The sequence below is a fragment of the Amblyraja radiata genome, chromosome 10 (genome assembly GCF_010909765.2).
Source record: "Amblyraja radiata isolate CabotCenter1 chromosome 10, sAmbRad1.1.pri, whole genome shotgun sequence".
In the NCBI taxonomy this organism is placed as follows: Eukaryota; Metazoa; Chordata; class Chondrichthyes; order Rajiformes; family Rajidae; genus Amblyraja; species Amblyraja radiata.
Window position 1 is genome coordinate 46,576,829 of NC_045965.1, and position 230,725 is coordinate 46,807,553.

General features: G+C 41.7%; 1 protein-coding gene and 1 long non-coding RNA gene across 3 annotated transcripts; one reads left to right on the top strand and one right to left on the bottom strand.

Moving 5' to 3' along the window:
* Positions 1–2,757: 2,757 nt before the first annotated feature.
* On the top strand, positions 2,758–217,285 carry zswim5 (zinc finger SWIM-type containing 5). 2 transcript variants are annotated; one of them, XM_033028731.1, is made up of 14 exons: positions 2,758–3,601; positions 137,279–137,644; positions 161,160–161,308; positions 167,057–167,207; positions 185,187–185,366; positions 199,272–199,448; positions 199,568–199,714; positions 202,393–202,530; positions 206,037–206,297; positions 207,257–207,392; positions 209,012–209,169; positions 212,430–212,593; positions 213,644–213,725; positions 214,652–217,285. In XM_033028731.1, exons 1-14 carry the CDS (start codon positions 3,196–3,198, stop codon positions 215,512–215,514), a joined length of 3,378 nt encoding a protein of 1,125 aa, XP_032884622.1. In that variant the 5' UTR covers positions 2,758–3,195; the 3' UTR covers positions 215,515–217,285. The 2 variants fall into 2 exon arrangements, with proteins under 2 accessions (XP_032884622.1, XP_032884623.1); XM_033028732.1 differs by having other exon boundaries at positions 137,279–137,635.
* On the bottom strand, positions 156,944–167,382 carry LOC116977876. The gene is made up of 3 exons (XR_004413317.1): positions 167,371–167,382; positions 164,560–164,561; positions 156,944–157,061 (listed from the first exon to the last, which is right to left on the bottom strand). It is a non-coding gene; the product is annotated as an uncharacterized LOC116977876 (long non-coding RNA).
* Positions 217,286–230,725: the final 13,440 nt, after the last annotated feature.

The window sequence follows — 230,725 nt, forward strand, 5'->3', positions numbered from 1 at the left end:
GGAACAGGCAGCATCTCTGGAGAGAAGGTGTCTTTAAAGATAGGTGTGAACACTACTGAGTATGAAACTATTGAATATATGGACATTGTGTGAGAGTTTTTTGTAATTTTTGTTCTGTATATCTTTCATTCGGAATAAAGTGTCTATTTGAAAAAATCTTATGAAAAAGTACCACTTAGAAATTCTAGCTGAGCCAACAACTGTTTCTTGAAGGAAAATGTACCAGATGATGGTATTATCTGCAGACTGCCTTGAAGGGGATTAGGGAGGAAGCATGATTAAATTCTGGGTTATTGTTGGATCACTGGGAGTTGGAGGTATTATCACCCTCACTGTGAAGGATGAAGGAAACAGAAGGTGCATCTGACGATGTGTTCAATGCTTGATGGAAAATATTAGCTGTGTAGTGGTCTGGCATGTGTGGAGTCATTGGGGCTTGTGCTATGCTGTACTATGCTATGGTCTGGGAATGATGCAGAAGAGAAAATTGAGTTGCGGTGTAATATTTTGGTATGGATTGGAGAAAGGTTGGTTACCTAATTTTGAGAAGGACGCCAAGAGCCTGGAAAGAGGTATAAATAAATTCATTGCGTCTCAACGGAGTTGGCAGGTACAGTATAGTGTGGAGGAAAAGAAGAGGTTATCCACTTTGGAAGGAAGTATTATAAAAAACAAATGATTATCTAAATAGAATAAGGCTACAAAATGTTGTAGTACAGAGGGATTGACGTCCTAGTTTATGAAACAAAAATGTCAGCATATTATAGATACAACAAGTAATCCAGAAGGGTATGGAATTTTGGCCTTTATTGTAGGTTGTGTGGAGTATAAAAGTATTGATGTTTTGATAGAAGGTTGTAGGGTACTGATAAAACTACACTGAGGCCAGCCTAAAATACAAATGGCTGGATTAACTCAGTGGGTCAAGCAGCATCGCCGAAGGTCACGGATGGGCAATGGTTTGGTCCGGACCCGTCTTCAGACTCACAAAGTGCTGCAGGGACTCAGCGGGTCAGACAGCATCCCTGGCGTTACTGCATACGTTTTTTTGCCACGTTATCTGCATTGGAGGCATTGCAGAGGAGGTTCACTACATCCATTCCTGGATGGAAAGATTGTTATATGAAGAAAGGTCGAATAGGACCTACACTCGCGGAAGATTGAGGGATGGTCTAATTGAAAAATACATATGTGATTTTGCAAGGTTTCAAACGATATTCTTGGAGCTGCTGTTGTAATGTGGAAAATGCGGCAGCCAATTTAATGCTCAACCTGTTTTAGTGAAGTAGGTTGCGAAAATAAATGTTGGCAAGGGTGGAGAGTACTTTGAATTGTGCAACGAGATTTTTCTAATCCCGTCTCAGGAGTAAAGCGGAGATGTCAGTTTGAAATGTTTCCAAAAACACACCGCCCATCGACACCGCAGTTCTCTCCCAATGTTAATTTGATCAAGGTTGAAGTCTCAAAGCTTCCTGCTTTTAAGTGGGGAAGCATCGAACGGCGCTGACACCCAATATATGTAATTGTTGTACAAACCGTGGTGACTGTGCAAATCTTTACCACTGATGACCTAGACTGGAGTAAACTGATACGTTATATTCTAAAATTAAAACACAACTCACGTTTTCAAAATAAAACAAATTAAAGCCGTTGTCTGTCACAATATTACATATAATTAGGTGCAAATTTATGAGGAAGAAACAATCGAGAATCGTACATCGTTAGAAATTGATATGCAGGAAGGAACTGCAGATGCTGGTTTACACCGAAGATAGATTTTAAAAAAAGAGTAACTCAGCGAGTCAGACAACATCTCAGGGGAGAAGGAATCAGTGACGTTTAAAGTCTGAAGAAGGATCTCAACTCGAAACATCACCCATTCCTTCTCACCAGGGGTGCTGCCCGTTACACTGATTCCTCCAGCATTTTGTGCGTCTACCTTCGATAGAAATTAAACTACAATAAGGCACGTTATTTTGCAAAATGCCAACTTAGTTTGGAATTTTAAATGTGTAAAGAACTACAAATACTGGTCTGATGACACAAAAATCTGCAGTGACTCAGCGGGACAGGCAGCATATCTGGAGAGAAGGAACTGCAGACGCTGGTGAAACCAGTCTGAAGAAGGGTCTCACCAGCGTCTGCAGTTCCTTCCTACACATTCGAGTTACTCCAGCATTTTGTTAATATGTTTGGAATTTTAAATATTTAATTTATAATACTCCTAGTGCTTTGTGGTCAGTGGAATTAGATATTTGCATTTAAACGAAAAGTTATAGAGTTGCGTAGGCACAAAATGCTGGAGTGACTCAGCGGAGTTGGTAGCATCTCCAGAGAGAAGGAATGGGAGACCCTTCTTCAGACTCAAACCAAGGGAAGCAGGCATGCAACGATGTCTTGCAGGAGCCTGAGTTTCCCTGCCCCCGTGCTTTGCTGTCACGAATGCCGGGCACTCATCCCTCCCTGATGTCAGTGCAGGCTGCGGCTCTTCCTGACCCGCTGCCAGAGCGTCAGGGCTCTCCCTGGTGCCAGAGCGGGCTGCAGCTCTTCCCGCTGCCAGAGCAGACTCTCCCCAATGCCAGAGCGGGCTGCAACTGTCCCCGGTGCCGGATCGTGCTGCAGCTCTCCCTGCTACCAGGGCTCTCCCTGACCCAGAGTTGGGCTGCAGTTGTCCCCGGTGCCGGATCGTGCTGCAGCTCTCCCTGCTACCAGGGCTCTCCCTGGTGCCAGAGTTGGGCTGCAGATGTCACCGGGACGTCCGGGCTCCCCCTGAGCCGCTGCTCGTGCGCGTGACCCGCCCCCCTAGTCAGCCGCGCGCTCCTTATATGGCGTGAGAGGCCGCGGCTGCGCGCTGCCAGCATTGTGACGACTCCTTGACTGACACCCGACCCGACCAATCGAACCGCAGATGCCGCTCGGGGGGGGGCGGGTCCGAACGCGGCGGGAGCCAGACAAACGTGCTGGCCGTCATCCCGCGTGACTGACACCGAACTGGCCCAATAGAAGAAGGGACCGCCCTCTGGGCAGTCAGCTGTGGCCAATGAGGAGGGAGGGGGCGGGCACTGAGCGGGGTTAGGTTGCGCGGTGCGGAGCGGCTGGGTGCTGGGTTCGAATGCTGTGAGGAAAAAAAAAGCAACATTGTGGCGGTGCGGGCTGCGCGGTGGATACTTTTCTCTTTACACTGTGTGGAGCAGCATGGCGGAGGAGAGAGCTCAGCCGACCGCAAAGCGTCTCTGTTCAAGGCCCTTCCCAGTCTCCCGATCGTCCCAGAAACCCGCACTGACCGGGAGAGGCCACAACCCGGAGTCTCTCTTGGATGCCAGCGCTAAAATGGTGGCGGAGAAGTGGCCCTTCCAGCAAGTGGAGGAACGTTTTTCCCGCATCCCCGAGCCCGTCCAAAGACGGATTGTTTACTGGTCTTTCCCGAGGAACGAGAGGGAGATCTGTATGTACTCGTCCTTTAACTACTACTCTCCCGAGGAGACGGCAGCCGCCGCGGCAGGAGGTGCAACCGTGCCCGGGGACGATGATAACAGACTGCCGTTCAGGAGGGGTATCAAACTGCTGGAGAGTGGCTATGTGGAAAATGTTCTTCAAGTAGGTAAGTGCGATGGGAAAAAAAGAAGAGAGAAAAAAAAATCAGTTGCCCAATCCCCACAAAAATGGATTCGGTCCAGTGACACTTCCGTTTGAATTGCCTTCTTTCCCACCGTGGAGCAACTATCTGGAAAACAAATGCTACTTTACCCCCGGACATTTGGATAGTTTGTTGGTGTGAGATATCTTTTTCAGTTTGGGCTCAGTTGAACCGAGGAATTTGATAAAATAGCCCTCTGTTTCATGCCACAAAAGAATGTATTTATAGCCTTTGTTTATGTGGATTTGTTTTTTTAATCGTGGGAAGTGTTTTTTTTCTGGGGGGAGGAGGGTGGGTGTTGATTTAGGGTTAGGAGAGGGCGGGGAAATAAATGAGAGCGACTCTGTTGTCCCAAAGAAAGGTGTGTGTTACATTTTAGATAAGGTAATTGACATATTTATTCTGTCTGTTTGGATTGCAGCTTTGATGAGAACGCAAAAATTGCAGCTCGCTGTTTTCTTTCGCGAAACAAAAAAAAACATAATCTGCCGTGGGTTTTAATTGTATTGAGCTGTCAGAAAGGATAACGCCGGGAGTTGCCTGTCAGGAATGTTCTTGACTGGAAGGGGAAATACCAATCTCTGAATTAAATCCTAAACAGGAGCAAGCACAAATGGTTATGACAATTACATTTTGGATTGAGTCGCGGAAGTATTTTAATACGCAGACCAAGGTAGCGTTTTTACTTTTTCCCCTTCTAAAGGAAATATCCAATATACGAGCAAAGCGAAACCAGAGATAAAAGGAAATGGAAGGGAGACGGAGAAAGAGAGACAGGCAATTTCCATAATAAGGATTGTCTCTCTGTAGTGATGCCAAGCGAAAGAGGTGGGGTGAAAGAGTGGTAAAATGAGAGGGAACGCGGATTTTTCGCTTGTTTCATGGAAGGAATGATTTGTTTTTATTGTATGCAATTTACGAACTGAACATAAATTGCCTGCTTCGATACATTTCCAGTGGAAATGAATGCATTTTTTTTTCAGAGCGCGGTATGCCCTTGATATTTTCTTCATCTTTCTCCCCTGATTCCCACAGACATCAGGGAACCGAGCCAAAATTGGGTAAATCCTGAGATGACACATCACCCGAGGCTCTGTTGACTTGTTAAAATTGATTTAATAATTTATTTTAATCCTGCGCTTTATCAGTAAATTATAATCATTCAAGACTATACCGTAGCCTCGTTAATTTGTGACGTTTCATTTGAAAGAACTTCGCAATCAAGCTTTTTTAGCATCTTAAATGTTCTCCACGTCTTCTTAATCCGCTTTTGTGTTTACTGCCTCGCAAAAACTCCGAGTTATGTTTGGATCTTGAGGTGAAACAACACGATTGGAGCCATACAATTCATACAAGTTTGTACATGTACAAAGCCCCGACTTTTTAAATTATTAATATATTGATTCCGAAGGAGCTAGACGAAACCAGCGAGGAAGGGCATTCGGTTATGTTTGTTTTCCATTGTACCATCAATCGCCACTTCTGTTTGAGATCTAATCCCGAGTCGCGGAGTCTGTCGTTGAAGCTCCGCCAAAGGAGTCTGCTTGCTGCCAGCGCTGCCTTGACAGTATTCAATCGACTCCACTCCTTCCGTGAAGGTAGACGACTTCGCAACTTGGATATTTGCCACCTGAGGCTCCAGCCTGGCCAGCTGGAAAAGTAGATTGATGAAAGTGTTGGTTACTTGGCTGATCATTGTCACGTCTGCGTTTATCGCCTTTCAAGTATTTAGGCAGCACAAAATACCACTTTTTTTAAAAACCTTTTAAAATTTCTGATCAGGGTTTCCGGGCATTTGTTTATTGTCTGCGTCTGTATGTGTAAGGTCGAGACGGAGAGCGTTTAACGAATGCAGCCAAATGAATGAGATTTGGAATGTGACGTGGACTTATTAATACATCAGAACAATACAACTATTTTCGTGTGGTTATTCCCAGATTCAATCAAGAAAGAAAATAAAACTTGGTTTAACACTGTATACGGAACCAATGCAAAAATCCATTGGCTGGACTCTTGTTTTGTTTGTTTGCTTATCGGGAAGTATGTTTATAAAACCCGTTTTGATACAAATTCTCATATCTAGTTAGCTGCAATGGTTTCATATCCCGCCAGACTAGGGGTTTTATAGATGTGATTGCTCTGGTTATCATCCTCAAGTTTAGGAATGCTTTCTTTCCAACGCGTGCAAAACTGCAAGCACATTTATTTGTAACGTTCAACAGCATTGCTTAGCTTTTTAAAACATTCTCAGAGAATGTTGTGAATGGATGAAGGAGCAAATCCTCTTTTTTTCCCCTGGGTTGTTATAATTATAGCAGTTATTGATGAGAAGTTCACAAGCCTGACTTACTGATTACACATAAAAAAAGATGATGATTTAACAGAGACCTTCTAAATGTTGTAAAGATACTTTGTGGGGGGGGGGGGGGGTGTCAGTGACTGTGATCTTTTTCTTGGGCAGTGACTTGGAAATGTTTTTTGCTTTGTACAGTTACATGTAGATATCATAAAACAGTCAGAGGAAAAGCTTTTCTTTAATTCCCAATTTCTCCTGGAGAATGTTACCTTGTGGTTGTTTCCCAGAATCTGCTTGTTCTCCAGTATTTCGTGTGAGTGACAATGTGTATGCAGTTTTGCACTCTATTTGACAGTAAGGGCAGAGGGTTAGGGAGGGAGTGAAATAAGAGGTTGGTACCCACATACTTTCATTAAGGCTCACTTTTCCTCTTGAAGTGCAGCAACTGATTTTAGTGTCACTGCCTAAGTTTTGCTAAATCAGCACAAACCTGAGATTGAACCAGGAAGTCTTTTGATCTGCCCGACACATTTAAATGAACTTGTCGAAGCATCCAGCTTTGTGCAAATAACATCGACGTCAATAAACGTGTCACATCTTTTGGATACAGGGCATATTTTGGCAACGATTTCCTGAATTATACTGGGAATAGATTCTTGGGTTTGAACTGTTGTACCTATCATTTATTGGCGGTTTTACCTCAAGGTTGCAAATATTATACTGGAATTGCATGCTAGTTTATGGCACCCAGTCTCAATGAGAGAGTTTGAAGGAACCTTTTTGTGCACAAAATGCATTTTCCGAGCAGGATAATGTTGCTTATAAGTGATATCTCTTATCTTGCAGGTCCTGCATCGACATATCTGATAAGAAGCATAATGCAGTTTACATTTCTGGAACCTGACTCATTATTTATACTTAAAAGCATGAAATGCGTTCATTGTGCTAACTTCAATAGGCAAGAAGCATGCGGTTTAACATATCATGAATAATTAAAGCATCGAACAGTTTGAAATATAAAATATTCTAATTTTGAGGCATTGCCCTTCCGCACCGGGAGACAAGTTTGATTCTTTTGAGGAGTATAAGCACATGATCACAATTATGTGAACTAAATTATACTTACTCCCTTTTGGTACTTTATGCTTCAAACAGAAACCGATCACAACATTGTTTTCAAAAGCTTTGTTTTATTTATGATTATCTGGTGAATTTCCAAATGTACAAAATGTGTTCTTGTGGTGTGATGTAGAATTTAATTGCAGTGAAGATGTGCAATAGTGAATTTGGATCAGTTAAAATGTGTCCATATAGCAAACTACAGGTTCACCTGAGTGATGGAAGCCCAGTAATTAATGACATTGCAGTCAATTGCTAATGTATTATAGGCATTCCACTTCAAAAATGAAGTAAACTTTGAACTTTATTAGTTTGAATTTAATATACAGCAAATGCTTCAAGATGAACATGTGGTTTGCTAGAAATTATTTTACGCAGTAAGTGCGTGATAAATGCATTTCAAGGATTTGTAATAACCTCTGCAATTTTATCATCTTGCGATAAACATCTAAATTGTCCTCTAATTGAAAAATATAATAATGGCACGAATTACGAGGTCATGTACGGCATACGTTCGACACAGTGACTAAGAGTGTCTAGGGCACTGTGCCGTTATCTACATACAATTTGACTGATTGGCAAAACCTGTGAAAAAGATGAAAGAAATTTCAAATGCAATTTGAGTCTCTGGTGCCTTTACGTTTATATAAAAACAACCCCGTTTTGTATTGGAAGCCAGTTCTGCCTAAAAACATGTAGGATGTGCAATGAGATCATATTATATACCATGACAAGTTTTGGCACACTGCTTATTTTGTGAGCTTTTGAGGAGATTTTTAAGTAAGTTTTATTTTTGGGTGCAAGGCAATTATTTTTAGACTTGGAAAAAAGTAGAACAAATTTGAGTACATTTAAAAATCATAACACATCAAGAATTTTCAATTCCTTCAATTCATTTTCTACAGTGTAAAATAATGTTAATCCTGGATTTGCGCACATAAATGCTGATTTTGTTTCTTTGTATGAGATGCCTATTTCAACAGAATTATAAAGGTATATCGCTTGCCAAATATCCTATAGAATTTGTCATTTAAAGGGATAATTGTATTCTCATGTTCGCTTGAAAATTTGGCATTTGGTAACTGGCAAATAAATTGTCTATTGCCTGGTACAAAATTAGTCATCAATAAGTTGAAACTGGAGCAAAAAGAAATCTACTCCATCAAATGGTACAGTTTTGACTTCAATTTGTGTATTGGATGTGGATTTGCACATGAAAGCTACCAAATGAAAGCTACCAACATTGCCTTAGAGCTTTGATTAATGGCTCAATTGTTTAAAAGATGGAAAAATATAATGGATCATCTGATATTTGAAAGTAGAAATTCAGTTAACATTCTGAGTGAAACCACTCAACATATTACATCTTGATTTTATTAAAATCTCCACCCTATTGAGCCAATTTGTGTTTATCATACTAAGAATGATGAGATGCTGCAAAAGTTTTATTGTCATATAAATAAAAATGAAAGACACCAAATTCAGAGTGGGGCAAAAATAACGTGTGTGGGAGGGGGATCTCCGCTGAATTAATTATGTTGATTGTTGCAAATGGTGCAAATCATGGATTTGTGATCCATTTGCTGTGCCTTTATTTTCATTTCCAAATAAGAGTGATTTCTGAATGTGATTGGTATCTGGTCAAATGAGGGGGTCGTTCTATTTTTGCAGTGGGAGGCGGACATATGATACATTAGGAGAAGAATTATAAAGTAAACCATAAAGCAACAGCACACTGCATTTGTGTGTGTGTGTGTGGGGGGGGGGGGGGGGGGGGGGGGGGGGGTAGAAATGTTGCATTTGTTTTCTTTGAACCGGTAGAATAGCAGAAATGGTTATTTAAACTCGACAGCCTCTGTGCAATGCATCATTACATTGTAATTGCGTAAAAATGCAAAGTGTGGGGGAAGGAAAAAGAAATAAAAACTGGGAAATCAAATAAAACTTGCAGCTGGAGGTAAGAGTGAACAGACAATAGGGATAGGATCAAGTAGCATCATTCAAACTGAATTCCACTTAAATAAATGGAATAGGCAAAATGACATAGCTTGTCTAAATTGTTTTCTTTTGGGATGGTGGTGCTTAGTGTTCACATAAGGAATTTAGCAGTTGAGTTTAACCAGGCAGTTGTTTTGTGCAAGTAAATAGGTGTCTTTTGTGCTTCTCTTCCAAAGCTAATAAAAGCCTATGGCATTTAAAACAAAATTGTATATAATTATGTATTGCAGATCTTTATATATAAAAGCTTCATTTCGAAGTAAATTTCTGTTAAATCTTAAGCTGCAACTGAGGAAGCTTTTGTTAATAAAGAAAAACTGCACCGTGTGGTTAATTTTCCACATGTGAATATGAGCAGTATCTTTGGCTGTGTTTGTGATCGGGAATTGCAGCCAAATATAAGTTTGTCTGCATGTGGATTCCCAGCAGGGGTCACTGGTTAGCCACAAGGAATGGTCGTATGTTTAGTTGCTTTTATTTCATCCAGGGGGGGTGGGTGGGTGGGTGCTGAGGACTGTTATCATACCTGATAAGCAGTCTAGATAAGGACCAATTCACCACGGTTCAAACTTGGCTTACTCTGCAGTAACTTAGCATCACAAGATGCAATTCATTTTCGCTGACGAGCTATTGCAATGTACCAAATCAATTATTTCACTTTTCAAGAAATGGTGCAATATTGCTGATGCAATGAATCTTCTTGTTCAATATATTAACGAGCAGATTATAATTGTAAATGATTTTCTCGGTTATACAGCCTGGTTGATGGTGTTTGTTTTCAATGTAGGTTGGTATCTACTTGATGTACCTTTAGTGCGGTGTTTGAAATTTGGGTCTCTCCCGCCAACAGCTTGAGGATACTGGTTTAATTTCAACTTTCAATGTTGTTAGATAAATATTTTACGAAACACAAAATGTTTGAAGTACTCAAACCAGGCAGCATCTCTGAAGAGAGAAATAGAATTAACATTTTAGGTAAATGACCTTGCAGTAGAATGGGAAAAGTTCAAAGTTGCAGAGAAAGTGATGGGAAGGAGGCAGGGAGGAGTGGGTTAAAGGTAAGGTTTGGGTGAGAGGACACGAGACTGAATGAAAAATTGATGTGGAGCTTTTTGCCGGAAGGTGGTGAAGGTTTGTGAATAATAATAGGTGCACCTTGTACCTTTCGGGACAAATTGGAGAAGATGAATGAAATCTGAAGGAGGAGGAAAACACTGAGTGCTGAAAAATTTGGGATGCAAGCTGGAAACTTCATATTATATGGAAATAGCTGAGTCAGGAAGATTAATGTGCCTCATCGGAAGATATGTGCTATTTCTCAAGCTTGAGTTGATCTTTGTTGAAATAGTGTTGGAGATCGAAAAAATATAAGTAGCATGAAAAAGTGAAGTGAAGGGCAACTTGAAGCTTGCTCAAGTGAATGGAAGATGATATTGGAAAGAGGAAGAACTAAGTTTTTTTGTGTTCATATATAGGCAATAAGAGTTAGGAAGCAATGGGGTGCAAAACGGAATTGAATTGCAGGTCACTTTTAACCTAATTCGATGGGGAGCAGGAGGATATGGCCAGTGACGTTCGGGCGGGGAGTACAGCTGGTAGGAGAGGGGATGTGGCCTACCATGCCCTCGTGGTCAGCTGCAGGAGGTACCCCTGGGGAATAGCGGGAAATGTGGATGGGCGAAGAGAGGAACTCGGCGTCTAAGGGAGGAGATGGCTGGAGGCCTGCAATTGCCTGGGACCTGCCTGGTCTTAAGACCTGGAACGTGGACTTTAGAAATGGGCGCCAAAACATAGTACTTCTTGTAAGCGGGCTCAGGAGACTATTTCTGTACACTTGCTAATCGAGGATCCGGGGTATGGAAATACTGTACTTGACTGTAAGGAAAATTATTTCACTGTGTTAGCAGAGCGCATGTGACAACAAAAACACTTGAATCATTGCTGTATATAAAAACTGCATCATTCTTTCAAGTTTCTGGCACAATTTAAATGATTTATCATCTTTTGAATTCCTTGATTAGGTCAATGTTTGAGAGGAAGGCAATTTACTGATTTAAAAAAAACACTATTTCGGGATAGATTTCAACATGACCATGGTCAACATAATGCTGATGCCTGCTACGTTTGAGCTACAGGATTAATATGTCCAGTTGCAGGTATACTGATATGTCTTGTTGCAGGTATTTTTAGCCTTTGCAATGGAAACAAAGTATTGAGTTAATATTTGTGCCATCTTTTTGTTTGGACGAAATGAGTTGAACTTCACTCAGAGTAATTATTCAATTAATCACATTCTCACCAAATCCTGACAGTTCTCCCTTCTTGCCTTCAATACTGAATGAGATTAATGTTGAGATACTAGATTCTTGAAATTTCAAAACCATTAATAAATTTGGCTGTCAATGACTTGTTGAAAGTAAAGCATAATCGAGGGAAAGAATGTTAGAGTTCCACGTCTTTGGTACCCTAGTAAGTCCTTGAAGACTGAATTGGTGAGTACTTGAAAGCAGAAGACCAGTGACGAGAACTGTGAATGCATGCTGACTTTTAGTTTTTAATGGAGGAGAATAATGATTAGAAAGGAATTAAGTTTTGCACTACCACCTTCAACATGGAATGAACAATCTGGGTAATAATTACCGGTAAGTCTTATTCCTTTCTAATTGGCTGGTGCAGTAATGATTTACAAGGAGGTTGCCTGGACTTGAATGGCTGAGTAATAGGAAGAGGTTGGGCTGCCAGGGACTTTATTCCTTGGAGTAATGGGCCTGTCCCATGCAGTCGCCACATGTTCGCGGGTGGTTGCCGGGGAGTCGCCTTCAAGGTCGTGAGGAGTTGCCACATTCTGGGAAATAGGTGAGGCCTCATTATGGTCGGCGTGAATTTTTCAACATGTTGAAAAATTAGCGGCGACTAGAATGACGCCGCAATGGAGAGTAGCGAGAATTCTCGAGCCGTAGGTGGGTCACCCGGAGGTCCTAGTGGGTTGCCAGGAGGTCGAAGGTTCTCGTAGGTTGTAGCCGGTGCTGACCGGTGAATTTCATTGGCTCATTGGGGGAAAAAAAGGTAAGCAGTAGTTTTCAGAATCAAGGATAACCGACCAGGAATGTTAAATGCCACCGAACTTCTAAGCTGTGTGTCTCTAGCTTCTTAAAAGTTCTCTCCACTCCTTCTCCCCCTCTCCCCCCTCTTTTAAAGGACTTACCGTACACTGTGCTTTAGCCATCTTTTTACAGCGCCAACCTTCCTGTTCACCGCGGTGTGTGTCTGTTTCACCTTGGCTTTGCACCGTGTGAATTCTTTAGACAGCGCTCCCCCCGCTTGCCCTGTCTCCCGCCTGTATAACGGGCTGGTGAAGGAAACTATGTGTTTGTGTGTGTGTGGGTGCGCGCGTGTGTTCCACTCTGACAGTCGCCGTTCCAGTTGTCACTTTTTCAGGCGACTGCCGGCAAATTGACAGTCGCCGGCAGTCCGCTGAAAAATCTCCTAAGTGGGACAGGCCCTTAAAGCAGCCTGAGGAGTAATCATGTAGAGGTGTATAAAATCAAGAGGGGCACAGAAAAGGTGGATGTACAGGATAGTGTATCAAGAACAGTAGAGCATAGGTTTAAGGTGATAGGAGAATGCTTCAGTGGAAACACGGGGGGCAATTTTTTCACCCCGTGGGTGCTACATATATGGAACAAGATTTATTTGAAACATTATGATTTATCAAGGTTACTTTTTAAAAACATGTTTTAATCTGGCTGTCAAGTGGTTTGGTTGATGTATTCAAAAGTGAGAATTGGACTTGGTTATCCGAATCTGCGTTGAGTTGGGAAGATGAAATAACTATTTAGAAATCAATCTGATTGTTTTGCGCCACTTATGGAAAATATTTACACTTTCTAGGAATTTTAAATTTGCAGATCCTGAAATGTCTTGAATGACATCAAAATTTACACCTAGAGTCACACCAATATTCATGTTAATAATTTTTGCAGGAAGATGCAACAAAAAAGTGTCAAGTGGTGTGCCACATTCCTTCTTCAAGTTGTCCTTTGCAAAGAATCAAAGCCGCTGTTAATGCAAATTAGATACGGATTACTTAATATGTATTTGTGGAACTAGTTCAATAGTTAATACATAATCTTAATGCTTGAAACTTTAGTGCAGATAATAGAGTATATATTTAAGTTTTCAATTGGAAGATATCACAAGATATAATTTAAAAGTTAAATTGAATTGGAAGTTGTACAGTGTACTCGTATAGAGAAAAAAATTGGTTGTACAAAAATGGCCAAGTCACAAATGCCTGAATTTCCACAATCTTTCGTAGTAAATTTATCCATTATATCATTCTTGTGTTTTGATGAAGGTTTACAGTAGTTCGTAGCTGTTGAAGGATCTCTGCCGGGGTCTGGTGCTGTTGGGACAGGAGATCTGGCATTGGCTTGCCATCTATGGTCCCATTCAATCTGCACTTAACCTGGGCTTATGCTTATTAAACTTGGGCTTATGCAGAGTCAACAGACCTCACCCTATGCACCATGGAAACATACTGAGGCAGATAGGTTTCTGGTAGCACAAGGATGTAAGAGCAGGAGTATGTCACGTGGCCCCTCAAGCCTGTACCGCCATTCAATATGATCATGGTTGATCAGCTCCAGGCTTATCTCCCCTGTGCCAGTTCCCAAATCTTTCCAAATGTATCTACCTTGCCTTTTATATTTTTTACATCCATGGGCCGTACTTCACAACACATGCTTCCTTAAGCAAGAACCATATCCCTGTACTAACAAACTGCTAATAGAAATCTTTAGATACCATCAAAAGATCAGTAACTAAAAATAGCTTCAAAGTAGAACAAACTAAGAATCAATTAAAATACTAAGGAATAATCAAACAGATTTAGGTTTGAAAAATACACATTTACCTCTTTTATCTTCAGGTTATTCCATAATTGCTTGGAATGACCTTGGATAGAGACCAGCAATATCTGTCTCACTGAAAACATCCCAGACTTACCTTTGTCTAGGACTTTGTTGAACTGAACTCTAGTTGTTCCCTTTGGAAATGTTCGTTATAGTTGGTGTGATTTGACACACCAGTAGCACGGCCTGGTCGTGGTAAAATTCCTATTGTGGACAGTATGAGAAAGCGTGGCAACATTTTGATTCAGTTATACTATTTTTCATTGTGATTAAATGCATATTTTAATACCAAATATATGCATAGTTTGAGTGCAAGTTTCTCCTGTTTTCATAGATAATGGAACGTTGTGCCAATGCAGTCTTTTACTGTATACAATTTTTAAAAAAGTGAACCTTTTAGGGGAGATAGTTGGGAATGTAGCTTTGTCTCATCTTTGTCTTGCTTTGTGATTTTCTTTTTAAGCACGGCAATATATGAGCAGAACTATCGCTGGGAAGGGACTGATTCACTCTCTCCATGGCTCTGTTTTAATGCTGCCATGTTCTCAGATATTGATATTTTATGTATGTTTTAACTTGGGTTGGCTTTCTAAAACAGATTCTTGTTCTCATGCATGACAGCTGTACCCCGTGCTGTGTCTGGCCATTAAATGATGTGAATAATCCACAGCGGATCAGCTGTCGTAAACAGCATGCATTTGATCTTCGGTCTGTGGTTGTCTATTAATGAGTCCTGACAACGACCAATGAGTAGGTTCATTGCAGCATTCAATGGGATTTTGGCGGGGCTGACCCAAATCCTGTGGAGGGTAAAGTATTGTTTCAAGTGACCTAGAGATGGATGATTTGGCCATACACAAATTAAAGAATCAGCATGTGTATTGTATAGGAGGTCATCTTTATTGTTGGCTATATATTTATTAATAATGGAGTCCTGGAAAATAAGATACATCTCTTACGCCCTATTTAAATGTCAACAATTATATCACAACGTCTTTGCCCTTTGATAAATTGACATGTTAAATATGATGTACATTAATGGATTTAATAAACAATGCTCGGGGGACGGCATCTTCTGAAGAGATTTTCTCGTTTAGCTACAGCGCATAACTCCTCGAGGAAGTAGAGAAAAACAATAGTAAGGTAACTGTTACCTCTTTCAGACAATCTATAGGATCTCCCTTAATGCTGTCTTTCCAAAAATGTTTCTCCGATTCACTGTGATAAAATAACCTCATTATCTCACTATTTATTTTCTTGGTGTAAGCTCAAGTGTTTTGTGAAGGTGCTGGGTTTTATAGGGGTGTTCCACATATTTGAGCATCTTTGTAAAATATATATTTTCTGCCCAGAGATGATGAGGATCTCTGTCTATGGCAGTAAATGCAAGTCTGATGTTTATTCTGTTCAATATACAAATCCTCATGTCCTTTCTAGCAATGTACACTGGACAGTGGAAACTCATTTTAAAATCAAGTTTCCAAAATGCTTAGTCTTGCAATTAACATTGGGTGTAGGAGAATAATTGAGTGCACAACAGGCTTTTGCACTATCTTGCTTTTGCACTATGGTTGCTGATTTGTTCTTTGTTTGGCATATGTGATATGAAGGAAGTCATGTTGCCCATCATATGGGGAAAAGTGCAAGAGTGTAGAATGTTCTCTCCCATTTATGGAGAGTAGTTAACTCGTGGGCTTGATCGGTGTAGAAATTTGTCTTCATGGCAGAACTGCTAAACTGGATGTCAGTGTTGCAGTTAATGCCACATGTTAAGTACAAATGATCAAAGACATCAGGTCAATGAAAAGGGATCATGAATAATTTGCAGGTTAGTTTTTGATTATGGTTGTGATGTATGGTCCAGGTAGGATTATAATTTGAGTTTCTGGATGATTTCCAAGTTTAAAAAGGGTATGGTTAGCCAGGAGCTCATGGTTCACTTCAAGCCTTCTGATTTACCTGGACTTTCCCAGAAACAAAGGCTTTAGTAGCCATAGTTAGTGTGTGGCAACATTGACAAAACGAAGAGGGAATGCAGAGCAAGACAAAAGTAGGGGGAGATGAAAAATGTTCTCGGCAGGAGGGTGTACCTTTCAATGGTAATCTTTGGAACTCATTGTCATTGAGGGTTGTGGGGGCCAAGTCAGTGGATATTTTTAAGGCAGAGATAGACAAGTTCTTGATTAGAACGGGTGTCAAGGGTTATGGGGAAAAGGCAGGAAAATGGGATTAGGTGGCAGAGATCAGTCATGATTGAATGGCGGAGTAGACGCGATGGGCCGAATGGCCTAATTCTACTCCAATAACGTGAACTTGTGAATGATTGATGGAGCAATTATTGTACTTCCAATTTATGAGCCACGTGTGATTCAATAAGTATCCTCTCGCTTAAATATGCCACATCCTCCAGCCATACGAGGTTCACTCGGCCAGTGAATATTGAGGTGATGGTCGCCATTAACCTTTGTGTTGGTTTTTTCCCAAGCAGGTGGACATGCCTGCAAAATATCCTAGTTGGTCATGGAATGTTGCAGTAGGGAGGTTGTAGACTATTAAGTTATGTAGGTTAGTTGTTTAGATTAACCGTTGCTATCCAGTTCTGAAAATGAATTATGAGTTGAATATTACTGACAGAATGTTGGGGATATTTTAATGAAACTAGTTGGCAAGGTGCCTGTGTTTTATTGAATGTGTTAATAAATGATTGTAGGTAGACAATGCTGGAGAAACTCAGTGGGTGAGGCAGCATCTATGGAGCGAAGGAATAGGTGACGTTTCGGGTCGAGACTCTTCTTCAGACTGATGTGGGGGAGCGGGGGAAGAAGAAAGGAAGAGGCGGATACAGTAGGCTGTGGGAGAGCTGGGGAGGGGAAGGAGGGAGAAAGCAGGGACTACCTGAAATTGGAGAAGTCAATGGTCATACCGCTGGGGTGTAAACTACCCAAGCGAAATATGAGGTGCTGTTCCTCCAATTTACGGTGGGCCTCACTCTGGCCGTGGAGGAGGCCCAGGACAGAAAGGTGGGATTCGGAATGGGAGGGGGAGTTGAAGTGCTGAGCCACCGGGAAATCAGGTTGGTTATTGTGAACGGAGCGGAGGTGTTGGGCGAAGCGATCGCCAAGCCTGCGCTTGGTCTCACCGACGTAGATCAGCTGACACCTGGAACAGCAGATGCAATAAATTAGGTTGGAGGAGGTGCAGGTGAATCTCTGTCGCAGCTTGAAAGACTGCTTGGGTCCTTGGATGGGTCCTTGAGGGGGGAGGTAAAGTGACAAGTGTAGCATTTTCTGCGGTTGCAAGGGAAAGTGCCAGGAGAGGGGATGGTTTGGGTGGGAAGGGAAGAATTGACCAGGGAGTTACGAAGGGAAGAGGTCTCTGCGGAAAGTCGACAGGGGAGGAGATGGGAAGATGTGGCCAGTCGTGGGATCCTGTTGGAGGTGACGAAAATGTCGGAGGATTATCTGTTGTATGTGACAGCTGGTAGGGTGGAAGGTGAGGACAAGGGGGACTCTGCCCTTGTTTCGAGTGGGTGTGATGGGGAGTGAGAGTGGAGCTACGGGATCTAGAAGAGACCCTGGTGAGAGCCTCATCTATAGTCGAAGAGGGGAACCCCCGTTCCCTAAAGAATAAGGACATCTCTGATGCCCTGGTTTGGAACACCTCATCCTGGGTGCCTATGTGGCGTAGACAGAGGAATTGGAGGTAGGGGATAGACCTTACAGGAAGCAGGGTGGGAAGAAGCGTAGTCCAGATAGCAATGGGAGTCAGTCGGTCTGTAGTAGATGTCAGTCAGTAGTCTGTTACCTGTATTGGAGAATAGCTGTGGTACACAATCCAGGACAAAACATGTCTGGGTTTTTTTGTGTGCAGTTTTAGCTGAATTCCATTAGAACAGGTTGATAATGTCACAATTACTGCAGTGCCCCTGGGTTAGCATGGGAAAGCTAGATACCCCCTGCACAATGGGGAGCCTGGCAGAGATGGCTTGGATGTGTAGAACCTGGGGCCGTAAAGCCTGCAGGTGCTCCTTATTGAGACTTGTACATTAATATAATTGTTGGCATAAGTAGCTGTGGGTCGTATTGTCTGCGCAATCATTTTGCAGCAAGCTGGCACTGGCTTCAGGAAAATCAGAAAAAAGTGCAAGTTATGGAAAAACAATTTTCTTTTGGGCGATGAAATCAAAATATCTGCTGCTAATAACTATGAAAGCTGGTTTGAAGTTGGAATTCTCTCATTCAGTGGACTTATTTAGAGACTTTGGTGCTGCAGGATCTTGTCACTGAGGAGTCGATTTAGTGGGCTGCTCATTGGCATTCCCTTGAATTGATCACATTTGGCAGCTTTTCATTTATGCTACAAACACTAACAAGCTGGATCTTACTGTCCCCCTGCCTAGAATCTCTACCTGTAGGTTCCTCTGCCAATGCTTAGCTATTCAGATGAGGGCGGCCAACCTTGCTCATTTTAAAGCATCCAGGAGTCATGCAGCAAAGGGGCTTAAAGTGTTGATACGAGGAAGCTCTGATGGTCAATCCTTGCCTCCAGCTACTCTGAATGCAAGTCCCTCTGGTCCTCACCTTTCACCCCACCAGCCGGCAAATACAACACATAATCCTCCGCCATTTCCGCCACCTCCAACGTGACCCCACCACTCGCCACATCTTCCCATCTCCCCCCATGTCTGCCTTCCGCAAAGACCGCTCCCTCCGCAACTCCCTCGTCAATTCTTCCCTTCCCTCCCGCACCACCCCCTCCCCGGGCACTTTCCGTTGCAACCGCAAGAAATGCAACACCTGTCCCTTCACCTCCCCCCTCGACTCCATTCAAGGACCCAAGCAGTCGTTCCAGGTGCGACAAAGGTTCATCTGTATCTCCTCCAACCTCATCTACTGCATCCACTGCTCTAGATGTCAGCTGATTTACATTGGGGAGACCAAGCGTAGGTTGGGCGATCGTTTCGCCGAACACCTCCGCTCAGTCCGCAATAACCTACCTGAACTCCCGGTGGCTCAGCACTTCAACTCCCCTTCCCATTCCCAATCCGACCTCTCTGTCCTGGGTCTCCTCCATTGCCAGAGTGAGCAACAGCGGAAATTGGAGGAACAGCACCTCATATTCCGTCTGGGGACCTTGCGTCCGTATGGCATTAACATTGAATTCTCCCAATTTTGCTAGCCCTTGCTGTCTCCTCCCCTTCCTTAACCCTCTAGCTGTCTCCTCCCACTCTCCCATCCGCCCGCCCTCGGGCTCCTCCTCCTCCTCCCCTTTTCCTTCTTTCTCCCCCACCCCCCATCAGTCTGAAGAAGGGTCTCGGCCCGAAACGTCGCCTATTTCCTTCGCTCCATAGATGCTGCTGCACCCGCTGAGTTTCCCCAGCAATTTTGTGCACTCTGAATGCAAGTTGTGTTTTTCAAAAACTTTTAAAACCTTGTAGAAATTTGGAGTGACTTGAAACAATTGAATAAAAAATCTGAATTTTTAAAGGTAATGGAAAAACTACTGTAGAAACTGTTTAAAGGGGAATTCTATCATGGAATTCGTCCGATTTTGAGTTAACCATTTACACAAACGGGGTTTAACTAATGCAAACTCATTTTTATTTGGCTTTTGTCTACTAATGTGAAATTCTGCAATCCTCATTGAAAGTCGTAAAGTCTTGAAGTTTGTGCCAGGTCTTACCTGGCATGGTATATGAGAAGGAATTTTTTCCCCACACCAATGTAATGCTGCGAGTTTCACCAAGACTCTTATGAGAGTTCAGCAGTAGATCACACTGGCAGATTCAGTGTCCTGAATCTGATGGGCAAATCGGGAACTTTTAAATTCACTGATTTGTAGCTGATGTATATAAGTGGCTCTATAGCCACTGCTGTAAAGCCACCTGGGTACAGTTCTAATCAGCTTGCTTCTGACATTCTTTCCCATTCTCGTTTCTAGTTCTTGCATTCTAATATTTCATCTTTACTTTGTTACCATATAATCTGCTGAAATGCTTCGTATATTTTTAAAGTACAATACAATTGTCACAAAAGAGAAGTGTGCAGATGCAAATTTTTTTTTAAATGGTCAGGAAACATCTGTTGAAAGAAATAACACTGGTAAGATCTCTAGTCACTGATTTTTTTTTTTTTTAATTGCAGCTTTTTGCATAGTAATTTTTATTTTCTTCCTGCATTTTGCCTCAAATGGCCTTTTGGCTATTTAGGCAGTTATCAACTCATTCAAAGTGTTTGATAATGAAAGGAGACAAAAGTGCTGGAGAAATTCAGCGGGTGCTGCAGCATCTATGGAGCGAAGGAAATGGGCAACCTTTCGGGCCAAAACCCTTCTTCAGACTGATAATGTTTGACAATGAGTTGATTGGACTTCAAATCCTTCCTCCATGCCTTTCTCATAATGCTTCTCCAATATCATTTTCTGACCAGAAAATAATCTCAAAAATGAGGGCATCTGTTTCCTTTAAAAATAAAAATAAATAATTAAAAAAATGGAAACAAAACCTGTTCAGCACTCTCAACAGTATTCTTGGGGAGAGAAACAGACAACTTTTTGGGTTTGCAACCCTTAATCAGATGTCTATTGAGACGAGCTTGGTCGTTTGCAGAGGAGGGTAGGACTGGAGGGAAGAGGATATCTGTGTTTACTAGAGTCATCAAGGTAACAAATACTTTTTTACAAGTGCAGTTGGAGATAATAGCAAAGAAAAGAGAAACATAATTGAAACAGAGTTACAACCACATTTGTGGTGAGATAAATAAATATAGTGGTTATCGGAAATGGTTACATTTCCCAAAGTTTTCAACATCCACCAACTGAAGAAGAGGTTCTTAATCTTACATTAAAATAAAATGGGAGTGGGATGAATGGATGCTGAGGGATAGTCATATGAAACGTGGTCACCTCATTTGCATTTGGCTTTCCAATGTTGAGGAATTGCTGATGAGCAGTGTGTGTGGTAGACAAGACTCCAAATGAAATCCAAACTGCAGATGTTGGAAACCAGAAATGACAGAGGATCTCCAACCTGAAATGTTGTCTCTGTTTCTCTTCCCACAGATGTGCCCTGACCTGCTGAGCTTATCTGGCAATTTGTGTTTTTATTTTGACACTACATTGGAAAATTGCTGCTTTGCCTGGCAAAACGGATTGAGTCGCTAGACGGTGGGCAGAAAATGGATAAAATGTCACGTGTTCCATGATTGTTGTGGGAATTGCTCTGAGAGGGGGAGCAGTTGCTTGAGAGGAAAGAATGTATCGAGCAGGGAGTCATGGAACGTGCGGTCCCTTTGTAAAGCTGAAAGGGTAGAATAGGGTAAACGCGGTCTACTGGTGGGATTCTGTTGAAGTTGCTGGAGATGATCTGTATTCTGGGCTGAGAGCAGAAGAGCAAGAAATGGAGGAGGCACAATTAAGAACCTTGTTAATGATGGAAAGCCACGGAAGATATTTTGAACACAAATGTGGAAAGTCTTGTCATCAGAGCATCTATATTACTAAAAGTCTGATCTTGACCGCTTTTGGTCCACTGTGCTGCGATTTCCGAGAGAACCGCCACCAACGGCCGTCATTTTTGGCCACCTCGCTCAGAGCCCCCCTCCGCATTTCTGGACCAGAGGATTTTTCCTATCGATGAAAAATCAGAAAGATATTAATGTTTTTTAAAAATTCCCCATTCTCTCTGCTGCCCCCGCTGGCGGCAGGAGGAGGGACTATAAAGCCCGGATGTGTAGTGCCTCACTCAGCCTAGGCCAGATCCAGGAAGCGAGAGGGTCACGGCTCTCTGAGCTGCGAATAACACTGAACGCACGTCTACTCCACGGTGAGTCCCCTCAATGCGGCTGTAAAGTGGCTGCAGCCCAATTGTGTGCCTTGCCTTTTTAACAAGTTTGTGTTCACAAAATGAATTTTGGTTGTCAGGTGGCTGCAGCCCAATTGTTTGCCTCGCCTTTATAAAAGGTTTGTGTTCACAAAATGAATTTTGGTTGTCAGGTGGCTGCAGCCCAATTGTCTGCCTCGCCTTTTTTAACAAGTTTGTGTTCACAAAATGAATTTTGGTTGTCAGGTGGCTGCAGCCCAATTGTTTTCCTTGATTTGGCTTTTAAAATTGTTGCAACAGTTTGATGCCAGCCCAAGAATCCATTCGGCCCACAATGTCTATACTAGCCCTCTAATCCAGTACCTTTGGCCCGCAAACACCCATACTAGCGCAACAGACAGCCCCCCCACTGGCGAGCAATATTGGAATTGGTGGAGAAGTGGAATATTGTGTTGGTGACCAACCCTCCCATATGATGCTGGGACCCAACGGGTCCGACGTAGTCTAGTATATTATGGAGATGGTGAAACGGGAGAATGGGATGTAGACATTGTAGACAATGCTGATATATTTATCCCTAATTTCCCCTGACATAAGGAGGCATGTTAAGAGCCAATTGCACTGGTGGCTGAGTGAGGATGGCAGATTTCCTCCCCTGGAAATCATTGGTAAGCTGGTTCATTTCTTACGACAAACCATCAATTTCATAGTGACTCTTACTTAAACTTCCAAGGTATTAATATATTTACGAAATTAAAATTCAACTATTTGATTATTGTTTCTGGATCAATGGTGCAGTACAGGCAGTTCTGCTATTAGACAATAGTCATGTTCCTGAAAATCCTTGTGTTTTAGAAAATCGCAATATAAACGCAATTGTGTCAATGCGGAAAAGGGGGCCAGAGAATCTCAGTCTCGCAATAACAAAGTTATTTCTCCCACTGAATTTTCAAAACTAAAGTGTTTAAGAAGGAACTGCAGATGCTGGAAAATCGAAGGTACACAAAAAAGCTGGAGAAACTCAGCGGGTGCAGCAGCATCCATGAAGCGAAGGAAAAGGGCAATGTTTCGGGCCGAAACCCTTCTTCAGACTGAAGAACCCGCTGAGTTTCTCCAGCTTTTTTGTGTGCTTTCAAAACTAAAGGTCTCTTTAATAGCTATGTTTATTTTTGTTACTGCAAACTAAAAATACAAAACACTGTATGTTACATTGTTTCATAAAACATTATTGTACAAGTACAATGAAAACGATTGCTAGTTAATTTCAATGGCTACCTGTGGTGAAACTGACAAACTGTGTTTGTTTTCAAGAGACAACGGTGTCTTGCTACTAAGGGGTTGTTATATTAAAACAGTTTCCTTTAATTCCAATTATTTTTGTTTTTTTAAGTACTGTAGTTCTCTAGTTTTAGATTGAAATCCCATTTTAACCAATTTGGTCTGTAAATTATAACCGGTGTTCTCTAATTGCATTATATCCAATATAGTTATGAAAAGGTATTTTTAGCAGAACTACCTTTACCCCAGCAGCTAGTCCAGTAACTTATCCAGCAAGTTTAAATGGTGCTTTGCAGAGTCTCACTTAGTCTTGCACCTTATCCTCATCGACTTCCTATTTATTTGAAAAGAACTCCACATGTTGCCTGACCGAAGTCTTATGCAGCTGCAACGTGACATTCCACCTTAAATGCCCCAAGTGATGAAAGCAATCATGCTACATTCTGTCGCTACCATAGTGGCACAATGGTGAAGCGGTAGAGCTGCTGTTACTGTGCCAGAAACTCGGGTTTGATCCTGACTACAGATGCTGTCTGTGCGGAGTTTGTACTTTCTCCCTGTGACCACATGGGTTTTCTTTGGGTTCTCTGGTTTCCTCCCAAATTCTAAAGATGAGCAGGTTTGTAGGCTAATTGGCTTCTGTAGATTGTCCCTAGTGTGCAGGATGATCATTGGTTGGCGTGGATTTAGTGGGCCGAAAGGCCTGTTACCACGTTGTGTCTCTAAACTAGACACTTTCAGTTGTTATTGCGCTCCATAATCCTTCCGTGCATCAATGGTCCTAAGTGCCTTGCCATTTACTGTATTTGCAAAATGTTCAGATTAACCTCTATCTGCCACTTCTTTGTCCATATTTCTAGCTGATCTATATCCTGCTGTATATTTTGACAACCTTCTTTGTATTGTCTGCAAACTTACCAATCAGCCCAGCTATTTTCATCTAGATAATTTGACATTGGTCACAAAGAACTGAAGTGCCAGCACTTTTCCCTGTGGAACACCACTAGTCATAGATATCTATTTAAAATGACACCCTTTGATCAATAGCCTCTGTAGTGCCAACTTTGATATATATAACTCAGCTGGAGGAAACATTCCCCCTGTATCCTGTTGCCAAGCTCTGTAAGAATTTGAAGTTTCAATGAGATTCCCGCCTCATTCTTCTGAACTTTAGACAATTTGCATGTGAGTCACTGTGGTGAATCTCTTTAAAACAACTGTAGATTGTGAAGTTGGGCTGTCAACCTTTAGTAAGTGCGTCATTCAGTACCTGAGTAGATTAAATATCTTGTGTGTCTGTTTTTTACTAGTTATGCCAATCGAGACCTGAGATTAATTATATTGTGCTAGAAACGAGGAACTCCAAAAAAAGACACAAAGTGCCATGGTAACACATTGGATCAGGCAGCATCTTTGGAGAACATGGATAGATGACTTTTTGGGTTGGGACCCTTCTTCAAACATTGTGGGGGGAGGTGTAGAAAGCTGAAAGAGGACAGGCAGGACAATGCTTGCCAGCTGTTACAGGTGTAGTAGGGTTTTGATAGTCAGATGGTTGAACAAAGGTGAGAGATGGAAAGACAAAAGGTGTGAGGCAAAAAGATTGAAGACTTGCGAGTTATGAAGCTAGAGAAAGAAATGTAGGTGGAAAGGGAGGGCGAGGGGAGAAACCGGTGTGAGGTAGGGCACAGGACAGAGGGCGGGAGTAGAGGGGAGAGAAGATAGTTTGTAGTTACCCATAATTGAAGAATTCAATGTTCGGACCATTGGGTTGTAAGGTATCCATGTAGAATATGAGGTGTTGTTTATCCAGTTTGCATAAGGCCTCACTCTGGCAATGGACAAAGCCTAGGCCAGAAAAGTCACTATGGGAATGGTAAGAGGAGTAAAAATGTTAGCAACCAGGAAACCTAGAAGGTCTTGGTGGACCGAATGCAAAATGATCGTCGGGTCTACACTTGTGTCTGCCTGGTTTTACTAGTTATGTCATTCAATACCTGTTCAGTTTAGTTATTCCTTTTTCAGTACCTCTACAAATATTCTACATTGTACTGCTGCTGGGAACCTGCATAGGTGCTGCAATAGCAGGAGGCATAGATAACTAATGCAATCAGATTGTAGTATCACAGAGTGATGGCAGAATGTTTCCTCTGTATTTTGTTCAGATTATTCTTTGTATTCAACAAACCTTTTTTAAAGCCCTATGTGAGGCTGTTTATTTTTGGGATTTTCCTTACTTCCCCTGACATCGTGAATGGCAGCATTTAGCCTGAACAAGCAATGTTAGCGCAGAAATTCAGAAACTGGGAGTGTCCGTGTACCGAAATGAAGAATGTTTCTGATATTTACTGTGTGTGTCTTTGAAACCGAGTTCAATCCTATGCGAAGCTGCCACCTACATGTTCTTTTTTACAGCTGAATGAATAATGAAAAGGACCAGAAGCCTTGGTCATAGTGCCCTGCTTCTAGCTGGCGGAGGCTGAAGCCAATATGGATTTAACAGATGGAACCCTCCTGGCCTGTAGGGCTCAGCCCACATGATTCATTCACACAGTGAGCCATGGGGAAAATTTCTGTCTTGGCATAATGGTTTTTAGTTGTGACAGTCCATTATGTGGGAAGGCTCAGATTGTATGCCCCTGTCATTATTATGCTCACATGATTGAAAGTTCATCTGCTGTAAATAGCTGAAGCATAAATTTCTAGTTTCCGTCCAAAAGACTTCAAAAAAAATATTTCTTTCTTTATACTGGATTAGTGAATATCAACTCTTTTCAAAGGTTTTTTTAAAAAAAAGGTGTACCTAATCTAACCTACTGTGGGAATCTTGTTCATACTCTCCATCTCTGGATATTTGTGTCTTGAGGATTGGACAGCTATTTTCTCCCATTTTGGTTGTCATTAATGTTTGCTGTACTACAGAATATAATGCTTCAAGGCAATGAAACCAAATGAATATATTTATGGGCTCAAAATGCTGCTTGTTTAACCTTAATTAGCAGTACACACTGCTCTACATGCAGTTCGCAAACTGATTAGTGGTTGTGTTTTTGATTAAGACATTTTTCTTTCCTCTCCCTCCCCCCTATTTCACCAACCAGTTTCAGGCAGATTTATGCAGATTAATTAGCACGTCTGTCAGCCATTTGGGACTTAAAACAGAATGGCCCGTTAAATTTTCCAAAGACCAATCTAATTTCACAATTTAAATTTCAAGTCGTGTCAAGTTGTGTTTATTGTCATGTGCACAGGCAGGGTGAGGTACAGGTACAATGAAAATCATCCTTGCAGCAGCATCACAGGCACAAAGACTCAGACAACACACAAAAACACACATTATACATTAATTAAACACCATGCACTCTTTCAATTATTAACTTGAAATTAAATATACCATATAGCCGCTTGAATCTTAGAAGTACATTTGAGTTCAATGGTATGCAGACATGTTTACCATTTAGATTTGTGTCAGACAAAAATTAGTGGATGAAAAGCGTTGCACAAAGGAAGCTGTGCTGAAAGCTCATCAATAAAGATGGTTGGCAGATATTTGTGCTGAGCAGTATATGCGTGGCATTGTTATGAAGCACAGCTATATCAATAAATAAAAACTATTGGGCAATAGTCAAGAATCCCTCCAAAAATGTCTCTTTCCCCATCCAATTCAGCAACCCTGTATTCCACTCGCCCCTCTGTCCCCAATTAAACCATGTTAACGCCTAATTAAAATTGTGAAAAGCGGGCCTGATTTTGCTTTGTGTTTTGCTCTTTTGTTTGGTCTTCCTATTAATCCTTATTCTTTTCCTCGTTTATCACCCACAGTTTCCCATAGATTTGCATTCTGAGCCACTCTCCTTCATTTCAAGGGAAAGGATTTCTTTGTTTCCTTTTGCTCTGTGTTATCTTTCTCTTGTTTCTTTGGTATTGTTTTGATATCGTAATTTCTTTGTATGCAATTCTCTGCCTGCCTTGTCTATCCATTTAATTCCCTCTGCATGGAATCATCCTCTTATACATTTTGCATGCTCCCCATCACAAGCATTTAAGGAATTATTTTCCTCTTGAATGGAGAAAATAGTTTCTCAATTTCCTACTCCCTCCATGTCTCTCCATCCTTCTCTGTCCCTCCCTCCCTCTGCCTCTTCCTCCGTCGCTCTGTCTCTCCCCTCTCTGTCTCACCCTCTCTGTCTCTCCAATCCCCACTGTCTCTCCGGGGATCATGACAGAAGCCTCCTCGTGGTGATCCCCGGAAATCATGACGCGATGCACTCTGTGACGCATCGGGCGACAATTCTGTCAACATGTTGGACGACGACAGAAGCCAACAGCGAGCTACATCGTCTGACACACGAGCAAACAAACTGTCTCTTCAACCCCCTCTGTCTCTCCAACCCCCTCTGTCTCTCCAACCCCCTCTGTCTCTCCAACCCCCTCTGTCTCTCCAACCCCCTCTGTCTCTCCAACCCCCTCTGTCTCTCTCCCTCCCCCTCTGTCTCTCTCCCTCCCCCTCTGTCTCTCTCCCTCCCCCTCTGTCTCTCTCCCTCCCCCTCTGTCTCTCTCCCTCCCCATCTGCCTCTCTCCCCCCCCCCCCCCCCCCCACCCTCACTATCCCAGTTTTCTATGATAGTCATTCAGTTCCTCTGCCGCAAATCTGTAATTTTCGTCAGTGTTGCAGGAATGGAGAAAAGTGTGTATACGTTAGTCATATTATTTGGAGTCATACAGCATGGAAACGGGCCCTTTGTTCCACTGTGTCCATGCTGGCCAAGATTTCCCATCTACACTAGTCCCACCTGCCAGCGTTTGGTCCATATCCCTCTAAACCTTTCCTCTTACTGTGCCTATCAGAGCGTGTTATTTGTGAGTACCTTCTTATTCTAAGATCAAATGTTAAGATCGACATTTGGGATTTGGAAATGCAAGGAATAACCAAAGATGCCAACACAATCTTACTGAAAGCAAAAATAGACACAAAATGCTGGAGTAACTCAGCGGACAGGCAGCATCTCTGGAGAGAAGGAATGGGTGATGTTTCGTGTCGAGACCTTTCAGACTGTCAAACTTCAAAGAGAACAGTCTGAAGAAGGGTCTCGACCTGAAACGTTACTCATTCCTTCTCTCCAGCGATGCTGCCTGTCCCGCTGAGTTACTCCAGCATTTTCTGTCTATCTTCGATTTAAACCAGCATCTGCAGTTCCTACACTTACTGATAGCAAGTTTTTTGGGGGTTTTTAAGTGCTTCTTGGCACCCTGCTTCACTGACCTGAGACATGGACTTGAGTATAACTGTGCTGTGAATGGGAGCTATGCAGACAGGAAAGCATTCAATTAGGAGAAGAAAAGGCAACAGATTTTTTCAAGTTTTCATTGCTTGTGTGATTTCTGGTGGTTGACTTTTCTTGAGTGAATAATGTATTTGCAATGAAGTATCTACCATCGTGGTTACTCTTCCAATTTTCTGCAAGTGAAAATTAACCTAAGAGAAAAGATTCTGGGATATGAGTGGTACATTTGCAAACTGTCATCATGTCCCCGTGCTTCCATTATTTAAATAGATATAAATGTTTAAATAAATTTATGAAATTACATGCTTGTTCATGAAGCTCTTCCTCCCTCTTTATCAGCAATGTTTTCTAACTGAAGGCTGGTTCGAGGAAATCAGTTACAAGACCAATTAAGAATGAAACATATTCATTCCACTCATTATTGGTAAAGTTGTGGGTTTTCAGAGAGGGATCTGAATGATTTGAGTGCATCATTTTGCCCCATTACAACATTGACCAAAGTGTGATTTTTGTTCTCTTTCCTTATCATTAATTAGTGTGTCTTATTGCATTGCATCCTGTACTCTGACAAAGAAGCTTTCTGCTTGTTCTCTTTATTAAGTGAAATGGAACAGAGTAGAATCGTTCTGAGAGCTGGATATTTCCGCAGCTAGTTTAGCTCTCACATAATAATATTGGTAAATCTTCCCAAGGGCGACTCTCCTCCCCCCCCCCCCAGTATCATTGGGACTCACAGTAGAAACAAAAATAGAAGATAATCAATTTTTAACTCGCTGTTCATTATTTTAGAGTGATATTCTGCAGTCTTAGATGAGTGTACTTTTGTTCTGCCAAACAAGAAAACCCATGTAACAGTAGAACATAAATCTGTATATAAACCTCTAGCTGTGCAGGCTTCTCTAGTTCATTTATGTTCATTTTAGTGTATGTGTGCTCAAAACCAAAAGACAGAAGCTTAATATTAAGAAGTTTCCAAGAAAGGTTGGAGATCAGAATATGTTTTTAATTCCCAAGCATTAGCAAAGAAATGAGTAAGTACTCTGTAAACATTAACAAGACCAGACATTTTATTCCATAGAGAGGGAGTTTGATTCCATGGAACTTCTCTGAGGTGGTCCCAGGATGAGATGAATCATTTGCGGAAGAAACTATGGCAGGTATCAGGATGTTGTTGAATGTTGGGGTTGAAGGATATTGTGTAAGGAATAGAAATACAGGAAAAAAAAAGAATCAAATCTGAAACCAAAACAGAAAATGCTGAAACTCTCAACAAATTAAACGGCATCCATGGTGAATTTTACAGAGCTGCCTGTCAGAATTTGAAAAAGATAAGATAAATAGAGTATATTTTTATTTTTGTGCCTTGTTCTATAACTAGGCGTTGGCACCCAACTACATTGGTTTTTGTTATTCAAGAATACAACGAAAGGTGTTTAGCCACTGCTGAAGACCGAGCACAGTGAGGGCTCACTACAATGCTGCTGATGCACAACCATCCAGTCTGTGCAAGGAACAAACTTGTTATGTGCAGTGGAATTCACTGTTTTCATACTTTCTTTTCTCTGCGGTGTAATTGCTATTTTTCTGCTCTTTGAATTGTGGTATGGAATAAATTGGTGACCAACATTTGACTGGTTTGACATGCAGGAAAAAAACTAAGTATTAAGAAACTACTAAAGTGGTGAAGAGTATTTAGAGTATTACCATCTGAATTGGAACTTAGTGGGTCAGACAACATCCATGAAGGCAGAGGGATGGTGGAAGTTTTGGGTCAAGATCCCATTGACCTGAATCAATGACCATCCTCCTTTAAGTTGGCTTTCACAGCTCTGCCTCCACTGTTGCTCTCTGACCTGCTGAGTTCCTTCAACTTTGTGCATCAGCTTACAGCATCTGCTGTGTGCTCAAGTGTTTCTTGGTAAAACTCCTGTACCTGTATCTGTGCCAGGGCAGACTTCGCCACTGGAATGTGTGTGGCTGGATTTGGGAGGTTAGGTGATGCAGATGTGATCTTTTCAGCACTTTCCCACAGACCAGCAATGAAACAAACAACCAAAGTCAGGCTATCCTCCTTAAATTGGCTTTCATAGCTTTTTAGCCTTTGGTGAAAGACTGTGATCAGTCATTTGATGATGGCATTTGATATTTTTAAGTGATCAGCATTCATATGATCATATTTCACACACTGCCAGCATAAGTATCCACAATGGTAACATGTTACCGACTGATATTATATTTTGTTTTGTCATTGGGTAACCGTGAGATACTGTCTATCTCAAATGGCCAAGCAGAATAAAATCCCATTGCTTTCTAGAACATTTTTATCCATAGTTATTCACCAGATGGCTAGAGGGCCCTTTCCAGTTGCCCCTTATACTTTGTTCTCTACAAAGAAGGGAAAAGGTAGATTCAAGGAATGATAGTTGCAATGTATGATGGGGGGTGGTGAGCATTTGTTGAGAGTGAAAGGAATGCATGACATTAGATAAAGATGATCGAGCATATGAGTGACAAGGAGTGGTACAAAAATGGAAGAATTCCTGCAAGATAAGGTCGTGAGAAGTGGAATACTGGAAAAGGCACAAGAAAGCAGATTTAAGTATTCATAGATGTTGTATGCAATATACTATTTATTGTATTTGCCTTTTTTGCCCTGCTTTTAGCATTGACTCCATGAATAAGGCTCTGTTCTGCTGCAACTGATCTCCTTGACGTACCCTTGCTGCATCTTCCTTTTGGAGAGAGGGATTTCTCTCCCAGGACCCACATAGACCCACACAGCACATCCAAAAAGCCTCACCAAGATGCTTCATTCGAACATCTGGAATCCATTCCTCAAATTCCTCTTGTTGTATGTATTCATTGCAAAATGTATTGAATTGGATATTTGGAAACATCCCTTAAACGTCAACTATCCACAGATGCTGGCTGATCTGCTTAGCTCCTCCAGCAACTTGTTTAATAGCATCAGGTCCCAGCATCTGCAGTCTCTTGTGCCTCCTTAAACTCTGATGTTGACATATTAAATGGACTGTAGATACTGACCGATGTGTATTTTTATAGGCACTAGCAGCACTCTTGAGTGTTACTAGATGGCCCTGCAACCATGTCAACTAGACTTGGATTTTGAAAAGATTACAGAACTGGACATCCTTGAGACATTATCAGGCATTAACAACGATAGCCAAATTGTATTCCAGCCACAGTTAACAATTTTGTGGCTCACTGGAACATTATCATTGAGTCATTTTCTTTTCCCCAGTCTCCGTTTGTGCTCAGAGTAGGAAACAACTTGTTCCTTCCTCTACTTTGCGTAGGACACTAGCCCAGTTAAAATGTTACAGCATTTTTTAGGGATTATGGTGGCAAAATGAGATTATGATCTTACTTATCAAAGGAAACAATTATGGATATAAAAAATATTTTCACATGGTAGGTGGGAGGATCTGGAAGTCACTGAACCTTTGGTTTATTTAAGCAGTGCCTGGATTTATATTTGAGGAACCACGACAACAGGGCTACAGATCAAATGCTGGAGATGGGATTAGATGGCACTGCTCGTTCTTTAAAACACAGGATGCTGGGTGGATTAGCTTTCCGTGTTGCAACCTTTTAGTGGTGGAGAAGGAGGCTTCTGGGCTGGATGCCATTTCCTCTCTTGTATTTCTATTTCCCGTGCTCCATTGTTCACTCCTCTATCAAATTGGCAAGTTTTTCTAAAAACAAAATCAAATAATTGAGATCTTAGTTTGGCAATAACATGTGAGCCTTTAAATTAAATAACAAGAATACCAAGGGGATATCTGTTCAGAAAAGGGAACTTGCTCTTTTACCAGGAAGTTGACACAAGTATGAACTACATGTGATCACTGAAACAAAATAAGGAATTAGTAAGGATTTATTTATGTTGATTGTGAAATTTGATTAACATTTAAAAAAACCCCTGCAATTATAGGCACTTTCTGCAGTCAAAATGTCTGATATTTGAAAGATCCATGTTCGATTTCACATTACATTCCCCCCCCATCTTTCACAGTTTTTGTTTCCTTGAGTAAGTGACTATAAATATTTCTGGATGATATTTGTGAAAATACTTCATCGGAATGTGCATACATTTGAAAATGTTTTCTATTACACAAGGTAAAAGTTAAAATGCTGATCTATCTGTATGTCAATGAATGCCAGAATGCAACACTTCTTTTGATGGCTGCAAAAGTTTTTAAAGCATATTTTGTTGGTTTCCTGTATTTTAATTCCTGGGCAGACAAGCAGTCTCTTATATAAATTTGCACTATATAGAATTTCTTTTAGCAATTGTTTGTTCTGGCAATTTGAGGCAAATCCTTCACAAATGGATAGAGATTAAAAAAAATATGATCTCAGTTTAAGTGAAACTCGAAGAGAAGCTAAAGATGAAATAAATGCTTATCGATTCAGTCGAATCTTAGCAGCTACTTGTGTCAGCCGTTTTGCGGAATAACTCTGATGAAGTATTACATTAATAAAGATGTTTTTCTTCAGATAGGACGTTATCTGATGTAAGCAAATGCCATAAGGTGCTGTTTGGGGGAAACGAAAGGATAGATCTTTTCATGTCCAGGCCAATGGTTATTCTTCAACTAACATTACCAAAATAATTTCAATCATCTTGTTGTTAACGTGACCTTGCTACGGTGAACTGGTTGCAAGAGAAACAAAATAACTAAATTCCTTCCAAGTTGGATATAGACCTGTCTGGTGTTGGAATCACATGTTATAAAAAGACAGGCATGTCAGAAAATGTAGTGTTTTTTTTCTAGATTATATTTGGGCAACAATTAATTGCAATTTCAATATTTTTTTGCCCTTTTCACCAAAATCTATCAGTTAATAGGTGCAGGAGTAGGCGATTCAGCCCTTCGAGCCAGCACCGCCATTCACTGTGATCTTGGCTGATCATCCACAGTCGGTACCCCGTTCCTGCCTTCTCTCCATGTCTCTTGACTCCGCTATTTTTAAGAACTCTATCTAACTCTCTTTTGAAAGCATCCAGAGAATTGGCCTCCACTGCCTTCTGAGGTAGAGAATTCCACAGATTCACAACTCTCTGGGAGAAAAAGTTTTTCCTCGTCTCTGTTCTAAATGGCCTACCCCTTATTCTTAACCTGTGGCCTCTGGTTCTGGACTCCCCCAACATCAGGAACGCGTTTCCTGCCTCTAGCGTGTCCAATCCCTTAATAATCTGATATGTTTCAATAAGATATCCTCTCATCCTTCTAAATTCCAGTGTATACAAGCCCAGTCGCTCCATTCTATCAACATATAACTGTCCCGCCATCCTGGGAATTAATATGGATACGGTATACTGTCTATATGTGACACAAAATATCGTAATTTTGAGGTCTAGACTGTGTGGACTAGAAATCCATTGCTTTGTAGCGGCGCCTGCTAGCGCACGCAGATATCGAACCCAGCGTTCGGAAGCCGCGGTCACGTGACTCGGGAGGGGCTGTTGTTTTCGCATGGTTTTTCCCCTGCGCGCGTTAGTTCAGTGCTGACCACCGATGTGGCCAGACGTGTCTGTTAAACCTGTATGCTGCAACTTGAACTTTCGAATAAAGTATTGTTGAAAACTCCAGGAGTCGTTTATCAGACCACTAAAGTTTCATAGTTTTACATCATTTACCTTTACAGTAATAATATTTCCACAATAGAAAACAAATTAGGTGCAATCAAGCACCTGGGAACATCCTGCGGACATGAAAGGAGGCATAGATGTGACTACATGACAGTAAGATTGAACTCCATCGCATAGTCAATCTTGACCAGTGTAGTTGTAGCAGCAGATTTTCATATCTTTCGAGAAATTAACTCCCTAGCTGCCTTTTGGATGAGCATGGATAAGGGGAAAATCTTCCATATGCATGCGAGCTCACTCACTGAGACATTCAGAGCTTCTTCACAGATATAGCTTCAACACACAGTCTTTTGATGAATAAATGCTTTATTGTTGATAGAAAACACTGAGATACATCCAAATTTCTTCCGACTCGTTACTGCAATCTTCATCAAATTCTAGCTTGTTACTTTAAACATTAGAAAACTCCTCGTGTCTCTGTAACACTGGCATGATCTCGCATGATCTCCTTTATTGCTCCAGACACGCCAAAAAATATGTCATAAATCCCACCCACAATATAACGGGCCATCTAAAATTTAAAGGCACATACCATCATCAATGACATGCAAAACAGGCCAAATGGCCACTACAGTAGTTGCTCTGAAATAGGATTGTGTGAAAATGTATTTTGTGCTACTTAGATTTTGTCCTTTCAAATTTAAGAGCCAACTTTAAATTTACATGTGAGTTAAAAGAGGGGCAACCTGAAGTATTTTTGATTTCTATTGAAGGGAGAAATATGTCACAGAGATAATTTCAGGTGCCAAGTGGAAAATAGTTTACATGAAGTTCCTTGAACACCATGAAAACACTTATGTTTTATGCATTATGTTGTTGCTGGTGTAACTAAAAAATGTATGGTTAAACAATTGTGTAATAAGGCCAGCTCTTGGCTTCTGCAGTTCATAATCTGAATTTTTATAATTATCATTTTTCAACCACTACAATTAGTTAGTAAGAAGTAACCAATCTACAAAATCCTGTTCAGAAATCCTAGTATCTCTCATAAATTGGTTCAAATTTCTCCATACCTTTTTTCATCAGCTGTTTTATTCCTTTTTGCTATTTTAATTACCTATTTTAATTCTGCTTATTTATGATTTTATAGATAAAACAATTTAAGTGTTGCCTTGCCTTAATTTTTAATTCTGCAATGAATATTGTCAATATTGAGAATATTATTATGTTGACGGTAAATATAAAATGGGATTTTTTTAAGATCGTCCCAGCATTTAATATCCTCTTTTAATAAGCGCTCTTGGATGATTTGTTTGCAGAAGTATTTTGCATACATTGGCAAAAGGAATTAGCTACTGGGGGAAAGCGAGCCCAGGGTTGAAATAAGTCATGAATTAATAAAGGTATTATAAGGGAACCCAAGTTATCTGACTTATTGGTAGACAAAAAATGCTGTAGTAACTCAGCAGGTGAGGCAACATCTATGGAGGGAAGGAATTGGTGATGTTTCGGGTCGAGACACTTCTTCAGTCTCGATCCGAAAATTCGCAATTCCCTCTCTCCATAGATGCTGCTTCACTCACTGAGTTACCTCAGCATTTTGTGTGTACCTTCAATTTACCAGCATCCGCAGTTCTTTCTTAAACAAACTTAGCTAGCTTATTTTTTGTTTATTATGAATACTGTTATGCTACTGTAAGTAAGAATTTTGTTGTTCCCTTTTCAGTACATATGACAATTAAACACTCTATTCTTGATTCTATGTTTGCTGATATTTAGCTTTCTCCTGTTTCCCGCGATGCTAATGATGCACAACACGTGTTTGAACTTACTTTTAATAGAAGAAATATTCTATAATTCAAGCTTAGTTTTTGTTACTGAGTACGTAATAGTAATGTGAAATGACAATTGGATGTATCAAAGGCCAGTGATCCACCCATCATTTGTGTTCACATTAGCAAGTAGTACAAGGAAGTTCACTGAGTGAAGATCACTCAAAATCAAAGTTGTAGTCTTAGGAAATTGAAATTGCTTCCTTCTTATATCGCGATTGGTGAACATGTGTTTTTGATATTACTTCTAAAACCTCATTCAAATGATATACATTAGCCTTGAATTGCATTTCTTGCCAGGTTAATTTGTCATTGTGGGTTATTTCCTGAATGTTAGATAATTGAACCGTTCCTAATCTGAATGCCTTTTCTTGATGATATAAGACTACCACAAATATTCTGTAAGTACTCTGTTACAGGTAGAGCCATGAACATTTGTAAGTTTTTGAGTGTTAAAACCATATTTTATTAAACGGATACATCAGCTGCCTATTAGTGCAGTAGGTTAGAAGAGTTTGTGATGCATGCTTTAAGGGCCTGTCCCACGGGCGTCATTTGTGCTTCACGCAGATGGCGCGCAAAGATTTTGTCCATCCCAAAATCCTGGGGTGCTGCGCGCGACCGCGCATCACTGCCTACGTCACCACGCACTATGCGCGCTTAATGTGCACCATGAGCATGTAATGCACGCATCACATGCGTCGTGACGCATAAATGATGTCGCGTAAATGACATGCAAATGACGCCCAAGTGCGACAGGCCCTTTAGTTTCATGCTATCTTTCATCACGGCTTTTGTCTCCTGCGGTTATCACTTCTGTTAACCATCACCTCTTCCTGTTTCCTTGCACTTGTTTTCTTTTCTGTCCTTTGCTCCTTCATCAGTTTATTTGTAACATTTTTCTGATTTTGATAAAAGACTGAATTCATGAATCCCTTGACAGATTGTGTTCCAGAGTGTTTCAAGCATCCTATTTTAATGTGTAATGGTTTTTTGTACAGTTTTGCAACAATTGCAGAACTATTGTTCTAGTGTGAAGTACAGACGGAATGAATAAGACCAGTAAGGTCAGTATAAATGGTAATAAATACAGTATATGGCACTATTTTAATTCTTGAGAAAAGTTCCTTTTCTCATCGACTATCAGTAATAAAGAAAGCAAACTCAATGCTAGCATTTATTTTGAGAGGGCTTGTATACAAAAACAGGAATGTAATGTTGAGGCTCTAAGGCGCTGGTAAGGTTGCATTTTGAATATTGTGAACAATTTTGGGCACCATATGAGGAAGAATATGCTGGTTCTGGAGAGGGTCATGGAGGTTTACAAGAATTATCCCAGGAATTAGTAGGTTAACCAATGATGAGCGTCTGTCAGCACTGGGCCTGTACTTGCTGGAGTTTAGAAGAATGAGGGGTGGACCTCATTGAAACATACAGAATGGTGAAAGGCTTGGATAGAGTGGATGTGGGGAGAATCTTTCCACTAGTGGGAGAGTCTAGGACTAGAGGTCATAGCCTCAGAATTCAAGGACGTTCTTTTAGGAAGGAGATGTGGAGGAATTTCTTTAGTCAGAAGGTGGTGAATCTGCGCGGAAGGCTGTGGAGGCCAAGTCAGTGGATATTTTTAAGGCATATATAGATAGATTTAATTAGTACTGGTGTCCGAGGTTATGGGGAGAATGCAGGAGAATTGGGTTAGGAGGGAGAGATAGATCAGCCATGATCGAATAGAGGAGTAGACGTGATGGGCCGAATGGCCTAATTCTACTCCTATCACATGACTGCAACTGCATTTCTTCTCCCACTGGTTCCTCTTGGGGCCAAAACAGTGACTGGTTATTGAAAATATTTTCATAATCTGTCTTTAACATACACCCACAATATTGTGCCTCAATCCCACAATGACTAAAGCTATTGATGATATCTGCAATGGAGTTATTTTAATTATGTGATAGATTTCATGAAAGAAAGGCAGCAACGTTTCACCTGTAATATCTACAACATGACACAGATTGACGTGTTAGGTAGTTGAGGCAGGTACTGTAAAACATTTCAAAGAGATTTGAATAGGGTACATGGATAGGACATTTTAGACGGATGCAGGCCAAACCCTGTAAGGTGAAACTAGTGTTGATGGGGCATTTTGGTTAGTATGGGCAGGTTGGGCCAAAGGGCCTGATTCCATGCTGTACTACTCTAACTGTACTCTCAATCGTAGATCCTCAGTCAGGGGGAACATCCTCCCTGCATTGAACTTGTCCATATAGATGCCTTCTTTATTTTCAACATAGGGCCATGATTAGAGCATTTAGTTACTCTTGCTTACTTCATCATTCAAAAAGATGCATGGCTGATCTTTCATTTCATGCTCATTGGTATTTTCTTACGGTATCCCAATATCCCTTCATTTTCTTAATATGCAGAAATCTATTGATCTCTGCTTTGAAATAACCCCCAGCCCTTTGGGACGGAGAATTCCAAAGTTTCAGCCTCCTGAGGAAATTTCTCCTTGCGTTACTCATCTCAGTCCTAAACAACCTACCCCAAATTCAGAGATGTTGATCCCGCATTCTGGACTTCTCTGCCAGGGGAAATATCCTCCTTGCATCACGCTCCATTAGATTTTTATAAGCTTCAGTGGAACCACCTCTTACTTCAGAATAAACCTGGTTCAACCTATTTTTTGGTGTGCAATGTTAATGGGACTCTTTTGAGGTTCACTTTGAAGTCTTATCAGGGTACAACTTCCTTTTGACATTTCGCAAAGAAATGCTGTGACTGTCATTAAAACACATTACAGTTCTTTCTTTCGTACGTTGTAGAAATCATAAACATTGTGCAAAACTGAAGCTGCTCGATTCAGCAGGCCAGGCAGCATCAGTCCAAGGTAAGGGATAGATGACGTCTCACATCAGAACTCTTCTTCAGACATATCTTGTGGCTCCATTAATGTTGTTTTTGTTTAATCTTCTAGCTATAATGTGGCAGGAAACCGAGAGAGAGAAAAGAGTAGGTAATGACTGTTGTTTAACAGGTTTATAGAAGATCTTTTAAAAATCATCTTCTTTTACACTAATATGTTTCACACCTAACTTTATTTCACAAAGGTTCATTTTTAGAACTTGAAGCATTAGGGCCCTCAAGGAAACTTTTCTTGGGAAGATTTTTTTTGAGGATAACAAAACTACTGTTGAAGATAATAAAAGTGAACTTTGGTTGATGAGGATGCGAACCTAGGTACAGTCTAAATTCCGTTTTTCTTGCAGCATAGCAGCTTATGCAAAATACACATTTCACACTAGGTTCAGAAAAAACGATCACATCATCCAAACTTTGGACCACAATTAAGGCTATTTTGTAAACACAATGTAGGGTCAGAGTACAGTTGCTCCAAGAATACTCTGTAGTGTTTAAACTTGTCCAGAACTTTTGCGCTTTGGTTATGAATTGCAACAGCAGTGTTCATCAATAACTCGGCTGTGGTTTCAACACAGTTAAAAGCCAGACGCTATTGGTCCTTCAGCTACTGTTAAACTTGAGTGGAAAGTTTGAGTCAAAGTCTTAGTTGCGTTCAACTAGAGATGGTTGTGGTTAGCTATGTACTGCCAGCTCTTGGCCTCTGCAGTTCAAAATCTAAAATGTTATCACTATAATTTTTCAAAAGGACTTGAGATAAGCTTTGATTAAAATGAAAGAGTTGGCCAGTGAATCATTGGTAAACTAACACATTTTTGACCGTAAATAGGGCTTACACTTAAAGGGCCTGTCCCACTTTCACGACCTAATTCACGACCTTTTTTATTCGTGGACATTTTTCATCATGCTAGACGAACGCCCTGACCAACTTGATGCCACGAGTACCTACGACTAGCATCATGGCCTGCTACGACCTACCTATGACCTCCTATGACCTTGTGACGACCATGCTGCGAGTATGAGTCAAGGGCAAACTCGGCAGAGGTCGTGAATTAGGTCGTGAAAGTGGGACAGACCCTTAATACCACTATTCTTCAGCAGAGTATTGTTTTCTCATAAGACTCCCCACTCAAAATTATTTGCCTACCATACTTTGAGACCTAGAATTTAAGGCCCAGTGTTCTGTCTTTTTGTAGTACCAAGCATTTAAGCACCACTCTTCACTGCCTCAAAGGCAAGGTAAGTAAAAATGACACAATCCAATTTACTGTTCTGATTGTAAAGAATGCATATGGTTGACATTTAGGTTTATATATAGGATTTTTCCTTGTGCATACCACTAGTTTAACCTGGTGCCCAAATAACTGTTGATTTCTTTATATCGTACAGGTTTATTACAATCAGTCACTTTTGGCTAGCTCGCTCCAGTCGCCTTTGTAAACGCCCATAAGCTGTGTTGCCAAGAGAATACATGGCGGAATCCAATCCAAGCAGAGTAGTATGGAACTTCATTCAGATGGTAGACCAGTGCTTCTCCACCCCTATTGGAATGTCAGATGACATTCGTTGAAGAGCATCGATCATTGACTGTTTGAGAATAGATAACATGACAGAAGTTGAGGATGAAATTTATACTGGTATTTCCTACAGTATTATTTCTGCAGTGCACTTAATGCTCGTAAATAAGATGAAATACTGCACTACAAAATAGATCGCTGCATCATAGATTGTAAATGAGAAGTATTGAAAAAAAGTTTGTGTATTCTGCTGTTTTTTAATCTTTTATCAAGGGCATTGTTCTTTTGATGCTAAGATTCATTTTATTTTGCTACATAAATTGATTCCCCACAATAGGAGTGCAGGAGGCTGAGGGGTGATTTTTACTGGGGTATATAAAATCATGAGGGGAGTAGACGGGGTGAATGCAGTCTTTTTCCAGGATAGGGGAATCAAGAACTAGAGGAATAGGTGTAAGGTGAGAGGGGAAAGCTTCAAAAGGAACCCGAGGGGCAGGTTTTTGACACAGGTGGGTATGTTAATGAGCTGCCAGATGAAGTTGCGGAAGCAGGCACAATAACATTTAAAATACATTTGGACAGGCACATGGATAGGAAGAGATATCAAGAGATATGGGCAAGGGATCTAATGGGGATAATTTGGATGGGGCACCTTGGTTGGTAGTGGCAAGTTGGGCTGAGGGGCCTCTTTCATTGCTTTATGACTATGACTCTATTTGGAGATGGCTAAAAGTTTAATTTTAATATCAGATGATATTGAACCTTTACAAAAGTATTACAGTTTTATAATGTTATCCCTTTCTCTGTCTTTGCCCTCACCTTTACATTGTTCTGCGTGGCTTGGAATTGTGGATGATTTTCCTGATTTGATTTCCATTTCTGTAAATTACAGTTTAAGGAGGGAACTGAGATCACACTTATTGTGTACATTTGTTGCATATCTGGTGGTAATCAAAGTAAAATATTAGAATGAGGGCAAGGAAATTATCGCACCACAACTCTCCAAAGACCTTCACAAGAAGACATGAAAATATGAGCAGAGTTAGGCCTCTAGGTAGGCCCTTCAAGCCTGTCCTGCCACTTAACATAATTATGGCTGATCTGGCCATTTATGCATGCCCCTCTATTTCATGATCTATTACATTTATCCCCTTTAAATACCTATTATGATATGGCTTCCAACACACTACCGAAGTCCCTAGAAATGTCTTCTTGCAAAATGTAGGGGATAAACATGATAAAAGGAGGTGGGTGCCTCATGAAATCACATCAGCTGAAAAAAGAATGAAGTGAAGTTAAATAGTTGGCCTTCCTCAGAACATGAGAAATGGGAATAGCATCCTGATCTGCCATTTAATATGGTAATGACGGTTCTCATTTTTGGTGTCCACTCCTTCCAAATATTCTTAAACCATAATTTATCTTGTTTGGCATTCACAGTTCCCTGGGGTAGAGATTCGATGTTGCTTCTGAAGTAATCCATCTATCTCATTTCTAAATTTGTGACATTATCTTAAGAATAGGTCCCACATTTCAAATTTTGGTTATCCCCTTGGATTTGTTATCACACCACTACCCTGTCACGCACCCTTGGAGTCTTGTTTTAATCAAACCTCCTCTCATTCTTCTGAAATATAATGCAGAAGCATTGCTCAAAATGCATGAGTTATTCATCACAGCTCAATATACTTGAGTTGCTCACCTGTTCCATGAATAAAGTAGGTTTAACATTTCACAAAAAAACATATTTTTTAGTTAATCCATTTTTCTTCCCAGGAGCTATCTAGTCTAAAGTGGCACCATAATTGAACTTCAGTTTCATTGTTCCTATGTCGTGTCTTGATCTTGGGGATTTTGGAATATTTTTGCCCATATTCCACCCATCTAAAAACATCAATGTGCCCCTGGTCATTACTCTCATCCTTTGCTATCTCTTCCATTACATTCTCTTTGTATGTCATGCATGTAATAATCATGTTAAATGTTTTTGTTTTTTTTAAGCCATATGTAACAATCTATTGTATTCTAGTATGTTGCTAGTTCCATTATTTTGGTGGAAAATACACCAATTTACTGTGGCAAACTAATTTATGGTGTTTCTATTTACCAATGCATTCTAAATGTTCCATTAATTCCTTTCAATTCATTTTGTGTTATGGAACGTTTCAGGCTTATCTAGATTCACAGTAGGACCAGATGCCTTGTGCTAGGCATCTTAAAAACATGCTTACTCTCTAACGATTCCCTGTTTTGATAGAAAACCATTGACCCAAATGCCTGACACTATTTGTCTTTATATCTGTGTAACTTTTCCCCGTTTTATGATATTGAATTTAGAAAACAAAGGGTGGCAGCACTGTGACCTGAATAAATGTAGTTTGATGGATAAATAGTGTCATCGCGAAGCTGGGTATGTTGATGGTAGGTGAAGATGGTGGGTGTCAAGGGTTATCGGGAGAAGGCAGAAGAATGGGGTTAGGCGGGAGAGATAGATCAGCCATGATTGAATGGCGGAGTAGACTTGATGGGCCGAATGGCCTGATTCTGCTCGTATCACTTATGACCTAATGAAGCAAGATTTAATAGAAAGGTTAGGCATGAACTCCACATGGTTTATTTTCCACCCAATGCAAAACCTTGTGGACAATGCAAAGAATTAACTTGTTTATTTAATGGACAAGTGTTGTACATGCATCAGATTTCACTTGAATATATTATGGTGATGAAAGCTTGTTCAATTTTCAAACATTGCTAAATTTAGAGGTGTGTCACCGATTGAGCTTCAATTGCAATGCAGTATATATATAAGATCTAAAACTATTATCCTTTTGAATATTTACAGAAGTCCCTTGATAACAAAGAAAATGAAATGTTCAAAACTGAACATATTCACAATAAAGCAACGATAATCGGTCATCTGATTGCACGGAAATCCTAACCACTTAACGTTTGGTTTGAACATTAATCCTGCATGTGAACCTGGGGTCTGGAGTGTGGCTGAGCTGTGGGCCAGGTGTGCAGTGAGCACAAGGGCTGTGTTTGGGATCACCAAGCATCAGGAAGAGGGGTATGATTGCAGCTGGAGCTGAAATCCCGAGTATTTGTGATTTGCAGCTCCCTTTAAATGTTCTGGTCTCACTGAAAAATGTATTGCACTACTAATACCTAACTGTTTGGATATTAAGAGGATGAACAAAAGGGTGCCAGATTATCAAAATGCTACTGTATTGAACTTAACTGCAAAATCCTCTGGTGATTGCCAAAGTCTTTCATGGATTTATATAAGCTAGTTATTTTGCATTTTTCAGTCTTTTATGGCCTGATGATGTGAACAGATTTAAAACATTTTCAGTACAGCTTGCTGTGTTTTAGTAATCTTAAACTTGAAATGAAGCGGAACATACCAATGCTTTCTTCAGAAAAATCATTTTAGTATGTGAATTAGAGCCGCATCAAACTGTGATGAGACACAATAATGTGTTTAGTGATGGACACTACATACTCCTTGTTAATTGATTCATTGTGTATTTGAATTAATAGAAACCTTTTGAATCCTGAATGACAAGAGCAAGCCGAGTCACAGCATGGGAAACTTTAGGAAATAGTGTTAAAGCTATTGAATAAATGTAAATTTCTGTTTGTGACATTTGCAAATTAAAAAAAAACTGATTTATCCATCAGTGTGGATTAAGCATTATTATTGAAGCAGCACCTCCAAGGATAACAGCAATGCTATATGATAATAAATTAAACAAAAACAAACTTTGTGAGGAACTCAGTTCTGATCCAGCCCCGCATCCATTGAAGGAAATGGACAGTCATTGTTTCAGATCGATAGCCTTCCTCAGCGCATATTGACCCAGAACATCAACTGTCCATTTTCCCCCAGTTCCATCAGCAGTTTTTTTTCTCTTTTTTTTCTTCTTCCAGATTTCAGTATCTGCGGTCATTTCTCTCTCTCTGATAATAAGTGAGGTGGTAGGCTCAGCCATTATATAAAATACTCATGATTGTGGTTTGTTCATGCGAATGGTGTATTTGACTAAATGAATTTTAATTCCATCCACAACATCTTAAATTCCATTGGGACATCTGACTATGTTTTTGACCAATGCTTTAGCAATTACATGTAACTCTATACCTTGGCAGTGATGAAGAGTTTTTTGTTGTTGCCTCAGTCTGGAAGCTGGATGAGCCCACGTCACTTGGATCTCTTACTCACTTGTGTTAACTAGCATTAGCACCTTTTCACAGACATCAGCAATTTCCAAGTTGATCAGCAATCACGGAGAACGCTTTCTATTGTACAATGGTCTGATGATTTTCGGAACAGAAGACTTGAGCACTCAAGTGGGTTTATTGCTTCAGAGTTGGTCATGGTGCCTTTGTGTATCTTTGATTTGTGTCTTCTGTAGCCGCTTGCTGTGCTAGTGCAGCAGCTAGTTTACATTGCCAACAGTAGCTGCTATCAGGCAAAGTAACATTGCATTCTTTTCAGAATTTCAAATCACGATTGACTTTTTCCTCTCCGATTTATCCAGGCACAGACTTAGAATTATGTCTCCCTGATTGTTCTTCAGTGCAGCTTGTCAAATGGGTCGTTTTCTTTTCAGAATTAAAATGCTGTTGGCTCAGGAAAGAAAAGAAATTCAAGAAATTTCAGAAATGTTGTCACTTGCCGCCAACCTGCTTGTCTCCCTGTATGTGTATCTCAGTTTGATATTTGTCTTGCTATTTGAGCAGCTGATCCACTATGCAAATTCAGGAACAATCCAAATGTTTTTTACTGAATTAATATACCTTTTTGAGAGCGATGAAGCCAGATAACTGGGGAAGGTTACCTGTTCCAGCTTGACATGGCAAGCTCAGCGAAACCTACTTGTGTATTATTTCTCTTCAATAGTTCTAGTAATTAATGGTTGTTCCTTTCCTGCTTTGGGGACAGATGGATGGTTTGAGCATGATATGTTGCATTTTTGCATCATTTCTGCTTTTATGTCAGATGATGTAATTCCAGGGTCTTGTATTATAAAATTGCCTTCTTCGGTCACTGGTTCATCATTTCACTCAGGGGATGGGGAGGTGTTGCCTCCAACATTGACTTTTACATGTCAGGGCCCACTTGCAGTGGGAAATCGAATATGAATTAACCAGTAATTCAAATTAAGACGTCTGAATTAAACATGGTTTCAGTGGAGAGTATTTTTGCATTTATTTTAATTCAAATTACCAGATAGCTTTGCTACGAAGATCTCTAAAACAAAATCTTGTAGTTGCTAGTCAGGCATAATAATTCTTGTTTTAAATGCAAAAAGATTCCTGTCACCCTGGGTCAAATGGCTTGAATGCTATGGTGCTGAAAATTACATAAATATTACAATAAAGCCCTTGAACTTTAAGAATACCATTATAATAGCCTCTTAAAATAAACAAAGTAACAATTTTAACCAGACGTATTAGTTAAACGGGCTTTGTACAAAATCTGATATCACTTTTTTTCCCACTGATTGTTCCTACAATCTTTGATTTGATTCTCAGTAGTTTTGCTAATGTTATGTATTCTTCGTAGCTTAAGCTTTTATTATACTTGAAAGATTCAAAGCAATTTAAAAAAAGTTGTGTTTCTTCCATGCTCTTAACATTGCATTTATAGAGTAACTTTAAAAACATTGACTTTTGATTGCTAGTCCTACCATTGTGTATCTTGACTAAAGTGATATTTCGTCTCTCGATGTAGAATCTGTATGATTTGTAATTAAGTCAGTAAGTTACAAATCGGGGTGGTGATTACTTATTTGATAGTAGCCTGTGTAGTAAAGATGAAAATGAAATTGCACTCTCTTCTACCCCCACCCTCCCAGTCACATATCAGACTATAGATTGAGACATTTACAGCAGAACACCTCATGAGGTATATCTTCATACACAACATGTACGATCATTGTAAATTAATTTCAGAAGCAGAGATTAATTTTCTGTTATACATCCCGTGTAATGAAAAACGTACCTTATTTTAACACTGGACATCATATTCAAAAGATAGGCACAAAATGCTGGAGTAACTCAGTGGGACTGGCACTATCTCTGAATAGAAGGAATGGGTGACGTTTCGGGTCGAGACCCTTCTTCAGATGTTTCAATGGTTGCGTCGCTCTTTTTAAAAGGCTTCATAAATTATCAGTATTTTATTCTTCACTATTTTACACTTGCATTTCACTTCCACCCCAATTCCTAGTCATGAACATTCTCATGTTAGTTAAGTCATTAAAGCCAGGGGGCTGGCACATTGGCATAGCAGTGATGTTGCAGCCTCTCAATGCCATCGATCTGGGTTCAATCCTGACCCAAGGTTCTGTTTGTGTTGAGTTTGCACAATCTCCCCGTAACCAAGGCAGTTTGCCTCGGGTGTCCATTTCCTTGCTTGTTCCAAAGATTATTTGGCCATTATAAATGATCCCCAGTAGAGATTAGTAACAAAAGAATCAACGGGGAGTTCATGGGTGTGTGAGAGAGTAAATTGCAGAACTACATTAAGAAATATGAATGGAGTTGATGGATTGTTTTGCTGGGAACTGGCCTAAACCAAGTGACCTCCTTTTGTTTCATAATTATGTAAAGCTGCTTTCTTTCCATCTCTCTGATGTGTCCTCCCCCCATGGAATATTCAAAAGAAAAGCAATTGGGTGTATTTTTTCTTCCATTTTTCACATTATGCATTTGAAGGCTGGGGAGTGAGATTTCTAGATCTGTTTTATCTCAAGTTGATATGCATTGAAAACTAGGATGAGACAAGGAAAGACATTTCACTGATGGCTCTTATGGCAAACAGGGAGTAGTACATTTTATTCTTGTAATCTGAATTTAATTTGATTCTCTCGGTCCCAGTAATCCCATTGAAAAATGTCGTGCTCTTGCACCATTCTAACCACCTTTTCTGTCATTATACTTTTATTCTTAGTTATGCACATGCACCTTCTTAGTTATGCACATGCACCCTCTCCATCATGGTCTGGTTTAGCTCGGCCACCAAGCACGACACCTGGAGGCTGCAGCGAATCGTCCAATCAGCAGAGAAGGTTATTGGCTGCAACCTTCCCTCCATTGATGAACTGTACACTGCAAGGGCCAGGAAGCGAGCGGGCAAGATCATCTCTGACCCCTCTCACCCTGGCCACAAACTCTTTGAATCACTTCCCTCTGGAAGGCGACTCCGGACTGTCAAAGCTGCCACAGCCAGACATAAATCAACAGCCAAAAATCTGTAGCCTCCCTTTGATCTGGTATCTACCTTACCCTCAGTCTCACTGGGTTCCCAACACTTTCCTGAAGCTGTTCAAGAAGGAACTGCAGATGCTGGAAAATCGAAGGTACACAAAAAGGCTGGAGAAACTCAGTGGGTGCAGCAGCATCTATGGAGCGAAGGAAATAGGCAATGTTTCGGGCCGAAACCCTTCTTCAGACTGATCAGAACTTTCTGACAGAACTTCCCTGAAGCTTTCTGGTTCACAGTGAAGCTCATTATAACACTGTGCAACGTCACTCAACTAATTAAAATTGTATTGAAGTATTAACATGAGTAACATTCAATCTGGAAAATCTGCTAGCCCGTCACCACCAGAGACCTGAGTGTGCTGCAATGTATCTTCCTGCAGCGTGGGGAAATGTAGCAAATAACTGGTTTTCCACTTTGCTCATTTCTATTCTTAAAATGTGTCTCATTCAAAAAATGTTTTTACTCCCCCAACAGTCAATTCCCCACCAGCACCTCTCCCCCAAACCAATAAACCTGGAACCAGCAGCATTAAAATTTGAGAAGGTTGTTCATGCTGCCAAGTAGAAAGTACTTGCTCGTTTGTTTCAAGTTACCACATAAAAAACAAAAGCTACTGCGCCAGGTTTCTAAAATTAATATCAGTGTACTTTTCAATTGCCTTGGTTGTTTAGTGGTTTAACACTTTGCCGTCTTGATATTGAGCTGCACTGTCTGCATGGTACACAATACACTGTCTGCATGGTACTCGTGTTTGCTGAATGATGCGTTGTCTCAGTTGGAATCAAAGATCATAGAGCTCTAGTATCTTTGGTTGGAATGGCCAAGTTCTGTGTTGCAGGAGATTAACAACTTGCCTTCACTGGACAGTAGTGCCCCTGTTGAATCATTTATATGGATGTTAAGTCCATACAAAGCAATTGCCATGGTATAAGGCTTCCCAATTTGACAGTTTACTAATAACTATTCTCACAAATTAATCGTCACTTTGGTAAATTGCTGATGGATTGATACCATTTGTGGAACCATATCTTGGTGTGAATCCCTGCCTCCAGGATAAAAGGGAGGAGAAGGTATTTGCTTCAGTGATTTCTCGCTCTTTATTAGCTACCTGTGCTTATCTGGCAGGTGCCGAGTTTGCATATTTCGGCTCCCTAAAGTTCAGCCATGCATTTTGAGTTGAATTGCTGATCTGCATAATGTGAAAGCAGTAGGTTGTGATGAAATTGCTAATTTTACACAGTAAGTTTGTACCAGAAGAAACTCCCTCTGTAACTATGAGGTCTGAAGCAGGGTTTGAAATAGCAGCATTTGAGCTGTGGTCAGCTAAGATTTTAAACAGTTTGGCAAAGTCAGAGAGAAGGGAACTGGCAAACCACACTTCTTGGATCAGTTGCCACGAACAGCAACACACTGTGTATGTTGATCCGGTGGCCAATTGAGTTATGGTTTGGCTTAAAAGGAAGTTTTCTAGTGAAATGAAACAGTCTTGCATTTCATACAGGAAAATGTGCCTCTATCTGTAGAGCTTGAGGTTTAAGTGGTGAGTAAAATAGAGCTGTGGTGTTTTTGTTTTTTTATTATCCTTTTTAACATTAACCATTAAACTTTCTGGGACTTGATATTCAATGTAATCCAAACATATTCACTGTTGTCCAGATCCATACCGTGGGAATGCAAAAGAGTTGCAGACAAATGCCTTAGTTGGTCCTCACCCTCAACAACTTTACATTTGACTCCTCCCATTTCCTCCAAACACAAGGCGTAGCTATGGGCACACGCATGGGCCTTAGCTACGCCTGCCTCTTTGTCGGGTTCGTTGAACAATCCTTGTTCGAGGCGTACCAGGGCCCCATCCCCGACCTCTACCTCCGTTACATTGACAATTGCTTTGGTGCCACCTCCTGCACCCACACACAACTGACTGACTTCATCCACTTCACCACCAACTTCCATCCGGCACTCCAATACACCTGGACGATTTCCGACACTTCCCTACCATTCCTTGACCTCACCATCTCCATCGCAGGGGACAGACTCCTGACCGACATACATTACAAACCCACTGACTCACATGGCTATCTGGACTACACGTCTTCCCACCCTGCCCCCTGTAAAGACTCCATCCCCTACTCCCAATTCCTCCGCCTACGCCGCATCTGTTCCCAGGATGAGACATTTCATACCAGGGCATCGGAAATGTCCTCGTTCTTCAGGGAACGGGGATTCCCCTCCGCCACCATAGATGAGGCTCACACCAGGGTCTCATCCATACCCCGTAACACTGCTCTCTCTCCCCATCCCCGCACACGCAACAAGGGCAGAGTCCCTCTGGTCCTCACCTTTCACCCCACCAGCCGGCAAATACAACACATAATCCTCCGCCATTTCCGCCACCTCCAACGTGACCCCACCACTCGCCACATCTTCCCATCTCCCCCCATGTCTGCCTTCCGCAAAGACCGTTCCTCCGCAACTCCCTCGTCAATTCTTCCCTTCCCTCCCGCACCACCCCCTCCCCGGGCACTTTCCGTTGCAACCGCAAGAAATGCAACACCTGTCCCTTCACCTCCCCCCTCGACTCCATTCAAGGTCCCAAGCAGTCGTTCCAGGTGCGACAAAGGTTCACCTGTATCTCCTCCAACCTCATCTACTGCATCCGCTGCTCTAGATGTCAGCTGATTTACATCGGTGAGACCAAGCGTAGGTTGGGCGATCGTTTCGCCGAACACCTCCGCTCAGTCCGCAATAACCTACCTGACCTCCCGGTGGCTCAGCACTTCAACTCCCCCTCCCATTCCCAATCCGACCTCTCTGTCCTGGGTCTCCTCCATTGCCAGAGTGAGCAACAGCGGAAATTGGAGGAACAGCACCTCATATTCCGTCTGGGGACCTTGCGTCCTTATGGCATTAACATTGAATTCTCCCAATTTGGCTAGCCCTTGCTGTCTCCTCCCCTTCCTTAATCCTCTAGCTGTCTCCTCCCACCCTCCCATCCGCCCGCCCTCGGGCTCCTCCTCCTCCTCCCCTTGCCAAATAAAGGATTCAATTCAATTCCTTCTTTCTTTCCCCACCCCCCATCAGTCTGAAGAAGGGTTTCGGCCCGAAACGTCGCCTATTTCCTTCGCTCCATAGATGCTGCTGCACCCGCTGAGTTTCCCCAGCAATTTTGTGTACCTACAGACAAATGTAGTTTTGTTTCATTGGTTGCTTCACCTTTGCATCTGCTTGCTTGCAACCTATTCCGAGGCATTCTACTTGTGCTGAATGATCAGAGCAAAGCAATGTTACTTTTCTTCAGGTGGACAAAAATGCTGGAGAAACTCAGCGGGTGAGGCAGCATCTATGGAGCGAAGGAAATAGGCAACGTTTCAGGTCGAAACTCTTTAGACTCCGAAGAAGGGTATCAACCCGAAATGTTGCCTATTTCCTTCGCTCCATAGATGCTGCCTCACCCGCTGAGTTTCTCCTGCATTTTTGTCTACCTTTGATTATCCTAGCATCTGCAGTTACTTCTTAAACATTACTTTTCTTCAGGTTGGATTTGTAGTCAGCCACAAAATGTTTAGAGGGACAAGGTTTAAGGGTACTGTGCAGGACATAGAGAGGGGTGAGTGTCTGGAATGTGATGTCAGGAGCAGTGGTGGAGGCACGTACATGCTGTATCTCTTGACTAAACTAAACCAAGTGGCATTTAAGAGACTTCTGGATTGGCACATGGATATACAATGAATGGAAGGATATGGATTATGTGCTAGTGGATAAGAGTTGGTATTGGTATCATGTTTGGCACAGACATTGCAGGCTGAAGGGCCTGTCCGTAAGGTCATAAGGAATAGGAGTAGAATTAGGCCATTCCCCCCCCCCCCCCCCCCCCATCAAGTCTACTCCGCCATTCAATCATGGCTGATCTGTCTCTCCCTCCTAACCCCATTCTCTTGCCTTCTCATCATAACCTCTGACACCTGTACTAATCAAGCATCTATCCATCTCTGTTCCTGTGTTGTATTGTTCTAAGTTCATTAAGGGTGGGTGCTGTGTGGGCAGAGCTCTCAGTGACAGGTAAAATATTATACTTTTTGAATTGTTCTGTTTCCCATTAATCATATTTGGATGATCTCAGAGAGCTGACCATTATGGCACTTGAAGTCATCTCTCATTTTCAAGTTGTCACGATGTATTTGATCATTCATTTCATATTTTTACCTTTGCTACTAAAGCTTTTGGCAAGGACCAGCTTTGAATTTACCTATGGTACACAAAATTGCTGGAGGAACTCAGCGGGTGCAGCAGCATCTATGGAGCGAAGGAAATAGGCGACGTTTCGGGCCGAAACCCTTCTTCAGACTTGAATTTACCTATAATGGGGGAATCAAAAACCAGGGTACAGAGGTTTAAGATGAGAGGGGAAAGATTTTATAGGAACCCAAGGGGGGAAAAAATTCACACAGAAGGTGGTGGGTATGTGGTACGATCTGCCAGTGAGGTAGTTGAGGTAGATACTATAGCAACATTTAAAATATATTTGAACAGGTAAGTGGATAGGAAAGGTTTAGTGGGACATGGGCCAAACCATGGCAAGTGCGACCACCATATGTGGGGCATTTTGATTGGCGTGGGCAAGTTGGGCCGTAGGGCCTGTTTCCATGCTGAATGACTCTATGACTCTAACAGACTGGACAGAACTTGTTAATGTGATGGTCAAAATGCTGGCTAAGGTTCTTGAAAAACATGACAGGTTTATCCTAAAAGGCCTAACTATATTAATCGCTTAACTATTTGGCGTACCATCCATCTCATCTTGTGAATGCCAGTATAATTATGCAACATATCCCCATCATTTAGCCCTTCAAGTATTACTCCTGGTGCCAAAAGTTACCCATACAATCTGTTGGTGGTCCTTTATAACTTCCCATTCTTATCCATGCTATGATTCCTCATTTAATTTAGTATTGGTTCCAAGCTTGGACAGGCAACACACTGTATATAGTTAAAAAGCTGTGACCACAATTAAGATGCGCAGAGAATAGTACTTGTTGCCTGACAATCAGAAAATGCCTTTTTATTTCCATTGTGCAACATCTACCTCCTAAGGCATTGCAAGGTTAATTCCAATTGTGCTCTCATTTTTGTTTTGCTAATAATCCCTCATGCAAAGGCTCAACGATGTCAAATAGATTAATCAGATGTAGATTGCAGGAAATGGTAGATGATGATTATTGTACACAAGACACATTGTATGATACTGAATTAGCCACAGGGAAGCAGGATTTTCTGAGTCGAATTGATGTTTTGTTAAGAACAAATATACTTATGCAACATATCCTAGATGCATTTACTGGAATGAGATGGCAAAGAATTCCATTCCCTACCTTCCGAAGCTGCACTTCTAATTTAAAATAACTAACCAAAGGCAATTTTCTCATTTCATTATTTCTCTCGCATAATGGAGATAATTTAATGGGAAAGTGTCTTTGGCCATAATAAACTTACACCTCAAATAGTCTGTACCTGCATGCAGAATAACTGGGCAACATTCAAACATGAGGTGTAAAATGTCATCAACATCTGTATCATGAATACGAGTCATGGGCTAATTGCACCCTCCCTCCCCACTTGACATTCAATAATCTTATCATCACCAAGTTCTCCATCAGTGGAGACAAAAGAGACTACAAATGCTGGAATCTTGAGCAAAAAAACAAAGTGCTGGAGAAACTCAACAGGCATGCAGCATCTGTGGTGAGAGGTGGATAGTGACGTTTCTGGTTAGAAACCTTCCTCAGACTGAAGGAGTGGCATGCAGATAGTTTAGTTTAGAGATGCCCGTGTGCCTCATTGCGACGATGCAAGTCGGGCAGCATCTGTAGAGGGAATGGATGGGCATCGATTCATGTTAGGACCCTTTTCTGGATCCTTAAGGGTCTGTACCCAAAATGTTACATATGTGTTCCCTCTAGAGAAGGTACCTGACCCACTGACTTCGAGATCCTCCAACAGTCGTATTTTGTGCGGAATATTTTTCTGCATGGGTTTGTAAAATAATCCCGTGTGATAAAGTGAGTACGGTTTAGTTGGCAGGAAGCCTGTACACATTCCTTGGTTCTGATTGAAAGTGCTTTACAGTTGTACGTTTTTCAAACTCCTTTAGTTTTAGATTTAGTGGGAAGGAATTATGGTTGTCATTTCAATAGGGAGAATGTCAAGAAGAGCTCGGATTAAATCGTAAGCTTTTCCAGGAGTCAACGCTTTTTGAGAATGTAGAAAAGCAATCAATCAGATTGGAAGGGAATTAATTTCAGTTTTTCTTTAATTTATAGTTCTTTTGTCTTTATCAAGCATGATTTGGACATAAATTCAAAACCTTAATTTGAGTCATCAGTGAAGAAACGATTTGAAGATTTTAAAAAGCTTTCTTTTTGGCAACACAGTAAAACAATTTGCTCTTTCAATTAAAGCGATCCTTAATGTGCCTTTACCCTCAGATTACTTTGCAGTGAACCATTCTTCCCTTTTCCACACCTGAAAGCTATTTTGATTCAAAGTCTTTATAAATTAAATAGTTTATCAAAGTGATGTGGTGAATAGATGTGAAGAACCAAGCAATTGGTATCTATTATGAAAAATGATAAGAATTGGATTTTCTTTCCTAAGCTCTGTTTTAAAGTTGATGCCACAAACTGCGCGCTAACCAAGCAGCTCAGTACTGTACCACCTGTTCAGTTGTTTGGAGTGCACAGTATTTCTTCCTTCCGGTTTGGGAGGCAAAATAAATAGAAACTACTCATGTTACTCACTTATGATACTGCTGCATATGATGCTTATTGGAAATCACTTTTAATATTCAAGTGTTTCATTCAGATCAGGCATTACTGTCAATCTGATGCTCTAGTGCTGTACACATTATAATGAAGGTTTGATTCTTGCCTACATTTTTGGAGTGGAGTAAGAATGTAAAATCAAACTATGAATCTACGATACACGTGAGTTATACAGCACAGAAACAGGCCCTTCGGCCATGCCAATCAAAATGCCCCATCTAAACTAGTCCCTTTGGTTCATCTCCCTCCAAACCTTTCCTATCCACGGATATCCCGTCCAAATGCCTTTTAAATGCTGTGATAGTACCTGCCTTATCTACCTCCTCTGGATGTCCGTTGCATATACCCATCACTCTGAGTGGAAAAAGTTGTCCCTAATGGGCCTGTCCCACTTAGGCAATTTTTCAGCAGACTGCTGGCAAGTGTCAAGTTGCCGGTAGTCACCTGAAAAACCGGCAACTGGAACGGCGACTGTCAGAGTGACACACACACACACACTCACTCACTCACTCACTCACTCACTCACTCACTCACTCACTCACTCACTCACTCACTCACTCACTCACTCACACACAACCCCCCCCCCCCCCCCCCCCCCCCACCCTGGCAACCACCGGCGACTCCCCGGCAACCACCCGCAAACATGTGGGGACCGCATAGTCTCCTGCAGTCACCTAAAAACTCGCTGTGAGACAGGCCCATTAGGGTTGCATTACATCTTGCTCCTCTCACTTTAAACATATGTCCTTTCAGGTACCCTTGGTATGTTTCTATGTTTCATGTATTTTGTGTTTTTTATGACTGTTGGCAGATTAATTTCCCTCCTGGGATAAATAAAGTTCTATCGTACAGTTTCGTATCGTATCGTACCTCTATAAGGTCACCTCTCAGCCTTCTGCCTCCAAGAAATAAAGTCCTAGCACGCCCAAACTCTGCATATAGCTTAGCCCTCAAGCCTTAGCAACATCCTTGTAATATTTCCTGCACTCTTTCTAGCTTAATGGCATCTTTCCTATTGCAGGGTAACCAAAACTGAACACAGTACTCCAAGTGTGGCCTCACCAATGCCTTGTACAACTGTAACATAATGTCCCAACTTCTATACTTAGTACTCTGACTAATGAAGGCCAATGTGCCAAAACAAAGCACCTTGACCACCCTATCTACCTGTGATTCCACTTTCAGGGAGCTATGTACCTGTACTCCAAGATCACTCTGCTCCACAACACTCCCCAGGGACCTACTGTGAAGGCCATGTCCTGGTTTGACTGCCCTGGCATTAAACTCCCATTAGCCATTCCTCGCTATACTTTCCGACCTACGATGCCACCCTTTAATGTTATCTGCTAATTTACTAATCATCCTTTGTACATTCTCATCAAAATCATTGGTAAAATCCACAAACAGCAATGGGTCCAACACTGATCCCTGAGGCAATGCCACTTGGTACATACCTCCAGTAGTAGTAACTCCTTTCCACCACCATCCTCTGGTTCCTTCCATGAAGCTCAATCTGTATTCAGTTTTGTAACTCTCCCTGGATCCCATGTATAAAGTATCCTTTATACCTTTGGCCATGCACCTGCCTGTTGGTTTTGTCAGTCAGTTAATATACAGATGTTGAATAAAACCTTGATAGAGTAAACAAGTCAGAACCTTTTTTTCCCACGGCTAAAATATCAAAGCTAGGAGGCTTTATGAGCCATGATCATATTGAATGGCGGTGCAGGCTCAAAGGGCCGAATGGCCTACTCCTGCACCTATTTTCTATGTTTCTATGTTTAAGGTGAGAGGGGCAAAGTTTAAAGGAGATATGCTGGACAATTTTTTACACATAGAATAGTAGGTGCTGGGAACGTGCTGCCAGGGGTGGTAGTGAAGGCAGATACGATAGTGCTGTGCAAGAGGTTTTATGATAGTCATACGTATATGCAGGGATATGGATCACGTGCAGGCAGAGGAGTTTCGATTAACTTGGCATAATGTTCAGCATGGGCTGAAGAACCTGATCCTGTGCTGCCGTGTTCGAAAGACATGCTCTAAGTTTATGAATTTGCTTTTGTAGTCAAAATTGCAACGTTCTTCAGCTGTACAATTTCATATTTCACCTGGAAGGGAAGTTGGGATGTAATTCCATGGGCTGTAGTAAGATGCCACCAAGGTTTCCAAGTGAAAGAGGAGCCCATAACCCTGAGAAAACAGATGTGTGAAGCTTGCTTAAGATTCGCATGTGGGATGTGATTTTGAGATCAACAATAATATTTGGTTTTGTACCAATTTTTGTATGTAACTTTTTAATTATCTAGTTTTGCATATGAAAAGTGGTACTTGAAGATATCAAGTATGCATAAAGCTATTGTACTTGTTTTATTTGTGGTTGGAAGTGGGAGGTCGTGTGATGAAATCTCAAAGATGTGACAATTGGCAAAAACAGAACTGGCAACCCCAATCAGCCAGAAATTACACTTTGCTCACTTTGAATTATTTTCAGAAGTATGTTATTATACAGAAGAGAGATGGGCAGGTAATTTCACATTGTTATTGCAAATGATATCATGAATGATTTGCAGTTAATTTGTTAACTTCATAATCCAAAAATATGAGAGAGAATGTATTTATGTAGGACATGGAGGACAGTGAGATCAGTGTGGCGAATACTAATATGGAGGGGCAGTAGAGAATAAGGAGGAGACATTGGGGTTCTTGAAGTCCTCGGGGCCTGATGAGATCTATCCCTGATTTTGAGACCGAGAAGACAGGAGATTGCAGGAGCATTGATGAAGATCTTTGCATCTTCTCTAGCCACAGAGGAAGTCCTGAAGGGCTGGAGAGAAGCCAATTCAGTGTGAACCATTTAAGGAGCAATTTTGGAAAAAGATTGCAGACCAATAAGTGAGAGGAAGAAGTCATATATTGATGTGACGATGGAGTTTACTTTAGTTTGGAGATACAGCGCGGAAACAGGCCCTTCCGTGCACCGAGTCCGCACAGACCAGTGATCCCCGCATATTAACACTATCCTACACGCACTAGGGACAATTTACACACAAACCAAGCCAATCAGCCTACATACCTGTACGTCTTTGGAGCGTGGGAGGAAACCGAAGGTCTTGGAGAAAACCACGCAGGTCACGGGGAGAACGTACAATTCCGTACAGACAGCACCCGTAGTCAGGATCGAACCCGGATCTCCGGCACTGCAAGTCTTTATAGACTTTAAAGTGATTTGTCATAATAATGCTAACCTGCACATGTTTGGTGTTAGATTTCCCAAAATACGTCGTGCTTGTGTTGGTTGGAGCGAATGGTCCCTTTTGTTGAAGTTTTAGAGATAAACTTTCTGGAGTAAAAAATACAACATTATATCATGTTGAAATGGGATAACAACTGTAGAAGAGCAAAGAATGCATTTTCATGCCAAAATGCTAAACATCCGTATGCTAATATCTCAGCATCATTTAGTTTCTTACTGTTCCTGCAAAAAGTATATTTAAAATTTTCTTTTTTTTAAAGCCGTAATTCCAACTTAAGTTTAAATTGAATGGCAGTGCTTTATTCTAATTGTAAACTGCCTGGTTGAAAGAAGTGCTCTGTGCTGACATTGTGAAATGAACTGTTTATCTCTCTGAGACACTTTTTGAAAATCCCGAATTGCCTGTTGAAATGGTTTATTCTCTTGAAGAGATAATGCCTTGACTTTAATCCAAGGTTGCATCTTTATGACCAAACTGAACACCTTAGTCCAAAGTGGGCAGAAGCAGAAGTGGTAACGTTGAACCTTTGCAGCGACATTCTCAAATAACCTTCTATTTAGAAAAAAAAACTTTTCTATTCCAGATTCCTTTTAATATTGAATCAATGTGGATTTTCAATGACGTGAAAAGAAGAAAATAAATGCAGGCTGCAGAGTGAATGAGAGACTTTCTCTTTTCTGTGTATATAATACAATATAACAACTCCCCTTGTCATGGATGAGAGCTATTATAGAGTAGAGATGAATGTTACTGAAAGCCACAGAAGTAGATTGCAATACACCTCATGAAAGGTTTTTTGTCCGCTGTTTCAACTCACTTTTAACTGTGACAAAAGCACTAAACGTACTGGCCCAAATGTTATAATCTGCACTTGCACCTTGCAAAACAAAGGAGTCATAATACAGTGCTGAACAAAGCATTTAGAATAGGGAGACTCCAATGTAAACAGAATTGTTCAACTCTGATTGATAGTATTCTATTTAATGTAACCCATTCATGACTGCACACATAAATGGATGAAATCTATAAAAAACATTCTAAGGTAGAATTTTCTAATAACAAATTGTCATGCTCATATATGTTGATGGTCTTTCATGGTCCTTGTGTGTATTAGATTCAGTTTTTATCCATTTGTGAAGAATCTGCTTTTATTTTAATTGGTTTAAGCTTTGCACATTTTGTAGCAATACTTATTAGGTATTAGAATTTTGCAAGATGATGGTTGGATATGGGTCAGGAGCTATTTTCCTCGATTTCAGTAATTTCCTGCAAGAACACAATTCCAGATGCCCACCACCATGGCCGTTCCCTTTCTCTCTTCTACTTTCTGAGAAGATGCAGGAGCTTGAAAGCACAGATGTCTAGACTAGAGCAGCTTCTTCCCCACTGCTATCAGACTCCAGACCCAATCATTTATTTCACATCCCTTTCCCAGAGGTGCTGCCACATCCTCTTATCTAATTCTATTCTGTTATTGAGCTTCAGTATTTCTATGGTTTACTTCATCCTGCACTGCAATCTTTGAAGCAATCTACCGTTTTGCACTCGTCATTGTATATATTGTTGTATTTATCATTGCTGTATGTAAACTGTTTACTCTGAGCTTCATTTGAACAAGGAATTTTATTGCACCATAGTGTGTATGATAATAAACTAAACTAATCCAAACCCATCACCATGACTTTCATTTCCCTACGCTGTTTACAAACAACTGCATCTACTTACAGTGCCCTCCATAATGTTTGGGACAAAGACCCATCATTTATTTATTTGCCTCTGTACTCCAAATTTGAGATTTGTAATAGAAAAAAATCACTCGTGGTTAAAGTGCACATGGTCAGATTTTAATAAAGGCCATTTTTATACATTTTGGTTTCACCATGTAGAAATTACAACAGTGTTTATACACAGTCCCCCCATTTCAGGGCACCATAATGTTTGGGACACAGCAATGTCATGTCAATGAAAGTAGTCATGTTTAGTATTTTGTTGCATATCCTTTGCATGCAATGACTGCTTGAAGTCTGCAATTCATGGACATCACCAGTTGCTGGATGTCTTCTCCGGTGATGATCTGCCAGGCCTGTATTGCAGCCATATTTAGCTTATGCTTGTTTTGGGGGCTAGTCCCCTTCAGTTTTCTCTTCAGCATATAAAAGGCATGCTCAATTGGGTCCAGATCAGGTGATTGACTTGACCACTGAAGAATTGACCATTTTTTAGCTTTGTAAAACTCCTTTGTTGCTTTAGCAGTATGTTTGGGATCATTGTCTTGCTGTAGAATGAACCACCGGCCAATGAGTTTTGAAGCATTTGTTTGAACTTGAGCAGATAGGATGTGTTGAGCATTCAGAAAGTATTCAGACCCCTTCATTTTTTCCCCACATTTTGTTAGATTACAGCCTTATTTTAAAATGGTTTAATTTCATTTTTTATCATCAATCTACACACAATATCCCAGAAAGAAGCAAAAACAGATGTTTAGAATTTTTTTTCAAAGTAATTAAAAAGAAATAACTGAAATATCACATTTACATATTCAGACCCTTTGCTATGACATTCAAAATTGAGCTTAGGTTCATCCTGTTTCCATTGATTATCCTTGATATATGTTTCTACTACTTGATTGGAGTCTACCAGTGGTAAATTAAATTGATTGGACATGGTTTGGAAAGGCACACACCTTTCTATATAAGGTCCCACAGTTGACAGTGCATGGCAGAGCAAAAACCAAGCAACGAAGATGAAGGAATTGTCCGTAGTCCTCCGAGACAGGATTGTGTCGAGACACAGATCTGGGGAAGGGTATAAAACAATTTCTGCAGCATTGCAGGTCCTGAAGAGCACAGCGGCCTCCATCATTCTTAAATGAAAGAACTTTGGAAGCACCACTTCTCTTCTTAGAGCTGGCCACCCGGCCAAACTGAGCAATTGGGGGAGAAGCCTTGATCAGGGAGGTGACCAAGAACCCGATGGTCACTCTGACAGAGCTCCAGATTTCCTCTGTGGAGATGGGAGAACATTCCAGAAGGACTTTCGGCCTTGAAGAAGGCTTTCGGCCCGAAATGTTGCCTATTTCCTTCGCTCCATAGATGCTGCTGCACCCGCTGAGTTTCTCAAGCATTTTTGTGAACCTTCCAGAAGGACAACTATATCTGCAGCACTCCACCAATTAGGCCTTTATGGTAGAATGGCCAGAAAGAAGCCAGTCTTCAGTAAAAGGCACATGGCAGCCCACTTGGAGTTTGCCAAAAAGCACCTAAAGGACTCTCAGACCATGAGAAACAAGATTATCTGGTCTGATGAAACCAAGATTGAAATCTTCAGCCTGAATGCCAAGCGTCACGTCTGGAGGAAACCAGGCACCGCTCATCACGGTGGTGGTAGCATCATGCTGTGGGGATGTTTTTCAGTGGCAGAAACTTGGAGACTAGTCAGGATCGAGGGAAAGATGAACGGAGCAAAGTACAGAGAGATCCTTGATGAAAGCCTGCTCCAGAACATTCTGGACCTCAGACTGGGACAGAGGTTCACCTTCCAACAGGACAACGACCCTAAGCACACAGCCAAGACAACGCAGGAGTGACTTTGTGACAAGTCTGTGATTGTCCTTGAGTGGCCCAGCCAGAGCCCGAACTTGCATTTGATCGAACATCTCTGGAGGGACCTGAAAATAGCTGTGTATCGACACTCCCCATCCAACCTGACAGAGCTTGAGAGGATCTGCAGAGAAGAATGGGAGAAATTACCCAAATACAGGTGTGCCAAGCTTGCAGCGTCATACCCAAGAGGAGTTGAGGCTGTAATCGCTGCCAATGGTGCCTCAACAAAGTACCGAGTAACGGGTCTGAATATTTATGTAAATGTGATACTTCAGTTATTTATTTTTAATTACTTTGCAAAAATTTCCAAACACCTGTTTTTGCTTTTTTTATTATGGGGTATTGTATGTAGATTGATGATAAAAGTTTCCAAAGGTGATGGAAGGGCTGGAGGAAAGACTAGGTGCTGAGAGCTCTCTTACACCTGCATTAAAGAGGTAATTAAACACACCGGTGAAGCCATGTGTCCCAAACATTATGGTGCCCTGAAATGGGGGAACTATGTATAAACACAGCTGTAATTTCTACATGGTGAAACCCAAATGTATAAAAATGACCATTATTAAAATCTGACAATATGCACTTTTTTCCCCACAGTTTTTCTATTAGAAATCTCAAAATGTGGAGTACAGAGGCAAATAAATAAGTGATGGGTCTTTGTCCCAAACATTGTGCAGGGCACTGTAGTAGTCACAGAATTTAGGATTTATGAAGGATCCGAGTGGGTGAAGCAACCAGCACTCGAGATGCATTTAGAGTATCCAGTGTGGAAACAGGCCCTTCGGCCCAACTTGCTCACACCGGCCAATAATGTCCCAGCTACACTAGTCCCATTTGCCTGCGTTTGGTCCTTATCCCTCCAAACCTGTTCTCTCCATGTACCTGTCTAACTGTTTCTTAAACGATGGGATAGTCCCAGCCTCAACTACATCCTCTGGCAGCTTGTTCCATACACCCACCACACTTTGTGTGAAAAAGTTACCCCTCAGATTCCTATTAAATCTTTTCCCCTTCACCTATGTCCTCTGGGACATTTAGAGCTGTAACAACTGGGAGCTGCAGATGCTGGTTTACAAAAAGCAACACTAAGTGCTGGAGTAAAGCAGCGGGCGGGTCAGGCAGCCTCTCTGGAGTTTATGGATAGGCAACATTTTGGGTCGACACCTCGTTTCAGACTATTTAGAGATTAAGAACTGGCAGCTGTGGCACAGTGGTGCTGCAGTAGAGTTGCTGCCTTACAAATCTAGACATCTGGGTTCAATCCTGACTATAGGTGCTGTCTGTACAGAGTTTGTACAATCTCCCTGTGACTGTGTGGGTTTTCCCCAGGTGCTCTGGTTCCGCCCTGCATTCCAAAGATGTACAGGTTTATTGGTTAATTGGCTCTGGTAAATATTGTAAATTGTCCCTAGTGTGTAGGATAGTGCTAATGTACAGGATGATCGCTAATCGGCGTGGCTCGGTGGACCAAAACTAAAAGTATCTTTCCGCACGATATCTCTAAAGTCTAAGGTTTAAGGTCACAGTTCATCATAGTAGATGATGTTGATTATAAAAAAGGAGAAGACTGGCAAAATACTCATGTCTTTAATGCTGTGAATTAAGATCAGAAAGGGCAGCAGAAGAACATTCTGTTTTGACCAATTGATTAAGTAATTTTCTAAAAGCCGCAGGAATATCGGAAGAGAGCAGAAAAACATTACATGGCAAGTTAAATCAAAAAGCCTCCAGTACAGCAAAAGTGGGACGAGCTTTCGAAATGCAGGTTACCGTGATTTTAACAGAAAGGGAAACCTGCTATTCTGGGGAGTAGCTCTTTCTATATCATTAGTTCTATTGTGAATGGGGAAAGGGTCTTGACATGAAACATCAGCTATTCCTTTCCCCCAAAAAGGCTGCCTGTACCGCTGAGTTACTCCAGCTTTTTGTGTCTATCGTCGGTTTAAACCAGCATCTGCAGTTCCTTCCTACATTCCTACATCCTCTTGTGGGTTAGCTGGAAGAACAAAGCATGCAATAACGGCCTGTATTTCCTTCAATAGTGCTGAATGCAGAAGCCATGGGGTGGGGAAGGGGGGGAACAGGCTTTTGAAATTGTGACTTTGCTGGTGATTTGGGGGAAACAAAGTGCTATTTTGTAGCATGTGGTACAATGTATGAAGGGAATTTGTACAAAATTGAACAGAAAAATCATACTTTTGTTATAAATTCTATGAAAGTATTTGTTAGGTGTTAATCATTGACATTAATGGTTATTTTCTCTTTAAATGAAATATAAAATAGAGTATATATTTAAAGTCTAGGATTTTCAAAAATGTACCTTTTAAAAACTTGGTTGTGCAGCATGCCATTGAGTAGACCTGCGCTGCCTTCAAGAAGGTACGCGGATCCCGATGATGGGTGTCAGCCGTGCTGTCCTGCTGGGGATGCCCGGCTTCTACAGGGACTTGTTGAGAGTCTGGAACCTGGTTGCCGGTGGGGGTCCCTCTACGCAGGGATTCTCCCCCTCTACATTGGGGACCTGGGGTGGAGGGTATTGCACCGAGATGTTCCCTGCAACCTGTTTCTCTCGCGGTTCACAGACTCGCCAACCGCCTGCAACTTTTGTGGGCTGGAAGAGTCTGTGTGCCACGTGTACATGGAGTGTGTGAGGCTGCAGCCCCTGTTCCATTATCTAAAGGGGCTGCTCCTTGCCTTCTGGCTGCATTTTTCACCCACCATCCTCATCTTTGGACACCCTGTCCGTAGGGGAGAGGATAGGGCCGAAGATGTCCTGGTTGGGTTGTTCCTGGGTCTGGCCAAGCTGGCCATCCGCGAGTCACGGCGCCAGGTGGAAGAGGGCTCTGTCCGAGCTGGCTGCCTGCCCCTTTTCTCGGGGTACGTCCGCGCCTGAGTGGGGTTAGAAAGGGACTACGCGCTGTCCACGGGCACCCTGGGGATTTCCGGGACCGCTGGGCACCGCAGGATGTTGAATGCATCCTCAGTAAGGATTGTAACATAGTTGTATAGTAGTTTATTTAGGATATTTGTTTATTGTATTATGGTGGTGGGTTCTGTTTTGTTTTATTGTGGTGTAAATATTTTTAAATAATTGAATACGTTTTTTGATTTAAAAAAATGAGTAGATCTGCGGCTTGCTGGAGGTATGGGAGGTCAGAGATCACGGTCTAGAAGAACGGTAGATAGACATAAAAAGCTGGAGTAACTCAGCGGGACAGGCAGCGTCTCTGGAAAGAAGGAATGGATGACGTTTCAGGCCGAGACCCTTCCTCAGACCTGGTTAGGGATAAGGGAACGAGAGATATAGACGATGATGTAGAGAGATAAAGAACAATGAATCTTCTTCTTGCGTATGGCGTGCACAGCCTAAAGTTGTAGGTCAACTTGTTCTATTTGATCTTGTTTGTGCACGTCGGGTTGATTGCATTAGTCGAAACAGGGTGGACCACGTGAGGTCCCAACCCTGGGTAAATACCCACAGGGGGTAAATTTTGCCTACCCAGGGGGTACATTTGTTGATTCAGGAATTGTACATATTTTTTCTCATTAACTGACTGTGTTTGGTTCTGGTATACCGGTATCTGTTCATGATTAGTTCATAAATAAGTTAAATAACATTGTTATGTGCTATTCAAGTTGCCTGGGGTAAACGGGGCAAAAAAGGTTGGCAACCCCTGGTCTGGAGTATTTGACATGTTAAATCAATGACGGAGATATGCAGAAGACTGAAGGGAAAGCACCCAATAGGGAAATTGTAAATGTCACATTCTGTGAGCAGTTGAACATTATGAAAAAATAGTGTTCATTGAAACATCAGATTGTGTTATTTTACAATATTTAAAAACCCATTTTAAAGCCATTTCATGTTTTTTCCCAAGTCATAGGAGAGGCAGAAGAGGAAACTAGTAGCATTAAGCAGCTTGAGAAAGAGATGATGAGGGAATGTTAACTAAATTTCCATCAAATTTCATGGAACATCAGAGATTCCTTTCCCTTTCTGTCTTTTGTCTCCTTTTTTCTGCGTGATCTCTTTCTCAGACTTTATTTTGATCCCACTCGCTTTTTCATTTCGTAATCTCGAGATTGCTTCTAAACCAGCGGGGTGGGGGGGTGGGGTGGGGGGGGGGTGGGGTGGGATTCAGCCCTGGATGTCTCTTGGCATTCAGGCTTCCTTAGACTTCATCCTTATAGGACCACATTGGCCCTGAACTCCCTTGAATTCATGATTTGAATGTCTCCCACTTGCTGGCTGTAGACACTGTAAATAGCTTTACCCAGTTTATTTTTGCTGGGTCCCATCTTATGATCGAGGCAAGAGTCAAGAGAGTTTATTGTCATGTGTCCCAGACAGGACAATTAAATTCTTGCTTGCTGTAGCACAACAGAATATGTAAACATAATACAGAACAGGAGATAAAGGTTCAGTGTGTCTATATACCATAGACCATATATATATATATATATACGCAATAAATGAACAGATAAAGTGCCATAGGCTGTTATTGTTCAGAGTCTGTTTGATGGCGAGTTTAATAGCCTGATGGCTGTGGGGCTGATATTGAAATCAGCTTTTTCCCCCAATTAAAGGCTTAAATTTCTGGATCATCATCCCTTTCCATAACTACCTGGAAACTTGCAGAGTTACAGTCACTATCTCCAAAATGCTACCCAATTGGCACTTCAACTATTCACTAAAATTACATATCATCATATTCCATAAGATTAGCCCCACTCTGGTCGGACTCTTTGCACAGGAGTTTGAAGCACTCTCCTTGATGCACTTTAGAAATTCTACATCCTCTCTGCTTGTAACATTAAATTGATCTCAGATAATATTGAGAACATTGAAATCCACAATTACCGTAGCCCTATTACTCTTGTGTCTGTTTTTCTATCTCTTGCTAACTGTTAAAAGGGAAATTAGTTTAATCCCTTCCCAAGAGCAGTAGCAAACTTCCCTGCAAGAGCATTGAATTCGTTCTGCTTCAAGGACAAATGTCCAGCTTGTATAGGCCCTACTGTACCCTGAAATTGTCCCAGTGATCCAAGAATGTAAAGCCCTCCATTCTCCACCATCTCTATACATCCTCTTTATTCCTATACTCAACAGCACTTTATACCAGAAATAATCCTAACATTTCAACCTTGGAGATTGTGCTTCAGCTCCAGTTTGCGGGGTTGAAGAGTACCTGGAGCGGGGCCTTACATCATCGCCCCGCGCGGCTTTGAATGGCTGTGGGACTTGCTAGCGCCCGCCGGGGACTCCAACACCAAGACCCGGAATGTGGCCTTGCATCGCCCGGCGCAGCTTTAATGACCGCGGGACACTTACCATCGCCCGCCGGGGGCTTTGACTCTGACATCGGGAGGAGAATGGGGAGTGCAGGGGAGAGATAAGTCTTTGCCTTCCATCACAGTGAGGAGGAGATTCACTGTGATGGATGTTTGTGTAAATTGTGTTGTGTCTTGGTTCTTTTCCTTGTGTGTATGACTGCAGAAACCAAATTTCGTTTGAACCTCAACGAGGTTCAAATGACAACAAATAAATTGTATTGTATTGTATCTCACTGTATACTTTGACTGCTATCCCTACAGTTCCTAAATCCAGCAATATATATAACAATGGGTCCCAACACAGATCCCTGTAGAACGCCACTGGTCACATACCTGCAGCCTGAATGTTGCCCTTCCCCAACAACCCTCTGTCCTGTATCAGTAAGCCAATTCTGATTTCAAATTACCCAAGTCAATTAAAGGCACCCACTCAGATAACCTTATTGCATTGGCATCTTTTGGTATTCTATCTACATATCTGATCCTCTATCTTCCACTTTCTATCAGGGGGCCTTTAGTATAATCCCATTAGAGTGCTTGCATCTTTCTTGTTTCTAATCTCTACTTGTGTTGCCTCAGCAGACCAACACTCTAGTATGTCTGTTCTGAATGCTACTGTGATAGTTTCCCTGATTTGTAGTGCAACTCCTCTACCTCTTGCCTTTCTCTCAATCTCGTCTGAAACATCAAAATCTCAGAACATGGATCTGGCAGTTATGTCCCTCTTGCAAAGATGGACACAAAATGCTGGAGTAACTCAGCGGGACAGGCAACATCTCTGGAGAGAAGGAATGGGGAACGTTTTGGTTCGAGACCCTTCTTCAGACTGATGTCAAGGGTGAGGGAGATGCATAGACAAGGAAGTGTGAGGTGTGTAACTAGGACAAAGGGAATCGAGATCAAGGAAAATGTAGAATAGATCATTGCTAGGATCAGGAGGACTGGCCAAATTTTGTGCCTTCCACCACAGTGATGAATGCTGTGGTGGATGTTTGTGTTCTTTATCATTGTACCGCTGCTGGTAAATTAATTTCACTTGCACTTTATGTGCAATGTGATGAATAAAACCGTATTGTATTGCATTGTTATATTGTATTGCTAGCTGGAAGATGGTAACAACAAAGCAAACAGATAAACAGTACTCGGAGACAGTTGGACTGGTCGGAGAACTGGGAAGGGGAGGGGAGGGATGGAGAGAGAGGTAAAGCAAGGGTTACTTGAAGTTAGAGAGGTCAATGTTCATACTGCTGGGGTGTAATCTGCCCAAGCGAAATATGAGGTGCTTTTCCTCTAATTTACGCTGGGCTGCACTCTGACAATGGAGGAGGCCCAGGATAGATGGGAGGAGGCCCAAGTCAGTGTGGGAATGGGAGGGGTGTTAAGGTGTTTAGTAACCAGGAGATCAGGTAGGTATAGGCAGACTGAGTGGAGGTTTTCAGCAAAACGATCGCCAAGCCTGCGCTTGTTCTCGCCGATGTACAGGAGTTCACACCTGGAACAGCGGATACAGTCAATGAAGTTGCAGGAGATGCTAGTGTTGTACCTCTTGCAACCACATTTCCGCAATGGCCACTATGTCATAATCCCAACCACTGATACAGGCTCTAAATTTGCCTGCTTACTCCACAACACTCCTTGCTTAGAAATAAACACACATAAGCCCATCAACGTCATCATATTCCTTACCCTTTCCCTGCCAGTTCTTCCTTTGAAACTTACTGGTCCAAACCCCCACCTTCCCATTACTCCGTCTAATTTCTGATCGACTAACCTGCTTCCCATCCCTCTGTCTCTCTTATCTTAATATATGCTTTAAACCGGAGTGAAGCACCATTGAACCCTCCTGCAATGATATTGGTCCCCCTCCACTTGATTTGTGAGAAGAACAGAGAAAATCATTGCATCGGTGATGTGGTCTTGCTCAAATTCTGTCTGCATAGGATTTGTGTCTCTGGTGGACCCGTTGGTTTGAATCTGAGGAGCACTTGACAGGTATCAACAATTCTATCGTTGGATGATATCCACCAAGCTAAAGGCCACAATGTGCAGTACTAGGTGTATACCAGACAGGGAATGGGGAGATAGACACAAAAAGCTGGAGTAACTCAGCGGGACAGGCAGCATCTCTGGAGAGAAGGAATGGGTGATGTTTTGGGTTGAGACCCTTCTTCAGACTGGGACACTGATCAGTTCACATATCTTTTATTAACCAATTCATGCATAGTGCTGTTCATAAGATATTTGGTGGACCCACAGATCAAAATGTAATTATTCAGCCAGATATGCTGTTATTAGAAACATAGAAAATAGGTGCAGGAGTAGGCCATTCGGCCCTTCGAGCCTGCACCGACCGCCATTCAATATGATCATGGCTGATCATCCAACTCGGTATCCTGTACCTGCCTTCTCTCCATACCCCCTGATCCCTTTAGCCACAAGGGCCACATCTAACTCGCTCTTAAATATAGCCAATGAACTGGCCTCAACTACCTCCTGTGGCAGAGAATTCCAGAGATTCATTATTCTACAAGGACCTTGTAAAAATTTGTGGAGGAGGGATCTGAGCAAGATTTTGGGTAGATTGTCAACATCTTTGGTGTTTACATGCTCCCAGACCCTGACCACACCCTGTTAACCTTGCTCTAATTTTTCCAATCCACTCTGCAAATGTAGTCTGCATGTGCAGTCCTCGTCAGACCACAGGGCCTGTTTCGGTACAGTATCTCTAAACTAAACTAAACTAGATTATTTGTCCACATGGTATAAGTTGATAACATTCATTTCATATTGCAAAACTATGTAAACGTTCTTAATGCTCTACCGTTGTTTAAATACTCCGTCCTATAGGGACCCATTAATCACCATTCATTGTTTTATGTTAGTAAACATGCAGGTACAACAGGCAGTGAAGAAAGCCTATGGCATGTTGGCCTTCATAACAAGAGGAGTTGAGTAAAGGAGCAAATAGGTCCTCCTGCAGTTGTACAGGGCCCTAGTGAGACCCCACCTGGAGTATTGTGTGCAGTTTTGGTTTCCAAACTTGAGGAAGAACATTCTTGCTGTAGAGGGAGTGCAGCATTGGTTCACGAGGTTAATTCCCAGGATGGCGGAACTGTCATATGTTGATAGATAGGAGAGGCTGGGCTTGTATACACTTGAATGTAGAAGGTTGAGAGGATCTTACGGGCCTGTCCCACTTGGGCGACTGTGGAGCGTCAGTGACTGATGCCCGTAAAACCGTCAAGTTGCACGACATACACGCTGATGTATGCTGTCATGTGACGCCCGGTTAGGGTTGAGGCTGTAAAATATTCTTCCTTCAATGAATAGATTTTAAAGTTAATACAATAAAATCAATTGTGCAAATGAAAAGATGTCTGAGTCGTTCAGTTTTATTTATAGATGTATTGGTCCGCTTCCATCCCTCCTTCTCCACTTCCCCCTACCCTTCTCCCCTCCCCTCTCCCCCCTTCTTCCCTTCCCCCTCTCTTCCTCCCTTCTCCCCGCTCCACTCTCCTCCCCCTTATCCACTAAACCTCCTCCCCTCACATCCCCTTCTCCCCCTCTCCCTCCCTTCTCCAATTCTTCACACACACACACACACACACACACACACACACACACACACACACACACACACACACACACACACACACACACACACACACACACACACACACTATCCCACACACACACACTATCCCACACACACACACTATCCCACACACACACACTATCCCCCCCACACACACACACACACACTATCCCACACACACACAAACACACTATCCCACACACACACACACACTATCCCATAAATTGTGCTTCAGCTCCAGTTTGCGGGAAGGTGGGGGGTGTTGTTCCCAAAGCCTGCATTTATCCCATAGTCAATGTTACTAAAACAGAGAGATGATGTGGCCTTTGTGCAGTACTATTAGTGGAATCTAGCTGTCACAGGCTGGGTCCACAAATGGGGGGCGTCAGGGGGGGGGGGGGGGGTTGGGGAGGGGGGAAGTGGAGAAGGGGGAGAAGAGTGGAGCAGGGAGAAGGGAGGAAGAGGGGGAAGGGAAGAGAGGGGAGGGGAGAAGGGTAGGGGAGTGTGGAGAAGGAGGGATGGGGGCGGGAGGGGGTGAGAGGGGAGTTCAGTCTACACGCACAGAATCCATCCCTGTGAAAGTTATAGAGACGGTGCTGCATCTGGAAGCGGGCCAAAACATTAACATCTCAGACATCTTTTCATTTGCACAATTGATTTTATTGTATTAATTTTAATATATTAATGTTTAAAATCCATGCATTGGAGGAAGAATATTTTACAGACCATCTGTGGTCCGTAACCCCAACCCTAACCCTGACTGGGCGTCACTCACAGGACAGCATACGTCAACATGTGACAGGGCGCACAACATGATGAGATTTTGAACATTCAAAAATCCTGAGGCGACAGGTACGCACCGTGCGTTACTGCGCATCACTGCATGGGACGAATGGCCTACTCTTGCAGCTATTGTCTATTGTCTATTGTTATTTAGACACTGGCCCATTTCCAGCAAATCTCAATTTGTTTAAGTTGAATAGTAGATCCACTCAGTCAACCAATTTTTATTCTTGATTTCAATTGTATCACTGTTATGGACGTAAACATCCCTTCCACACAGTGATTAACTCCAGTGAGAGCGAGTGTTGCCTTCTTTTCCAACAGGACAATAGGTAAATGTAAATTGGGGCTGCAAAGTTCTTGGTTGCACTCTACTTGATTAGCATTGTGCACTTCCTGTTATTCTATAACCAGATTTATGGCTTTAAACTTGTACATTCATCATGCGGTTCATTCTAATTCGTCTTTTCCTTGCGCTGCAAATACAAAGGCAGATTATTAGTTTTTCTTTCATTATAATGAGTTTATTTTGTCTGGAAGGAATGGCATTTACGTACATATTTAAAACTGCTCGAAGGGTTGTGTGTTTTCCCATCCTGTTTGAGTGATTTAGATCTTTCACGGGTAATTGCCTGAGTGCATTTGTTCCAAATGTGAGCACAGTAGGACTTAATATAGCAATGTATTCTAAAAGATTTATTTGGAGAGGAGCATCTTGACGCTCTGAGCACTGAGAGTTTTAATGCTGATTATGTAGTATTTGGATTAAATTTTGAAGGAAAAATAATCAATTTATAGACAAACTTTAGCTTTTTTTCTTACTTTCTCAATTTAGTCTGCAGCATGCATATCCATTACCACTGGCACTGTTTGTCTTAGACTTCTTCTTTGGCACAACCCGTTAATTGCAATAAAATTACAGTACAAGTTGTAGCTGAGGAAAGATTATTTGTATTATTTTATTTCTGTGTGTGTGTGTGTGTGTGTGTGTGTGTGTGTGTGCGCGCGCGTGTGTGTGTGCGTGCGTGTGCGTGTTAGACAGACACAAAATACTGGAGTAACTCAATGGGATAGGCAGCATCTCTGGAGACTGAAGAAGGGTCTCAACCCAATGTGTGTGTGGGTGTATATATATATACACCCATCCATTTATTTATTTATATGTTTATTTATATATCTATTTGTATATTTATATTTATTTATATATATATATAATGTTCTTGTCAGTTCTTTTCGTTCAGGCCAGAGCTTGGACTACTGTCACACCTTCCTTCAAGCAAGAAAGGTTGTAATGAGTTAAATCCTGAGTAGAGAAGTGATATTTTGTGGAAATTTGTTAACTGCTGTTACAAAGTGGAGAGGAATTGGATTAATATTGGCACAACTATTATGTTGGTTACCATACGTTATGCATTTAAATGAGCCTCTTTCTCCCTGCTCTGTACTGCAAGTGACTTAGCAGCTGATCCAGTCGAGAATTATCTGGAGCAGAGCAGGTAGAAATTGAGGAACATTTGAGAGCAAGGATAGAATGACATCAAGCAGTGTAATGTGTCGTGTGAATCCTGTGTGATGCAACTGGAAACTTGTATGTCCTCTAAAAATAAAAAGGATATATAAAGTAGCAATTTTCAGAAAACTTTATTTAGAAAATTGTGTGCTTTTCGTTCAGGTCAGGGCGAGGACTTCATCCACATGCATCATAGCACCTTATATGTTGAATAATTGCACAGTCTGTTCAAAGAAAATCTATTAATTTCAAAATACGGGTACCCGTAAAAGGGACCACATCACCCCGATCCTGGCCTCTCTCCACTGGCTCCCAGTACGGTATAGAATCAACTTCAAGCTCCTCTTATTCTTTTACAAAGCCCTTAACGGGCTTGCCCCCCCCCTCCCCTATATCAAAAATCTTCTAACCCACCATTCTACCTCCAGGTCCCTCAGGTCGGCCGACTTGGGGCTACTGACTATCCCGCGGTCTAGGTTTAAGCTCAGGGGTGACTGCGCTTTTGCGGTTGCAGCACCTAGACTGTGGAACAGCATCCCGCTCCTCATCAGAACTGCCCCCACCATCGACTCCTTTAAGTCTATCTAACGGGACGACAGATGGCACAATGGGCTAAGTGTTCGGCTGGCAACCGGAAGGTAGCTGGTTCGAATCCCGCTTGGAGTGCATACTGTCGTTGTGTCCTTGGGCAAGACACTTCACCCACCTTTGCCTGTGTGTGTGGATGTAATTATGTGAAGCACTTTGGGGTCAATGCAAGTTGACTAAAAATGTGCTATATAAATAAAGAAATTTAAATTTAAGTCACGACTCAAAACCTATTTCTACACCCAAGCGTTTTTGAGCCCCTCTGAGGGGGTGCTGTAAACAGTTTATGTATTTATTGTTAGGTCTCTCTACCATTGTATGTATCAAATTAATACCTGCACTGATGTGAAGCACTTTGGTCAACGTGAGTTGTTTTTAAATGTGCTATACAAATGCATTTATTATTATTATTATTATAAAAGCATCTTCACATTAGACTAATTTCCATTGTTTACAAGATTCACTATGTCAAAATGTCGATGCCCGAGCAAATGCCATGATTTTTTGTTGAATTAAAAATATGACGGCATTGATAAGGTACAAATATGCAAAATAAACTTCAAAATTAGAGACAAAGAGGAAGGAATATTAACGGATGTAATTATTTTCAAGTAGAGGAGGGCATTACTGGGTTGTTTATTTAGCAGAGGGCAGCGGAAGCACAGGCATGATGGCTGAAATAGGCTTTTCCTTTCTTGTAAAATTTTACGATTTTGTGGCAAAATTGTGCCTTCCAATTCTATTGTAAGGCCACCAGTCAGAGGATGCCATTTACAGAAAAATAATATATTATGTAGCCTGTGAACTATGGAAGTGTGCAGCATGCCTCTGAGGTTCATCAGATTTTATTTTTAGTTCTTTTGAATAAAATCAGATCCCCAGGGTTTAACGCTACCAGATGTTTTGTGTGTAAGAAAGAAGTTAGGTCATTTCTAAACATGGGTGATAAAAATCCCAAATTATGCAACATTGCCAAATATTAGTAGTGTAGAGTACGCTCTGTGCATCGGACATGAGTTTATTTACGAGTTACGACTCTGCATTCAAACTTATGAACTTTCTGAGTAATAAAATGATCATTACTGAGTGTCCTCGATTTTAGATGGCGGGAAGTGGAACAAGTGATTAGTGAAGAGTGAAACTTAGTTCTCGATTCATTCCGCATTTGTCGATTATTGTTTATGCAACAATTATGAAGTTGTAAACTGAATAGAAAACTATGAATTAAAAAAATGTTCGGATAAATGTCTCGACCCGAAAGGTCGCCTGTTCCTTCGCTCCATAGATGCTGCCTCACCCGCTGAGTTTCTCCAGCGAAGGCAGGTATGGGATATTGATTTGGATGATCAGCCATGATCACATTGAATGGCGGTGCAGGCTCGAAGTGGCCGAATGGCCTCCTCCTGCACCTATTTTCTATGTTTCCAGCAGTTTTGTTCTACCAGGATAGCAACTAAAATGTTTTTTAACTTTCAATAATGAAATTGAGTCTTGATTTTTTTAAAGAAAAATTGACATTTAATCCATTTTGGATGCAAATACCTTTGAATTTATTTCATAGTTTGTCATCAAATAAACCCCACAATTAGATGATTGCAATGTGATCACCACCAAATATCTAATTTTCTTTATTTTAAAGCATGTGATGACCCAGACTTAAAAACATTGGCTATTTGCAGCATATTTCTGAGCAGATCACCAAAGTTGATTTTCCTCCCCTAATGAGCATAATTTAAAAAAAAACTTGTGATATGTAATCAATGCTGTATTTTCTTACTGTGGGCAGTGCTGGTGATCAGCAACTAACCTGTAGCTGTGCACATTAGACGAGGCCTGGTGCTAGCTTAATATGTCCAGGGCTTCCATTGCATTTGTAATAGTTTTATATCTGTGTGGAAGGAATCCATTTCCACAATGGGCTGGATCATCTGATTGAACATCTGCCAAAGTCCCTGATAGTTTGCGGTTGCAATGCACATGAATGGCTGTCAGACAATGAGCCTGCTTAACTCCCAACTGAGCTGATGATATTGCTTCCTTCCTTTGGCAGGTGATAGACATGCAAAACGTTGATGCTTTTTGTCTGCTGACTCCATGTCCACAATCTGAGACAAGTGAGAATCTGAAAAATGCTTCAAATGTCTTTTTGTATATAAACCACAATATATTAGGACCTGCTCCCACCTTCATTTTATTATCTGACCAAAACACCTCTTCCTTGTCAGCTAGTATTTTAGACACAAAAAAACAGACAAGCAAAGTTCACCATTTCAGTCAATCACTCAGGAATCCCTAACTGAACCAGAGATTCCGGGAAAGGTTGGAGTCTTACTTGGCTGAAACTTCTCGACAGTCAGCAGTTCACTTGCATTAAACTATGCATTAAGCATTTTATCGGGATGCATCACAGCTTAGTTAGGTAACAGCGCCATCCAAGAACGCAAGAAATTGCAGCAAGAAATTGTGGTCGCGGCCAAGACCATCACACAAACCAACCTCCCTTCCATTGACTCCATTTATGCCTCATGCTGCCTCGGCAAGGCCAGCAGCATAATCAAGGACGAGTCTCACCCTGGCCACTCCACTCGTGCATTGGGCTAAAGGTATGGAAATGTGAAAACGCATACCTCCAGATTCAGGGACAGTTTTTTTCAAAGCTGTGTTCAGGCAACTGAACCATCCTACCACAAATAGAGAGCAGTCCTGAACTACTATGTACTTCATTGGTGACCCTCGAACTATGTTTAAGAAAGAACTGCAGATGCTGGAAAAATCGAAGGTAGACAAAAATGCTGGAGAAACTCAGTGGGTGAGGCAGCATCTATGGAGAGAAGGAATAGGCGACGTTTCGGGTCGAGACCCTTCTTCAAACTGATGTCGGAGGTTGGGGGGGGGGGCGGGAAAAAGAAAGATAGAGGCGGAGACAGTAGGCTTGTGGGAGAACTGGGAAGGGGGGAGAAAGCAAGGACTATCTGAAATTGGTGAAGTCAATGTTCATACCGCTGGGGTGTAAACTTCCCATTTCTCCCACAAGTCCTACTGTCTCCGCCTACTTCCTTTCTCTTTAATGGCCCCTCCACCCCACCCCGGACATCAGTCTGAAGAAGGGTCTGGACCCGAAACGTCGCCTATTCCTTTGCTCCATAGATGCTCCCTCACCCGCTGAGACTCTTTGATCGGTCTTTACGGGCTTTATCATGCACTAAATGTTATTCCCTAATCATGTATCTGTACACCGTGAATGGCTCGATTGTAATCATGTATTGTCTTTCTGCTGACTGGTTAGCACGCAACAAAAGATTTTCACCATACCTCGGTACACGTGACAATAAACCAAACTGGACTGAAATTATCCCAAGGAGCTGGTTTGCTCAATGGCAGAGCTGCCATATGTACTTCCCAACAATGTAGTGAGGAACTGGCTTTGTCTGCAAGGAGGCAGACAATTTGTCCCATCAACAAACCATTCTGTTGATCTGGCTATATTTAAACCGGAAATGAAGGTACAGTACATCGCTGGAACCACTGTGGTAGCTGATAATCCATGTGTGGTAAGATCTAGCCTTATATTGCTCTTTTAGGTAAAGCATACGTTTGAAATTTAATTTGAGCAGACTATGTACTGAAGCACTTTTGGTGAAAAAAAAATGTTTACAATGATTTACAATTAACAATGATTACAATTAACATTGGAGAAATTATTTACATATTTTTCAGTAATGCTTTCATGTACATAGTGTACCATTTGAAATATGATTAATTTGTTAGCGTCATTGAAGGAAACAGGGAAAACAAGTTCTGTTGTGTGATGGTGAGCTTCATAAGAATCTGTTTACAATGTCGACAGAGTTGGATAGATCATCATGTTCATGGAAACTTTTCAATAATGGAAAAAGGTTATTGTTGCAACAGTCCAGTATTGCTTGTCTTGTTATTTATAAATGATTTGGCTGTTGGAACTCACTACATACTTTCCAAATTTGCCTCAATAGCCACCCCATGAAAAGGTGCTGATCTTTTAAGAAGAAGTACAGATAGTTTGGGTTGCAATTCAGTCTGAAAATTACTTAGGAAGTAAACTCACATAGTTTTAGGGAATAGTCATGAAGTATTCTAAACAACAAATGCTTTGGAATTTGTTGATGAAAATCAGCACAAACTACAAAGTAGGGCACCTAAGCGAGGATCCTAACTTTGTTCAGTAAATAGTTCTGTATTAAATTAAAGAAAAGGACCTAAAAGTTCTAAATATTCCATATTACTGTGAAAAATGTGCAATTGTAGTAAAGCACAAAGAATCATTTTGGCTGAGAACTCTTCAGCTATGTTATAGCAGCATCCAATGACCAAGCCTCGGGTGACACAATAATGGCATTTTTTCTTCTACACAATGAAAACTTGAGGCAGAGCCTGTGGAGCAATGGAATAGAGGTTGGGTTGCTGAAGGTGCTAAATGGCTAGGGTCAGGACTGCTTTCAGGAAGGATCAGGAGCTGTGAGTCTCAATGCGAATTTCATTGATGTTTGGAGACAAACTGGGAGGGCATTTCAACACGCGATTTATTTATTTTTAGGCGACCATAGGCGATTTGGCTGTCGCCACATGTTCGCCGTGGTGTTGCCTGTATGGTCGTGAGTAGTCCCCTTAGTCGCGCAAAGAGTAGCGTATTTCTGGTCGACGCAATGTTGAAAATGTTTCAGCGACAATGGGTTTGACGCATATGAGCGTTCCTGACTTCTCCTGACGTAGGTGCTATGGTAGGTTGTCACCAGGACAGAAAGGTCGGATTTGGAATGGGAGGGGAAGTTGAAGAGCTGGGCTACCGGGAGATCAGGTTGGTTAATGCGAACCGAGCGGAGGTGTTAGGCGAAGTGATCGCCAAGCCTGCGCCTGGTCTCACCGATGTAGAGCAGTTGACACCTCGAGCAGCAGATGCAAAAGATGAGATTGGAGGAGGTGCAGGTGAACCTCTGCCTCACCTGGAAAGACTGCTTGGGTCCTTGGATGGAGTCGAGGGAGGAGGTAAAGCCATTAGTGTAGCATTTCCTGTGGTTGCAAGGAAAAGTACCAGGGAAAGGGGTGGTTTGGGTGGGAAGGGACGAATTGACCAGGGAGTTACGGAGGGAGCGGTCTCTGCGGAAAGCCAAAAGGGGAGCAGATGGGAAGATGTGGCCAGTGGTGGGATCCCATTGGAGGTGGAGGTTGGAGGTACGTCAACTGGCGACAGGTACCAGCGACTGAATTGTCTTACCTTGTTGTAGCTTGTCGCGGTTGGGCGTAGCTTGTCGCGGGTGGGCGTCCTAATGGTCGCCGGTTGTCGGTAGCTTGACGTCGACAAGGAGGTAGGTTGTTGTAGACATAGAACACAGTCGCCAGTTTTTTGGCGACCTGCTATGAAAACTTGAGGCAGAGCCTGTGGAGCAATGGAAGAGAGGTTGGGTTGCTGAAGGTGCTAAATGGCTAGGGTCAGGACTGCTTTTAGGAAGGATCAGGAGCTGTGAGTCTCAATGTGAATTTCATTGATGTTTGGAGACAAACTGGGAGGGCATTTCAACATGCGACAGTCGCCAGCAGTCACTGAAAAAATCGCCTAAGTGGGACATGCCCAAAAGTCAGTTTGTTTACAATGTAGTTAATAAATAATTTTTACATCAATAGCCTGTATCTCTGCTCCACTTAACAGCCTATTTCACCTTGATAGAGAACTTGATGTGAGAATCAGCAAAACCTCTGATATCTTTAACAAACTTGACTTCACATGTTTGGAATAACAAGCTGGAAACCCCGACCACAGAGGTATCCATGTGTCAGACCTTTGGCCAGACTACCCTTTCTTTGTGACTCTGAAAGGTGAGTCACGTACTCCCGAACTGAACTGGAATTTGAACTGCTCCTACCATCAACATTTTGCAGTCACTTGAGACTAATAGATCACCAGCAATTAAATCCTTGAGAGAAACAGCCTATGGTCTATTGGTTCTTTCAAGCCTTGGTGGTTGCATAAGGTGCAATGTACGCTTCAATATGTTTGTCTAAGGCTGTACTTGGGGCTTAATGCAAACCATGCAAAATGCCAAGAAATGCTATAGACAAGAAAGGTCTCAAGAAATTCTGCATTCCCAATGATAGCTGGAAGAATCTTGCTCACAATTGCTTTGTCTGCACAAGCCAGGTCATGACTTCTTTAATCACCAAATAAGCCAGCCTGTAGGAATGGTAAAAACCGAATTAGCTTCAATCTTGCAACTCCTTTAACCTCTCTTAAGCTGTACTTTTCTTAAACACTGACTGTCTTCATTCTCTGCTTCACCACCATCTTAGAAATAAAACAAAACTGAGCTTCTTACTCCTTAAAAAAAAAAAGACATAAAGTGCTGGAGTAACTCAACATATCAGGCAGCATCATGAGTAACATGGACAGGTGACGTTTTGGATTGGGACCCTCCTTCAGACTGATTATGGTGGGGTAGGGAGGGGAGTGGGGTGGGAGAAAGCTAGAAGAGAGGAGAGGCAGGACAAAGCCTGGCAAATATTAGGTGGACACACAAATCCCCTCACCTATCATTTTAATATGAATCTGAGGGGTACCTTTTTCACACAAAGGGCGTTGGGTGTATGAAACGAGCTGCAAGAGGAGGTAGTTGAGGCAGGAACTATTTCAACGTTTAAGAGAATAATAAACAGGTACATGGAAAGGTACAGGTTTGGAGTGATATGGGCTAAACGCAGGCAGGTGGGGCTCAGACAAGTTGGTCGGTGTGGGCAAGTTGGGCCGAAGGGCCTGTTTCCACACTGTATGACTCTGACTTGCCAGGCTTTGTCTCATCCCACCTCTCTTCCAACTTTTTATTTCGTACACCCCGACCCCCCAATCAGTCTGAAGGTCTTCAGAGACGCTACCTTACCCGCTAAGTTACTCCAGCACTTGGGTCATTTAAAAAAAATAAACCAGCATCTGCAGTTCTTTGCTTCTTGTTCTTATTCCTTGCATTTTTCAACATCAACGGTCACCCATTACCTCCCTTGACTTGTTGCACTTACTGCTGAAACACATTGAAATTTCCAAACTCGATTATTTATTCTTCTACAGGCCAACTACCCCTTGCTAAAGACCTCACTTAAATTCTGCAGCTTACATGGTAGTATGCTCTAAGCTTCAATTATTCATATACTAACTTCAATACCTGCTGGAAGTATTGAAAATCTGAAAATCTGCTGGAAACCTCAAAGCTGGCAATGAGTATTGCAGTCCTGGGAAGAAGAAGGCACATTCTGAATCACAAATCGCTGTACATTGTTTATTGGTCACATGCTGCCTAATCTAAATTACTATGTAACACTTACAAAAGCACCCTACATCCATTATGGATACCGCAAAAAAGGGCCTTAAGGATAGTTAATAATGTAAGATTTCGTGAACACACCAACTCACTGTTTTTGAAGTCAAATGCCTTGAAGTTTATGGATCGAGTAGAATTTAATACAGCACAAATAATATATAAAGCAAGAAATAATTTACCACCAGGTAATATACAAAAAATGTGCTTTAACTGGGAGGGAGGTTATAATTTGAGAGGAAAGCTTAATTTAAAGAAACTTTGTGTTCGTACAACTATGAAGAGTATGTGTATTTCAATCTGTGGGGTGAAATTGTGGAATGATTTGGTTGTGGAACTCAAGCAAAGCACAAACATTACTCAGTTTAAGAAGAAATGCAAAAATAATATTTTCCAGAGGTATAAGAACGAGGAAGGGCTGTGATGACGGTTAAGTTTTAGTTTATTGACACAGTGTGATATTGGCGTTGGACATAGAATTTGGATAATTGTTTATAAACTGTATATATGTCTGTTTGCGTGCGTGCATATGTGTGTATAAATGTATGTATGTGACGTATGGATATATGTGTGTGTATGTGTCTGTGTTGTATATATTGTATGTGTGTGTATTTCAGCTAAATCTTAACTGCACTTTTAACTTTTGCACTTTTTATAATGCATTTTTAATTTTGTTTTTCTTTTCTTTTAGTTCTTCTATTTTATTTCATTTTATTATTTCATTTATTGTATGACATGTTTTTATGTGAAGCACTTTGAGTCTGCCTCGTGTATGAAATGTGCTATATAAATAAAGTTGCCTTGCCTTGCCTTGCCTTGCCTATATATATATATGTATATATACATGAATTAATTGATGAGTAGTGGAGAACGAGTAGGAATAAATAAGTGTATACTTTCTACTTTTCGAACATGTAAGATTTAATTTGTGATGTTTATGAGAAGATATTCAATGAGTTGTGTAAAGGTTTATCATTCATTTAATCATCATTATTTTGCTTTGTTTTTAATTTTTTTTGTTTTACATGTTCGAAATAAAATATATACCTGTACTACTATGCTACTAATACTTCCTTACCTTCATTTGCTCTGCCCACCAGTAGCTCAGTATTAATATGATTATTCTTAGATTTAAATCCCTTATTGGAGAAAATTATAGGAAAGAAGTCACCATGGTTGGTAGGTTAATTGGTTAGCGTAAATTGCTTTTAGTTTGTAGGTGGAATCTGGGTGAGTTGGGAGGTGGAAAGAATAAAATGGGATTTGAGTATGCTTGATGGTTGGGGCAGACTCGGTGGGCTGAAAGGCCTTTTCTGCACGATAAGTCCCTATGAAGAACTCAATATTCCTTCAAGTCCTGTCTCTTCAATATCCCGCATCACATTATGTGTGCTGTATATTTAACTATCTTTCCCCTTGCCTCTAGAATTCCCCCCCCCCCACCCCCCCCTTGAACCCTCTGCCGTCCTGGCTAATCCTACTTCCTGACTCCCACAATTTTTAGGAAGGAACTGCAGATGCTGGTTTAAACCGAAGATTGACACAAAATGCTGGAGTAACTCAGCCAGACAGGCAGCATCTCTGGATAGAACGAATTGGTGACATTCCGAGTCTGAAGAAGGGTCTAAACCTGAAATGTCACCCATTCCTTCTCTGCAGAGAAGCTGCCAGTCCCGCTGAGTTACTCCAGCTTTTTGTGTCTATCCCCCAATGTTTACTTTTGTTTTTGTCTCGCTGTGCTTTCGTGAAACGATTCCATGTTAATGTCGCTTTATAAATGAATGTCGTTGTTGTAATTTGCTTTGTATTCAGTTTGCGCCTGTGACTTCTGACACTGCTTTGCTTTGCTGCCTTTGGTAGAGAGCATTCATCTATTCCAAGGTACAGTTATATTGAACCGTTATATCCCAGCACAAATTTAGTGCTGACCATACAATATGAAAACTAGCTTCCCTAATCTTCATTCCGCTACACGGTGCATCTAAATGAATATGCTATTATTCAATCAGGGTGAATGGTAGAACAATGTCCCTTCAAAAGATGCCAGTCTCACAGCTGTCCTGCTAGCCATTGGACTCCAGCTTTGATGTGCATACACACTGCCAGCCCTTATGTACCTTGTTCTCCTCCCCCTTAGTAGCCTCGAGCTCTATTTACACTTGATTGCTTTCTTTATTGTTTATATTTTCAGTGATTCCCTGTGTATTAAGCTGTCTAGCAGCTCTTAGTAATTCCCTTTAATTTATTTTATACATTTTATTTTCCTGCTTTGCTAATTTAATTTTCCTGAGTGGGAGGAGGAATGGAATAGGGAAGAGATTATACAGAGGCATTTAGTTTGTCATCATTTGGCTTATACCAATCATTTAGTATGTTTTTTAAAAAAAACATTTTGTTTTTAAGCACTGCTCAAAGCAGCTGCGAACTGGTGTTCAGTTTTCCTTTTTTTTAGTGGGATATTCTAATGCTGATGTTTATTGACTTCCTGCTCCCCCCATGGTAGAGATAACATTTTATTGTTTGGGCAGGAAGGGTCTGTGGATGCTGGTTTAAACCAAAGATAGACACAAAAAGCGGAAAAAGTAACTCAGCGGAACTAGCAGCATCTCTGGAGAGAAGGAATGGGTGACGTTTCTGGTCGAGACCCTTCTTTGGTAGACAAAATGCTGGAGAAACTCAGCGGGTGCAGCAGCATCTATGGAGCGAAGGAAATAGGCAACGTTTTGGGCCGAAATCCTTCTTCAGACAGAAGAAGGGTTTCAGCCCGAAACGTTGCCTATTTCTTTCGCTCCATAGATACTGCTGCACCCGCTGAGTTTCTCCGGCACTTTTGTCTACCTTCGATTTTCCAGCATCTGCAGTTCCTTCTTAAACCCGAGACCCTTCTTTCTCGACCTGAAATGTCACCCATTCCTTCTCTCCAGAGATGCTGCCTGTCTCGCTGAGTTACTCCAGCTTTTTGTGTCTATCTTATAGTTTGTGTGACTGTAAGGAGTACTTCAAGCTCTGTATGTGTATATTAGGACGGTAGGAAAGGCATTGCCAGAGGTTTTGGGGATTGTCTTTGAGAGGTCTAGATGGGGATAGGATTCAAGAATGATTTCTACAACTTGCACTTTTTTTGCAACTGAACGCAAGTGGTGGAGTGATGGAAATTATAGATATCCAAATGTTCTGAATAGGGAAATCACAGCGATCTGAGGATTGAAGAGGTGAAGATAACCACAAGGGATGAAACTGAGAAGAATTTTAGAACTGAGCACAGTAGCTAAGCAAGAATTGGTATGGGCGACAATCTGACAACAAAGGAAGCTGAATGTCTGATAAAGATAACAAGTAACCACAGCGATCTAATGTGCCTTTAACATGGAGTTCAAGGAGATTATCATCTGCCCAGGTTAACTTTAATTCAATTACTTTCAGAAAAATTAATCAATGAAAAAAATATTTTTTGAAATGTTCACTTTCATAAAATGCCACCTTCGCAAACAAAGCTGCTTCACTTCTGCTTTCCTTCACTTAAACTGAAATGTTTAAATTAATGTATTTTGTGTTTGCCTATGTCTTTCAGTGGTAGTAGTGGTTAGATAGGCAAATGGTTGGGCAAATGACAAAAAATGTGAGATAAGGATTGAAGAGGTCGACATTGTAAAGCCAGGGGAAGGAATCTAGGTGGAATGGGGGCAGTGGGAAGGGGAAGGGAAAAAGCGGGTGTAAATCCTGGTGGGACATAGGGAAGCAAGGGGATTTAAAAAAGGAAGTGGAGAGGGTGTGGATGGTGTGTGGGGGGGGGGAAGAGACCCGGAACAGAAAGGTCAGTATGGGAATAGTAAGTGGAGGTAAAATGGTTAGCAACCAGGAGATCCAGTAGGCCTTGGCGGACCCAGCACAAATGTTCGGTGAACAGGTAAAGGAGGCAACGTTGGGAACACCAGGTGTAGTAGATGAGGTTAGACGAGGTACACGTGAACCACTGCCTCACTTGGAAGGACTGCTATATCCCTGGATGGTTGTGAGGGAGGTGGTAAAGGGACTGATGCCCTGTGGTTGCCAGGGAATGAACCAAGGAGGTGCGGATGGTGTGGTCTATGCAGAAGGTAGGAAGGGGTACAGATGGGAAGATGTGATTGGTGGTGAGATCACGTTAGAGGTAGCAGAAATGTTCCACAAGCCTCATCATTCTCTGTCATTTGCTGAATGTGGACTTCTCAAGCAAAAAAACAAACTGCAGTGGGTCAGGCAGCATCTCTTGAGGGAAAAGAACAGATGAGTTTTGGACCGAAGACCATTAGACCCTCAAGGGACTTCTCAAAAGCTATTTTACATTGTCATTCTTGAATATTTATTTCTATGATCTGGAATAAATTTGAAGTCCCAGCACAAATGGTTGCTTAAGAGGTCTTATAACTTGGTGGGTATTTACTGGAGAACCTTGCGGCAAATGACTGCACAGATGCAGTTACCATACTGCACCATACTGCATGGTGTGTTGGTGGAATTCTTGGCATTCAACCAAGTGGATTTTGAAAGCCGCCACCGAAATAAGAATTGAAATGCGTGTTATTTAAATGTCAGAATACCTGGACTTTAGACCTATGCCAGGATACAAAGGAATTGCAAAAGTGGGATTTGTCGTACTCCAGAAATACGTATCTGTGCCGTCTCCCACAGGAAACATAGATGGGTAGCTCTCCATTTGAAGAAAGCCGTGTACCTATTCTTGTGCTGAACTCCCTATTCTGGGGGAGGGTTTGCAAGTTATGTTTTTTTTAAGCTTCATTTTTTAATGTCAGTAAAACCACTTTGACCGTGGCTGTGCCACGCATTTAAAAAAATGTTTGAAGGAAACCTCCAAAGAACAGCGTTACCAGAGAGGTTCTGGAAATGGCAGAGCAGCATTACTGAGACAAAGATTAGATATTTAGAGACTGTGTTTTGTAGAGCTTAGATACATTATTAATGAAGCATTTAGCAATTACGATAAATTAATCTGCTCTTGAGGGTGTTTGCTCAGGTAAGATGCCTTATTAGCATATCTGATGGATTTGCTGTCAGGTACTGATTAAACCACTCGCCCTCTGAGACTCTCTTGGGATAATGATGAATAAAATGTTGATACAATAGTGAATTTTTAATTTTGGTGGTAGTATTGGGAAAGCACTCTCTGACCTGTAAAGGTTTTGGCATTAATCAACTCAATTTTGAGCAGAGTTGCAATATCTTTCTTTCCCTTTGTATTTTCCTCTATTTAAAAACTCATTCTTTAGATGCCTGCTGTCCACAGAATGTCCACAGTTTTGGATCATATTGTTTAACATGTCATGATATTTATAAAAATGATAAGAGTAGAGGGACAATTGTCGGAATAGCATGCTTGTGATATTTGTTAAGGTATTGCTGATAAGATTTTGATACAAGCATACTTTAAGCAAAAGTTACTCTCTAAGTTGTTTAGATCGAAAATGTAACATTTTAACAATATTTTTGACGGTTAAAACTATGTCACACGTGCCAGTTTTCTATGGGGTTGTATTGCATTAAAAATACAAAGACGAGCTGAAGCAGAAGAGTCAATTCATCAAAGGTTTGTAAGCGTATTTAATGACATTTTCCATTGTAGTTGAAATATTTTGTATCCTAGCCAAATTTCTGGGTAAATCTTATTCATTCCAAGGAAATATGCTTCTATTATGTCCCAATGTTCTCCAGACCAGTATGCTGGTTTAATCCAGACCAGGCTGTTTAATCCAGGCTGTTCTCCAGACCAGTATGCTGGTTTAATCCAGACCAGGCTGTTTAATCCAGGCTGTTCTCCAGACCAGTATGCTGGTTTAATCCAGACCAGGCTGTTTAATCCAGGCTGTTCTCCAGACCAGTATGGGTTGAAGAGAGAATCCCTCCATGATGGATTTAAGAGAGAGTTAGATAGAGCTCTAGGGGCTCTAGGGGCTAGTGGAGTCAAGGGATATGGGGAGAAGGCAGGCACGGGTTATTGATAAGGGACGATCAATGGCGGTGCTGGCTCGAACGGCCGAATGGCCTCCTCCTGCACCTATTTTCTATGTTTCTATGATCTACTATGTATCCTTCAGTAATTTTAGGTAACACAGTACGACAAACAAGTTGAAATTATGGAAGGAAAAATTTGCATTTATTTAGTGCCACATGATCAAGGTAGTCCCAAATTATGGAAAACATGGCTATAAATTCCATAAGAAGACTTGGCTTCACTTGGGCAGCTTACAACCCAGTGGTATGATTATCAATTTTTCTAATTTCAAGTAACCCTTGCATCACCTCTCTCCCCATCCCTCCCACGCCCAAGTCGTTGTACTAGTTTCAGTAACTTGTTCTCACCCAGCCCACAGCTAACAATGGCCCGTTTCCTTTATCATCATTACTTTTTTGCATATCTTTCATTCATTTGTTCTATATCTCTCTATATCACCGTCTATATCTCTTGTTCCCCTTCCCCTGACTCTGAGTCTGAAGAAGGGTCTCGACCCAAAACGGCAACTAATCATTTTCTCCAGAGATGCTGTCTGACCCGCCGAGTTACTCCAGCTTTGTGTGTCTATCTTTGGTTTAAACCAGCATCTGCAGTTCCTTCCTACACAATGGCAATGGTTGTGAGTGGGAATGTTTGTGGCTTTGCAGCTTCCCTTTGAGTCGTCCAGTAGATTTGCAATTACTGCCTCCTGAAAAGGCAGACAGACCCTCTTACCTAAAATATAACTGCACCCTCCACCCCCACCCCCACCCCCACCCCCACCAGCCTTGCCATCTAACAATCTTTGGTTGGTCCAGATGGGTAAACACTATCGGCTAAACCAAGCTGACACTGATTTAACCGCCGCTGTGAAAGCAGCACTAAAAGTAAATGTTCTTTTCACGCCTTTAGACGCTCAACATTCAGGCAGGTCAAACCAGCTAGATAGATTTAGGTAAATTTATTCTGATAACTGACTTTGTAAATGCGTTGTGAGTGAGGTACTGAAAAACTCATTCTGTGTAACAGCATCGTGATTACATTTGGCTGTTGTAACCCTCATCCAGGGAGAAAATAAATCAGTGAAGATTCCTATCTGCATTGCTGTCTAACAGTCCTGTTGAAAAAGACACATATAAAGGTTGAGGAGCAGGAGTGGGCTTGACTATAATTTTGTTATTCACTCGTCAAGTCCCCTGGCTGATACATACCATCTAAATTTGCTCATGAAGAATGATAGTTGCTGACATTCATCAAAATAGACCCAGCTATAAAAGAACCAAAGAGAAAATATCAAAGTGGAACAGTGAAGAGCTGTTCTAAATGAATAATATAAAATCACGAGCAAAGAAAAAGGTGGACAGCGAGTTATGCAGCTTGCACAGAATTATCTCTCATCGCAAGAAATGCCAGCTGCAATTCTGATGGTGAAATCACAGGTTCTGGGCCATTAAATAGAGCTGTTTGACGTAAATTTTAAGAGGCTTCGAGTAATTTTGGCATGACATTAACTTTTAAATGAAATGTGAATTTGTAACGGGAAAATTAGTCCTTGAAGAAAGTTTGCCATTAAAGATATAATTGGCGGACAGATTGTATACCATGACATTCATGAAACCAATCGACAAATACTGCTTCAGATCATTCGTTATGAGCCTATTTTGTTCCATGCGAAATAACCTGACCTTCATAGAATAATGAAACAATATTACCGAGGAGGCTATTTGGTTTATTGAATGTGTGGTGATGCACAAAAGAGCTGCTCACCAAATCACCACTTGGTCAGCACTTGGTCACAATATTTCAAGTGCCCATCCAGGTACTGTTCTTCTTCTAATTCCCTTTTAGGTAATATGTTCAATGTGTATAAAATCATGAGCGGAATAGATCGGGTAGATGGTAAGTCTCTTGCCCAGAGTAGGTGACTCGAGGACCAGAGGACATAGAAACATAGAAAATAGGTGCAGGAGTAGGCCATTCGGCCCTTCGAGCCTGCACCGCCATTCGATATGATCATGGCTGATCATCCAACTCGGTATCCCATCCCTGCCTTCTCTCCATACCCCCTGATCCCTTTAGCCACAAGGGCCACATCTAACTCCCTCTTAAATATAGCCAATGAAATGGCCTCAACTACCTTCTGTGGCAGAAAATTCCACAGATTCACCACTCTCTGTAAAAAATGATTTTCTCATCTCGGTCCTAAAAGACTTCCCTCTTATCCTTAAACTGTGACCCCTAGTTCTGGACTTCCCCAACATCGGGAATTATCTTCCTGCATCTAGCTTGTCCAACCCCTTAAGAATTTTGTAAGTTTCTATAAGATCCTCCCTCAATCTTCTGAATTCCAGCATGTACAAGCCGACATAGGTTTAAGGTGAAGGGGAAAATATTTAATTGGAATCTGAGGGGTAACTTTTTCACACAAAGGGTGGTGGGTGCATGAAACAAGCTGCCAGATAAGGTAGTTGCGGCTGGGACCATCGCAACTTTTAAGAAACAGTGAGACAGGTACATGGATAGGACAGGTTTGGAGGGATATGGACCAAATGCAGGCAGGTGGGACTAGTGTAGCTGGGACATGTTGGCCAGTGTGGGCAAGTTGGGCCAAAAGGCCTGTTTCCACACTGTATCACTCTATGACTCTATGTTCCATTCCTCTAATATCCTGCAGGTGAAAATGATTTACCTCATCTCCCTTCCACGAGTTACCACCTGTTGATTTTGACCCCACTGTTAAGGGAAATGTTCCCTTATAAACATTTTATACCTCAATTCCTCATCTCCTCAGCCTTTACTGAAGAAAACAAGCCTATCTTATCCAAAGATAGACACTAAGTGCTGGAGTAAGTCAGTGGAAGGAACTTCACTTTAGAAGAAGGATCCCGACCAGAATCGTCACCTATCCTTGTTCTCCAGAGATGCTGCCTGACCCGCTGAATTACTCCAGCACTTTGTGTCTTTCTGTGGTAAACCAGCATCTGCAGCACCGTGTTACTATCCTACCTTAGCCAATCTTTGCTCATAGTTTTCTAACCCTGTATACATTTCTGTAAATCTGCATGGCAATTTTTATGATTCAATTGCATCCTTTCTGAAATCTGGTGACCAGAACTGTGCAGTACTCGAGCTGTACTCTCAAAGAGCTTGACACAGTTATGGCATAACTTCACTATTCTTATAATTTTATAATCTTACATCTGGATATATCATCTCGTATTCTGCTGAATTACATTCCAATTGCTTGGTATTTTGCCCATTTGTCAAGACCATTTGTCAAGACGCAAGGAACTGCCGATGTTGGAATCTTGCGCAAAACACAAAGTGCTAAAGGAACTTAGAGTGGCAAGCAACATCTGTGGAGGAAATGGACAGGAGACATTTCGGGTCAGGACCCTTCAGTCTGAAGAAGGGTCCTGACCCGAAACATTGTCTCTCCATTTCCTCCACAGATGTTGCTTGACCCACTGAGTTCCTCTAGCACTTTGTGCTTTTTGCCTATCTATATATTATTGCAACCTAAAGACTTTGTCTTTGCTGTCATTCACAATGATAATATTGGTGACAACTACAAACTTCTTCACAATATCTCTTACACTTCAGCCTGCATCATTAATACAGAAAGCATGGAATCCAACAGAACTCCATTGGAAACAGCATTAAAGCCACAAAACCACACATCAACAAGACCTTCGCTTCCAGAAACAGGTGTTGGTCTAATTTGCCTTTCCCTTGGATCCCATGATTTTTTTACTTTTTTCAGCCAGTCTGTCTTGCAGGACCATATCAAAAAACCTTGTAAAATCCATGTAGATTTATCTCACACTTTGCTGTCATTGGTCCTCCTCATTACTCTCATAAATAATCCAGTCAAGTTAAACTAACCGAACTGTGACTTGATTTCTGCTTTCCATTTTACGTAACAGTACAATGTTAGCAAACAACAGGCCACTGACACACTCCTGTAGCATGAGAAGGTTGGAGATTATCAGTGCCTCTTTATTTTTCATTTTCTGCCTATTCATTCCTAGCTCTAAATAGATACCACCATGTGGATGTAGACCCCATTATCTGTCTCTTTCCTAACTTTTGTTTTCATTGCTCTCTAAACTCTCCTGTTAATATTATTTCTTTGTGTTTCTGAATCTTAATACAGCTTCCAATACCCTACCAAAATAATTTAAACACTCTCTTGCATCACTTGGAAACCCACCTGAAAAGATATTGGTCTTGGATAGACACAAAAAACTGTAGTAACTTAGCGGGACAGGCAGCATCGCTGGAGAGAAGGAATGGGTGATGTTTCGGGTCGAGACCTTTGTTCAAGACTTCTTCTTGAGTCTGAAGAAGAGTCTCGACCCGAAACATCACCCATTCCTTTCTCTCCAGAGATGCTACCTGTCCCACTGAGTTCCTCCAGCTTTTTGTGTTTAAACCTGCATCTGCTGTTCCTTCCTACACAAGATATTGCTCTTGGTCCAGTTGAGGTACAGCCTCTTATTTGAACTGTAATATTATACACAGAGCTTTAGCCCAATGGGTTTCAGCAGTGTGAGTGATTGTGAAATGGCTTGTTGGACAGGACACAAGGACATAAAGTGCTGGAGTAACTCAAGGTTCAAGCAGCATCTCTGGAGAACATGGATAGGTGACCTTTACGGCTCATTCCCTTCTTCAGATCCATCACCAATCCATCTTCTCCAGGAGTGCTGCCTGACCTGCTGAGTTACTTCAGCACTTTGTTTCCCTATTTGTGAACCAGCATCTGCAGTTCCTTGCATAATGGTTTGGTCTGTTTAGATTCTGGAGCATGAAAGACTGGGAAATGCTGTGGCCTACATGTACTAAATACCCTTGGATCTGAACTTTGTTTTAATCATGTGTGTTTTGTAGGTCATGCTTATACGTAAATCTATTCTACCAATATTATGTCCCGTTTAAGATTCAGAAAATAGAGCAAACCCTCAAAATGACCCACATCGAGTGGTAGAGTCACAGAGCACAGATACAAGCCCTTCCACACATTTCATCCACTCTGCCCGAGTTCACATAGGATGCTGCTCTCCGAGGACATGCATTTTAAATTGAAGTTGAAAGATGTTTTATCGTCTAGACAGCTGTTCTTTTACTCTGCTCTTTCTCCCCGGAGAGTAAGAGCCAGACAGCACAGATCCTTCAGCCCAACTTGATTATGGCTTTAGTTTAGGTTAGAGATACAGCGGTGAAACAGGGTCTTCGGCCCACCGTGTCCACGCCGATCAACGATCAGCCGTACACTAATTCTATCCTCCACACGAGGGCAATTTACAGAATAGGAATAGGAATAGGAATACTTTATTGTCACATGTGACTAGGCACAGTGAGATTCATTGCTTGCATACACAATGTATACAAATAGCAGCCACCTACGGCGCTGACAGAGTTACAAAGCACGCTGGCTCCCCCTTTTGTCCCCTACCACAGCAGTTTCCCCCACGCCAGGTCCCCATTGTCCTTTGTCCCCCTCCATTGTTCATTGTTCTTCCCCTCCCCCCTCATGGTGGTTCCCCCCCCAACGCTAGGTCCCGCATTGTTCTTCCCCTCCCCCCTCACGGTGGCCAATTAGCCTACGTCTTTGGGATGTGGGAGGAAACCGGAGCTCCCAGAAGAAACCCATACGGTCAAAGGGAGAACATACAAACTCCATACGGACAGCACCCATAGTCAGGGTTGACACCCGGGTCTCTGGCACTGTAAGGCAGCAACACTATCGCTGCAGCACTGTGCTGCCCAAGATCCCGTGTGGTGACCAAGATCACCTGTCTATGCTAGTCCCACCTGCCCGTGTTCGGCCCATATCCTTCTAAACCGTTCCTATCCATGTATCTAGGATCATATAATCATTGAGTCATAAAGCGTGGCAACAGGCCCAACGCCCAATTTTCCCATACTGACCAACATGTCCCATCTACATTAGTCCCACCTGTCTGCGTTTGGCCCACATCCCTCTAACCTACCCTCTCCATGTATCTATCTAAATGTTTCTTAAACTTTGCGATAGTACCTGCCTCAACTACCTCCTCTGGCAGCTGGTTCCATACACCCACCACCCTTTGCGTAGAAATGTTAACCCTCAGGTAAATCCCCCCCCCCCCCCCCTCCACCTTAAAGCTATGTCCTATTAATGGATTGGAGACGCTAGATGCAGGAAACATGTTCCCGATGTTGGGGGAGTCCAGAACCCAGTTTAAGAATAAGGGTTAGGCCATTTAGAACTGAGATGAGGAAAATCTTTTTCACCCAGAGAGTTGCGAATTTGTAGAATTCTCTGCCTCAGAAGACAGTGGGGATCGATTCACTGGATGCATTAAAAAGAGAGTTAGATAGAGCACTTAGGGCTAGCGAAATCATGGGATATGGGGAGAAGGCAGGAACTGATTGTGGATGATCACATTGAATGGCGGTGCTGGCTCGAAGGGCCGAATGACCTATTCCTGCACCTATTGTCTATGTATCTATGTCTAGTTCTAGATTCCCCTACTCTGGGCAAGAGACTGTGCGTTTATCTGTCCTAAATTAGAGGCCATTTGAGACTAATGGTGAACCTTGCAGTGATTGGGACCATACTGTTTACCTGTCCTAATGTCTTTTGTAGAAGATAGACAAGGGTCGGATATAGTATCAGAGTGGCCTGAATGGCCTCGTTATGTGCCATTATGGCCCAAAATTTGCCTCCACACATGCTGCTTGACCCACGGAGTTAATCTTTTATTCCAGATTCCAGCATCTGCAGTCTCTTGTGTCTCCAGCCTATCCTGTCTCTCTTCTTAAGTGAAATGCTCCATCCTAGGCAGTATAGTTTGAAAGGTTTTTGAAAAGAAGGGTGACAAAAGAAAACAGATTTTTTTACGTTCAATTTCCTGCGTACATTAGAGGCCGTTTGAGACTAATGGTGAACCTTGCAGTGATTGGGACCATACTTGACAAACAGGAAGGAGACTGTTCACAAATGTCTAGGATTTCACCAGGAATGTTTTTTTGGCCCAAGCTTTAACATCTTCATAACTAACATTTCATCTGCTTTATGATAGGATTAGCAACTCTTTTCAACAATCAAGGAGCTAGTTGGCCTGAAAAGTGACAGAAAATGTACATATTATGTAAAAGTGGGCCATGACAACCTGGCACAATAACATCCAAGTCTTTCACCTTGATCTTTCAAAGGCAACACTTATCACTGAGTCACCCATTATTCTTGAAAGAAAGGCCAGCATTGACCACAAAATTAACTGCACCGGGTGTATCAATATTGTAACTCCAAGAATGGGGCAAAGCCCTGGTATTCTGGATTGTTTTATCCATCTGTTGACTCTTCAGAGGTTCTGCAGCATCCACAATGCTCAAGTAATGCTTTACAAGAGTTGCTTTTAGCCACACTGCAATAACACTATCAAAGTTAGTTTGCTCAGTCAGTATTCCTGGCACTGAACTGAGCATCAAGCCCATCCATTACTGGCACATTGTGATAAATTGCACATAATCTGCAGGATGCATTTCAACAACGGGCTAAATTATGTTCGTAATGGCTTTCTCTGAAACTTCAATGGCCATGAAAGATATGAGCAACAATATAGTGGGGGTAGCAGCATCCTGGGTTCCTGTCTTGACTTGGGTATATAAACTGTTCCTTCAAAGTTTAATTTAGTTTAGAGATACAGCGCAGAAACAGGACCTTCGGCCCACTGGGTCCGCACCGATCAGCAATCCCCACATATTAACACTATCAAACACGCACACACACGCACACGCACACACACACACGGGACATTTTTTACATTTACCAAGCCAATTTACCTACACACCTGTATGTCTTTGGAGTGTGGGACAAAACTGATGATCTCCGAGAAAACCCATGCAGTCACGGGGTGAACGTACAAACTCTGTACAGACAGCACTAATTGGGATCGAACCCAATTCTCCGGCGCTGCAAGCGCTGTAAGGCAGCAACTTTACCGCTGCCCCACAGTGCCGCCCTGAGACAGAGACCGTTGTTGAGACAGTATTCTGAAAATCATGCCCCAATATCGTTGGGCATATATCACAATGGAATGGTCCGCTGGGACAGTTCAGCACTGATTTCTGAGGAGAGTAGTTCAGGTTGGCAACAAATACAACTTTACTGATGTTGCCCTCGACCTAAACACAATGTGATTTTGACCCGGAACACGTGCAACTCGGGGGTTCTGGGATTTATCCACGTTAAATTCGCACTTTATTTCCTCGATGACATTTCAGTGATCATTAGATAATTTGCCAGTGTGTGTTGGGCGCGCGGGCACATGATGTACACAGTGCATTTGTGTATTTTCCTTTGAATTTCCTTGTGCAAGCTGCCATAGATCATTCCCTACTGTCATGGCAAGGCTGGTGAGAGGATCTGGAATGTGACTGCATTTTTGTGTGTTGACATCTGAGTGAGGCTGCGCAGTGTGTCCTTTGTGTTTGGCACGTGGCTAAAGTGACTAGTTTCCAGCTGACTGCACTAGGATTAAGTGCCAGTGTACTGTTTGATTTATTTTCATACCTCACTCTTGTTTGTGTGCAGTAGCGCTTTAAAAAAGGAATGTTGCCACAAAAGAATGTCTTGAAGACTTGCGCTGACCCCATTAGAGAGCTCATGGTATCTGATTTATTTTCCTTTTGTCAAAAATAGAATACTACATTTTTTTTTCAAACAAAGATACATGAGGGTGTTAATCTCATTGGAGGGACTGGCATAAATGATTTGCGGAGCCGAACTGTGCGAGTGAGCTGAATCAGACCACTGATGAATTCTGCTCGTATCCTGAGGGTGCTTCAGTGATTTTGTCACTCCAACTGTGTTTTAATTTATCTCCTTCACACTCTGGGGTTCGGGGAGGACCTCCAAGCTATTTTGCTGCCCCACTCCCCATCTGCTCTCACTGTTGGCAGCAGTCGCCATACCGCTTCTCTGCCTCAGTTTTTTGTTTTAAAGGTACATCTGTGCAAGTAAAACAATTATTATTTAGCTGACGTGGTGCACGAATTGTGACAAAGATTGCAGTGCTGAGGGGAGAGGGGAATGGTAGAGAAAGACTGTGGTGTTTCACTGGGTCTAGCAGGAAACGTCCTTGGAGCATTTTTGTTTTTTTTGTTATTAAGCAAAATGCTCTCAGCATTTTAGTTTTCTTTGTTATTAAGTAAAATGTTCCCTAGTTATTAAGTAAAATGAAGTTAAATGTGTTGCAAGTATAGACTATTAATGTCAGCAAAGATACAATTCTTTCTCGTGTGTTAACTAAATTATGAATATTGAGTCGTTCGATTTTTCTTCTTCGTATTTGTTAGCAGTTAATACATGTAAAATATTGTATGGTAGACAATATAACTGCCCGTCGGTATTGTATTAATGAGTTACTCATTGTCAAATACTCAAAAGGAGATTGAGCTTGTGAAGCATGTGCTCCTCAAGAGAAGTCTGAAACAGGAGGTTTAAGCCTCTTTTCTGTCTGATTCTTGTCAGCTTAGTTAAATGATTTGGGCAGTGAGATCTGATTAACTTTTCGTTTTCCTGCATACCATAAATTTTCACAGAAGTTGATCCAAGTGTTACAGTTTCATGATCACAGCGGAAAAATGTCAGGCAACAAACTAGAAAGGATGATTGAAGTCCTACTGGACTTGACTTGTTGATCTGCAGCAAAATTATTATGTTGCCAACTGCATTCCAGAATTTGCACATTATTTGGCCCTTCAACAAATGTTTTACTTTTTGGAATTCAAAAGAGAAAATGCATGTGGCATTTAGTTTCTTTGCTTGTAATTCAAGTAAAATTATGCATTTGTGTGGTGCCTTAAACATCCCACAGTTTTCATATGCAATTTGTACTTGTGAGGGACAGTCACTTCTGTAAAATAGGATAAAATGTGCCGCCTCCAAATACTGTACATACAAGCCTCCAAAATAATGACCTGGCTTTAGTCCAGGTAATTATTTTTGATTACGGAATTTTCATTGACTAAAGGGCCTGTCCCACGAGCAAGCGCGACCTAAAGGGCCTGTCCCACGAGCATGCGACTCCATGCGGCAAGCGCGACCTAACGTGGTCGCTTGAGCCGTACGGCCTCGCGGGGCCGGTCCCACTTCGATCGCCGGAGCCGTATGGAGCTTGTGGAGCTGGTCCCGACATCGCTCGGGGCTACGTAAAACTTCCTGCGGACTTCGCTCGAACTTCATGTCACTCACTCGACCTCCGCGCGGCCCCCACTTCTGGTTTGGTCGCGCTTGCCGCATGCAGTCGCATGCTCGTGGGACAGACCCTTTAGGTCGCGCTTGCCGCATGGAGTCGCATGCTCGTGGACAGGCCCTTTTGTCACAGGTTGAATTCTCTTGCTCTTCTTCATAATGTTCCACAATGTTTTTTACATCGCTTGAGAGGACAAATGGTAACTTGGTTTAATCTTTCACCTAAAGGACAAAAAATCTGACAATGTGGGTGCCCCTCAATGCTATGTGGAGGTATTCAAACGTTTGTGTGAAAAGTTGAACCCAAATGATTTTGAATCAAAATGGGTGTAACACCACTGAAAAGAGCACCAGGGATATGGTACAAACTAGAATGCTGAAGAGGCTTTGTTATTACTTTAAAGAAGGGCCTTTAGATTTTATGTTCAAGCATAAATAAAATCAAGAAGAGATCAAATTATTCATGATACAAAACCACACTTGCAGTCTGTCAGGTATACTTTTAATGAGCAGAAATATGATTAGCAAATATTGTTATGTATTAATAAGCAGTGATGTATGTGATATGTTTGTTCAGAAAAGTAACACATATAAAAAATAATAACACTATAATGATGCAAGCTGAAAAGTTTATCTTTCTCTATATAAAGGTATTTCAGACTGAAGAAGGGCCCCGACACGAAACTTCACCTAGTTATGTTCTCCAGAGATGCTGCCTGACCTGCTGAGTTACTCCAGCATTTGTGTCTTTTTATGCAAGCCAGCATCTGCAGTTCCTTGTTTCTCTCTTTCTTGAAACGCATCTCTTTTGATCACCCATACTACCTCAATTGGTTTGTTATGAAATTTTGATTAGCAATATTCTTTTAAAGCGTATTTCAATGTTCACCTGCAATGTACTCAAGGTTCAAATTCATCAAATCCTTAGTTTATTGTCCAACCCTAGTTGCCCTGGATACGCAGGTAGTTTTGAACTGTTTTACTGCTAAGGTGAAGTCGTTTAGAAACTGACATTTTGTCACATTTGTACAGGGTATTGGGGAGTGCACACTTAGAATACTGGACACAGTTTTGTTCTTCTTACCAAAGAAACAGTATAATAATATTGAAGACAATGCACAAGAGATTCACCAGCCTAATTCCTTGAAGCAGAGGATTGATTTCTCAAGAGAGGCTAAACATGTTGGCGTTGTGTTCTTTGAAGAAGATGATCTTGCTGAAACTTATGACTGGATAGTTATTGAGATGTTTTCACTTGGAAATCTCAAATGCGAGGACATAGTTTTAAGATAAGCGATTAGTAATTTCAAAATTGAGGGACATAGTAATGTATTCTCAGAATAGGTAATTAATCTCGAGAGTTCACCACCACAAAAAGTTGTGTTTGCTAGAAGTATTTCGGGTGGAGGTAGATCGTTTTTTGAAAGATGTGGGGATTGAGAGCTGTCGGGGAACTAGTACAAAACGGGAGTTGAGGCCTTTGGTTGAATCAGCCATGATAATATTGAACATAGACACAAAATGCTGGAGTAACTCAGCGGGTCAGGTAACATCTCTGGAGAAAAGGAATAGGTAATGTTTCGGGTCGAGATCCTTCTACATAGATCCGTCTGCAGAAGGGTCTCGACCCAGAACGTCACTTATTCATTTTCCCCAGCGATGCTGCCTGATAAGCTGAGTTACTCCAGCATTTTGTGCCCATCTTCGGTGTAAACCAGCATCTGTAGTTCCTTCCTATACATAATGTTGAATGGCAGGGCAGATTTGAGTGGCTTGTGTTCCTATTTTCTAGTGTTTCTGAAACCCGTGCACAGTATTTATCTAATTAAGAATGTGGGCAATTTGGCTTGCTCCTATTTGTTTTTGTTTACCCTAATGTGAGTAATGTGGTATAAAAAATGAAAAATAGGAGGGTTGCAAGAGGAAATCATTACTTATTCATTTGTTAATATTGCAATCTTTAGCATCCACTGATAGTAACTGGGCAACTAATGTTTACTGTTTGTGTTGAGTTTACAGTAGTCTAGGCGCCCCTTTTATTCTTTGCCAGAAATATATATATTTGCACTAAACATGTTATTTTAGTTTATTTTAGAGTACAGCACAGTAACAGGCCCTTCAGTCCACCGAGTCTACGCAGACCAGCGATCCCCGCACATGAACACTATCCGACACACAATAGGGTCAATTTAGCAAGCTAATTAACCTATAGAGCTGTACGTCTTTGGAGTGTGGGAGAGCTCCCGGAGAAAACCCACTCAGATCACGGGGTGAATGTACAAACTCCATACAGATAGCACCCGCAGTCAGGTTCCAACCCGGGTCTCTGGCACTATAAGGCTGCAAGTCTATTGCTGCACCACCTTGATGTGTCTTGTGAACTAAATTGAATTGTTGATCAAATAATTCAATAGTTTGCATATCCCTTCCTTTTGGTACATGAAGCGTCAACAAAGACATGCTGCTTTCAGCTGATGACCTAAACTGAATTTCCTTTAAATGTATTTTTAGCTGGGAAAGAGCTTGTAAATTTCCTGCATTTGGTACTGAGAGGCAATTTTTTACTGTTGCAGAGCTGGTTTAGTGGCTTGATCCCTGGAAATGAACAAATGTTTTATTGTAGCACCTGGATTTACCATTATAGTAAAGTTGATATTTGAATGAATGAGTTATTGATTTTAGAGTTTTTGTGTACACACCAAGTTTAAATACATAGAAGCTTATATTTTAAACTTTTCATAAGTGGAACAGAGTAATGGTTTAATTTGACTCCCCCTTTTTTCATTATATAATTTCAAATTACATAGCTCCCACTGGTGGAGCTCTCCACAAAAACTAGTGAAAGTATTGTGGAAGTTATTTGGAGAGGAAGTCTTCCATCCAGCCAGACTTTATTCAGACCAGCGGTTTCTTTCCAAATCAAATGCGAGAGATATTCATCATCTCATTCCTAGATATGGTGACTTTAAATTATTACACATACTGTGGCATATCGGTAGAGTTGCTGCTTTACAGCGCCAGAGACCCAGGTTCGATCGTGACTACGGGTGCTTGTCTGTACAGAGTTTGTACGTTCTCCCCATGACCTGCGTGAGTTTCTTAAATCTTCATTCTCCTCCCACACTCCAAAAACATACAGGTTTGTAGATTAATAGGATTGGTGTCAATGTTTTTAAATCATTGTCCCTGCTGTGTGTAGGGTAGTATTAAATGCGCGGGGATCGCTGGTCGGTGCGGACTCGGTGGGCCGTAGGGCCAGTTTCTGTGCTGTCTCTCTAAACTAAACTAAACTTATTTTACAGTCTTCAGAAGTCCAATAAGGTGTATCAATAAAAGGCGAGCTTAAATTAAATCTTGGCATAAATTTTAAGAACAAATGTGGAAGCATGAAGAGAACGTTTTTCAGTTCACAGAAACCAAACCAGATAAATAACATTACTTGAATTGGAGAATCATTACCTGTGGCATAGTTTAGAGATCTCGATACAAGGAGTTGTTAAAGTTACTTCAGGTACTCTAAGTACTCCATTTTTCCCTTAAATTTTCTATGCCACCAACAGGCAGACTGAATAAACTGCTGCAACTAACTGAGTAACAATTAAGCCAAATGCTCACCTTAGCATGTTACATGCTGTTAAATAGTCCATAGATAATGCCGTAAGACATTTCTGCCATAAAATTTGTGCCAAGATTTATTTTAATCTCGCCTTTTATTGATACACCTTATTGGACTTCTGAAGACAGTAAAATAAGTTTAGGTTTATTTTTATTACCATGTGTACCAGGAAAAGGTGGAACACTTTGTTTTGCATGTGAGCCAGGCAGATTGTCACATACTAATATGCAGATAAAAAAGTGCAAGGGCTGAAAATAGGTGGGTTGGGGTTTCTTCTTAGTGTGTGAGAAAACAACTCAAAAGTCTGATAACAGCCGGAAATAAGTTGTTTGTGAGCCTGGTGGTACATGTTATCAAGTTCTTGTATCTTCCCCTTGACAGGAGAAAAAGAGAATATGACCAGTTTGGGAGGGAACCTTGATTGTATTGGCTGCTTTCCCAAGACAGTAGGAATTGTAGACGGAGTCAACGGAGGCAGGGCTCATCTAAGTGATGGACTGGGCAGCATTTGCAATTCTGCAGTTTCTTGTGGCCTTGGGTAGAATAGCTGTCATACCAAGCTGTGATGTGTGCAGATAGGATGTTTTCCATGGTGCATCTGTAATAATCGGTAAAAATCATGGGGAACATGCTGAATTTCCCCACCTGAGTAAGCGGAGATGCCGGTATGCTTTCTTGACCATAACATCAATGTGGCTGGACCAGAACAAGTTGTTTGCGATGTTCACAACCAGGGGCTTGAAGAACCTGACCATCTCCCCCTTAAGCGCCATTGATACAGACAGGGGCTTCTGCTCTATCCTGAAGTCAATGACCAGCTCCATTGTTTTGCTGACTTCGAGGGAGAGGTTGTCGTCCCGATGCCATGCCACTAAGTTCTCTATCTCTTTCCTGCAATCTGTCTCATCATTGTTTGAGATCTGGCCCACTATGGTGGTGTCATCTGGAAACTGGTGCATGGAGTTGCGAGTAAAATGCAACCACACAGTTGCGTGTCTGTCGGGGGTACAGTAAGTGGCTGATTATCCAGCCTTGTGGAGCACTGGTGTTGAGGATTATCATTGAGGTCTCATTGCTATTACTACTGATTATGGTCTGCAGGATCCAGTTGCCGAGGAAGATGCTAGAATTTAGAGATACGTTTCGTTGACGTTACGGTGTTAAAGGCATAACTATAGTCTGACTAGCGTGTCTTTGCCACGCAGTTGTGCAGGAATGAATGTTGGACCAGGGAGAGATGTCATCTGCTATTGACGTTTTTATGTGGGTTTAAGAGCTGTAGTGGATCAAGGCCGATGGAGGCTAGAGTTAATGTGCAGCATAACCAAGCTCTCAGAGCACTGCATTGTGGGTACAGATGCACCTGAGGCAGTTGGTGCGGGTGATGTTATTGCACTGACTTACTGTTTAAAACTAGCGTAGAATGCATTGAACTCGCCTGGGAAAGATGCGCCGTTGCCAGCGATACCACCCAGCTTTGTTTGTAGCCCATTATATTATGCAAGCGCTGTGGGTAGGTTGAACAACCGGAAATTGTTTTTTCAACATGTTTCCCTCCATGCAAAGCTTCAGATTCCTGTGCCACACAACCCGAGGGTTGCTCAATTCACCACATGGACCATACAATAACCTCGGCCAAAAGACATGTTGTCATTGCATTTCATTGCTGTTGCAAGTAAGAATTTTATTATTCTGTTTCGGGACATTTGACAATAAAAACACTCTTGACTCTAAAACTATTACTCCAAGTAATTACCATCACTTACCTGCTCAATGACTAAATCCTGCACCCTCCATCCAGCCCTCTGAATACTTTGCACCCTAGCCTTCCGTGTACCAAACCCATCTCCATCTAGATTTTTGGGCAGTACTAAGGAAATATTAAATGGAGATTCATTCATAGTTTTAAACCAACTACCAAAGAGTGGTTAGTATCTAAATGACTCACAGTGGACAACTAGGCCTGTTTCTAGGCCTGCAAGAGATAATACTACTGTCATTAGTCAGCACTGGCTCTATCTAACTCATTTTGAGAAACACCCACATGAAATTCGGTCTTAGTCACTTATTTTCTAAAGCTAAACGTCTGCAAAATTTGAATCATTGCGCTGGTTTAGATGCTGCCATCTGCTTGGACCACAATTATATGTTCTCTTTACATTGCAGAACTTCACAAAGACACACTATCAGACTATGGAGCTGAGGAAGCTGCCTATTTGTAGTTACTCCATTCCCTAACTCAGTTACCACAGTGAGTTAATGAGAAGTGAATAATGTGTTTAAGCTTGTTTTGGGGCCTTCTCTGATAGTTGGAAAGGGAAGACAATTTGGGTGGAATATGGAAAATGCACTGTTAAGCTGAAAGGTTGCTCTGTGTTATCTTATGCGATGGTGTTTGGGACAGACGCATTGGACTCCAGTAGCATTGGACTCCAGGGCGCCTTTTTAGCTGACTGCAGGAGACTCTGCGGTCACCACATGTTCGCGGGTGGTTGCCGGGTAGTCGCCTTCATGGTCGTGAGGAGTTCCCGCTTCTGGGAACTAGTCGCGGCCTCATTATGGTCGCCGCAAATTTTTCAACATGTTGAAAAATTAGCCGTGACCAGAATGAAGCCGCCATGGAGAGTGGCGAGAATTCTCATGCCTTAGGTGGGTCGCCAGGAAGTCCTAGTGGGTTGCCATGAGGTCGAAGGTTCTCGTAGGTTGTAGCCGGTGCGGACCGGTGAATTTCATTCGTTCATTGGGGAGGAAAAAACGTAAGTAGTAGTTTTCAAAACCAAGGATAACCGACCGGTAATGTTAATGTCCGCCGAGCTTCACAGCCGTGTAGCTCTGGCTTCTTAAAAGTTGTCTCCACTCCTTCTCCACCAGGTTCAAGCATTTGTGCATAAAAATAACCTCTGTGCTGGCACTTGCAGCAATGTATCAGTCTTGGTGAGCTGCAAGAGGGGAATTAGAGTGGTGTGTATTTTTTATAGACAGTGTTAGGGAAACATTATTGCATAAAGCATGATTCCTTCCTTTAGGTTATTTAATTTTGAAAAACCTGAAGCCCCAGAAAATGGCCTATAATGGTATTCTGATTTAAAGGTGTCAGTTTAATGAAATTATATCCCATGCGTCCCAATGCTGACAAGTTCTTAAATGATGGCATTTATTATAGTGGAGAACAGGAACAAAGGCAATTTCAATATGATTGACATTTACTTCATTAGACAAAATTGTTTTTTTTATATGAAGTAATTTTAGGTTTATAAATTATCTGTCTGGATTCTCTTCACCCTCAGATCCCAGCACCAATACCATTTTTTTTTGTAATCACCATTACACGATAGAAAGACATTCTTGCCATAGAGGGAGTACAGAGAAGGTTCACCAGACTTATTCCTGGGATGGCAGGACTTTCATATGAAGAAAGACTGGATAGACTCGGCTTGTACACGCTAGAATTTAGAAGATTGAGGGGGGATCTTATATAAACTTACAAAATTCTTAAGGGTTTGGACAGGCTAGATGCAGGAAGATTATTCCCGATGTTGGGGAAGTCCAGAACAAGGGGTCACAGTTTAAGGATAAGAGGGAAGTCTTTTAGGACCGAGATGAGAAAATCATTTTTTACACAGAGAGTGGTGAATCTGTGGAATTCTCTGCCACAGAAGGTAGTTGAGGCCAGTTCATTGGCTGGATTTAAGAGGGAGTTAGATGTGGCCCTTGTGGCTAAAGGGATCAGGGGGTATGGAGAGAAGGCAGGTATGGGATATTGATTTGGATGATCAGCCATGATCATATTGAATGGCGGTGCAGGCTCGAAGGGCCGAATGGCCCACTCCTGCACCTATTTTCTATGTTTCTATGAGTATAGGTGATACTGTCTTTTGGAAGATAGGAGGGAGTGCCTGTCGAGTTTAGTTTAGTTTAGAGATACAGCGCGGAAACAGCCCCTTCGGCCCACTGGGTCCGCACCGACCCACGATTTCCGCACATTAACACTATCCTACACACATTTGGGATAATTTTACAGTTAGACCAAGCCAATTAATCTGCAAACCTGTACGTCTTTGGAGTGTGGGAGGAAACTGAACATCTCGGAGAAAACCCACGCGTTCATGGGGAGAACGTACAACACCGTACAGACAGCACCCATAGTCAGGATCGAACCCGGGTCACTGTTGCTGTAAGCTCTGTAAGGCAGCAACTCTACCGCTGCGATAGGCTAATATTTACAGTGTCTTTTCTGAGAGGTAAAGAAGCACTGGTTTTCCATTCAGCATGTTTGTTGTGTTTTCCCACAGAAGAGATGAAAGCTACTGTTGCAGCCTGCAGAGAAGTTAGCCAAGGTAGTCTGTGTAATATTTGTTGTTATTGAGGCACTTGTGGTGTAATTGGATCTCAGTGGGTGGGAGATGAAGGAGGATTAATTTTGGATACCGATAGTTCCAGTGGTGCTAAACACTCCAATACACTTATGAAAATGTAATTCCTCTTGCAGATCTTCGGAAGAAAACTTTGCTGCTATTCTTTCAAAGCATTGTGACCAGAGGAAAAACTTGCAATAAATTGCCAGGCCTCTTGGGCTTATGCACACCAGCCTTTAAGCCTTTGGAATGGATCTGATTAATATTTTAGTTGATCTTAATGTACAATTGTCACACGTACCGAAATACAGTGAAAAGCTTTGTATAGCATGGTATTCAGTCAAATCATACCATGAGTACAATCGTACACAAGTATAAGAGTGGAACGATTGTGGTGGATAATAGTCGGCACTTCCAGTGCTATCTTTCAACTTTCAAGTTGCAAGTCTGATCTTAGCCCAGAGAGATATGCATTTCTTATTTGCTTCACCAGAAGGCCTAGTGTCCTGGTGGCACTGGGTCGATGATGTTGCGGTCGGCATGGTGTCGCTGACTGATGAAAGCCCACTGTGTTTGGGATTGAGCAATGTTAGGGTCAGATCCAGCCAGTATAATAATCACACCCATGGAATTATGATGACAATAGTACAATTGGCAGCAGTGCCGTCTCAAAATAGATGGTTTAGAGTTCATGATCTGAATCTGTAGTACTTGTTTCCAGCCCCGCTGGATGCAGATGTAGGCAGACAGTTGTGTCCAGTACTAAGCATATGATTAGTATTATTTAATAACATCAGATTATTTCAACACCATCAAATTTCTGTTTGTTAGTGCCTGCTGTGCGCAAAATAGCTGCCATGTTATCTCATTACACTGTGGCTGCTTTTCAAAAATACCACAATGGCCATGTTTTTGATAACAGCAAAGGTGCTATGTGAAAGCTGGTGACATTTTTGTAGGGTTAATAGCTATTCCCCAGATGGTTTTCAAGTGCAAAGCTTTACTAAATCCTGACTTTTTATCACCATGGGATGGGTTTAATGAGAATGTGCCCAAGCCTCAGAACTCTCCAGATTTGCCTTGGAGCCTCCAGCATCTTATGAGGGCGACAGAGATTCCAGTTTTGACAGGACTCTTGATGTGGAATAAGCTTATATTTCATTTTTTTGTGGGACTGACCTTCCCATTCTCCTGTGCTGGATGAGGAACTGTATCTCCACTCCATGAAACACCTCCTCAGCAATGGAGCACCTTAGGCAGTGGAGTTGCTGATGATGAGATTAAATTCTTGCAGATGGATGGATAGAGAAAACAACATAGTTTGTCCAAGTTACCTTGAAGCTAATACCGTCTAATCCAGGCAGCATTCTGGTAAACCCCTTCTGCACGCTCTTCAAAGCCTCCACATCCTTCTGGTAATAGGACAAATATAATGGCACACAGTGCTCCAAATGCAGCCTAACCAAAGTCTCATCAAGCAGCAAAATGGCTTAATGACCCATATACTCAGTGGCCAGTTGATGAAGTCAAACATACCATACGCCACCTATAGCACTATCTACTTGTGTTGTCACTTTCAGCGAGCTATGAACTTGGAACCCAAGATCCCTCTGTACATATAACTCCAAACCTTTCCATTCCATTACCTATCTAAAGGTCTTTTAAGCATTATAATTGTACCCATCTCTACGGCTCCCTCTGGCAGCTCATCCCATATACCCACCATCTGCATTTACAAAGTTGCCCATCAAATTTCTTGTAAATCTTAAACCTATGCCCTCTAGTTTTGGACTCCTCTCCCTGGGAAAAAGACTGTGACCATCCACTTTATCTACATCCCACCTGATTTTATATGTTCCAATATGCAACTCTAATCTAATACTACATTAAAGAGCCAAACCAGCCTCTACTCACAACTCATCCCTCCAGTACCAGCAACATCCTGGTGAATCTTTCCAACACAAGTAGCCACCGACATATTCGAATGGCATGGGAAACACTATCTGGTTCTTGTCGACTCATTTTCGGGTTGGTTTGACATTGATCTACTCCAAACCATCACATCTGAAGCAGATATCCAGAAGTTGCAACGCCCGTTCTCCGCGTACGGTTCCCCTGCACGCCTTCTATCCGACAACGACAGTCAGTACACCAGCCAGCTTTCAAAAACTTCGCACAACGATGGGACTTTCGACCTATCACCAGCAGCCCAGAGTTTCCGCAGTCCAACGGACTCGCCGAATGGGCCGTGCGAAGCGCAAAACACCAAATGGAGCGTTCTGACCTTGCCAAATCTGACGTCTACCTGGACCTGCTCAATTTAAGGAACATTGCCAGGGATCCCATATTGGGTTCCTTAGCCCAACGACGGATGTCTCGTCAAACCTGAGCTGCCCTGCCTGTACCCCAGCAGCTTTTGCAGTAATAGGTCCGTTCTCCGCCCGTTGTCCAGAAACAACTACAATTCAAGTGCGATGCACAAAAATGTTTTTTTGATAAGTCCAGTAAGCCACTTAAACCTCTCTCCAGTGGACAGGTTGTTCGCCTCTAGACCAACAAGGGCTATGGCCGTCTGGGTCACATCCACAGCCCTGCCAATGCACCGTGCTCCTACCTGGTAAGCGCGACGGGGCCATTTACAGATGCAACCGTCAATATCTCCTTCCTGTGAAGGAACCGCGTCTTGCGACTCCGTATCCAGAGGTTTCACGTTTTCTATGCCCTCCGACTACCGGGCTGACTGCTTCACTGCCAGAGACTGTGTCCCCCACGGCCTTTCCACGGTGTTCAGCGCCCAGCTCGCCTATTTCACCACCTCCACCCGGCGGGTCACTGGTGACGTCCCCGGTCACTTCCCTGGTCCCCTCCCCTCCCCAGTCACTTCACTGGTGAAAGGAGGAGATGCAGATTTGTACCGCACATGCGCTGGACGGGTCAGCAGACCACCCATTAGATACGCCGATTTTGTGTAACCATTTATACTTCCCCATGTGCATTATTAATGTTTCGGATACTGTATTATTTAGCCCCCATGTTTACACGTATCTATGCTTTATTTTGTTTCTACAAGGAATGATGTAGATTGGTTATTTCCTACTAACCAATTGTAGTGCTTGTTAGTAGTAGCTCCGCCTCATATGCGATTTATATTACCAAGAGCTTGCCTACGTAATTCAGTCTGAGTAGCTGCTAGTTACTGTAACGTCCTGCAGACCAATGCAGTCAGTGGACTTTAATAAATTTGTGTTATCTTGACGTGTGTATGACTCAACTCATTACACTTCCTATAGCTGAGCGACCAGACAGTACATAGCTTTGTATTTAATTGATTATTTCTGAGTTGATTTTCAACAGTTAAACTTGCTCTGTAATTGGGATTATTCCCTTGTAAAACAAAAATTGTTCCTCGTAGCCACGTTGGTGCAGTTTCTTGCCTTGCATCTCTTTTTACTATTTCTACTACATCTGAAAAATCAACCTGCAACATTTTCCTCTTTGTTGTCTTTGTGTGGGTTGCCGCTAACTGCCACCAAATATTTATATGATTTTCCCAAGTCTGCTCTTGCCACCTTCTTTGTCTTTCCATGCTGCTTCCTTGTGAAGCACTTCTGGCCTATTAGCCCTGTTACTATCATATATGGTGGACCAGCGAAGCTGTCTCTTGTTTGCTCCATATCTGCCTCTAAAGAGCATCTGTTAAAGAGATTGCACTGTATTTTCCCCTCTGACAAAGAGCCTCCGTTTTAGCTACTTTTAAATTTAAGGTAAATTTAAGTGCCCTGGTCTTTCTTTGCAAACAGATTCTGCTTATCGCTCATGCCTTGATACAAGGATCTCAACCTGAAGTGACAACCACCCCTCTGCCTGACCCGCTAAGTCCCTCTGCAGTTTGTTTTTTGTTTCAGCTTATGGCTGTGCTTTACCAGGATATGTTCTGTTTTGACTCTCATTCCCACTTCATCTTACTATTTAAAAAATGTGGCGTCTATACACGGTATGGAAGGGAAAGGACCAGCACAGGAGAAAGGAGTAACCAGAAGCTGGCACAGGAAGTAGAAAAGAAGAACAGGAACCTACCTCAATGAGTTCTGGGTCCACCATGACATTCTGGGTCTGGGTCTCATTCTGGTGACATGAGTTCTGGGTCCACCATTTCTTACATTTCATTCATTTGTTCAATGCCTCTTTTCATATCTCTCGTTTTCCCCCTCCCCTGACTCTCAGTGTGAAGAAGGGTCTTGACCCGAAACGTCAACCATTCCTTTTCTCCAGAGATGTGGCCTGACCTGCTGAGTTACTCCAGGTTTTGTGTCTTATCTCCGGAGGAAACACAAATATTATCACAATGCACTTCTTTCTCCCGAGCTAGCCTCTCTAATATGTTAATCATCTTTACATCACCTTGGTTGTTGGTCCATGTTCTTCTTGAGCCTCAATGTATGAGTGCGTTCAGTGCATTGTTCACGATGGAAAAACCCTGAGAGTAAGATTATTTTTTTTTTAAGCAACTATTAAGAAAACCATCTTTGAACAATTGAAAATCTGAACAAAAGGAGAGAACATGTGGCGAACACAGGTCGGTGACTAATTTGTTTTCTCTGTTTTCCTGTTCTGATAAAGGATCTTTGATCAGAATCATTACAGCTTTTCCTTTTTATGCAGATGTTGCCCAGCCTGCTGAAATGGTTCCAGCATTTTCTGTTTTTATTTTAGAGTTCTAACATCTGCGGTTCTTTGATTTTTATGAGCTAATTAATGGTTCTCGACAAATTATGGGGTTGAATGTCCTGAGCATCAGTTACAATTAAATAACCTTGAAAACCAGTCCACATAAATTAATAGTGCAATGTTGTGCCTTGGTGTTTTAATACAAACAATTATCGCAGAACACCAGGGACTATGTCACAAGAGCGATGTGTTTATATACATTTGCATCTATATGTTGTACATAGAAAATGCTGGGCGATCACTGTTACTTTGAGCATGATTAATACCAGGTACATTGACCACACTGGGGTCATACTTCATTCCACATAACATAAAATTGAAGACATTTATTTGATCACTTAACAAAGTTCACCACCATTAGAGCTGGATGGGACTGCCTCGAGGAGTTTGAAGAAGCATAAGAGGCCTCCTGGTAAAGGCAACTGAGGGGCAAATAATATCTACCCATTCATGAACAATTTGCCTATTTTCAGATTTATACGTCCATCCGCATTTGTGTAGAAAATGTGCTTCATGAATGGCCCGACTAACATTTTAGGATTTTTAACCTTGTTTTGGTTTCCCTAACTCATCGAAATCGTTTCTCTGCATCTTTCTTATTGATTCCCTTTTATCCTCTTTTGGGATGAATCAACCATGAAATTCAAGGGAATTCAAACTTTTTATTAAACCTATCCTTTTATTTTATTTCTTTAAATCCATTCATACAATTTTTCCTTTCATGTTTTATCATGTCACTTTTTTCCTTGTACATCTTTATGCGTTTGGCCACTGTTCTTCTCATATGTGACTAATTCCTCTGTATCCTTCATTCCTCTTTATCTCTATTTCATCATTCTCTTTTGTCTCATCCTCTCTCAACCCTCATTCCTATCTTCATTTTTATTTCTCAAATTTTTCATCCTACTATTTCTCCTCCCCCTTCATTCCTCCCACCTTCATCTTTCCTTTGCTTCTCTTTTCCACCTTGATCACATCATCCATCCACCCTCTATCTCTGCCTGCACTTGGTAATGATATCATGCTACCTGGTCTGCATGAAGAATGGCCAGAGTGTATATGTAGAACTGACAGTGAAAACGTTGTCATAATTACGTCCTTCTAACTTGGGGAGAAATGTTGAAGCAATGTATTTTGGTTTCTTAAAACCAAAATGAGAAAATTAAGTTTAAGAGGACATGACTATAATTCAGGAAGATCCCCGAGGCCTCCAGGTACAAACGATTCTTCACCAGTAACTCCTTGGGAGTACATGCCCCTTTAATAAGAAAATATTCCACTACTGGACATGCTTTCATGTTCAAAGTTGTCTCTGAATACTGACGGCAGAGATCAAACCTATGAACTTGGGATTGTTGTGGGAACTTGGTATTAATCAATTGAATGCACATTTACCAAAACTGACATAATGCGGCGTTACACACGAACATTCAGAACATTGTCTATGAAACTCTAAATTGTGTTTTTATGTTTCTGTTTCTATGAGACTTTCACAAACGGCTCTAGGATGAACCATAATGGCGTTTTAGTGTCATGAAAAGATCATGAAGCAATTCTTAGTCAAGTGGATGTCATGTGTGTGTGTATATATGTATATATATATGTGTATATATATATATATATATATATATATATATATATATATATATATATATATATATATATATACAGTGCCCTCGACAATGTTTGGGACAGACCCATCATTTATTTATTTGCCTCTGTACTCCACAATTTGAGATTTATAATAGAAAAAAAAACATGTGGTTAAAGTGCACATTGTCAGATTTTATTAAAGGGTATTTTTTATACATTTTGGTTTCACCATGTAGAAATTACAGCTGTGTTTATACATAGTTCCCCCATTTCATGGCACCATAATGTTTGGGACACATGGCTTCACAGGTGTTTGTAATTACTCAAGTGTGTTTAATTGCCTCCTTAACACAGGTATAAGAGAGCTCTCAGCACCTAGTCTTTCCTCCAATCTGTCCATCACCGTTGGAAACTTTTATTGTTGTTTTATCAACATGAGGACCATAGTTGTGCCAATGAAAGTCAAAGAAGCCGTTATGAATGAGAAATAACTGTTAGAGACATCAGCCAAAGAACAAAACTGTTAGAGACATCAGCTAAACCTACCAAAATCAACTAGTTGGAACATCATTAAGAAGAAAGAGAGCACTACCAATCACAAAGGAACTAGCAGGCCAAGGAAGACTTCCACAACTGATGACAGGAGAATTCTCTCTATAATAAAGAAAAATCCCCAAACATCTCTGACAGATCAGAAACACTCTTCAGGAATCAGGTGTACATTTGTCAATGACCACTGTTCGCAGAAGACTTCATGAACAGAAACACAGAGGCTACCATGCAAGATGCAAACCACTGGTTAACCACAAAAATAGGATGGCCAGGTTACAGTTTGCCAAGAAGTACTTAAAAGAGCAACCACAGTTCTATAAAAATGTGTTGTGGACAGATGAGACGAAGATTAACTTGTATCAGAGTGATTGCAAGAGCAAAGCATGGAGGAGAGAAGGAACTGCCCAAGATCCAAAGCATATCACCTCATCTGTGAAACACGGTGGTGGGGGTGTTATGGCCTGGGCATGTATGGCTGCTGAAGATACTGGCTCATTTATCTTCACTGATGATACAACTGCTGATGGTAGTAGCATAATGAATTCTGAAGTGTATAGACACATCTTATCTGCTCAAGTTCAAACAAATGCCTCAAACCTCATTGGCCAGCAGTTCATTCTACAGCAAGACAATGATCCCAAACATATTGCTAAAGCAACATAGGAGTTTTTCAAAGCTAAAAAACTGTAAATTCTTGAGTGGCCAAGTCAATCACCCGATCTGAACCCAATTGAGCATGCCTTTTATATGCTGAAGAGAAAACTGAAGTGGACTAGCCCTCAAAACAAGCATAAGCTAAGGATTGCTGCAATACAGGCCTGGCAGAGCATCACCAGAGAAGACACTCAGCAACTGGCGATGTTCATGAATTGTAGACTTCAAGCAGTCATTGCATGCAAAGGATATGCAACAAAATACTAAACTTGACTACTTTCATTTACATGACATTGCTGTGACCCAAACATTATGTTGCCCTGGAATGGGGGAACTATGTATAGATACAGCTGTAATTTTTACATGGTGAAAATGGCCTTTATTAAAATCTGACAATGTGCACTTTAACCACATGTGATTTTTTTCTGTTACAAATCTCAAATTGTGGAGTTTAGAGGCAAATAAATAAATGATGGATCTTTGTCCCAACCATTATGGATGGCTCTGTAGATATATGCTTGGCCTTATGAAAACTGTGGAATTATTTTATTTTTAATTGCTACTTTCACCTTTCAACAAAAGCCTCTTTTGTGATGACAGGCAGTATGTAAAATCTCCCCCTTATTCCAGTCATAAACCAGACTAAAGGAGGCTGTCCAGGGCCTTAGATAGACACAAATTGCTGGTGTAACTCAGTGGGTCAGGCAGCACCCCTGGAGAAAAGGAATAGATGACGTTTCGGGTTGAAACCTGGGACTTTGCTATTCACATATTAAATCATGTAACATGAAGGTGCATGAGAGCAGCTAAGGATGACTTTCCTAATTTCCTTCATTTGTATTCTTTGGAATAATGCACCATTAAGCTACTTCACGCTATAAGAATCGTTTAGTATTCTGAACTGCAACTTGTTTGTAAGCTTCTGTTGTGTGACTGCATTAAACTTGCTAGGCAGAGGTCAAAACAACCCTGCTGTCTGAGCTGTTGGTGCAGAAATAGTGTGATTGCAACTAGTGAAGCAGTTTGTAATGCCTACGCTGTCACCACCATGCTCCCCATACGTTATTTTTGTCATTTTGTTTTGTGTTGATAACTTCCTCTGAGGAGCTGTCTAATAGGCAGTGTTGAGCCCAAACTGTGCTGAGAGTGAGACTGGTGCTGCTTTTGCACACTTCCTGATATACAATTGTTATGCATGCTGCTGCAAGCCAAATGTAAACCTGTCATGAGCAGTTAAGAATGGTGATCTAACAGAGCTACAATTTCTGTCCTTTGAAGTGCCACTGCCTTGTGTTAACATTGCCTCCTCTTCCCTTTTAACTTTGATCTTCTCTTCTCTGTTCCCTTTTACTGGAAGTAAGATTTCCGTGGTTAATACCAATTTGATAAGTAAACGGAAATAATGTAAACTTTTTCATAATAATCTTGGAATTCTTGTCTGAGAAAAATGACATATTTTTTATACTTCAGAACATGTACTTTAGACAATTGTACTTGGAAATCTCAGTTGAAGGGGTGCAGGAGCAAAACCTGCATCAAGCAGTGTATATGTGTTGATGATTTTGCCTTTTAGATGCCTGGTGATTTAACCATACAGTACCTTTAGTGGCAACAACTTCTCTGAAAGCAATGTGTAATTAATGACCTACTTCTATTAAAGGTGTTTACTGTAGGAATATATCAACACAACAGCAAACAGGTACACACAGGCTCTCACCAAATGCATTGTTATAACAACTTGATAATTAGTTTTTGGTATTGTTAATAGACGAATAAAAGCTAATCTAGATACTGGGGTTCACCTTCCCTTCAACCCTCCTCACTCGTCTCCACCTGCCATTCTTTAACATAATGGTCTGAAGAAGGGTCCCAATCCGAAACGTCACCCATACGTTTTCTCCAAAGATGTTGCCTGACCTGCTGGTTTACTCCGGCACTTTGTATCTATTTTTAAAATAGTGACATGGGCTCTTTTGCATTCACGTCAGAAGATAGTCTCTGTTCAATATCTGAAACCAGGTACTTCAAATTATCTCTCTGTTTGACATTGGATCCTCAGTATAGATCTTTTCTCTTACCCTCTAACTTTAGAATGTGAAAAGAACTCAACAATTGGACAAGATAAAAGTACATGATTAGTACACGAGAGTAAAGAAATGGAGGATAAAAGCTTATTTTTCCCATTTGAGCTGCGTCAACATTCAAGAAGCCCACAAGGAGAAACTACGGTCTTATCTTTCAAGAATTGACAGAAATTATTGACCTCACAATCTTTCAGACTTACTTTGAAATGAGACTTCATATTTTTAGAATCCTGAGTAGTGATGCTCTTCCTCCTGATGAAAATAAAACCAAATACCATAAATAGATTCCTCTTCATGCCTATACCACAGCAAAAAAGCTGAACCTCATCATAGTAATTCTTAGTGTTCCATTCATTGTTGTTCTGTTTGCTTGAATGTGCTTATCACATTTATTATACTTTTAGAATTGTTTTATCCTTCCTTTGTTCAAACTCTAAACATTTATAAATCTCACAAGAGATTTGATGGAAAAAAACCTAACACACCACTTTAACTTTACAGGAGAGAGAGGTGATCAATATTTTATAGGACCATCAATTAGTTTTCATATTTCCGGTGTTAACCATGCATATCATCCAAACATCCATTTTGGATATTTGACTTTTCATTCACAACCTCTAACCGCTATGTGGCACCTTAACATATTTCCCAGTAAGAGATACTTCAAACCAAGAGTTTAAGAGTGTGGAAAAGGGGGAAAACATAAGTTTCTAAATGGTACTACTACCTTCTTAAGAGCATCTATGGATATTGGGATGGTGCATGGTTAAGTTACCAGACGTTTTAATCCAGAGGACTACATTTAACAATCCAGATGAGGTAGATGGGAGGACAGGACCACACTCGAGCTGATGAGGGAGGCATCCAATTGCCTAATAAGAACTGTTCCTGAAACTGGAGATATCTGTTTTCACACTTCTATACCTCTTGCCTGATTGGAGAGGGAATAGAGGGAGTGACCGGGGTGAGATTGGTCCTTGATTATGCTGGCGGCCTTGCTGAGACAGTGTGATGTGTCAATGGTGTCAATGGAAGTGAGGCTGGTGTGTGTGATGGTCTGGGCTACGTCCACAAATCTCTGCAATTTATTGTGGTCCTGGATGGAGCTGTTCCAAAACCAGGTTGTGATACATCCCGATAATCTGCTTTCTATGGCGTATCTGCAGAAGTTGGAACTTTCCACGTCTTCCAAGAAAGTAGAGGCATTGTGCTTCCTTGGTCATCACTTCGATGTGGTTCACATGTAACCTTTTTTTTTAAATTGCAAAATTGAACAAAAATACATCAAAAGCAGTGCTACGGTGTCTGCACAAGGAACGATTAACTTAAACACATCCGATATAGGTTCCCATTAGGAGCTGTGTGAGGCATTTGTAATTTAAATTATTGGCAAGCTGATCAATGGTAAATGAGTCTGAGTTTAATCTTCCCATGGCAGTCACAGAATAGCTGCAGAAAAGATTGCCTTGAAACTGAAGGAAAACCCAGGGGGGAAAAGATCCTGCAATCTCCTGGGTGCTGCTTCAGCAGCACATCAAGAAGTTGTGTGCCCCACAATCAAGTCCATTAACCACACATGGCCTCACGTCAGTGCAAGATACAGACTAATGTAGGGGACAGTGATTGCAACACACAACTCAGAAGTGATTGTACAAAAAGACAGGCAGTTTGAGTTATCTTACCCATTGAGAACTAAGGCTGCGTGTGCAACATCAATGTCACAGTCTTTCATTGCCAACTCATTACCAATACTGTGCACCACTATTTTTCTTGGGTGATTAATGAAAGTCAAAGGTTGCCGTGTGGAGCTCCAATTTCTGCTGGTAGTTGTGGAACTATGTTCTGCGTCAAGTAATGTTATCGGTTATTAGGTGCTGACTAATGCCATGAAGATGTTATTGATGCCAGGGTGAATCATACGCACAAGTACCATGGTATGATTGGACATGACATTGATACAATTAGTCCCAGATAAACCTGTTTCTGGTGTGCTTTGTGCATTTAAACTAAGCACAAATGGATTCAATTTCTAGAGTTGGGAAGTATATGTGTTGCACAATGTCAGGTAGTACAGCATGTCATTACAAAAAAATATATAATGGTTTCAGATTCAGATTCAGATTCAGAAAACGTTATTGTCTGTCGTAACAGAAAATCTTCTTTGACGTGGCTCAACATACAACCAGGACAATGTACTGATAAGCAGTCATACAACACAGATTTCTGCGAGCACACACAGTGTGTATAAAGATTAAAAACTGTAAATATAGACAAGATAAAAGTTGTGGATACGTGTAAAGTGACAGTGCGTCAGGGTTAATTTGTCCCTTGTTCATTTTTTATTTAAACTGTTTATGGCAATGGGTATGAGTGAGTTTTTGTGGATGTTTTTCTTGGATAGGGGGACTTTATATCGGCGGCCTGATGGCAGAAGTTGGAAGGACTTGTGCAGGGGGTGGGTGGGATCCTGTGTAATCTTTCCTTTGGCTTTCCTTTTAACTGCCTGGGTGTGGAGTACTGATAATTGATTTTGAGTTTTGCCAGTTATTTTGCTTGCTTGATTAATGATCCGGGAAAGCTTTGATTTGTCTTTGACAGAGTTGAGGGTGAACCAGGATGTGATGTTAAAGGTGAGTACAGATTCTATAAGTGATTTATAGACAGCTGTTAAAATGTCCTGTCTGACATCAAAGCTCCTGAGTTTCCTCAGCAGGAACAGGCGTTGCTGTGCCTTCTTGTACACAGAGTCTGTGTGCTGGGAGAAGGACAGGCGGGTGTCAATCTCTGTGCCCAGGTATCTAAAGGCCTCTACCTGCTCAACTGTCTGCCCATTCAGCCTCAGAGGTTCAAAGAGAGGCTGGGGGGAAGATGTTCGACTCCCCCCACAACACAGCTCCTTGGAATTGGAGATGTTAAGCTCCAGAGAGCTCTCTTTGATCCACAGCATCAGGGTGTTGACCTGCTGATAGTAGGCAGCCAGAGAAGTGTGATCCTTGATGTGGGTCACCAGGGCCATATCGTCTGCATACTTAAAAAGGGAAATGTCACTGTTATTGTTTGTTATGTTGTTTGTATAGATGGAAAATAAAATCGGTGATAAAACACAACCCTGGGGGACACCAGTGTTTAAATCATGTTCTTGGATTTAAAACCATTTACCACCACATGCTGAGGCCGGTCCTGCAGGAAGTCTTTTATCCACAGGATAAGTGATGGGTTGACTTGTAGATCCAGAAGGCGGTTGCAGAGGGTGACCGTGTTGACTGTGTTAAAAGCGGAAGAAAGGTCCATAAATAAAATCCGTGTGTGGGGGTGTGGGGAGTCCAGCTGTCTGCTAACTGTGTCCAGGAGAGTCAAACAGGCATCCTCCACCCCACGCCTTGCCTTATAGGCAAACTGGAGTGGGTCAAGCCTGTCCACCACCATAGCAGTGAGGTGATCACTTACCACCCTCTCCATACACTTTCAGTAACTGCTGGTCCTCAGAATATGTTCTTGGGACAGTCAATAAACCACTTTGTGACATTTGCTTTTTATTGTTCTCTACAATGTAAAGGGGCTGTCCCACTGCGGCGACCTAATCCGCGAGTTTAGAAGAGTTTGCCCTCGACTCATACTCGCAGCATGGTCGACACGAGGTCCTAGGAGGTCTTTGTAACTCTCCTTCATGCTCGAGAGTAGTCCCCGCGTACTCGAGGCCTCAGCTAGGTCGCGGCGTATTTTCCAACATTCTGAAAAATGCCCGCGAGTAAAAAAAGGTCACCATGGAAAAAAATGTTTTTACTCGTAGGTTTAGTTGAGGTAGGTCATAGTATGTCGGCATATTATTCATAGGTAATCGAGGGTAGTCGAAGGTAGTCGTAGATGGTCTTCAACATAGTTGAAGGGAGGTCGAAGGAGGTCTTCTGCACTCTCCATTATTCGGTGTCCAATTTTCCCGAAGCTAGTCGCCAATTAGGTCACCGCAGTGGGACAGCCCCTTAAGCTATCCATGTAATCTGTAATAATGAATGTATCCAAAGAAAATTGTGGGGAAAAAAACAGATTTCAGTTTTATTTATTTTGGAAAGTACAGACTTTGCTTTTTGTCACCTGTCTCATGTATATTAGATTAGAAAGATGGTAAGAACAGCTCTTTTTTAACATCTAAACTTTGCTTTATCGAGATAAAATTTGCCAGCAGTTTCCAATCTGCAAAGACCTCAAGCAGCAAAAAACACAACAACTTTGATTAGTCAGAACCAGTGCTCATTGGCAATTGGTTGCCATGTTGAGTTGGCACACTTTCACCTTTGCAGTAGAATATCACATGATGTGTGCATGGTAAATACTCCTGTGTTTATAAAATAGTTAAAGAGATTCTGAGAGCATTGCTGTAGGGCATTCATTATTTAATGTACAAATACACCTATTCTTTATTTCTATCAGCTGCTGTAAAAACCCAACAACTACTTTACTGCATCAACTTTTAGAGCGAGGCATGAAAGCAGGCCCAATCTGTCCATGCTGACCAAGTTGCCATTCCGGGCTAGTCCCATTTGCCTGCATTTGGCCCAAACCCCAGAAACTTTTCTTCAAAAAGGAAGGCAATATCATCTCAGACCCATACCAACCTGGCCACACCTTAATTTCACCACTACCTTCAGAAACGGTTACTGAAGCCTGAAAAATGTAACCACCAGATTCAGGTGCGGCTTCTTCTAAGCAAACATCAGGCTCTTGAACACTACACACACGAACCACAGCAACTATGATCTTCTATGGACTTTGTCTTTGGTTGCACAATGGATTTAGGTTTTGCACTATTATGGGTACCTATCATTATGCTTATTAATTTATTATATTATTCATTATTATTATTATTATAGATCTGTGTGTTGTGTTTATAGGCCTATTATGCTACAGGAAGTAAGAATTTCATTGTTCTGTTGCTGGTATAAATAATACTTATGGGACTGTCCCACTTATGCGATTTTTCAGCGGACCACTGGCGACTGTCAAGTTGCCGGCAGTCGCCTGAAAAACCGGCAACTGGAACGGTGACTGTGAGAGTGGAATACACACACACACACACACACACACACACACACACACACACACACACACACACACACACACACACACACACACACACACACACACACACACACACACACACACACACACACACACACACACGGCAAGCGGGGGAGCGCGGTGTAAAAAATTCACACGGTGCTAAGCCAAGGTGAAACAGACACACACCGCGATGAACAGGAAGGTTGGCGCTGTAAAAAGATGGCTAAAGTACAGTGTACGGTAAGTCCTTTAAAAGAGGGGGGAGAAGTGATGGAGAAGAAGTGGAGACAACTTTTAAGAAGGCAGATATACACGGCTGTGAAGCTCGGCGGACATTTAACATTACCGGTCGGTTATCCTTGGTTCTGAAACTACTGCTTACCTTTTATTTTCCCCAATGAGCCAATGAAATTCACCAGTCAGCACCGGATACAACCTGTGAGAACATTTGCCCCTGATGGAGTAGATTAAGCTTGCGCCTTGTTTGGAAATAGATAGTGTCTTATGCAACATAGAACTGGAGCAGGCCCTTTGGCCCACAGTGTCTGAGCCGAACATGATGGAGTTAAACTAATCTCTGCCTGATCATGATCCATATTCCTCTATTTCCTGCATTTCCATGGGGCTTTCCAAAAGCCTATCAAATGCCATTGTTGTATCTGCCTCAACCACCACCCCTTGCAGCGAGTTCCAGGCACATACTACTCTGTGTAAAATAACTTGCCTTGTATATCACCTTTAAACTTTTCCCACCTGCCTTAAAACTATGCCCACTAGTCTTTGACATTTCCATGCTGGGAAATAGGGTCTGATTGTCAACCTATCTATGCCTCTCATAATATCAGGATTCTGCCCAGCCTCCAATGCTCCAGAGAAAGCAATCCAAGTTCATCCAACCTCTCCTTATAGCTAATAACCTCTAATCCAAGGCAACATTCCAGTAAACCTCTTCTGCACCTTCTCCAAAGGTTCCACATTGTTCCTGTAATGGGCCAACCAGAATTGCACGCAATACTCCAAATTCAAATTTACCAAAGTCCTACAAAGCAGTCAGGCAGTGTGACTTCCTGACTCTTCCACTTCATGCCTCAAATGATTGAAGACCATCAGATCATACGTCTTCATCACCATTCTGTCTACTTATATTCTGTTACCTTTTTATTCTACTTTAGAGTGCCTGGCTACCTAACCTGCAATCACCAAGATCTGACTCTATGTAAGAAATAGAAGCTGAAGACGATTTCTACCTTTGTAATTACCGTGCAGTTCAATAAGATCATGGTTAATTTTTCTACTTTAACGCCACCTTCTGAGGAAAGACATTCTTGCCGTAGAGGGAGTACAGAGAAGGTTCACCAGACTGATTCCTGGGATGTCAGGACTTTCATATGAAGAAAGACTGGATAGACCCGGCTTGTACTCGCTAGAATTTTGAAGATTGAGGGGGGATCTTATAGAAACTTACAAAATTCTTAAGGGGTTGGACAGGCTAGATGCAGGAAGATTGTTCCCGATGTTGGGGAAGTCCAGAACAAGGGGTCACAGTTTAAGGATAAGGGGAAAATCTTTTAGGACCGAGATGAGAAAAACATTTTTCACACAGAGAGTGGTGAATCTGTGGAATTCTCTGCCACAGAAGGTAGTTGAGGCCAGTTCATTGGCTATATTTAAGAGGGAGTTAGATGTGGCCCTTGTGGCTAAAGGGATCAGGGGGTATGGAGAGAAGGCAGGTACAGGATACTGAGTTGGATGATCAGCCATGATCATATTGAATGGCGGTGCAGGCTCGAAGGGCCGAATGGCCTACTCCTGCACCTATTTTCTATGTTTCCTACATTGACCCCACAACATTTGATTCCTTGGTGTCAGATCCGGGACAGTGTGCATCCTGCCAAAACCTACAGGTCAGGCTGTGCTGTGCTGTGCTGTGCTGCAGAGCTCAATGCTGTACTTTATCCAGGTCAAGATGATTGGATTTGTATCACTGAATGTGTCCTGTGTTCTTAATCAGTAACAGTGTATGACAATATCGCAAGTATTTTTTTTTCACATTTTTTCAAACGCCTCCAGGTCGGGATGGAAGAAAAATTGTAAGTGCCTAGCGTCTGATTGAGCTTGGATCAGTCATGGTCAGGTTGGGTTATATTAGCAGGTTACATTAGAGAAAAGCCATGGTTATGAATAAATGCATGTTAGAACTCTTGCCGACGATAGATGCAAAATGCTGGAGTAACTCAGCGGGACTGGCAGCATCTCTGGAGAGAAAGAATAGGTGACGTTTCGAGTCGAGACCATTCTGCCCCTTAGTCTGAAGATAGGTCTCGACCCGAAACGTCACCCAGTCCTTCTCTGCCTGTCCCGCTGAGTTACTCCAGCATTTTGTGTCTATCTTCGATTTAAAACAGCATCTGTTGTTCTTTCCTACACATTAGAACTCGTGCCTTCAGGCCCTAGAGGAAACAGCAGGATTATGAGCTTTCAAAAACATAACGTTTTATGGATTTGTTCAGTGATTTGATGAAGTAATTTATTTTTCTGTCTTTAGTGCGCGGAGTGTTGGTGATTTGGACCCCACTGAGGCTGTGGTTCAGTGTGATAGCTTTTTTGGCGAAAGCTATGTGATTTTATATGGTGGGTAGATTTTGCTGGGTAGATTTTCAAATTTGGAAGCTACTGGTTAACACTTTATCTTTTTTTTAAAGAGTTGGTAATTTATAGATGGTAATTTAGTTGAGTAAACCCTTGTGGATATTAGACCACATTGAGTGCAATGCATCAGAGAATAATGGACAGATTCTTTTTAAATTAGCAGAGGCTTGGGCCGTCTTCCAGTTCAGTTTAGTTTAGAGATACAGCGCGGAAACAGGCCCTAAGGACCACCGTGTCCGCACCGACCATTGATCCCCGCACATTAACACTATCCTACACACACTAGGTAGCAATGTTACAACATTTTGAGATTTAAAAAATCAAGTCTGCAATTTATCCCATCAGATAAAGCATAAAAAGAAGTTTAATTTGACACCTAGTTCACTTTCATATCTCAAGTGTTTAAGAAGTTATGACCATTTTCATACTCGGAAATTAGCATCTTGTTCGCTATTGATTTTCTATGGACATAACAAAAAAGCTGTGATCGTGGACAGTCAAAATCCCATAGCTTTCTTAAAAATTAAGAGAACTGAATGACATTTTTCAGTTATCATAGATTGAAACATTCTGAAACAAATATAAAATAATCTTACTTGGATGACCTGAAATTAAAGCATATAATTAGTTCGTTACCCAATTGTAGCTAATTTCAGACTTCAATTACTAGATCTAAACATCTATCCATTTCTTAATAAATGATTAACATTTTTAAATAGCCTGTCCAAATAATATTCACAAATAATTCACAATAAAACATGATTTTTAAATCTCATTTACATTAATTTATAGGCCAAATGGAAGGAATTTAGTGTTCAATTGCTGTAAATTAAAGTCCATTTAAATCAGCTTTCCAGTGGGATCCTGTGAACGCGCTGGTTTAGAACGTTCACATTGCGGTAGATTTGTGCCCTCAAATGCCCAGAAAAATACTGCGGGATATAATGGGGCCCAAATTAGCTACTCGCAACATTAAACTTTGTATAAAGGGATCTTAAGAAGCCCTTTTAAACGTAAAAATAAACAGCCTACCTTCCGTTTTCCCCTGTATGAGATCCGACCCGTTGTCGGCGGTCTCGGGTTTAGAGGTTAATTTTTTACCTACTATAACAAGTAAAGAAAACCCTTAAAACTAAAAATAGCTCCAGCTACGGAATCTTCCAGCGATTTTTCGTTAATAATTAACTAGGCTCAAAAACCTCGATTTGAACAGCCTAGGGAAAATCGCGTTTTAAACCCGCCCCCCTCTAAACGGCGCCAAAATCGCGCACACGGGCTGGGACAGATTTTCAGCGACGCTTCAGGTAGGCTTTGCAACATACCTACACTAGGACAATTTACACACACACCAAGCCAATTAACCTACATACCTGCACGTCTTTGGAGTGTGGGAGGAAACCGAAGATCTCAGAGAAAACCCACGCGGTCATGGGGAGAACGTACAAACTCCGTACAGACAGCCCCCGTAGTCGGGGTCGAACCCGGGTCTCCGGCGCTGCAAGAGATGTAAGGCAGCAACTCTGCCGCTGCGCCACTGTGCCGCCGCTAGGAAGAGACTGACACTGGCAAAGCTCAAATTGATGTCTTGAAATGGGATAATTCAAATATTGGTATGGAGTAAAACACTTCTAATTATTAAGATCTGCAGAATATGGGAAGTGAGCAGCCACTGCCACTATGCCCAAGGTGTACAGACAATCTGGCATTTTATGACATCTACCTGATAGATTGTTATATAGAAATGCAGGGGTGGCAATGGCAGGTAATTGTACTTCCACTTTGATAGAAATAAGTGACTTTTTACAGAATGATATCAGAGAGTCACACTTTCACCAGTCCCATTCTCCTCTATCAACTGCGTTGTTTATTCCACTCTCCTGCCTTAATTTGCACTGGCAGCAGGAGGACATTAAAATTGGGTATTCTCAAAGAATGCAAAGGGCACTGCTGTTTCAGAATTACTACTGTATTTTTTAACTAAACGTAACTTATTCCTACTAATCCTAGGCCAAATATACAGTTGATTGTTTGACAGTTGGTTTCTGCTCCCTGCTGCAAATTGTCATAGACATATATAGCGTGGAAATAGGTCATTTGGCCACAGCCGCCCATGCCAACATGCCCCATCTACACTAGTCCCATCTGACCCAAAACCCTCTAAACCTATCCTGTCCATGTCCCTGTCAAAGGTCCCTAAAATTTTATATCTTCTTTTGACACCTAACCCATCCTTATCTATGTGTCTCCCTCTCTCCTGACTCTGTCTGAAGAAGGGTCTTGATCCAAAATGTCACCCATTCCTTCTATCCAGTGATGCTGCCTGTTCCGCTGAGTTACTCTGGCATCTTTTGCGTCTATGATAGTACCTGCCTCAACTATCTCCTCCGGCAGCTCATTCCATATACCCAAGGCCCTTTGTGTAAAAAAGTTACCTCTCAGATTCCTAGTAAAGTTGCACTCAATGTGGTCTAATATCCACAAGGGTTTACTCAACTAAATTACCATCTGAAAATTACCAATTCTTAAAAAAAAAACAAAGTGTTAACCAGTAGCTCCCAAATTTGCAAATCTACCCAGCAATGAGTCACCATATATACAGTGGCTTGCAAAAGTATTCATACCCGTTGAACTTTTCCACATTTTTGTCACGTTACAACCACAAACGTAAATGTATTTTATTGGGATTTTATGTGATAGACCAATACAGTGGCGCATAATTGTGAAGTGGAAGGAAAATGATACATGGTTTTCAAATTTTTTTACAAATAAAAAACTGAAAAGTGTGGCGTGCAAAAGTATTCAGCCCCCTTTACTCTGATACCCCTAAATAAAATCCAGTGCAACCAATTGCCTTCAGAAGTCACCTAATTAGTAAATAGAGTCCACTTGTGTGTAATCTAATCTCAGTATAAATACAGCTGTTCTGTGAAGGCCTCAGAGGTTTGTTAGAGAACATTAGTGAACAAACAGCATCATGAAGCCCAAGGAACACACCAGACAGGTCAGGGATAAAGTTGTGGAGAAGTTTAAAGCAGGGTTAGGTTATAAAAAAATATCCCAAGCTTTGAACATCTCACGGAGCACTGTTCAATCCATCATCTGAAAATGGAAAGAGTATGGCATAACTGCAAACCTACCAAGACATGGCCGTCCACCTAAACCGACAGGCCGGGCAAGGAGAGCATTGATCAGAGAAGCAGCCAAGAGGCCCATGGTAACTCTGGAGGAGCTGCAGAGATCCACAGCTCAGGTGGGAGAATCTGTCCACAGGACAATTATTAGTCGTGCACTTCACAAATCGGGCCTTTATGGAAGAGTGGCAAGAAGAAAGCCATTGTTGAAAAAAAGCCGTAAGAAGTCTCGTTTGCAGTTTACCACAAGCCATGTGGGGGACACAGCAAACATGTGGAGGAAGGTGCTCTGGTCAGATGAGACCAAAATTGACGTTTTTGGCTTAAATGCAAAATGCTATGTGTGGCGGAAAACTAACACTGCACATCACCCTGAACACACCATCCCCACTGAAATATGGTGGTGGCAGCATCATGCTGTGGGGATACTTTTCTTCAGCAGGGACAGGGAAGCTGGTCAGAGTTGATGGGAAGATGGATGGAGCCAAATACAGGGTAATCGTGGAAGAAAACCTGTTAGAGTCTGCAAAATACTTGAGACTGGGGTGGAAGTTCACCTTCCAGCAGGACAACGACCCTAAACATACAGCCAGAGCTACAATGGAATGGTTTAGATCAAAGCATATTCATGTGTTAGAATGGCCCAGTCAAAGTCCAGACCTAAATCCAATTGAGAATCTCTGGCAAGACTTGAAAATTGCTGTTCACAGACGCTCTCCATCCAATCTGACTGAGCTTGAGCTATTTTGCAAAGTAGAATGGGCAAAAATTTCAGTCTCTAGGTGTGCAAAGCTGGTAGAGACATACCCCAAAAGACTTGCAGCTGTAATTGCAGCGAAAGGTGGTTCTACAAAGTATTGACTCAGGGGGGCTGAATACTTTTGCACACCACACTTTTCAGTTTTTTATTTGTAAAAAAATTTGAAAACCATGTATCATTTTCCTTCCACTTCACAATTATGCTCCACTTTGTGTTGGTCTATCACATAAATTCCCAATAAAATACATTTACGTTTGTGGTTGTAACGTGACAAAATGTGGAAAAGTTCAAGGGGTATGAAAACTTTTGCAGGCCACTGTAAATCTTTCCCCCCTCACCTTAAATCTATGTCCCCTCTATACTCAAACGTGTATTAAGCTGAGAAAGAAGTGCACTGATTTTCATATATAATTTTAGTTAGACTTTATTTGGCGCTTGTGTTGGTTTTGATTTATCTGTGCTGATGTAGGAAATTCTTCCATTTATGTTTGAACTACCTGTATCAGTATTCTTTCCTTATGCTGATGTAATTTAAAAAATCAACAAAGTTCTCAGAAGGATGACAAAATCAAAGGGTGCCATTTAATGAAACAATCTGAGCTTTGATTTGCAGGCATTTATTTTCCCAAGTGTTGCTCTACCCACTGATGTCAATTAGTGCAGTTGTAAAAATTGCAGGGACAAATATCGCTTCGACTTTCTGCTTTCACTTGTTTCACTGTGATGGGTCATTAACTGCAGCAATTACAAATTCAGGAGAAAATGCATTATAACCTTCTCCTGGTGCCCCTGTGGCATGTAATTATGTGACCAGCACCGATCTGTACGTTACACAGGTAACAAGGTCAAAAAAGGGGGAGCTGCCATATGACAGTCAAAATCTGTGTGTACTTCAGAATATTTTAATGTACCCAACAAATTTAATTGTAACTTCTATGGTGCAGTGATTTGCAATGATTGACCAGGGATTTATTGTGATCCACTCACGCATGCACACGCGCACACACACACAGACATGCACACAGAGACACACGCACAGAGACACGCACAGAGACACACACACAGACACATGCACATATGTATAAATAATTACACATGCACTATCATATATATAAATAATACAAATTATGGAGGTTAAAATCTGACCTCTTTGTAAAACCTGATCAGTAAGCTTCTGTTCAGAAATGATTGGCCTTTGGCGAGTCAAGACAGTGAGTGAATTCAAAGGGTTTTATTTTTCTGATTGTAACATATTTTATTGGGTGTATGTCTAATGCAATTAATTGTGTATCATTTTCTTTGTTGGCTACTAATAGACAGCAAACAATAAAACCCAGTAGCAATATTCTCATTCTAGATGGAGTTTGAGAAACTAAATATTTCACACCCGTTTTCTGCCAACTAGGGCAACAATGGCTTTGTAGGTTTTGCTTTCTTGCCTTTCAGAAGGTTGTAATGTAAATTCATGCACCACTGTCAAATAATTACATACAAAATCCATGTTGAGAATCTGCCACAACTAGAGGGATGCTTGTGTTAGAGGTGCTGTAGGAGCTGAAATGAGATACTGTTTCTAACAGCCCCTTCAGATAAAACTCTCCTTCGCACATTTATGGGCCTCTCTGGAACCTACCATTCCCTATAACCTCTGGTCTTGTTATCTCCATATAGGCAAAGCATAGGTTGCGGCATTGAATACAATACCATAGAGGTAATATGAACACTATATAAAGTTAGAATAACTGAAGAAAGGTCTCCACCCGAAACATCACCAATTCCTTCGCTCCATAGTTGCTGCCTCACCCGCTGAGTTTCTCCAGCATTTTTGTCTACTGTCGATTTTTCCAGCATCTGCAGTTCTTTCTTAAACTATGTAAAGTTAGGTCACACTTAACGAATGTTGTACAGTTTTGGCCATCGCATTATAGAAGGAAATGATTACATCGAATTTGACAGAGGGGATGTACAAGAATGTTGCCAGGATTGGAGGAATTTACTTCTGAACGATTTGCAGGGGTTGCTTTCTTAAGAGCAGAGAAGGTCAAAAGTTGATTTCATGGAACATGTTAAATTATAAGGAGCGAGATATTTATTTTCCTTAGCAGAAAAACGATATCTATTCAAAGTAGTTAAAGAGAAGGAATAGCGGAGAGATGATAATTTATTTTCATTTACAGGGTGATGGTGTACAAACATCACTCTTTGGAAAGATGGTTACAGTGGATGAAGATGCATTTGATTTGCCATAACTGGCAGACATAGAAATAGGATAAGTCTTGTTTGGCTGTGTTGTAGGGGAAAGTATAGTGAGGGCTAATAACTATTAAATAGTGATGTGGATGGTGCTAATGTAGTAATAGGGAACTGCAGACCAAGCCTGAAAGTAGAGACATGAAATACAGCAATGACAACACCCAAGTTTCAGAACCTTTATTGATTATGTTACAGCTTGCACTCAACATTGTAACGGAAAACTTGATCTACTGTCAACTAAGTTAGATGTGGACGATCATTTTAACCATATAACATATAACAATTTCAGCACGGAAACAGGCCATCTCGGCCCTTCCAGTCCGTGCCGAACACTTACTCTCACCTAGTCCCATCTACCTGCACTCAGACCATAACCCTCCATTCCTTTCCCGTCCATGTACCTATTCAATTTATTTTTAAATGATAAAAACGAAACTGCCTCCACCACTTCCACTGGAAGCTCATTCCACACAGCTACCACTCTCTGAGTGAAGACGTTTGCCCTCATGTTGCCCCTAAACTTTTGTCCCTTAATTCTCAAATCATGTCCTCTTGTTTGAATCTTCCCTACTCTCAATGGAAGAAGCTTATCCACATCAACTCTGTCTATCCCTCTCATAATTTTAAAGACCTCTATCAAGTCCCCCCCTTAACCTTCTGCGCTCCAAAGAATAAAAACCTATTTTTTTCAACCTTTCACTGTAACTTAGGTGCTGAAAGCCAGGCAACATTCTAGTAAATCTCCTCTGTACTCTCTCTATTTTGTTGACATATTTCCTATAATTTGGCGACCAAAATTGTACACCATATTCCAGAATTGGCCTCACCAATGCCTTGTACAATTTTAACATTACATCCCAACTTTTATACTCAATGTTCTGATTTATAAAGGCCAGCACACCAAAAGCTTTCTTTACCACCCTATCTACATGAGATTCCACCTTCGGAGAACTATGCACAGTTATTCCTAGATCCCTCTGTTCAACTGCATTCCTCAATTCGCTACCATTTACCATGTATGTCCTATTTTTATTTGTCCTGCCAAGATGTAGCACCTCACACTTATCAGCATTAAACGCCATCTTTCAGCCACTCTTCCAAATGGCCTAAATCTCTGTGTAGACTTTGAAAATCTACTTAATTATCCACAACACCACCTATCTTAGTATCATCTGCATACTTATTAATCCAATTTACCACACCATCATCCAGATCATTGATGTATATGACAAACAACAGTGGACCCAACACAGATCCCTGTGGCACCCCACGAGTCACCGGCCTCCAAACTGACAAACAGTTATCCACCATTACTCTCTGGTATCTCCCATTCAGCCACTATTGAACCCATCTTGCTACTCCACTATTAATATCCAACAATTGAACCTTCTTAACTAACCTTCCATGTGGACCCTGTCAAAGGCCTTACTGAAGTCCATATAGACAACATACACCGCTTTACGCTAATCAATTTCTAATGACATTTGAAATATTTCTGCCATAGCCCCTGCTATTTCTACACTAACTTCCCTCAATGTCCTAGGGAATATCCTGTCAGGGCCTGGAGACTTATCCACTTTTATATTTTTCAAAAGTGTCAATACTTCCTCTTCTTTGATCCTCATAGTTTCCATAGCTACCCTACTTGTTTCCCTTACCTCACATAATTCAATATCCTTCTCCTTGGTGAATACCAAAGAAAATAAATTGTTCAATATCTCCCCCATCTCTTTTGGCTCTTCAAATAGCTGTCCACTCTCTAATGGACCAATTGTATCCCTCATTATCCTTTTGCTATTAATATAGCTGTCGAAACCCTTTGGATTTACTTTCACCTTACTTGCCAAAGCAACCTCATATCTTCTTTTAGCTTTTCTAATTTATTTCTTAAGATTCTTTTTACATTCTTTATACTCCTCAAGCACCTCATTTACTCCATGCTGCCTATAATTATTGTAGATCTCCCTCTTTTTCCAAACCAAGTGTCCAATTTCCCTTGAAAACCATGGCTCTTTCCAATTATTACTCTTTCCTTTCAACCGAACAGGGACATAAAGATTATGTACTCTTAAAATTTCACCTTTAAATGTCCTCCATTTCTCTACTACATTCTTCCCATAAAACAAAATGTCCCAATTCACTTCTTTTAAATCCTTTCACATCTTCTCAAAGTTAGCCTTTCTCCAATCAAAAATCTCAACCCTTGGTCCAGTTCTGACCTTCTCCATAATTATATTGAAACTAATGGTATTGTGATCACTGGTCCCGAAGTGCTCCCCAACACATACCTACATCACCTGACCTGTCTCATTTCTTAACAGGAGGTCCAGCACTGCCCCTCCTCTAGTAGGTACCTCTATGTATTGCTGCAAAAAGCTATCCTACACACATTTTACAAACTCCAAACCATCTAGTCCTTTTACAGAATGTGTTTCTCAGTCTATGTGTGGAAAATTGAAATCTCCCACAATCGCTACCTTGTGCTTACTACTAATATCTGCTATCTCCTTACATATTTGATCTTCCAATTCTCGCTCCCCATTAGGCGGTCTATAATACACCCCTATAAGTGTTGCTACACCTTTCCCATTTCTCAGTTGCACCCAAATAGCCTCCCTAGACGAGCCCTCTAATCTATCCTGCCAAACCACTGCTGTAATATCTTCCCTGACAAGCAATGCAACACCTCCACCTCTTGCCCCTCCAATTCTATCACACCTGAAGCAATGAAATCCTAGAATATTTAGTTTCCAATCCAATCCACGATTTTATTCTGCCATCAAGACCTACTTTGTTATCTAATGTCTTTCTGTAACATCCATTCTGTAATAGTTTTACTGTTTCCGTGTAATCTTGTCAGCTGAGAATGTAAAAGCTGTACCAAAGTCGCACTCTAGAGATCAGCTTTGGCCGGTCTCCTGGTGGGTGCGCACCAGTTTTAATAAATCGCCCGTAACTTCCAACCTCCACTTGGCCTTTCCATTTGCTCCTACAGGTGTCACGGGCTGAAGATGATCTTTGTATGTGACATTTAGTGGCATTAGGGAAGAGTTTTATATTTGAAGATAGGTGCTGAGAAGACAAAAATCTACAATGCAAGACACAGAGTTTGCCAGTCGGTAAAACAGCAGGAAATGCATACAAAATTATTTCACAGTGAGTCGGGTTATTTTCACATCTTGTTTAGAGATGTGTTAATGAATTTCAAACCTTGCAATTCTCTTAAACAGAAGCGTGCATTATCCATCCATACCCTCACTCAGTATTTCTGGTTGCTCTCTTCTCTATCTCTTTAAAAGCTACCACTTCTCTTCTCTTGAAAAGCCACCACATGTTTCTGTATTGCAGCAGCCAAAGCCGCACGTATTCCAAGTATGGCTTCACGCGTAATTTATAAAGCGGCAGAGTTATCTCATTAGTGCAGCGCAACATTAATTCTTTAATACCTGTTATCATCTTGAAACTTTCCTTTATTTGTCATCCAACATTATGGCAACAGCAATATTAGCTAAGTGCAAAAGTGCAACCTTTCCCTCAACCACCTCTTTCATTTTGCATATATATTTTCTTTCCATTTAAGTAATAGTCCCTTACTGGATTTGTCATTGCTCTGTGAAGCACTGTGGTAATCCTGATGTAGCCAATGGTTTTAATAGAGAGCAGCAGAGCAATTAATGTATTACCCGATTCTTGCAAAGAACAGTAGGACCATTTTTTGCCCCATATATGTTAATCTTCGTAATTAACAAAATATATAAACGTTTTAGTAAAAATGTTATGTTGTTGATAGAATTGCTCCTTCAATTCTTTGGCCTGTTAAATTGTTATTGACATCTCAGAATTTTACACGATGACGTGTGTTTTTCAGCTTTTGACGATATTTTGCTGAATGTGGATTAATGTAGTCTGACGGTTTCTGTTTTATTTATCAAATAAACCAGAATCTTTCTCATTCCAAAGAATCGCAAAATGTATTTTCTTTTGTACCTGCCACCTGAATTTTATGCCAAGAGTATTATTGGATGCCTGTTGTGCACATGGTCATTTTTTTTAAAGCAGTACACAGCAGTTAATTGCTTACAGATTTCCATGTTTGTTGTTCATACAGAAATCCTACAAATAGCACAGGGAAAATGTAGTGTTCTCCTTCAATATCAATGACGAATTGCTCACTTTGATTATATCTTCTGTACAGCAGAGAAAAAATAATGAATTAACTTAAGATCAAACTACAACAGAAGAAAAAAAACCTGCTTCAGAGAACTTTAAACATGAAAATTAACAAGAAATGGATTAATAATCTTGCCTGCCACCTTTATAATATGACAGCAAGATTCGATATGATGTGGTTGGTAGCAAAAATATAAAAGTGAACATTATGGTAATTCTTGCATCCCATTTGCTGAGAATCAAACATAATTTCTATGTTTCTAATTTACAAGCTACAGTCTCAACATTCTTTACATCGTCATTTAATAGACAAGTTAATATTTCTTGTGCTTTCACTTATTTGTTCATGACATGGCCAGCATTTACTGCCCACCCCCAATTACTTCCTCACCAAATGATTGGTAGGCCATTTCAGATGGCAATTAAGAGTCAATTAAATTGCACCAACATGGTCTTTCCCCCAACTCTTGCCATACACTTACCCCTGCTCCTGGCCCCATTCCTGCCCTCGATTCCGGTCATACCTAACGAAGTTGAAGGTCTCAAGGAACTTCCAAATGTACTATTCTCAAGCAACAAATAGTGATGACCCCAATCCCACAGAAGCCATAGAGTGTCCACAGAACTTGGGATGCCCTGATGCCCAACATAATTGGCACCCGTGAACAATAACTCCAGATTTCCGCATCACAAGGACTGGTCTGGTAAGGGATGAAGGGATTCAGCAGCTAATTAATCGCAGATGCAAAATGCTCTTGGATTGCCAATTACACCATGCCATGAGCGAAAATAAACTGTTCTACATGCACTTGCAGGCCAAAATCCAATAGAAAACTCATAACCTGAAGAATAAGTAAAGTGTAAAAGAGGTCCACAGCTTTCTGATAACCATGACCTGTGCTGATTCTTTGGCACTTTCAAGGTTAAAATGGAACTCAATATGAGCCAAACACTCAATGGACCTCCCCTCCAACAACAAAAATTGGAGGTGCCCTTTTTGAGGTTGAGAACCAGTCAGTACGGGCTGGAAGGGGTGCGTTAAAAAATTCCTCTGCCGTGACTGTGCTCGACCTGAGTATTTCAACTGAAAAACAACAACCCTTTGGGAATAGATGATCTTCTCGCTGGAGGTCTAAAACTTGGAGGGTAGAGACTTCAGTCACAAATTCACAACCTCAAGAGGACATCACAGGTGCTATAATTGTGACTATTTTCAGAAGTGGAGCGTTGTCCCTGATGTTTACCACAGGGAAAGTCATTGTCAGGAACCTCCACAAATAATCCATCCCAATGGATAAAGAGCTGCTCCTCATATTGGAATGAGGATTCTGTCCATCGAAAGACACTGTGAACATAGCTTCACCCTCCAAGGGAAATGGAGAGAGTAATATCAACCTCTATACATGATCTTTCTTCAACTCACTAAAGATCATGACTTCATCGATGAAGGGGGACTGAGAAACGTTCTCCAATTTGGTTGCTCTGCAAATACTCATTTCTATCTTGTGTTTGCTGCATAATGGCAACGCAAGTCATGATCACAACCAGTGGGCCCTACGCAAGGACAACTTCATGCAGACCAGTGCTCTTCAATCTTTTCACACTGCAATGCTCCATCTTGCCAAGTTTTCTGCTAGAGTGGCACTGAGCTACAGGACAAAAGGGGACTGTCCAACCTACATCAAAGATAGACACTAAAAGCTGGAGTAACTCAGCGGATCAGATAGCATCGCCTGGTGAAAAGGAATGGGTGACATTTTGGTCATCTATTCCTTTTCTCCAGAGATGCTGTCTGGCCCGCTGAGTTGTGTCGATCTTCGGTTTAAACCAGCATCTGCAGTTCCTTCCTAAACATTACAACCTACACCATCTTCATCCCAAAGCCAATGTCCCCAACTTTAAGACAACACTAGTGTATGCAAATGAAACAGAAATGAAGGTAACATTTCAATTCGAAGAACAAACTTTGAGCTGAAATGTTAACACTTATCTTTCAACAGATCGTACTTCTAGACTGCTGAGTGTTTCTCAGATTTGCTGTATTTATTGAAGGTTTTCAGCATCTGCAGTATCAGTTGGCATTAACATTTTGTAATACTGCCCACCATTTGGCATTTTATCAATCACTGCGAATGTATCCTATGTCAAATTGTCGTTGGTAGTGAAATAAAGTATCCAGTCTGTACATCATTGTACCACACCAACATCTTTCCATTCTGAACTTCTATTGAAGTAGTCAAGCAGGGCATTCAGTTACATCAAACCAATGCTCCCTTCTCAGGGAACCAGGATGCGCAATGAATGATCTCAAGTAAAACGTCCACTTTGACTGAAATTGGAAATTTGCTGGAAGTTTGTCCGTTTACCTCAATGGCCCGATTTAATGTGTTATTTTAATAATAAAGAGAAAGGCTAATATGCATCTGTACATCTGAACAATCTGTACATCAGAACAATTTTCAAATCGGGCTAAAGCCTTCATGAATGAGTGTAATAACTTCACCACATTCGGTCACGGCATGTAGGGCAGATATGTGTTCATTGGGTTCACCTTGTGCCCTGGCTCGTGCTGTTTCTTCCAGTGGGAACCAGTATTCCACTTCCACTGGGAACCTGGCTCCCTCAATGTCGGGGAGGTGCTGCCGGCAAAGGTTTTCCCCCCCAGTGCATGTGAAGGGGTGCAGTGAGGAGCATGACATTGACAGCAAGCGACACCACAGTGCCACTGCTAGTAAAAAGGCTGCCTCACTGCTCCTATATCTTGGCTTCAACCCTGACCTCTGGTGCTGAATGTGTAGCATTTGTATGTTCTGCCCGTGACTTGTTTCATTGGGGTTTTCTCTGGGTATTCTAGCTTCTTCCCACGTCCTCAAGATGTGTGGGTCAGTAAGTTAATTGGCCATTGTAAATGGCCCCATTGTGCACTTGACTGGTAGAATCTGTGCGAGGGAGAATAAAATGGGATTAGTAAAGGATTAGTGTAAATAGATACTTGGTCGACGTCGACTGTGAACCAAAGGACCTGATTCCATTGTGTATGACTTATGACAATGGTAAAGCTTTGCCCTGAGCTCGTTTGCTGTCAGACTTCTAAATGTCTTTTATGCAGGTCCTGTCAAAATTGAAAAATAATGTTAAGAAAGTTAGTTACTGAGAAAGAAACGAGCAAAAACAGTGAATGCACACACAATGCAATTAAAGCATTTAAGCTAACTTAGTTAAATCAAATAAAAAACCTTTGTTCTCTTTCCTCCTAGCAGTCATTTTGTTTTTGCATTTGAGTTCAATGGAATGGCTGTACTTGCACCAAATGAACCTGGTACAGGTTCAGTAAATAGATTTACCAGTCAAGAGCTGGGAGATCTGTGGAGATTCAACCTGTCCTTATTGATCCTGTAAGAAGTCCAACCAGATAATGCCTTAGTTCTGAAGGGGCAATATGTTAATGCAAGGCTGTGCTGTAGCTGCTACTAGGAAATTGTGCAGGGAAGGAACTGCAGATGCTGAGTTATACCAAAGATAGACACAAAGTGCTGGAGTAACTCAGCGGGGCAGGCAGCATCTCAGGAGAAAAATGACGTCTTGGGTCAGAAACCTTCTTCAGGCTCTTCCCACCCTCTATTTTCAGTCTGAAGAAGGGTTCCGACCCGAAACGTCATTATTCATTTTCTCCAGAGATGCTGCCTGACCCGCTGAGTTGCTCCAGCACTTTGTGTCCATCTCCACAAGGAAATTGCTTCTTATGGACATACCTGCACCTGAATGAAACACAGATCTCAGCATAAAATTTGTACAAAGATTCCAGATAAATTGGAGTGATTCACACTTGTACAATGCGCACATCCTCTTTATCAATAAAGGGAAGAAAAATATCCTTGCCGGTGAGAAAATAATAGTCCCTTTTTGGAAGTGGGATTAAGGCTTGGAAGCATAAGAGGATTCATGAGAAAGAATTGCATCTGCTTGTGTCAGTGTAATGGCCACAAAAATAGGCACAGATCCCCAGTTTACAGGGATCAATATTTTGTTCTACACTAGATTGCATTCTTTTTTTTGCATACATGTTTGAAAGAACTAAAATTAATGTCAGCATCTTGTGTATATAAAAGCAGGGGCTTACTACTGCTTTTGTTCCTGTTATTGTCTGTATTAAATACATGTGTTCTCCTGGAGGCAGGAGAGCAAGAGTGCATCTGTTCAGTGTTGAGCCCATTTTAGCACAATTGCCGATCAACATCCCGTGCCATCCCTACCTTCAATTCTCTTTCTCTCGCTTGTTCCGCACATCCCCAGTTCCCCATTGCAAGGCCCAGCTGTCCATTGTGTTCCTGCTGTGGTTGAGCCACAGAACTCTGCCACAGCTAAACCTTTGCAGCCAAAACTGAGCACAAGTGTTATTCCATCAGAGTGGGCATGGGATATTTTCCTGTTGTGCCTTGAGTACTAAGAGTAGAGTTTCTGCATTTAGTTATTTTTTTCTTACATCAGAATAATTGTGCTGTGCAGGTTGCTGCATAAAGAGCGAACCGAAGCACTCTATTTTAAAAAAGGGGAAGAAGAGTTTTGGGGTCCAGAGTCCAAAGAGAAATGCTCATTTGAATTCCCCTGGTGAGATACCTTATGAATGTGCAATGGTCAGGAATTGATGATGCAGCGTCAGAGTTGAAAGACAAAGATAGATGGTGATTGCAAGTAAATGAAACTTCCTTGGCAATTATGCTCTTATAAAAGAGACCAACAGATATCACAAGTCTATTTTGAAGAAAGGAACTGGAAAGATTTAGAAGGAGACTGTCAACTGCCTTGTCAGTTAATCCTTAAACTAAAACTTAATTAAGTCCAAGGGAATTGAGTCCAACTTTTCAGTTAGGGCAGCTAAAGTAAAGATCTGGACATTAAGATAAATAACAACCCGGCACATTCATTAAAACCCGTTCATAAAAGATGGGTCCCAGGTGGATAACAAAACAAACTGATGGCTGGCGAGACCCAGTTGTATGATGGGGAATGAGTTATGGCAGTGCACGGTTTTGTCATTGGTAGTTAGTTGAAGAGAGAATTTAATTTGAATATTGCCCCTGGTGTTAATCAATGCACTTTTCTTTTCTCTTCCTGGCAGGGTTTCATCTGAGTGGAACTGTAACCGAACCAGGCACCCAGTCGGAACCTGAAATGATCTACAGAGTGGCCATCAGTTTTGACCGCTGCAAGATCACCTCCGTGACGTGTGGCTGTGGCAACAAAGACATTTTTTACTGCGCCCATGTAGTGGCACTTTCTCTGTACAGAATCCGAAAAGCGGAGCAAGTCAAACTGCGTCTTCCCATCTCTGAGACACTTTTCCAAATGAACAGAGACCAGCTCCAGAAATTTATTCAGTATTTGATCACTGCCCATCACACAGAAGTACTTCCCACAGCACAGAAATTGGCTGATGAAATCCTTTCATCCAATTCGGAGATCAACCAAGTTCATGGTAACTATTGTAAGGGTCCTTTCCCCTCCCCCGTTAATTAACTTTGTTGTATTTTAATGTGTTGATGTCTGCATATGGTACCATATGCGGGATCAGAATTCCATTCTTAATACTTCATGTGATCATGTCGAAGTAATTTGCTGATGCACACAAAATATGTGCAAGACATAATGAAAATTAAAAGAAATTAATTTGAATTTCTGAAGAAGAAAATAATATATTTGGAAATACATTTCTATTAAAGTTGCACTTACTATAATGTCCAATTCATTTTTAAGAAGCATTACTTTATTATGTCCAATTATAACATGTTTTGAGTTGGTACAATTTAATTCATTCATGTTTACAATTATTGGAAAGTATAAACGCAATGCAATGTATTTTAGATGTTTGACAATTTAAATTCCGCTGCAAGGTATTGATTCCTTGCTGGGGTACAGTTCCACAAGCACTTGTCACCTGGTACCTTGAGAAGCGCCAATTTCATTATTCTGTTAGCTGGGATTTGATACATTCTGTAATGTGGCGGATGTGCGGGAGTGGGCGCCGTCTGTGTATGGCAGCCTGCCCGCAGTCCGTCTCTTCACCTTTTTTTATTTTAAGTCCTGTCCAAAATGTTAGTGGAGGTCTTTTATGTGGTGGGTGGGGGTGGGGAAGGGGGAAACTTTAATTCTTAGTCCCCTACCTGGTCGGAGAGGCAGCATCCCTCTAAGCTGCTTCTTCGCCCCGTCCTCGCGGCCTACCATCGAGAATGGAGCGGCGTTTCCTGTCGGGACCGGCCGGGACTACAGCTTCGGCGGCGTTGCAGCGCAAGGACACCATCACGGAGTGGAGCCACAGAGCGGGCGATGCCTTGTCGGGTCGCCGTGCGGTAAGCTCCGGAGCGCTGTGGCCATCGATCCAAACATCGCGGAGCTGGGGCTGCGGGCGTCCGGCCGCGGGCGGCGCTGGATTTGGAGCGCCGCGCAGCCAGGGATCGAGTTCGCCGGGGTCGGCGCGGCCTGAAGTCTACGAGTGCCCCGGTCTCCGGGGAGGAGGCAGCCGCTCCAGACTTTCCAAGCCGCTTGAGGAATTGTTTCACCCGACGACAGTGTTCCATCTTCACGGCAAGAGGGCCCTGAAAATCATCGGACTGGCTGCAAGGCCACAAATGGGCCCCGACCTCGGGTGTTTCAGAGGAAGAGGACTTAACTTTCTGTTGCCTTTCCCCACAGTGGACATTTTTGATTCTGTTGTGGGGGGACGTTTGTGTTGAACTCTATAATGTGTTGTGTCCATTTTCTTTCTTTATTTATTGTTAACCTTTTTCTATGGTTTGTATGTAAATTTATTATTTAATTTATGTAAAGCACTTTGGTGTCGATGCAAGTTGACTTAAAATGTGCTATATAAATAAAGCAATAATAATAATAATAATAGCAGCACAAAGCCAATGACAACTGCAATTATACCAATGTTAGCTTGCTATAGAATGCAAATTGCACATGGCAGGAATAGTTCCAGCGTGCTAAAACCTAGCTGCAACTAGGATCATGATCAATAGTCCAATAGTGGTGCCATTGTTTAACCAGTACAGTTTTGAATGCACAAAGCAGTGGCACATCACTTGCATCTTAATCTATACTATGCTTTTTTCAGTTAATATTTTTTGCTAAGATGGAATAGTTCCAAAATAGATGTAAACATCAAAGTTGAATTAATCTCCCTTACTTGTGTTTAAAGTTGACATTAAATTTTCCTTATATCTATATGGGCACGCATTTCACACTCATGTAACCTGGTGCATACTGCTCATTTAAGATGGAGAAATAGTAATGGCATCAATTTTCTCTGCTCTTGCGGTTGTTTTTCAGAGAGTTGAAGGTCTGAGGTAAATGTTGCTTTGCAGAGATGAAAGTATGAAGGGTAGCAGGGTGGCATAGCTCCAGAGAGCCCGACTATGGGTGCTTGTCTGTGCAGAGTTTCTACGTTCTCCCCGTGAATGGCGTGGGTTTTCTCCAATATCATCAGTTTCCTCCCACACCTCAAAGACGTACAGGTTGGCAGGTTAATTGGCTTGGTATCAATGTAAAATTGTCCCTAGTGTGTGTAGGGTAGAGTTAATGTGCGGGGCTCGCTGGTCGCTGCGGACACGGTGGGCCGAAGGGCTTGTTTCCACGCTGTATCTCTGAACTAAGCTAAATAAACTAAAATTTGATTTGGCCAGTCTTGCAGAGGTGTCCTGAAAGACGTGAGCTCTTCGATGCCGTGGAGTTGTGATTGAGGTTGCTTGCGAGCTGTGTCACTGAAGACGTTGACTATCACTGTTAAGATAAACCTGGTCATGACATCGACCCAGAAGATAGAAGTAAAAGAGTAGGTGACTCGAACCATCCCTTCTACCTGCAGGTTTAATTTGTACGGTTAGATAGATAGTCGAGCAGTTTATATACTCATTCCAAGCACAGCGACCCAATAATGGGCTTGAAACATTATACATAATACCGTTATTGGAATGAGATTTAGTATATTTCTAGAGGAAAATTATTTCACACCAGTAAAGTCTGCATTAAATACATTATAAACCTGGTAGTTAAATTGTTACCATGTGTTTACAGGCCTGTAATGCCCCTGTCCCACTTAGACAAATGTTTAGGCGGCTACAGGCGACTAGGCTGTCGCCACATGGTCGCAGGGTGACACCTGTATGGTCGTGAGTAGTCACCTCAAGTCGCCCAATGAGTTGTAGCGTTTTTCTGGTCGCCGCTGGATTTTGAAATGTTCGAAACTTTTCGGCGACAGTTGGTTTGACGACAATGATCATAGCTTGTCTTCTCCTGACGTAGGTGCTGTCGTAGCTTGTCGCCAGGATGACGTAGCTTGTCGCCGGGATGACGTAGCTTGTCGCCAGGTGACGTAGGTTGTCGCCGGTGCTGACTTTGGTGAATTCCATTGGCAACTACCTACATCAACCTACATCAACCTACGTCAACCGGCGACTGAATTGTCTGACCTTGTCGTGGGTGGGCGTAGGTTGTTGTAGGTGTGGTCGTAGGTGGACGTCCTAATGGGTCGCCGGTTGTCGGTAGCTTGCCGTAGCTTGACGTCGACTAGGTGGTAGATTGTCGTAGACATTGTCGCAGGGTGGCCCAATCGCCGTTTTTTTTCGACGACCTGTTACGACCATGACAGTCACCGAAAAAATCGCCTAAGTGGGACAGGCCCATAAGGCTGCTGCAAGAAAGAATTTCATTGTTCCTTTGTGTGTACATATGCCAATTAAACACTCTTGAATCTTTACTATAACACTCCCCTGCTCAAAAGTAACCTCATGATCGTCTTCTGTGAGGTGACAGTTTTGATCTTCTGGTATAAGCTTTAAAATCTACAAGAGAAAACTCCCAAGTTCTAGTCTGTCCAACAAACTAATCAGGCTTTTAGACAAATGGAATATTAGCTTGTTTGCATGTTACAGATACATCCATTGAAACCTCCAGTAAGCCCTGCATTCCCTCTCTCTCCGTCCCTCCCCCACCCAAGTCACACCAGCTTATCGTTCTCACCTAGCAAACAGCCAACGATGGGCTGTTTCCTTTATCATTGTTACTTTTTTTGCTTATCTTTCATTCATTTGTTTTATATCTCTCTACATCATCGTCTATATCTCTCGTTTCCCTTGCCCGTGATTTTCAGTCTGAAGAAGGGTCTTGACCCGAAACATCACCCATTCCTTCTCTCCAGAGATGCTGCCTGTCCCGCTGAGTTACTCCGGCATTTTGTGTCTATCTTACATTCAGTGAAAGTTAGGTTGATTTTAATGTTTCTCGGCAGTGACAATCATTTTTACCTTGTCGGTACAATGTATAGTAAGATCTGCACACTTGGTTACAATTTATTTCTTGATTTGATCAGGCTTTGTTTTGATGTAGCATTCTGCGATGAGCCTCCTAGCTGTTGTAAGAAGGTGCTGTCTGATTTCTGCAGCACAACTGTCTCCTACTGTTGGCTTTGCTTGCCTTGGTGGCCATCCACTGAGGATGAATGGATTTCGTGAGCATGCGATGGGGGTGGGGAGCCCGATAGTGTGGGATGACACCGCGGCTAATAAAGAGGTGATCATATTAGATTGTGCTGTGTAGCTTCATATATTTGTCATTATAGGTGTCAGAAATCATTAGCAAATCTGTAGGAGTAGCTGATGCTTTTTGACATCTTGCATACCAGTTCCGGGTATCATGTAGGCGAAGGGAATGAAAGAAAGGTGCTAAAGTCTGTTGTGATGAGAATCGTCTGTTTCATAAGCGTTCCATTTTACAGAGTGATTTTACATTTGCAAAGGTGAGGATTGCAAAATAAGGAAGTGCGTTATCAATCCTAGACCTAGAGCCAGGGTTGAACACACGTCTCAGGTTAATGAGCAGTCCTTTTCATTAACCCAAGTCATGGATCTGGACAGCTTCAGACATTTCTCCTTTCTGTACCTGATGATATTGTCCTTCGAAGGTAAACACAGAATGCTGGAGTAACTCAGCGGGACAGACAGCATCTCTGGAGAGAAGGAATGGGTGACGTTTCGGGTCGAGACCCTTCTTCAGTCTGAGTTACTCCAGCATTTTGTGTCTATCTTCGATTTAAACCAGCATCCGCAGTTCCTTCCTAGACATTTTTCTTCCCTTGAATAAAATAAGACTTTTTGTGTAAAAGAACTCGGGCCAAAACAATATTGTATCAAAATTATTTTCTTGTCTCAAAGAAGAAAATCAGGCCCAAAATCCAAATAACAAAGGTTTGTTTGCTTCCACATTGTTACATATAATTCACTGGTTTTCTGTCAAAATTAATTTGGCAGTTTTGTGTGCAATCTGATCAGGTTAAAAAAACAATGAAGATAGACACAAAATGCTGGAGTATCTCAGTGGGTTAGGCAGCATCTCTGGAGAGAAGAAATGGGTGACGTTTCGGGTTGGGACCCTTCTTCAGACTGAAGAAGTCCAAAGAACGGTCTCGATACTGTTAGAGTATATATCTCTATCGGTATATACTGATATAATCTATCAGTAAGCCTGTTCTGAATCCATGTGACCAAGTCACTGATATCCTATGCATCTTAATCATCTTGATCAGCCTACATTGGGGATATTTATCAAATGCCTGACTAATATCTATATAGACACCATCCACCGCCCTAAGTTCTTCGATCACCTTTGTCACCTCCGCAAAAAACTCGATCGAGTAACTTGCCACATGCAAAGCCATGCTGGCTGTCCCTAATTAGCCCATTCCCTTCCAAATGGGAGCAGATCGTACCCCAAAGAATCCTCTCCAATAGCTTCCTACTGACGTGAGGCTCATTGGCCCATAATGCCCTGGATTTACTCTACCTTAAATAAAGGAACTGCATTAGCTACTCCAAATGTCTTTAGAGTAAACTAAACTTGTAATGTTGGATAGTTCTCATGTACTGTGCATCAATTCCCTCTTGATATTTAAATCGGTGGAGTGCATGCATGTGCGAGAGAGATTTTGTGATCACTGCAGACAGTAATGCTTGAATATATTATTATAAGCATGTTTGTTAGGGTGGGGCACAACACAGTTAGTATTTCTGCAAATTGCAAAGGTTAATTACAATCAACAGTTGTAAAGTCACAATGGCTTTTTAAAATAGAATAGGTAGATTTAAACAGTTCATACAGTTTTTTTCTAACTCTTCCTATTAAATCAGTATAGTGCACAATACCTTAAGACATTTTAAAACCATACACTGCATTAAGAATTAATACAAATTGGATTTTCTTCTCATCTTTGCTTCCACATTTATCTTGTAGCTGATCGAACATACTGGAAGTAGGCAACATGGCCATTTATGTGTAACTGTGCCAGTGACACCTTTTAGTAATTGAGAATCTACCACTTAACACATATGATGTGCATTCAGCTGCAAACAAATCTCTTGTCTGTGGGCCTGGGGACTGCCCATTAGTGTTTCTGAAGTAAAATTGAGGGCAAGTAATTATTTACAAAAATGGGAAACTGCTGGGAACATTGAATTATTAATCTTCTGCCTGCATTTACACTAGGAAATTCCCAAAACCAAGGCAGCTACTGAGTATGAGACAGCTTTTATCCTCGAGTAAGTGCCGTGGACAGGGTTAATGTGATAGAGCTCGGAGAAGGGAAGCTAAAACAATGCTACCTCTGCCTATCAACCCCCACACCTTGCGTTACTCTGCACTGCTCAAAGCAAGACAAAGGCTTGTCTTTCAGTGTCGGAAGGAACTGCAGATGCTGGTTTACACCAAAGATAGACACAAAATGCTGGAGCAACTCCTCCCTCACCCTAGTTCTCTGACTAGTTTCACTGTCTTCCTTATTCATTTTACTGTCTGTAATACTCGTTGTCACCTTCCCCTCAGCCAACAATGAACCATTCTACATTTCCTTGTTCAGCGTTTGCTTTGATCTGTTGTTTTCACAACTCCCCTTCCATATCCCCTTCCATATCTCTAGTTTCCCTCTCCACAAACTTCACCGGTTCCTTCTCTCCAGAGATGCTGCCCCTCCCGCTGAATTACTCCAGCTTTTTGTGTCTATCTTCGGTTTAAACCAGCATCTGCAGTTCCTTCAGTTGGGAGTCTGAAAATCTTTGCCGTTCGAGCTCCAGTTATAACTTAACATCTTTTGCATCAATTTTCAAGATTGACACTGCAATGAAATCCTTGCTGATTAAATTTTTAAATGATTAAATGATCAAGATTTGAGCAGTTTCCTGGTTCTGATGAGCCTCGGGATGATTTCTGTAGAACTTACTGATCCATTTATATTAACTGTGGTATTCCAATGTAATATTGACTTCATCACTTGACTAAACTGTACAAGACCCACCTCAACATATTTGAATATATAAAATGAAGAAAATACTGGAACACAAGGAGATTATCAGTCCTTTTTTATTATGCTACTGTAGCTTTACAATTGGTACTATCTACTTTCCTACCATTTCCAGCTCTTGCCCTGTAACATTTTGTACAGTTTTCATTTTAAAACTCACTGAATTTCCTGTTAAGTGTTGCCGTTGGTCCTTTGCTTTGGTCCATGTGACAAAAGTATCTGTTTCAGACAGAGAAGACGACTTCAGTAGTGTTAAATATAACCATTATACAAATAAAATTTCTGTTGTAAAAATCTTTCTCTTCAATCATTCCAAACGGATTCTTCCTGACACTGGTAAATTTGCTGTAATGCATTTGATTGTTCTGCTGGTGATGTTGAAGCTGGAATCTGAGCTGTCTCGTTTACTTAATAGTAAATGTAGAGTTGTTTGATTGGACATGATCTTGTCAGAGTATAGATGATGCAGAAAAATGAATGTGGTCAGACAATATCAACAACACTGGGAATGGTGGAATTTTCTAGGTTACTTAAAAAAATTTCTGTTCCACTTTTTCTGGCAAATGATATGCCACTAAATATGTTGAATATTGCTAGCACCAGATAAATGCAAATCCTTTTCGTTCAGTCAGTCATGAACCCTTATGGTATATTTCCTTTTGTCCCTCCTTCTCAATCCCCCCCCCCCCCACCTCCCTCAACCCCCCACCCCCCGCCTCTTTCAACCTCCCCCCCCCCGCCACCCCTCCCCCCCTCTCAACACCCCCCCCCCCGCCTCCCTCTCGCTCTCTCACTCCCTGCCCCTCCCCTGTACCCTCAGACCTGTGCATCCATCAGTGAAGGGTGATGATGAGAAAAAGCTGAAGTTACCATCCTAAAAAAAACATATGCCGCATTTTCTTAAGAGTAGCTGCACTTCCCACTATTCCTGGTTATGGAATTCGAATTGGACGTATTTCCTTGACTTTCACCTTTATTTATGGCTGAACCAAAACTCTAAAGATTGGTGTTGAGTGCTTCAGACAGAACGCGGAGCGAGCAGCCTATTGATGAATAACAGCTGGGTAATGGCATTGTCAGCAACATGCCACTGATAATTGAGAAGAGGAGGACCAGGTTCTAAGTAACTGACTGCATTATTTTTATCCCAGCTTTTGCAAGCAACAAAAATGTGGATATCTTCTGCACTGTTCAGTGGGTGCCAATGTTGTTGCTAGATCGGGAAAGCTTTGCTGGCTCTGGAGTTTGGATCTTTGACTTTAGCCTTTAGAGATACAGCGCGGAAACAGACGCACCAAGTCTACGCCGACCACCCCGTACACTAACACTATCCTACACACTAGGGACAATTCTACTGAAGACAATTAACCTACAATCCTGTACATCTGTGAGAGAAAACCGGAGCACCGGGAGAAAACCCATGTGGTCACAGGAAGAATGTACAAACTCTGTGCAGACAGCACCCATAGTCAAGATCGAACCCGGGTCTCTGGCACTGTCAGGCAGCAGCTCTAACGCTATGCCACTGTGCCGCCCTTTGCTCTGGATTAGATTGAGTTACCCAGTATTAAAATGTGTTGTGACAGTGTTGCACCATCTCTGTGTCATTAAATAATCTAATCCATCTTCAGCTTTCATATTTTTCCCTATGCACACCAGGATGCTGTGGTTTCATGTAGCTCTTGACATGTGCTGTTCATGGCTCCAGGTATTTTGTCTTCTAATTTTGGTATTTTCAAAATTATTTCTTACACAAAAACACACATCTAAACCAGGCTTTATGTAAAATTGAATTACATTGTAAATTAGAGTAATATTCCTTCGCTCCATAGATGCTGCTGCAGCCGCTGAGTTTCTCCAGCCTTTTTGTGTACCTTCGATTTTCCAGCTTCTGCAGTTCCTTCTTAAACACTATTCAAATTGGTGTAGGATGTGGTTGTCTGTTGTGCACCGTGGTCAAGGTCGCATCAAATTGTGTGGTTAGGTTTGGGTAGTTTTAATTAACAAATGTTCCGTACCAAATATTTACTTCTGTAGCCCTGTTATTTTCATGGTTGTCATAGTGCTACCATTAATTGATCTGCAAGATTAAGGCAGCGGTAGAATTACTTCCTTACAATGCATACAGCGTTAGAGACCCAAGTTCGATCCCGACCACGGATGCTGTTTGTATGGAGTTTATACGTTCTCCCCACGACCACGTGGGTTTTCTCCAAGGTCTTCGGTTTCCTCCCACACTCCAACAACATACAGGTTTGTAGGTTAATTGACTTGGTATGAATGTAAAATTGTCCCTAGTGTGTGTAGTGGTGCTAATGTGTGGGAATTACTGGTCGGTGCAGACTCGGTGGTCCCAAGGGCCTGTTTCCATGCCGTATCTCTAAACTAAACTAAACTCAAAGTATAATGGTGATCAGTGAATGAAATTTGGATGCCACAGTGCAGTTTGCTGCAGAAAGTCACGGGAATGGGGGAGGATACAATAACTAAATTATGTCACTCCCACTTGAACAAGGTCATAATTACAGAATGGAAAGTTGTGCTCAATGGCCTTGAATTTGCAGAATTTTCATCACGATTGCGTGTGGACTCGCACGTTTGGGTTTAGCAGTAGTAACTTAGTGGTAGTTTTCCTCCATCCACCACCACGTGAAAACATTGAGCGCATTCTTGTGCCCTCGTTCTGTCCAATTGGCCACTGGTACATGGGAATTTCTGTGAAGTCACATTATATTGTCCAATATAGAGGAGGGGAAGAGAGGCTAGGAACGAATTTTGATGCCAGAAAAAAATTAAAACAGCAGGGATAAAGAAGAGCAGGTAGCATAGGTGTCGGCGGTTATGGGGAGAAGGCAGGAGAATGGGGCTGAGAGAGAAAGATAGATCAGCCATGATTTAATGGCAGAATAGACTTGACGGGACGAATCACCAAATTCTGCTCCTAAACTTATGAAGAACCACAATGATTGATCATAATGTTACTAGTAGTTACCGACTGGACAATCTGAAGTTACTTTTGACAGCCTTGGACTGTGGGAGCTTGTTGGTCGGCTGTTCCTGTGATCTGGCGGAAATGTAATCAGTTTAGGTTCCATCGTATCAGTTCTATTCAAGTTTATCATCTCTGTTGAATACAAAAATCACTTTTGACAATACCTTCTGATCAGTACCTATTTTTATTGTGTGATGTGCACTTAAGCCCCTGGAACTTGTATGAAATGCATGCTGTAGATGGACATAACCAGAGCAACAATACCCACTGTCATCAGGAGCTCTATTTACTGTCATTGTGTGGCTCCTGGCAATTTAAAGAGGTGCTTGTTTTTCCCTGTGGTACATTTAGATAAATGGGAAGAAGGGGTGACAGCACTGAAACCTGGATTTATTAACTCGTGTGCCAATGTTATTGGGCTTTGTTTCAAATCCCATTAGAATAACATTTCATTCGATAGAGTGGATGTGCAAAGGATGTTTCCACTGGTGGGAGTGTCTAGGACCAGAGGTCATAGCCTCATAATTAAAGGGCGCTCTTTTAGAAAAGTGAGGAGGAACTTCCTCAGTCAGAGGGTAGTTAATCTGTGGAACTCATTGCCACAGAGGGCTGTGGAGGCCAAGTCAGTGGATATTTTTAAGGCAGAGATAGACAAATTCTTGATTAGAACGGGTGTCAAGGGTTATGGGGAGAAGGCAGGAAAATGGGATTAGGAGGCAGAGATCAGCCATGATTGAATGGCGGAGTAGACTCGATGGGCTGAATGGCTTAATTCTACTCCTATAATTTGTGAACTTGTGTTTACGTTTATTTTAATGATAGGGGTTCAAGTGCATTGTGAAGGCCAGCTGAGAACATAAGAGCATATGAAGATCTCGCAGCCCCTCATGCCTGCCCCGCCATTTCATGATATCATGGCTGATCTGACAGAGGCCTGATCTCCTATTCTGTGCTAGTTCCCCTTAGCTCTCAATTCCCTAACCTTTTAAAAATGTATCTTATTGCTCCTTGAATAAACCCCCCCCCCCCCCACCCCAGAGATCTCGCCTCCAAAAATATCTATCGACAATTCCAAAGATTCTTCACTCTCTGTGAGAAGATGGTCCTACCCATCTCAGTTTTAAATGACCATCCCTTAATCTTTGAACTGCATCCCTTTGTTGGAGAATCTCCCACTAGTGGTAACATTTCACGACCACCTTTGTCTGAGATCTACTTTTATTTTAGCCACTTGTGTTTGAACGGTTTCTCCAATATCAGAATATCCAGTGCTCACTTTTGTGACGGCATGTGCCACAGTACAGCATAATGTACTGGCACCATTAAAAAGTAAAAAATTAATTTCAGTTTAATATGTTTATTTTTTAACATGTTAATCTTATACATTCTAATTATTTGTTTATTAAATTAGAAGTTGATTTGTGACAAAATCAAGGAAGAGGAGGGTGTATTGATGGAAAAAAAATGTTGATAAATGTAGCTTAATTTTTAATTGATATACGTACTTGCACGTTTACGTCTACAAACAAAGGATATCCTCCCTTTTAAAAAAAGGGGCCAAAACTGTGCACAGTATTGCAGGTGCAGTATGCGGTACAATTTTAACAATGCTTTCCTCCCCCAAACTCCAACACTCCTGCAACAGTGGCGCAATGATAGAGCTGCTGCCTGACAGTGGCAGAGTTCAGGGTTCGATCCTGACTGCGGGTGCCTCTGTACGGAGTTCGTACGTTCTCCCTCTGACCGTGTGGGTTTTCTTCGGGTGCTCTGCTTTCCTCCCATACTCCAAAGACGTGCAAGTTTGTAGATTAATTGACTAGTGTGTAGGATATTGGTAGTGAACGGGGTGATTGTTGGTTGCACAGACTTGGTGGGTCGAAAGGCCTGTGTCTTTAAAGATTAAAGTCTAAACGGTGAACAATATGCCATTTGCCTTGTTTTACACTTACTGCACCTACCCGCCCATCTTTAGCACTTTGTGCACAAGACCACCAAAATCCGTCGGGACTTTACACATCTATAGTCTTTCTCCATCAGATTATATATGCTTTAAATTCCTCCTACCAACACGCACAACCTCACCTACCCACATTAAATGCCATCTGCTAACTATTTGCCCACTCACTCAACCTATCTAAATTCAGTTGAAAAATCCTAATATCCACAGTTCAACATGCCCTCCCACCTATTTTCATGTTGTTGGCAGATTTGGGCCATCATATCTCATAAGGTACATCAACAGTCATTTCTCCAGTTCAGATTTACATGCAACGGAATGGTGAAACGATTGGTATTTAATTATTTGCACTGTGCTCCCAAACTTCATATTTGAATTGTGTTATTGTCTGAGAGTGCGTTTTGAGTTCCATAACATAAAAAATAGGGCTCTTTAAGAAAGCGGAGTCAGGGGATATGGGGAGAAGGCAGGAATGGGGTACTGATTGGGGATGATCAGCCATGATCACATTGAATGGCGGTGCTGGCTCGAAGGGCCAAATGGCCTACTCCTGCACCTATTGTCTATAAAATAATGTTTAAATGTTTATTTGTCAGTCACTAGTAACATTGGAAACAATTTGAGATGAGAAATGAAAGAGAATACCTTTATATGAAGAAGGGTTTCGGCCCGAAACGTTGCCTATTTCCTTCGCTCCATAGATGCTGCTGCACCCGCTGAGTTTCTCCAGCACTTTTGTCCACGTTTATAACATTTGACCATTTTCTTGATTTATATTGATGAAAATATATATATATAAGCTGTGACACTAATACTGGTTCTGGAGCTTCCTCCAGGGTGGCTTGTGAATAGCTCCTCAATTCACTGTTTGAAAAAGGTGTAGAAATTCCTTTTCCTCTTGGGACATGCTAAGAAGGAATACTTACGTTATTTTCTGAAACACCGTGGTACTGAATACATGATGGCAGACAGCTGTGGAATGACAAACTCTACAGGTTTTTAGTATCCTACTGGTATTAGTTTATGAAAGTCATGTATACCGAGATACAGTGAAAATGTTTGTTTTGCCTGCTCTCCAGGCAAATCGCAGCGTACAAGAATACATGAGGTCGTGCGAAAGAGAAAATGAACAGAGGGCGTTGCAACAGAGAGAAAGTGCAGATTAAAAAAGATGCATGGGGCTCAACGAGGTGGAATGGAAGATTGGAAATTCATCCTTAGCATAAGAGAGGTCTGTTCAAAAGACTGATAACAGTGGGGAAGAAGCTAATCTTGAATTGGTGGTATGCTTTCAAGCTTTTGTATCATCTGCTCAATGAGAGAGGGGAGAAGAGATAATGACCAGGGTCTGAATAGTCCTTGATTTTGTTGGTTGTTTTCCGAAGGGAGCATGAATTATAGCATCGGGGGGGAAAGCTGGTTGAAATGATGGACTGGGCTGTTTCCGGGCTATCTGCAATTTTGTGCAGTCTTGGACCGAGCAGTTACCAAACTGTGAAGCATCCAGATCGAATGCTTTCTACAGTGCATCTGTAAGATTGGTAAATTAGAGACATGCCAAATTTCCTAAGCCTTCTAAGGATGTAGAGGTAATGCAGTGGTATATTGGAAATTCTGGAATCGAGAACCTGAAGACATAGGTTAAAGATACGGAGGGATAGATTTAATAGGAACCTTACGGGTAAAAATTTTCAGACAAAGGGTGGTGGGTGAATGGAATGAGCTGCCGGAGGAGGTAGTTGAGGCAGGTACTTTCACAATGTTTAAGAAACATTCAGACAGGTACATGGATAGAATAGGGTTAGAGGGATATGGGCCAAATGCAGGCAGGTGGAACTAGTGTTGATGGGACATGTTGGTTGGTGTGGGCAAGTTGGGCCGAAGGGCCTGTTTCCACGCTGTATGACTCTGTGACATGCTAAATTGTCTTAGCCTTCTAAGGATGTAGAAGCTTTGGAGTGCTTTCCTGGCCATAACATCACATTTTTGATGAAGTTTACACATATGAAATCTGCTTCAGCACCATTGGTACACACTATTCTGCTTTCTGAAGTTGATGAGTAAATACTTCATTTTGTCGACATTGAGGGGGACATTATTGTCTTGATACCATGCTCCTAAGCTTTACATTTCTGTCCTGTAAGTCATCTTGCCATTGTTTGAGATGTGGCCCACTCTGGTGGTGTAATCTGCAAACTTGCAAATTGAGTTAGAAGAGTTTTTGAGCCACACAAAAGTGAATGTATAGGGAGTACAATAAGAATCTGAGAATGTAGTCCTGTAGGACATTGGTACTGAGAATTATCATAGCAGATGGTTTTTGCCTATCCTTACTGACTGCTATCCATGGGTCAGGAAGGGTCTTGTTGCAGCGAGAGGTGCTGAGTCCTGGTTCCAGTGGTTTGGGGAATCTCAGGAAGGCTAATCTGATATCTGTGATGGTGACCCCGGGTACAGATGCCACTTGAGGCATTCTGAGCACGTAATGTCCTTCCACTGACCTTCCCTTCAAAACAAGCACAGAATGCATTGAGCTTGGTGGGAAGGAACGCATGTCGCAAACAATTCTGCCCCCCGCTTTGCCTTGTAGCCCGTTATAACGTGCAAGCCTTGCCACAATTGACAGATGTCAGTGTGGTTAGTTCGGGAATTAATTCTTGATGTCCCAATAGAATTGCTAAGGTCACACCTAGATTTCGTGTCGTCAGCCGAGAATGAATCTCACGGTTTTCGGTCGGGGAACACTCAGATTTACTTCTTTGGCACGCGATGCTCTACACATGTACTGATAAAGTCTGTGGCAGCAGTGGAGCGCTGGTTTAGCTTGGTGCCCAAATTCTTGGTGATGGTCCCATCCACTGACTCAATGCAGTCACGTGGGAGTTCATCTGCTTCCTCAGATCAGCAGCGGGTGACTTTCTGTACCGTATACCATGCTTTGTGTGATGTGTGAGCACTGGATTCTTCACAAAGCATGGTAATTGGAAGTCATGTTCTGTTCCAGAAGGGAAACATCAAAAACAAAACTGTGAAATGCAGTCTGAATTTTACAGTATCAGCAGATATACAGCAAGCAATGAGGCATTCCTTGCAGAATATAAACAGGGTAATTTAGTGTGATTGTGCATGGTGAGATGCTGTCAGTTTGATTTGAGCATCCCTTTGCACTCGGCTGAAACAGCTGTATTTCAAAAACATAAAATATATTTGTACAGTAATTCCATTAATGCTGCAGCATCCTAATAATTTCTCAAATATATAAAGCTTGCGAGGTTCAGAGGAAAGGACAAAATGGGACAAAAGAAAAGTTCATTTTGAGTTTCTGCGTAAGTTGGAAGATTGTTGTGATTAAAACCAGCACGTTGTGCAATATCTTCTCATTGTTATTTTGCTGAGAGGGTTACAGATGACTAATCTGTTTCCTTATCCAGGCTACTCACAGAAGCTAGATACAAAAAGCTGGAGTAACTCAGGGGGACAGGAGAGAAGGGTCTTCAGATGAAGGGTCTTGACTCAAAACGTCACCGATTCCTTCTCTCCAGTCTGAAGAAGGGACATGACCTGAAACATCACCCATCCCATCTCTCCGGGTCTGAAGAAGGGTCTTGACCCGAAACGTCACCCATTCCTTTTCTCCAGAGATGCTGCCTGTCCCGCTGAGTTACTCCAGCTCTTTGTGTCTCACAGTGCCCTCCATAATGTTTGGGACAAAGACCCGTCATTTATTTATTTACCTCTGTACTCCACAATTCGAGATTTGTAATAGATTTTGTCAGATTTTATTAAAGGGTATTTTTTATACATTTTGGTTTCACCATGTAGAAATTACAGCTGTGTTTATACATAGTTCTCACATTTCACGGCACCATAATGTTTGGGACACATGGCTTCACAGGTGTTTGTAATTGATCAGGTGTGTTTAATTACCTCCTTAATGCAGGTGTAAGAGAGCTCTCAGCGCCTAGTCTTTCCTCCAGTCTTTCCATCATTGGAAACTTTTATTGCTGTTTATCAGCAAAGTTGTGCCAATGAAAGTCAAAGAAGCTATTATGAGACTGAGAAACAAGAATAAAACTGTTGGAGACATCAGCCAACCCTTAGGCTTACCAAAATCAACTGTTTGGAACATCATTAAAAAGAAAGAGAGCACTGGTGAGCTTACTAATCGGAAAATGACTGGCAGGCCAAGGAAGATCTCCACAGCTGATTACAGAAGAATTCTCTCTATAATAAAGAAAAATCCCCAAACACCTGTCCGACAGATCAGAAACACTCTTCAAGAGTCAGGTGTGGATTTGTCAATGACCACTGTCCGCACAAGACTTCATGAACAGAAATACAGAGGCTACACTGCAAGATGCAAACCACTGGTTAGCTGCAAAAATAGGATGGCCAGGTTACAGTTTGCCAAGAAGTACTTAAAAAAGCAACCACAGTTCTGGAAAAAAGGTGAGACGAAGATTAACTTATATCAGAGTGATGGCAAGAGCAAAGTATAGAGGAGAGAAGGAACTCTCCAAGATCCAAAGGATATCACCTCATCTGTGAAACACGGTGGTGGGGGAGTTATTAGCCTGGGCATGTATGGCTGCTGAAGGTACTGGCTCACTTATCTTCATTGATGATACAACTGCTGATGGTAGTAGCATAATGAATTCTGAAGTGTACAGACACATGACAATAAACTCACTTGAACTTGAACATCCTATCTGCTCAAGTTCAAACAAATGCCTCAAAACCCATTGGCCAGCAGTTCATTCTACAGCAAGACAATGATCCCAAACACACTGCTAAAGCAACAAAGCTAAAAAATTGTCAATTCTAGAGTGGCCAAGTCAATCACCTGATCTGAACCCAATTGAGCATGCCTTTTATATGCTGAAGAGAAAACTGAAGGGGACTAGCCCCCAAAACAAGCATAAGCTAAATATGACTGCAATACAGGCCTGGCAGATCATCACCGGAGAAGACATCCAGCAACTGGTGATGTCCATGAATTGCAGACTTCAAGCAGTCATTGCATGCAAAGGATATGCAACAAAATACCAAACATGACTACTTTAATTTACATGACATTGATGTGTCCCAAACATTATGGCGCCCTGCAATGGGGGGACTATGTATAAACACAGCTACATGGTGAAACCAAAATGTATAAAAATGGCCTTTATTAAAATCCGACAATGTGCACTTTAACCACATGTGATTTTTTTCTATTACAAATCTCAAATTGTGGAGTACAGAGGCAAATAAATAAATGATGGGTCTTTGTCCCAAACATTATCGAGGACACTATATCTTCGGTTTAAATCTGCACCTGCAGTTTCTTCCGACTCACAGAAGCTAATTCTTGCACATCCCCAAGCTTATTGAGAAAGTAGTTTATAGCACAGTGTACGAGTGGATCGTGGTACCAGCCCATCTCAGCAATTCACAATACCCTCTTAAGTCAAATGGAGGATTGCACAGGCATCAAGAGAGGAGTGCTTATAATGTCTGGACTCAAATGCAGCAGTCATCAAGCTCAGTGGAAAACCACAGCAGACACTGATTATGTTTAATTTTCCATGCTCAAATGAATTAATATGCCATATTTGAGCTCCTGCTCCATTTTTTGACCTGCTATTAATAACCTGCCAAGGATGTGCAATGATGAGAAATTACATATCAGCAGCTCTTCAAGTATTACTGACAGCCTCGCATTGAAAAGGATGTCGTCTTGTAAGTGAGGACAGAAATTTGTAAAGTTTCTGTAAAAACGTATGGAAAACTTTTACGATGGTGGTATGAAATACATAATCACAAACGCTTCACACAGACTGCGCTCAACAAATTATTGGGTAACTAAAGGCAGATTAAAATTTTCACAGTATTCCTTGACAGCATTGTGTCAGCTAATGAATTGGCTGTGGGGTGGGCCCATGGTTCACAGCAACAACAAAAAAATGTACTAAAAAGCAAGGTCAGTTTACTCAGGAAACAGCCTAATTAAAGAACATATGGAGAAAATAAACAGGAACAGGAATCGGCCATATGGCCCCTCGAGAATGCTCTGCCATTCAATAAGATCATGACTGATCTGATATTGGCTATGCTTCACTTTCCTGCCTGTTCCCTGTCGTGTAAACTCAAGCCAGTATTGGTCCAGTCTTCCTAATCTATCCTCTAAGGACAATACTCCCCATCCCAGGAATCAGTCTGATGTACTTCCGCTGCATTTTCTCCTATATTTAGTTTAGTTTAGAGATACAACATGGAAACAGGCTCATCGGCCCACCGAGTCCACACCGACCAGCGATCCCCACACATTAACACCACACACATTAACACCACCACATTGGACAGGAAGACCAGACCAGAGCAGTTTTACATTTATATACTTTTACCGAAGCCAATTAACCTACAAACCTGCACATTTTTGGAGTGTGGGAGGAAACTGAAGATCTCGGAGCATACCCACGCAGGTCACAAGGAGAACATGCAAACTCCACACAGACAGCACTCATAGTCAGGATCAAACCCGAGTCTCTGGCACTGTAAGGCAGTAGCTCTACCGACAAGTAAATGTTTGGACAGGAAGACCAGGCCAGAACACTGTATTCCAAGTGTAGCCTCACTAAAGCCATCTATGATAGCAGGATGTCCTCTTTACTCTAGTAATCAGATCCTGTTGTAAAATAGTTGGCACACTATTTGTCTTCCATATTATCGTTGACCCTCGACTCCTCGGAATAAAAATGTGTCTTTCTCAGCCGTGATTATGATTAGCAACTTGGCTTCCACAGCTGCGGAGTTTAGAATTCCAAAGATTCGCACGCGTCTGAGAAGAAATTCCTCTTGAACTTAAATAGGCAACACTTACACTGGATCGATCCTTTCCAGTTCCAGATCTTACCACAATAGGGAACATCATCACAGCATCTACACTTTCAGGAATATCAGCTCTTATTCTTCGAACTAGAATGAGTTCAGGCCTGACTTTAATCATTCTCCTTAAGGCAACGTCTTCATCTCGGCAATCAGCCCTGTAAACCAAAGATCTTATAGCTCTAAGATCTTTGCTGTAAACCTTTTCTGAATACAAGTATGTCCCTCCTTAAATGAAGAGACTGAAAGCATAAGCAGCATTCTAGGTTTCTGAACATTGTTCTTTGACCTAAAACATGAACTCACTTTTCACACATGCTGTGTAACTCTTTCCTGCATTAATTGTTTTTATTTATTCCTGGTTTCAGTCCCACCCAAGATGCTGTACGTTTGCAGAAATATCCCATCCCTTTTAGCAAAGCTATTGGAACCATTCGAGGCAAGGGAGGTGTTTATTAAGTTTTTTTTTTAGAGCAGAAGATGTACAGCAGGCCAGAGGAAAACAGGTTGATGACCTTTCATTAGTTGTGTTCTGCTGAAGAATCATTGACCTGGAAAGTTAACTGTGTTTCCTACACCACAGATGCTGCTTGGCCTTCTGAGTATCAACATCATTTCAGGGTTAATGGGGCAGAGGCAGGAGGATGGGGTTGACAGGGAAAGATAGATCAGCCATGATTTAATGGCGGAGTAGATTTGATGGGCCAAATGTCCTAAATCTGCTCCCAGAATTTATGAATCTTTTCCTGTTTTAATTTCAGATTTCCAGCGGTGGTATTTTTTTTGTTCCCCACTCTTTATCCTTAAATTTATATTTTGGGATTGATGCATCACTGACACAACCAGCATTTATCACTCACCCTTAATTGCTTTGCAAGGTGATTGTGGGCCGTTTTGAATTCCTGTAGTCCTTCTAATAAATCTACATGCATGCATGTGTTGGCTTGGAAATTCCGGAATTTAGACCGGAATTGTTGCAACAGTGATGGAACACCAGTTATTTTATACGTCAATAAACTCTTCAAAAGCTAAATCTCCAAGTTAAGGTCTATGACACATTGTGGGAGACTCTTTACAGATCCCATCTCCTTTAAGAACCATCCTATTCTGTGGATGACATGGAAATACCTATCCAACCAGACCCTCGCTGATACCTGAGGCTGGTGAATCTGTGGAATTCATTGCCGCAGACAGTCATTAAATATTTTTAAGGTGGAGATTGATAGGTTCTTGATTAGTAAGGGCATCAAAGGTTACAGGGAGCAGGCAGGAGAATGGGGTTGACTGAAAAATAGATCAGCCATGATTGAATGGCAGAGGAGACTCGATGGGCTGAATGGCCTAATTCTGTTCCTATGTCTTATGACCTTATGGTATCAGATACTGGTAAATGATTCTGCTGCCACTTATTTCTTAAAAGAAATATTGAACCTTAGCTGGAAAAAGTACACTGGTAATCTAAATATTAGCTTCTGCAAATTAAAATGAATATGAGAATTAAAAGATACATACATTGCTCCTCCAAACATTAGCCAGGGTAACAAATGATTCTTGTAAAGATGTGTATTCATATATTTTTTAGTTTAGAGATACATCGCGGAAACAGCCCCTTCGGCACCAACCAGCCATCTCCACACACTAACACTCTCCTACACTAACACATCTCCACACACTAACACTCTCCTACACACACCAGGGACAATTATACCAAGCTAATTAACCTATAAACCTAAGAAGGAACTGCAGATGCTGGTTTAAACCAAAGATAGACACAAAAAGCTGGAATAACTCAGCGAGACAGGCAGCATCTCTGGAGAGAAGGAATGGTTGACGTTTCAGGTCGAGACCCTTCTTCAGACTGGTTAAGGATAAGGGAAATGAGAGATATTGATGGCGATGTGGGGAGATAAAGAACAACGAATGAAAGATGTGCAAAAACGTAATGATGATAAAGGAAACAGGCCATTGTAAGCTGTTTGTAGGGTCATATGAGAAGCTAGTGTGACTTGGGTGGGGGAGGGATAAAGAAAGAGGGAATGCCGGGGTTACCTGAAGTAAGAGAAATCAATATTCATACCATTGGGCTGTAAACTGGTACCGAGGTACATTGTTGAGTAGTGTGACAGCCGCAGGGAAGAAGCTGTTCCTGGACCTGCTGGTCCGGCAACGGAGAGACCTGTAGCGCCTCCCGGATGGTAGGAGGGTAAACAGTCCATGGTTGGGGTGAGAGCAGTCCTTGGCGATACTGAGCGCCCTTCGCAGACAACGCTTGCTTTGGACAGACTGAATGGAGGGGAGCGAGGAACCGGTGATGCGTTGGGCAATTTTCACCACCCTCTGCAGTGCTTTCCGGTCGGAGACAGAGCAGTTGCCATACCATACTGTGATACAGTTGGTAAGGATGCTCTCGATGGTGCAGTGGTAGAAGTTCACCAGAATCTGAGGAGACAGATGGACCTTCTTTAGTCTCCTCAGGAAGAAGAGACGCTGGTGAGCCTTCTTGACCAGAGTTGAGGTATTGTGGGTCCAAGAGAGGTCATCGGAGATGTTGACACCCAGGAACCTGAAGCTGGAAACACGTTCCACCTCCGTCCCGTTGATGTGGATGGGGGTATGCATGCCGCCCCTAGACTTCCTGAAGTCTACAATGAGCTCCTTGGTCTTCTTGGAGTTAAGGGCCAGGTTGTTGTCAGCGCACCATGCTGCTAGGAGTTGGACCTCCTCCCAATATGCCGACTCATCAGGACCGAACCCAGGTCTCTGGCGCTGTAAGGCTGTTGCTCTACTGCTGCACCACCATACTGCATAATTGCACCACTGATAATTCTGAGAGGAAGTGAACATTGCAGCTTTAGAACCCATAATGAAATGACCTTAGTTTGGAGAGGAAACCCTGCACATACACTTGCTGCCAAATTTCCCAATTTCTACTCAAGTGAGTTGAGTTGGCACTTTCCACAACAATAGCAGAGGCATTGTGGTCATGTTACTGAATTAATAACTCAGAGCCTGAGATGGAGGAAAACGCTCAAATTCCTTCGCAGCAGCTGGGGAAAGTAAAATTAATTCATTAAATCTGGAATTAGAGGCCTGTTATCACTAATGAAAACCATGAAACCATTGGATGGTTATAAAAAGAAAACCTGGTTCTAAAGGGCAGCAAACTGTTGCTTTTAGCTGGCCTGCATTTTACGTGACTCTAAACCAGGCAGTAAGTCCGCACTCGCTCATGCATTACTGGAGAAAAAAATACATTAGTACGCTAAAAATTGCCTTGCACAAATTATTAAAGTATAATTACAAATTAATGTGCAGAGTTCAAAAATTGCCCTTTGAGATTGCCTGGCAATCCACTCAGTTATATCAATATTCACCACATAGACTGTAGTAGTTCAAGAAAGCCACTTACCACAGCCCCTTCAGTGGTACTAAATGTTATAAATCTTTAAATTGAGAAATTGAATAGCAACATTGATCATGAACAGAACAGTTTTGATGTTACTTTCTCCATGATAGGTGACTGTATATGAAAGAAGCCATTGTTACTTGTCTGGATACTTGTCGGGGGCACTTTCTTGCACTTGTATATTTTTGTACATCTTAAGCCACCTTCGTGTAGACTCAAGATTGGTATCAGTATGAGATGTAGTGTTCAAAGCAAAAGAAGAATAGTGACTGAAATATACCTAAGATCTGTACAGATTGAAGAAAACAACTCGCCGTAGCACCAGATTACTTGTATGCTCATGTAGTACCGATTGTGTCAATCTACAACTTGAATAGTCAAGAATGGTAATACTCTCACAAAGTGATGGCCAGAGGTTAATCATTCAACTCCTTAGGGCATCATTGCAGGAATGCGTCAGAGCAGTCACCTATTCCCAACCACCTATCTACCATCTTAAGGTCACAAGATGGGATGTTCACTGATGAGTGCTGATGTTCAAGCCCACTTACAACTTCTCGGCAAGTGAATGAGCTGATGCCTGCATCCAGCAACAGCTACACATTCTGGCATGGGCTCGTAAGTGGGCAAATGACAGTAACGCCATAAAAGTACCAGGCACTGGCCATTTCTAACAAAAACAAATCAAAGCCTCTGCACTTGACATTCAATTGCACTACCATCGTACATCATCAACATCCAGGAGGTCACCATTGACCAGACATTCAACTAGACCAGCCGCATACTGCAGTTGTAAGAGCAGGTCCAAAGTTGGGTATCCTGTGGACAGTGATTTGCTTCCTGATACCCCAAAGGTTCTCCATCATTGACATGGCATTAGCCAAGAGCAGAGTGCAATGCTCTCCATTTGCCTGCATATAAGCACATGCCTGAATGCCAAGAACTCTCAGGAAGCTCAATACCATCCAGAATAAAGCACCCCATTTAATTGACACACCATTAATCACCATGATTCAACTCTCCACCATCACTATATATCATCTACAAAAATTGCATGGCCATTATTGCTCAGGATATTTAACAGCTCCTCCCAACCCCACAACTTTTACCACCAATAAAGATAAAAGCAGCAAGCACATGGGCCTTTGAGGCCTTTTTTGGTCCAAAACACCTTTTGCCAAGTTTTTGGTTACCTGACCAAATGTACAATATGTGTTACAATTTCAAATTGTGTCTGATCATACTGTTGTGAAATGTTTTAAGATATTGTAGATACAATATTGTTGCCGGCAAGTTATTATTACTTCATCTTAAACATTTATCCGCTGAATCTTTTTGATGCTTCTAGGACCACGTTTAGAATTTCGTGACATGCAAAATACATTCTGAAGGGGCAGTCTTTTGTTGTTTACCTACTTTCTCTTTTGCTTAGGTGCCCCTGATCCAACAGCAGGTGCCAGCATTGATGATGAGAATTGCTGGCATCTCGACGAAGAGCAAGTCCGAGAGCAAGTCAAGCAGTTCCTATCGCAGGGCGGATACTACGGGTCTGGCAAGCAGCTAAATTCTATGTTTGCTAAGGTGATAATGTCTGCATTAATACAACTTTCCTTTCCCTGATGTTTATTTATTGTGTCAAGCCACCACTATCTGAAGGGAAGCAGGGTCAGGGGCGCATTGATCTGATAGAGATATATAAGGTGATGAGGGGAATAGATAGGACAGATACACAGAGACATTTACACAGAGCAGGCTAATTAAGAACCAGAGGACATAGGTTTTAGGCGAGAGGGGAAAGATTTAATAGTATCCTGAGGAGCTACTTTTGCCACACAGTGGGTATATGGAACGTGCAGCCAGAAGAAGTAGTTGAGGCAACATTTAAAAAACATTTGGATAGGTGCATGGATAGGAAAGTTTTAGATCAATATATGGGCAAAATACAGGCAGGTGGGACTAATGTAGATGGAGCATCTTAATCGGCATGGGAAAGTTGGGCCTGTTTCCCTGCTGTATGACTCTATGACTCTATCTCTTTGCAATGCCTGTAATTCTTCACATTGCTTGTACTTTAAATAGGTGAGCCTGTTTGTTATTGAACATAGCAAGGTGGCTTGTTTATACAAATGATTAGGGCAACCACATTTCAAATGTAGAATTCCAGCCACACCAGACTTTTTATTGCTCAAAAAAACAATTGCTGATAACTACAGAAATGTAGATTTCCACATGACTTATTTATATTTTATTTTAGAAACCTAGAAACATAGAAAATAGGTGCAGGAGGAGGCCATTCGGCCCTTCGAGCCTGCACCGCCATTCATTGTGATCATGGCTGATCATCCACAATCAGTAACCCGTGCCTGCCTTCTCCCCATATCCCTTGATTCCACTAGCTCCGAGAGCTCTATCTAATTCTCTGTTAAATCCATCCAGTTGTGCTTCTACTGCCTTCTGTGGTTTTAAATAGCCTCCCATTTATTCCCCTGTGGACCCTGGTTCTGGACTCCCCCAACATTGGGAACTTTTTTCCTGCATCTAGCTTGTCCAGTTCTTTTATAATTTTATGCGTTTCTATAAGATATCCCCTCATCCTTCTAAATTCCAGTGAAACAAGCCCAATCTTTCCAATCTTTCCTCATATGACAATCCCGCCATCCCGGGGATTAACCTCGTGAACCTACACTGCACTGCCACAATAGCAAGGATGTCCTTCCTCAAATTGGGAGATGGAAACTGGACACAAAACTCTAGATGTGGTCTCACCAGGGCCCTGTACAACTGCAGAAGGACCTCTTTGCTCCTACACTCAAATCCTCTCGTTATGAAGGCCAACATTCCATTAGCTTTCTTCACTGCCTGCTGTACCTGCATGTTTACTTTCAGTGACTGGTGTACAAGGACACCCAGGTCTCGTTGCACTTCCCTTTTTCCGAATCTGACACCATTGAGATAATAATCTGCCTCCTTGTTCTTTCCACCAAAGTGAATAACCGCACATTTATCTACATTATACTGCATCTTCCGTGCATCTGCCCACTCACTCAACCTGTCCAAGTCACCCTGCAACCTCCTAGCATCCTCTTCACACTACCACCCAGCTTTGTGTCATCTGCAAATTTCCTAGTGTTACTTTAATCCCATCATCTAAAGCATTAATATATATTGTAAATAGTTGTGGCCCCAGCACCGAGCCTTACGGCATTCCACTCGCCACTGCCTGCCGTTCTGACAGGGACCCGTTTATTCCCACTCTTTGTTTCCTGTCTGCCAACCAATTCTCTATCTATCCCAATACCCTACCCCCAATGCCACGTGCTCTAATTTTGCCCACTAATCTCCTGTGGGACTTTATCAAAGGCTTTCTGAAAGTCCAGATATACTACATCCACTGGCTCTCCTTCATCCATTTTACTTGCCACATTCTCAAAAAATTCTAGAAGATTAATCAAACAGGATTCCCCTTCATAAATCCATGCTGACTTGGACCAATCCTTTTACTGCTATCCAAATGCGCCATTATTACCTCTTTAATAATTGACTCCAGCACCTTCCCCACCACCGATGTCAGACTAACTGGTCTATAATTCCACATTTTCTCTCTCGATCCTTTCTTGAAAAGTGGGATACCATTAGCTCCCCTCCAATCCACAGGAACTGATCCTGAATCTATAGAACATTGGAATGTGTCCACGATTTCAAGAATCACCTCCTTGGGATGCAGACCATCAGGCCCTGGGATTTATCAGCCTTCAGTTCCATCAGTCTACCCAATACTATTTCATGACTAATGCAAATTTCTTTCAGTTCCTCTGTCTCCCTAGATCCTCTGTCCTCCAGTACACCTGGGAGATTGTTTGTGTCTTCCTTAGTGAAGACAGAACCATAGTACCTGTTCAATTCCTCTGCCATTTCCTTGATGCCCATAATAATTTCACCCGTGTCTGCCTTCAAGGGATCCACATTTGTCTTTACTCTCATTTTCTCTTAACATACCTAAAGAAGCTTTTATTATCTTTCTTTATATTCTTGGCCAGCTTACCCAAGTACTTCATCCTTTCATCCCATATTGTCCTTTTTGTCACCTTCTGTTGTCCTTTGAAAGTTTCCCAATCCCCTGTCTTCCTGCTACTCTTTGCTATGTTATACACCCTTTCTTTTAGTTTTATTCCATCCCAAACTTCCCTTATCAGCCACAGTTGTCTCTTACTCTCCTTAGAATCTTTCTTCCACTTTGGAATGAAATGATCCTGCATCTTCTGGATTATGCCCAGAAATTCCTGTCATTGCTGTTCCACCGTCATTCCTGCTTGGATCCTTTTCCAGTCGACCTTGGCCAGCTCCTCTCTCATGCCTTCATAGTCCCCTTTGTTCAACTGCAACACTGACACTTCTGATTTAACCTTCTCACTCTCAAATTGCAAATTAACACATCATATTATGGTCACTACCTCCCAGCAGTTCCTTTACCTTGAGTTCCGTATTAGATTTGGTTCATTAGACAACACTAAATCCAGAATTGCCTTCTCTCTGGTAGGCTCCATTACAAGCTGCTCTAAGAATCCATCTCGGAGGCACTTTACAAACTCTCTTTCTTGGGATCCAGAGCCAACCTGATTTTCCCAGTCAACCTGCATATTGAAATCTCCCATACCACAGTGGCATTACCTTTGCTACATGCCAATGTTAACTCCTGCTGCAACTTGCACCCAATATCCAGGCTACTGTTTGGGGGCCTGTAGATAACTCCCATGTTTTGTTTCCGTAAAGCCTGATCTTCCCTTAAAGAGCACCACAGCACATTTTCCCGTTGACCATATCAAAACCTGAACAACTATTACTGTGACAGTAATGGAAGACACCTCTTCAATAAAACTGCAGTAACTACATTTCCTGAAGGATGAGCAGTGTAGAACTGTAAAATAAAAGATTCATCTGAAAGTTTGTTCCAGGCAACAACCCCTCGAGACATGAATCACATTTACAAGAACTGTGTTCAAAGCAGTTCACGAAGGTCAACTGATCTCAGCTATGGTTCTGTGTTCCAGCAGCTTCCCAATTTCCATTAAAAACATCTACTGTAGAACTGGCCAGTTTAAAATTCCGCAGCATTTATGCTTAAAGGAGGCATTTGAGGTTTATTGGCTCATTGAATCATTGAGTCCAAGTTAATATGAAACATACTCAGTCACACAGGGGGACTTAAAGTTTCAAAAGCCGTCTTTACGATATGATACGATACGATAAGATAAACTTTATTCATTGCCGGAGGGAAATTAGTCTCCCCACAGTCACAACACACAACAAGGTACATGAAAAACTTGAACTTAAAAGTAAAAAAAAGGAAAAGGACAAGCGACTGTTGTCAGGCTGCCGTGTGCACAGAACCTTCACCAGAACAGATGAACAAACAAACAAACGAAGGCAGGCTTATTCCCTGGGCAGAGGATTCTAAACTAGAATGCCCCCCCCTCCCCCCCCCCCCCCCCCCCTCACTGGGTTCCCATCTGTTCTCCCACCGTCCCTCACAGCGGTCCCCCCCACGTCAGGTCCTCCATTGTTCTTCACGGAGGTGCCCCCACGCCGGGTCACCATTATCTTCCCCTCCCCCCCCCCATGCTCCGCCACCACCGAGGTCCTCGCTGCCACCTCTGATGCTCCGTTGCAGCCAAGGCCCCACCATCGCCGAGGATCCCGTTGCTGTCGAGGCTCAAGCTTCCGCCGAGGCTCCCAACGCCGCCACTGAGGCTCCTTCAGCCCAAACAGGCCTCGCCGCCTGGCTTCTCCGCAGTTCACTGGAAGGCCTGTGGGACGAGTCGTTGCTCCGGGTGGATTGGGCCCGTGCGGCTCCCCGGGACACTCCCGCCACACACACCCGATCCAAGCATTCCAGGAAATTCTTTAAAAATATATATATTTTGTTGATTATTTGAAAATTGGTAAGCGCTCCTCAGTAAGGGACTGCCCATTGCTGTAAAGAGTAGAATTCTTACAAATCTGCTTTTATTATTGTTGATACCCACTAGCATTCATTAACTCTGGAACTTTTTGAGAATACTTAACATTGAAATAATGCAAAACAAAAATCTAAGGTCATAAATGCAATACAATAATCTTGGCATACAGGGTTAGAATGAAAACTTGTTGACTGATGTAACTAAATGTTGTTGCTGGGGGAGAAATTTCATAATGAAAACTTGTTTTTATTCTCCTTCAAAAATAGAGCCTTTGACATAATTAATTATATAATCATCTCCAGTGCCACAGCACATAAACCTTCTCGTGTTGTTCCATTTGATCCTTCCACTGATGGCGTGGTATTTTGAATTTCTCCTCACCTCCTACATTGTCACGTCAGGAGGTCTGTAATATTATCTTTATGACCTGCTGGAAAAAAAGTTTGCTTTCACATCTGTTCCAATGACATCTCTCCTCATTCACCCCGTTAGGTGACTTTTATCCTGGCCAACATCCATTTTGAATTAGTTGTAACATCTGCAGCTAAATTTTGGAAAGACTATCAAGATTTGTCTTTTCCATTATTTCCTCTGTGCCTATAGAGAGAAGAAATTATGTTTTTCAGCCTCTAAATAATGAAAGCAATTTTTTTTTCGTCCTTTTAGTTTTCTTCTGGGTTCACTTACTATCTTGCATTCCATGTTTGATTTGTTTACTTCTGAAAGTAGCCACCCAGTGTGTCGATGTTAAAAAAAACCTGATGATATTGCATAATGATTTAGCAGAGTATCCTGTACAGTGTTGGTTTTGTGTTAACTATTATTATAGGAGTACCATTATGCAGCAGTTCTACCAGTGCATCACTGTGGAGCCCTCTATTATGCTGTTGTTAGCGCAGTGGCACAGCTGATAGAGCTGCTGCATTACAGTGCCAGAGACCCAGGTTCAATCCCGACCTTGGTGCTGTCTGTGTGGAGTTTTCACGTTCTCCTTGTGACGGCATGGGTTTAATCCGGGTGTTCTGCGTTCCTCCCACATCCCAAAGATGTGCAGGTTTGAGGGTTAATAGGCCTCTATAAAATGCCCCTAGTGTGGAGCAAGTGGACGGGACAGCGAGATAACATATAGCTAGTGTGAATGAGTGTCGATGTTCGGCGTGGACTCAATTGTTGAAGGATCCGTTTCAATGCTTTATCTCTATATTTTCACATTAATTCTGTCACTTAAATATTTTTCCTATCCAGCATTTTTGCAAATTTTTTTGAAAACTTTTAAATCGTTAAATTTTTTCGCTTCAAAGAGTATGGGAGACCTCTGGGTGCAGTGCTGGTTCTCTGGATCAACCTCACATTTCCTTTCTGATTGGTGTAGGTACGAGAAATGCTGAAGATGAGGGATTCAAATGGTGCCAGGATGTTGACATTAATAACAGAGCAATTCATGGCTGACCCACGGCTATCTCTCTGGAGGCAACAAGGCACAGGCATGACAGACAAATGCCGGCAGCTTTGGGATGAGCTGGGTAAGTGTTTTGAGAAGAAGGCTGCGGGCAATCAATGCAGTATTTTAACCCCTGCCTTGGAAACGAATGTTGACCTTTCTTCAAACTGCTTTCATTGATCACACAGTTGATCGGGTATCAAACTACATTTGCCATTCGAAAAGGATAATGTATAAAATCAGACAGGAAGCAAAGAAATAAGGATGACTTCTTATTTCGGAAGCATAGAGCAGATCTGCACCAACTTTAACTTTAAAAGCCCGGTTGCATATTGGACTCTTCAGAAGACCAGAAGCCAAGCATTTTTATAACATTGGAGAGAAATTAGCAGAAACGAAGGAAAGAAAGTGAACAGGCACAGTGACACAGAGGTCAGGGGTGATAGGCAGCAGACCGCATCATGTAATCTACTTGACGATATAAAAATGATCAGTGGAAACAGCAGGGATGTAACAGGGGGGAGAAAGAATATTCATGTGGATGATAAAAGCATGCAAACAATTGCTTATAGATCCTAGGAAAATTAAACAAATGGATGAAAAAGCAAGGAGGGTCTCGACTCGAGACCTTTCCTGCCACAGATGCTGCTTGATCCGCTGAGTTCCTACAGCAGTTTGTTTTAAGATCCTTTCATATCTGCTATGAAACTAAATGATAAAATCCCAGTGAAAAGTAATGTATTTACTACAAGGCAAAACTATTCTCTGGGTTCGATCAGGACCTAACTTGAATGAAAGTTCTTCAGTCCAAACATCAGCCTCTTCTCCCACATGCTGTCAGGCCTCTCCCTCAGATGATCACAGGACGAGTGTGACAGTGGTAGAGTTGCTGCCTCACAGCACCAGAGGCCCGATCCAGGTTCGATCCTGACTACGGGTGCTGTCTGTACGAAGTTTTTACGTTATCCCTGTGACCGCGTGTGTTTTGCCCGGGTGCTCTGGTTTCCTCCCACACTCCAAAGATGTACAGGTTTGCACGCTAATTGGCTTCAGTAACATTGTAAATTATCCCTAGTGTGTAGGATAGTACTAATGTTCGGTGAGATTGCTGTTTGGCGCAGACTCAGTGGGCCCAAAGGCCTGTTTCCGCGCTGTATCTCTGAACTAAACTAAGACTGCAAAGGAAATGATGGATAGTTACGATTTGTAGATGCTAAAGTGACTGTTTAAACAAAAGATTGGAGAATGTAGCAATGTTACAAAATTTTGAGATTTTATAAATCAAGTCTGCAATTTATCCCATCAGATAAAGCATAACAAGAAGTTTAATTTGACACCTAATTCACTTTCATATCATCAGTATTAAAAAGGTTATGGCCACTTTCATACTCTGAAACTAGCATCTTGTTCCCTATTGCTTTTCCATTGACTTAACTCAAAAGCTGTGATCGAGGACAATCAAAAGCCCATAACTTTCTTAAAAATTAAGAGAACCATTTTAAGTTATTATAGATTGAAGCATTCTGAAACAAATATGAAACAATCTTACTTGGATGACCTGAAATTAAAGCATATAATTAGTTAGTTACCTTGTTGTAGCTAATTACAACATTCAATTACTAGATCTAAACATCTATCCATTTCTTAAGAAAAGGTTAACATTTTTAAATAGCCTAAGTGTCCAAATAACATTCACACAAGAATTCACAATTTAACATGATATTTAAATCTCATTGTCATGAATTTATAGGCCAAATGGAAGGAATTTAATGTTTAATTCCCGTAAATTAATGGGCATTTTAATCATCTTGCGAGTGGGTTTTTGTGGAACGCGATCGATTGGAACGTTGCGGTTGCAGTGAATTTGAACCCCATATCGTCTGGAAAAACACTGCCGGTTCGTATGGAGCCAAAATCACATTTTCGCCAATGAAATTTAGATTAAAGTCATCCTAAGAAGCAAGTTTATATGTAAAATAAACGACTTACCTTATGTTTTGTCCCCTACGTGAGATCCGTCCCGTTGTCAGCGTTGACGGCGTTAGAAGTAACTTATTATTTTACTCCAGGGATTAAATTGTCCCGCGATTTAAAAAAACAAACTTCCGAGAACGGAAGTCGGATCGATTATTCTTCAGCAGCTGAACAGCCTGAGAAAGTTTGACTCCGACAGGCAGGAGAAAACGGCATTTTAATCCAGCCCCCCCCCCGCCCCCCCTCAAAGGCGCCAAAGTTGCACACACGGCCAGTGGCAGAACTACAGCACCGCTGAAGGTAGGTATTGTAACATCGCTAGAGAATGCCCAGCAGAAAGATAAGACGTTGTCAAAATGCACTTTGTGCTTTCTTGAAGTGGGTAAATGTAGATTTTTAAATCCTTCTTAATATTTAAAACAATAATAAATTTATAGAAATAATTTACATAAGTAGGAAGCAAGCAAGCTGATAGAAAAAGAAGATACGGTACTAAAAGTTGAGAGTACATAATGTGAGTCAAAAGCTTTTAAATGTCATACCGCATCCTTGCTGATGTGATATGCTCTATTTATTTTCCATTTGTGCGCTGGAGAACATGCATGACCAGTAACGTTAATAGAAACAATCCATAACAAAATACAGTGTATTGTTCATGCTATAAAGATAAAATTGTGGTCATTTCTACCAATCGTATTTGTATTCAATAAAGGCATTCTATTTTAAAACTGATGGTTGGAGACCAACTGAATGGTGAGATGTTATCCAGCGTTTTCAGTCATCCGAGGGTATGGAACAGATCCATATGCCCAACATGTCCATGCGGAGCAAGATGCCCATGTATGCTTGTCCCATTTGCACTCGTTTCACCCATATCCCCCAAAAGTATTCCTATCCATGAACCAGTCCAATGCCCAAATAACATGGCAATGTTCTATTCCAGTAGTGTTATAACTGAATGGTGAGCTGTAAGGAATGTTATCCAGCTGATTCAACGTTGTGAAAGATTGTCTTCAGTTTCAGGTTAGTTTATTGTCACGTGTAGCAATGTACAGTGAAAACCTTTACTTGCGTGCTAACTAGCCAGCCGAAAGACAATACATGATTACAAGCGAGCCATTCACAGTGTGCAGATAGATGATAAGAGGAAAATGTTTAGTGTAAAGTAAAGCCAGTAAAATCCTTCTTGAGCAAGTATAGGTCAACACAATTCCTTTCATCCTTTCTTCCAATAAAAAACACAGAATAGATAAAGGTGAATGATTGGATGTTGCATTTGGATAAAAAGCTGAAAATGCTGGAAAAGCACGATAAGTCAGGCAACATCTATGGAAAGAAACAGTTCACATCTTAGGCCCAGGGCCCTTCATCAGGAACTAGGTAGCAGAGGAGAAGGAGTAAATGAGTTATTTACTGGTTGGAGGCTGTGACAAGCGGGGTATTGCAGTAATCAGTGCTGGCTGTTCATAATCCATCTCAATGATTTGGATAAGGGGACCAAGTGTAACAAAACCAAGCTTCTTGTTGATTAAAAGCTTGGTGGCACTTCATGCTGACTCGGCAAGGCCACCAGAATAATCAAGGACGAGTCTCACCACGGTCCCTCCCTCTTCCCCCCTCTCCCATCAGACAAGAGGTACTGAAGTCTGAAAACGCATCCCTTCAGATTCAGGGACAGTTTCTTCCCGGCTGTTATCAGGCAAATGAACCATCCTATCAACAACTAGATAGCGGTCCTGAGCTACCATACCTCATCGGAGACCGTCGGACAATCGTTAATCGGAGATTGACTTTAATCCAATGTTAATTGACTTTATCTTGCACTATATATCATTCCTATTATCCTGTATCTGTACACTGTGGACGGGTCGATTTTAATTACGTATAGTCTTTCCACTGACTGGATAGCACACACTAAAAAGCTTTTCACGGTACCTCCGTAGACGTGACAACAAACTAAACTACTACTACGGTTTTGAGGAGAATGCAGAGGATACTGACAATTCATGTAATAGGGCGAGGATGTGAGAATGGGAGGGACAGGCATGAATTTGAAACTGTCATTGAAAACCAGTCAAAGATTAACACAAAGGACCCCAGAAAAAGTATTCCATCACCACTTTACACATTACCAAATATCTTTGTGTGAATTCAAAAATAAATAAAACTCCACTTGTGTTGTGCAGCTGGGGAAATGTATCTAAATCCTCAAAAATTACTGTGAAGCTGAAAATTGAATTTACTTGTACCTTCATCATAAAATAATACTTGAATGTAAACGAGATCTGTGGAAGAGGATTAAATGCCTTTCATTCTGTCCAGATTTTTCTTGGTGAAGATTAGACACCAATAGCTCCTATTTCTGTCAACGCGGTATTGTTACTCAAGATTAAAACCTAATTACATGTAACAGGAGAAAAATGGCATCTATATTCAATATGAACCCAAAAGCTGACCTTAATCTTCCGCTGTGGTAGCGAATTCAATTCCGAATGTCTTTTGAATAAGCTGTCAGCAAGCAAAGGGAAAGGAGAAGCAAAAAATTAATACCATAACCCAGTTTGACGAGATGGTGATTATTCACCGACAGCAGACTCTGTTTCAGTCAACACAGCTTTACTGTGGCATAAATATCATGAATCCATTGGCCAGGGCTGAAGGATTTACAGTTCCAACAGGACATAGTCGAATTGCATCTGTGGTCTGCGGGCTGGTGATAATTTAGCCCTTTTTTCATTTGCTTAATGGAATGCTTCACAGCAGCTTTGTTTCATTATTTATGGAAGAATTCTACTGTACACACATGTTCTTTAAGAACTTGAATCTACTTGCCTTTGATTTGTAGTCACCTTTTACAGTATTCCCAGTACCTAAATGGGATGCAGTGGCCTGCCCTCCACCATTCATTTCAGTGATTGAATCAAGATGACTGCGCTCGAGTTACATACAAGTTGGCGAAAGTATTACAAATGATGGTGTGTGCAACTTCATGCTCAAGTCTGGCTTTACATTAAATAAATTGGAGGGTTCAAGATTTCAGTTTTCAACCCATATTTTAGGAAGATGCCTTGGCAGTCCTTGTATTAAATTGACTGCCTTCCCAATTTGCCTGCACAATCCACGATTCCCATCCCTATCCCACCTTTCAAAACCAGGGGCCATTCAATACATTGCTTTAGCTTACAGTTGTGGTTTAGTTTAGTTCAGAGATACAGCATGGAAACGGGTCCGTCGGCCCACCGAGTCCGCGCCGACCAACGATCCTCGTACAATGACACTATCCTACACACACAAGGGACAATTTAGAATTTTTACCAAGCCAATTAGTCTACAAACCTGTACGTCTTTGGACTTTTTATTGTCAATAAATTCTGACATTGATCTTCAATCACGAAGTGCAGTTCATTCCATTTGTCGTTAAATAAATGTGTGTGCAACAAGGAAAGGCACTGAAGAATTAAATTGACCTAGAGACTCCAGTTTGCATCCTGCTGCAATGATCCTTCAAACAGCAAACTTTGTACTTTGTGAGATAGATGTGTTTTTATTAATCAAAAAACTTATTCAATTATTAAAAAAAATATTTACAATACAGTAAAACAAAACAGAACCCACCACCATAATACAAGACAAACAAATATACTGAATAGACTACAAGACAACTATGTTACACTCCTTGTCAAAGATGCATTGAGCCCCCCCCCCCCCCCCCCCCCCCCCCCCCCCAATGCCCAGCAGTCCGGGAAATCCCCCAGGGTCCCCATGGACAGTGCGTAGTCCCTCACTAACACCACCTGGGCACGGACGTAACCCCGGAAGTGGCAGGCAGCCGGCTCAGGCAGAACCCTCTTCCCCCTGGCGCCTTGTATAAGATAGATGCTGGCTGGGTGGAGGGGATGGTGTGGAACATGGAGGAATCTCCATCATTCTTCAAGTAATTCCATAGGATCGAATGGCCACCGGAGTGATCAGATGTGACCACTCTTTTATATCAATCCTGAACAACTGCACTTTTGAAAGTGTAACGGTCCTCGGGCACGTCACGACAATTTCAAGCTCATCTCCACAATCTGGAATGACACCAACACACACACACACGACTCTTAGCTTTGCATGTTTCCTGCAGCTGACACTACCCAGATTCAGGTGAAGCAAGACCAGAAGCTGCCTGACATTCAACTTATAATCATTGTTCACATATTGCCTCCACTTATACATTGCATCTGGGTTCATTAAACATTAATAATAGCCAGTAACCAAGGTTGATTTTTTGGGGGGAAATGTATTTCTCTAATCTAGCAAAGTAGTGTCCCAATTGCTGCAAAGGTTGGGATTTGTTAAATTTGCACAGACTTATGTTCATGTGATTCCTGCAGAAGTGAACAATACGTATTTTCTCTAATTGCTTTCAAAAGCCTGACATGCATTTTTTGGTCGAAGATAGACACAAAATGGTGGAGTAACTCAGTGGGACAGGCAGTTGGAAGAAAGGTCTCGACCAGCAACGTCCCTCATTCCTTCTCTCCAGAGATGCTGCCTGTCCCGCTGTTACTCCACCATTTTGTGTCTATCTTCGGTTTAAACCTGCATCTGCAGTTCCTTCCTACACATGTATTTTTTGGTTTCTCATTTTACATTATTGTCATTATCTTGCATGACTGAATCATGGTATTCTGGTGGATTTCTGTGGAACCTTCTGCGGAACCTTTGACAGCACATTGGCTCAGCGGTAGAGTTTCTGCATTCAGCGCTAGAGACCCGGGTTCGATCCTGACTATGGGTGCTGCCATCATGGGGAGAACATACAGAGTTTGTAGGTTCTCCCCATGACTGTTTCTTCGGGCGCTCCAGTTTCCTCCCACACTCCAAAGACGTACAGATTTGTAGGTTAATTGGCCTCGGTAAAAAAAATGATTAATTGTCCCTATTGTGTAGGATAGTGTTAGTGTGTGGGGCATCACTGGTTGGCACGTACTCAGTAGGCCGAAAGGCCTGTTTCTGCGCTGTATCTCTAAATTAAACCAACCTAATAAATAATGAGACTCGAAAGCCTTCTCAGAACAGAGTTTCTGTTATCAGAGTTTAAAAATTTAGTGTTAATTTGAATCAAATACTGAGTGGCTAAAAGGTATTTTGTAGGTTGTATTTTGTAAAGGTATTCTGACAAATGCTCATCCAAAGTTATGGACACTAACCAGTCTGACTCTAAGGAGCTGATAGATTAACCTGTAATACCTGGAGTTGGGTGCAAGCTGAAATGGGTGAATCATGTTGGATCATTTATAACAATGAGTATTTTTTTGGAAATGTACATAATTTAAAGTAGTTTAATTTTTTTCAAAATATTATCTTACATTCCACTGGGATTCTTCCTGAACTTTGCAAGAATACGATAATAGATTAGCCGCTGCCTACAAGCGAGAATATGGGAATTTGGAGTTGAGAGCGGTTCCTGTGAAGTTGGTAGAGGCGTCACACAGGGTTCAGGTAGAGGACCTTGGACTTGGCTGCAGTGGTAGACAACTCCAATCACTTAGTACTTTATGTATGTTTGTCAGAGGATGTTGGTGAAAAATAAGATGTGTTATGTCTATGAGTAATTCTATTCTTAATCGCAGAGGAATAGATCCCACGGATTGCATGGCACAATCTCCAAAAACTGCAGTCAATTTTACTGAGAATATTACCTCTTTAAAAAAAAACCTGAACTAAAGCATTCTGATCTTGATAGTGAAGGCTTTTTTAATTACATGTGTGTAGGAAGGAATTGCAGATGCTGGTTTAAACCTGAATCTGAAGAAAGGTCTCGACCCGAAAAATCACCCGTTCCTTCTCTCCAGAGATGCTGCCTGTCCTGCTGAGTTAGTCCAGCTTTTTGTGTCTATCTTCTGCTTTTTTTAAATTACTCCTTAACTCCTGCTTCTTCAGAGTCCTATTGACTTATTATTATTACCATGTACAGAGAATTTGTGGGCACAATCCTGAAACAGACCCACTGTCTCCTCTTTTATTTAGTATTCATCTACGAATTGAATAGAGCTGAACGATTCATTGGGCAAGGGGATGAATAGATAATAAATCTGTATCTGTGTGTGCCCATGGAGTCTGTGATTACATGGATCTTTCAGTCGGCATAAGGGGAAGAATTTCTGTATAGGAAGAAACTGCAGATGCTGGTTTACACCGAAGATAGGCACAAAATGCTGCAGTAATTCAGCGGGTCAGGCAGCATCTCTGGAGTAAAAGAGTAAGTGACGTTTCGGGTCGAGACCTTTCTTCAGACCGAGAGTCAGGGGTGAGAGAAACTAGAGGTAATGAAAAGATGCCAAGAACAAACGCGGAGAGAAAGGGAATGTAAGGGTTACTTGAAATTAGAGAAATCAAATCTCATACTGCTGGGTTGTAAGCTGCCCAAGCGAAATATGAGGTGCTGTTCCTCTAATTTGCGTTTTGCCTCACTGAGAGTGGAGGAGGCCCAGGACAGAATTTCTTCTGGGTGAGCGCATTTAAGGTTGTGACTGAAGAAATACTGTGGTTAAAAACTTTACATTGGTGATGTAACATGCAACTAGCAGTATAACTAGAATTCTTGGAAAATATAAGGAAACTAAATCAGTTGTCGTCCCATGACCAACAAAATACCAGGAAAGTAGCAACACAGACTGCAATGCTGTTGCCAAAGTTTAGAGGATGGCAACTATTTTATCTGCTTTTTGTGATCAATGTGCTATCGACAACAAACCTGGAGGAGTCGCAGACAGTGAGGAAAGCTGTCAGAAGATAAAGCTGGATATAGATCAGCTGCAGAAACGGGCAGCAAAATGGCAGAAGGAGTTTAACTAAGTAGGTGTGAGGTGTTGTACTTTGGGAGGTTGAATGTAAGAGGAAAGTACACAGTTAATGACAAGATACTTTACAGCATAGATGTATAGGTGGGATCTTGCAGTCTAAGTTCATAGCTCACTGAAGGCGACACCACAAATAGATAAAGGGCGACATCGCAGTAGATATGCTGCCATACAGCGCTTGCAGCACCGGAGGATCCCGGCTACAGCTGCTGTCCGTTCTCCCCGTGACCTGCGTGGGTTTTCTCCGAGATCTTCGGTTTCCTCCCACATTCGAAAGACATACAGATTTGTAGGTTAATTGGCTTGGTAAATGTAAGATTTGTCCTTAGTGTGTGTAGGATAGTGTTAATGTGTGGGGATTGCTGATCGGCACAGACCTGTTGGGCCTAAGGGCCTGTTTGCACACTGTTTCTCTAAACTGAACTAAACTAAAAGGCGTATGCTATGCTTGCTTACATTGCAAGAGGCATTGTATATAAGAGTCGGCTCTAAAGGACTTTGGTTAGACCGCATATGGAGTATTGCTGTAGTCTGGATACCTGTTACAGGAAAGATGTGGAGGCTTTGCAGAATGTGCAGAGAGGATTTACCATAATGCTGGCTATATTAGAGGGTTTTAGCTACAGGGAATGTTTGGATAGACTCTGATTGCTTTCTCTGGAATGTCGTAGGTTGAAGGGAGATTTGATAGAAGGATATAAAATGATGAGAGGCATAGATAGGGTAAACAGTCAGAACCTTTTCCCCAGGGTAGAAATATCCAGCACTGGAGGATATAGATAAAAGGTGAGAGAGGGAAAGTTTCATGGTGATGTGCGGGTACTAAGTTTTTTACACGGATAATAGTGGGGGCCGGGAACGCATTGTCAGGGGAGGTGGTGGAGGCAGATAGGATAGTGGCATGTAAGAGTCTTCAAGATAGGCACATGATAGTGCAACGAATAAAGGCAGATGAGATCAATTTAACTTGATATAGTGTGATCGGCACAAACATTGTGGGCCGAAGGGCCCATTCCTGAGCTTTACTGTTCTATGTTCCATCGGAGTGTGTAATCAAGCAGGAAAACTTTAAGTCAGTTAAATCATGAGTAGCTGGTTATTGGAGGACCTCCTTGGAGTATGTAATACGCACCAACTCTTTCAATGAATGTGGGATAGTCATTGAAGCAGAATCAGTCGTGTGTGCTGGTTCTGGCTATTTGAATCAATAATCCCTGTTTAGTTTCACATCATATTCTCTTATCTATATCCCTCTCAGTTTCTCATCCTTAAATATTTGGCCAACACCCTTTTAAAGTTATTTTTGGAACAAGATTTTGCACCAGCAGCATTTGACGTAGGATGGTACAGATCCTGACAACCATCAGTGGGAAAAAAATCTACCCATCTCCCCTTTAGTTCTTTGGCCAATAGCCACTGTCCAGAATGAGTAACCTTTCTCTGTCAATGCCTCTCCTCTTCTTGAAAAGGTCACTTCATAACACTCTGCATTCAAGGAGGAACAGTTCTAACCTTTCCAACCTTTCCATGCCAATGACATCCTTCATCCCCCACTAACATGGAAGAGTTACAACAGGACGTTGATTTATTGTGCCAATTCGTTGGTGCAGGGCAGATTGAGTTTCAATCAGATAAATAAGAGCTGTTACATATAACCATATAACCATATAACAATTACAGCACGGAAACAGGCCATCTCGGCCCTACAAGTCCGTGCCGAACAACTTTTTTCCCTTAGTCCCACCTGCCTGCACTCATACCATAACCCTCCATTCCCTTCTCATCCATATGCCTATCCAATTTATTTTTAAATGATACCAACGAACCTGCCGCCACCACTTCCACTGGAAGCTCATTCCACACCGCTACCACTCTCTGAGTAAAGAAGTTCCCCCTCATGTTACCCCTAAACTTCTGTCCCTTAATTCTGAAATCATGTCCTCTTGTTTGAATCTTCCCTATTCTCAAAGGGAAAAGCTTGATCACATCAACTCTGTCTATCCCTCTCATCATTTTAAAGACCTCTATCAAGTCCCCCCTTAACCTTCTGCGCTCCAGAGAATAAAGACCTAACTTATTCAACCTATCTCTGTAACTTAGTTGTTGAAACCCAGGCAACATTCTAGTAAATCTCCTCTGTACTCTCTCTATTTTGTTGACATCCTTCCTATAATTGGGCGACCAAAATTGTACACCATACTCCAGATTTGGTCTCACCAATGCATTGTACAATTTTAACATTACATCCCAGCTTCTATACTCAATGCTCTGATTTATAAAGGCTAGCATACCAAAAGCTTTCTTTACCACCCTATCTATATGAGATTCCACCTTCAAGGAACTATGCACGGTTATTCACAGATCCCTCTGTTCAACTGTATTCTTCAATTCCCTACCATTTATCATGTACGTCCTATTTTGATTTGTCCTGCCAAGGTGTAACACCTCACATTTATCAGCATTAAACTCCATCTGCCATCTTTCAGCCCATTTTTCCAAATGGCCTAAATCACTCTGTAGACTTTGGAAATCCTCTTCATTATCCACAACACCCCCTATCTTGGTATCATCTGCATACTTACTAATCCAATTTACCACCCCTTCATCCAGATCATTGATGTACATGACAAACAACAAAGGACCCAACACAGATCCCTGAGGCACCCCACTAGTCACCTGCCTCCAACCCGACAAACAGCCATCCACCATTACCCTCTGGCTTCTCCCATTCAGCCACATGCTGAATCCATCTTGCTATTCCTGCATTTATACCCAACAGTTTAACCTTCTTAACCAACCTTCCATGAGGAACCTTGTCAAAGGCCTTACTAAAGTCCATATAGACAACATCCACTGCTTTACCCTTGTCAATTTCCCTAGTAACCTCTTCAAAAAATTCAAGAAGATTAGTCAAACATGACCTTCCAGGCACAAATCCGTGTTGACTGTTCCTAATCAGACCCTGTTTATCCAGATGCTTATATATATTATCTCTAAGTATCTTTTCCATTAATTTGCCCACCACTGAAGTCAAACTAACAGGTCTATAATTGCTAGGTTTACTCTTAGAACCCTTTTTAAACAATGGAACAACATGCGCAGTACGCCAATCCTCGGGGACTATTCCCGTTTCTAATGACATTTGAAATATTTCTGTCATAGCCCCGGCTATTTCTACACTAACTTCCCTCAATGTCCTAGGGAATATCCTGTCAGGACCTGGAGACTTATCAACTTTTATATTTTTCAAAAGTGTCAGTACTTCTTTTACTTTGAAACTCATAGTATCCATATCTACTCTACTCGTTTCCCTTACCTCACATAATTCAATATCCTTCTCCTTGGTGAATACCGAAGAAAAGAAATTGTTCAGTATCTCCCCCATCTCTTTTGGCTCTGCAGATAGCTGCCCACTCTGTTTCTCCAATGGACCAATTTTATCCCTCGTTATCCTTTTGCTATTAATATAGCTGTAGAAACATTTTGGGAAGGTATGCCAGAACAGGATTTGCAAAGTAAATGATAGGGTCCTGAGGAGCAATCTGAGTGCGGATACACACCATGAAAAATGGTGAAGACACTTGGTACTCTTGCCGGTGAGTGTACTGAGTGTAGTAGTTATATACACTTATATAAATTATAAATTATATACCTGTACAAGATGTTGGTAGGACTACAATTGGAGTCCTGTATATAGATCTGGACACCCTGCCATAAGAAGGATGTCATCAAACTAGAAAGGCTGCAAAAAAATGGAGGAGGATGTTATTTGTCTGGAAGGTTTGAGTTAATGGCGGGGGCTTCATAGGCTACATCTTTTTCCCTGCAGTGCAGGAGGCTGAGGGGTGAGCTTTCAGAGGTTTATAACATCATGTGGGGTATAGTTAAGGTAAATAGCCATCATTGTTTCCCAGGGATAGGGGAGATTATAAAACTAGAGGGTAAATTGGTTTAAGATGAAAGTGGAAAGATTTGAAAAGGTGGATTTTTCACACAGAGGGTGGTGCATTTGGGTTGAGCTGCCAGAGGAAGTGGTGGAGGTGGCTACAACTCAGATATTTAAAAGATACCTGGACAGGTCCATGGATAGGAAAGGTTTAGAGGGTAGAGGTGGGAACAATTATGACATTTAATGAATACTTGGCTGGGTGCAGAGAAATTGAACTCATTTGGTTAGCTAATTGGTGGGCATGGACAAGTTGAGCCGAAGGATGTGTTTCCATGCTGTTTAGCTCTATGACACACAATCACTGAGCTCCTTTCACCATTGCATATTATTGATCTGAGTAGAAATCACTCCATTTCTGGTTTGAGAGAAAAAAGCTCAGTGTCCTTTATAGTTCATGGATTTTTTTCAAAAGGAACAACAGCTGCCGAACTTATTTTTGATATGGGGGTAATTTATAAAATTGTATCTTTTAAAATTGTTGTCTTTTCTGTAACCAAGGGACTATGTGTATGAAAGATGAAGAAAAGCCTGATTTAATGGACTGATATATTCATCAAGGTGATGAATATAATGTGCAGTTGAAAGGTGTAAAATAGCATAGTCAAGAATGTAGGAGAAGGCCGGAGAATGGGGTTGAGAGGGAAAGATAGATCATCCGTGATTGAATGGCAGAGAAGACTTGATGGGCTGAATGGCCTAATTCTGCTCCTGGAGCTTATGAACTTATGAAGAATATTAGAAGGAAATATTATTTTGAAGCCGGTAGGGATTTAATTCAGAGGTGTTGAATCTTGATGTGTACATGCCCAGGTTTGGGGAATTGACCAAAGACACAAAAGACTGTAGATGTTGGAATCTGGAGCAAATACAAACTGGTAGAAAAACCTCAATGGGTCAAACAATATCTGTGGAGGCAATAGAATGGTTGACACTTTGGATCAAGTCCCTGCATTAGGACAGACATGCAGGTTTCTTCCAGTAGTTTGTTTATGCTGAGGGAGGTAATCACATTGGCCATGGAATTGATACTTGGAATCTTCGAACTTGTGTCCCATGAAACTGAATGTAACAACATAAAATGTTAAACATGTACAACATTTATTTTGGCCTCTGTTGAATATCGTCACAAAATTGAAATGACGTAAGGCCAGTTACATTGCACCAGGATTGAGTGTAACACTTATGAAGGAAGACTTGAGAAGATGAACTTTTTAACTACAGTTTATAAGGTTAAGTGTTACCTGATTGTAATCTCCAAGATTTGAACTGGTTCCAGTGAAATAAATGGTGATGGATTAGACTGACTGGTGCGATGGTAACAAGTGAACACAAATTTAAGATGATCACAAAAGTAATTAAAAAGGGCTGGAACTCTCATTCATTTGCAGCTGTCTTTTGATATATATTACCGACTGAGTCTTTGCTATCATTTTATTATTTAGAATTAAAATCTTTTCTATGTGTAGGAAGGAACTGCTGAAGCAGGGTCTCGACCCGAAACATCACCCATTCCTTCCATGCAGAAATGCTGCCTGTCCTGCTGAATTACTCCAGTATTTTGTGTTACTCCAGCATCTTCAGTGTACAATCTTTTCTACATGGGCTATTGCTGTTCGGCCCATTTTGGCACAATTCATATTTGATATTTTGCCAACTAAAAACAGCTGTACATTTGATTGTCCAGCCAGTGCAGAAATGCACCGTAAAGTTTTGACCCGGTCATGTCACAGGAGTAGCCAGGTGAAAATAACATGTTTTTATTTTCAGGGCAGCACGTGGAAGTTGTGAGAGTCGCTGCCGGCAGCCTCAAAGCATCCAGTCCTTGGGAATAAACCTGCTTAAAAGTCACGTGGATTCAAAGATTAGGTTCCACCCCCTTCTCTGTCAATGACTTCAAGGTTTCAGATATTTCCTTGAATAAGTCAGTCTGAAGAAGGGTTTCGACCCGAAACGTCGCCCATTCCTTGTCTCCATAGATGCTGCATCACCTGCTGAATTTCTCCAGCATTTTTTTCTACCTTACCTTGAATAATGTTCACTTTTCAGATGTCCATTATAACTAATTATAATTTTTATTTGCATTTACTATTGCATGAGGGCTTAATCACTTTGCTTTTAGTGATGCAATCTGTTTAATTATATGGTTATATATACAATGAGTATTGGCTGCTCCATGATCTACTGCAACGTAATTCCATACTTTTGGTGTACTTATACATTCTATTATTTGCGTTCATTGTAGCTGGATTACAGCAGTACAAATTGTATCAGCTCCCAGTGCATTAAACTCTGCAGTCTATTCTGCACCACTCATGGCTGTTCCCAGATAAGAATTCAAGAAAAATGTTGGCATAATTAATTTCAAGTCAAGTCAAGTCAACTTTATTTGTCACATACACATACAAGATGTGCAGTGAAATGAAAGTGGCAATGCCTGCGGATTGTGCAAAAAACAACAGAACAGGATAGAACAGAATCAGTAATTACATGTTAGAAAATTTTTTTTTTTAAAAGACACAGCACACCAGTAAATTAGCTCAGTAAATTAGTCCCTGGTGAGATAAGAGTTTACAGTCCTGATGGCCTGTGGGAAGAAACTCCGTCTCATCCTCTCTGTTTTCACAGCATGACAGCGGAGAAGATTGCCTGACCGTAGCAGCTGGAACAGTCCGTTGTTGGGGTGGTAGGGGTCCCCCATAATGTTGCTGGCTCTGGACCTGCACCTCCTGGTGTATAGGTCCTGCAGGGGGGCGAGTGTCGTTCCCATAATGCGTTTGGCCAACGTCACTACTCTCTGCAGAGCCTTCCTGTTCTGGGCAGAGCAGTTCCCAAACCAGATTGTGATGTTGCCGGACAAGATGCTTTCTACAGCCCCAAATTAGAAGCACTGAAGGATCCTCAGAGAGACTCTGAATTTCCTCAGCTGCCTGAGGTGGTAAAGGCGCTGCCTTGCCTTACTCACCAGTGCGGCAGCGTGTGTTGCCCATGTCAGATCCTCTGTGATGTGGACTCCCAGGTATTTAAAGCTGCTTACCCTATCCACAGTAGTCCCATTTATCTACAGTGGCGTGTACGTCCTCAGATGTTATGCCCTTCTAAAGTCCACAATCAGTTCCTTAGTTTTTGTGACGTTCAAGAGGAGGCTGGTGTCCTGACACCAGAGTGCCAGATCAGCCACCTCCTCCCGGTAGGCCTTCTCATCGTTATCGGAGATCAGGCCCACCACCACAGTGTCATCAGCAAGTTGATGGAGTTGGAACTGAACCTGGCCACACATCATGTGTGTAAAGGGAGTACAGTAGGGGGCTAAGGATGCAACACTGGGGGGGATCCTGTGTTCAGGGGGAGGGTGTTGGATATATGTCTCCTCATCTTGACCACCTGGAACCTGGCGGTGAGAAAATCCAGGACCCAGGCACACAGGGGAGTGTTAAGCCCCAGTTTCAGCAGCTTCTCAGCAAGTCTGGTGGGAACTATCGTATTGAAAGCTGAACTAAAGTCAATGAACAGCCATCCTCACATAGCCCCCCCCCCCTCTTCTGGCTGTTAAGGTGAGAGAGAGCGGTGTGCAGAACCTGGGAGACCGCATCATCTGTGGATCTGTTCGGACATTATGCGAACTGCAGCGGGTCCATGTTGTGAGGGAGGTAAAAGATAAATCAATTACTTTTGAAATATATGATGTGTTCCCCTCTTTGTTTTGCGGCATTCAACGATGAAAATAAAGCTTCTATTTTGATCATCTTTCCTTGCATTTAAAATGGTCCGATGTATTTTATTGGGAGTCCGCAATTTAATCTACCCTTGGAGGTTATCTTTCACTGTCAAGGTTTAAAACTCTGGATTGCCTGTCGAGATCTTATCAGATCTCCAGGTTTCGGTCTGTCTGAGGATGCTTTTTAAAGCCGAGGTCATCTGTTCAACCTAATATGGTTATGTGTTAATATTTGTCAGGTAACTGTCAGAAGGAATCCATTGGATAGATTTGATTTGATGCCATAGAAATACAATGCAAATGGTCGTTTCATTGAAACATAGAAAATAGGTGCAGGAGTAGGCCATTCGGCCCCTCGAGCCAGCACCACCATTCAATATTATCATAGCTGATCATCCAAAATCTGTACCCCATTCCTGCATGATTCCATTAGCCCTGGGGGGGAGGAGGTTGGGTGACATGTACCTCCCATGTTTTGAGAGGTGGGGGACAATAATGTTGTGTTTTGTAATCCAGATTTTGAAATTTGGTGAAAACAAAATCTATTAAAATCTCCGCCTTCCGCGAGACAGTGGCGGTGTCGCTGTTAAGCTCTTGTTAAATGTCTCTATTAACATTGTATTAACACGATGTGTCACCAATTGTGTTTTGACCTTCAAGTATTACTGAAGGTATTCATGAAGAATTTCTTAAATGGTATCCTTGCTTACACTTCCAATGCTGGTACTTCAAAATGTGTTTGAGAATTAGGAAGGAAACAAGTGACTATTGAGTGAAACTTTAAAGAATGTGGTCTTGAAGAGCACATTCTCACTGAGAATAGGAAGACCTGGACAGAATGAAGTGAAATAAAATGGGTTAGGATAGGATTAGTGGAAAAATAGGCTTTGATGAACAATGGGCTCTCAGTTGTTCAGATTGTTTGCTTCCTTAATGTATCTCCAAGACTCAATGGGTATTAAAGTATTCATAACTTATAGGAGGCCATTCAGCCCATTAGGTCTACGCCACCATTCAATCATGGCTGATCTATCTTTCCCTCTCAACTCCATTCTCTTGCCTTCTCCCCACAACCCCTGACACCGGTACTAATCAAGAATCTTTCAATCTCCGCCTTAAAAATATCCATTGACTTGGCCTCCACAGCCTTCTGTGGCAGTGAATTCCACAGATGTACCACTCTCTGACTAAGTAGTGGAAGTATGGAAGGTTGACATTTAACAGCCTTTCTTCAGAACAAATAAAACCAATTTTGGGCTGCCAATCTGCGGAAACAGATTGTTGCAAGAATGCCTTTGATAGGCCTAGAAAGGTACAATACTTAACCGGCATGGGGTATGGAACGATTACCATTATACAATTTTAGAGATAACTGTTCTACAAGAATGAATGCCTCATGAGCTGTTAGTTGTGCACATTTCAATTATAATGCTTGATGTTGCTTGCGTTCTTCCATTCCCTGTGCCGCTGGGCCACATTCCACATTGTGTCCAATTCATAGGTCACAGCGTACATTGTTTGACACAGTAATGATTGAAATGCCTCATCACTGGGAGTTGTCTCCTTCCTTTTCAGGTGCACTGTGGGTGTGCATTGTACTGAACCCTCACTGCAAACCAGATGAGAAAGTCTCCTGGCTCCGACAACTGAAGAAGTGGAGTGACATGGATGTCTGTCCTCTCGAAGATGGAAACTATGGCAACGAGTTACCCAACATCACCAATGCCCTCCCTCAGAGCTCCAACCAGAATCCAGGTGAGTACAGGCTATAAGGGAGTCTATGAATGTTGGGAACAAATTGTTTCGGATGCTTTGAAAAGATTAGTTTATTTCTCAGATGAATGTCAATTTATGTAAACAATAATATGTGCCAGTGGATAGCTTGAAGCAACTATTAGTATTAGTCAAAGAGAATTTTGATAATATGGGCGTGGGAAACTGCAACATAGTTCTTAACTCTGGAATAAAATCTAAATTTATGTTTTACACAGAGTTCTTCCCAGACCATGCCTTGGTTTGTTTTTTGAGGCACTTTTATGTGGTTAGCCCACTGGGCAATTAATATTTTTTTACTAGGATATTGCTAGGACTCGAGGGTCCGAGCTATAGGAAGAATTAGAGTAGGCTGGGACTCTTATTCCTTGGAGCGCAAGAAGATGAGAGATGATCTTATAGAGGTGTATATAATCATGAGTGGAATAGATCGGGTAGATGCACAGAGTCTCTTGCCCAGAGTAGGGGAATTGAGGACCAGGGGACATTGGTTTAAGGTGAAGGGGAAAAGATTTAATAGGAATCTGAGGGGTAACATTTTCACACAAATGGTGGTGGGTGTATGGAACGACCTGCTAGAGGAGATAGTTGGGGCTGGGACTATCGCAACATTTAAGAAACAGTTAGACAGGTACATGGATGGGACAGGGTTGGAGGGATATGGGCCAAACACAGGCAGGTGGGACTAGTATAGCTGGGACATGTTGGCCGGTGTGGGCAAGTTGGGCCGAAGGTCCTGTTTCCACTCTGTATGAGTCTGACTTTATATGATGATCAGATTTTGATTTCCTCTTATCAGATTGGGTACAAGGTACAGATTTTAATGCAGAAATTAGGGAGCAGCCCATGTGCTCTCAGTAGCAGCTCAAGGAGTTACTGCCAATTTTCACAGCCTTGTGACCAAATCGCATTTTATGTCTTGGTAACTAAAAACATAACTCGTAATTATTTCAGAAAAGTAGTTACTTCAGCCAGAGGAAATGAGATTATATAAAAAGTCGCTGATTTATGTTGTATGTCCTATAAAATATCTCAACACTGAAATAATGGTTCGGAGGATATAGAGGCAAATTCACAGAAAAATTAATTCACTGTGGTGGCCGTATAGTGCATTGTCAGTTATGTTTTTATAAAATGCTCAAGGTGAAAAATTTGAATAGATTTTCACGAACAAATGCAATCAATAAAGCTCATGGGAAAAGTCTTGGCGACCTTTAGAAATTTTTGACAACGACGATGAATTTTGATTACTTTCCATTTTCGGTTAACCTATTATTTTTCTCATCTCTCTCCGAATATCTATTTTCACTGAGACAATTATTCTCATTATCGTGCATTGGAATAAATATTTAGATCACAAGTGAAGAATCTCAATTTCCTCCCATGGAAATGCGGGGAGAATCGTCATCTGCATATATGTTGAATGTTTTATGGTGGAAAATATACGCAGATTGCATACTTTTCAAATTGAGCCACATGAACTGTGCCCCATTTTCATCAGTACTTCTGCTGTGAGAATCAGGAAATCTCCACTTAACCAACCTAGATCTGGCAGGAAATAGACCTGATCCGAAAAAAAAATTGTTACAAGGATTTGAAGCAAGTGCTTTACTTTTTAAGAGTGCATATGGAAATATCATCTTGTGTATTATCCATCCTAAGTATAGGTAATTGTGAAGTTTGACATTTCTACTGGTCTGAAACCCTTTCATAATTCTTTCATAATCTAAGATGATTATTATGAGGACAAGTCTATATTGTAACCTAGTTTATTCACCTGGTTTGAATTCTAATTGTACACCCTTATATAGATGCATAGAATCTTGGAAATTTGTAGATTAAAAGTACCATTTTGTCAATATCCACCAAAGGGGTGGTGGGTATATGGAACGAGCTGCCAGAGGAAGTTGTTAAGGCAAGTACTTTCACAATGTTTGAAAAAACATTTGGACAGGTACATGGATAGGATAGGTGTTTAAGGATATAGTCCAAACGCAGGCAGGTGAAACTAGTGTAGATGGGGCAAGTTGGGCCGAAGGGCCTGTTTCCATACTGTATGACAGTGATTCTCGTCGATATATTAATCGATCTATGTAATTAATCATTCACAACCTGCATGGGATGTAAACTTTCAATCTTTGCTACTTCAGGACCACAGACTGGTGATATAAAGAGCAAATTGAAGGTGTGTTTAAGTATATTTATTAAAGATGTTATTTAGTTTTGAAAATTCTGCTGTGTTCGGCATTTTTAATTTTCTAGTGGATGCAGGGAACAGGCAATAACTGTTGCTTTCACTTTAATTTTCATATACATAAATATTGATTTACTGCACCTCGGGAAATGCAGCTTGTAATAAAGTTATACAATTTGAATGTACTTTTGAATTAATTGTACAAAATAAAGGAATTACACTGATCATTTAAATGAACATTTAATGAACATTATTTGTGCTACCGTAGACTGCAGGAGGTATTTCATTTCAGTTACGGGTGATTCCAAGGCTCACCATCAATTTATTTTCAGCTTTCACGCTGTGAAAGTGAAGAATTCTAATTTTGAGATTAATTGAATATCACAAATGACTTGCAGAATCATACATTTCAAAGAGATTCTGCTTGAGAGACACAGCACACCCAGTTAAGGTTAAACCCCTTCTGTGAATTTATTAAAGCAGTGTCAGTTATCATTTGCTATTAATAAATAGTTGATTAAATTATATGATCGGCAAACCAAAAAAGTGAGGGAACTGGTGATGTTATGCAACAGCCATTTATTTCAAAAAGATATTGCTGAGAATAACCAGGAAGCAGAGAAAAAATGTAAAATCTATTAGATTCATCCATCTGTTCTGTTCCTCTCTGTGTCAGTCAATGCATGCCAATCTGTTAAATCTGGGTTTAGATTAAATGCTCACGATATTTTTTAATGTGTATTACTGCACCAAGAATGATTTCATCGCCAAGCATTAACCTGAGGACACATAACTTAATGTCAATTTAGTTTATTCATACATTTATACCATCTCTAGTTCAGCCTTCATCTCAGTTTGTGCCATAATGGCCTACTCCTGCACCTATTATCTATATAACATTTCTCAGCTACACTGTATTTTCTATCTTTGACCAAAGTTGCCGTTAGAACAATTTTTTCTCTCTCGTACTCTGGCTGCTCCCCCTAGTTTAAGTCTCTTCTCTGCAAACTTAAAACTTGAATGAATATGACAGACATTCACCACCAAGTTTAGGCCCAGAGCACATGGGCCACAAGAGCCTTTGTGACTCATTGAAACACAGAAAATTCTTCGAGGACCGGTCAGGGTAGATACAGGGATAACCTTTGGCGGGGTTGTCTGGAACAGAGTCTCAAAGCAAGGGGCCAGCCATTCAGGCAGAGATGTGAATTGTCTTTTTACCAAGTTGATGCTGAATCATTGACGTTGTCCACCAAGAATGGTATTGGAGGTTCAAAGGCTGAGCATATTCAAGAACAAAATCTGGTTTTGTTCCTATGGTCAGTAAAACTTTATTTTGTTCATGCAACACCCTTCTTGCTCCCATGACTCTATTTGCACTAAACTGCTGACCACCCATCTTCCCACCCTAGCCTCCTGTTAATTGATATTGTTAGAACATAGACACAATATTTCTGCTGAGCATGATACAAAATCAACCTAATCCCTCCTGCTTGCAGGTGATCCATTTCCCTCCATTCCTTGCATATCCATGTGCCTATCTAAATACAATACAATATAATACAATTCAATTTATTGTCATTTGGACCCCTTGAGGTCCAAACGAAATGCCGTTTCTGCAGCCATACATTACAAACAAATAGACCCAAGACACAACATAATTTACATAAACATCCATCACATTGCTGTGATGGAAGGCCAAAAAAACTTATCTCTCCACTGCACTCTCCCCCCCGATGTCAGAGTCAAAGTCAAAGCCCCCGGCGGGCGATGGCGAATTGTCCCGTGGCCATTCCAAGCCGCGCGGGGGGTCGCGCACACCGGGTCTTGGTGTTAGAGCCCCCGGCGTGCGCTCGCAAACTCCCGCGGCCATTCCAAGCCGCGCGGGGCGGTGATGTAGGCCCCGCTCCAGGAGCTCTTCAACCCCGCAACTCGGGCGGGAGAAGTCGCCGTTGCGGGAGCCCTGAAAAGCGGTCTCCCTCCAGGGACCCGCGGGCTCCCGGTGTCGCCGTCCGCCAAACCCGCAGTTGCAGCCACCGAATCTCCGGGGGTCGGGCCGCAGCAGCGTCCACCACAGCTCCACCCGCTCTGGACTCGGCCAGCTCCGCGACGGTGAGGTGAGTAGTCGGCACCACAGCCCCCGGTCTTCCTGTTGGAGGCCGCTCCTCGTTGCAGCCCGACAAAGAAAAGGTCGGGTCTCCCGTGCAGGGAGAGATTTAAAAGTTACCCCCAACCCCCCCACACCACCCCCACCCCCCACACACATACCCCAACAAAAATAACAAAAACTACATAAAAACATAGACATAAAATAATAAAAAACGCAGACGGACTGCAGAGGCCGCTGCTGACGAGAGTCGCGCTGCCCACCGGATAGCCACTTACATGTCACTATTGTATCTGCCTCCACCATCACCATCCAGGAACTACTTTCCATGCATTAATCCCCTCAATGTTTAAAGAAAACTTGCCTCGCACATCTCCTTTAAACCTTGCCCCTCTCGTCCTAACCTTATGCTCTCTAACATTTGACATTTACACTTTGGTGAATAGTGTTCTAACTGTCTATCCTTTGTATGCCTTTAAAAACATTGTGAACTTCTATCAGGTCTCTACTCAACCACCGACACTCCAGGGAAAGCAATCCAAGTTTGTCCAATCTGTTTACCCTTTAATCCAGGTAACAGCCTGGTAAACCTCTTCTGCACCATCTGCAAAGCCTCTGCATCCTTCCTGTAATTTTAGTTTAGAGATACAGCGCGGAAACAGGCCCTTCGGCCCACCGGGTCCCCACTGACCAGTGATCCCCGCACATTAACATCATCCTACACCCACTAGGGACAATTTTTACATTTACCATGCCAATTAACCTACAAACCTGTATGTCTTTGGAGTGTGGGAGGAAACCGAAGATCTCGGAGAAAACAGCCGCAGGTCACAGGGAGAACGTACAAACTCCGTACAGCCAGAACCCGTAGTCGGGATCGAACCCAGGTCTCCAGCACTGCATTCACTGTAAGGCAGCAACTCTACCGCTGCGCCACCATGACTGCCCAGGGATGGGTCAACCAGAGCTGTACACAATACTCCAAATGCGACAACCAAACTTTTATAAAGCTGCAATGTGACTTCCTGACTCTTATACTTGATGCCCTGACCAATGAAGGCAAGCGTGCCATTTACCTTCTTTATTACTCTGTCTACTTGCGTGCTACTTTCAAGAAACTATGGACTTGGACTGAAGACCCCTCTGTACATCCATGTTGTTAATGGTTCTACCGTTAACTGCATACTTTCCTCCTGCATTTGACTTCCCAAAATGCAACTGCTTTAACTGCTGTCTCTTCTTTGGTATTAGTTCCCTCTCCTTAAAAAATTACCATCACCACACAGCTAATACCAGGTCCTAATTTTCAAAAAGTATATGAAGGAACTGCAGATGCTGGTTTAAAACGAAGATAGACACGAAGCTGGAGTAACTCAGCAGGTCACTTAGCTCACAGCTAACAAAGGCCTGTTTCCTTTATCATTGTTACTTTTTTGCATATCTCTTATTCATTTGTTCTATATATATATATCACCGTCTATGTCTCTCGTTTCCCTTTCCCCTGACTCTCAGCCTGAAGAAGGGTCTCGACCCGAAACATCACCTATTCCTTTTCTCCAGAGATGCTGTCTGACCCACTGAGTTACTCCAGCTCATTGTATCTATTCTGATTTCCATAAAGTCTACTGCCTCATCTCCATCCACTCTTTGCTGTAGCAATATCCATCATCGCATTTTGTGGAACTCTGTTTGAATCTTTGTGGGCAACTGAGAGCAAATTCTACCTCAATAAAATGTATAGTTTTTAAATCATTCGGGCTGTACAGAAATTTCCTTCAAGTAACGATTGAGAAGATTGGTGCAAGGTTCATAAGGTCATAAGGAATAGGCGTAGATTTAGGCACATCAAGTCTACTCCGCCATTCAATTATGGCTGATCTATCTCACCCTCCTAACCACATTCTCCTGCCTGCTCCCCATAGCCTCTGGCACCTGTACTAATCAAAAAGGTTCTCAGTCCCTGCCACAAACTCCATTCCATGGGCACATCCCTGTCCCTCCCAGCAGATTTCAGAACTACATGCATGTGCCATTACAAACACAGACTGCTTCTGCTACTGTAATATTTCCCAATGTTTCGCAGTGCCTTCCACCCCTAAAATCCCAGGAAATTTAAAGCCTTTAATTCTAGGTTCTTAATCATTCCCAAATGAAATCATTTCAGAATTGGTGGCCAACTCCCTTCAACAGTAAAAAGAGAAAATGCTGGAAATTCTTAGCAGGTCAAGCTGCGTCAATGGGAAGAGAAATGGAGTGAGTGTTTCAGCTTGGAGATCTGGGAAACAAAGAAAATAAGTCCACTAAGCTGCAGGAAGGGGAAGGGGGAAGAGGAAATCTCTATTAATGTAAAACTTTAGTGACCATGGTGGAGAAACTATAAACAAGATTTTCTGGCCAAAGAGTGAATGGGAGCATTTAGAGAATGAGAACATACACAAAATCAAATCAGAGAGAAGAATACAAGAGTTTAGTTTAGTTTAAAGATACAGCATGGAAACAGGCCCTTCAGCCCATTGGGTCCGTGCCGACCAACGATCACCCATACATTTGTTCTATCCTTCACACCAGGGACAATTTATAGAAGCCAATTAACCCACAAACCTTCACGTCTTTGGAATGTGGTAGGAAACCAGAGCACCTGGAGTAAACCCACACGGTCACAGAGAGAACGCACAATCTCCATACTGACCCGTAGTCAGGATCAAACCCAGGTCTGTGGCAGCAAGTCTACCACTGTGTCACTGTGCCGCTCCTGGTTGTAGACTAAGAATACATGCATAGCAGGTCAGGGTGAGTATGTCCTCCATTCCCAGAGTATATGATCTTTGAATGCAGGGGCTCGAGGGCTGGAGAGTGAAGACCAGGGAAACTATCCTTGTTCTGTCTCAGAGGACAGGAGGTGGGATCAGAGGAAATACATGAGATATGGTCAATGGTAGAGAGGAAGCCACAGTCAAGTCAAGTCTATTCGTCACATACACATACGAGATGTGCAGTGAAATGAAAAGTGGCAATGCTCGCGGATTGTGCAAAAAAACAAACAAAGAAACTACAAACAGAATGGAACAGAATCACATATTCACATATTACATATTTGTGGGAGGGAAGAAAAAGGGAAAAAAACAGCAATTTTAAAAAGACACCACACAACAGTAAAATGGTACAGTAAAGTTAGTCCCTGGAGAGATAGGTTTACAGTCCTAATGGCCTCTGGGAAGAAGGAAAAAAATGTCTGACCACATTGAAGACTTCTGGACTCAACATCCAACTACATAACTTCAGGTATCCTGATTTCTCTGGTTTTAGCCATCCATCAACAAGGCTGATAACATATTGGCTAGCTTGTTTGCTCTTTATTCTGTGTTTTTATTTTTTTCTCCTCTGGAAATGGTCGAAATGCTCAGCCTGAACGTGGCCTTGTTTTGCTATTCAGCACTTTGCAACGCCTACATTCTTTTGTCTATTTTTCTGCTTTCCAACTGCTTCCATTCACTCATTAACCGAGTAGCCTAGTTGACAGCATATCCCCAGCATCGTCCCAGTTTTTGTCCCACTGGACATGCCCTCTTTGCTCAACCTCTTTGCACCTTAGTGAGCTTTTCCCTCCTTCCCAGTTCAGACAAAGGGGGTTTTGATCTGAATGTTATCTCTGTTTCTCTTCCATGGACGCAGCTGAGTATTTTCATCATTTTGTTTTTTTATTTTAAGCTCCCTGTATCTTCCGTTATTTTGATTTTCACCATAATTGTTGCCCTCAAACCTCTCTGCACCTATTTTCTGGCCATTAAATAGTATTTAAAATTTACCTATTTAACCAAATTATTGGTGATCTACACTTATCTCTGTGGTCTGGTGTCAAACCTTACTTTGACATTGCTCCTCCGAGATACATGTGTACCACACTTTATTGAGAGGCAATACATAAAGATATAGGACCTTTCCATCCTAGGTCTCCTCCTTTGGCAGAGTGAGGCTAAACACAAATTGGAGGAACAGCATCTCATATTTCGCTTGGGCAGCTTACAGCCCGGTATGAATATTGATTTCTCTCACCTCAGGAAGATTCAGCATTCCCTCTCTCTCTATCCCTCCCCCAACCAAGTCACAATAGCTTCTCATTTCCACCCTATAAACCATTAACGTCTGTTTCCTTTATCATCATTACTTTTTTGCATATCTTTTATGCATTGTTCTTTATCTCTCCACATCATCATCTATATCTCTCGTTTCCCTAACCAGTCTGAAGAAGGGTCTCGACCTGAAACGTCACCCATTCCTTCACTCCAGAGATTTTGCATCTCCCGCTGAGTTACTCCAGCTTCTTGTGTCTATCTTCAGTTTAAACCAGCATCTGCCGTTCCTCCCTACACATAATTGTTATCATTGTTGGTGGTACAGAGAACATAGGACAGAATACAGCACAGGAACAGGCCCTTCGGCCTACAATGTCCCGTGCTGAACAAGACACCCAAGTTAAACTAATCTCCATAGTGTTAGCCATATCAATAATACACTCCAAAAAAAGCTTTATTCTCACCACTCAAGACTACACTTACCACTGCAAATGCAAATATTAGAATTTATAGGAAAAATACTGTGGAAAAAATGCTGTAGCTTACAATCTCTAGAGCTATTGTGTTCAATTCCTATGCCGTCGGATCAATTAATTATCCATCAGTTTCTGTAATAGTTTCTAATTTGAAGGAGAAGGTTCAAGTATTATCCCTATTATAGCATTCTGCAAATTTTGAGCTATTGAAAGTTATATTCCCTGACAAGGGCACTTTTTCCTTGACGATTGCAAACCCCCCACTACAAATCACAGTATTTCACACAGCCTGATTATGGAGGTCAGTACACTGGCCAACCTGGCAAATCAAGAGAATTAGAGGTTTTTTTTGTGCCTTTTCAAATTTTATTTTAATAATTTCTTGTCGGTCAAGAACTAATTGCCAAATAATATGCGTAAGAGTGAAGTGGAAGTCTGAGATGAGGTGTCACTGCAGAAAGGATGAACGAGAAATATGAGCTTACAAATTAGTGGTATCAGTTGGCCCTTCCATGGCATTACTTCAACCTCTACTGAGCGTGCACGCCCTACCCTCCCCCCTGCTGCCACTGAAGAGTTACGTGAAGTTTGTTCAAGGAGATGAATGTTTCATTCTGAATGGAAAATACATTTCCTCTGCCTTCCTACCATCCAAGTGATAAAAGGCTATGACAATACGACTATATAGTAAAGCTACCATTTGTGCAATATGAATGATGAAAACGTTTATGCACAACACTAAAATGATATTTCTGTCTTATTTCCCCTACCAGAAATTATTACTTCTTTTAAGGAACATTTGTTATTTGCTTGTGTAGGAAGGAACTGCAGATGCTGGTTTAAACCGAAGATAGACACAAAAAGCTGGAGTAACTAAGCGGGACAGGCAGCATCTCTGGAGAGAAGGAATGGGAAACATCACCCATCCCTACTCTCCAGAAATGCTGCCTGTCCCGCTGAGTTACTCCCGCTTTATGTGTCTATTTGTTACTTGCTTCTCAGCTTGCATATTCAGATGAAATCTTGAGATGTGGGTCCATATCCCAAGAACAAAATTGTATTCTGCTAAACCAATTTTACGTAGACAAAAGATGGGAACACATATTCATTTAGTCAGATGCAGTAGAGGCCCAGTTGTCACTGATAAGATCCATTTATTCCAAACATATTCAGCTTTGGAAACGGTCAGGGAATAAAGAATAACTATTGCAGGCCACTAACCAGTTAAAATGCTTTCCTGCAGAGTTAACTTGGTTTACAGTCTCCCTGAAAATCACATTGGTTTCACAAAAAAACTTGTTTGCATCTAGCTCCGCAGTATAATATTACAGTATTGGCAAGCGTTCATTTTATAATGCTTATTACTTAGCAGCGTTTGGCTATGGACTCATTTGGCGCAGGAGCTTATGTGCACATGTTAATATGATTGATGCGTGTATTGTGATATGCATTCCTGTCTTTAATTACAATGAAGCGGGGCTGTTTTCTAAATACGGTAAATGATTGTCTGCTGGTCCCAACATACCTCATGCAAACCATTAACATGCATTATGAGCTGCTGTGGTAAATGGATTTAGACTTGTACATACAGATGTTGAACTGAAAATCACTCTGCTGCCTTTAAAACGATTAGAGTTTAGGTGCTGGGCTTTTATTTCACCATTTACATTGTAGTTGAAAAAGAAAATAGTAAGTAACCACAATGGAGCATTATTTGCACTTATTGACAATTCCAGAACAGTTTTGTTTGCGATAAATAGTCTTCCTGATCATTTGATTGGGCAGTTTGGAAGAGAGGCAAATAATACAAAACAATTTGAAATGTAGTTCAAGAAACCATCAGTTTCTTCTTTTTAAAATGCCTACGATGCTTCATGATGTCTCCAAAAGAGCCTCAGCAAATAAAGCACTTTTGAAATGCAGTAGTAGTTGTAATATATTTAATATTTTCACTGTACTCCAAGTTTATTGGGATTTTTTCAGATACTATGAGCTTTGAGAGGCCAGGGTGAAGACCAATGATTGCAATGGCAATATTGTCCTATCCAGCTTGGCGGTGTGTCTGCTTTGATGAATTGTCACTAATTGATGAATGCAGAGTAAAGAGAATGCATAACTGAGTACAAATAAACAATTCATACTTTGGGGATCCTCTGCTGAAGTTAAGACAGTTATTAAAATAGTTCTAATGTAATTTTAAAAGGAGTACATTTGAAAAAACCATTGGAAAGACCATTTCTCCCTTCCTATGTGAGTTCCAAAATGATGTTTAGTAATTCATACCAGAGCCACCTCTGTTGCTTTTCCCCTTTCCTTTGACAACAATCTGGCCTTTCCTTGTTGACTCCAGAAATATCCAAATGGTAAACATTACTTGAATAAAAATGAGTGCTTCAGGGTGTTAATCTTTTGATGGAGTTTTAAGCTGGTATTCGGCATTGAAACAACAATTTTGGTAATCAGAAAGAATTGTTTAGAAAATGATAGTGGCGTGTGCTTTAAATGAGCTGTTACCCATCTTTAAAAGTGATTAACTGTTCATGTTGCACTTTAGTTAGTTGCTTCAAATGTTGAACCGACAGAAGTCTCCATTCCATCCTCTCTGGGAACCTTAATCCCAGGTATTCCAAATGTACACATAACAATCCAATTTGATGACCCTTTGCTGTGTTCTATGGCTTTTCCTGCCCCATCTCTTTTACTTTTATTTAATTTTCCATTGATTGGAGGTGTCTTTGCCCCCCCCCCCCCCCTTTAGCAAACAGACTGCCCATAACTTATTTGCCAAGATCTGTGATGGGAGAGAATGCTGTTTATCTATTTCTTCATCTAATTCTTGGCTTCGTTAGCAATGTTACTTCTTTTCTCTGTTGTATTTCTTAAAACGAAAGCAATTGTTTCAGCATGAATGGTCGTCATAAAGGAAAGTTCTGCATGTGACAGGGTCAAGTCTCTGATGTTCTCCTGAGGTGGATAAGGACTAATAACCCCAAGATTAGATCAGTAGAGATGTAATCATCTGCTTCACCTGTTCCTCATTAATGGGTCGGACAATTTTCCCAGGCACAAATACTCAGTTTCCATGTGATCACGACTTACCATTTAAACAATCTAAAAGACAGAGTATAAGTAGATGTAATGAGCAAAATAAAGTCATATTGATGTATCTGTGTGTGCTTCTCTCTCCTATAAGAATTTTTTTTAATAGATATTGTTGATTTTATGAAAATGATTACCTGTTGAGATTTTGCTTTCATTTTTCTTGTGGTTTGTCTGAATAAAATTGCCAAAATCAGAATGTTATTGACCCAGATTTGCCACAAACTAGGTAGAGATGGCTAATCTTATTTCACATTAAACTCTACAGCAGAGAGAAAAAGGGATTTACAGACCATGAGTTCAGCACAGATTTGAATCGGGTCCCAATGATGAAAGAGCACAGGGCTAATTAACAGTGACATCCAATCCCCTTGGCTCTGCAACTATTTTGTTTTCATTTCTTTCGTAAAACCATTAAATCATGCATAGAATCGGTTGATGAATACTCAGGTGGCCAGTCTCTGTATGTGAGTTTAAAGACTGAGCGCTGGCAAATTGCATAACTATGAAGGAATGATAGATGCACCAATCCTGTACTTGCCAAACATAGCAATAGCATTAGCCAGAGATGAATTAGGAGTAGCAACAGTCACTGTTTATCCTCAGCCACCACCCCCATTTTCTAACCCAGGATTAACATTTCAGGTCTCTTTTCATGAGTTCCTTGAGTTCAGTTCATTGACCTGAACGTTAACTTAGTTTCACCCCTCACAGTTTTTTTTTCCATTTAACTTGGCCGAGAACAGGATCTCAATTATATATAAGGAAAGTAGCCAAGAAAAAGAAAACACAAAGTGCCAGGCTGCATCTGTGGAGAAGATGAATAGGTGACTTTCCGTGTGTTCATAAAGGGCCCGACCTGAAAAGTAATCTATCCATGTTCTACAGAGATGCCACCTGACCCACTGAGTTTAGTTTATAACCATATAACCATATAACAATTACAGCACGGAAACAGGCCATCTCGGCCCTACAAGTCCGCGCCGAACAATTTTTTTCCCTTAGTCCCACCTGCCTGCACTCATACCATAACCCTCCATTCCCTTCTCATCCATATGCCTATCCAATTTATTCTTAAATGATACCAACGAACCTGCCGCCACCACTTCCACTGGAAGCTCATTCCACACCGCTACCACTCTCTGAGTAAAGAAGTTCCCCCTCATGTTACCCCTAAACTTCTGTCCCTTAATTTAGTTTAGTTTAGAGATACTAAGCACGGAAACAAGCCATTTGGCTCACTGAATCCGCACCAACCAGCGATCCCCGCAAACTAACACTATCCTACACACACTAGGGACAATTTACATTCACACCAAGCCAATTAACCTACAAACCTGTTCGTCTTTGGAGTGTGGGAGGAAACCAAAGGTCTGGGAGAAAACTCATGGAGGTCAGGGGGAGAACGTACAAAGTCTGTACAGACAAGTACCGGTAGGCAGGATCGAAACCCGGGTCTCTGGCGCTGTAGGGCAGTAGCTCTACCACTGCGCCACCGTGCCGCCCGTAAAGAGTTGCTCCAGCACTTTGTATTTCTAATTATAAACAAGCATCTGCAGTTCCTTGTGTCTCCTGTCTAGTTAAAAAAAAATCATCTTAGATACATTGCATTTTGAGAGGCTTTGTTTGTACATTAGATTCTATCTACATTGCTCGAATCGAACATTTTTGTATGAAATGTTCCGGTTTAATGTTCTTTGAAGAAATTGAGAAAGTTAGTGATTGGTTTGCAATTGTCATCATGGTGGGCCAAAAACATTTTTGCAAACCTATGTAGTTAGTTACAGGAGATAATATTGAATGTGAAATGAGGGTTTCACAAGTTTTTACACAAGTTACGAAGTTCAGCTGATCAGCAATGTTCAATTAAATCTCCAGCTCTTTCAGACTGTATTTCTCACAAAAAGTAACTTTGTTTTTTCATCTTTCTGTTAACAGACTCTTTAGCTAGACCAAGACGGACAGTTTTCACACGTGCAATGGAGGCTTGCGATCTACACTGGCAGGATAGTCACCTTCAGCGCATAATCAGCAGTGATTTTTATGCATCACCCTCTTACCAGAGAGAGGGCGAGAGCCTTCTTTTCAACTCTCACGGGCAACCTCTGTGGTTAGGTAAAACTTCAAACTTGCTTTTAGAAGTGTTTCCTTTCTCCAACCGCCCCTGCCCCTCAGACAAAATGGCTTCTTTCTAACCCCTCAATTCGTTCTTGAAATTATTTTAATGTTTGTAGAACACGTCCCCACTGCCTGCGCCAGGGTGGATGCCCTTCGTTCACACGGTTATCCCAAAGAAGCACTGCGTCTAGCTGTGGCAATCATCAACACACTCCGTCTGCAGCAGCAACGCCAGTTGGAAATCTATAAACATCAGAAGAAAGGTGAGTTCTGCGACTATGCCATCGAGCGGCCACTTAACGGAGAGATTTCCGAGCATAGGTAACTTGTGGATGGGGCAAAATACAAATGACCCAAGGATGGTGGACCTAGGTTCAAATTAAAGCATTCGGATGCTCAGGAAGTCAGCCAGCATCCACGGGGAGAATAGCTGAGTGTAAAATCGGGGATGTGCAGTCATTTTAATGATGCGTTCAAATTTTTAATTCCTCAACGCTTTTCACAAATGTAAATTGGCCAAAGAGTGTGCAGGGCTTTCTGTCTGGGTTGCCGCTTAATGTTGGCATTCAAGGTTGAGTTAACTTCCATAATTGGAGGCCACCAGCATGGAGATTAGGCTTAATTTCACAAGATTGCTATTGACACTTTCAAGTGTAGCATTCTCATCTTTTTTATTGAAAAGGATTGTTGAGAATTTTTATAATTAATCACATATTAAAAATGCGGTGCAACATTCGAGTGTCCACAAATATATCAGAACATTCACAAGTTTTTTTTTAATGTGTACTTTGAACAGGCCTACTTTTACTTATATATTTCCTTACGACGTAATAGGAGCAGTAAACATCATTCCTCTTCACCCAACTGGAAGCAGCTCAAACCTCTCACATATTGTGTTTGACCTCTTCAATTCTTTAGTGCTGTTAATTGTGCTGTTCTCCCGCGCAAACCAGCTTCAGAGCACCGTGGGCTTATGCTTTTAGACACTGGAGAATGGAAATTCTTCTTTTGTTTCTTGCTCCAAGATTACAAGGAATAATAGCTGCATATTGGAATTGGTCCGCATGATATCAAGAATTGGCTGAGAGAACTGGATACTGTAACGGCTAAGGGACCATCACAATGTCTCACGTTGTATTAGAGACCTGTACTCCATTACTTGCAGTACTACTGGCCAAACTGTTCTAGTACAGTTCCAACATGTATTTACCAAGCCCTGTGGAAAATTGCTGTATGTCCTGTTTTCTAAGAAGTTGGACAATCCATTCTGGCCAGTTACTGCCTTATGCCCCTGTCCCACTTAGGAAACCTGAACGGAAACCTCTGGAGACTTTGTACCCCACCCAAGGTTTCCGTGCGGTTCCCGGAGGTTTTTGTCAGTCTCCCTACCTGCAACCTCCGGGAACCGCACGGAAACCTTGGGTGGGGCGCAAAGTCTCCGGAGGTTTCCGTTCAGGTTTCCTAATTAGTGGGACAGGGGCATAACCAGTCGACTCAGTCAGCAGTAAATGTGTCATTGATAGTCAAGTAGCACTTCCTTCCCAGCAACCAGCTCACTGATGATCAGTTTGAATTTTTTAGGATGTCGAACCGGGTGGCATCACCCTGCTGCGGCTGAATTCTGTTGCCTCAAACGCAAGAAGAAGAACACTGTCCTACACACACTAGGGACAATTTACAATTATATCAAGCAAATTAGCATAAACCTGTACGTCTTTGGAGTGTGGGAGGATCTTGGAAAAAAATCATGCAGGTCACTGGGAGAACGTACAAACTCTGTATAGACAAGTTTAATCAGGATGGAACCTCAGGTCTCTGATGTTGTAAGGCAACAACTCTACCGCTGCGCCGGCCTGCTGCCAAGTACCCCTCAACCCCTTCCCAGTTCTCCCACCCTGATTACATTTTAACTCTCCCTGATTACATTTTATCTGCGTTTGCTCGCTAACGATGATCTATTCTAAATTTTTAATGATCTCCACCCTCTTTGATGTGTCGTTCTCACACCTTACACTTCCTTATCTCTATATCTCTCCCCTCCCCTGACTTTCAGTCTGAAGAAGGGTCTCGACCCGAAACATCACCTATTCCTTCCCTCCAGAGATGCTGCCTGTCCCGCTGAGTTACTCCGGCATTTTGTGTCTATCTTTGGTTTAAACCAGCATCTGCAGTTCCGTCTTACACCCCTCTGCTCTTGACCTGATCACAGCCTTCATGTAAACAGGAATCAAAGAACTGAGCCCCAAAGAAACATAAATGTCCTTGATAACAAAGTAGCATTTAACATCATGATCATTATAAAATTAGTCTCTGGGTATCAGACGGAAAGCACTATAGTGGCTGGGCCCTATCTTGCTTAATGAAACACGCTTGTGCTTGTTGGTGATCAATCATCCCAACCCCAGGACAGCACTGCAGGATTTTCTTGGGACAGTGTCCTGGGCACAATGATTTTCAGCTGCATTATCAATAATATAGCTTCCGTCACGAGGTCCAACATCGGCTTGTTTGCTGACCAATAATCAATTCCACTCGCATTTCCTCAGCAAATCAAGCTGCCCATGCCTGCAGCATAATTATCATCTGTAATACATGAAATGAGTATTGTGTGTTGATAAGTTAAAAGGAGCAGAACTAGGCCATTCAGCCCATCAAGTCTACTCCACCATTCAAAGATGGCTGATCTACCTTTCCCTCTCAACCCCCCATTCTCTTGCCTTCTCCCCATAACCCCTGACGCACGTACTAATCAGGTTATTTGAATGACATTTATTTGAATCTTCTTCATGGAAAGACCATGCGTCTTCCAGCGGCATGTTTAAAATATTCAGGTAGGTCTGACAGAGTTCTACCCTGATGAATTTTCGTTCTGCCCAGATCTTACGATAATTGGAATGGTTCAGAGTTTATTACTGATTTATATTGAATTATCTGTTTTCAGAACTGTTACACAGAGGAGTAACTACAATTACAAATCTGGAAGGGTGGGTGGGTCATCCTCTGGACCCAATTGGATGTCTCTTCATCACACTGACTGAAGCTTGTCGACTGGAGGATGAAAACTGTTTAGACACAGCAGGTAAGAGAAGGTGCAGAAGGAACGGCAGATGCTGGTTTACACAGAAGATAGACACACAATGCTGGAGTAAATCAGCGGGACAGGCGCATCTCTGGAGAGAAGGAGTGGGTAACGTTTCGGGTCGCGATCCTTCTTCAGGAGTTAGGAGAGAGGGAGACTAGAGATATGGAAGGGTAAGGTGTGAAACTGACAGATCAAAGCAGATACTGTCAAGGAAATGTTTGAGAAGGAACTGCAGATGAAGAAGGGTTTCGACCCGAAACGTTGCCTATTTCCTTCGCTCCACATAGATACTGCCTCACCCGCTGAGTTTCTCCAGCAATTTTGTCTACCACTGGTCACGGAAATGTTGACTGAGGGGAAGGTGACAACGAGGCATACAAACAGTAACATGAATCAGGACAGTGAACCCAGTCAGTGAACTAGGGTGGGGGAAGCTGGGGGGGAGAAAGAGGGAAAGTATAAGAGTTGAAGTCTTCTTTTCATGTCCATCTTGTTACAAATGTTGGCCTCGTTGTCATCGTCCATCCTGAAAAGGACGCAAGCTTCCGGCGACAATCAGTGGAAGCCATCACTTGTCGCAATAGATGATGGTGGCAACAGAATTAGCTCAGGATACTTCCAGTTTCCAGCATGGACGTTTCTGCTCTGGGGCCTGTGTTGAAGTTAGAGAAATCAATACCTCTGCTCATTACTTCTTCCTGTTTGCTATTCTTGGTTTGTCACCAACATCCACATACGACCACCAGATGGAGCACCTAATTGAAAGCTGTTAATCTTTTGCTTTTGTGGACAGATGGGCAGCTAACACCAGTTCTGTAATTCCAATCTTGGACGCCTTGTTCCTTTGAAATCGGGTTTGCTCAGATTAGGGTCAAATATTAAAATGGTCCCAATTATATCCACAGTAACTGCATTCCTGTTTTTTTTTCAGAATCCCAAGTCCAACTACAGCAGCTGGGAATTTAAATTCAGTTAATTAAATGTTTTAATTATTGGAACAACCCCATTAAAGCATGTTTTTTTAGAAATTTTAATGCTCTACCAGCATGTGGGGCAGCAGATTGTCGAGGAAATGTGTGATATTTCAGTTCTGTTGTTCAGTTCTCTTCACACCTCATCAGAAAATGATGCAGCCCATACATACCTGCCTGCAGTAAGATCAAGGCATCTTACATGTGTGGACTGATAAATGGCAAGTACAATTTGTGCCATACAATTGCTTGACAAAGGTATTTCCTACAAGGGAGCGTGTCTAATCACGGACCCTTGATATTCACCCACATCAGCTTCACTTGCTACTATCAACAACAACCTGGGATTACCATTGACGAGAAATGTAACCAGATCAGCTGTTTAAATGCTCTGACAGAAAGAACATCTACCTCAGAGGCAGGGTGTTGCATTGTGAGCACCTCACCACCTGAGTCCCTACGGCCTTTTCACCATCTGCAAGGCACAAGTGAGGAATTTGAATAAAAGTCTTCATTTAGAGGCCACACAGTAGCACAGCAAATTATTCAAGATTGAACTGCAGATAATGGAGAAACTCAGCAGGTGAGGCAGCATCTATGGAGAGAAGGAATAGGCGACGTTTTGGGTCGAGACCCTTCTGATATCGACCCGAAACGTTGCCTATTCCTTCTCTCCATAGATGCTGCCTCACCCGCAGAGTTTCTCCAGCATTTTTGTCTACCATTGGTCCTAACATGGTCATGTTTCATGTATCTTGTGTTTTATGACGGTTGGCAGACCAATTTCCCTCCTGGCATAAATAAAGTTTTATCGTATCGTAACCACCAGACTTCTGTAGTCACACTTATACAGGTGCACAACCTTTTATCCGAAAGCCTTGGGACCAGACACATTTCGGATATCGGACATTTTCGGGTTTCGGAATGGAAGATTTTTAGCGTAGATTAGGTAGGTAGCGCTGGCGGCTTGGAAAGTCTGGAGCGGCTGCCTCCTCCCCGGAGACCGGGGAATCATTGTAAATCATTGCTTAAATGTTAGTCAGTTAGTTTGGAGGGATTTTATGTGGTGGGGGTGAAGGGGGGAACTTTAATTCTTAGTCCCCTACCTGGTCAGAGAGGCGGGGAGCGGGCAATGCCTTACCGGGTCGCCGTGCAGTATTGTGCCGCGGCTCCCACATCACAGAGCTGGGGCTGTGGCCGGCTGCGCTGGATTTGGATTTGTAGCGCCGCGCAGCCAGGGGTAGAGTTCGCCGTGGTCGGAGCTACAACCGGCGCCGCCCGTGGCTGGACCACCGCAGCCCGGACCGCTGTGGGCCGCGGCTCCCAACATCGTGGAGCTGGGGCTGCGGTGGTCCGGCCACGGGCGGCGCCGGTTGTAGCTCCGACCACGGCGAACTCTACCCCTGGCTGCGCGGCGCTACAAATCCAAATCCAGCGCGGCCGGCCACAGCCCCAGCTCCACGATGTTGGGAGCCGCGGCACAGCGGTCCGGAGCTTACTGCACGGCGACCCGGTAAGGCATTGCCCGCTCCCCGCTTCTCCGACCAGGTAGGGGACTAAGAATTAAAGTTCCCCCCAAAAGCCCACCAAACTAACTGACTAACATTTAAGCAATGATTTACAATGATTCCTACCCTCCCGCGCAATATACACTCACCCAATATACTCTCACCTTCTCTTTTATGAATGGGGATTTAGTTCCCCTTTGTTGGAGGACCGACCGGAGGTTCCGCTGTCACCTCTGCGGGCCGCCCTCGGTGAACGTTTTCAAGGACCTTTCTTCAAGGACCGAAAAAATGTCCGCTATTCGGAGGTTTTCGTTATTTGGATCTTCGGATAAAAGGTTGTGCACCTGTACTTGCTTTATTTTATCATAATGTGAAGTAGACTTGGTTTTGCTACTTAACCTTGGATTCTATATCGATAAATCTTGGGATTGATAATATTGGTAAGAAAGCAGAAGGGGTCTATAATTAAACCAGGACAGGGCTGAGTGAGACAGGAGAACTACACAATTATTTAAAAATGTGCATATTTGACATTTTTAAAAAAAGACATTTCCAGCAATATGTTTATTTGCAGTTTGCTTGAAAACACATAGCCCCTCTCCGACTAACAATTAATAATCACAGAAGTTAAAGAAAATTTTGTTCCACCTGGTATATAAAATTTTTTAATCCCAGATTCCAATGTAAGAGGAGCACTCACTGGATGGAATTATGGTGAGGAGTTGTCCATGATTAGCTTTCAAAAAGTGATAAGAAAATGCATGATTCTTTTTCGTATGAAAGTAAATATGGAGCATCATTTCTTGATTAGTACAGGGGTCAGAGGTTATGGGGAGAAGGCATGAGAATGGGGTTAAGAGGGGAAGATGGATTAGCCACGATTGAATGGCGGAGTAGACTTGATGGCCTAATTCTACTCCTATCACTTATGATATGTCAATTTTTTTTCAATGTTTCAAAACGTGAAGATGGTGACATTTTAATCAGGATTTCGTGAGACTGATGTCCGTTTTACTCTCATTAGATTCCAACAGCGATCTGAAGCCTGCCATTTACCAACATGTTGCTGTGTCTGGGTGCCTGGATAGCAATGAATCGTACCTCACACTGGCTATGGAGGTAGCGTTGATGGGCATGGGTCAGCAACGAGTTATGCCGGAGGGACTTTACGCACAAGACAAGGTCTGCCGCAACGAGGAACAAATAATCTTCAAACTACAGGAGCTGGAGTTAGATGAAATGCTTGTACAAGTCCTACGTAAACAGTCCATTATCTTATTAGAAGGTAAAGTAATCATTCCACAGTGGTCGAGTCTTTGCAAAGGAAAGGAGTTGCCAATTTCACGAGGAAAACAAATTTGAAAGGAGAGTGCAGTGAATTACAACATCGCCCCTTCAGCTCTGGAAGTGGTAACGTAGGCAACAAAGCTGATGCATACACTGCCATTTGATTTTGTTACTCTCAAAGGTCAGGCAGAAATAGTGCAAAGCTTTGCTTTCTTTGAGGTTGTAAGTTAATTAGCTGCTTCAGGAGTTTGAATTTCTTTGATAAACTCTTGATCGAGAGCTGCGAGGCCAAGTTAACTTGTTCCATATTTACGCTGTTATTTAATTGACTTTTGACCTCTCCTGGGCATGAAGCTACCAATGAACAATATATTCTACTCCATTGTATCTGTAGCACAGTAATCTCATAAAGCTGCCATGGTAAATTATTCCAGAAACTGCTACAAAGTACTGCTATGCATTTATTTCTGTTATGAAATTGACTTAAGATTCAAATAAAGGCAGAGGATTCAAAAAACCTCCAATCTCCAAATGTTAAAAAAACATTTTATTAAATTCTATACAAGGTTGATATCAGGGAAAGATCAGTGAAAATTCTAGCTTTTCCATCAAAGTTATCAAAGGCGAGGAAAAAATCTCCGGGGGAAATACAATCTTTCAATCTGTGTTTGCAGCAAGACTCATTTGTGGGAAAAGAAATAAGTGGAAGCTTAAGTATACCTTTCTTTCATATAAACATCAGTGGTTATTGACAAGGTGTGCAAAGTCAGCTCTTCAGTCTCAAGAAATAAACTGTGCTAAACTGAAAGAAAAGTAACTGTCATGCCGCCCACAAATGTGTAAAATATAAAGTAATATATAAAAATAATGCACTGCGTGAAAGTCTATTTTATGTAAAGATATTCATCAGGACTTTCCCCTTTCAACCAAGTTGATGACGATTCTGATCATTTACAGGAGGTCCATTCAGTGGCCTGGGCGAAGTCATTCATCGGGAAAGCGTGCCGATGCACACTTTTGCAAAGTACCTTTTCTCAGCTTTACTGTTGCACGATGCTGACCTTGCATACAAACTGGCTTTAAGGGCAATGAGGTTTGTAATTTCATTCAATTTTAAATTCAAGTAGTGGATGTATGCAGCTTGTAATGCTATTCTGTAGATTATTGTACTCTTTGATACAAATTCATACTTTAGACTTTAGAGATACAGTGCGTAAACAGATCCTTGGGCCCACCGTTCCGTGCCGACCACCGATCACCCCGTACACTAACACTATCCTACTCACAAGAGACAAGTTACAATTTTCACAAATGCCAATTAACCTACAAACCTGCACGTCTTTGAAATGTGGGAGGAAACCGGAGCACTCGGAGAAAACCCTCGTGGTCACACGGAGAATGTAAAGAGTCTGTACAGACAGCACCCATAGTCAGGATCGAACCTGGGTCTCTGGCGCTGTAAGGCAGCAACTCTACCGCTGTGCCATCGTACCGCCCTGTCATGTCGGCAGCTCCAACCAATCCATCTTGCAACTACTGTAAATGCAGGCGAATTGGCTGTATGGAGATTGCCATTATCTTGTGAACGTGGTTAACAGTAGGCAGTGGTGACTGCAAGAGAGTTGCTATAGATGTGATGGCTATTAATGGCTCTGGAGGCCAAGTCAGTGGATATTTTTAAGGCATAGATAGATTCTGGATTAGTACGGGTGTCAGAGGTTATGGGGAGAAGTCAGGAGAATGGGGTTAGGAGGGGGAGATAGATCAGCCATGTTCGAATGGCAGAGTGGACTTGATGGGCCGAATGGCCTAATTCTTATGATGTGATCTCTGTAATCTGGGACATATGTTCTTAATATTGTCAATTATTATCATCAATGTGAAGGAATATGAGTGCCAATGACTACAATTTTGAAAACATATGTATTTTCTCTCTGTCCCCTGAACATTCTTTGTCTTGGCATTAACTGTGTGCAGGGTAGGTGGATATAGAGATGGGTAAAGAGGTGCAGGAATAATCCAGCTGGTTACATCTTTCTTAAATCAGAAGAAGTGAAAGGAGCCCTGCTATTTAGAAGCTGCACCTGGGGACCATTCAGCTCCCAAGCATCTGCTCTGTTGAATCCGTAACCTCTTTATTTATCCTCGGGTTCCCTGAAGCCCTGTACCGGGCATGCTACCAAGAGATGTAACACGTGGACAATTATCGCACTGAATGTGGGAGGAACTCATGTTATGTCAGATTCTTCCTGTGATTCTCTCTCGTCTCTGGATCCCAATTGGCCATCCTTTGGACACCGATTTTCCAGCACCCTTCATTTGGACTAAATGCAGCCACGTGATAATGATACGACAATGCACCCCTGGTCCGCTAAAGACACCACTCCCATGTCTCTAAAGCACCATGGAGTGCCAGAAACTTCAATAAAACTAATTTTGGTCATTTTCAGTTTTAGAGATACTGCGCGGAAACGGGCCCTTTGGCCCACTGAGTTCGCACCAACCAGCAATCGCCGCACATTAACACTATCCGACATGCACTAGGGACAATTTTACACTTATACCAAGCCAATTAACCTACAAACCTGTGTGTCTTTGTTGTGTGGGAGGAACGCAGGTCACGGGGAGAGCGTACAAACTCCGTACAGCTAGCACCCGTACATGGGGATTGCCAGTGGCCTCAGTGTATCATGTCTACCATTATTTTTGCAGGTTACCTGTTCTTGAGTCCACAGCACATGCAGGCGATGTGTCCCACCCTCACCACATTGTTTCAGTCGTACCCAGCCGCTATCCTCGATGGTTTACTCTTGGGCACCTGGAGTCTCAACAGTGTGAGCTGGCCTCTACAATGTTAACAGCTGCTAAAGGTGAGAGTGCAAACAAGGAGGGACTTTATTGCTAATGCAGTAAACCCACGCAATAATGGACCTCAGGTGTGGAAGGATTGTGCCCGTTATTGTCGATTGTCTATTATAACCGAGTGAAGGAGGGAAGAGTTTAACCCCAGGCCAGGAGGGCAGTAATGTGGCATTGGTGAGAGGGGGGCGAGGGTTTAAACAAGCAGGAATTCACAAGCCAGGGGCCACAGACGAGCTTGGTACGCCAGGGAAGGGCTGGGTACACCAGGGATGGGCTGGGTACACCAGGGATGGGCTGGGTACACCAGGGACAGGGTCAGTATGCCAGCGGCAGGCTCTATATGCTAGGATCAGGCTGGCTACACCAGGGACAGTCTCGGTATGCTAGGGAAGGCCAGGGAGGAGCTTGGTACGCCAGGGACGGGCTGGGTACGCCAGGAACAGGCTCGGTACTCAAACCGTCTTCGTGCTGCTCGCTCTCTCCGCTACCACAACCGGTGACCAGCTCATTGGGTAACTGATGGAAGTGGGCGGGGTGGGGGGATTGGGGTGGGAAGGGGGGGGAGGATGGGCGGTGCAATGGGAGCCTCGATCTGCTAAAACCAGAATCCGCTGTGTGAGGTCCGTTACTGTATTACTCATCGTTTCTGAGCAATGATAACATGGAGGTCTACCATTCCACATAATTCTGCCACCCAGCCAAACCACAATGGGGAAGGCATCATGAGGAAGCTAAGGCTAATCCCACAAGAAAGTGGGCAGATGCCACACTGGTTTGCTGAATGGTATACTGCGGTTGCAAAGGTGCAAGACATTCGGGAGTACGGTTCGGTGTTGGGAGAGAAACAACAATTAAAAAATCAACCTTTTTGAAAAAGGGGAGATCTCAAATGTGCCATTCATTTACATCACATATTGTATTTTGTGCCAAGCTGAATTTGCTTGTGCAAGGTTCCCCAAGAGCTCAGGAGCAAAATGTTGCTGCTTTTGTGTTGGTAATGGAAGAATATTGTCCAAATATTTCAAGTTAGGAGGTGAAATCTGCAAAGTTTCTAAATCTCATAATGTTTAACTATTTATGCCGCGAGAATGTTGGAATATTTATATTAAAATATCTTCATACCTTTAACGGCATCCTTATTTAATTATTTGTATTTTTATATCTTCGCCGTAGACTCAATGTGTAAAGTTCTTACCGAGCTTACACTATGAATGGTGTTGAATGATTGTTCAAATTATGCCACATTTTCTGGATCAAAGAGAATTCCCCAGATCCACGTTTATGTGTTGGCTGCTCTGAGGTGATGACACTCTTGGTGAGAGATGAAGAGCACCTGGGTGATGGCACCATGTGGGACAGCCTCTCATGTCTATCTTCATACTTAACGCAGATGATTGCATGAATATCCAGTCTCTTGTATAAAGGAATGACTTCTTGTGGCATCACCAATCTAGATTGTTACAATAAAATGAAGTTTTAACCGTCAGCATCTAAAGGCAATATCTTGGGGAGATCAATGTTAAAATCCACAGAACTTTTTCAGTTTAGTTTAGAGATACGGTGCAGAGAACAGGCCCTTTGGCCCATCGGGTCTGCGCCGACCAGCGATCCCCGCACATTAACACTATCCTACACGCGCTAGGGACAATGTACATTGATACCGAGCCAATTAAACTATAAACCTGCACATCTTTGGAGTGTGGGAGGAAACCAAAGATCTCAGAGAAAACCCATGCAGACACAGGGAGAACGTACAAACTCCGTACAGACAGCACCCGTAGTCGGGATCGAACCTGGATCTGTGCTATAAGCGCTGTAAGGCAGCAACTCTACCGCTGCGCCACTGTGACACACACTCTTTGCTTTAACTCTTTGCTTAATGTTACCACTTGGCTCAGTTGTAACACTGAAGATAATTGAGATACATTTTCTGTTTTAAGTGTAAACATAGCTGGTTCTCACCACTGAACTTAGTAAATCTTCAAAACTCTTTGTCCATCCATGTTATTAATAACCATAGTGCAATTTAGCTTTTGAAAATAATTTGTTAGGGACATTATAGCAGATTTTTAAGGAAAAGCAATCTCCACAATATGAACACCCAACTAATGGACACCTCTGCACATCAACAAGCTTCCACAACATTTTTGAAATGTAAAGTCCGGCGTGCATGCATATGTTCATTCTACGAACAACAGAAATAGTTTCCTCTTTTAGGGATTCTTTCTTTCTCATCAGTTTTTGATGCCATTTGCATTTTCTGTTTTATTACAGGGAAATATTTCTTGGGGTGGAGGGTGTGAGGAGGTTATAAATAGACATTATGCAGATATGGACACACTGCTGGAATGGTCAACAGGTGAAGTTTGATGCAGGGACCAGGTTTAGATAGAAAAAATAAAAAGAATTAATATAAATATTTGACAAAGTTAAAAAAAGTTAAGAAAATATGAATTCTGGTTTTATAAACTGAGGCGCAGAATACAAGAGACACACAAAGTACTGGAGTAACTCAGCAGGTCTGGCAGCATCTCCAGAGATGAAGCCCAACTCGCTGAGTTACTCCAGCATTTTGTGTCTACCTTTGGTATAAACCAGCATCTGCAGTTCCTTTCTGCACATTTTGTCTCCTCCACTGGAAAATCTCCTCAAGGTAATGCCTACTTTGAAGAGGTTCTCCTCCTCTCTCTGACGAGAGTTCTGTGAGACCCTCTCTCACTGCTCCCCTACTGCGATTCCCGAGATGCTGCCTGACCTACTGAGTTACTACAGCACTTTGTGTCTATCTTCGGTATAAACCAGCATCTGCAGTTCCTTTCTACACAGAATACAAGAGTATGGTGACTGGCAAAAGAATCAAAAGTGACTTCAGTCTGAAGAAGGGTCTCGACCCAAAACGTCGCCTATTCCTTCTCTCCATAGATGCTGCCTCACCCGCTGAGTTTCTCCAGCATTTTTGTCTACCTTCTATTTTTCCAGCATTTGCAGTTCTTTCTTAAACAAAAGTGACTTGAGGATTTTTTAATACAAGAAGTGGTTAATGTCTGGGATAAAGCATCAGGGAACCTAGAGGAGGAAATTTCAATTGTGTGTTCAAAAGGAAACTGAAAGAAACAAATTTACAGGGCTGCAGTAAAAAGTCTGGATTATTATTGCATAAAGCCAGTATTAACATGAAAGGCCGAGTGGCCTCCTTCTGCACTAGTATCTATTCTGCGATTCGTGAACTGATGAGTAATGGCAAGTAACTTATTCTGACTATTTACAGGGGATATGTTGAGGTTGCGGACGGTCCTAGAAGCCATTCGGAAGAACATTCATTCCTCGTCCTTGATATTCAAACTGGCCCAGGATGCATTTAAAATAGCTACTCCAGCAGACAGCCCTCCAGACATCACGCTTCTCAATGTGGCCCTGGAGCTTGGGTTGCAGGTAAGTTCACCACCCCAGGTGAAACCATTTCATTCTCGCCCACACGTGAGAGAGCAAGTCTCAGGGCGGCAAGGAGGGGAAGTTTTCTAACCATGGTACTTCATTGCTGGAGGCTTGGAAACAAACGATTTGTCTTAAACCAGCTTTCTGAAATCTGGAGAACTTGAAATGACCAGCAATGGAATAGGAAAATAGGGAACAGATATGCCCCCTTGGGTCTGATCCATCATTCAATAAAGTCTTGGTCAATCTGATTTTTAACTTTCAATTCATTTTTCTGCTCAATCCCTATAATATTTGATTATCCTAAAGTTGTAATACATATCCATCACTGTCTTAAATATTCTGAATTATTTAGATATCCTAAATACCCTGGGACAGAGAATTCCAAAAGTTCACACACCTCTTGAGAGAACATATTTTTTGGGCCATGGATGAACTACAGTTAAAACTACTGCTAAAAATCCTGCATTCAAGAACAGGGAGGATGAGGAGTCTGTTGATAGGAGCTTCTCTCCCCCTTCCTTCATCCCAGCCTGCCCCGTAATTTAAACTGCCTCCTTCTCTCCTTCGCTCCATAGATGCTGCTGCACCCACTGATTTTCTCCAGCATTTTTGTGTACACCCGTAATTTAGATATCCCACTGTGGAGAAGTTAAGGCACAGAGCACTCTAGCTCCAAATATTTCCCTCACATGCGACCTCGGGAGCGAGGAGGACTGACGGGAGCAATGGGGGACCCAGCGGAGGGCCGCAGAGAACAAACAGAATAAGGAGGGACCCATCGGGGAGGGGGGGTCACCAAGAACAAAGGGGGACCCGGTGGGCTGGGGTGGTGGGATTCAAAACTAAATGGGGACAAGGGTCTGAAGAAGGGTTTCGGCCCGAAACGTCGCCTATTTCCTTCGCTCCATAGATGCTGCTGCACCCGCTGAGTTTCCCCAGCAATTTTGTGTACCTTAAATGGGGACAAATCTTGGTCTGGGACTGATACTAGAGATTGTGGGTGATAGGAAGATGAACTCATCCACTGTATCTGCTTTTGCACAGGTGATGCGGATGACCCTTTCGACCTTGAACTGGCGGCGCAGGGAGATGGTGCGCTGGTTGGTGACCTGTGCTACAGAAGTTGGTATGCAACATAATCATTTCAATACATTTTACACAACCTGCAATTATCAATGTTATCAGTGCCAGGTTCACCATTCATTTGATTTCAAGAATAGCGATTTCCTTTCAAGATATTGCAAATTGCAAGACGTTTATCAAATTATAAATTGTTTTTTAAATTAAGAAAAGTCTGCATTATAATTATTTACTGCGTGTCCACAATAAAAACCTTTCCCAGCTGAAATAGCTATCGCGCCAAAATGCTCCATTTTAATAACCATGACATCATTCGTTAAAACAGATGATAAATAAATGTTTGGACGAATTTGGCAGATCAGGCAGCATCTGAAGAGGCAAAGGGATGGCCGGTGTTTCAGGTGCAACAGGACTGAGAGTAAAGCAAAAAAGGGTTAGAATATAACAGGGAGATGAGGGGCGAGACAGAGGCTGGTAGATGACTACAGATAACTGTCCACTGTTCTAATTGTTAGAAAGAAAAATAAGATTTCACCCTTCTCTACCCCATACATGTGCCTTTCATCTATGTGATTTGTTCCCTGTGCACTATCATTATTGCACCTCTCCAATTGCTGATCTGCTTGCAGAGAAGAGAGTGAGTTCTGCATAAAAACGTACACTAACAGAAGAAGGCAATGCAACAGGGGACAATTTAATAGCTTAATATAATTTATTAAATATTAATAACATTGAGAAGCAGTTTGGCTGTATATAGAGCAGTTTCTCTTTTCTATAGTAATTCTATTTTCTTTTCAAGTGTTCCTCTTGTTGACCTGTGAAGGCCAGAACGTCTCCTGGCCTTCAGTTAATCTATTTAGGAAAAAGGAAAATATATAAATGATGTCCATGCATTCTGGAAGAGGTCTCTGAATGATTGAAGGTACAGTTTACTTACTGTAGTGTCTTTCCATTCCTTTCTGTTTTGTTTAGGAGTCCGAGCTTTGGTCAGCATCCTGCAGAGTTGGTACACGCTCTTCACTCCAACCGAAGCAACTAGTATTGTGGCAGCGACTGTCACATCGCACAACACCATTCTCCGGCTGAACTTGGACTACACACAAAGGGAGGAGTTGGCAAGCTGCGCCCGTACCCTTGCTCTTCAATGTGCCATGAAGGATCCACAGAATTGTGCACTGTCCGCTTTAACACTGTGCGAGAAAGACCACATTGCCTTTGAGACGGCCTATCAAATAGTTATCGATGCAGCCTCTACGGGTATGACCTATTCCCAGTTGTTTACCATAGCTCGATATATGGAACATCGCGGGTACCCGTTACGGGCCTTCAAACTTGCCAGCCTCGCCATGACCCACCTCAACCTAGCCTACAACCAGGACACCCACCCGGCCATCAACGATGTTCTTTGGGCGTGTGCTTTGAGCCACTCTTTGGGTAAAAATGAACTGGCTGCCATTATCCCCTTGGTTGTGAAGAGCGTACAGTGTGCCACGGTGCTATCGGACATTCTGCGGCGGTGTACGATGACGGCGCCCGGTCTAGCGGGTATACCGGGCCGGAGGAATTCTGGTAAACTGATGTCAACTGACAAGGCTCCTCTGCGTCAGCTCCTGGACGCCACGATCGGCGCCTACATCAACACCACTCACTCACGCCTGACGCACATCAGCCCGCGGCACTACGGGGAGTTTATCGAATTCCTCAGCAAAGCCAGAGAGACGTTTCTGATGGCGCAGGATGGACATATACAATTTGCTCAGTTCATAGATAACTTAAAACAGATTTATAAGGGAAAGAAAAAACTAATGATGCTTGTCCGAGAACGCTTTGGCTGATGCACTATTTATAAACTTTTGTCGTTTTCCAATTTTTTTTTGTTCAACTGTGATCTTGTCTCTTAGGAGTGGTACTCGGTGTCTTGGCACAACCAGTGGAGCCAGTCTGCATTTATTTGACCATTAACCAGTGTACACATTGTTCAGTAATCTCAGCAGTCACAAGAGAAAAAAAAAAACTGTTCTGGCACATAAAACTCAAGGATTGTGGAAAACAAAGTTATACAATGTCTCTTATGTTTTAGAAGTGTACCCACTAAACCAAATCCTAGCACACAAGGCAAATACCTCTAGCAAGTTATCTTATTTCTCACTAGTTTTCTCTCTCGTTCTGTCCTTTTTGTTCCCTATCTCTCTTGCCCCGTTCTCCCATAGTCAGCTTTAACCTCCATGAGTTGCCAGGTTTTTAAAGCAAAGGAAAGAGTATGCATTTTTTTTTTAAGAAAAGATTATGTATAAGCAAAGCAACACTAAACCTCGCGGTCCACCAAATCAGTTTAGTGAGATGGCTTACTCGCACGTGACCATACGCCGTGTGTTTTTGTGTGTGTGAAGGTACTTCAAGAAGAGACCATTCTCAGGGATGCTAAACAAAAGTAGCAAAAGCATTTATGAAAACTGTAAATATTATATTATATGTGTCTATTATTGAAAGAATTGTAAAGTATATTAATTTATAATTAATATTCTATGTCATTAATGGGATACTTGAAATTCACTGTGGGCTGGAAATGTTTTAACAGGAGGGAGACTTCAGAGCACATTTCTCAGGTTACCCCCATGCTGTGTGTATGTATGTAAACGAGTGAAGGAGATGGCATCTCTATGCAGAGCTACTTATGTACTGTCTCCTGGGTATGAACTGGTTCCCAAGAGCAAATTGGGCATAACTTTTTAATAAGTTTTATTCTTAGGAGCTGAAGATTAGGTGTAGATAAAAGAATTTGGTCTTGGTACTTTATGAAAGTACACGCAGGTATTAATAACACTTGCCTCATACCTCTATTGGGACAATATTTTGTGGTTAAAAAAAATATTATTTAAAAACAAAAAGTCATGGGTGACTGTGAAGTAATTAAGCTGGTAGCACTCAGTTCCATTGGTTAGATCTTGCACGTGCAAACACCTCTTGACGCTAAATAAACCGTGTTTCTTAACTCTTATCATGTTCTAATACCACAGATAATTCAAAAGAAAAGTTATCAAAACGAGTGTTTCAACTTAAAAAGCTGTTGCCTTTCCAAGTCATTCAAGAAAGAAAGTGTTTTAATTTTTTTTCTTCTCTGTTGTGTTCCTGCGTCCAATGTTTTTTTTTCTTTTTTTTAACAAATAGCTGCTTCCCGTTAAACAGTTTTGAGAAAAAAATTGTGAATCTTGTTGATCCGGTTACATTGCAAAAAAAAAACTTATTTTGAATGTCTTTGTGTTAACTGTACCAGTGTCAGTTTGTCATAGTTTTAGGGGAAAAATGCGCTGATAGAGAACGTTGACTAGATGTACCTATTGTTGAGATATGGAAAAAAAAAGTGTTTAGTAAATGTTGCCTCTCTCTGCGCTACTGAAAGCTTAATTCAGTATTGTTGCCACAAAGTATCTAATTTCATCAACAATTCATTTTTGTGTAACCCCTTGATCTGATGCTTAAAAAGACAAAAAAATACGAAATTTAATACTATTTATGTAATGCTACTACCATTTTATATAACTGTGTCAGAAATTTCAGTGCTTTTTTAATGAATAAAGTGTGGAACACAACTACAGTTCTAACCTGCTCACTGTGTTTGCCTGGGGCTTATTTGACAAAGAAAGTGATTCTCCCAGCACCTCCCTGCCCAGACCAGCTTCGGTGCATATTAAAGATATGAACGGGAAACAGGCTGACCTTGCATGAAGATGATATGTTACAACCAGCTCTCTCACTGTCAAATGCAATTTAATGAACTATCACCTGTGTTCTCTGAAGGTGAGATTCTTCACCAGCATCGTGTGAATGTCAAAGAGTACGTTTTGAATCTGTTTGGAAATCTCTCCAAAACACAAGCTATCCACTCATATCTTTTCATCATTATATCGTCTCGAGTAGGTGATTCTCACAACCCGTTCTCGTCTATAATTACTGAATTCACATATTTGTAGCATTATTATAGCAACATCCAAATAACTCCGTGGGAAGTAAAATTCAAACTGAGATTGATTTTATAATAAAAATCTGAGGAAAAGGAAGTGTCCCGAATGACAATATTGTCAGTAATGCCATTTGTCCTCTATTTGACTTGCACTCAGTATGTCCAGCCACACGTTAAATCCTTAAGGTAGACACAAAATGCTGGAGTAAGTCAGCGGGACAGGCAGCATCTCTGGATAGAAGGAATGGGTGACGTTTTCGGTTGAAACGTCAACCATTCTTTCTATCCAGAGATGCTGCCTGTCCTGCTGAGTTGCTCCAGCATTTTGTGTCTAGCTTCAGTTTAAACCAGCATCTGCAGTTCCTTCCTGCAACATTCAATCCTTCACACACATCTTGAAGCTAAATCTTACAAGCTGGATTAAATAAAGTTATTTTACAAAAGGCAAATGTGTAATAACTGAACCAAGACCCTGGCATTAAATAATAGACCAAGCTTGATGCAGAAATCTTATGCATCCTCATTTTCTCCACCATCCACAAAATAACTTAGACTGACTTTACAGGCAAGTTTATATTTAAATAACTAACAACTTTTCTACGATGAGACAGACAAAATCTGCAATTATTAGTATTATTTCTTTTAGTGGTTTGTCGGAGGCAAAATAATCCAAAATTAATTTATTTGAAATTAAGTTCTTTTTCCAACTTCATCTCCAAATTGTATCAGAAAATATGAAAAAAAAGCAAGCTACCTTTTGCTGCTTAAACTACTTATATAAAAGCTTAGAGGGTGCATAAACAATTTTTGTGCTTTTTTGACAATCTGTAAATAAATGAACTTATTTTCATCAAATAATTCACAATATCAAAAAATGCACAAAATATTATTTATCCAGCCTCTAAGAATTTATCCAAGTAGTTTCAGACCATCTGCATAACAGCCCATTTAATGGTTTTAGATAGTCCTAATGGCACAAATGGGTAGACATTAGAGTAGATATTATTGAGATAAAGGGAAATTGCACAGTTAAGAAAAGATCCACAAAGGAGCTAGCCTTCTTCAGGGCCCATCCTCTGCAATACCTCCAACTCCAGACTTTGGCCCTATAGTGATCCCATAACAATGCCTCAGATCTTCAAAGATATTTTACTACAGCTACCAGGATTGCTCCCTATTGTTTTTCCACCCCATTAATACTGCAAGGCCTTTGCAATTCTACCACAACTAGGGACACTCCCAAAAGTGCATTTAGAGTCATTGAGTCAAACAGAACAAACCAGGCCCTTTGGCGCATCTCATTTATGCTGACCAAGATGCCCCATCAAAGCTAGTCCCATTTGCCTGCATTTTGTCCAAATCTCTCTAAATCTTTCCCATCTGTATCCATCAATGTTTTTTAACCTGGTTCCTCATCCCATTCCTTTCAGGCATCAGGTCTCTAACAGAGCTCCCAAATCTCGGGGGGAAAAAATACACAATATGCTGGAGTAACTCAGTGAGACAGTCAACATCTTTGGAGAACGTAGACAATAGGTGCAGGAGTAGGCCATTCAGCCCTTGGAGCACCGCCATTCAATGTGATCATGGCTGATCATCCACAATCAGTACCCCGTTCCTGCCTTCTCCCCATATCCCCTGACTCCGCTATCTTTAAGAGCCCTATCTAGCTCTCTCTTGAAAGTATGGGTGATGGGTGACGTTTGGGGTCGGGACCCTTCTTTAATCCTCGTATTTTAGGACTGGCCAAATTGGAATCACCATTTAAATTATCTGATGTAATAATATCCCAGGACTGACTCATAATATATATTTGATATGAAAATATAGTGGCATCCATATAACCATATAACAATTACAGCACGGAAACAGGCCATCTCGGCCCTTCTAGTCCGTGCCGAACACTTATGCCATGTGGCATAAAACAATTAAACAAGGCATGTGGAAGAGCATTTGGGGATCAACACCTGACACCCCTAATGATGAGGTGCCAGACTACTGAAGTAACACAGATTGTATGCCTAAACTGGAAAACCAACATGCTGAGTTTAAACCAATCTCACAACAAAGGGATAAGATCGAAGTCCTTCCACATCTAGACTAGAGATTTAGACATTAAAGTTTAGAGATACAGCGTGGAAACAGGAGCTTCGGCCCACCAAGCCCGCTCCGACAAGCGATCACCTTGTACACTTGCCTATGCAAGCTAGGGAGAATTTTTACAACTTACCAAAGCCAATTAACCTACAAACCTGTACGTCTTTGGGGTATGAGGGTGGAGCTCCCAGAGAAAAGCAACGCTGTCACAGGGAGAACGCACAAACTCCATACAGGTAGCACCCGTAGTCAGGATCGAACCCGGGTCTCTGGCACTGTAAGGCAGCAAATCTATTGTTGCGCCACTGTGGTAGTGAATGATGGTGGGCAATTAAGCATCATCGAGGTACCTGCCAAGCAAGTCTTATAGACATGAAAATAGACACAAAATGATGGCGTAACTCAACGGATCAGGGAGTATCTCTGGAGAGAAGGAATAGGTGCCCCAACAACCCTAAATGTTCAATAGATGAACAGTCTTGATTTCATCCTGTTGTTCCCACCATCACAGAAGCCAGTGATTACTTACAATGATTCATTCCATGCGATATTAAGATGTGGCTGAAATCACTGGAAGCAGCAAGAGCCATGGGATCATACATCATGGCAGTGGAAACTCAGCGGGTGCAGCAGCATCTATGGAGCGAAGGAAATAGGCAATGTTTCAGGCCGTTGTCTATTTCCTTCGCTCCATAGATGCTGCTGCACCCGCTGAGTTTCTCCAGCATTTTTGTGTACCTTCGATTTTCCAGCATCTGCAGTTCCTTCTTAAACAAACATTATGGTACTGAAGACATGCTCCAGAAGCAGCTATGCTTTTAGCCAAGCAGTTGCTGCACAGTTTCATCAATGGCATTATGGATATTACCTGAGAATGTGCTGAATGTAAGATCTAACACAGATCTGGCCAATTAGTAACAAATAAGCCCGACACTCAATCATCATAAAACTGATGGAAGGTAACATCATACCCTTTATCAAGCGACCCCTATCAAGGAAGAAGGTATAAGAGCCTGAAAACTATAATGTCCTGGTTCAGGAACTGCTTCTTCCCAGTAACCATCAGGCTATTGGATAGTACAAACTACAACTAAACTCTGAACTACAAATAGCCTTGGTTACATGAGGGACTTCCGGCTTTTTTTTGCACTAAATTTAGTTTTTTATTCATGGAGCTTTTTTTCTATGTCTGTTTATGATATCATCTATTGAGTACTGTGTTTACAAACCTATTGTCCTGTTGCAAGTAAGAATGTTATTGTTCTGTTCCATTGCATATAACAATAAACCACTCTTTGCTCTCTTGGTTATTGGAGCTGCTCCTTTTATCCCACCCAATGTGGCTGCAATGTGGCTGTTGCTCACATTATTGGAGCAGGATGCAGATGGTTCTGAGGATGAACCTGAGTGTTTTTGGGCACTGAAGATGCTGTTTAAGCTTGCACCATCACAATAGCTCACAACAGGATCATAGTTGTTATTAGATTTTTCTTTTCCTTTTGTCATTTCATTTTTGCTCCTATTTTCAGTTCCTGGACACATAGACTCGTAGAGTGATACAGCGTGGAAACAGACCCTTTGGCCCAACATGCCCACACCGACCAACATGTCACATCTACACAATTTGGCCCATAAGCCTCTAACCCTGTCCTATCCATGTACTTGTCTAAATGTTTCTTAAATGTTGTAATATATCTGCCTCAACTCCCTCCTGCAGCAGCTCATGCCTTACACCCTCCACCCTTCATGTAAAAACGTTATCCCTCAGGTTCCTATTAAATCTATCCCCCCTCACCTTAAACCAATGTCCTCTGGTTCTTGATTCCCCTACTCTGGGCAAAAGACTGTGCATCTACCCGATCTGTTCTTCCCATGATTTTATACACCTCCATACGACCACTCCTCTTCCTCCTGCGCTCCAAGGAATAGAGTCCTAGCCTGCTCAACCTCTATAGCTTAGACCCTCGAGTTCTGGCAACATCCTCGTAAGTCTCCTCTGCACCATTTCTAGTCCCTGTCTGGTTTAAATAGTGAGGCCCAGCCAGGTGATGTCACCTCTCGGCCTTGCCTCAGTAGCAGCACTCTTGTTACAGATCACTTCCACAATTCAGCCAGAATTTGCTGAGAGAATTTTCTCTGAGGGACGCCCAGCTCCACACGTCAGCAAATTCTGGGGATTCGAATACGTTAAGAGGTCAGAGTTCAACATCCCTGCTAGATTTATTCCACATTTAACATGCCAAAAAAAAAAAGAAGTAATTCAGCTTTATCGGGCGGTTGGTCAGCATGTGTCAGTCTTCTCAATTATACTCCACTTTTAGAAGCATGTCACGTATTCTGCACATCCAACTGTCTAATTCTGATGTTATAATTAATGGCTCCAATCAGTCAGCCCAATGCACAAACCAAGCAGTTGGAGCTAGTGGCAGAGATAGGCTGACGTCTTACCTGACAGGCATTCAGTCATCTGTTAAAAAGCTGGATCAGCAAGCAGGCCAATTAATCCGGGTTCAATATCTACTGTATTCACAAGTATAGAGAGGTTTAGCAGTCATGGTTAATTTAACCAGATAACAACAGTCTGCTTCAGATTGTTTGACCAGCATTCAGCGAGTTGATAAAAGCATTTTACTAAATAGATATTTGCCTGCACATCTCTGCCTAGTACACAAACCATTGCCAAAACAGGAGAAGATTTATTTTTTAAATAGGACCAGGTATTAGTAAAGAGTAGTAGGGATTCTTTCACAATTTCTCCAGCAAATAGTGGTCCCAATCAATGTTAAGGTGCTGAAACATATACCTTTCAGCATTTCGTCACCAAAGGATGATGTGAGTGGTTTTCAGATTAAAAATGATGAAATGAAATCAGAATTTGCTACGGCTGCTTGACAAATCTATTAGCGCTTGTGGGGAACAATAGAATTAACATTTCTGGTCAATGATTTTTCATCTGAACGCTGACAAAATATTGGCAAAAAAAAGACCCAAAGTGCTGGAGTAACTCAGCGGGTTAGGCAGCATCTCCGGAGAACATGGAAAGGTGACATTTTAGGGTCAGGACTCTTCTTTCTTTTTTTTTTTTTTTTTTTTTTAATTTTATTAGAAATAGACATATTATAAAATGTAGTTACATATTATAGTAAAAAAACTTTTCATATACATCAGTCATACATTATTAAAATTTTCCATTATCAATTACTTCTGCTTCTAGTGTTTTTATTTTTTATAGAAAGAGGGAAAAGTTACAAATAAAAAAGAAAGAAAAAAAAACACAACAGAAAAACAAGGGAGGTGGAATGGGTTACCTGTAATACGTCAATGGAGATAGGTTCGTAGGTTATAAAGTATAGCTTTTCATCTGTTCCTGAGTTCAAGTTTCAGTTGGGTCCTCGTGCTGTGCCAATCTATCCCTTCAGATAGTTAATGAATGGAGCCCAAATTTTATGGAAAAGATCTTGTTTGTCCATTAAGACAAGTCTAATTCTTTCTAAGTATAGGGTCTCCGACATTTCCGTAATCCACATTTTAATTGTGGGGGTTGTAGGGCCTTTCCAAAATTTTAATATTAATTTTTTCCCGGTTATTATACTGTAGTTGAGGAAATTTCTTTGGTTTGTTGTGAGTGTTAAGCTTTGTTCTGATATTCCAAGTATTATTAATTTTGTGTCTGGGTCCAGTTTTGTATTAATAACTTCTGAAGTTATTTCAAAAATATCAGTCCAGAAATGTTTAAGTTTTATACAGTTTGCAAACGTATGTGTTAAATTAGCCTCTAGATGTAGACATTTATCACAAATAGGAGAGATTTGTGGGAAGATTCTATTTAGTTTTATTTTAGAGTAGTGTAGTCTATGTAAGACCTTGAATTGTATTAAAGTATGTCTGGCATTTAATGAACATTGATGTATTTGTTGTAAACTTTCGTCCCACATATCTTTCTTTTGATTTGGTTCAGGACCCTTCATTTGACTCCAGTCTGAAAAAGGGACCTCACCCGAAACATCATCTATCCATATTCTCCAGCGATGCTGCCTGACCTGCTGAGTTACTCCAGCACTTTGTGTCTGTTTTTGTAAACCAGCATCTGTAGTTCCTTGTTTCTACATAAAATATTGCCGCTGATTTTGAAAGGGAATGCATGCATTCCTGGGGCAAAGGTCAACAATTAAAAATGTTTGCATAATTGCTGGTGAGTTATTAAATCTTGTACCAGTTAGACACTCCGGTCTAGACTTTATGAATACATAAAGTAAGAGCAGGAGTAGACCAAGTTTTCTGCTCTTTAATAATATCACAGTTATTCTGATTAAAACAACTCCACATTCACATCCATGCGCAGCAAGCTTTCAACCATTTGATGTTCAATAATCCATCTATCACTGCCATGGATTATTCAAAGACTCTGCTTCCACCATCATTTGAGGAAGAGATGCTGCCTGACCTGCTGAGTTACTCCAGCACTTTGTGTCTATCTTTGGTATAAAGGAGAGAAGTAACACTATGAAACACATTAGACAATGTGAATGGCATGATGTGGAGGTAGTGGACACTGAAAAAGAGGTAAGTGGACAAAAATACACTAGACAAAAATGATCGCAGTTAATTTAATCAATGTTGATTGTTCTCTTTCATAGCTCAATAGAGCAAATTAAACAAAATGCTTCACATTATTCCATGAATCTGTGATGAGTTAAGTGATATCGACTAGGTTTTTGATTGAATACTAAAATTTGCCCTGTATTCATCAATAGGAGAATAACACTATGTCCACAGTAGGTGCTTGGGGCAATTTTTTTACTCATGGACATTTTTGATCAACTCCCCCTCCCATTCACAATCTAACCTTTCTGTCCTGGGCCTCCTCCATTGTCAGAGTGAAGCCCAGCGCAAATTGGAGGAACAGCACCTCATGTGTTGCTTGGGCAGCTTACACCCCAGCGGTATGAACATTGACTTCTCTACTTCAAATAGCCCTTGCTTTCCCTATCTATCCCCTCCCCCTTCCCAGTTCTCCCACCGGTCTTACTGTCTCCGACCACATTCTATCTTTGTCCCGGCAACTCCCCTGACATTAGTCTGAAGAAGGGTCTCGACCCGAAACGTCACCCATTCCTTCTCTCCAGAGATGCTTCCTGTCCTGCTGAGTTACTCCAGCATTTTGTGTCTACCTCTGCGTTACTCCATTCAGTTGTGTCTACCTTTGGTATAAACTAGCATCTGCAATTGCTTCCAACATGTATGTTCCACATACATGCTTTATTCAGTAGAAATGATGCATTTCCTTTCTGTATCTTCTTTGTGTAGGAAGGAACTCTTCAGTCTAAAAAAGGATCTCGACCCGAAACATCACCCATTCCTTCTCTCCAGAGCTGCTGCCTGTCCCGCTGAGTTACTCCAGCTTTTTGTGTCTATCTTCTGTATCCCCTTTGTTGGTTTAACTTATTAACACTCCTCCTGTATCTGATACACATGTTGCTGATTTGAATCATTGACTATTTTCCAAAAGCTCAGTGAGATGAATCCATTTTAATTGATGTTAGTAACAAAATTCATGAAAATATTTTGGTAGGTGAGGGGGAAAACGTAATGAGTGAGAATCATAAGTATTTGCCAGTAGTCATTGAAGGGTAAGGATCGAAGAGGGAGGGGGAGGTTTATGTTTCTATAATGACTTTCATTCTCAGATTGGCACTTTACCTAATTTATTAGCTCTTTAACTATAATCATAGCTTTCGGGGGAGAAAATAAACAACAGACATTTCTCTGTCTGGGGATTCATTGTTAGAATCATGTAGGTAAATGAATAAAGTCTCAGAGCATGCCTTTAGATGTTTAATTTGATTTTTTGTAGAATGAACAGTGTGAATGATACTTTGCAGCATAGCAAAACCAACACAGTTACTTAATCTGATGTATCTAGTTGACTAGTGGGAATAACATCCCAGAACTGGAATGCGCTGTGTTCTGCTCTTGTTCAAGGCTGAACAAAATGATTTAAATGAACAGAGAGTGCAGTTTTGACATTTCATTGAGGACATTTTGCAAGTTAAGGTTTGAGATAAATCTTTCGCTCAAAATGATTCTGACATTCTTATAGAATCAGGATGTGAGCAAAACATTCTTTAGATAGGGAGCTGACTGAACAAACGCTGCAGATATTGCCAACCTGAAATAAAACTAGAAAACATTTCAATTCTGTTCAGAGATCATTTGACCTTGAATATTAACTTGGCTTTTCACTCCCTCTGCAGATGCTGCCTGACTCCTTGAATGTTTCCAGTATTTTCTGTTTTAATTGCTTAGAAATCATTGATAAGCAACAAGTAAAGTTGAAGCAAACAAGAAAATAAGAAGGTACACAAAAATGCTGGAGAAACTCAGCGGGTGCAGCAGCATCTACGGAGCGAAGGAAATAGGCGACGTTTCGGGCCGAAACCCTTCTTCAGACTGATGGGGGGTGGGGGGGAGAAGGAAGGAAAAAGGGAGGAGGAGGAGCCCGAGGGCGGGGGGATGGGAGGAGACAGCTCGAGGGTTAAGGAAGGGGAGGAGACAGCAAGGGCTAGCAAAACTGGGAGAATTCAACGTTCATGCCATCCGGACGCAAGCAACCCAGGCGGAATATGAGGTGCTGTTCCTCCAATTTCCGGAAAATAAGAAGTTCCTCCTCTCCAGAGGTGCTGCTTGTCCCGCTAATTTACTCCAGCTTTTTGTGTCTATCTTCAACAAAGTTAAAGATTGCTTTAAAAGAAAAGCAACAGTTCAACTGAGTTTGTGAGTGAGAAGATGGGGAGAAAATAGCTGCATTTGAACTTCAGATTCAATGACAAATTAAGAAATTAGAACTTTACAGGATTTTAGAAGCAAAACTAAAGGGCTCCATAGTAATGGTAAACCTCATCGGAAACTTGCAGGTATGTTCAATGTTGAAGCCAGAGGAATGCTCTAATGCTAAAAGGGGACAGTGCATGTGGAGTTAGTGAAAATCCACATACAGCTGCGATTTGAGGAGGGCATTTTATGCTTGAAGAATTTCACCAGTTTCGGATACAGAGGACAAAATATTCGCCTGAAGAAGAGTCTCGACCCGAAACGTCACCCATTCCTTCTCTTCAGAGATGCTGCCTGTCCCACTGAGTTACTCCAGCATTTTGTGCCTACCTTTGATTTAAACCAGCACCTGCAGTTCCACAGAATATAGGCTGCTGAGCAGGCAGTCAGTGGCAGTGTGACAGGCGTGCAACAAAGTTGTTGCCGTGATTTCTACAAGGAATTGAAACGTGCCCAGAATAAATCTATTGATATGATAATGCCTCTGGTTTCAAAACAAATCTGCTGCAGTTAGTTTATGCAACTGTCTGCTTCCTATTGTTTTTCAGTCCTCCTGACCCTCAATCCTTATGAGTGAAACCAGTGTTTGGTTTATTTTCAAAGATAGACACAATGTGCTGGAGTAACTCAACGGGTCAGGCAACCTCTCCAGAGAAAAATGATGGGTGATGTTTGAGGTCGGGATTCTTCTCCGATTTGCCTGATGATTTGCCTGGGTTTGGTTTGTACTTTTTACATTTTTGATGCCTAGATTGGCAGTGCTTTAATTAGTCTATTCAATCCTCCAAAATCTTCAATGGGATGCCACGTTGTGGACATCATTTGTTTTTGTACAAGATTCCTTTCTTCTGAGCATAGCAAATAGGGCATCTTTAAGGCTGGGAGCATTATTACAGTGGGATCTGTCCTCTATGGAATGGATGCCACACTAACTTTCATCCATCACTGTCGTTTTATCTCCTCCATTAACCAGCACTGGAGAGATTAGCATTTTACAGTTAATTTTCAAGAATAGACTGCTGTTAACTCGGCAATTTTCTTTGTCAGTCTCCTTCCTTATTAGTGAAATGAAAAGCCACATATTTTTTGGTTGTTATATCAAAGGTTATTTTGAGAGCATTTAATTAATAGAAACTCTTTAACCATTAAATGGTATTTTGTTTTAAGGATAAGATGGTTCTACTTATGTATTTAAGTTTTAGTTCGAGTGTGAAAAATGAGGCTGCATGCAATTCCCTCAATTCAATTATGAATGTAATATTAATGCAGCTCAAAGTCTTTAGACTGAAATATGTTTTTCTCAGTAGATACTGTGTGAAAAATTCCCTTGTGTAAAGTTGTGAATACTGTATCAATTAATATCTGCAGAAACAGCTGGTTAAGTACTTGCTATACTCCCCAATTCCATTCTTAACTATGTACAGATATTTTCTGAAATGCTATTCTGTAGATGTATACTCCTTGCAATGATAAATCTTCACGAATGGATAAAGCTGAAGTCCCATCATATTAACACTATCCTACACACACAAGGGACTATTTACACTTATACCAAGCCAATTAATCTACAAACCTGTACGTCTTTGGAGTGTGGGAGGAAACCGAAGATCTCGGAGAAAACCCACGCGGTCACGGGGAGAACGTACAAAGTCCGTAGAGCCAGCACCAATAGTCGGGATCGAACCTGGGTCTCCGGTGCTGCAAGTGCTGAAAGGCAGCAACTGTACTGCTGCGCCACAGTGCCACCCTATGCCACCATGCCACCCTATACATGATTCATTTTCCAAAATGATAACTTTTTAACTTTCAATAAATGTCATGCAACTGGCACAACCCGGCATCAGGAAAGAACTATTTATCTTTGTGGATTTTAGATGATATTTCTGCATAGGTACTAAATTCTGCCAAATATTTTGTATTTATTTTTAATCAGCAGGAATTAACACCAGATTTAGTGCAGAGCTGACAAAGATGACTTTAGATTAATTTTAAATTTTATCTTCCTTTTCAACATTCATTTTTTTGCATCTATTTCACCCCAACAGTGCACCTCCATCTAAATTGTGTCGGGCAAGAGTCTCCTAATATTGCTCTCCAAAGCCCAAATCTTAGATCTGAACTACATTAAATTAAATAATATCTTGGACTGATACCATAAGTTTGATTTGGGCACAGTGGTGCAGCAGTGGAGCTGCTGCCTTACAGCGCCAGAGACCTGGATTCGATCCTGACTATGGCCACTGTCCGTACTGAGTTTGTACTTTCTCTCTGTGAACTCTTGGGGTTTCTCTTGGTGCTCCAGTTTCCCCTCACATTCGAAGGACATACAGGCTTGTAGGCTAATTAGCTTCTGTAAATTGGCCCTGGTGTGTCGGATGGAACTAGTGTGTGGGATGGACTCGGTGTGCTGAAAGACCTGTGTCCATTCAGTATCTCTAAACTAAATTATACTAAACTACACAAAACTAAACTGTGGACATACCATATTCACTTACCAAGAGCAATTATGTTTAATTTATCAGAGAAGGTATTGAGTTTGGTAGACACAAAATGATGGAGTAGCTCAGCGGGACAGGCAGCAGACAGCCTCCCAGAGATGCTGCCTGTCCCGTTGAGTTACTCCAGCATTTTGTGTCTATCTTCGATTTAAACCAGCATCTGCAGTTCTTTCCTACACGTATGGAGTTTGGTATTGGTTTATCACAAGTAACTGCATACAGTGAACATCTTTGTTTTGCATGCTATTCCAGCAGATCATAGCATACATGAGTGCAATCATACTGTATAAAATTAGTGTAAAAAGAGAAAGAAAACAGTGTCGGATATAGCGTTACAGCTACAGAAAAACTTCAGGTAACAAAGTGCAAATGCAACAATGAGGTAGATTGGAAGATCGAGGATACATCTATAGCATATGAGAGGTCCTTTCAAGAGTCTGATGTCAGCAGAGAAGAAGCCAGTTCTGAATCCGATGGGATGTGCTTTCAAGCTTTGTATATTTTACCCAATGGGGGGGGGGGGGGGTGGGAAGAGAGAATAGAAGAGTGAATGACGGGAATGTGAGTGGGCTTTGATAATGTTAGCTGCTTTGCTGATGCAGTGTGAAGTGTAAATGGACTTGATGGTGGATGGGGTGCAGTGATGGGAGAGAATGTGTTGGTGAAGGGGCTAGTTTGCATGATGGACTGGGACTGCATCCAACCCCTTGCAATTTCTTGCGATCTTAAAATGACCATTTGTCATACCAAGCTGTGATGCATCTGGATAGGATGCTTTCTATAATGCATCTATAGAAATTGGTAAAGATCACTGCAGATATGCTGAATTTCTTTGGTTTTGAGGAAATACAGGCGTGGCTGTGCTTTCCTGTCCGTATCATCATGTGGTTGAACCAGATCCAACTTGTTGATGTTGATCATCGCCACTTCAACACCAATGATGCAGACTGGGGATGTATTCCACTCTGCTACCTGGATTTTGTTGATATTGCCTAATTATAAAAGAGCCTAATTATAGGAATAAAGGTTGTAATCTTGAAAATATAATCTATATTAAAAATAATTCCACCCGTTGCAATAGAATAATACACAATATATGCTTCTATAATGATAGAATTGTTTATAGATAAAATTACCATGAATATAGACACAAAAAGCTGGAGTAACTCAGCGGGACAGGCAGCGTCTCTGGAGAGAAGGAATCGGTGGCGTTTCAGGTCGAGGCCCTTCTTCGGTTCTTCAATCTGAAGGGTCTCGACCCGAAACGTCACCCATTCCTTCTCTCCAGAGATGCTGCCTGTCCCGCTGAGTTATTCCAGCTTTTTGTGTCTATCTTTGGTTTAAACCAGCATCGGCAGTTCCTTCCTACAAATGACCTTGAATTATGTGATCACAAACTCCATTGCAAAAATCTTGCTGTGCCTCTTTCTTATTTTTTTCAAACAATTGATCTGAGATGCTGTGGAACTAACCTGCTATGATAATAAGCTATATTGTTCCAAACAATTCCTTGGAAAAAATAACATGGCATTGGCGTATCAATGCGCCTCAGGATCATTCAAGTATCAATTTAAATATCAATTGGAATGTGCTGCTTGTTTTGTATTACTGAATAGACCTGTGTCCTTTCCACCAAATGCACAGTGTTTGCAAATTAGC

Coding starts and splice junctions, on each gene's coding strand:
- zswim5 (XM_033028731.1), top strand. CDS start 3,196: ATGGCGGAGGAGAGAGCTCAGCCGACCGCAAAGCGTCTCTGTTCAAGG. Junction 137,645..161,159: donor CCAAGTTCATGGTAACTATT/GTAAGGGTCCTT, acceptor TCTTTTGCTTAG/GTGCCCCTGATCCAACAGCA. Junction 206,298..207,256: donor GTCCATTATCTTATTAGAAG/GTAAAGTAATCA, acceptor GATCATTTACAG/GAGGTCCATTCAGTGGCCTG.